The sequence below is a fragment of the Gymnoscopelus braueri genome (genome assembly GCF_963280865.1).
Source record: "Gymnoscopelus braueri genome assembly, chromosome: 6".
NCBI classification, from domain to species: Eukaryota; Metazoa; Chordata; class Actinopteri; order Myctophiformes; family Myctophidae; genus Gymnoscopelus; species Gymnoscopelus braueri.
Window position 1 is genome coordinate 32,727,988 of NC_137607.1, and position 288,358 is coordinate 33,016,345.

General features: G+C 41.9%; 14 protein-coding genes across 16 annotated transcripts in view; 9 read left to right on the forward strand and 5 right to left on the reverse strand.

Annotated features, from left to right (window-relative positions):
* Positions 1-36,871: 36,871 nt before the first annotated feature.
* On the reverse strand, positions 36,872-58,626 carry hdlbpa (high density lipoprotein binding protein a). Of its 2 annotated transcripts, none has more exons than XM_080431844.1 (28): positions 58,542-58,626; positions 56,788-56,858; positions 55,264-55,371; positions 54,993-55,162; positions 53,920-54,135; positions 53,602-53,808; positions 53,000-53,215; positions 50,921-51,124; positions 50,630-50,737; positions 50,441-50,545; positions 49,372-49,450; positions 48,328-48,467; positions 48,119-48,223; positions 47,831-47,944; positions 47,593-47,679; positions 47,369-47,500; positions 47,056-47,274; positions 46,095-46,316; positions 45,225-45,443; positions 44,974-45,112; positions 44,697-44,878; positions 44,506-44,610; positions 44,278-44,412; positions 39,763-39,906; positions 38,995-39,174; positions 38,683-38,799; positions 38,443-38,586; positions 36,872-38,358 (listed from the first exon to the last, which is right to left on the reverse strand). In XM_080431844.1, the coding sequence occupies exons 3-28, from the start codon at positions 55,337-55,339 to the stop codon at positions 38,269-38,271; spliced, it is 3,855 nt and encodes a 1,284-aa protein (XP_080287970.1). In that variant the 5' UTR covers positions 55,340-55,371; positions 56,788-56,858; positions 58,542-58,626; the 3' UTR covers positions 36,872-38,268. The 2 variants fall into 2 exon arrangements, with proteins under 2 accessions (XP_080287970.1, XP_080287969.1); XM_080431843.1 differs by having other exon boundaries at positions 50,921-51,127.
* An 11,438-nt stretch (positions 58,627-70,064) lies between these two features.
* Positions 70,065-71,459, forward strand: LOC308086887 (E3 ubiquitin-protein ligase TRIM39-like; the record flags this gene model as incomplete). Its single annotated transcript, XM_080430529.1, has 1 exon — positions 70,065-71,459. One exon carries the CDS (start codon positions 70,065-70,067, stop codon positions 71,457-71,459), a length of 1,395 nt encoding a protein of 464 aa, XP_080286655.1.
* A 4,979-nt stretch (positions 71,460-76,438) lies between these two features.
* Positions 76,439-123,499, forward strand: farp2 (FERM, RhoGEF and pleckstrin domain protein 2). The gene is made up of 27 exons (XM_080429702.1): positions 76,439-76,546; positions 78,112-78,360; positions 91,298-91,402; positions 93,878-93,920; positions 94,016-94,094; positions 94,647-94,744; positions 96,147-96,261; positions 102,811-102,958; positions 103,060-103,155; positions 103,433-103,596; positions 104,339-104,407; positions 104,533-104,590; positions 104,756-105,005; positions 111,213-111,403; positions 111,675-111,764; positions 112,386-112,519; positions 112,963-113,044; positions 113,145-113,382; positions 113,635-113,765; positions 113,873-113,941; positions 114,095-114,184; positions 115,835-115,917; positions 116,063-116,181; positions 117,096-117,259; positions 118,639-118,746; positions 119,820-119,971; positions 121,250-123,499. Exons 2-27 carry the CDS (start codon positions 78,145-78,147, stop codon positions 121,338-121,340), a joined length of 3,183 nt encoding a protein of 1,060 aa, XP_080285828.1. The 5' UTR covers positions 76,439-76,546; positions 78,112-78,144; the 3' UTR covers positions 121,341-123,499.
* A 1,519-nt stretch (positions 123,500-125,018) lies between these two features.
* On the forward strand, positions 125,019-133,938 carry boka (BCL2 family apoptosis regulator BOK a). Its single transcript, XM_080430687.1, has 5 exons — positions 125,019-125,223; positions 125,401-125,886; positions 126,903-127,031; positions 130,697-130,860; positions 132,715-133,938. The coding sequence occupies exons 2-5, from the start codon at positions 125,661-125,663 to the stop codon at positions 132,838-132,840; spliced, it is 645 nt and encodes a 214-aa protein (XP_080286813.1). The 5' UTR covers positions 125,019-125,223; positions 125,401-125,660; the 3' UTR covers positions 132,841-133,938.
* Positions 133,939-134,468: 530 nt separating this feature from the next.
* atg4b (autophagy related 4B, cysteine peptidase) lies at positions 134,469-143,900 on the forward strand. Its single transcript, XM_080430146.1, has 13 exons — positions 134,469-134,570; positions 137,354-137,455; positions 137,659-137,730; positions 137,837-137,935; positions 138,454-138,555; positions 138,651-138,723; positions 139,237-139,316; positions 140,331-140,527; positions 141,462-141,540; positions 141,648-141,793; positions 143,135-143,191; positions 143,289-143,382; positions 143,692-143,900. Exons 1-13 carry the CDS (start codon positions 134,561-134,563, stop codon positions 143,763-143,765), a joined length of 1,185 nt encoding a protein of 394 aa, XP_080286272.1. The 5' UTR covers positions 134,469-134,560; the 3' UTR covers positions 143,766-143,900.
* A 6-nt stretch (positions 143,901-143,906) lies between these two features.
* On the reverse strand, positions 143,907-146,544 carry dtymk (deoxythymidylate kinase (thymidylate kinase)). Its single transcript, XM_080430147.1, has 5 exons — positions 146,293-146,544; positions 145,656-145,764; positions 145,125-145,215; positions 144,817-145,014; positions 143,907-144,690 (listed from the first exon to the last, which is right to left on the reverse strand). Exons 1-5 carry the CDS (start codon positions 146,420-146,422, stop codon positions 144,565-144,567), a joined length of 654 nt encoding a protein of 217 aa, XP_080286273.1. The 5' UTR covers positions 146,423-146,544; the 3' UTR covers positions 143,907-144,564.
* Positions 146,545-148,951: 2,407 nt separating this feature from the next.
* On the reverse strand, positions 148,952-153,819 carry agxta (alanine--glyoxylate and serine--pyruvate aminotransferase a; the record flags this gene model as incomplete). The annotated part of the gene is made up of 11 exons (XM_080430894.1): positions 148,952-149,059; positions 149,182-149,310; positions 149,408-149,503; positions 149,873-149,942; positions 150,065-150,163; positions 150,875-150,959; positions 151,194-151,264; positions 151,347-151,447; positions 151,545-151,609; positions 152,397-152,589; positions 153,661-153,819. 11 exons carry the CDS (start codon positions 153,817-153,819, stop codon positions 148,952-148,954), a joined length of 1,176 nt encoding a protein of 391 aa, XP_080287020.1.
* A 1,182-nt stretch (positions 153,820-155,001) lies between these two features.
* Positions 155,002-161,147, reverse strand: LOC308086888 (allantoinase, mitochondrial; the record flags this gene model as incomplete). The annotated part of the gene is made up of 11 exons (XM_080430530.1): positions 155,002-155,151; positions 155,334-155,366; positions 155,781-155,953; positions 157,043-157,181; positions 157,785-157,971; positions 158,099-158,192; positions 159,429-159,474; positions 159,590-159,736; positions 159,844-159,958; positions 160,464-160,615; positions 161,001-161,147. The coding sequence occupies 11 exons, from the start codon at positions 161,145-161,147 to the stop codon at positions 155,002-155,004; spliced, it is 1,383 nt and encodes a 460-aa protein (XP_080286656.1).
* Positions 161,148-166,061: 4,914 nt separating this feature from the next.
* On the forward strand, positions 166,062-229,400 carry kif1aa (kinesin family member 1Aa). The gene is made up of 48 exons (XM_080429701.1): positions 166,062-166,196; positions 168,691-168,866; positions 179,998-180,071; positions 180,924-181,106; positions 181,290-181,355; positions 181,459-181,637; positions 182,592-182,703; positions 182,905-182,982; positions 183,345-183,410; positions 183,519-183,536; positions 183,641-183,719; positions 183,814-183,892; positions 184,346-184,488; positions 191,090-191,289; positions 191,568-191,647; positions 192,058-192,133; positions 193,621-193,700; positions 195,324-195,430; positions 195,537-195,617; positions 195,835-196,015; positions 197,004-197,076; positions 197,462-197,555; positions 197,646-197,794; positions 198,551-198,729; positions 199,252-199,389; positions 204,607-204,725; positions 204,829-204,914; positions 205,601-205,736; positions 206,175-206,319; positions 206,536-206,626; positions 206,715-206,833; positions 207,166-207,221; positions 210,263-210,371; positions 210,620-210,686; positions 210,834-210,918; positions 211,032-211,137; positions 213,313-213,339; positions 219,809-219,923; positions 220,031-220,164; positions 220,370-220,431; positions 220,871-221,016; positions 221,357-221,539; positions 222,374-222,445; positions 222,872-222,993; positions 223,334-223,477; positions 224,186-224,378; positions 224,859-224,977; positions 225,420-229,400. The coding sequence occupies exons 2-48, from the start codon at positions 168,761-168,763 to the stop codon at positions 225,460-225,462; spliced, it is 5,100 nt and encodes a 1,699-aa protein (XP_080285827.1). The 5' UTR covers positions 166,062-166,196; positions 168,691-168,760; the 3' UTR covers positions 225,463-229,400.
* Positions 229,401-231,827: 2,427 nt separating this feature from the next.
* Positions 231,828-246,500, forward strand: scly (selenocysteine lyase). 2 transcript variants are annotated; one of them, XM_080430780.1, is made up of 13 exons: positions 231,828-231,918; positions 233,345-233,445; positions 234,768-234,877; positions 235,374-235,474; positions 235,987-236,173; positions 237,553-237,680; positions 243,441-243,596; positions 243,842-243,948; positions 244,078-244,114; positions 244,339-244,422; positions 244,503-244,605; positions 244,798-244,873; positions 245,720-246,500. In XM_080430780.1, exons 2-13 carry the CDS (start codon positions 233,351-233,353, stop codon positions 245,871-245,873), a joined length of 1,338 nt encoding a protein of 445 aa, XP_080286906.1. In that variant the 5' UTR covers positions 231,828-231,918; positions 233,345-233,350; the 3' UTR covers positions 245,874-246,500. The 2 variants fall into 2 exon arrangements, with proteins under 2 accessions (XP_080286906.1, XP_080286907.1); XM_080430781.1 differs by lacking the exon at positions 243,441-243,596.
* LOC308086362 (SRSF protein kinase 1-like) lies at positions 239,517-241,175 on the reverse strand (the record flags this gene model as incomplete). Its single annotated transcript, XM_080429883.1, has 1 exon — positions 239,517-241,175. The coding sequence occupies one exon, from the start codon at positions 241,173-241,175 to the stop codon at positions 239,517-239,519; it is 1,659 nt and encodes a 552-aa protein (XP_080286009.1).
* Positions 246,501-246,831: 331 nt separating the features above from the next.
* Positions 246,832-270,186, forward strand: espnla (espin like a). Its single transcript, XM_080430531.1, has 12 exons — positions 246,832-247,388; positions 248,145-248,335; positions 253,856-254,042; positions 254,235-254,417; positions 254,515-254,646; positions 261,135-261,299; positions 261,410-261,536; positions 261,713-261,882; positions 262,481-262,582; positions 266,836-267,000; positions 267,525-268,516; positions 269,438-270,186. The coding sequence occupies exons 1-12, from the start codon at positions 247,095-247,097 to the stop codon at positions 269,967-269,969; spliced, it is 3,240 nt and encodes a 1,079-aa protein (XP_080286657.1). The 5' UTR covers positions 246,832-247,094; the 3' UTR covers positions 269,970-270,186.
* A 2,386-nt stretch (positions 270,187-272,572) lies between these two features.
* On the forward strand, positions 272,573-280,056 carry klhl30 (kelch-like family member 30). The gene is made up of 8 exons (XM_080430897.1): positions 272,573-272,710; positions 273,313-274,176; positions 274,287-274,470; positions 275,236-275,322; positions 275,494-275,649; positions 276,482-276,670; positions 278,266-278,411; positions 278,828-280,056. Exons 2-8 carry the CDS (start codon positions 273,403-273,405, stop codon positions 279,074-279,076), a joined length of 1,785 nt encoding a protein of 594 aa, XP_080287023.1. The 5' UTR covers positions 272,573-272,710; positions 273,313-273,402; the 3' UTR covers positions 279,077-280,056.
* A 1,424-nt stretch (positions 280,057-281,480) lies between these two features.
* crocc2 (ciliary rootlet coiled-coil, rootletin family member 2) overlaps positions 281,481-288,358 on the forward strand; it is a gene marked incomplete at both ends in the record, with an annotated part of 47,311 nt that continues 40,433 nt past the window's right edge. The window contains 5 exons of the mRNA XM_080430532.1: positions 281,481-281,546; positions 282,322-282,475; positions 282,809-282,924; positions 285,393-285,497; positions 286,968-287,042. Coding sequence (XP_080286658.1) covers positions 281,481-281,546; positions 282,322-282,475; positions 282,809-282,924; positions 285,393-285,497; positions 286,968-287,042 — 516 coding nt within the window. The remainder of the gene's footprint in view (positions 281,547-282,321; positions 282,476-282,808; positions 282,925-285,392; positions 285,498-286,967; positions 287,043-288,358) is intronic.

Sequence of the window (288,358 nt, forward strand, 5' to 3'; positions counted from 1 at the left end):
CACGCACATCCAAACATTTCGACGGGTGCTGGATCAAACTAAATAAACTGTGAACAAAAGGAGAAGGTCCGCACACCGTCTTGATGCTCCCAACATAATTTAATAAATAGAGCGGTCAATAAATAACTGTTATTTATTGACCGCTCTATTTATCAAATTATGTTGAGAGCATCAAGACAGTGTGCGGACCTTCTGCTTTTGTTCATCATTAGTATTTCCTCACAGTGTACAGTACTACAATTTGATAAGGAATACTTGTTGTTGAACAAACTTTAATGGCAAAACTCCTGTCAGAAAACAACGGCTTTAGAAGATAATTTTACTGTCCACTGTGGCTTTCAATAACTTTGACCATAACAAATGTAGGCCCTCAACAAAACATATTTATTTAACATATATATTTATATTGGACGTTAACCATTACCCACGATTTTCTACCCATTACCCATGAAATACGGATAATGGAGCTGGCGCTGTCCCTAAACGCTATTCTGCACCTGCTATACCCGTTCTCCATTATGCCGACCCAGTTATTTGCGGGTTTACCTTTGGGAAAGCACACAGCGGATTCTAAACAGCGGATTCTAAAACCAGTCTGTGCGCAACAGCGCACAGACTGCAATGGATTCGTGGAGACGGCCAGGGCGCACCTCTCTCTATTAAATGAAAGGCAATAAATGTGGTTTTATTGAAAGGCAATCAAAGTCCAGAGCTTAGAAACGCAACTTCGGGTGTATGTTTCCATGATAAATCCCCATAGTGCGGCTGCAGAGTTGTTGCCAGAATTTGTGAGGAATAAGCAACCAGGTCTATGAAAACAAGCCCAAAAGAAGCGACTATAATAGGCCACATGAGCACTTCAAACCTATATATGTCGTCCATTAAACAATGTGTATATTTATATATGTTGGCTATTTGAAAATAGACGATCTACAAGCTCACAACCGTTCTACCATTATTTACAAGCAACTTCAGAAAAACAAGCCCAATGTGGCTTATAATAATCAGACCAGGCAGCACGGCAGACAGGGAGATAGGAGAGCGTATATTGGATTGGGGATATAGCGCAATACAGTCTTCTCTCAAAGGTAATGGCATCTGGCACAGTGATTGGTTTTATCATTGTAACGCCCAAACCACACCTACGCATAATGTAACGGGTAGCGCAGGTGTTCAGCGGGTAAGGGAGGTGTCCCAGAATAGCAACTGTTGCGTGGGAACGCCCCTTGCCTAGTCCTAAATCCGATATCAATGGCTTTAGCAACTTCAACCTGGAATTGAACTTTAAATTGAATATATATTGGACTATTAGAGTATTGGAGTATTTTATTGCACCTATAACACTTCAGTCGGAGCAGATTATTTGTCATCCAGTTGTACCGAAAAGATTTTAACAAAATCTCTGCAAGAGTTAAACTCAGATGGTGTCTCACATTTTTCCATCCTTTCAGCAAAAAAAAAAGAAAAGAAAAACAGAATAAAAGTGATCCAGAAGATAGCTCTGGCCCTCATGTGGGGCCAGTGGTTGCAGGGGATATGTATATCTGCAGATAAAGCCTTCTGTTCCGAAACAGTATTTACCAGGCCTTTTTAGATACACATCAGCCGTGAAGCCATGGGTCCAGCCTTCATTATACTGTGTGAATCTTCCCTCATTTAGTGTGGATACAATCTCCTTTCTTCCACCTCCAAATACCCCTATCCACATATCCCATTTGCTCTGCACAGCTAACAAGCAAGATGTTGCTGTTGATGATGGCCTTCTAGTTGGATACAAATGTCTTTGTAAAGCTCTCTCTCTGAGACCACCCCCAGTCATTTTGAAATACCTGGAAAGAGCCAGGAAATCAAAAGGTGCTCAACAGATGATTCAGCTCATGTGGAGGTGAATGAGACACGCAAATACCCTGATGATTGATTTATAGTTCACTGTGTGTCGGTGTCGCTCGCCGGAAAATAGCAGAGCGGCTATTTTTGGCAGGACACCAGCGCACAACGAAGTAGCCTATAAATCAGGTTTGACCTGATGACGATAGTGATTGGGAAGCAATCGCTTCTAAATTGTTAAACAATGATCAGTTAAAACATTGAATATCTATACTTATTTTCAACAGCATTGTCTAAGGTTGGAGTTTGACATTTTGGTTTCCTGATCAATTCCATTTACACTGTGACTGGGCTCTGCATTTATTGTCACAAATTATCCAGTTATTTGTATTTTAAGTTGTGTTTAAATTAACAGAATTCTTCTAAATCTTGAATATTTTAAGTAATCAGAACTTAAACATAAGTACAGTAATCCTCAGACTTTCAATAAACTCTCACCAGAGAGTTACATTTGCACAGCTCAATGTTATTTTTTTATTCCGCGAATAATCATTAACATTTAGATTTAAGCAAACTGTGATATTGCATAAATCTGTCAACTTCATTAAATCAATAAAATAATTGGGATATCTTGTTGAGTGGTTGATGTCCGTGGACACATTCCAGACACTGCAGTGTTAATTTAACCTTTACAGGACCATTTTTACATTCTCTGAATACTCGATTTAGCTGGATAACAATGTCTGTGGTTTATGTGAGGAAATGGAATGTTCCTGCTGACAAACTCTCCTATGGTGGTAATTAGAGATCCTTCTTGCATACAGTGGGGGTGGCCTGCTCACAGTGATCGTACAGTATACACTGAACACGTGTGTGTGTGTGTGTGTGTGTGTGTGTGTGTGTGTGTGTGTGTGTGTGTGTGTGTGTGTGTGTGTGTGTGTGTGTGTGTGTGTGTGTGTGTGTGTCAGAGATAGAGAGATATCAGAGATATATGTATAGTCTTACACATTAACAAGTACACAATCATCCTTTTACACAGAAAAACACATATGCACCAAAACGTAACAGACGTAAATATTACGTTCAGTTATGTAAGCTCGAGGCACCAGACAGAGAAAATATATACGTACAACAAACAGTACACTGTATGTCATTGCTTCCACTTCTTTTTAACTCTCAAAGCTAACCAATCATTGTGGATCGGTATAGATCCTAGGGCCTTTGCTGTTTGCGGTCACAAGCCAAGCTCTCATTGCAGACTCTATTGACATTTTTCCCCTGAGAACACAAGGCCGGGAAGCATAAACATTGGCTTGCTAAGCGTGCACTCGCGCTGATGTTGAGATGGGACCGTTCGCTATCAGATTTCCGTCATATTTCTCTGGCTGACTAGACTAAGCACAAGTCAGAGGTATGAGATGATAACGGGTGTCTTTCACACAGCAACAACACGTACCAGTGTGCTTATCACCACAATACCTAACATGCAATCGCGAGGAGGACAGGAGGAAGATTGTTACATTTGGTGATTTGTTTTTGCTTTTGGGCGACCGATAAAGAATGTGGAATCTGAGCAGGGAGAAAAATAGAGAGAGAGAGGGAGAAAAAAAGCCTATCTGTGCAGACACGACATGGGGTAGCAGCACAGCAGGCCTAGATCTGTTTCCCTATGTCTTAATGTAAATAAAGGTCTGTTATTTCTTTGGACCTTAACGGAAATGAACACAAAGGCGCTACTGATAACAGATATACACACAAAAAGAAAAAAAGGGTAAAAAGGTTATTAGGAATTTCAAATAAAATGCAGCCAAAACAGGAAACGTCTTATGTGGGATTGAGCTTGCATGAGCTCAATCCCACATAAGTTTCTCCACTATTAGACTAGTGTGTACATCAAAGCCTGCAAAAGCAAGTTTCTACAAAACTTTCCATTGGTCATTACTTATGTATTCTGGTGAAACTGACAAAGAGAAGAAAGAAGGGGAAAATGCATAGAGGATCATACAGTACATAACCCAACGTATTCAATTCAACTTCACAAAGGGTTTCATTTCCATAAAATGTTCGGCGTGCTTTAAGTCTAAAAGCCAGCCATCCACTGAGGCTTGGGCTTTAGTTCTTTATTCCTTCATCCATTATGGCAGCAATTAAAAAATATAGGCTGTAGGTAAACTTTTAAACAGCCTTTTCTCCAGGATGAAAAGCACTGTGTTGCAAAACTGGTAATAATATATTCATCCCTAGGTAAACATCCATGCCATGTCCCCTATAAACAACGGCGGTGAACAAAATGAAGGCGATAATTTCTCTCCCTTTGAGAATTCCGTTCTTTAATTCTGACAGTAAACTCGTGGCTGTTACGGGGTGTTAAGTAGGATTTAAAACTTGTCAGACAAGACATGTTTGAAATTGCTTTAAATAAGTGCACTGTGTTGCTGTCAACCAGAGGCTTAGAGGAAAATATCCTTACAATTGAGGCACTCATCTGGGCTCAGAGAGCCGTGCCCCAGCAACACACGCCAAATTCTTCCCTCTGCTCACCCAAGTCTTATCACTGTGACCCAGCACCCCCTGCTGGACAAAGGACACCCTACCTTTATCCACTTCAACACAGGAAGCAGGAGGGATAAAGTGTAGTGGAGTTCACACTACACAGCCTTTTCATCTGGGACATGGGTTCTCAAACTTTTTAATTCCAAAGACCCTTATAACTCTCAGAGTTGCAGGCCTGTAAGGATCCATTTAAACACCCTCAAGGAGCCCTTGAGGGTGACCTAGGAACCACTGACCAAGGAAGAACTGAGGGGCAGTTTGTCCAATTGACAAGAATGAAGTCCATCTCATAATGAATTGAGAACAAATATTGATAGATCAGCAGTTAATAGGTCAATCACATGCATGTCATCCCTCCTTTCTGCTCTTACGTATGCCTAATTTATATATCATATGACAAAGTGTAAATCAGGCTTTACTTTCTTGTCCCTGTCCCTGTCCTACCTACATTAAAGTAAATATGGCATAAAACTATATCTTACAAAAGGGAGGAAGGCGCACACTAGTATTGGTGAGGTGCTGCTGATCTGGTTACGGTCTCATAAAACTATATCTTAAAAAGAAAAGAAAGTCATAATCAACTGAAGGAGGACTGGCCTGCAGACTGAATGGTGAAATGTTGAATGTGAAATGTATCACAATGCCAGGATTCAGATTCCATGGCAAAGGACTAGTCACTAGTGTTTTATGGGTCATGAAAGAAGTTAAACCACAGTCTGATATCAGTCAGATGCTACTTTTCCCATTGTGGCTGCCTTAATTGTAGAGAGTTTTAGCTACTGTATAAAACACACAACACATTTGGATGAGTAAATGCCAAGGATGAGTAAATGATATGTCTGGTGTGTGTGTGTGTGTGTGTGTGTGTGTGTGTGTGTGTGTGTGTGTGTGTGTGTGTGTGTGTGTGTGTGTGTGTGTGTGTGTGTGTGTGTGTGTGTAGTAACTGAACTGGGTAAATAATATCTTGAAGGGAGTGAACCAATACCAGCATAATAGTTTGCTTGTGGCAGGACAGAATATTATTGTATCTTCAAAAGCTTTACCACCCTTTTCTTAAGGGACTAATCTGGTTTAAGTGAACAACACTTTAGGCCATGTTCTATGGCTCTAGTCTAGGCTATGTTTTGGTGTTATGCATAAATGACTTGAAAAGGTCATTTGTGGAGTATAATAGCACTAAATTCCTATATTATAGTAAGTGATACTACCTCTCTTAAATTTTGTAGAAGTACCCACTCCAATTATTCTCAAGGTGTCCGGTATGACATCATGAAGTGTATTCTACACTCTTCTAGAAAACTGTAACATTATAACCAATCATTTGTACTTTTAACACTGTCAAGTTTGTATCCAGAAAAAAACACATAATTCAAAAGTCAATTAAAAAGGTTGAATTATTATTATTATGTTTTTAAATGTCAAACTACATACAATATTCTGAAAGCTATTCAGACAGACAGTGAGGCACACACTATATTTACATTTAGCTTACTTTTATTTTGTGGTTGTAGACCTTTTTCTGGCAACAGCATCAGCTAACTGCCATTTTGATCTATTTATGCTTCCTGAAATCTTGAATGATGGAGTTTATGTATATCAATTCAGTATTCAGATGATGACTTTTTTCTATTTTCTACTGTAGCATAAAAGTTCACTTGGTGCAGTTGTGACATCCATGATCCATCAGTTCCCACCCATAGACCTTTACTGGCATTGAGCTGGTCTTTTGTTTTTATTAGTTGTATTAGTTTATTTGTTCTTTATATTTGTGTAATTAATGACACTCCATTGTATTATAAAATACATGCACAAAGAATGCTAGAATGGTGATGATGGCTAAATATAACAATAATAATGATTGTATTGTAATCATTTTGTGTAGATACACTTTCAACTGCTGTTCAAGTCAACATGGTTTACATTGAAGAAAATCTATGAAAAGAGAATTTCATATAGTAGAAATGATTTTCTCATTTTATTTGAAAGCCATATTGCAATTCCATTAGTATGTAAGACCAGGAACTAGAGTGACTCTACTGCACATCAAGAGAATCCATCCTACACCCTAAAGTCCAACCGAGATCTGTCAAAGGATTTTCTCAATACCACTGAAAATACAGTCAAACTCTAAATGTATTTCCTCTTGCCTCCTGTTTACTTACCACCGAGTGGTTTTATAATCACATTTACCATCTCTCCTATTGTATTTCCCATGAGTCATTGAAAAAGGGACAGCCTTTAAGTTAAGTCTACGCCCCAAATCACGACCCAACAAATGCAGTTGCAAGTTGAAAGGGTTAAAACCATTGGCTGTCACATGCATCATGCAACTTTTCCTGTAGGCTATGATTGGTGTAATGACTTTAAGATGCCGGTTCTCACAGAAATAGCTAATCTAGTGAGAAGGGGAGGGGAGACAGAGACTCTGATTGGTGGGACTAAAACCCTTCATAGCACCTTGTCCTATGATCTGGCATGCTCTCCTGCCAAGGCAAGCCTTTATCATACAAAGGGATTAGATTGCCCAGTGTAAGTGCCTTCAAGTTATTAGCACCTTCTTATACAAAGTGTAACAGCAAAACCCAAAGACATTGATTGCAGGGAACAGTTCAAATATGATTTCCTTATAGCTATTAATATGTATGCCTTAAATAGAAGCACACCGCTAAGCAGCTTATGATATTATGAAAAGAATGTTCCCTCAGGGGCATAATATGCCAGCAGTGACAGTAAGGAGAGATTCGTATTTACCCAGATTGGCTGTACTTACGTCAAGCATTCTCGGAGCTTGTGGGAGGGAAGATGGGGCAGTGGCAACAGCTCGGTTTCGATAAGCACTTACGGTGAATAAGAGACAAGCATGAAAAGTGAGGTTTAGCCTCTTTAAAGATTCCCGACCAAATGTAGAGGCAGATAGGGCAGGTGCCTTTGGTTCCGGACGTGATTAGCCGTCTGTGCGGCACTGTTCCCGTGGAAATGAGACATAGCAGAGACATTGTCCAAGCTTGTCCAGGTGGGGGACCTGTCATCCCAAACCAGAGCTTAGCAGTGCAGTGCTTGGAGCGAAAGATTAGGACCCAGGGATTCAGATTTGTCTCTTTTTTCAATGAATGCCTAATTCACATTTCTTTTTTTTCCCCCCTCTGCTCTCTGTTCCTTCACCATGCCTCACATCACGGTTCATTCTGTTTTATTCATCTTTACTTCCATGTTACCTACACAGTTCCTTCATTCTCACGAGCAGATATGGATTTATGTGCAGGCAATTTTAGGCATATTCGGATTTCATCTTTAGCCGCAGAGAGATACGACCACGTTCAACCGCAGGCCTCATAAATCCTTTATGCTGCATTGTTGAGAGGTACAAGAAAATAATGTTGAGCCGAGCAAATGCTCATATTCACATAGATATGGCAACGGCGGCAATGTGTAGGCTATGCATTCAGTCCTGAACAGCTTCTTGAGCAGGTGTTGCGAGAGTGCCAACCTTTGCAAAGCTACTGTACAGTAGCACACGCACAGACAGCTGATAACCAAGGCCATGGGGGGCACGGTGTCACCCCCCTCCCCCCCATCAAGCTTTACAGTACATTTAATCCTTATGCTGAGCCAAAGCGTCAACAGCTGCCACATTCATTAGACCATGATCATGTTAATTGTCAAACAGTGGCATAGTTGAGGTGGATTGTAAACCTTCCTTCTTCTTGATGGGGGGGTTATGTACTGTGTCACTAGCCGAATAACCATTCGCCCCATCCTGACGCCTCGCAGTTCCGTGTATAAGGTGTGGAGACGGAATTGGGTGTCATATTGAGCTGGCCAGGGACAGTCAAATTGCTAAATCGATGTCTGCCGGCTGTCTGTGTAGAGTGCACTGCCTCCACAAACGGTACATGGGTGTGAAGTCTAACAGCCTTTCAAACAGGACGCGCATAGGCGGTAACTTGCCACCTAAGAGAGAGAAAACTAGTGCAAAGAATTGAAATATAACTGAGATGTGTAAAGGCAACTCCGCACCAAACAGACTCGTCCAGACTATTGCAGACTACTCCAGACTGCAACAGACTGGTATTCGGTTGGCAAAAGTTGCCATTTAAGTCTGTCAGCCGACTGGCCATTCATGTGCTAATTTGACTTTTAGCGTGCCAGCGTTGCCAGGTCTGCTTATTATAAGCGACTTTGGGCTTGTTTCCCTGCAAAGCCACTTAGGGATGTTCCCAGCGTTTTTTCTTCACTGACGTGCAGTGGTGTAAAGTAACTAGTACATTTACTCAAGTACTGTACTTAAGTACAATTTTGAGGTACTTTTACTTTACTGGAGTATTTCCAATTGTCTATACTTGTACTCCACAACAATTATTTGAAATGTTTAGTTACTAGTTACTTTGCAGATATAAATCATTATGAAACATACATTAACCACTTTAGCCCTATTTTATACTTTTAAGCTATTTGAAAATAGCAGATCTACAAGCTCACAACGTGTTGCGATGCACGCGTTCTGAGCTTGTAGATCTGCTATTTTCAAACATTTTTGTACTTTTACTTTTGGTACTTTAAGTACATTTTTATACCAATACTTTAGTACTTTTACTCAAGTAAATGTTGAATTCCGGACTTTTACTTGTAACAGACTCAGAGTACATCTATTGCATTCAAGCCTGGAATTTCGTCATTTTAGGGGCAAGGCCACTTGGCCTTTGGTGTTGTAATTTTTTGGAGGGCACAAAGGCCCTGCCCGGCCTTCCTGCCAGGGCAGGAAGGCCATCCAAAAAAATTATAAAGATTTTTAAGTCCAAAAATGATTTTTAAGTCCACGGAAATAATGCATTTAACTTGAAGGTTAAGGATGATTGTATTTTAATATATTATAAGAATAGTATAACTATCTGTGAAATATTACCCATTTATTTCACAAAATAATGTGTTGGCAAATGACCAATATTTAGTTATATAGGTCTCAATATGTCACATTCAGCCCTGGACTTCACTGACTGAAGTAGCGGTCACATTAATCACATTAGATTCACAGAATGTATTTTACCCACAAGTTATTTTCATTCAAATGAAATGTGAATGAACTTGCACTAATAATGACTTTAGTTGATTTTTCACTCTTTAAAATATAGTATTTCTTAATTATTAATAATTACAGCTTGTAGATTGGCTATTTTCACGATTTTAAATTGTTTTTAAATAATAATAAAAAAGGAACATACAAGATTTCCACCCGACAGCCATAATATATAGCCAATATATGGTTCTGTATCAGTATATGAGTTTTTGAAGATTTCATTCTAATTGGCTACTAGCCTGAATATGAATTTCATGAGCCTGGGTAGGTCACCCTGGCTTGGCGGAGATAGCACTGTAGCACACTCCGCACAGCAGCAGCAGCAGGTGAAAGCAATTCACTTAATTGCTCGTTCTCTCTCCCTCTTTCCGTCTCCTCAATCTCTCGCTCGCTCTTTCTCTCTCAATCTTTCACTCTCCCTTTTTTCTCTCCCTCTGTCTCTCCCTCTTTCTTTCTTTCCTTCTCTCTCTGCCGCTTTTTACCTCCCTCTTTCTCCCTCCCTCCGTTTCTCTCTCCGTCTCTCTCCCTTTCTTTCTCCCTCCCGCTTTCTCCGTTCCTCTCTCTCCCTCGCTCCTGGTATCTCCCTCTCTCTCACCCACTTTCTCTCTGTCTTCCTCCCCTCTCTCTTTCCCTTTCCCTCTCTCTCTCTCTTTCTCCCCCCTCTTTCTCTCCCCCTCTACCACTCTTCCTCTGTCACTATCTCCCTGCTTTACGAGCCTATTCATGCAATGCTTGAACTCCCACTCAGAAGGACATGTTTACATACTTGCGCATTACATATTTATACATAAACACGGATGCATGTGACTCCGTCACTGGACAAATTTACACACCTGCTCCCAATCACCACAGCGCAAAAGTAGGGCAAATCAATCAATCTCTCTCTCTCTGGAAGCAACAACAAGAAACAGTGAATGTAGGTTTTCATAGACATGGTCGCTTGTTTCTCTCACATAATCTGGCAACACCGACAGCCCTCTGTTGTCACTGCCACTGCGCTACCAGTCGGCTAAAAAGCTGAACATGTTCGGTCGGCTCTGGGTCGGCCGAAAAGGTCCCGACGGACCCCTAACCGACTGGCCGACGCTTCCCGAAGCCAATTCGGCCCAAAATCGGGCCGACTCAGATTGGTCTGGAGAGGGCTTAACAGATATGACCCTGTGAAAATCAGGTTAGATTGACTGTGTCAGTGGAATACCATGAAAACATGATGGTGCTTTCATTCCTATTGGCCATCCCCAACTTTTCAACACTGAAAAATAAATACAGTTGAACCATAGTAGAGTAGAATCTTTCTTCAGCAATCTATCAATCTATGAGTGTCTCATATCTTTTCGTCACTCAAAAACTATTACAGCTTATATTATTATATGATATTCTGTTTGCATCCACTCTCTGCCTGCACGTTTTCAATGTGATATTATTAGTCCAACATGTCGTACAGTATCTGTTATTTCACATGCATCCTTTGTTTGTTTGTCACAGCGATAATTTGGCGATAGTTTTTATCTGATTTGGATCAGACTAGTTGGAGGTAGGGTTGGGAACTTTTAATCAACAGTCAAGGTCAAAGTTAAGCCTTATGCTTATAGGTCTTATTTACTATTACCCTAAAGGTCGTAACACACGGCAAGCGGTTCACGCGGGCGGTACCGCTCGGATCTCGCCGCGATCATTGTTGTTTTGTCCTCCTGCACGGTGCGGAGAAAACAAAAGCTCACCACAATCCAGCTCTTGCCGCCCGCATGCGTGTGCACAAACGAGCACGGGCGCGAAAATTTGACGGGACTGCGCCCACTCGCCTCACCGCCCCTCAACTTCTCCGTGCGTCCCAAATAATCGCCCGCCTCTCATTAAAAGTGAATTACATATTAGGCGCGTTGGCCGCTTGTCGTCTGAAAGGACCCTAAGTGTGGTGCGGAAGTAGCATCTCTCTGAGAGATTTTCTTGTCCTGTAGGTGTAACCTAAAGCTCTACATGTCGTTGCATTGATTTAGCAGGGGCCCTTACAGGTCCATTTGGTTCCATCATTTGTACACAGAGTAAAATGAATACACAGGATTTCACACAGCTCTACCATGTACACCTCCAGAATGTGAATTGACAAAAGGTTCTGATATCTTTCCTCAGAGGCTCTGAGAGCAAAGGGTTGTTGACCACTGATGTATTTCACATGAGCCTGTTATAATAACATAGAATGTAGCTCAAGGCTCTTTGCCATATTGAAAATACAATATAAAATAAGTTGATAAAAGAAAATACACAGTGTGTAACTATTTATGTCATTTGGAGGTTGCAGGATGAAGGTTTACAATAAATGACATCAAACATCCTGTATAAAAAAAAGACTAGGTCAAAACCATGTATGAAATGCTGGAGAGCTTTTCATGTGAAACAACAGATAAAGGAAGTGGTGGCACTCGGCCGGTGTAACTTCATCAGTCAGTGATGTTAAAGACGGGGTGCCGTGATTTTCAGTGATTTCCCCCCCCCTTAAACATAATCATCAGGTATTATGGTTATACTAGGTATGGTTAAAAAGTGTACAGAAAGTGTTAAAATTATGTTTTATGTGGACATGCCTCCAGTTCATTAAGTATACCTGGTTCTCACCTTAGCACCTCCTCCACCACCTTAGCACCACCCACCTGTCCTAGTCCCTCCTCCTCCTCATGCCCACACCTGTTGTGTTATGATAATGAGGGGGAGGGTATAATTTTACTGTGTCATTAAAGTGCTGTTTTTCTATTGGCATGTTTGACCCTCAAGGTTTCAGCCTCCAGGAAGAAACTCAAAATTGTCAGAGAAGACATAAAACACCATAAAAACACCACCAGGGGGCTTAATGAAGTTCTATCAACCTCATAGACACATGAAAAACAGAAAAAGTGCAAAACCATGGCACCACCTCTTTAAGGTTTTCGTGTTGTCCCCATAGAGGTTTGGTCATGCCAGTTTTCATCCGATCATCCAGGCTGATTAATCACTGACGATGATGAGACAGCCTATAGAGGAAGGAGGTGAAGAACTTGATACAATGGTGCCAGGATAACAACCTGGCCCTCAACGTCAACGAGACCAAAGAGCTGATCGTGGACTATACAAGAAGACAGGCAGAGGGCACACCCCCATCTACATCGCAGTGGAGAGGGTAAGCAACTTAAAATTCCTTGACTTCCAAGCATCTTGCATCTTTGGCCAACATAATGACCCTGATAGACTGGTAAAGTCTCCTGAATGTTCACATAGATTTCTGTTACACTACTCTTCACCATTAAAATAACAAAATGAAAAGCCTTTGCTCTACTTTGTATATAAACGTATGCTCCCTCAGAGCTTGTAAATGAAGATAACAAACCTTACCGGCCAAAGTAGGAACTAAGACTTAAAATCTCTATGAGCAGCAAGCTGAATGCCAAACACTGAGGACAACACTGAGGTCCCCGAGGACAAGAAAATCAATAATGAAAAAAACAAAAAAACAACAACAACATGGCCCGGACGGTTGGTGTAGCGATCCGGGCACCTAGGCTGCTAATGCAGCCTGACAGCGCGTCGCAGGTTCGCTTCCCGATCCCGACAACCTTTGCTGCGTGTCACTCCCCATCTCTCTCTCCTCATTTCCTGTCAGTCTACTGTATTCTATCAAATAAGGCAGAAAAAGGCCCAAAAAATATCTTAACAAGAACAGTCACCTACCAATATTATATCTGTCCTTGGTGTCCATGATATCATGTAGTGTTTTCAGTTTGAATAAAAGTACTGATCTATGTTGAGTGAAAGAATGTCGTGTGTGCCTGACTTAGTTGACTACAGGGTCCCCACACATTTTTAGCAATGAATTTCCAAAACTTTTCCAAAACTTTTCCAGAATATTTAGCCCAATTTCCAGGCCTATATAACAATCATTCAGCGCAATAATGTGTCTCTTACTCCTATGTACAATGCCCAAAGACAGGCAGTGTAGCAAAAATAAAGCATAGAATGGTACAATTCCATTCAAAATTTCGTGCAAAATTAGGGCATAGCTCACTGGAATAGACTCATTATGGCATCCGTATGACTTTTTAAAAAAAATAATATTGCCTTGCATTTGCCCCATTTATGAATTTAAAAGTAATGAAGGATGCAAGGATGTTTTAAATTACACTTTTGTTGTAGTTTTTCCTATGTTTTTCCTATTAAGTTTTCAACAAGAGGATACTGTCAGACACGAGGAGGGATGAACATAATTATGTAAAACCAGCCAGCTCTATTCGGGTCCTCTTCTCGCTTTACCCAGTCTTTAAACTTTTCATTTGTAAGCCACAAATTATTAAACAAACATTTCCCTGGCATTGTGGATCATACTACTAGTTCAACAGATATATTTTAACTGCGTTCGTTTATGCTTCACCGACTATTCACATGTTGCTCGCAATTGTTTGTTGGGACAGCAAACACACAACCTGCACAAGTTGCCAGGTTGGTGTCACGTGACAAACGAACAGCTCTACAAGCTAACTACTCATCACGCTGCAGCATGTTGTGAGCTTGTAGCTCTGTTCTTTTTATTACTTGACACCAACCTGGCACCCTATGCAGTGCAACCTAACAATTGAGACATACATTAGGCTGCCATCACACAGCCCGTTCGGCGAAAAACTACTTATGTTACATATTTCGTGTAATGTTATACATGTTTATGAAAATGTTTTGTGTTAACAAAATCAATAGCCAAAAACAATGCATAGCCAAAAAAAATTCCAGGACCCTTGATAAATTCCAGGACCTTTGATCAATTCCAAACCTTTTCCAGTACTGGATTTTTTTAATTTTTATTTCCAAATATTTCCAGGAATTTCATGACCGTGGGGACCCTGTGACTACTATTTCATCTATCATTTGTGAATGAATTGCTAGTAATTTCCCTGAATGACATCACTAGAAGCTTCAACAATTTGTGGAGCATCATTTGTTTGCTTAATAACTGATCTTAGGTTTGAATAGAAATAGCAACTCAATGCAGCCTTTTACAATATATAGTGTGTATAAATAATATTTGTTTATTTTATATGGAGCATATGAGTACATATTATATACTCACATGCTCCATAAATTTAGATTTTCAAGTCAGCTAATTAGAGGCTACACTGATAATCGTCTTTGTGAGTCCAAGGTCAACTGAGGATACTGGCGGTATCAAACCCTGGCAGAGCAAAAAAAACAACACCAGTTAGTTCTCGCAGTGGGCTGCTTAGCACCAGTGACCACCGATCAACCAGTCACATCATCGTTGGAACAGCAAGAAATTCAGAAATTTAAGCTGACAAGCACATTTATAACAAATCACATTTGTCACACTTCCGACATACTCTAGGGTTAGATCATGGCAAACTGATATTTCATGTGGCCTATTTCTAAGTATGCCACAATGCAAACACATTTTGACTTCATAAATATAGTCTGTATAGTGGTCCAACTACACACATTTTCTATCCACTGGAAGAAGAAAAATGGAACAATTATGTGTTGAATTATAAAATACAACTTGCATATGGAGAATGCTATAGTGGCAGGCGAGTATAGAATCCTCCAATAACTAACCAAAGCTCTGTGCCTCTGTAGCTCTGTGCCTCTGTAGCTCTGTCTGTGCTGTGTGCAAAAAGTGCCTCTGTAGCTCTGTGCCTCTGTAGCTCTGTCACTGCTGTGTGCAAAAAAATCGCTCAGTTCTCCTCAGTGGCTGGAGCAATTGATTTGCATTTGCACACAGCCATTGACCATTACCATGTGCACGGAACACCGAAGCCAGTTTTTCGCGTTCCCCAAATGTCAGCTGTTTATTAGCGTTTTTATGTAAAAGAATGTCGCCATGGTTACGGCTCCCCAGCTGTGGGATGGCCTTCCGGCCTATGGGATGAATGATCAAACTGCGCATGCGTCAAATCCATAAACCCACTGTGTTACACTGTTACCGTCTGCCACAAGCACACACAGAGAACGGGACGCGTACGTGTACGGGTCCGTCCGGCCGTGCGTGTGTGTGTGTGTGGGGGGGGGGGGGGGGGTGGTTGTTTGTGACGACGTAATAATAATAACTATAATGCTAATCTATTGCCTCGCCACCATTACACACGCTGTCACGGAGTCAACAAGCTAATGAAATGAGCTAACCTGGCCTTAAGGTGGACTGACTTAAAGGGCAAGACCACTTTGGTAGAGGTTTGGGTTGTGTAGTTACCTTGCCATGATGTAACTCCAAGGTGGACTAGAAATCAAAAATAGTTGCTCCATTGTTTAGAAATTGATAATTCAAAATATGCTCCTCATTGACTTACATTGTACGATAAAACAGCTCTCAAAGTCACTCTTTTAGCACATAAACGAACACAAATAAAGCTGATTCTGACAATATAGAACATCACCAAACCCAGTACTGTTTTTTTTTTTAAATAAAATGTCAACTTCCTGTTGATCTTACTATTTGAAGATCCGGATCCGGATCCATGAATCCAGTCCGGGTTTTCTTCTTAATAAAAATAGCAAAATCAACAGGAAGTTAACATTTTTATTAAAAACACAAACAGTACTGGGTTTGGTGATGCTCTATATTGTCTGAATCTACTTTGTTTGCGTTTGTTTACATGCTAAAAGAGTGACTTTGAGAGCTGTTTGACCGTATAATGTAAATCAATGAGGAGCATATTTTGAATTATCAATTTCTAAACAATGGAACAATTATTTTTGATTTCTTGTCCACCTTTAGAGTTACATCATGGCAAGGTAACTACACAACCCAAACCTCTAACAAAGTGGTCTTGCCCTTTAAGGCAGACCAGTAATTCTACACAGAGCTAACACCAACTCATAATAACCCCTGTCTCATCAAAGTCTCTATGACATGCAGTCACATTACTCATACCAATATCAAATATCTCCATTATGCAACTATAAAGTACAATGTTATACACATAGTTGGTTATAGTAATGGTCTGGATAGACGTTTCTTTGTTACTTATCAACAATTAACACACAATTTCACATGGGTGGTTGGTAATGAATATGCTATTATATTGAAAGGGCTCCTTGGAGCCAAAAAGGCTTGGCACTACTGGTAACTATAAATGTCCCTAAATTCAAATTGATTGTCCCCAGTAAATAGAATTACAAAAATACGTCTGTATGCAGAGAAATCAGACCAAGCACTACTGCATGAGTTCTAAAAATGATCTCATCCTGACCTTAATGTTTATCAACTCAATTATCCTTCTATCTCCACATTTAGACCTTACAGTTTATGGTACTTATTTGTCCTCTGTAAGAGATGAAAGCAGGTGAAAGGTGTAGCCAGAAAAAAAATGAGGGATGAGGACAGAGTCAAAGAGTTTCATTTGTAAGAGGAGGGCGGTATTACGAGCACATTTATCAAAAATGGGAAAATAATGAAGAAAGATTAAAGCCCTCCCAGTATTTTAGATGTTCCAAATGGCTACAACCAGTCCTGTGGCTGACAATGGACCCGTAGAGGGCTCCAGACACCATTATGTGCCACAAATGAGAGACTGACAATGTGAAAACCCTCTTCACTAGATAGAGCAAAGGCGAGGTGAATAAGGGCTACCTGTGAATTGTGCACTTCCCTTTTATATGTTTTGTGTTGTGCTCACAAAACAAGGTAAAGCGCTCTGTCTTGAATGAAGTGAAAGTGTTAAGAGGCTTAAATTGAGACCCCTTTTTCCATCATCTATTCCTGCTGTGATTACATTCTGCCTTTGCAAAGGTTAGGGCCCTGCCAGCCGACTCTTGCAACCCTTTTTATTCTTCTACCCCTGTGGAACATTCCAACGACAACTTAAGAGAGACACAGACGCACACGCGTGTGCGCGCACACACACACACACACACACACACACACACACACACACACAAATCATTATACTTGTGAGGCCAGCAACACTTTAGTACAGCAATTTATAAATTGCCATTTTTAACCTTAAAGCCTGAGTTACTGGAAACAGCTTGTGAGTTTGTAGATTGGCTATATTCGGTACACAACACTGGCACGCAACTACTGTAAGTATAAATAAATTCCAACCCTAACCCCTAAACCTATCCTATAAATCATTGGTTCTCAAAGTGGGGTCCGGGGACCCCCAGGGGTTCCAGGGGGTCCCCAGCAAAAGTAGTTAATAGCGTTAATAGCTATTCAAAAATAGCAGATGTACAAGCTCGCAGCGCGCCACTTTGCGGTGCTTGTAGATCTGCTATTTTTTCTAATACTAGAAAAATATCATTTTTTATCATTTAGAATTTTAACCCCAAACTTCTCTTCTGGGGGGTCACTGGCACAAATTATTTTCAGATGGGGTTCCGTGGCCATCAATTTGGGGGTCCGCACGAAAAAGATTGAGAACCACTGCTATAAATGCCTAATCCCAACCTGAATCTTTTGCTACTTGTAATTCTAACCCTAAAAATCTTTTTAACCATTGTTAGAACAACCTCCTCTTGTGAAGACCAGTAAATTGGTCCTCAGTCACAATGTCTATTTCTCAAATTCTACTATACTTGCCAATTGCCATACATTCACAAGTATAGTACGCACGCAAAAAGACACACACAGTACCATGCAGGTCTGTGCATTTTCCCTTGTCTGTTGATTGTCTGTGACTGACTCTAACTGACATGTGGTGTGTTTGTTACATTTTTAATCTATCACACTATGAGCTAAGCACCGTGCAGCATCCGGCCTTTAGACTACACACAAGGACAAGAGGTAGATTTGTCCACTGAGCTGCTAGATTTGTTCAGCGACCGCTGAACGTTGCTGAGGACTGCAGCCTGCCATCGCACAGCCCTGAGCCTGGGAGATACACACTACCAGCACACCGAATTTCCGTCACAAGTTATTGGGCACCTAAGAGTGTGGGAAATCCAGCGGTGAAATATTATTCTCTGTAAATCTCGGGCTGTGAATAACACAAGCCAAGCAATTTAAGCAAGAAGGTCATAGCAAAGTAAAGCAAGGGGGAACTGGCAGGGAAAAATGGGCTTTCTGAGAGAGTGAAATAGATGAGAGATGAAGGGAGATGAAAAGTTGACGGGCTACCCAGGCAGGTCTACAAAAAGTAATGAATATCCCTTGGTGTGGAGCGATTTTGAGAAACTGTCATTCTGAATGAAGTGAGATAAAAATTATATTTCACCCGGATAAAAAAAAACCAACCAATACAAAGGCAGAAAGGACATATGTCTGCCTGATGCTACCCTTAATCCAAGACAACACCTGACAGCCTGCACCATCAAATGTCAAACCAACTGAAACATCAAAACAGTGTGATCACACTGCGTGTTGGAGAAAATACAAAAATGGCATAGCATAAATAAGAAGTAAACAGAAAAGCGTGATGTAGGGAACAAGCAACTCTAGTCTCTTTCAATTCAAACTAGTTAAGGTGAAAAAAATATATATATGTTGGTATGATTTTGTGTGATAAGAAGACTGAAGATGGTGTTTAAAAATCACACTGAAATCACTGGAATGTTCCAACAAATGTATTGAGATGGGTGCACGACTTGTCTTTACCATTTGTTATTGAGGTTAAATGGTTTGTTATTATTTAAATGCAATAATAATAACATCATATTAATGACTTCTCCAATAGCCTATGAAAGGTTGTCCATGCATTATGTGTGAGGATGTGCTGTATCTCAAATGCCACCATTCATTATCCCAAACTTTCTTTTATCAGCTCTCTGATTTTCATTATTAAGCAAACCAATTAAACATTAAGGCCATCTATTAAATCCTATCCGTGAAACAAGAAAAACATTTTAACATGATTAATTCAATTTATTTTTTAAACACAGAATGGATTGAGCTGCAATGCCTTGTGGAAATAACATGTCCTTCGCAAAATAATACAGCCATGCTTCTCATTCCAAAGTCTTAATACTTTTTTTTCCTTGAATAAATCATCCACATCTATTGAATCCCTTTCATTTTGCAACACAAGCCCCCCATTCAGTGCGGAAAGAAAAGAGTCTGAATTACTTCAAGCTGGAGAGTTACAGTACCTCGCATAGAGAGGAATTAAGGACCAGTTGCCAAAATTGTGGATCAACTATGCTCAGAATAAAAGCAGTATTCTTGTGTTACCTGGCTGGGGAATAGAGTCACAATGGACATCAAACAAGGACCATCACACAATTCATGGATTGATTTTTACTTGAGGGACCTTGGACTTTTCACAACAGACAATTTCCAGGACAGATGAGCATAAAGCCATGAATGGTTTGAATAGGCGTTGTATTACCCTCATGGCCTTTGTCAGGAGGAATACAAGGGCTGTTGAGTGTGCGTCTGCGGCTGACCTCAATCTTATATTTTATCATTGTATTACTCTGAGGCAAAAAGCTTGCTGTGAGAACTGTTGTTTTGTATTGTTCAGTAGCTATTTTGTACGGTCCACAACTTTGGAAGTTTTCTATCGCATTTGTTTACTTACCACCTTCACTTGCCCTTGTGCATTGTACAGAATGTTCTACCACAGAATAATACTAAACAATGGTGAGGATGGAATAAGTAAGATCTGCGCTCCCTGTAGTGCCGGGCGAGGGGAAAATAAATAAACTCAAAAAATGTGTTTTCCATCCTTTTCACCCCACAGGAATTGACAATTAAGGTAGAATAAAGACGGCCTTGCAGCTGGAAATTACCATGCCCGTGCACCACACAATAAATCTTGAATATAAATATCAGTCCAAGTGAATATGCATTTCTGATGCGTGTGCTCCTCATTTCCTTTGTCAGCAGTGAGCAGCCACTATGCCTGCTAAGGTGCCCACACTCTCACCTGAGTGACACTCACTTGAGCTCTGCTCCAGTCTCTAGCCCCTCTAACAGCAAGATAAGACTCTTATCACCGCCAAGAGTGAAGATTTGGCCTCAATCCAGGGGAACCAACGGAGCAGGAAAACCACTGTCTAGACACTTAAGGTGAACTAAAAGCAAGAATGCTCTGTTTGACAGGAACTACTAAAGGGCTGTCGCTGAGGCACGGCACGCTGAGAAGGCTGTAGTTCAGACAATGTCATTGTGTGAGACCGCCCCACCAAATCCCCCCTCTTCCTTTTTCCTGCAGTTCTTTTTTTTTTTTTTTACCAACACCTCCGAATACTGTGCAGGATTGCTGGGTGCACACACTTCCCACCCTGACAAAGTATGTGTTAGATTGCAATGCCATTAATTGCCAGAGTACTCGGAGGAGGGCTAAACGTTTGACATATCATAGCAGAAGGGATCCTGACAGAATGAATAGGTGACATACTGTAGCAGTCAGGCTGTCACCTCAATTCATCTGCATTTGGCACATTCTGTTGGTTACTGGGTAACTGAAGGACAGGTTGGCTAGTGTAAATGGCATTGTAACAACAACAAGGCTAAGTTAGATTTGACATTGATACACTCATGAACTACCGCAGCATCAAAGCCCAGACCAGCAAGCTCCAGGACAGCTTTTCCACCAGGAACCAGGCTTATGAACAATGGACAGTAACTTACTGCCCTTCTGCCTGTTATATACACACACTCTGATGCACCTGTGCATACACAATCACACACAAACAGGCAAACAACTACACATATGAGGACCTACACTCACACATCATCTTACAGACACTACAGATTGTTTAATCTAAACACATGCCACGAACACAGGCTCTGACACTTAATATCTATAATTGTTCATAAATATACATTATATACACACACCATACAGTACAGGTAAAAACACACACGCACACAGTCACAATCACAAACACACCCCATATGTAGAGGTACCTACACATAGCATGTATTATATTTTAGCACTTTTTACTGCCATAATTCTATTATGTTATTGCTATTTATTTAATATTTTCTCATGATTGGTGCAATGCCAAGGAGTTGAAACCCCAAAATGTTACTCTCTACTTGTAGCCTATAATGAGATCTAACAATTAAGAACCGTAAATCTTGAATCTTGAATGGCTTCCCACTGTTACTTTGTTGTTATACGATGTTGTATATTTGAATATTTGGCCAGTAGAGAGTAGCTAATGTATAGTATAAAGGGCGGGGAGAGCGAGGTGGCGGCTGGTGTCGGCCCCCTGATAAATCGGTGCACGCTGGCAGCCACTGCTCTACCAACGTCAACCATAATGCCTAATTCATGCACTGTCGTACGACAAAGTATACATGGGGCTTAAGGGTACACAACGTGTCATCAGATAGAGACATGACAGAGAACACAGTGCGGTGAAACAAGGCAGAGCAATCACAGATAATAATGGCTGCAGGAGGGGAACATGTGCAGACATGCAGTTATCTTTTACCCATCTGTAGGTACTTAAAAACACACCATCTAGCTTGTAGCCTTTACTCACACACTTTGTTTTAATGTAGCTGAAGAACTTTTAATTTGACCTGGTGAACAAACACTTTTTGACATTCCTAAAGGTAGGGCCACAGATAAGGGACAACTTCAGCTATTCACCTTATTCTTGGCGATTCTCCGGGCGGCGCCATTGCCCTTTTCTGCTGCTTCATTCAATATCTGTCCACTTCCAAGTAGGCTGCAGCTGTAATGCAGCTATTTGAAAATAGCAGATCTACAAGCTAACAACGCGTCACATTGTGACATGTTGTGAGCTTGTAGATCTGCTATTTTCAAAAAACAGTGAGATTTTTTAAAATATCTTTAAAACATTTTAACAACACAAATCGTGTATGGGGGTCCCTGGCACAATACATATTAATCTGGGGATCCTTGACATGAAACAAAAAATGGGAACCACTGGTTTAAGGAGGCAAGCCAAAATAAGCAACTACACTTAAGAATCAAGCCCTGTCTGCTTATTATAAGCAGACATGACAATGCTGGTAAACAGGAAACCCCTTGATATGGGGCTCCCCACCCCCCCCTACCTTCCTACCTACTTCCTGGGCGTGGCCAGGAATAAGGTGAATATACTAAGCCATATCTAGACAACAATATCAGTTGCTTTATTCATATAATGATAGGGAAATGACTTAAAAGTCATACTGCGTAACGTTCATTTTAGTTGCCTTTTTGGCACCAACACCTCTGGTCTGTCTATAGTCTGTGACTTAGTTGTTAGAACTGCGATTCCCAGAATTCAGTTACTTGACAAAACCATGGAAGTACTGCTCCAAAACAAATGCTGCGGGGTCCTAGTGCCAAATACATTTTCGAAAGGAACAACGTTGTACGTATTAACTTTAAAATACATGACTAAAAATGGTGTTTGGAGAAGAAGAAAAAAACATTTATGTTTAATATTTATTGAGACAAATACACAACTGAAAGACTATATCAAAAATAACTTTTGTTTAATGGAAAAGGTTAAACAGCATGACTTTAAAATGAGAAGTTCTGAAAAGGCAGCTGCACAGGTAGCAGAATGGAATTGCACAGTAATGACATCATAAGTGGAGGAAGTTGCTAGTTGTATACTGTATTGACTGTAATTATAGGCCTACTGTATGAATGTACATCGTAAATAGCTAGCATTCAAATGCAAATACAATGCTCTGGAAGCCATACTGTTAGCTGTGAAGTTAAATGTACATTGATGACACAAGTGTGTACTTTTCTCCTCAGCAGCAAGCTATATATGCTTATAGATTTTGATTTATATTAGGATACATTTGCGCGACTGTAAAGACAAAATGGAAGTGGGGAGGAGGCTTCACTTCCGCTTTATATTTTAATCATGATCAGAGCTTCCGAGTTCCAGACTGCATGACCGGAAACATTTGAAAATTGTGGGAGGCAACAGTCTGGCCACGCGAGACTAACCAGGGTGGGATTCTTCCACAACGACACCAACAGCCTTGATAATGGGAAATGTGGAGGTGGGGTGTATATAGCTGTTCAAATACCGATTTCCTAAATGGATATAACATATAACATAGGTACTGTTTTTCCACATTATTTAAATTTCCAGAATTTAAAATTATCTGTTGACCTGTCTTTAATGTTTAGGCAAAATTCTTGTCCAGTTCCTCTCATATGGGTCTGTCCATGTTTAAAGACTACTCAATGTCTGATTTATCTGAAAGGTACTGTACACCGCGAACAGCGACAGAAAAGACAGGAGAAGAAGAGGGTTCACACATCAATTACCAATGTTGGGATCACAGATCTTTGCACAATAGTGAAACTACCCGATCTACAAGCATTTTTGATATCTTTTGAAAAGATGAATAATAATAATAATGCAAATATAAATAATAATACTATATATGTGTGGGGGGATATACAGAGTATATATATATATTTAAAAAAATGTAATTTGGGGGAAATGTTCACCCAAAATAGGGACAAAAAGGCTGAAAGTCGATAGTAGGCTATCACAGATTGAGAGCGCCTTTAAAAATAAAAAAGAGGTTGTGGACATACATGTCAGGCTCTGGGTCATGTTAGATTGTTGATTCCAGAATGCTGTGAAATGTGGTCTGTGAAAGTAGTAGCTCTCCAACAACCCCAACCAAGGACACATCACGAGGCAAGTTGGACGGACTTAAAACTCTAGCATAATTTTTATATTTATTTTCTCAAATGTTTAATTTTAGTGACATTTTCAAATAACCGAAACCTTTTCTGGGGCTCTGTCAGGGAACATTGTACCCTCCATTCCTCTCCATGACTCACTTCTGAATAATATGCTGTATGATTGAGCTCTGCCAGTCTCAGTCGCAGGGGATTCCAGCTGTCTGCCTCTCTGCCATTCACTGGCTCAGCCAAAAAAATAAAATTAAAAAATAAAATCCAAATTGACCTAGAGAGAGACTCACAAATGGCTCTTTCTTGGCTAACAGGATATGAAAATTGGGGATTCAAGCAAGTATATATTTATGCAATTCCTGTTGTTTTTCTGTGTCAAAATCACGCTGCTGAAGATGTGGGGGCAAATATAAACATATTTGAATGTACAAGATACATCATGCTATCATGCTTATAACTAATGCATGAGGTTGTTATACAACCAATGTGCTAGATAAAGTTGCTGACGTGTAAATGTGGAACATGTATACCCAAAAATTACTAGAATGTTAATTTCTGGATATGCTTACAATTTGAATGGGATATTCTCTGTTGAGTAGGAAATGAGAAAAGCTGACATCCATGTGCTATGGAAGAACAATTCACACAATCTCCAGTAATTATATTGCAAAACGCACAGCGTTTCTGGTTTTCAGTGTGAATATAAACTTAAAATTAGATATTGTTGCAACTAGAAGAACATTTTAAATGTAGCATATCTACAATTTACCTGCCAGTGCCACTGCAAGCTTTTAGTAAAATATAGAACTTCTAATATTTACTATGAAGCAACAAAAAATATTGAGTCTAATAGAAAACAATGTACACATACTAATGCAGCTAAAAGTTCTCTGTCTTAAACATATTGACAATACAATGTTATGGATTGTTAAAAGAAGAACACGGTAGGACAATTAGACATGTTATTTACGTATTCATCTGATTCATTTGTTAGTGAATAAATAATGTGCACCTTTTCATTTTATCTAGTACTTCAAAGACGTATGAGACACCAGATTTAAAAACTGCACTCTCTTTGTCCCAGGGCTGTGACTAGAGGTGCCGTAGAAAGGGGCTGGGCTTTTTCCCTGGAAAAACTGAATATCAAATTCAAGTCTATTAGCGCCATCTAGTGGACACCCTACATCTAGCAATATTTATTATTATTTATGGATATAAGATGTAAAATAATATACAAAGGTCATGATGTTTGTGTTAATATCTGCTATGGTGAACTCACAATATTGCAGTGATATTAGAAATAAAATTAAAACATAATATGTCAGCACTGAGCGAGCTTAAATGAAATGATTGCCTGAAGGATTATTATTAAATTAAATCATTCAAATTCACAAGTTTATTCTTTTCTTTTCAGTTTGATCAAATTACTTTGCCGTGGTGATTTGGAGGCAGAAATTAAAGTGATCATCGCCACAAGCAGAAGGGAGCTGCCAGCTGTTTCCAGTACTGTAAATCTCTCTTTCCCAAATCAATCAATTATTTTCCAAAACTCAAGTCCTTGTCTTGACACACTTGTTACTTAGGCCTTCAGTATACTACTTCTAGGGTGATTACAAATAATTATTCAGACATATTTTAGGCTGCTGAATGGCAGATAAAATACAACTAGTTTCTGTGGCCTCAGAATGCGTTGAGGTTCTTCCTTAGTGATGACACAGAACTTTAGGTTGCACCTTTTTCAGGGTGTAGAAGACAAAGCTGTAAGAAATGGTCTAGCTAAATCTTTGTCATGTACATGCTTCAGGTGGTTTATTAATTTGATTTGAGACAGCTGTGAGGCAGGCTAAAATCTATTTTATCATACACAACAAACATTTGGTCAGAAATCTATGACACTATCATGGTTAATACAACATCATACAAATACCATGAATAGAAGGAGGACATATTTAATGGAAAAGAGGTAGGGAAGATAAAGGGAATGAGAGAAAGAGGGGTGGGGTGGAGATAAGGGGCCAACTTCGTTTTTAGTTACAAGATGCCAATGTAGATGGCAGCAGAGGCAGGTAATAAGGTGGCAAATGCCCAGAGACACAAACCCAGCCGTCAAATGTTCCTTTCATTTAAAAAAAAATCTAAACCATATTAGCTCCCAGGCACCCTCTATGGGCACAAGAGATACCTGAGGCCACCTGGATCCCACTCCAAAGAGTTAGCCAAGACAATTTCCCTCAAATCACCTCTCTATCTTAATCTGACAGCCAGACTCGATTAGAAGGCGTGGAAATTGCTTTTCTCCCCACCAGCAGTCGTTGGGAAATTATCTTAATTGTGTCATGATTATGCCTCAAAGCTCTGGTGGGTGGTTGACGTGGCTCCTTTTCAGACACACAGAGGGAACGTTTCATGAGTCTTGAGAGTGCACCTCTGTCAAGTTTCTGAATAAGAGACAAGTCTAAAAAAATACTTGCCTGGCTTAACAAGTCATTCAATCACCTTGCACATGCTGTGTAGAAAACATTCAGGGCATATTTGCCAGCAATAGCCTATATATGGAGATCCCCATAGATGGAGACGATATACCTGCAAAGTCGTCATAGAGACCTAAACGTGCCATATGTACGGAGTCTGTCATCAGTGAACCCTTCCCAGAAACTCCATGTATATGTTACAGTATGATTGGAGAACCAGTACGATTGAAGAAAGCGCGCTCGTTTTTACCACCCACCCAGCACTAGAGGGAGCCACAAGCCAGGCTTGTGCACAAACATATATGGCCACACACACACACACACAGTCTCACACACACACACACACACACACGCTCATGCTTTTTTTGGTTTATTGAAAGCAGGACTGTTTAGATACTTTTATTGTGTTCTGGCTTTTGTTTTACTTTCTCCCTGACACACACACACACACACACACACACACACACACACACACACACACACACACACACACACACACACACACACACACACACACACACACACACACACACACACACACACACACACACACACACACACACACACACACACACACACACAGTGATCCATGAAAAGAACTATTCTGTCCCTATCGGTTTACAAATCAAACGGCGCTGAGTCGACTAGTGGAGCGTCGGCCGGTCAGCGCGGGCACTCGCGCCTCGAGGCGCGAGGGCGCGCTTCCTCGGCCTCAAGCTCCACTAAATCGGCGCGCCTCCGTCATGGACAAGCGTGTGCGTGTGAACGCGTGTTCAGCGTTCCCCTCATAGATATTATGGTTCCCCTAGCGTAGCTTCCTGGTTGCTATGTGGGGGGGAACAACAAAAGACAGGTCCGCTCGGCGCATCAAAGCCCCGCCTCTCCGCGTTCTCCTTCTCCTCCTCCTCGGAGGAGGAGAAGGAGAGAAGGAGAGGACGGGACGGTTTATTACGCGAGGAGGAGGAGGAGGAGGAGGAGGAGGCTCCTCTTCCTCGCGAGCCTCGCGTAATAAACCCACGCCTCGCAGCGCCGCATCCTCCTTCTCCACCTCGCGAGCCTCGCTAATAAACCCTGTCTCGAAAAGCCCCGCCTCCCCCCGAAGGAGCCCCGTGCCTAAAAACGAGCGCTCTGTCTTCAATCGTACTGGTTCTCCAAACGTACTGTGACATATAGACATAACCATCACGTCCAGGACTGACGTCATGGTCCCATACTTGGGCATAACTAACATAGCTCCATATATAGAGACGTCTGACACTATCTGACATCACCACACCATAGTGATGTCAGGCCCGCACGCCAGCATTATAAAAGGGGCTCAACACCCCTCGGTAGTTCAGTTCCAGCAGCGACCCCGAGCAACATTAACTAACAAAGAGAGAAGCATCAAGAGACTACAGCAATAATCAAGCCCATAGCCTGAAACATATTCTCATAGTGGCTTTCGGATCTGGATAACGAGCCAGCCGATCGAGAGTTTCTATACTACCTGTGGAATATGACAAAAAACGTTGGTATCGTACGCACGGTGGTCTCAAAGAGGTCCGCTTCCAACGATCTTTCACACACAACAGGGTTTAAGTGTGCCCGTACCCATGGTATGCCAGAAGCAGTAGGCCTCCCCATGGTAAGCACTAAACCGATGGCTATGATTGCGCCGAATATTGCATCGCATGTTCCAGCAGAGAGGATAACACCATCTGAAGCAGATACCCAGGTGACACCCCGAGCTGTGGACCCTTCAAACCATGATCATTTAGCTACTGCGTTAATCAATGACGACTATATTGTCATCTCGGATGACGAAGATGACGACATAGCAGATCCGATCATACCTGTGTTTACACCCACGAGGCAGGTATACGATGCCATATTTAGCATACCTGACGATGTTCAAACATCCGATATAATGGATAGCACCCCCAGCCATGACGATGACTCTCCGGGGGAGGACGATGGATTCGTGAATAGTTCATCTTTAAACACTACCAATGAGGACCTTATTGATATGATTGAGGGTGTGTTTACAGCCAATACGTTCGACATTGATGAAGTGTCCAATGACGCCCATCTATTAGCAATCACCGATCCACTAGTCTATGTCAATCATCTAAATGAATTAACCTTAACAGTATCAAAACAGGAGGCTATACTGGAAGCGCAGAGAGGAGACATAGTGAGGATGATGGGTACGTTTGAATCTCAGAATTCAGATATAGTACTATTACAAAGGTCTAATATGATACTGTGCGACAGTCTCACAAAGCTATCTAGGGTAATAAAAAAACAAGCGTCAATGATTAAAGATCTGAAAACCAAACCCTAAGCCAACGTCATAATGACATACCTTCTGGCTCATACAGCATCATTTCACCACCCATGACATAGCTATCTCTCAAAATCCATAATACTGTAAAAACTTGTATTGATTTTACCATGATTTTTATTATGTCGGTTATTTGTAAACATGCTGTATGGAAAGCACTTAAAGAAGTGAAAATATTTAATTTCATATTGATCTAACATTTGCCTTTAGGTACTTTTATTAGTCTTCAAACTAGTTAATAGCCACTTAGCCAGAGCTGTTTTTACATTTTCCGGCACAAGTTCAACCAAGTAAGTCATGTCGCAAGTCTTTCAGAGCAAGTCTTTATTATGCAAGTTGCTTTAATCGAGAGGAAATACTTTCAGGTCTCTGAATGCTGAACATGGCCATTACAGTAGTGCAGCACAATTTCTAGATTAAAACATTTCCCTTTCAAAGCTGTTTAGTTTTTCTTAGGCTATGTTCAGACAGGCAACACAAATCAGAATTTTGACCTATCCAGATTGGAATCAGAATTTGTTTTAATTAAATCTGAACAGCAAACATGAGATTTGAACCACATTCCTACTGTAGGTCGTTTGAGATTCAAATCTGATTTATAAACACTGAAGTCTTTATAGGTTTATACTTATCGTATGACGGTGTCGCTGACCAAAAATAGCCGATATACCAGCCAGTCAGCCAGCTTGTAGATCTGCTATTTTCATCACTAGACCAGTGCACCGGCCTATTCAGGAACGATGCAGGTCGGGACAGACACAGAGACAGACAGATTTATGGAATTTATAGATACGGGCCGCTATACCCGTCTGTCTGTATCCCTTTTGTGCCCATATATGGAGATTTCTGTATCTGACTATCTGTCATTAGTATTATGCCCATACCCTGTATATATATATATATATTGGCATGCCCGGATCTCCATATTATGCCTGTATATGGGCATATCGGGTTTGTTTATGGTTATGTCAGAGTCAGAGTGACGTGGCAATTTTAATATAGACTAGACTCTAGTCTATATGAAAATATAGAACCTCTAGTCACTAGAGGTCTATGCAGCCCTCACACATCACACCTATGTCGCACCGCTGATCCCACCAATATGCCCATATATGGAGATCTCTGTGTCTGTCAGTCCTTGTCCCTTTTATACCCATATGGAGATCGCTGATGTCATCAATATTATGCTCATATACTGTATGGGCATGCCCCCTTTTGTGCCCATATATGGAGCTGACTGATTTGTTTGCACCCGATGCCATGAAGACACATTTAGGTTAGACAACACACTCCATATTTGGGCATAGCTGCATTGGGAACTCCTTACATGTTTATGGCTGAGTCATGGTGACACAGGGACGCAGGGGGGGGGGTTTGAACATACTCAGTTATCAAGGACTCAGGGGGGGGGGGGGTTTGAACATACTCAGTTATCAAGGACTCAGGGATATCCCCCCCCCCCCCCCCCACTTTTGGGATGAAGAAAAAATAAAAACAAAAACTTTTTTTGTACCGAATTAACCGAAATACAGTAAAAAGAAAAAGAAAAAGTAACAAACTTTACGCATGCACGCACGCTGCGTAACAAACTTTACCCCTTTGGTTCTAAAATGCTTCTGGTTCTTATAATGTGATAGACAAAGTACAACTGTAAAAACATTTTTAAAGCAGTCTGTGGTGTCCGCCGAATTCATGCAGATTTAACATAATTCAGCACTATGTCTTTCACGTTTCATCTCAGTTGTTCAATGTGTGGCCCTTCACTCACTTTATCAAAGTCAGTATGGCCCCCTGAAAATAAATGCTGCCCATCCCTGCTATAGATATAAATTATAATAATATTATAATGTAAATAAAGCATTACTCATACCCATGTTGTTATGTCGTTACCACAGCAACCAATGCAGGTCGATGATGTCTGAATACACAAATCCCATCTGATCACTTGCAGGTAACAGTGTCAGTAGTAAAGACAGGTCTGGTAACTTTGCTCTTACAGAAATTACTAGGAGTGCTGGTCTATCATGTGTCTTGATTGATATTTGCAGTATACCGACATAAAACATTTAAAAAAAAGAATCTCATGCCTAGTTCCCATCTGCGATTTGTGTAACAACGTGAAAGGAGCCCGTCACACTTGTGCTTAGTTTCCTGAAGAAATGTGCTCATTATGTGTAATTATGATATTTTGGAATTAAAATTCTAAACGTTCTAAAATGTTCCTGCTGTACTATGTTAACCTTTGCTTGTATGAAATATACTAGACCATTAGGGTTTCATGGAAGATGCCTCTGAACATGTAGAGAACTTTACAGACTGTACAGAAGATTGTGAGTGAGTCTGCAGTTCTGACTGCAATGGGGAGTTTGTTCCACAGTTTGGGAGCCAGGGAGGAGAAGAGTCTGGGACGTGTGGAGCGTTGTCCCGGGTGTTTTAGGGAAGGTTCAGACAGCTTCCCTGAGCTAGCTGATCTGAGTAAGCCGGAAGGAGTTGTTGGGTTGGATCAGGCTTTGAAGGCATGGGTGTGTGTGCCGTGCCTTTGGTTGCCTTGTAGGCCAACATCAGTGTTTTGCACTCTGTGCGGCAGCAACCGGGAGCCAATAGAGCGAGCGGTGGGAGACGTGAACATTTTGGCTGATTGAAGACCAGGTGTGCTGCGGCATTCTGGGTCATTTGGAGTCGCTTAAGTGAGCATGCCGGGAGGCCAGTAATGAGGGAGTTACAGTAGCATAATTGGAAATTATAATAATAATCAACATTATTATTATTGTTGTTGTATTTTTTTCAAGTGATCAGAATCTAGATCAGCTTGTCACATCACAGGTTTACAGGTGTAAATAAGTAGAGGCAGAGTGAGAACAGAAGGGAAAGAGATATTAACAGGTTAAAAAAACAAATAAAGTTTGTGTGTATAGAGATAGCAGCTATACATGATTTTGAGAACATTAGCATGCAGGTACTGTATGTGCATGTTCCAATATCATGCAGGTGCAGTACATGCTCTTTTAGAAACATTAGCATCATGCCGGTGTATACATGTTATTTTAGAAACATTTAGCACCATGCATGTGTGTGCATGTTATTTTAGAAACATTAGCATCATATGCAGGTGTGAGCATGTTATTTTAGAAACATTAGCATCATATGCAGGTGTGAGCATGTTATTTTAGAAACATTAGCATATTATGCAGGTGTGTGCATAATGTGCTTCCATGAGGCTGGCTTAAAAGAACAACAAAAAAAACTGTTTCAGCAGGAAGGCTAGTCACGCTTTTTAAAATTATTATTACCATTATTAATATTATTATTATTATAGTGACATTAAGCTCCTCATTTGGCCCCTGGCCGTCCCCAGATCCCACTTTTAAAACACTGCCAAGACCAGTGGTGGAAGAAGTAGCCTACTCAGAATCAGATCATTTACTTGAGTAAAAGTACAATACCACAATATAAAAATACTCTGTTACAAGTAAAATTCTTGTGTTCAAAATGTTACTTGAGTAAAAGTACAAAAGTATTGGCATCAAATAAATATACTTAAAGTACCACAAGTAAAGGTACTAAAAGTACGTACGCGTCGCGATGCAATGCGTTGAGAGCTTGTAGATCGGCTATTTTCAAATAGCCTATGTATAAAATAGGGCTGAAGTGGTTGATGTATGTTTTATAATATAACAATTTATATCTGCAAAGTAACTAATAACTTAAGTTTTCAAATAATTGTAGTGGAGTAAAAAGTACAATTTGCCTCTGAGATGTAGTGGAGTAGAAGTAAAAGTATTGAAAATTGGATATACTAAAGTAAAACAAAAACAAAAAATTGTACGTAAGTACAGTACTTGAGTAAATGTACTTACTTACTTTACACCACTGGCCAAGACTTCCAGAACCTGAAACTTAGCACAACCCATGAAGTTAGAGAGATTTGTGGACAGAACTACATCCTCCACAGTAGGCTAATCATCAACAGATGGGTTGACATTTATCTGATCAATTCACCCTCAAAGACACATTTGGATCAACAACAAAAAAAAGTCTAGCATTAATGAAAAATAATAAACAATTTGCTGTTATATCGTATCGACTGTGACACATACGCTGGTGACCTATCGAATTTGGTGACTATATGAGACAAGTCAAGTGTTATTCGTTTCGCCAAATCTGGTCAATGTAAGTTATTGCTTCATGGCAATACTGAATACTAAGGCCAAGGAAGATGTGCACTTTGTGTCAAATACATTAAAGACGACCTTCTGTTGTTTTTCACACCAACAATAAATATGGTCACACAATTCTGTATAACACACCACTAGGCTATGTTAGTGACATTTACTCTCATTAACTAAATGATGACAGTAGCCTAATTACCTACCTCCCGATGTCTAGTTGCCAAAGTCGCCAATATTACGCCGAATGAATTGGTATTTAACAACACAATCAAGTTGTTGTACTTTTCTTAAAAAACAAACAAAAAAGTCTCAAGGCACAGCTTTGCGTGTAACACTCTAAAACAGTCAGGCACCGCCTTTAGAGTAGCCTACCACAGTGGTAGAAAGAATCCATACAAGTCTATAAAGTAGAATCATGTCATAGAATGTTCTCTCTTTTTCCTGATATGTGGGGCATCGCCCGCCCTCTTCAACAATCACACAGTTACGGAGGGGCGAGGCCAAGACCCCTCGACGCACCTGGCACAGCACAAGCTGCGATTACGTCACACTGCGTGTGGCTAAGATACGAGTATTTGTACACAAGTCGCGCTGTGGTCTCCTCTCAGCCAATCACAAGTCGGGGTAGTATCAAATAGTGACGTGGCGACCGAATGGACCGATATAAAAGCTGCTGATGGCGCAGCTAGTGTTTATTAAAGTTTGACAAGCATAACTGAATTTAACTTGTTTTATCTGCATTCCTTTGTGCCAACCTCTTTTGCATGACATGAACCAAGGACACAGTTCCAGAATTGAGATGGCCCATGAAGTGACTACTGCAGCGTCCTTTGTGTCATCACTTTTGAAAATAAAAGGATGTCTTACTGAACATCAGCTCCAGGTGTTCCAGGAATGTCTCCAGGACTCAATGAGTGCCCACTACAAGCACCACTGGTACCCTGACAGACCGTGGAAGGGCTCCGCCTACCGGTGCATACGCATCAACCAGAGGGTCACTATGGACCCTCTCTTTGCCCAGGCTGCCAATCAATGTGGACTCACCATTAAACAGCTGTTCAGTCTGTTGCCTCTGGAGCTGACGCTGTGGGTGGACCCATTCGAAGTCTGCTATCGCATTGGCGAGGACCACGGCTCCTTCTGCACTCTGTACGAGGCCAAGGCCACATCGCCAGTAGCATCGCCAGTCCCCCTGGCTGACCTGCCATACAAGGCCACCTCTAGCCTGGTAGAGCCTACCTCTATCCCGTTAGCGTCACCAGTACTCCTCACATCTAGCGTGGTAGAGGTCCCGTCTAGCCCGGTAGCGTCACTAGTACTCCTCAATAGCCTGGTAGAGGTCCCGTCTAGCCCGGTAGCATCACCAGTACTCCTGGCCGACCTGCCATACGACAGGCCTTGCTACCAGATTCCCATGTACTACAGACCCAGGGCCAGGCCTTGCTACCCGATTCCCATGTACTACAGATCCTGCTAGAGTTTACATGCTGGACAACTGGCGGCCTTGGGGCCACATGCGGCCCCCACCTTCACTTAATGCGGCCTGCGGATCAAAATCCAAATACTAATATATTATTGATTTCAGCTGTTCCAATTGTATTAAATTGTATTGTATGTTTTATGTCCAATGTATCTGTATTTAAGTTCAAATAAAAAAGTTACACTGAATGATGGTTAATATCCCTTTATTATATTATTTGTGATGATTATGCTATTTGAGTGGTGGGGTTTACAGCAGTGCTTCTAAACCTTTTCTGGATCAGGGCCCATGCACTTGAAAGTCTTGAAAGTGTTTGCGGCCCACCCATCTGAACAATTAATTAATTGTGTTGCGGTTTGGATCAATGAAACAAGTTATTTATGTAGGATGCTATTTTGGTTTTAGTTCTTTCTCAGATCAAAATTAATCACTTAATTACTTGAATAATTAATACAACTTTTGAATGCGGTGTGTGTGTGTGTGAGTGAGTGTGTGTGTGTGTGTGTGTGTGTGTGTGTGTGTGTGTGTGTGTGTGTGTGTGTGTGTGTGTGTGTGTGTGTGTGTGTGTGTGTGTGTGTTTTGACTGTTTTCCTTCTAAGTATTACACAGTACTGTACAGTGGGTTTAATGAATGTAAGCTTATCTTTAAGCTCCCCCCCTCCCAAAAAAAGAGGATAATTTGGTCATAATTGACTCAAATTCCTCTCACTCAGTGCTTGTACTGAGCAGCTCCCTGGAGGAAATGTAGGTCTATAATAGCATATTGCTTCAATAAAAATATTAGACAATAAATGATAAATATAATAATTATAATTATTGTATTATAATAATGATGATATGATAATAAAGTCTGGCAAGCAAAAACTTCCCTTTTAAGTTTTAAGTCTATCAGCTTATATGTTATAGCATTCCAATTCCAATTTTGTCTGCTCTTTTTTCATCACTTCCAATTTCACTTGTCCTGTATGCTGTTAAAGTTCTCTCTCCTGATTGGATGAAATTGGTATCCTTACCTGAAAATGTATTTTCTGTTTACTGATGAGCTGGAGAGACGTTACTGAACAAACACTCTACAGCAATGATTATTGTTGGAATATAGAGCGATTTAACACTTATTTGGACAAAGAAATATCACTTGCACCATCTTTAATTAGAGTTTTATTTGATCAACATACAGTGGGCCTCTTTGCCTCAACCATTGTTTAATTCATTGCAAATCCATGTCTGACCTTGTGGAAATAGGGCTACATGATGGAAAACAGGCTCGAAGTGATTAGGCCTATCATAAAAGGAAGAAATGCTTTGCTTTCACATGATGCTGATACCCTGATCCCACTACTCATGTTCTTGTGTTCTAATGCAGTGGTTCTCAAACCTTTTCATGTCATGGACCCCAAATCAATATGTATTTGGCTGCAGACCCCCATCTGAAAATATTTTGTGCCAGGGACCCCCATACAAGATTAGTGTTGTTAAAATGTTTAAACATTTCAAATGTAAATTTCTTTTCAAGATCCTATTTCAAAACAGGCCTAATGGAGGGGCCAGCGTACCTATGACTCGACATAACCACTGCACGTCACTATGACTCAGACATTACCATATATAGTGGCCGGCCGGCGGCCTGTCACTATGACTCAGACTTAACCCCGTCATATGCCCATATATGGGCATCAGGGATCTCCATATGTGGGCATAAAAGGGACAAGAATCGACAGATACAGATATCATAGACATATCGCTCAATTCGGCGGTGCGAAGTAGGTGATGCATCGCACTGACACGTTGTGAGCTCGTGCCCAGGGACACATTAGCACATCCTGAACTCCATAAATGTAATGCACTCACCAGCATACACACCTTATACTAAGGACCGCAATGGAAGCAAGCTGTAGCCTTTTTTGCATTATCGTTTTGATTATGGTGGGTCAGATGTTACCTGTGACACGTTTTATTTCATGATCAATAAAGATATCAATCAAATCTTTACCTGTAGGTGTGGTGCAGACTCCAGGGTCAATACGTGACCTTTGAAGTGACCCCATCCCTTATCAGAGCCGTTAGTGAATTGCACATTCTCACGTTGGCACAACGGCCCTCCCACACTAGGCTACTACCTTTTCAAAAAAGGAGATAGGCACTGACATCTAGAATGGAATAAGTTGCCTTTTATGCAAATGCCCCCCTACATCCATACACAAACAGTACAAGCATTAGTTTGTGTGCAACTGTGCAAGGTGTTAAAGGACTTGCTAAATCATGTCGAAGTCAGTCTTAATGTGCGCAGAACTCAAGTCACGTTTTGGAGACGACCACTTAAGCGGTTTACTTCTATAGCCCAAAATTGTCAAGCAGTGATTAACTGCTTAATTCCATTAGCTTAGACATCATTCTAATAAGGCCCACAAACGGACAACACAAAAAGGATTTTCAATTTTTATTGACTTTTTTGGACAATTTATTTTCCAGTGTCATCCATCTTTCACTTCTCTGGTATTTTGCATAATCTTTCATACAAGGCTAGAATGATAAAAACCATGATAGGCTGATGCTAGGTCTTGAACTAGCAGCTAGCGAGCCAAATCTGCACACACATCTTGGGGTAACATGAGTCTGACAATGTAACTGAATGCTATGACTGGGGCACCTGATCCATGAGCTTTCAGAAAAACAACATAAACCTTCCACTTATCCAAAAATGCATAACCTCCGTCTGGTTTTTATCATTCTAGATAATAAGGCTGATTAAAAAGGGCCATTGCTATGCAACAGAACAATCTGCATAGCAACTGGAAGACAAAGGGACTGGACACTGACCCATTACCAAGGATGAAGAACACGACATCACTAGACATTTAATTGGCACAGGGTGGTCTGCTCGTTCACTTACATGAGCCGGTTTTTAAAGTAAAGCAACAAGTTTGAAAGTCAAAACAACAAAAACAAAGTGTGGATAAAGGTTGGTTTACAGTTAGTGTGAGGTTTGATACGTTGGAGTTCCTTCTGGGTCTAGTGTTTGTAAGAAACAGTACAGTTCCGCCGTGACCTCCATAGCATCTGGCAGTTTGAGTGTGTGCCATTGTGTAGTGGCTGAAACCTCCCCCCCCCCCCCCCTCCTCTCTCTCTCAAACAACTTTGACCAATTCATAAGGCTGCAAGGTACATGCCACTGGTTGACCATATTCACAGAAGCACAGTTACAAGCAAATGGGAAACGGCTGGGACTGGGACAATCACTAAAATGTGCTTGAAGGCTAACAGTTGACAGATTTCACTCGGCTACATGAGGAATGCAGGAAGGGGAGGGCTTACTGAAACAGCTGGCCACCACATTGGTCAAATGTCATGTCGGAACCAACCAGCCAGCAGTAACTCAATCCCTTTGCCCTAGCCTGCAAAGGCAACTACGAAGGGCAGCTCAGTAAATTGAAGAAACTTTCCGAGGTTGTCTGGCCACCTTTGCATTTGGTATAACAATTCAAACCACAATGACATGTTAGGTCTAGCAACATTTAAAACATGGGTCATACTGCCTGTATAGACTTAACGCCAACAACCCAGCGATATATATCTTTTCCTTTTTTTGCAGAAGACAGTATTTGTTGAATGCAGATAACAAAGCTCACAAGTCAATTACAGTTTCTGAAAGCACTTCAGATTTCATCATGATTCTGCGAAGGCAGACGAGAAGTAGACAGGGAAGCATGACAGTCTCAGAACTGAAGCCTTCGAGGGTCAGCGGTCAGTCCAGGTCAAGAAGGGGACAATAACAGGGAAGATTTGTCGGGTTTGAGTTGAGGCCCGTCTGAGGGAAGCCATTTAGAAGCGCTTGGGGCCCCAGGGAGAGGCTTTGGTCGCCACTGGAGCTCCAAAGCTGGGGAAGTCTTCAGAGCTGCTCATATCTGGGGCCTAGTGGGAAAGGGGGGGGGGGATTATCATCTCTGCACAAAAATAAAAAAGTTCCGATTCCATTTTAAAGTCAAAATGTATCACCTTTGGATCACCAGTGGTCCAGGGGGCCTCCCTCACCACAAAGCCCTTTGATGGTCCACGGGGTTCACCATCCGCTGAAGCACCACCACCCCCGGGGGGTCTCATGTAAGCCATCTTTGACTCATTCTCAGCAACGTCTGACATCTGAGGGCACAAACACACATTCCAAACCAATTATGGCACAGAATCAAAAAGGCTGACAGTTCTGAAGAAAGACAGGTGTCAAACATGCCCACTTACGTATTCCTCTTCCAGATTGAGGAGATGGTCGATGGCTTCATCCACAAGCTCAGGACGTCCTGTGACTGTCACAAGGTTTGGGTCCGCAGCTCCAGGTTGGGGGAACCTGAGATCAACCTGCACAAGGGACAAAACCACACTTCATATAAAATGTATCTGCAAGCACACTGGCTTTCGACATTCTCCATTTCTTCTCAAAGAGTAAAACCAGATTCCTACTTGGTTGCACATCAGTGTCACGCAATACCCATGCTCAAATAAGTATAAATCAGGCTTATGGATGTTTATCCGCAAGTTAATTTTTTTTCTCACCTTGAACTCGTCCATGATCTTACGAATGCCCTTGCCACGGGCTCCAATGATGCGGGCATGGACCCTGCTGTCTAGAGTGATGTCTTCAGAGATCATCTCCTCCAGCTCATCCACAATACCCTGGATAGCATCCCGTGCAGCTGTAGCGTTTTGCTCATATCCACTAATGGTAATCTGGTCCTGTGTGTGTTTGGGGGGGTGGACAAGACGAATGTGGAAGAGAAATGTAGAAATTTGACTCATGGCAGCACCAACAGTGCTAAAAGGCACAACATTAATCCCATGGAAATTTACTGCCACCTGTTGTGCAGACACAATTGCCGTAACCACTTTCAACCTGGCTTTCAGGCATGTCATTATGGGTGAACATTAACCCATTTAGACCCGAGGCCGGTTTTCAAAACGCCTTCTACTGTTTATCCTATTGTCTATTTTGTATGTAAAATCATGTTGCTATATATACACACACACACACACACACACACACACACACATCTAAAATGACACAGATACTTTCCCGGATTGAAAGATATAAGTATAAAAAGTCTAAATGGGTAAAAAAAAAAGAAACTTTTCAAAAATTGCTAAATAGCCAATCTATAAGCTTGTGTGTTGCGTTGGGAGCTTGTAGATCGGCTATTTTCGTCATTTGTGGTACGTCAATTATACACTGCGTTAAGTGGTTAGGGAATGCAAGAAACTGACTTCCTGTTGAGCACAGTCTAGTATGTGCTTCTCTATGGACACTCACTGAGTGGAACACCGTACCTGGTTCTCGTCATTCTTCTCTGGAAACTGGATGTTAACATCATGTTCAGTGCGAATGTTGGTAATAATGGCACCTTTGCGACCAATGATCTTAGGGTGATACTTGGGGTCCACAGTGATGGTCAGCCTGAAGCTCCTGAGTGCCTGTAGTTAAGACGGAAGTGTTTTGTTAGGGTGACTGAAACATACCCTTTTAAATTCACCATGAATGAGTATAGGAGGCAACAGTTCTAATAACCAACCTGAAATAGGGATCATAACCTTCAGAAAAATATAAGTTGGGAACAAACAAAAACAAGGCAGCTCTCCACCTCACCGATTTTGGGCCGACTCGGCGTTGGAAAGCGTTACTTGGACCGACTTGCGTTGGAAAGAGTTACTTGGAAAGTGTCTGCTGCCGACAAACTGTTGTCGGATACCGTCGTTCCGTCAGGTAGAGGTCCGTTGGGACCTCTATCGACGGGACGATGAGAAACCGAGCATGTTCAGTCGTTGGGCTCATAGATATAGAAACCTTGATACCTCATTGGCCTCTGCAGTTCGTTGGAGCGACCCGTTTCGTATGGTGGCCGCCATACGCGCTGTGATTGGCCAGTGCCCGTTCCCCCCGGAAATGGGGGGGAACGGGCACTGGCTAATCACAGCGCGTCTTTTCCAGGACTTGTCAGAATCTAGTTGTCCCACCCCCACCTGCCTCTGATTGGCCTACTGAACGCCCCCTTCTGTGACGCACGCGGAAATTTCCAGCTGCCCCCCAAGGAAGCGGAAGCGCACCCGCCATACAGACGCTTCAGAGCCAGAGGAGGCGTCTACCTTTATATGTCTATGGTTGGGCTGACCGGTACAGCTGTCGATAGCCGTGGGGTAGTGAAGAGGGGGGTGAAGGCTCTGTAGAGCACCCTGATTGGCTGTTTATCTTGTTTGGTCAGACAGGCTCCGTAGAGTAGACCTCTCACCTGCTACTACTGGTGCAGAAGCAAGCCTAAATAAGCCAGAGACATTTGCCCATCGCACATTTGAACTAGATACCATATTCTCAATCTCAACTGTCAATTCCTATACCAATTGATCAACTCTAAAGCAAATAAGTAGGCTACGATAGCATAGGCTACGAAATAAGTAACTACTTCAGAAACAAGCCCAAACAAAAGCAATCAGCAACTATGAATATTTACAAGTGACTTTACAGGAAAACATGCCCAAAGTCGCTTATAATAAGCAGACCTGGCCAGGGTTTCCTGCAGGAAAAGGTTGGCGCTAGGCCAGGGGAGTCATGCCCCCCAAAAAATTGTTGGGGGTGTAAACAAACAAACATCATGAATTTAGACATCACTGATGATAGTGCTGTCAAGTCAGTCTATGAAGCCATCTATGAAATCTATGAAAATGTTTAATCTGCAATACGTTATACAATATGCAGTGGGGGGTCCCTGCTTCATCTCTCTGACAGCTAAGGGGTCCTTGGCCTGAAAAACGTTGAAGACCCCTGGTGTACAACCAATACCACACTGATCCCATAACATCCTAACAAGACAACACAACACTTGGTTATAGTCAGAACCAATGTCCAATGTCTAAACACCAGGTTAGAACAGTAATGTGTGTGTGCGCCGCTGCAAGCAGCTGTTAGTTTGTTTTGTCAGAATGGAATATAATAACACTTGTCCCAAAACACGCTCGCCCTGGGTCTAATCCGTTGGCCTCCATCCGCGAAACAAATGGGGGCGAGTGTGATTTGGGACGAGGAACGGTTACCACTCTGCGCTTCTCGTCAAAATCAATTGCGGGAATAATATTATGGGGATATAATCCTATATGCTACATAATATATTGGAAATTATAAAAATAAATATAATAGCAGATGCATTGACTGTAATATGGGTGGCTATTTGTATGTATTAAAAACATTCCTGAGCCTTGCGCGTGCATTGCATCATTGTCACCAGAATCTTTTGGCTCTGCGGTAAAAATTCCAAACTTCCAGGCCAGCCTGCCATCTCTAACGCATTTGCACAACAATGTGCGCATCGGCCGACAGTTTGTACAGAACTAAATGCAAACTTTTGCCAACAGACTGCCAGTCTGTTGTAGTCTGTTTGGTGGAGAGTCACGTCTGTATTCATAGAAATGTTGTAAGTCAATGATTTGTCCGTCACTGAATTGAGCAAAGATATTCTCATATTAGCTAAGCCAGGGGAGTAGTCAGTTTGACAATGGGAAGTGGGAAACATTTGCTACCCAGTCCTTGCCCGGCCCATAACAATAGAAATGTTCATTGATCAGAGCCAATTATGGGTATTAAATATACCTGTAGATGCATGCCATCCTCATTTAATGGGTAACTAAATACAAAAGAAAACATTTAGTTACACTGGCAGTAGAGACATCCGCCAGGACGTGGCATCGTTATCCAGTTCAATAAGGCCACTGATTGCATGTGATGTGAAGATTGGTCATTCATCGATAGGTTTTAAATCTGTGGTTTCCCATAGTCAGATCAGTGGTAGATACTCCAATCATATAGAGCAGATAAGACACGCTGTGATTGGCCAGTACTCGCTGTCGTTTTGCAGCCATACCTAAACTCAACCTTAATCCTAACCCTAACCTCAACTCTAACCTCACAAAACTGTGCCTAAACCTAAACTTAAGCCCAACCTCACAAATAGTATACATAACATGATAAAATTATCCACGACACATTTTAGAGAAGAAATTAAAACGGCGTCAACACCATAGCATGCCAACGAGGCAGCTGGTAGAACGGGCGATGAAAATCGTCTGCCTTCCATCGTCTGGGAGGACGTTGCTTGCTTCCCATCGCCTGGGAAGCGTTGAAGTGGTATAGGCTAAAGAATGTTGCAGGTTAGCAACTCCAGAACGAAGTCTGTTGAGGTTGACCCAAGCATTCTGTGGTAGGTTGCGTCCAGCAGGATTGCTTAGAGTCAACTCCCTTAACACATTGCCTGCCAGAATTATTTCAGATTTTTTGCAGTTTTATGCCAGAGATTTTTCATTGAGAAAAAAAAAGTAAGTAAGTTTTAAGTTAACAAGGAAGTGGATAGGAGTCTAGATCTTCGAAAAATCATATCTCCTTGGTCTTTGGGTAAAAAAAAAAAAAAAAAATGAATTTTAGATGTTTCTTTTTAAAGATCTAACTTGATCTTGGCAATCAATGTGTTTAATCCGAGGCAAGCGTGGTTACCTCTGCCAAATACGGGGTCAAATATTGGGTCTGTGGCCAAATACATATCATTTTGGGGGTCCTTGACATGAAAAAGGTTTGAGAACCATTGAATCACACTCAATTCATGGAGTGTGCGTTAAGCTCAGGACTTCCGTTAAAATCAGGTGTTCAGAAACACGGGAAAATGGAAGATCATCATCGCTCGAGTAGGCTGACGTTATCTTTAATATTATTAAAGCAACATACGCTTTTTCAAAAGGTAAGAAAATCAAAAAAAAATCGCTGACAGTCGGTGCACGCAGCCAGAAATAAGTCTGGCAGTGAAAGAGTTGCAATATATCACTTAAGCTTTTATAGTAAACTAGAAAAAGTGCTCCTCGGAGCCAGGTCAGGTAGGTTATTGTGGGCCAGCAATGTTCGGAATTCAGTCATTATAAAAGGTGAGTGGAATTTGTAGAAGTTGAGGGTTTAATGTTGATGAAGTTATTGCACAGACATGCAAACTTTAGATCAGGATGGAATATGAAAAATTGGACAGATCCGTCTTGATCACATGACTGTAGAGATAATGTGCACAGCCTGCATGATGTTTGGACAAAATCTCTATGAGCAATATCAAAAAAGTGTGTTTTGCTCAAATCGGCCTGCTGGGGGTGCTATAATAGGCCAATGTGAAAAGGATGGCATTTCTTCCTTGGCCTAGTGGGAATGTGCATGTAAAGTTTCACAGCAATCAGACGCTGTGTTCATGATTCGAGGCATTTTGTTCAAAACGGACCACTCCTGCAAACTTTAGAAGCCATCTGTAGGAGTAAGAAAATGTGTTTTGCAAAATTCAGCCTGCTGGTGGTGCTCTAACCAAGAGCCAATGTGAAAAAAGGCTAACTTGACCACAGCGAGCCACAAATCATTAAAATATCATGTATATTTAAGTAGAGAAGTGTCTGCGTTTGAGTCTCTGGTCAGCATAGTTAGCAGGTGGGGGAATATCTCAGGTCAGGAAGAGCCCTGCAAAATCTTGCAAGAGTGGGAGCCTGTTTTAAATAGGTGGGAATAGGGGTCCAAAACAAAAAAACAGCAGACCACGCAAAAAAACTGCTGCAATAAACCGGATGTAGCGCACCTGAAGCATGCAACAGTGTGGGTGGAGCACAGTTGCAGCATTGAAGAGCACCGAATGAGTCAAGGTTGAAAAGAAAAGCAGGAGATTACAAAGCAAAAGCAAGGTAGTTCTGATATGAACACATTTATCTTACAGCAAACGTTAGCTAACATCAACTTATTGTATAATCGTAACACGTCTATTCAATACTCCAGCCAGCACTGACCCGATCCTCCTGTTCCGCCTGTAGTTCCTTGACGCGCTCCAGGAGACCTTCCCTGGCACGGTCCAGGTGAGTGGCCAGGCCAGTGATGGCGATTATATCAGACTGCAGGTCAGGAGCAGGCACTTGAATATTAACCTGCAGGAATTACATGGAAACCATTTTAATGTAAACAAACACAGGTTACCCTTTCAAGATCCCTACTCTGCACACAAAAGATGCGATACAGACCTCAAATTCATCCATCATCTTGCGAATTCCGCTTCCTTTCTGTCCAATGATGTAACGGTGAAGCTCAAAAGGCACTTCAACCTCAATAGTGACAGGAACCAAAGCCTGGAGAGAAATAAGCATTTTGAGTTCCAGCTGAGAAACCAAAGACTGCATGAGGAAAAAGGTAATCCTGCTATGAACACACTGACCCTCAGCGCCTCCACGGCGGCTTCACACCGCTCCTTACGGCCCGAAAGCACGATCACATCACACTTCTTAGGTGCGGCTGGATCCTCGGGCTCCTTCACAATCACCTCTCCGTTGGGCTCTCCATTCTCCTCAACAGCCACTTCTGCAGCAGGAGCAGCGGGAGCAGGAGCAGCGGGAGCAGCTGTAAAGGACGGAAGAACCACGTGCACCGGGTGATCAGGAAAAACAAAAACCATTTGGACGTTATCAAGAAAGTCTACATAAATGTTCTTTTACCGTTGGGGTCCTCACGGTCTGGGAACTTGATTTGCACATTGTGCTCTCTGGTGATCTGCTGGATCCGTGAGCCCTTAGGACCCATGATGGAACGGTGGAACCTCTGAGCAATGATGCACTCAATGGTCACTTGGGCATCCTAGAGGGGGGGAAGTAAATAAAGAATTAACTCAAATGGTCAACAGGACAGGGCCGGTCAGCTGTGCATTAGTAAGGATCACGAAGAGCACCACAGTTGTGTGTCCACTCACCAAATCCTCGATTATCTCCAGCATGCGCTTCTTTGCCGCCTCCACGCAGTCTTTGGCTCCCTTGAGGGTGACCTTGTCACTCTGAGCCCCGGTACGAGGGAAGCTCACCATCACACCACCGTATTCGTCTGCAAGGTCCCTGAGGACTTGGCCACGGCGAGCCACAAAGTAGCGGTGGTGCTTGGGGTCGACAATCATTTGATCCTCCACAACGTTATCCTGACAAAATATTCAGAAAACCACACTAATGTCTACAACTCACAAAGTAGGGCTTGTTGATACAACTATCAACGAGCCCTAACAAACCATCACAGCATTTGTGCATCAAACATCTACATTCAATAATGTCTCTATAGCTTGATGATAAATGGTGCATTTATATAGCACCCTTCTCCAAAAAGCGCTTTACAATGTGCATCCCATGGCAGAGGAAACCATGCAAGGCACCAACCTGCTCATCGGGGACCAGTTAGAGGTCTTGCTCAAGGACACGTCGACACACTGAAACAGGGGAGCCGGGGATCGAACAGGGAACCTTGTGATTCTCAAGCGGCCGCCCCACCTCCTGAGCCACTGCTACCCGATTAAACAACGGTCACTTGGATCTTCCTTTACAAAATGTTACCACATTAACTTAACCCTGCCTGTTTTAGGCAACAAATAATTGTTATTTTATTTATTTAAACTCTGCAGATTGTGGCCATATCACTATAGTGTATAGGGCAGAAGTGGTTGAAGTGAATAATGCAAATGCTTGCGTCTTATGATCGTTCAGGTTCTTTTGAAGCCAGCCTGCAAGTGTATACTGGTTGCCATTAGTTTGAGGTTGTCCGATAAGGGATCTATATACACACACACACACAGTCTTACCAGACTCCTGATCAGTTCCTCTAGCTCCTTCTGGGCCTCGCGCACAGCCTCTTCTGTTCCAACCACAGTGATGAGCTCCTGATCCTGGTCCTCCGCGGTAGGGAAGATGATCCTAGCACCGGTGCTATCACGCACCTTACGGATGTTTCCGCCACCTTTCCCGATCAGGAACTTGTGGTACTCTGGCTTGGCACGCAGCTCAGCAGTGTGGCTCTTTATTTGCTGGATAATGATTCAAAACAAAATACAAGTTAACCACATGAACCCTAGCATCCCTATTCTGGGAATGTCATAATAGGAACACGTGGCAAAAACAGGCAAACGGCTGGTGAAATTAGCAGATCTGCAAGCTCAACACGTTGTAGATTAGTTATTTTCAGTAAAGAGATTTGGTGTAAAGGGAGGGCATCAAGTGTAAACCCCTGGAGGATCCTGGCCAGCTAAATACTGTATATAGGTTTAAGTGGTTAATTATACACTGAAAAGGCATCAGTACAGGAGCAAGGTTTTTACTTCATGGTGGCCTAAGTGTGTATTATTAGTGACTCATCTGATCACTAATAAGGTAGGTTGCAAAGAAGCATCAACACACCAGTATTGTTATAGTCACTTTAAAAGTAAAATAAAATTAATAAAAATAATATATATATATATATATATATATATATATATATATATATATATATATATATATTCGGTTACACAATGTTTTCCTTTGTATCATTGAATAAGTGATCCATTCATTATGAGTCCAGGAAATAATCCTCAATTCATATGACCAGCTATGAAAATGCTCCCACTAGCACTGGATCAGGCAATACATTATAAAAAGGTATTGGCAGATCACGATGTACCACTGATGCCAGTTAATGGAGTACCTCAGGGCCTTTTCCTCTTCTTTTAAAATGGCAGCCAGGTGAATGAGATAACTAGAAGTTGAGCTAAAAATCAGACAATGCACCTTCTCCTCTGCCAAGGCCAGCAGCTGCTGCTTGGCTTTCTCCACGTCCTCAATGGGGCCTCGGATGGTGACCTTGTCGATGCCCGAGCCCTCAGTGGGGAAGTGGATGTGCACTCCACCACATTCCTCCATAATGGAGCGCACAAAGCGGCCCTTTGACCCAATCAAGGAGTTGTGCAGCTTGGAGGGGATGGACACCTCCATCTCTGTGATATTTGCCTGAACACAGAAGGAGAGACAGTTATTAGGTGTAAACCCACATCTGTGCTTCCTACACATCTGCCAAAGTGCTGTAGATGGACAGCACCCCTACCAGCTCCGATTGAATGGCCAAGATGCGAATTCGGGCAGCCTCGCAGTTTGGCTTCTTGCCTGTGATGACGATCATCTCAGAGTTGCTGTTCTCAGCAGGCAGATCAATTTTTGTGTTTGTTTCCTCACGAATCTGGACAGAAAAAGAGAAAAAAAGTAAGTCTGCATCAAATTACCTTGGAACAAAAATTCAATTGTTCATTATGTTGAGGGGCTCCGAGTTACCTTCTTAATGTTTACACCTCCTTTTCCAATGATGTTCTTGTGGAATTGCTTGAAGATGGGGACTGAGACAGAGAAGCTGTTCTCCACCTGACCCAAGTATGAACATAGTTGGTCAATACACAAGTGTCGATTGGTGTTGCAGTATTTATTATAGTATGCTAGCCTACCGACTGTACAATATTAAAAACACTGCTATAAGGATTTTCTTTTCAGTTAAACATATCTTAAAAGGACATACCATCTCTGCCACTATCTTCTGCATGAACTTTGCGCATTTCTCCACCTCGACCCTTGGTCCCCGAAGCTGAACGACGTCACTTTTTTGTGCTGGGTCAGGAAAATTGATGATGACCTTGAACAAGTAATTTATAAAAGGTTAAAAACCATTCAAATGCCTTCAGTAGAGACCTTTATCCTTTAAAGACCTTTAATTTATTCACTTTTGTTTTGCATCTGACAAGAGGCCACTCTCTCCCTCTCAGAGCAGTCTAATGAACATGACAATGGTTGAACTAAAGCAACTCACCTCTGGGAATTTGTCTCGTACTTCCTTAATATTCTCTCCTTTTTGCCCGATGATGGCTCTGTGAAAACGCTGTTCAATGATCAGGTCCTTTGTACGCTCATTCTCCTGCAAGAGGAAATCAAGTTGGGTGAAAAAGACAACATGTCATGGACATAACAAAATCTAATTTGTGACATGCTAACATTTAAGTGCAGAGAGTTGGGACCCACCATGCGTGACGCAAGCTCAAGCAGCTCCTTCTTGGCTTCCTGAACACCCTGGGGGTCCCCCTCAATGCGGATCAGGTTACTCTTCTCATTGTCAGGGGGAATGCGGACAGTCACCTTGTGCGCCTCTTTGATGCGGTTTACTTAAAGATTATGAGAGAATTTTCAGTTAGACCCTCCCCAAAACAAGGATAGTGATTAGATGGTTAGAACAGAACTAAGGTAGAGTAAGTGATTTTCTTTGGCTAAAATAAGCTCTATATTCTGATAGTACTCATTGCTAGTGTGTTTGTTCAGTAACAGGAGTTTCCATGTCTCTCTAGCTCTTTATTAAACAGAAAATACATATTCAGCTTGGCAATACATATTCAGGTCAGGATACCAATTTTATCCAATCAGGGTAGAGAACTCAGTGAGGATGCAGATTAAACAAGTGAAATTGGAAGTGATGACAATTAAGCAGACAAAATTGTAACTGGATCACTATCAAAGTGAAGCTGATAAATGGGTACTCTCCTGATTGGCTGAAATGTTTTCACCTACCTGAAATGTATTTTCTGTTTATTAAGATCCGAGGCAAGCGTGGTTACCTCTGCCAAATACGGGGTCAAATATTGGGTCTGCGGCCAAATACATATCATTTTGGGGGTCCTTGACATGAAAAAGGTTTGAGAACCACTGAATCACATACTCAATTCATGGAGTGTGCGTTAAGCTCAGGACTTCCGTTAAAATCAGGTGTTCAGAAACACGGGAAAATGGAAGATCATCATCGCTCGACTAGGCTGACGTTATCTTTATTATTAAAGCAACATACGCTTTTTCAAAAGGTAAGAAAATCGAAAAATCGCTGACAGTGGGTGCACGCAGCCAGAAATAAGTCTGGCAGTGAAAGAGTTAAAGAGCTGGAGAGACAGGGAGACCCCTGTGACTGAATAAACACTCTATAGCAATGATTACGATCAGAATATAGTGCTTCAACATAAAGCTTTTTGTTTTAACCAAAAAAATATCACTTACCCTACCTTTAAGTCTCAAGCTACTTACTGTTAACACCGGCTTTCCCAATCAGGTGTCTGTGGAATTTGGGATCCACACTGATCTCTGCATAGTCCATTCGGCTTATCTGATGGGAGAAAGACAGAAGTTTGATATGAAACTTTTTACGGCTCGACTCTGTAAGATGCAAGACAAATGGTTACGTTAGTTTGATCTGGGATAATCTCGCAAATTGCAGGATCGATCAGTGACAAATTTATTGTGTACGCTGCCTATAGGTCAAGGATGTACCTAAACAAAAACATTTCTCTATCTATCTTTTGAAATATTTAACTTTTATAATGGAAGTGAAGGGCGGTCATTTTGGGCTGAAACCTTGCCCAAATATAGAGTCATACATCATAGACTGTGGATATCCAATATCCAAATGGGAGCCACGATGCTATCAGACGCGGTCTTGTTTTCCTTTTTTACGCAGTCTCATTGGAGCAGTTGTGCAAACTCCGCTAATGTGATTTCATGCTAGATTGTATTCACATTAAATACACATTTGACTTCCATTACTGGTTTTCACAACATAAAATAACAGTATCCCCTGACCTCCACCCGCTCGCTCCACTCTAGAAATTCAAACACACTCGAAACCCACACAACAAAGCTCAGAACCATGGGGGATCAGGCCTTCTGCTCAGCTGCTCCTCGACTGTGGAATGCCCTCCCTGACCATCTGAGAGCACCACAATCCATTGACACCTTTAAAAGGGGACTAAAAACTTTTATTTTTAACATAGCATTTGCCTAGATGGACTCAGTGATGCCATGCGTGTTTGTTTTAACTTTTTAAACTTCTTCTGTGTTTAGCAGACTTTTGATCTGAATTTTATTCATTTCACCGTTTTATTATTATTGTTTTTAACATGTAGCACTTTGAGATTTGTTTCAAATATAAAGTGCGTTACAAATAAAATGTATTATTAGTAGTTAGTAGTATGATATGACTCAACTTGCTGAATTGGAAGTTGAGCGATGAAACTCAAGCTTTTTGACAGGGAACTATCAAAAAAGGCATGAATGCATTGAAAATTGGTGATACTTTTACGCATGCCATTAACCTCACCAGATCTGTGACAATAGCTTCAATCTGGGTATGGACCATCTGCAAGTCTTTGGTGGGACCCTCCAGGGTGATCCTATCTTCTCCCTCAGTGAACTCAATGTGCACCTGAATACAAGACAAGGCATTTAAAAACAAAACCCAACAGCCAAATAAAATGCCCAATATTTTGCAAAAGAACTCTCCACAAACCTTGGGTGAAAGCTGGGTGATCTTGGCCAGATTCTGCCCCTTCTTGCCAATAATGAAACGGTGAAGCCAGGAAGGAGCTGAGACTGAGGACACAGTATAGCTGTTGGCCTGCAAACAAAAATGCATTTCTCATGTTATTCGCCATCATGTTTTCCCTGAAGATGCTACGGTGTGAATTATACTTTGTTGCGCACCAAAAATAGCTGATCTCATAGCATCCACTACTATACTCCAAGTGTAAAAAGGCGTAATGCTGTTACACAGGGTATCCTTTCCTCTCTAAAAACATACCTTGGCATAAACTTCGGTGAGTGCCTGGCCCAGCCGGTCTGGCTCCCCACGAAGGATGACAGTTTCTGAGCTGCTGTCAGAGGGTGGGATCTCGACCGAGACGCCCGTTTTCTCCAGGATCTCCTGCAGTGTGTTTCCCTTGGGGCCGATCACGTACTTGTGCTGTGACTTCTTCACCTCCACTGCGATGGTGGTGGTATTCTTCTTCTAACAAGAAATTACAGTGTCATTCATATATACACGCATATATATGCACACACACACGTACGTACGTACGTACGTACGTGCGTGCGTGCATATATGCTCGCATCAAGCTAAACTCCTTGAAAAGTACTGTCAACTCATGACTCTTACTCAACATTACCAAAAAAAAATATATGTATATATATATATATTAAACTTGTTTTTGGGTGATAAAACACGCAATGATCACTGAATCCTTATGATAGTGTTCCCAGGCTGGTTCTGTTTACCGTTCAGTATGGGTTTAGAGCCTACTGTATCCGATCATTTCCACTCACACATGAACACAAACGAGAGACACTCTGCCGCCCCAGTGCTCAGCCGCCAGCACCTCCATGGCAAAAAGCATCCCATAACGATTTCCTTCATCGAACATGGCCAGCATAGCGTTCTGACTAAACACACTATGCCATACATGTGTTTAGTAATGTACTTTTGCGATCTAAAACCATATTTTCTGTGATCCTGTGCGCAGAAACGCTTAAGAGGGCTGCTTCTGCAAAACATAGGTAGCCCTTTGATTGGCTGGCCGAGTAATGAACAGCACCACAGATTTACCGTAGAGATATATACAGCCTCCGAACACAGTATCGCATCGACATGTTTAGAGCCCATATGCTGCGTAGTTGTTAGATGCCATATTCTGAGAGGACATTGAGCACTCATTGGCTGGCCTTTTACCAAGAAAACTGAAGGCTCGCATACTGTGTGGGCTCCAGTTGTAGGATTATTTTTATTGCACCCGAGTGCTGCTGAGACGTTTCGGGCTCTCGCCCTTCCTCAGACAGAGCCCGAAACGTCACAGCAGCACTCAGGTGCAATAAAACAATTATGGAAAACAAATTCAACCAATTTTTGGGTGTGGATGTGCATGTCTCTCCTCCCTTTATATTGACCTTTTACCAAGGCCAGACAATGAGGAAAAAGTGACTAGAAAGTGTTGAGAAAGTGACGACTACCTGCGTGTCTCTTTACTGATCAGCCCTGCGAGCGGATACAAAAATAAGTGGAAATAGTAAGTTCCTTTCACTTTTCCAAAGCCCATGCCACCTGAGCAAGGGACCGGAATGGGCTATAACGGAGAGCATGTGTGGGCCATTTCCATTGGAGTTTAATACCATACCTCTTGTCAACCAGTAGTGGTTCTACCCATAGATGCAGAGTTATGCTCGTGCCCACACACACACACACACACACACAGCTCCCAAAGCTTTACAAAAGCTGCCGAGTGTCAACCGTGTATACACATCAATGGTCCATTGTGTGACCTGCTAAGTAGTATAGGTGTAGACACTGTGGATTGTTAAAAGCCAATTGGCGAGCTACTTTAACTTCAGTGGGTAGGCTATCAAATGAACGTAATGTAAATCTGGCCCTGTGTACGGCCGCATGTGCTGGGTGCTCGGCATTTCTCCTGGGCGCCCGGGCAAGGAGGAACCCGCAGTCCTACCCATACACAGGCCCAAAATGTTTTAATAGAAGAGCAGGGAGACCACTGCACAACCAATGCAGTTGTGCAAGTTATATTGTACTAGACCGGGCAACGGCCTACTTGGGAAAGAAGCAAGTCGGAAATGCATGCCCCAACCGGTTATGCAATACCCGTTGTCATAGTACCCGTTGATGCCCATCGATCGATCAAGATACGTGAACTACAGACACGCACATAGACGGAAGGATAGAGATCTTGCTCATTTATAGTAGGATTCAAATAAAATAACGGTTTATTCCTTTTTAAGTTATGGATTGCAGCTTTTAAGTTTTAATGCTATCGAAAAATAATTGTCTCAAAATGTAGTCTCTTATAAATATAAGTAGCATGGTATACTGGATTACCTTCTCTTCATAAATCTTCTTGATCATAGCCACAGCAAGGGCCACCTGCTCTTTCTCCCCAGTGATGACAATCTCCGTTTTGTTGACGCTCGGTGGGGGGACATTGATGCGTGCTCCAGTCTCCTGCATCATCTCTCCCACCAGCTTGTTGTAGGCACCGGTGAGGAAGGGGTGGAACACCTTGTCGATGTTCACCCTCTCCACAGCACGTTTGTCCTGAGGGAGGAGGAACACAAAGATTTAATATAAAATATATATTGGATTCGAAATAAGGTATTTTACAAAAAGCTATAATCATGCCTCACAACGCATCGTGAGTTATGCTGTTTATTAATGATATCTCAATGAGACATTGAAAAAAATCTGGTGAGTTCAAGAGACAACAGATTATACACACACACACACACACACACACACACACTTAAAAGAAAACCCCACTAGGGGACACAAGCTCAGTTAATGTTTTGAACTGACAAGTTAAAGGTCTTTACTGCCTTAGGTTATGTGCCGTAAAAAAATGTACTTAATACTTTGTAAGCTTTTTCCTGTGGTTGATGACACAAAATAGCTTGCTAATGCAGCCGTTTGGGCTTCTGGGTTACCTGCTCAGCAGAGATCAACAGAACCTCATGCTTGGCCTTCTCCAAGCCCTCCTTGGTGCCAGAGATTTTGATGTGGTTGCTGGGGTCGTCAGGTCGTGGGATTTGGATTTTAGTGGCAGTCTTGAGCTCAAGTTCCTGAAGCTTCTCCCCGTTCTTGCCGATGACAAAACGATGATGTTCCTTGGGGATGGCTACAGTAGCCGAAGCCTGTTGAGGACAAATACACAGTTGGCATGACCACCCAAACACCTACAATTTGTCAACAAACATTACATGGCCCAACTATACATTTCATATGGTTTGTTGCTGAGCTTTTACCTGAGTCTGCAATCGGGACACAATCTCCTTGCGGGCCTTCATCACGGCATCCAGCTTTCCAGACACCATGATGGAGAGGCCCTGATCTTTAGCCATGGACAGTTCCAGGTGGGCACCGGTCTTGTGCATGATGTCCACACAGACCTTTGCTTGGTCTCCCTCCCCAAACTGGTTGATGTCCTTGTACTTGCGCTCTTCCAGTGGCACATGGAAAACCTAGTTTAAAAAAAGTTTAAAAAAATAAATAAACAGTGCAAAAAATATATAAACAGATATATATTTTTAAAACCTAATCACCTAATAAATAAAAGAAAATGAACTAAATGTTCTGTCCTGAAGGCAATTCAAATTGATCACCTTATATTGAAAACCACAGCATGACACATGCACTGCAGTAAGATAATGAATGACTGCATGCGTTTTAACCTCAAGTAACAAAAGTTTAGATAAACATGGGCATTATGCCGAAACAAGGCAACTCCTTGTAAGACCTGTAGGACAAGTCCATTCCAGAATGTTGGACTGTAAGGAACAATACATTCAACAGGTATACTGTACAGCTCACGTTTCATGTCACAGACAAAATGTCAGTATCTTGTTCCAAGTTTTTAACCACATGAACCTTAGTGTCCCTTTTCTGGGCATGTCATAATAGGCAAACAAACAAACATTGGTCAACAGTCAGCAAAAATAGCTGATCTACAAGCTTGTTTTTCGGACGGATTTAACACAAGTGTTTGATTCTAGGATGCATGGTGTCTCCACACGCAGCGCACCACAGAGCAGGGTCCGACTTTCGCCCACAGGGACAGCTCAAGCAACCCGCTTTGTACAGAGTATGACGTTCACTTTATCCTTATTATGCAATTATTCTGTCTTTCCGTCACAGATTGTTGATTCTGGACTCGCGCTCAGTCGACACGTGCTGCCGTTCGTATAGACCCCGTTCAAGTATATAGGGTTTAAGTGGTTAAAAACAACAAGGACAATATCTCATTGTTTCATGCTTCAGTCACATATTGATTTGGCCAGCCTGGACCTAGTTCTAAAGATGCTGTGAAAACATACAGTACCTGGGTGATAACGGATGACTTGAGAGGACGGATCTTTGAATTCCAGGCACCAGCCGATTCCTGGCTCCCCTCAGGTGAAGCTGCCTTCTCAGGCAGAGGTGGGAAGGCATCCTTGTAGGTAGGAAGGCTTTCCTCTTCCGGAGGACCACTGGTTCCTGGTACCGCAGGAGCTGAACACAAAGATATAGGAGACCAAGATAAGTTCACTTCAGATGAGGCTAGGCAGAGCCAAATGTGGTCCTGAGCTATAGTTATTAGCGGGAATACTCACCACCATCCTGGTCCGTCAAGAGCCCACTACGGTGCTCATTGAAGCTTTCCTGCGTAAGTACGGCGATTGAGCTCATGGTTGAAATCCCACTTTAACACGGAGTGTCCACTGGAAATTAAGGTTAACATGTTAAAATAATATATGTAATGGACCAAAACGGCCAAATGGCATTTACGAATGTATATAAAACGATGCACAGCATGCATCAACAATGAACAGGGGCATGAAAAGAAGCGGACGTCCAGCAGCTGCATGTATGAGCTGCTGGGGGTCAGTTTGACCAACACACACCAAACTGCTCCAGGGCAAAGGACACGTGACCATCGGTTGCATGCCCTTTAAAAGGGTGTGAAATAGGCACGTTTAACATTGTACACAAGCTTATCAATAGGTGGACTTTGAAATTGTGACCATTATCTAATCTTTCTTTATCAAAAGAAGCCATGCTCTGTTCTGATCATTTACCATGTCAGCACTGTGAGAATGTGGTCTGATTGACAGTCATTAGGTCTCTCACTGTCTTAGTGTCATCGAGAGAAGAAACTGATTAGCCCTCTCTACAGTCCATGTTCAGGGTTATTCTAAGCCTTGCTGCTAGGTGAGCAGGCTCCAAGGTTAAGAGGATTTCCCCACTGACCCCTCAGTATATCCATGGGATTAAAGTTAGCAGGCCACCGTTTGACAGAACTGCATTCCTATGATTTTGTGAGTGATAATAATTATCCAAAGCTAGAAACCAGAGAACTGTAGCTATTGTCACCCAAGTAGTCAAAACCTAAACCCAACTACTTTTTACAGGTTTTAGGGTCTTGTTGGTCCTTTACCTCTACGTGGCTTTATTTCACTGTAGCAGGCAAGAACTAGAAATGGTGCCCATAGACATAATATCAAATGGACTCTGTACACAAAGCTTCTGGTTCATCTCAATGGACAAGATCTAGGATTTCCCCTCTAGGGTATATTATCAAAAGTCTTTGCTCTCAGCCTTAGTATGAGACAACTCAATACAGACAGTAAAAGAATGTTAACTGTTTTAAGATATTTTTGCTCCAAGCATGCTTGCATTATTTTTAAAGCACAAAAAAGAGAAGTCTCATATGTTATGGAGTATTGCCCCCTCATTAAACACTAAGTTAAGGAAAAGGCAATGCTAAGTTAAAACAGTTTAGCTCACACTTGCAGAATACCCTTTTAGTGGCCTCTTCCTCACCAATGCCTCCCTGAAGTTAAGACGTCACTGTACATTACAGTTCAGTGTACTGCACACAGATCCTGTTGCGGCTGCATGTGTGCTATAACCTTCCAGATCAAATGGTATGGACAAACATTTGGAATCAAGCCAAGATAATTGAAGGTATCCGTCCAATTATATTGGATTTTTTTATATATATATATATATATATATATATATATATATATATATATATACATATATCTCTCTCTCCAACAGGGAACATTGTCTGGTGCTAGAACCTTTGATCTAGGTGTTTAGTTGGGCTTCCAGAGGTCAGAGAATGATCTTACCAGCTAAATGGTCAGTTACCAGATAATCCGTCCTTTAAGCTGCCTGTTCTTGTCAGCCTGCCAGCTTTTGCCTAAAGACAGCAAAACAAAAAGATGAAATACTTGATAAAAGACACGTGCAATTCACACCTGTATTGCAGCAAATAGGTGCACATGCTTTTACAAAAGTAGCAGCCTGATTTATTTACACTACATGTTCGTTAAAGCTCTAAAACAAGTCAGGTGGGAAAAATATAGCCGCTTTCCATTTTGGTATTTAACAAAATGTTAGTATAGACAACCCAGATGCCCCATCTCTTGCAGTCTTCTACAGGGTAGTTATTGACAGACTTTACAGCACCATAATGTCGAGTCATCTTGGGTATACAAATGCCACGACTACAAGCAGTTTGAGGGGTAGCTAATCAAATTCTGAATGACAGATGCACTCACAACCACTCATTTGATCGTTGCAAGCTATTGATGCAAACTGTACAACAACAAGTCTAGTTACTAGGCCAGACTCATGTAATAAAGGGTGCATAATACTAGTGAGGGGTGACTCGTTTCATTTGCAGTCACGACTACACACCCAGCTTCACAAAGCTTATCAACATTTTGACAGCTACACAACACAAATAACATTTAATTCATTGGTAGCTGGTCCCTTCGGTAGAATAAGGGTCTGATCTGCTCGTATACGAGTCCAGACGAGCAGATCAGACCCTTAATAGAGATAGCAAGAGAGGGATCGAAAAAAAGTGTAATAATATCTAGACTCCAGCCCTCAAGTATAATGCAGTCTGCATTGATGTCGCCTAAATCCCGGATTAAGGTTTTAAGCCGCTAGCTAGCCAATGTTAGCTACTAATTATACGCTATACGTGGTTAGCTGACGTTGACCAAAAAACAAATAAAGAAAGAAAAACAGCACAACACGGTACCACCGTTACAATTGGACTGTCAACTACCGCCAGTGTGTGAAATGTCTGCTGGTGCTTTTTCTATCATGATGTACGGGTTTTCATAGCTCAAACAGATCATGCTAGTTAGCCAACTTGCTATAAACTTTGCCCGTGTGTTTGAGTGCTTATGTGACACGTAGCCGTGTAGGTGGCTAGTGGCTACAAGCTAATGCTAGTTAGCCTGGGGAAAACTGTCACCAACACACAGAGAGACTCGAAGCAGGTATATACACGTTAGCATAACGTCATAACCACAGCAGCTCAAAGAAATAAAACACACAAATACATGCAAAACGTGCCATTAGTGTTGACGTTAGCTGCGTCTAACGGAATGCGCGTTAACGCACCAACACAAAGTGTTATGGTCAAAAATAACGTAGCATTAGCACGCTAACACTAGCCAACGTTAACGGTTATCTGCGCTGTGGCTTTAATGTAGTGGTTCTTCTTAGCGCGAGCGTTTCGGGTCGACATAAAACGACGTGTTTTCGGGGGGAATGCAGTGTCGACGAGGCTCGAGCGGCGACGACACACGAAAACACGTCGTTTTTCGTTGCCGAGCGAGCGGCTCGCGCGACCCACTGTAACAGAGCCTTTAAGTCCACGTAGGCATAAGGACCACAGCTGACACGGAGACACACACACACACACACAGGCCACAATGTGGCTACAATCTGCAGCTACAGTCTTAGCAACAAAAGTGGCACTTTGTACAATGTTAACGCAATAGCCCGACGCCGCGCCACGCGCGCCGCGGTACCTAAAATCGTGCTATTAGAATTGAACGGTAACGTCAGAGACACAACTTACTTTATTTGTACGTTCTCGTCTGCCCTAAAGGTGCAGAAGCTGTGATGAAATTCCACTGGCGAGAAGGTGGGATTGAAGCCTGACCCATATATACGAGAGCCGCCCACCAATCATGGCCCCGAACGTCACGTTCAAGAGACATAGAGGTCCGGTTACAATTCACAGGTTTTTTTCAGTGGAGTGAAAAACTCCTCTTGCATAACTTTTTCCTGACTGGGTTTCATTCTGTCTCACATCGCCTTACCTGACTGACATTATGCAAGCGATATGATTTTTTCACTGACACCGTTGTTACCTGCTGCTTGTCTCATGTTCACATGACCACCACAGAGGCCATTTTCAGGGAAAGCCAGGTTTGCTGATATTTTAACCACATTAACCATGGTGTCCCATTTTGTGTCTGTGTTTTTTTTTTCAAAAGTAAAGAAAAAAGCAGATCTACAAGCTCATGTGTCTGGAAGCTTTTCACTTTGAGCATTTAGATCTTGTTAATCTGACATAATCATGAAATTCTACACCAGTCCATAGCCTATACAGTGGCTGTGTATCTAAGCATGTTATTATCACACCCATGGTTACTGAAAAGCAAACTAGATCTATGTATCTGTGACAGTAGACAAACCAACCTTCCTTTCCTCAGAATGTTTTTTTCTGATCCAAAGTAGTAGTAATGACAACTTTTATTTGTATCACCCATGCACCCAAAAGCACCAAAGGAGGCATAGAGCACAGAAGAGAGGGGGTGCTCCCTGAAGTTGCCCCTAAATGTGGAATGCCCTACCAAAAGGAGTAAAGGAGTGTAAAACCCTACTCACTTTCAAAACTGCCCTAAAGATACACCTTCAGGAGGCTGCAATTCGAAAATGGCCCCTGTCTAAGTCTTAACCTACCCCCCCTACCCCCCCCCTCCTTCATTTTCCTCCTTTGTATATATATATATATATATATATTTTTCTCTCGTCATACCAGTAACCTGAAAGCTGATTGTATGACATTCTGTATAGTAGTGTGTATATCTGTCTGCCTCTTATATGACATCATGATTTGTGTGCATGGGGTTCTCATCTTAAACAAGCTTAGTGCTTAATGAGAGTTTCCAGTTTAGTAGACCTTGTATTGTGAATTTGTACTTCCATGTACTGTTATGTACTGTCATGTACTATTCTCATGTCTTTCTAAATAAACTACATCAATCAATCAATCAATGCAGCTAAACACATTATACTCATAAATAAATGATAACATAAGACATAACACATGAATCGCCCGAAAACATAAGACATTAACACATTAATCGCCTGAACACATTCCCCATGGTCATGGCAAATAACAACACAATAATAAACAAACAATAAAATGGGAACGTCCCCAAGGCATGCTGTGAATCTCTCCTCTGCCCAGAATGCTATAGCCCAACCTAAGGGGTTCTACTGTCCCCAGTAACCCACTCACCCAATAAAGTCCTGGGATGCTGAAGTGGACCCACCCCTTCCCCAGGGCCCAGGTTCGATTCTCGGCCCCGCTATGTGTCCATGAGCAACACTTAAACCCCCCCCAAGCGCTCATCAGAACTTTGAAATTTGAGCAGCCATCAGCATGGGTGAGGCTGAAAACTACATTTCCCCACCAGGATTAACCCTTCAAGTGTCTTGCTCAGGGACACTTCAACACGTAGGCAGGGGGGTACGCGAACCGGGGACCTTCCGTTTCCCATTTGTGGCCATTATCGGCTTCAACCCTAACCGGACCCGCTTAAGGACCACATCACTCTCCTTCTCTCAGCACAGGCTGTGTACAGTAGGTCAAGGAGTTATCCAGTTACAGTTGAATCTGCAACATTGAGGATGACCACATGGTGCATGGTGAGCATCAAGTATGTTTCCTATAGGCAGACTAAGGAAAGGGTTATTCCTGTGTCAATAAGGGCCTGGCACTTATTGAGCTTGCAGTTCAGATGAAGGATAAGGATAATTCCTTTAACAGGTCCGTTCATGAAAGTCCTTGCGGTCTTGTTTCCAATGAGGGCCTGTGAGCAATTAGGGGTTAAGAGTCTTGCTCAGGGACATATTTCAATTCATCGACACATTTGCTGGCCTGGCCTGGAATCGTACCTGGGCCAACCAGGGCTCTAGGCAGGCTCACTAACCACTCAGCTATGGCCGCCCCTAGATATAATCTTTGGTTTTGGCCTAACTGACAAAGTCAATGTTCCCCATGGGAGGGGGAAATGGCTATGGCTGTGGATACTCAGGGCCATCAAGGCTTGGTAGTGATGTGCCACATGTTCCAGTTCTCTGCATCAGTAGCAGTCAAAGTGGCTTCTCTCCTGACTGTGCTGTCTCATCGCTGATCATTTTATCTTCCACCGATTCTGCTTGTCTTACTCTGTCCATGCTTCTTGTAGGGCATTGTAGAGTGTCCGTTGGCCAGACACACAATCATGCTCTCAAAAAGAGCGTGTTCTAGTCTAGAGCCTGAGAAGCTGAGAGCATGGACTGGTATATTTAGCAGACTTGTCAGTTCGTCAAGGAGTTATGTGCTTACTGCAAACTTAAATTAAAGCTGTGCAGGTGTGTGGTTCACTGTCTGGTGTATGGTGCAGGAAGCAGAGCCTGGAGGTCCGTGGGGCTGTGGTGGGTCTGACTCTGCATTTTGTACACGACTGTAGCAGCAGCAACCTCTCTGTTGTTGATAAATCTGAAATTCAGACACTGGTCTCTGTGCTGTTATTGTCTTAAATCAAAAATGTTATCATCATCTAAAAGCAGGCTAATCTCTCAGACCTTGTTAGTCTCTCTCTCTCTCTCCCTGTGTGTGTGTGTGTGTGTGTGTGTGTGTGTGTGTGTGTGTGTGTGTGTGTGTGTGTGTGTGTGTGTGTGTGTGTGTGTGTGTGTGTGTGTGTGCGTGCGTGCGTGCGTGCGCGCGTGCGTGTGTGTGTGTGTGTGTGTGTGCGCGCTCGCGTGCTTGTCATTGTTGTATCATGAATGCGTGTTTTGTTGAGTGGTGTAGGGGCTGCGCATTTATAACCCCCTGCCTTATTGATCCATTGGGGGAAATAATTATGATGCATAAAAGTAAATACAAATACAGGACGGATATAATTATCCACCACAAACCTTTCAGTATATTGTCATTACACCTTATTGGTTCTTAGCAGACATGGTCATTGTCATTGTGTAAAATATGCCTTATTGATGGACATGAACAAAATCAATAATTAAATGATTTCATTAGCTTACAAGCTTTTGCTTCCATATAAGCTCGACACCAAGTTCAGGAATCTTGGTATGCACCAGTCCACCTGACCATTTGCAGCTGGATGCTGGGAGGTGGTGAGAATCTGCAGCACCATATCGGAACCACGGACCCTCAACATGGCAGCCCTTCAGGGTTACATGCTGAGCCCTCTCCTTACACACAACTGTGTGGCTATGCACTGCAGCTACAACATCATCAATGATCATCAAGTATGCAGACGATGTCAGATCACTGACAGTGGTGTCATGAGAACAACCTCTCACTCAAGAAGACCAAGGAGCTGATCATTGACAGAAGCAGAGACGAGAGCACGACCCATCTCCATTGACGGCATTGCAGTGAAATGGATCAGTGACTTCAAATTCCTTGGTGTGTGTACACATCTCCAAGGACCTCACATGGACCACCATCATCGGCGTTCACTCGAAACGAGTAAGATTGTCCTCCTGTCGGTGGGTCTGGTCATCTGTGGGTCTTCAGGTGGCTGTAGAGGCCGATCCTTGATCCACAGGGCTCTATTAAGGACTTCAAAGGTAAGAACTGGTGCTATTCATTAATTTCAGACGTGGAGGCGTGACCGATGCCATTTTGCTATTATGGGTGCGGTAATGTGAACACTGCACCAAGGTGCTATGCGGTAAAACTTCCCTGAATTAGTCATGGGTGTGTTTGGGCGTTACTTTAATCAATCCAATCAGAGTACCCGCTGCCATTCCCTTTAAGATCAGCGCAAGATGCAGTGCTATTATCTGTGCGTTAATCGGTGAGAGCAAACCTCACATTGAAAAGACCAAAGAGACTGCTACTGCTGCCCAAAATATCCGATCTACAAGAAGTGGCATAATTTGCCTAGGGTTGCTGGGTTATGAGAACCCATACACAGGACTTCCACGCAAGGGTGCCATCCAGGAGGGGATTCTTTAATTAATTTAAGTTTATTAATTTATGTTTTTAATAAACAAAAATAGACACCCGGCCCATATCAAATTACACAGTAAAGGCATCTGCTATTATATTTATTTTTGTCGTTACCAATATATTATGTAGCCTATAGGATTATATCACCATAATAGTATTCATATACTTCTGAATCCTGAAATAAACAAAACTGGAACGCTCGTCCTAAAACCCTGCCCCATTTTTTCCGTGGACCGAGGCTGCCGGATTAGACCCGGGCGAGGGTGTTTTAGGACAACGGTTCTTCTATTCCATTTCTGAATGGAGAGTGGCCATGAGAGAAGAAGGACCGGCCGATGTTTCCTTTTCGCTTGATATTGTTTGATGGAGAGACAATCATAACTGATACATATGAAAGTAGACCCTTCACAGCTAATAGGGAATTGACTGTTAAGAATTGACTGAGTATGGCTATAGTTAAATGTGAAGCTTTTTCTGCTATAAATATGAATCCACACGCTCTGCGCGCCCGTCGCATCCAACGTTTCCTTTTTGCTTGATATTGTTTGATGGAGATACAATACAGTCATGATCCATATACCTAATGAAAAAAGACACTTCACAGCTAATAGAGAATTTTTTATTTTAAGAATCGGTTTAGAATTGAATGAGCACAGATTAGTTAAACTGCTGGTGTCCTTACAACCTAACATTTCTTTTTGCACTTAAGATGTGGTCTGACCACCTCTTAGCGGTATATGGTGAGTCTTTTTTTCATTGCGCCCTTAATTAACATATGGACACTCCCCTATGCGTAAAATATGCTGGCAAGTCTTATTCCTTAAAGGTTTAATGACATTCACTTTTACACCACATTCAAAGTCTTTGTCCTGGTCCTTCAAAAGTGTACAAAAAGTTTTAAGTGAAAATTCCATTCCAGTGATCCATGGCAGGTGTTTTTCTCTCACATTTCTAAAGCCTTTTCAACTGCAATGAAAAAAGAAATCTTTGCCTGCGGGTGTCGCTGGTGAGGGATTTTGCCTGTCAATCATCGCCTCTGCTCCGCCCCCCCCAAAGGAAAGGATAGGGGAGGGGAGGGGCGAGGAGGAGAGTGGGCGGGATTATTCGACAGTGACCTCACTGTCGAAGGGCCAAGCTCAGATTACTTTTCAGCCTAATTATTCAGAAAACCCCAGACCACAGAAAATCCACTGAATGTTTTAAGTTCAGGTTTTTTGGGTGTAATTGAGGTCATAAAACCCCAAATAAAACATTGAAAATAAAAAAAGTGAAAATGAATGTCATGATACCTTTAAGGGTTTGCGCTCAGCGCACCTTGCATAATAGGGATTGCACATAAGGCCTCGTACACACAGTATAAACACTCGACGCATGCTTTACGCATGCTTCATGGGGGGGGGGGGTGAAGCCGTTTCAATTCATTCCCTATGGAAGTCATGTGGTTGCTCCCCTGCAACAAGTCAGCGCATCAAAACCACGTGACTTCCGTAGGGAATGAATTGAAACGGCTTCACCCCCCCCCATGAAGCATGCGTAAAACATGCGTCGAGTGTTTTAACTGTGTGTACGAGGCCTTGATGGTGGCGCTATGACCTAATTATCACCTAAGACGTGGATTTAAGACACGCAAAATAGGGCACATTCACAGTCTCTATTGCAGTGGGGGCATATGTAAGTGGTTGTCATGGTGGTGGTGGTGGTGGTGGTGTGGGGAGCTGTTTATGGTAGATCTCTCCTTTCTCTGTTGCCTCTTTGCTTCTGCGGCACGGTGGAGGTTCCTTTCTAGGTGTGCTGCGCCTTCATGGACCGTCCTGCTCCACGTATCCCATATTGCTCTGGAGGGCAGCCTCTTCCCAGTTGCTGAGGCTGAAGCGACACTTTCTCAGGTGTGTTTTGATGTTGTCTTTGTACCTCTTTTTCTGCCCCCCCTTGAGTGCGCTGTCCTTCCTTCAGCTGGCCATACAGCATTTGTTTTGGAAGGCGGTAGTTAGGCATGCGTATGACATGACCTGTTCACTGTAGCTGGTGCAGAGTGATGGTTGTGGTGATGCTGGGGATGTTAGCTTCAATCAGAACACTGATGTTGGTTGCCAACTGATCCTGACGATTTTGCAGAGACATCGCTGGTGGCAGTGCTCCAGGGCCTTCAAGATGTCTGCTGTCGGTGGTCCAGCTATCAGCCCCATAGAGCAGAGTGGGCAGAAGCTTGGTAGACAAGGAGTTTGATGTTGGTCTGGATGCCCCGATTCTCAAACACTCTCCTTGTCAACCTATCAAAAGCAGCACTGGCACACCCTATGCGGTGGTGAATCTCAGCGTCAATGACAGCTCTTATGGAAAGAAGACGGATTGGTAGGCGAATAGATCCACATTTCTCAGGACTTTGTTTTCCACATAAATTGTGGGGGGGGGGGGGGGGGGTTGGGAGGGTGCTGTCAGGAGCTGGTTGGTATAGGATCTGAGTTTTGGACCACACCATACACACCACACACATGGTGAAAAGGACCCAGTAATATTTGTACAGCCTCTACTGTTCCTAAAGTAATGTAACCTGTTCTGTTATTCAATGCGGACACTAGATGGCCACGTCAGTCTGTCTTACATGCTCCTATTACATTGGTATCCTACTCACTCACTTCATGTATGACTGTAGTGTAGAAGATACATTCTCATAGACCATATTCACACGGCGGCCATATTGCTATTAAGTTAATGAAATGCATTATCATACATTTTCAATGTAAAATTCCTAAATGGCCGCCGTGTGAATATGGTCTATTCCCATACTCATGTACATTGTATACATATTATGTGTTATCTGCTGCTAGTTGATATCATTTGCACAAGAGACATGTATATTGCCATATGAAAAGGTTAACATATACGTCAAATGTGGCACATATAATCTGGACTATTAAAAGAGAACAATTGAAGACTAGAAAGGCTCAATTTTAGGAAATTGCAAGTGTGGTTGCACAGGCGCGAGTTGTGGGTTGTGGCCACCGGGACCCGAGGAATACGCTGGGAGGAACAAAGGTCGGAGGCCGTGAGACGTGCGATTAAAATTTGGTGCTGATCGGATCCTACGTTAGTGAGGTATGGTGTCTTGTTTTTAAGAAATAGGCTCCTTCCACAAATTTTTACAATTACATTGTCACGTCACTCCTGAGATCACTTGTATTTCATTTTGAGAGGATTGATCCCCCAAAAATAAGTTTTTTGCATCAAACGGTTACATTTTGCACATTTGTGGCACTTAAGTGATTCGTTAAGTACACAACCCTCTACATGTGATTCAAATTTGGGATCGAGTTCATGAGTTTTGGCATTTTTTGTCAAATAGGCCCCTCCCACCAATGCATAACTCCATGTACGTTGTATTTGGGTTGTAAGGCCAGATATCCTGCATCATACAGGTGGTGCTAAACTATCCTTGATGGGAGTTGGAGTTAGTCATCCTGATGATAATCGTATTGGAGGTTGAGGGTCTTGAAGGTTGAGTCTTGAAGTGATGAGAGAGCCCTCAGTGTGTATTTCCGAACGCGGAGCACAAACAGAGAGGACTTCTTAAAACGTGAGTCCATGGTGATCAGTACACTGCATTTACACTGCATTTACACAAACACACATACATACATACACACACACACACACACACACACACACACACACACACACACACACACACACACACACACACACACACACACACACACACACACACACACACACACACACACACACACACACACACACACACACACACACACACACACACACACATACACATTCACACACACACACACACACACACTGCCCTTCATGTTTTGGACTATAACTCTTAAACCGTAGGTCGTACAAACAAACAGACAAGATTTTACGCAATTCTGAGTTTTCTTAAAAACACAATTATTGCTACTACTCATCCGGATTATGTTATGTCCTCTTTGGTAATGTGATCAAGATGTATCTGTCAGTTTTTATAGATTCAGTTTAACGAATAACTAACAACTAGTACATCAATATATACACAATGACTATCAAACTAGTACATTGTTAGCAGAAGCACAACATATCAATGTATCACTATATAACAAGCACACAAGCACACAGAGCAGCCTAGTTCCCTTCGTACGACGGCGTGGCGCACCAAAAGTAGCAGATCTAGAAGCTCTCGCATCTGCAACGGGCTGTGAGCTTGTAGATCAGCTATTTTCAGTGCATGACACTATTGTACGACGAAAGATAATCAGTGCTCCTCCTGAGCTGCAGGTAGGTGTTTCTTACAGCTGAGGTGCAGCTCACTTATTCTAATGTGCTGGTGTCTAGATTGTAGTTGTGTTCATTATTCTTTATTTCTCTTTAAATGTATCTAAAACACTTTGAATTATCTATGTGTACAAATAGATTTACAAAAAATGTTGCCTTGCGCTGACCCCGGAGACCCCAATGGACACAAATCAGACAGACAAGAAGGAAGAGGAGAAGCCAGGAGGAGGAAGAGAATGAGGAGGATGAATTACAGTGATTACTGAATTGATGTAAATGTTATGATCAAAATGTTCTGTCAAACCAGCTTAATTGAAATAAGCTTCAGGTTCACAGAAGATGAATGTTTTTTCTTTTTTCTTATAGTCGGTATAGTGTATCAATAATAAGCCCCCCTTAAGAAACATATTAATTCACGTATTTGTACGTATGTTGGTACTAAGTTTGAACATGACATGCAGTTTGAACATGACAATTTGATGTTATAATGTTTTTAGACAATTAGACATGTTGGAATGCTTATCTTTATGCTTATCTTTATGCCTTATGCTTTATCTTTAAAGCACAGCTCAAGACCTATTTCTTCACTCTTGCTTTTAGCTGATTCTTTGGTTGATTTTTAAGTCCTCACTGTATTGCCTATTTCAATGTTGTTTTATGCTTTTGCTTTTCATTTTTTTTGCTTTATTGTTAAATTGGTTGTAACTGTAATTGTATTCTTGCTCTGTAAAGCACTTTGAGCTGCATTTCATGTCATGAAAGGTGCTATACAAATAAAGTTTATTATTATTACGGGGCCAGCCTGCCAGCATGGCAGCAGGCCCTGTTTTAAGATTCGCATTATTCCGCTTCTGCCACTTTTCGCAGTTCTGGCTGAACCGTGCTGTCGCTTTTTACGAAACTCGGCCAAAAATAGCCGAAAATAGCCGATCTACAATCTCACAACTTTTCAGATAGCAACGTTTTATGAGCTTGTAGATCGGCTACTTTCACTAGTTTTCGTTCCGAGGAGACACAAAAATGCCTTTATTGGTAAATGGTTTGTGAACCAGTGATCTAGAGTAGTTTGGGACACAGAGGCTTGGTTCATAATGGACGGAAATACTTATAATTATCAACAGACACTATCAGGGAGACCATATATCTAGCTCAATGAGAAGAGAGGCAGCCTTGGAGTCCGTAGGTCGCTGGTTCGAGCCCTGTTCGCGACAATGTATTGAGGTGATCATGATTTGGCATTATTCGGATAACACATAGTGTTTCTTGAGGATAGGCTTAGCCGTTGTTTTACTGAGGTTAGGGTTAGTGAGGGTTTAAAATGCTTATTTGCTAATTGCATGGTCTTCTTTCTCTCAAGTTTAGTCTTCTATGTTTCTATGGCTTATCGTGCATATTACTTATCATTGCTTCTTTCTTTCTTCTCTCTGCAATCCCTGGCCCCGTATTATCGCTGCTTGCAGCTATATTTATTATTATGATTGGGTGTGTCTGGACACCTACTTTGCATAGTTCAAAGATGGCGGCTACAGTATATGAAAATGAGTTATATTAAACTTTTGACACTTTTGGCAAACTTCTGTCTATTTCATGTTTTGTTCAGTTTCAAGAGTGCTCTCTAGCCCTCCGAGTCTCAACCATACTGAGACCCACCTTTGTCCTACCACCATCATCGGAGGTTTAAAGTGACGCACTCGCCCCCCATCAGCGTCCTAAAGAGATAATTAATAAGAATATACTATTGTAAGTACCGATATCTTGTGCAACACAATATCCTTCCCTACAATTCCCTACATACAGTAAGTTTAATTAAAAATTTCAAATTTTAGGTCTCGGTATGCAGGTATGAAATGCCTGCTGAAAACTGTGCAATTCGGGGGATGGGCGCGGTATAACAATTAAACCAAAAAGAGGCTACATTCAGAATTTACCCAACTCACGGCCGCAGGAGTTCAGCTGAGTGCTGGTGGAAGACTAGAAATTGTGATGTACTGTACATTGACATTGACATTTATATTTATTGATAGACTATATGTTAACTCAGTCTGTGAAATAACATAATTGTAAAGGGCCCCCCAAAATCCCCCCAAAAAGGCTTACGGGACCCCCAAAAAATACCCCCCAACATTTGTGGGGCGGGGGCTTTGCACGCCCGCATTGTGGTACTCCACAGAATTTCCCACAGTTGTCAGGTCTGGTTGTGGTTTGGTGCTGTAATGTGAAGTCACATGATGAAACTTGATTCAATTATTAGCTAGTGGGACAGAGGTCAGAATCTCCATGTATGAGATCAATTCTTGTGTTTCAGCATGAACTCGTGGATGCCTGTATTTATCTCTTCCACTGCCGTGGTTTTCGGTACGGAAATCTTTGTAAGAGGGCCTGTTTACCACTAATGTCACCATGTCCACTCACTGCCATAAACTCAAATCCTTAAAAGCTCCTGTTTTTTGTCTGCTGACTTCAAAACTCTCTTTAAGACGTTTCACATGACTGTGTCTCTCTTGTCTTTCTGTGATGTCTTGATATCCTCTGAAAAGATCTCTTCCTGACACTGCGTTTAAAATGTTCCTTGAACAAGACACTGAACCCCTACAGTAACTGCTCCCGCTGAGTGGACATGCAGTAGCAGGTGACTTGCATTGCTGCCTCCGCCCTCAGTAGGTGCAAAGGTGATTATAACTGAACTTTGCAACAACTTTATGGTGTTGTCAAGGCTCTGCCCCTTGCCAGTCCTACCTTACATAAAACAGGAAACAGAGAGGTTGTTAACCTTACTCTTCACACTGCAGTACTATCATCCTCACACACACACACACGGAGAGACCGACGATAAGAATCACCTTCAGATCAAATACAACTTCCAGTGTGGAGGACAGTCTTTCTACAGCTACAGGAGGGAATACTGACCCAGACCACTGGAACCTGCTGCTGACTTGGGTTAGGCTGAATGGACTTTAACAAGAATCACGATTCACAGTGAAAGTCAACTTCAGGCAACATTCTAGAGGAGGGAGAGTTACTACGACTGACTGAATTCCTGTATTGAGCAGACTGTTTGTAGCTTCACTCAAAGACAAAATGGCTTCCACGTCGTCTCTTCCAGAAGAGGATTTTTCCTGTCCTGTGTGTCATGACATCTTTAAAGATCCTGTTATCCTGTCATGCAGCCACAGCTTCTGTAAAGCCTGTCTGCAGGAATGGTGGAGAGAGAAGGTAATAAAGGAATGTCCTGTTTGTAAGAAGAGACATTCAATGGATCCACCCTGTAACCTGGCTCTGAAGAACGTGTGTGAGGCCTTCATACAGGAGAGACATCAGAGAGCTTCAACAGGGTCTGAGGTTCTCTGCAGTCTGCATGCTGAGAAACTCAAACTGTTCTGTCTGGAATGTCAACAACCAGTTTGTCTTGTGTGTCGAGATTCTAAAAAACACACCGACCACAGATTCAGACCCATCGATGAAGCTGCTCTGGATCACAAGGAGGAAGTTCAGAAATCACTGAAGCCTTTACAGGAACAACTGGAGGTCTTTAATAAAGTTAAAACAAACTATGATCAAACAGCAGCACACATTCAGTCCCAGACTCAGAACACAGAGAGGCAGATGAAGAAACAGTTTAAGAAGATGCGTCAGTTTCTACAAGAGGAAGAGGAGGCCAGCATCACTGCACTGAGGGAGGAAGAGTCTAAGAAGAGTCAGATGATGAAGGAGAAGACTGAGGGTCTAAACAGAGACATCTCAACTCTTTCAAACACAATCAGAGCCATAGAGGAGGAGCTGAGAGCTGAACACATCTCATTCCTGCAGAACTTCAAGACCACAATGCAAAGAGTCCAGTTCACACTGCAGGACCCACAGCCGATCTCAGGAGCACTGATAGACGTGACCAAACACCTGAGCAACCTGGTCTTCAGAGTCTGGGACAAGATGAAGGACATTGTCTCCTACACTCCTGTCATTCTGGACCCCAACACTGCCCATCCAGTATACACCCTGTCTGATGATCTGACCAGTGTGAGATGTGGAAAACAACAGCAGCTTCCTGACAACCCAGAGAGGTTTGACAACTATGGCTTTGTCCTGGGTTCTGAGGGCTTTAACTCAGGGACTCACAGCTGGGATGTTGAGGTTGGAGACAATGCATACTGGTCAGTAGGTGTGTTAGCAGAGTCCTTTCAGAGGAAGGGGAAAGGAGGTGGTGAATACTGGAAAATAGGGTTAGATAAAGGTAAATACATAGCACGTTCATTAGGGTCAGTCACTGATCTCTCATTGAAGCAGAAACCTAAGAGGATCAGAGTCCAGCTGGACTGGAACAGAGGAAAGCTGTACTTTTATGATCCTGACACTAACACACACATACACACCTTCACACACACTTTCACTGACACACTCTTTCCATACATTTACACTGGTCATACTTTCCCTCTGAAGATGTTACCAGGGAAGGTCAGTGTAACTCTGGATAGTTAGACATGATGATGATGATGGGTGGTAAGAAGTACTTTAAAGGGGAACAAGTAAAGGAACATTAAAGGAACATTACTAGTAGTGTCTATTTCGTCGCTGTCGGGCAGAAACCTCTTATCTCCATATTAAACGCATTTATTTTCGTAAATGAACGCCCTACTTGAACTTGATCATTCTACAGGGTCACACAAAAGCATAAAAAAATTATGCTTATTTAAATCCTGAAAAGTAACAGTTTTGGAACATACTGTATGAGGTTTCCACCCGACAGAGACCATATGATGTGTTGTGGTCTATGGATGACAATCAAGTGTCTAAAGTAACACTAGTCTCTGATCTGTGATGTCATCAACATGTTCATATGATGGGATGATTATGTTGTTATGAATAATATCTACAGTTTTTAGTTAATAACCAATAATTATAAATCCTATTATCACCTGTCTATTATCAATAATAATAGTAATGCTAAACATTATGTAATGTTTATAATTAATAATGGTAATGATTGTTTGTTACTGATGTTTATTATTATAATATTTTAGGTTCAGAGTTACATTTTCAAAATGATAAATATAACTGAAAAGCGGCAATTTGTCCTTTGACAGTTTCTGACAACTGTATTAAAGATAATTAACTGATTTTATGACCATCAGACCTTTCAATCATTTATGGTCAAATCTGTGCCAGGGCATGGCCTTCTTCAGCAATGCCATCCTCCCTACTGTTCAATTTATGGGGACATTTATGGGTTTTTTTCAACAGCATCATTAAACATATCCATCTAGTTTGTTGATGTTTGGACAAACTGTCATTCATTTATGGCCACATTTGCACCAGACCCATGAATGTGTTTCGAACTGGTGGCTACATCTATTTGTAGATTTAAAATACAATACCTGGTTCAACAGTGAAACACATCATAATTTAATGTATTTTCTGATTTGTGTTGCATTTGTAGTTTTACTACAGTATATCATGTATCAGACTAATGTACCAATAATACTGTATTTACTGTATACTTTTTTTCATTCTTTTCATGTAATTATACCCAGAACATTAACACAAACATGTGGTTAAAAACGTTGATCCTACTTATGAAAATGACTGATTTACATACTGATATCCTGTCCTGCAGTAGAAAAGAACGTGAAGAATAAATAAATAACTGTAGTGAAATGCATGAATACACTTAAAGGGATAGATAAGGAGAAGGATGGAATATAACAGGAAAACAAGACACTCAACTAAAATGATAGAGAGCCATCCTGTAGAGATGATTTAACTGTACTATGGTCTACTGGTGCATTGAAACTGGGATAGACTCCTGCATTCTGACTTACTGTTGTGGAGTCCCAGTACCATCCCCACATACTGAAATCAGGAATATGCTAATGACAACCATGGAGAGAAAATAGCAGTCAGGAGGATGAGACTAGCCGGTCACTGCCATCATCACCACCAAAAAGCTACCGTGTACTGTGGGAACCAACACACAGGCATCGATCAAAAGGACGTCCCACCACTACCTACCAAAGCCAGTGACTTCTGGGGACCAAGAGCATTGCAGATCTCATGAACAGGAATGTCCTAGTAGTTCTTTCCACAGCCGAAGCCAATCCAGAGCTCTGTGATGTTTAATGTATCAAAGAAGTAGATTGCAAGAACTACAACATCGGTGTCAACTGTACGGACAAATGCCTTTTTATTGGTTCCAGCATGGGCCAGGTGCAGAACCATTCTTGTCTGCTTCAGGATGATTACAAAGCTGAAGTGCAGATAAGTCAAAGTACCTGGGTAGCTTGACAAATGACATCTTCCTTGTGTCTTTTATGACTTTTATAAAAAATATAACTTAAAAAGTGCCACTGTTGACATACTTGCAGAAGAAAGTATTACGTAGGTGTGCACATTGCCATCTTTGTGTGTGTGTGTGTGTGTGTGTGTGTGTGTGTGTGTGTGTGTGTGTGTGTGTGTGTGTGTGTGTGTGTGTGTGTGTGTGTGTGTGTGTGTGTGTGTGTGTGTGTGTGTGTGTGTGTGTGTGTGTGTGTGTGTGTGTGTGTGTGTGCGCGTGCGTGCGTGCGTGCGTGCGTGCGTGTGTGTGTGTGTTCCGATTCTGATATACAACATGTTCAAATTCTAAGCACTGCTGATCCGTGTGAGAGCATTTAAAATTGTGTCTATATATTGTCTTTTAGCTGTATCAATATGATTCTTCTCTACTCTATTGTTCTATATTATCAATTAAATGAGAGGCCAAGGAATGCAACAGGAAATGTGGAAAATTCAATATATGCAACAAGCCATAGAAACAGAATGGATTGAACTTGAGAGAAAGGAGCCTGTACATTTAACAAATGAGCATTCTAAACAGCTGAGCAAAGTGCTGAGGGATTGTGGATATTGTATCTCTGTATTGTGTTGCTTATAATGCAGATTTCAAACTTGTGTCAAAAATTCAGTTATCTTGACAAAGGTTTGCAATGGTTTGTACTTAGTGGTACTAATTAGGCTTTTGCATTTTATCACCATAGCGACAATGTGGTTAGTCGGCTTCATATTCCGACAGTGGATGTCGGGGGTGCTCTTCTACCACTGTAAGAAGTTAACTTTAAGCCTACAATATAAAATAAGCTACGTAAGAAAAATAAGAGTATATTTTATTTTACACAATTGGAAACGTGTACAGGTTTTATTTTGACATCCGCCAAGTGGAAGTAGATTAAATGGACCGAGGGGTCTCCGACTGAGGACTGAGGGCCCCCTTGGCTCCAGATTCAGGGCCCCTGGCCCTGTGCATATAATCCGTCCCTGGCTACCCACACAGATAGACCCAAGATCAGTCCAAGTAGGCCATTGAATGCAACCAGGTTGTACAGGCTAGCTGGAGGCTTAAACAAAACAAACTAAGTTCACATGCAGTCAATAACCATGATACAGCTCAAATAACACGAAGAAACAAACATACCTGCACTGGTAACTGTTTAAAGCCAAAGCCGGCCCAACAGGAGAGCTTTGACAGAAGCCATGGAGAGAAAAGTCAGTGGAGATGCTCACTTGTGTGTTTTGTAATGCTTGTGTGACCTGGACAAACAGGCGAGGTCACAGCACTACAAAACCAACGGTTTGAAAATCAGTTGAATGTCCTTCATTAAATCCCTGTTCTGATTGGTTGCTATTTGCCCCTAACGTGGACAGAGGTGAGAGCCCGGTCATCGCTGCTTGCAGCTTTAATTATGTGTTGTTGTTGTTGTTGTTGTTGTTGTTGTTGTTGTTGTTATTGGTGTTGTTGTTGTTGTTGTTGTTGTTGTTGTTGTTGTTGTTGTTGTTGTTGTTCTTGGTTGAGGGCTGGAATTCAACTGGAATGCATTCAATATGTTTGTATTTATTTTATAGAGGCAAATCATTTTACACAAAAAACAGGAGAGGGCGCTGTTTTACAAGCTAACATAAATCTTGGGTTATTTACACTAGGCCTCTCGACACAGTCTAAATCCGATATATTATAACTCTATGGTCTAAACACACAACATTATGAAGCTGTTGTAAGCTGCGGATAGTGCAATAAATAAATAAACACATTGATGAATACAAATGACTTTAGTCACATATAATTTGCATGAACGCAACAGGCGAAGTACAAGTAGTAGCCTATATGATCACCTTTGTTACGTTATTATCCTTAACCACCCCTGACACAACAACCTTAAGACCCAACCAAAACAAACAAGCAAACAAACAAACAAACAAACAAACAAACAAACAAACAAACAAACAACAACAACAAAAAAACAAATACATTAAGTTGTTTAATAGTTGGTTAAAAAGTCACACACGTATTGTTTTCCTCTGTGTTCAAAGAAATGTGCGTGAATGTAAATTTAGATTTAATAGCTACAACAACCCGGTGAAAATGTGATATTATGTCCTCAGCTCAGATCAGAATAAGATTATGCATTGTAGGGATCTGCATGGTAGTGGTGGAAAAAGTACTTACATTTTAAGTATCAATGCTGGTTATGCTGCAATGTAGAAATACTCTGACTGTTACAAAAAGTTCGGAATTCAAAATCTACTTGAGTAAAAGTACAACAGTATTGCCATAAAAATGTGCTTAAAGTACCAAAAGTAGAAAGTACATTATGCAGAATGTCCCATTTCACAATTTTTCATGACCATTGTGAGCTTAGAGATCGGCTATTTTCAAAAGGCCGAAATGTACGTATAGGGCAGAAGTAACTAAAGTTGTCAAATAATTGTTGTGGAGTAAAAAGTTCAACATTTGCCTCTGAGAAGTAGTGCTAGTGGAGTATAAGTAAAAGTATAGAAAATTGGAAGAAAAAAAAAATCCAGACTTTTACTTATTTCTACACTGACTGCAGTATTGATACTTTTACTTTAGTAAGAAATGTGAGCACTTTTTCCACCACTGTCCATATTAAGCAAGGTAAATCTCCATTCCCCTGTACAATCCGGGGCCATTTGAACCAATGGTGAGGCTGTAGGAGTTGCATTTACAATCATTACCCAGCGACAAACTAGTCTCAGTGCGCACTCACCAGCGTTGCCATGTCCGCTTATTATAAGCGACTTTGTTTTTCTGTAAAGTTGCTTGTAAAAATTGGTGGTTGTTGTGGGTTGCGGTTTTTTGGGCTGGTTTCTAAAGTGTACTTGCTTATTTAGGCTTGCTCTCAAATGTTTTAATTATTAGTGGTTCTCAAATATTTTCATGAAAATATTTTGTGCCACAGGGAGCATTTTGTTACTTGTTACTGTTAGAATGTAAAAAAAAAAAAAAATCCAAATATTCCATATTTTATTGCAAGAGTTTTTTTTTAAATAGCAGATCTACAAGCTCAGAACGCGTCGCATCGCGAGGCGTTGTGAGCTTGGAGATCGGCTATTTTCAAATAGCCAATGGTAAAGTGCTTCTTTTGGGTTTGTTTTCCTAGACCTCGTTGCTCATTTCTCTCGCTAAACCTGGCAACACTGCCGCACTCACTCATTCGGAGACGACCATGGATCAGAGTGGATCAGTAGTACTTTTCGATGGTACGAAGTTTTAGTACTTTGTTTCGAGGCAAACAAAGGTAAGATTTACTTTATTGCCATTTCGGATAATAATAGCGTCCAGCTTTTCTGGAGATAAGAACAAGGTTAATATTTAAGATTGTAAACGCAGTGCTTCTCTTCGATAGTCTTAGTTAAATGTCCTTTATTTTTGATTTTTTCCCCCCCCCCTTCTTTCTGTCCCTAAACAAGTTATGTCCATGCCTGCTTTAGGATTGGTTTAGATTACTTTAATTGTATTTTAAGTAATCGTTGCCGTATATAATCGCAACCGTAAACTCTCATAATGGCCCAGCTGCAGTAGGCTAACGATTAGGGCCTGCACGCAAGTTCCAACTTAATGTGCTCATTTCTTTCTATTCTTTTACGTCACTTTGGTCAATTATACTTTATAGTCTGCTTTTGAAAGTTTCTGTGCATACTTTAAACACTGCCTGCTTTTAAAATCTGAAATGACGTCTTGAAAATAATAAGCAAGCACTTTGTTGTACGCATGAAGCTGAATGAGCTTCACATGCTCACGAACTTGAGACTTTCAAGGTAGCCTGTATGTTACGAGTAAAGGACTTTTGAAGTTTAATGCAGTGGTCTTCAACCTTTTTTCATGCCATGGACCCCTAAATTGATATACATTTGGATGCGGACCCCCACCTGAAAATGTTTTGTGCCAGGGACCCCCAGAAGCAAAGATTTGAGTTAAAAATGTTTTAAAAAACGCTTTAAATATTATATATATATTCAAAGATATGCACATATTTTCACGATTTTTTTCAAAAATGGCAGATCTACAAGCTCATAGCGCGGCACTAAGCTTGTATATCTGCTATTTTTGAATAGCCAAAGCTAAGTGGTTAAAAATGATTGTGACAATATGTTAACTAATTTTTCTGGTGACCCCCTGGTACCCCCCCCAAGGACCACTGGTGGTCCCCAGACCACTGGTTGAAAAACACTGATTTAATACGTTGATGCACAGACAGCACGTTAAACAACAGGGCTCCCTTTGACTACCATGATCAGAATAAAACGTAATTTTAGCAGATTTTTAAACAGATTCCCAGTGGTGGGAGAAGTACTCAAATGTTTTACTTAAGTGAAAGTATCAATACCGCAATGTAGAAATACTCAGTTACAAGTAAAAGTCTGGAATTCGAAATCGACTCGAGTAAAAAGTATTGTATCAAAATGTACTTAAAGTACCAAAAGTAGAAAGTACTCATTATGCAGAATTTCCCATTGCACAAGTTTTCAAATGCATAAGATGTATAAAAATCATTTGAAAATATATTTTCAAATAGCCAAAGTATAGGCTTAAGTGGTTTTACAAAAACAAAAGTTTTCCTATCATTGTAGTGGAGTAAAAGTACAATATTTGCCTCTGAGATGTAGTGGAGTAAGAGTATAGACATTTTGACATACTCAATTAAAGTAAAAAAATACCTCAAAATTGTACTTAAGTAGTACAGTACTTGAGTAAATGTATTTAGTTACTTTCCACCACTGAATGTTAGCTAATAGATTCCTCTATGTTGTTATACCCTTGAAAATTGAAAATGATTTCTCATTATCTCCCCTGTGTTTGCAGGAGTGAGGTGTTTTACTGCTGCTTTGAGCAGTAATGGGGGAGACTGAGGGGTTGTACAGGGTCATTCAAACCCCTGGCACACGGCTGGGGGCCCAATTCAATGCTGGCATCAGTACCCTGGAGCCCGGTCAGAGCCTCAGTGTCAACATGGCGACTAGTGGGGGCAAAAGCCATCATGTGAGAGGTGGACTAGGACTACAAATCCGTGTGCTGGGGCTGGATGACACCCAAGAGTTCTATGACGTTGAGGTAGGTTTATTTTCAATTAAACATAATAATTGTACCATGATGACAGCCCCACTACTGTACTCCCTGTGCAGTTTATATCTGATCCTTCTTTCTGTTGTTATGAGGAGACATCTAGTATCTTGAACAGAGAGAGGACACATCATTTTGGTCCCTTAGCAACCCTGCTTGCGTGTGGCTTGGGCTTGTGACAGCTGTCACATGGCTTTGGTGCTGAAATCCCTTCCTCCTTAAGGCTTCTTACCCGGCAACCTAGTGCTACTCACCAGGCCACACTTCATTTGTTTTCAGGCAATGCTCTGTGCTCAGAACCAATGTAGTATCCCCCTACCAATGTCTGACCATTTCGGATATTGAGAAACGGATGATATGCTGGCATCCAGGGTTAAACCTTGCTTTATTTATTTTTTCTTTGTTTGTTTAACAGTAATTTAATTGTTAGTTTGTTCCCTTAGCAGAGAATGGCTCCAGTTGGAGCATTATTACCTATTGTCTAGCCTCTTTTTGAAGTCTGTTGTAATGTCCTTTCCATCGTGTATGTAACTTAAGGCGTGATGAAAGGGGCCGACAGGACACAGCCTGTCTGAGCCCAACATTATAGCTGTGGTTTGGTTTATGTGGCCCCGGGCTGTACTGAGGCCATCATCTTTGCCACCACAGCAACCAAAGTCTTATGTCCACCCCATGTCCTGCTCTCTTCCAACTCTCTTGACCGAAACATCAGCAGAGGATTCTCTTAAATACTCCCCTGTAGCATGCCGTCCTAGAACCTTTTTTACCGACCCATTTGTGAAAAAGCAATACTTAACCACTTAAACCCTATTCTTTGTTGACCAGATTCTCAAGGGCTCGCTCTATACAAGCCCCCCTCCTGTTTTTGCTCTATAGTAAATAAATGTATATTTGCCAAAAAATAGGTGAGGTTGTACTCACAACGTGTTATGTTGCGATGCGTTGAGAGATTGTAGAGTGGCTATTTTTGCCCCATCTTATCTTAGCCCCAGAATAGGGATGCGAGGGTTCTTAAACTGCATTTAAGGGAACGAATTCAGGGCTTATTGTTGGCCAACATTCCCCCCCTGTAATAGCTTTTAAAAACAAATTGCACTTGCCGAAGATTTGCGGCTGCTTTTGGAATGACATGAAAATAAGAGGGCAACGTTGATCCCTTAGGTCTTCGTTTAGAAAAAACTGTAGCTCCACATCTGTCTGTGTGTGTACTTCCTTAGCTGTTGCCGGAGTCATTCACAAGACCAATAGGAAGTAATGAGGAAGGCACTATATCAGAGCAGGTTTCCTGCCTTCTCTAGTGGGACAAATGCATCCCAACTGTAGTTTCCGCATTAAATAAACACTTAAGGAGACACTGAGAAATGGGTGCAGTGGTTTTTAATTTAACTCTGTAATAAAACGGGGCATGTAGGTTACTATTCTGTGAGAATAGTTTAGTGTTGATACAAGAACTGCTCTGGCCTAAATCCCTCTGTAGCCACAACAATAGTGGTTCTGACAGCTGTAGTTTGGGAGCACTGCTGACTCTGCACTGTCTACAGACATTTCATAATCTTATGCACCATATGTCGTCTTGAAGTCTCATGCTAATGGTCCTTGACAGTCACGCATTTTAATTTGTGTGGAAGTGGGTCTCTGTGTGCCGTTAAAGGGGGAGGGGGGTATAGTAAACCCTATGTACTTTGACCGGGGTCTCCCAGGGATCTATACTTACTTGGTCCACTCCTTTTTCCCCCCTCTACAGTCTCTTTGCCAAAAATAGCCGATCTACAAGCTGTACAAGCTTGTGCGAGAAGAATAGGAAAATATCTGCTATTATGACATGCACAGAATAGGGACACTATAGGGTTCATGTGGTTAAGAATCCACACTAGTTGAAAAAGAATTGTTCACTTCAAAGTAAGCTCTGCTTGTGAAGATGATAGCGGTGACAGGCGGAAATGAATGGCCGCGTGGGGGGGTTGGGGGGGGGGCACCTCGTCACTGTGCAGGCAGACTTCAGTTTGCCAACAGCAAGATGGTGTCTGAGAAGCTCTGTTGTTCACCACTGCCTGCTTTATGTTGCTGTTAATTCAGTCTGAAGAGTTGTGGCCTGGCAAGGGAGAACAAGCTTTTATCTGTTTATTTACACACTGGGTTGCAGAGCTGAACACAGACAATATCGACAGTTAAAAGAAGACAGGTTTTTCATACTTGTACTTTAAAAGAAGTTTGACTGTTCCTTGCCAGCTCGTGGAACATTCTCCATTTATCGGTTAGGTTGGACTGTCTGAGTTTACTTTGGATTACTTAAAAAAACAAAATACTGCTTGTTTCTTTCTGCTTGCTTTTGTATTTTGCATAGACCATCATGATCACTTATGTATAGGAAAAAAATACAAGCAATAGCCTACTTCATTTTCCTCTGGCTTGTAATTTAATCTTTTTTTGCTGTGCCGTGAACACTGTATGCAAAAATAGACACAAAATTGCAGTGTTGAATGCTGCCGATGGTTTGTGGCCAACGTGGAACTGCCTCCCCCCATTTTTAGACTCTTGGTCTTGTTTTTAGTGTGTCGTGGTTTTTTGGGTCGCCCAAGGCATTTACCTTGCACTCTGGTTCACAACCTTTACCTTTCTTGCCCTGTCTTTCTGGTCATGCTCCACTGCATATTGTCTAATGAAGAAGCAGAAATAGGCCTCACAAAAAAAGAAAATACATGGGAGAATGTCTTCTGTCCTCACATACACACAAACTGGTTGTCTGTGTTGGGACAATTGATCTTTTTTAGATACAGATACTGTAAATGAATGACACTCACAGCAGGCCACAGGTCACATTACGTGGTTTTGTTGCTGTGCGTTTTTTTTAAATTGTGAACCACTGAAAACAAATCGGATCACGCCGTGCTTTGATGTGTCGAGCCGTCATCTGTTGCAGGTAGCTGGCATGAGCGTCATCAACAGCAAACGTTATTTGCCTGTGTGGCTCTTGTGTCTCCAGGACCCTCCCACATCCCCGGCACAGGAGAAAGCTCAGCCTTGTGGTTTCAGGGCAGGGAAACACAGGCCCCTTTTATCCTGCATGGCCAGCCCCTCTGCTGGCCTTCGCGTCCATGCTCCAAAACGCGCAAAAGCCTGAGCGAGGGTGGGATCTGGAACCTAGCAGTGTGAGAATGTGGTACAGTATAGGGCACCGGTGGGAGGGGATCCGAGCCGGCCCAGGCCAGGCTTTGCTCGGCGTTGGCAAACAAGCACATAAATAGCAAGGTTGACAACCGAGGGGGTTGGGGGTAGGAGGGGGATGGCGGGGGCATAGAGGGACAGCCTCCAGTGTTTAAAAGAGCAGCTCAGAGAAAGCAGTTGTGTCCAGTGAGTGGAGTTTGAGCCTGCCTGAGTGCTTGGAGGGGGGAAGGGCACTGCTCAGGAGTGAAGACCCACAGGAAGTTATGCCCGAGAATTTCAAAGACCGGCTTTATGCTGAAAAACCTATCATGGTTGCAGGGAGTCGTGGATGACAGGAAAACACCGGGTGACTTAGGATATCGGTTTCAAATGTGTTCTCACATTCTACAGATAGAATTGGATGAAGAACCAGTTTAAGGGCACGGCCCCACCGCACTTTTATTTTACCTCTGGGGCGGAATCTGCCAATGCTTTGTCAATGCAAATGCGTGGATTCTTGGAAAAAATCCGCAAGACCATGAATCCACGCATTTGCATTAACAAAGCATTGGCAGATTCCGCCCCAGAGGTAAAATAAAAGTGCGGTGGGGCCGTGCCCTAACAGTGCAAAGCAAGGAAGTGATGTTTAAAGATGTGTTTCTTCCACGTTTTTAGACCAGGTATTAGAGCAGTAAACTGTGCACAGGTAGAAAATTCCAAGTTTTAGTTTTTCAATTAAACAAAAGTTATTCACTGTTCACTGTTATATTTTTTCACAATGATCATTCCACATAAATGTGTTTTTTGACTTTTCTAAAGATTATTATACCCTATCTTTATTAGCGAGTGTCTGCCCCCGAAACTCATGTCAAAATGACGTAGACACAGGAAATGTATTTATGTATTTTAACTTAAAAGGAGTAGTTTGCCCCAAAAAATACATATTTTCTATCAATTACACACTCCATGAAGCTTTTGGATTATTTATTTTTTTGTCACATTTCTAAGCCAATAATAATTCAAGGCTTCAAGGTGTTTTTTGGGTGAACTACTCCTTTAATAAATACCATTTCTGACGTCATGTTATTGCGTTCTAAAATATCCTCGGGCACTAGCACTCTAAAGCAGTGGTTCCCAAACGTTTTAGCTCGAGACTCAAAAGAGACATTTTATGTCTCTCCAGGACCCAAACGAGTGAAAATAGCAGATCTACAAGCTCACAACACGTAGCGATGCGTTCCATAACGGACAACTGCTGAAATAACTGTGACGTCAGCAGAGAGAGGCATCACCAAAATGACTTAACATGAATGTTGTTGCACAGTATGACTTTAAGCATGTTTTTTATTTTTATGAGACAAGGGACAATCAGGAACAAGTAATGTCATTCATGATTTACATTTTTAAAAAAAAGAAAACCAACCTGAACAACAGGTTGATGGCAGCATTTGGCTGATTTCTGAAGTGATGCCGGTCACCACCAGACACACTTCCAGGAACTGGCTGGCATTAGGACTCTGGGGCTTATGCATGCTGTGGAATATACAGTACATGCTTCTAAGAAACTATTCCTGCAATAGCAGCAGTTCAAGTGTTAATCTGTAGTTCTGTGGCATGCTGCTCGTGTTCCTAATTACAACCACTGTAGCTCAGCTGTCAACCCTGCCCAGGCCTCCCACCCTACATCACTCTGTAGGTTGAAAGTAAACACTGGCTAGGCCTAGAGACGCACGACTCAGAAACGAGCTCTCATTCGGATTTAACAAAGCAGCACAGAATAATCGAGAGTAGAGACGAGAGAGTTGTTTTGTCTCGCTTTCTCACGCTGTCAGATCAGATCTAATGCTCCTAAGCCATGGGGTAATTGTCAAATGGTTCAGAAAGAGGTACTGTGTTCATGCATGGCCGCCAGGCTGATGTTGACAAGTATCTGGGTGACACAGCAGACGTGACCAGAGCAGAAGGCCCACCTGAACACCTGATCCTGATTACGGTTACCCAGTGCGTTATCTGCTGACAAACTCTCCGGCCAGCTGTCCCATCAGGGTGCGCCGCTTCCAACGGGTAGCGTAAAGCAAACAGCACTATAGGGCTGCAACTATTATTGTCTTAGCAATTATTCTTTGAATTACATTTTTTATTAATCGAGTAATTTATTTGTTTTCCCTTTTTAGAATCCTTTATTTTGTATTTATCAGTGAATCGACACGAATAAATATCACTTATTTCTTTTTACAAAATCTATATTTTCTTATTTTTTTCCTTCTTTAAATCGATTATTTTTAATAAAATGTATTTGCTATAATAGATTAAATCGATTAGTTTGCTCTAAACCAGTGTATATCAACCCTGGCAAACGTCCCAATTTTGGGCCGGGGCTACTGCTGAGGTGTGCCGCGCCGTTTGAAGAAGGTTTGAAAAAATATAATTTTGAGAAACAATAATAATAATCAGGCATGCAAACAGCCCCGAGGTGAAAAGGGTGACAACATGCTGTTTTTTTCGGGTCAGGTGTCACACTATTGCCCTATTTGGATTAAAAACGGCTAGTGGAAGCTGAAAAGCTACAAGAATAATGAATAATGCAAAAACACAAATATTTGTTTGCATTTGCTTTTTTTCTCCCCCATATATTTTCATGATAAAAAAAGTGCGTATCGTATCGAAATCGTATCGAAGTTGTGTGCCCAATATCGTATCGTATCGTTTCGTGATCGGCACACCCCTAGTGTGTGTATATAGATATACCGTATGTATATATATATAATTATATATATATATATATATATATACCGTAAATATATATATATATAATTATATATATATATATATATATATACCGTATATCTAGGTGTGCCCTGGGATTTTTTGGCTATGCCAGGTGTGCCTTGGCACAAAAAAGGTTGATAAACACTGCTCTAAACAATACTGACCCATATCGATGAGACGGCGCCATTAAAGCCCAAAGGGGAGCCTTTGAACTTTGAATTGTCAACTTGTTTTCAGTCTTGTGAAAGTAGCTGCTGTGGCACGGAGCTGTAAAATGTAATGTCAATGAGAAATCTCAGCCTGGTGCCAAGAGCACAACAATGTACATCCTGCTGTGTCAAACACAAGCCCCGACACGGCCCTGCCATCAATAGGATGTTCTGCTTGTTGCCTGCCGTTCACTGTTGGGCAATAAAATCAGCTTTTTTGGCAAACAACGCTCAACCAGTCATGCAAGACACAAGCTCACTCTGGCACGAATTTAGACCAGGTCATATTTGGATAAATCCTGTTTGTTTTTGTTTTCTTTTTTTCTCAGTGCCCAAGTAAACAGACTAGTAGAGTAGTCTTCTCACATAGCTGGGTGCTTGTCCAAAACACGCAATCCTAGCCCCCATTCTCCTGAAGAGGATGTGCCCGCCAGAGAAACATCTGCTTGTCATAATCCCTGGGGCTTGATTAAGTGACCCACTGACCTGCCTTTTAATGGCAGAACTCACAGATAAGAGAGATTTCTTCTGTGTACCATAAATGGGTGGGAACTGGGAAGAACGTGTGAATTCTCTGTCCACTTCACCAGTGTGCATGAACTGAAATGACCAGACATAAACTCAATTCCACACCAGAATGGATTCAAACAATTTAGTTTGGCTACTGCCAACAAAGCAGGGAACAAAATCGGCACCTGCCAACCTCCAATAAAGTGTAGATTTGCGCTTTGGCTAGTAAATTAAAGGTGCAGTAAGTGAAAAGTTGTTATGACAAAGGTTTTTTCTTTCATTTTTTTTAAAAAGTTGAAGCGCTACAGTATATTCTGATCGTAATCACTGCTATGGAGTGGTTGCTCTTTTATAAACGGTATATATATTTTCAGGTGGGTCACAAATTTCAACCAATCAGGAAAGCGAACCCCTTTATCAGCTTCAATTTGATCTAATTTTGTCTACAAATATTCTTGTTTCATCACTTCCAATTTCACGTGTTTATCCTGTATGTATCGTGTATTCACCTGTTACCTAGGCTATGTGTTTTCCACTTCCTGTCGATTTGATCCAATGAAATCCAATGAAACTGGTCAGATGACCAATGATATCCAATGAAATCGACAGGAAGTGGAAAACACACAGCCTAGGAAACGGGTGAATAGAGTACTGAAGTCACTCGTTCATCCCCAGGTTCGTAAAGTAATTTCGCTTTGGAGAATAACATTGGGTAATCATAGAATCGTCTCATATAAGAATTGTGGTCCAAAAATAAACAAACTGTCTCTGCGATATTGTCAGGGAGGAGGTTCTGTATCGTTTATGATAGTCAGTCACTTATATTTGATACAGTCTGTTTCTGGCGAAAATGTTACTCATTCGGCGGAAGTAACATTATCGTTTTCTCACCGTCAGTTGATGCTTCATATCCATAAGAGTAAAACCGCCGGGGTCATTGGTTTATTTTTGGAACACAGTTCTTATGTGACGCGATATTAAATACGTGGGATTATAATGGGGGGGTGGGAAATAATGGGATTCAGAATGGGGGTGGAAAACTGCGAACCAGGTAGACAAACCTAGGATGTGTAAATTACGTCAGACTTCGGCGCTCTGTGTTCTCTCTCCTGATTGGATCAAAACAGAGAAATTACCTAGACCCACTTTAAGGAGACTAACCCCCCCCCCCGTTCTGTTGTCTGTTCATGTTTTATCATAGAGAAAATCCATCAATCGTAGACTTTGTTGTTAATCTCAAGTGTTTCATGCAGAGGTGGATGGCATATGTGTACTGTATTTATAAGCATCTGTAAGTGGGGATTTAGTTTTTGACACGTTGCATACAATTAGTCAGTGTTAGGAGGAAATAGAAATGATAACATGTCTGTCTGTCAGAACTTTAGATTTAGATGACTTTCCAATTCAAAGTGATGAGTCATGTCTTGTAGTCAGAACTTACTGCTCAGTGCTCACTGCTCAGTGGGCGTTACCAAGGTTCGCCTTCTCTTAAAAAGACTTTGATACAACTAGGACTTGTTGTGTGTATGTATGTGAAAATATGCAAGCTATGTCTGAATATATACAACTTGTTCTCGGAGGGTACAACATCGCATGAGGGTTGGGAATATGTACAGGCTCATGAACAAATGTATACTACCAATCTCTTGATACTGTCCAACCGTGCAGAATTGACAGAAACAGAAGTCAATACCTACTGTGTCTGCTCTGCTCTCAAGCAGACCGATTGTAAACACTGATAACCCTTGCATATGGACAAAGTAAGAGGCAGCGAATTGGAGAGAAATGATCTGTGCAGTTGTGCAACGCGGCCACATTCCATGTAGAAATGAGGCTTGATGTGAAATGAAGTAGGCCTGTTGCATAGTAGTGTGTGCCTACAGCCACTGCACACAGCATGCTTTTGTATATTGTCGCTGTCGGGCAGAAGCCTTGTATCTCATTCTCCATATTTAATTGTCTTGTTTTTTTCATATATGTACTTCATTATATGACAGTGTCACACGAAAAATGTCTGATCTATATACAAGCTCATGACGTTGTGAGTTTGTAGACCTGGTTCTTTTGCTATTTGCTATTACATTTTTTTGAAGGTTTTCCTATATTGACATACCCAAAATAGGGCCACTTGGTTGAAAGTGTTTAAGCCTGTTTGTGTTTTTTTTTATAAATAATTATTAACCAATAAAAACAAGAGCTTGTGAAAATATTATTACACTGGATCGATTGGTTATTTTTCCATTTCCTGAAAAGTAATGGTTTTGGACATACAAGGTTTCCACCCGACAGCGAAGATATCCAATCTGGGAGAAGGCGAGAGGCTGAATTTGAATGTAACAGTAGAGTACCGTGTCTCTTTTCCCCTTCTCCCTGGCTGTTTGGATCACAGTGAAAATGGCATCTCTCCGGCTCAGATTGTGGAGGATAATGCTGAATATCCCGGAGGGGGAGGAGGTTGCAGGGATTTTATTTGCACCCAGGACTGGAGCTCCTTGAACGGAGCTACATTCCTTCAAGAGGTTAATGAGTAACACAGCAAGGGAGGGGCTTCAGAAAACTCAACCGGCCCAAACTTACTACTGGTCTGCCCCTGAAACTACTGAAAGGAGAGTCACAGAAGAGTTTTCCTAATCTGCTACTGACTGTTGGTTTTCTCTGCAAAACCACTCCGCAGATTATGTAGTTAAAAGAATTTGACAAGAATAAATTTCACCGTCTGAGCCAACAATTAACATTGAGGTGTGGCTATTTGAAGAGGTGGCTGTCCTGTAAATCCCAATATTTGCATTGTAATTAGACTTGTATTGTTGATGGTTATACTAACGCAGGTTTTGTACAGCTTGTGGACACTATACTGCAGCAGGATTGAAACATTGAAATGTCAGTTCACTTAAACAGATTACACACACTTCTGACATTGTTTTCACTGAAGGGAATGCTGGCTTAACTCTATATCTATCCACAAATGTCTCCCATTGAGCAGATTTAGTTTTCACTAGGCAACCCTGCTTTAGATTATATCCAAAACACACAGTGATTGAGTGGCTCAGCTCGGAGCTGAGCAATTGATTATGTTTATTTCCTATACTAAATTGGCAACTACTGACTCCCACAAGTTGATAAGAAACGGAGGCAGTTTCTACCATTCGTGACTGTTAGATGCCGGTGCATTTTGACCATATATCGGTGCTGGTGTGTGGATAGTGTATTTTGGCCTGAATTCAAAGAATGGACTAAACTAACACTGTGGTTTTCATTCTATGGTTGGGATCAAGCTGAAATCAAGAGGTCATAATGACGTTATTACGAGGGCAACTTGTACATCTTTAATCTGAACACATTTTGATTGGATCAAATGTATTGATGTAACTACACAGTACAGTGATCTCTGTGCAGAGTTGAAATGCTTGACTTTTGCCAATGCAAAACCAGTTCTATTTCATAAGGGTTTTTTAAAAATAAAATGTTACATTACAAACAGATGTTTCACTCTATAATTTTCTCAAAAAGTCACAGGCTAGGATTCCAAACCTCAAGTGCAGTGTGTTCTTGGTACATAGCAATTAGTGCTTCGTTTAGTGAAAACAAACCCCAGAGCGTTGCGAAGGTAAACTTCAGCAGATTTCCTCCCCTGTGACCTCACTGTACTCCATGTTACGGGCCGTGCCGGTTTAGTCTAGAGAGAGAGAGGGGACGGGATGATGGCATGTCTTTAAATTCAAGTCGAGCAAATGACTTTAACTTGAATGTCTGATCCCAGCGGTGGGGGCCAGACAGTAGTTCCTCAGCAGTGAGGTGGATCATTAACACATGGCACAAACCTTTTCCTCCTGACTCACCGTTCATTCACGCAGCAGGGCTCCCTCTGTCCTCACACAACAAACATGAATGAACCTTTCCCTTTTCCCCTAAGCCTGATTCCACTTTCCATGTTCACCTTTTCAACTGTAGCAGGCAGCTTTTTTAAAGGTAGGGCAACAGATAAGGGACAACTTCAAATATTTACATACTTTGACCTATCTGGACAACAGTATCGGTGACTTTTTTTTTCTCCTATGATTATTTGTACATTATATATTTAAATGAGGAGTTCTGAAAAAGGCATCTGTACAGGTAGCAGAATGGAATTGAAGAATCATGGCTGTACTTGACCGTACAATATTGGCCTGTAAATGTACATTGTGAATGTGTAACATTATGACATAGGTACCGTGTTTCCACTTAATTTGAATTTCAAGTGTTTAAAATGATCTGTTGCCCTATCCTTAAAAATGTAGACAGTAAAACATTCAAACGATGTAATGCTTAACTTATATTCAGTGTCGTGTGCCCAAAATAGCCGATCTACAAGCTCACAACACGGCGCCATATGAAGTATAAATCAGGCTTTAGTTTAACTCTTGAGTGTAAAAATGGACCAGAGGATTTTGCTGTATGTAATGACTAAATTAAGAATCTGTCTTTGCAGGGTGGTTTGAATTCAACTTCCTTGCATGTTTTGGTGATTGCATTATAATAACACTATCGTAGTGACATCATATCTCTGCTGTTCGGCCGGAACCAGCTAAATCCAAAATGGTAATTGTTCAGGAAATGAAAAACAAAATATCAATTTTTCAGAAAATGAAGAAAACCTTATATTTTTAAAACAAAGCAATACTGCCTCATCAAACTTGGTATTGTGACTTTATATATTATCAGATACTTGCATGTGTCATTATATTATCACCACTTTACCCAAATCCAGTGCAAGTGGAGTTAGGAGGTTTTGTCCATCATTGATAAGAACAGCTGGCAATGGATCTCAAAGCTCACAACACATCACAACGCATTGTGAGCTTGGAGATCAGCTATTTATGGTGAGCGCCATCCTCATATACTATAGATCAAGCTGAATTCTGTACTTAAACAACTTTTATTTTAACATGCATTGTAAACAACCATGGATCTAACTGTTACCACTGTTGTTCTTCTACAGTTGAGTGCAACAAACAATTCTGCCTCAAATACTCAATCATGTATTTAACAAAAGCGATCATGGCACACCAACAATAAAAAAATGGCATATAAATACAAAATACATTCATGAAAAATAGAATCTTTAGCCTATCAAATCTGTAGCCTACTGCACTAACAATAACAACCACAGTTGAATTTACCTATCATATACCATTTTATTATCACACTGTTGTGTGTTGTGTGTTGCGTGTGTGTGGTGGGTGTTTCTTAGTGCTTAATAGATTGTCATAAAAGCTGTGAAAGTCTTTTGGCATGATCTCCTTGAGCTCTTGGAGATGTTTGAAACAAACTCCTGCACACACTCATTCTCTGTCCATTAACATTTAAAAAGAAAACACGAGCAGATGACCTTTGTGAAGACACCCTTCTCCTCTTTACTGGGGTGACATCTATCAAACCTTGCACATACATTCTCTTCTCTTCCCAGTTTATGTTCTCCCAAAAGCATTGAAAAATCTTCTCCCTGTCTGCCTCATACAGAGCAGAGCTTCTCGAGAGCCTGAGAGGAGGGGGGAGTTGTTTGTTTTTGACGGACAGTTTGAGGGTCCAATGGAGTTAGGAGTTTTCGTCAAAGGCACTTTTTAATACTTTTCGTATGTTATTATTAAAAAAAAAATTACACAGATGTAGAGGGGGTTCAATAGCGTTGATTTATGAAAAAAAAAAAAATAACTGAAAAAGGAGTTAGCTGGTCCCGGCTGGACACTGACGTATAATACACTGGTCCGGGAACCACCAGGGGGTCAAATGTAGTTAATTAATTAACCCTGAGAATTTACAGTGTAGTTTGGGGGTCTCAAAGATTATAAAAAAATAATCTTCCCCTTTGTGCAGTCCCAGAGTTATGTACAATGAATGCACTGACACACTTTCGTACCTTAATGTCTAATAATCTCATGTACATACTGTAGCTGCTGCTTTGTAGATCTACCAAAGTGCACCTAACTTATGCACCTTATGTCTTACCTCATGTACATACTGTACCAGCTGATGTATGGTATGTAGACATGTTTCTCTGTACTGTTACATGTCTTTTCTCCTTGCTCTCCCTGTCCTCCCCCCTCTTCTTTTATTTTTCTCTTCCAGCAAACAACTAAAACGATGGAGCTTGGACAAACATTTTTTGCACTTGTAAACCTGTGATGTGACAGAAGTTGATTCTGATTCTGCGTTACAGACCCATAAGGGTCCATTTGGACGCCTGGTGGGCCCCCGTACCAGATGTTGAGAAACGGTGATATAATGCACTCTCCTTTTCTCTTCCTTCTATTCTTTAGCCAAAAGACTTTGGACAGACCCTTCTCTCTGAAGTCTTCCAGAGGGGCAACCTCATGGAGAGTGATTACTTTGGCCTTGAGTTCCAGAACATGCAGATGAACTGGGTATGTGTATTTCTTGTTGTATTGTGCGTTTGCAACTGTTTTGCGTACTCTGTAATCTTTCATGTCGTACCTAGGATTTGAACTCTGGTCCATTTTTTTAAAATACTGTTGACCTCTAACAGAGAACACGACCTATTTCAGTTTCATGCAATACCTCTTGTCAACCAGTAGTGGTCCTACCTGACCACTGGATCTAAATGTCTTAATAGAAGAGCAGGGAGACCACATCCAACCACTACACTACAGTTAGAACTTGTGGAAGAGTTCTTGGAAATGCGTTGCTGAGATTTTAAGCCAGTTGTTTGATCATTTGCCTAAACAAAAAGTTGTAAAAATAGCGGTTTGAGGAGGACATTAAAACTACATTATTGCATTATACAGTGGTCTCCCTCCTCAATCGTTTATGCATTGGATCTTTGCCTCGTTGGGAACCCTAGGACTCTCCACTTTGTTGTGTGGCAGTTATATTGTTTTAACATACTCTACCATACAGATTGGGTAAAATATGGATGGCAGCTTTAACTGTGTTCTGGTTCAGGATTCAGTTGAGGATTTTTGATGAGTTGGCATCAGCCGCAGCATTTTATTTATTTATTTTCACCAAGTTGACCAGTGAAAATATTTTTATGGGGTTTTACTTTGTTCTTCTGATGTTCTTGAACCGTGCCCAGAAACGGAACAGTGCAGGTCATGGTGGAATGGAGGCTGCTGGATACCGTTGCTGTCGGATAGAAACCTTGTATCTCCGTATTTCTTTTCTTCTTTCTTTTAATGTTTTTTGGTAAATGAATGCCCTACTTCATCATACAAGAGTGTTGCACGAAAATAGCAGATTTACAAGCAAGCAGCCGTGATGTGGCGCGTTGTGAGCTTGTAGATTTGCTATTTTCCTTATTTTCAAATGTCTTTAAAAGTAATAATGAAAATGGAACGGTTTTGGACATACAAGGTTTCCACCGGACAGCAACGGTATGTGTAAAAGCAAAGCGGACAGATGTGAAAGGTTTATGATGGCTACTTCAAAGGGAGCGGGGCGGACAGCCGTTTCAAGCCAAAAAGACATCAGATGTCTGTTGTTTTTACCAGACCCCGCAGCTTCTAAGCAGATATTTAGACTTTTCTGATTGTTGAGTTCACATTCAAGGAAATGTCATTTAAGAATTTGTCGCTGTCAGGCAGAAACCTTGTATCTCCATATTTCAACTTTTAATGGGGATTTCTTTCAAAACGTGCTGCGGTGGGACGCGCTTTGAGCTTGTAGATCTGCTATTTTTGCAATTGTTTTATTTGAATCCTGAATCCTTTTGACATATGAGGTTTCCACCCAACCCCAACACATTCCATTGTATTGTTATATTACATTGAAGCTGAAATGTTCTTTATATTCTGTTTTTGTTTTGGATGGGGGTGGCTTTAAGTGTAGCCATTATGCAGAAACCATCTCGATCTGTTGATGACGTTATTGTAATATTATTTCTTGATTTGAGATGTTTTTGAAGAAAAGGTTTCTGGTCCAAACAACAAAGAGTTCCTGTTAATATTAAGGAGAATAGAATATTGGGAGATAATATCAGTGTATTAATATTATCTGTGAGTACATTCCACACTCAATGAAGGCCAGATGGAACAAGCATGCTTCCACAGTGACGACTGGACCCCAAACTTTGACCACTACATTGCCACATCCCTCTGCTGTGTTTTACACAGTGGTGTAAAGTAACTAAGTACATTTACTCAAGTACTGTTCCTAGTATATTTTTGAGGATTTTTTTTACTTTACTGGAGTGTTTCCAATTTTCAGTACTTTTACTTCTACTCCACTACATTTCAGAGGCAAATATTGTACTTTTTACTTCACTGTCTACAATTATTTGAAAACTTTAGTTACTAGCTACTTTGTATATTCTTCTTCTTATTAGTTATTTTAGAAACGCAAGTTGATGATGTCATTTGCCCAATGTGTGATCTAACCCTATGGAATTTATGGAATGCATGTGAAAATAAAAAACAACTTAATACTTCCTAAGGTTAATATGAGCATGCTTTTTTTGCACATGCATTCCATAAATTCCATAGGGCTAGACCACACATGAGCATATGACGTCATCAACTTGTGACAGGCATTGCCTCTATTGAGTGAAAGATTAACTGTTTCTAAAAGAAATAAAATATTTAAGGTGTTTTTAATTTGACACTTTAGTTAGAGGACAATTATAATGTATTAACTAAGGCATATTTGGCTCATTAGCCAGGGATCCTTTTTATACCAAATCTCTGCTGTGAGCTTGTAGATCGGCTATTTTCGTGAAATGTTTCCAATGGGTGAGGAAAATGTGTTGATTTGCTAAAAGTGTGACTTTCGGAACTTTTCGTCATGAGAGTGGATGATCACTATACAATATTTGTACTTATGCCATGACCAGGTCACAACCCAATGCATGACACTGACAAGACGGTATCATTCTGTGTCCTCAGGTTTGGTTGGAACCCACAAAACCCATTGTGAAGCAAGTGAGAAGTAAGTGTTCTTAAACATAAACCTGGATATCTCCATTAAAAGCATTATGGGATATTAATCAGCGTTTTCTCCTCAATCTTTGTCGTACATTTCAGGACCTACAAATGCACTTTTTAGACTGTCGGTGAAGTTCTTTCCTCCAGACCCCGGTCAGCTACAGGAGGAGTATACGAGGTCAGTGGCTTGTTCTTTCCAACTTAGTGATGCTAATTATCATGCCTGCGTAATAAGGCTTTAGGGATGTGTTCATCATCATCACATAACAAAAGAATTGAGTAATCAGATAGTTATGTCTTTTCTTTTTATTTTTTTTGAGAAGGCCAGTCATATCATCACTCAGTGTCTGCGCTCACAAAAGTGAAAGAGTGCTTTTAATTAAAAGCTGTTCATAATAATGAAAAGAAAAGCGCTGATTTGATGGGAAATTATAATGTGCCTATTGTCTCTTTTTTTTTTTGTCACCCATTTAATGGAAGAACACAGCGGTAGAAATGGCTGTTGGTGTGCATTATGCTTACAGTCCAGAATGACACGCATGAACGGTTGACTCAACCACTTAAAAATAAATGTACCATAACATCTATCACAATAGATAATGGCTATTTTCATTTCAGCTGTGCTTTATTTTCATATAAACATCTGTCAAGAGGCATAAGCATGGTTAATTCTCAGTGAATACAAACAGATGGCCATTAAGCCGCTGTGCTTTTCTCCCGTTCTTCTCAGGTACTTGTTTTCCCTGCAGATGAAAAGAGACCTGATGGAGGGCAGGTTGATCTGCACGGAGAACACAGGGGCGCTGATTGCTTCTCATCTCGTCCAGTGTATGTACAGACCTGCTTTATGTCAGCACACCCCTCACCCTAGGCGAGATATATATATATATATATATATATATATATATATATATATATATATATACAGTAAATATATTGATTGATATATATCAGGGCTCTTCAACGTTTTTCCGGCCAAGAACCCCTTAGCTGAGAGAGATGAAGCAGGGACCCCCTCTATATTGTATAAAATTGTGTTGCAGATTAAACTTCTTTTTTTTTTTACTTGGTCTGCTCTTTTTTCCCTCTCTACACCTATACCTCATTGCCAAAAATAGCCGATCTACAAGCTGCGAGGCGTTGTGAGCTTGTAGATCTGTTATTTTTGTCTAAAGTTCTCCTCAGAAAAGGGATGCTAGTGTTCACGCGGTTAATGTAAAAATAAATATCAAATCACACAAAGATTTGGCGGCACCCCCTGTAGTAACTCTTTGAGGACAACCTAGGGGTCCCGGACCCCCTGTTGAAGACCCCTGATATGTATCACAATGTTTCTCCGCCAGTGGGGTTGGTCCCAGTTGCGAGGTGCTGTGACAGAGACACAGTTGTGAACAAAGAAACCTCTTTAAGAAATATTGTGTGTATTTCCTATATATGACATCATGACATTGTGGCCAGTGCAGAATGTGTGGGAAAAAATGGTTCTGAACCACAAATTGAAGCCCCGCCCCTTTTCACGTGTTGCGGCTCGTGTTTACTTGCATCCCCTTAAGCACTGGTTTGTGTGGTTTTGACTAGATTAACACAGCAAATCCCAACCTGTGGCCCGGGTCCCGCTGGTGGGCCGTGAGGATATTGCAAGAGGGTCCCCCAAATAATTGGCAAAACACTAGGTTTTTATTGATAATATAACAACAATATAAAACATTACAGTAAAATAAATGTCATGGTGAAACACTTTCGATTGATTGATCATTAAAATAAACATACTCTGAAAACCTTCCGTCGTGTTAAGTGGTCAGATGGGTGGGCCGAACATTTTTGGGTGGGCGACCCCAAATATTTTTAACTCAAACTTTGCTTCTGGGGTGTCCCTGGAACAACATATTTTGAGATGGGGTGGGGGGGGGGGGGGGTCCGCGGCCAAATACGGATCATTATGGGTGTCCTTGACATGAAAAAGTTCGAGAACCACTGATTATAGCAACATATTTTTTTTCAAAAAACCCAGAGGGAAAGATTTGAATTGTTTGCTTTAAAATGTATATATTCAAAGATTTGCACACATTTTCATGATTTAAAAAAAAAATAGCACATCTACAAGCTCATAGCGCGGCACCAGCTTGTATATCTGCTATTTTTGAATAGCCCAAAAAAATTAAAAATGACACAGATGCGTTCCCGTTCTTAAACAAATGTTAACCATCTCCTCTCGTCCTGCAAACCACAGCGGAGATCGGTGACTATGACGACATGGTGGACAGGGACTTCCTGAAGATGAACCGGTTGTTACCCTATCAGGAGAAGGTTCAGGAGAGGATCATGGAGCTCCACCGCAGACACCTGTGAGTTACTTCACTGCGTCTTCTCAGTCATGTGCCTAATTTATATACAGTAATCGGTAGTATTTACCGTGTCTTTTTTTTGGGCGGTGAAACCGCCCCTATATGTGAGGTTTGGATATTTGCACACCAAATCCTGCGCTGTGATTGGCCACAAATGTACCCCCCTAACCCTGCACCGTGATTGGCCAATCACAGTCTATTCAGGACTGTGATTGGCTAGGGAAACATGACACATGTGCATAGCCCTGTATAAGAAACCATAACTTTAAAAAAGATGTGTTTTTTTAAAGTTATGGTTTCTTCCATCACTTCTTCCATCACTTCTTCTATCACTGTGATGACCACTGTGACCACACCGCCCACTTCACACTGGGTGTGATTTTTACTTTTCGTCTGACGTACCCAAATAGAGATAGATTATTAATCAATTATTTTCGCAAATAATTAATTGTCTCCGCCGTAGGTGGAGAGTATGTTTTCGCTTCGTCCCGCCGTGTGTGAGCAAACATTGTTAGCCAAGCTAACATTGGTCAAGCTCCACGTGACACGTGTCAATATGTTGACACCAATGCCTTTGATTGGCTAGAGGGACGCATGACGAAATAAAATCCTATAAATAGGTGTGTCACTTCAAAAAGCCGTTTACGTGTTTTGAAGTGAGGTAAGACAGGATCAATCAGTCTTGATTGGAACAGTACCTTCCAGTCCAAATCACCCGTCCGTGCGTGTGTGTGTCCCTCTGAGAACACCTAACATTGGTCAAGCAAAGGCGCAGAAGGCCAAAGCTAAGAAAGCATACTCATCTACAACAGTAACACAGAAGAGGACTATAGAGTTGAATTGATCCCACAACAAGGCCGAAGTCTTAATACTGTAACAATTGGCCGCCTTGATCAAATACATTATGTAGCACTAGAGAAAACTGACATAGATCAAACACACCAATCAACTGCTGAAACTGTTCAAGACAATGAAGATGAAGAAGACAGACAAGCATTTGAACAAACCAGTCAATTACGACGACTCCCATATGACACATTGCTTCAAGAAGAACATCTTTTAGATGCAGACACTACATTTTCAGTCGCCCCTGCAGAACACCAAAAACCACGCGCATTCTACCAAGACGACCCGTTCTACCAAGACGACCCGTGCTATTAAAATAGCACGGGTCTGCTGGCGGAGACTTGTGCTCCGAGGAGCACATTTTCTAGTTATTTATTTTATCGATAAAATAGATTAGCTTGATTAACTGTTGCACCCCTACTTGACATTACTGCTGATCTTCTTTTTTGAGGATGCCATTGGATTCTGTTCATTTCGGTACAGTATGCAAATCAACTTGCAGAGACTTGAAACTAGCTTGAGATGGGTAATCCAACACAGTACAAATTCTATCGCTGTTAATGATTTATTTATTCAGTTAAGTTATCATTGCACTTTAATGCATTTAAAAGCGCGGATTGGTTTCAAAAGTCGACCCAAAAATGGTCTCATGAAAAGATTGATTTACAAACAAAATTTGTTTATATTCTGTTAAATTTATCAGCCAGAGAAGCAGATCATTTTATGGTATGTTTATCGGCCCTACGTTTGACATAAAAAAAGGGAGAACTCTGGCGGTTGTTTTGTAAGTGCTTTGTACAATGGCCCGGCAGTTATGTCGAGTCGACAGCGAGTCATAGTGAACAGGTTAAACATGCCAGACCACTGGAATGGTCACATAATGGTCTCCTATGACCAAAATGACATATCTTCACTTCAGTTGAAAATGTATAATTTCTAAATTAGCTTCATGTGCAGGTGGAGCAGCATAATGGCCTTTAAAAATGGAGACTTGAGGTGGGGTCCATGGGGTCCCCAGCAAAATGTGTTCAAAAATAATTGTAACCACTCTAACCCCTATCTATATACATTGCTCACGAGTTGTGAGGTTGTAGATCTGCTATTTTCTAAAACAGCTTGAGAAAATGTGAAACATTTTAACAACACCATGTTGTATGGTGTCCCTGGCACAAGATATTTTCAGATGGGGTTCGGTGGACAAATACATATTCATTTGGGGGTCCTTGAAAAAAGTTTGAGAACCACTGAGTCATTGGAGAAACAAAACCTTGTCAAACATTGTTGCCCTAAAAAACAAGCGCATTATACTCCTTTTCTGAGCAAGGCAGAAAGTACTGGCAGGATTTTGCATTGGAATTGTGAAGCCCTCCCTCACCTGGAGATCTTCCAAATTGCTCTTTGAGCTCTGTTGAAATCCACACTCCATCCAGGAGTGTGCAGCAGCCACCCGTCATTGTAATGGATGAAAAAGCACCTCACTGGAAGACCACCCAGCCCACCCAGGTTCAACACGAATAGAGCCATTTAAAGCTGCCTACATTCCCCCGGCCGTAGAGATTTACACAAGACACAAATTCCCTCTTTTGAGAAGCATGCAAAGCCCTTGATCTCTTCAGGCCTGATATCTGTTATTGTCTACTCTGCGATCACTTTGTAAGAGCAACACGCCATTGCACCATAGTAACCTCTTCAAATATCGGGTCTGTGGTTTGTGTTTTTGGAGCGAGCGCTATGATTTAATGCCACTGTTGCCTGGAATTTTCCGCTCAACATTGGATGAGTGTGGTATCTTTCAATGTAGTCAAATTCAATAGTGCTACGCAGTAAAAGTTAGTTGAATGAACACAACAGAGGTCTCTGTGTGCACATTGCTGCTTCCAGGTTATATGGTGCTCTTCTTGGGGCTCTTTTCATGTGATTTAAACACACACATTAAGCAGAGGCTTTAAAAAGAGGCGACCATGACAGTCTCACTAGCCAAACCAACCATACCAAGAGCTTGTTGGCACCTCTTCAGAGTCCTGCTTTTAATGTTAATCCTTTCACAAAAGCCCTTGCTGCGTTTTCCCACAACTAGCTTCTCCGTTCACACGACGCTGGCCTCCCGTGTCTCTCTCTCTCTCTCTCTCTTTCTCTCTCTCTTTCTCTCTCTCTCTCTCTCTCTCTCTCAAACCTGTTGCATACAGTAGGTGGTTCTACAATTGGGTCTTCTCTGTTAAATGCTTCACCCATTTTCAACCTTATCTTCATATAATTGGTCCTCAATAATGCTCAACATCTGCTATTTTTGAAGGTTTTTGAAAAGTCTTGAAAGTGTGAGTAGTACTGATTTTAGAAGGCATTTGTAGAATCGGCCTCAGGTCTCAATGGGTTAACCACATGAACCACACCCTATTCTGGGCATGTCGTAATAGACGAAAATTCTGCGAAAATGGCTCAGTGGCTCTACAAGCTCACATTTGCTGTAGAGGGAAAATAGGAGGTAGGGGTCTATATGGATAGACCCCTGGGGGCCCCGGGCAACGAAGTATATAGGGTTCAAGTGGTTAAGCCCTATAAAAGAATCTCTGAAATGGCAGGTCTAAAGGCTTGTGAGCTTGTAGATCTATTTCACATATAAATGATATATGCCCAAAATAGATACACCAGGTTGAAAGTGAGTAAACCGTCTCTGTTTGACTGTCAGAGTGGAAGTGCGGGGGCTGCTAGCATCCTACCCCTAATCCCCTGCTCTGGCCACTTGTTTATTAGCCCTAAGGCTAGTAGGGCAGTGGAGGCCGGGCACTAAGGAGATTTCACTGCTTAACGGATGAACAAAATTAGAATGTGGTGGTGGTGATTGGAAGGATACACTCCTCCTAACGTTATTCGGTTGTAATGCAGTGCCGTCATCCAGAAAGATTTGAGAGGCTATTGGCGGGGGGGGGGTGGGCGGGGGGTTTAAGGTCACGTTGTGTGTTGAGTATCGTGTATCTGTACATCATCATCTCCCTGTGTTTACAGACACTGTCATACCTTAACGGCCATATCAATCTAATCTGCTCACCATTAGCATAGATTGCCCCGTTCTTCAACAAATGTTGTGTACATAATGGAGTGTATACTTAAAATCTCAGCCTATGTTTTTAAACGTCATTCACTAGCATTCATGGTGAAACGTTGTGGAAAAACACTCCAAAAGACTTTAGTCGCGAATTAACCCTTTTGAAAATCACTATGCTTATTTATTATTTTAATTTAATCTAAAATTACTGTATTATTACTCTAATAGTAACAGGGTCCCCACGGTCATGAAATTCCTGGAAATATTTGGAAATAAAAATTAAAAAAATCCAGTACTGGAAAAGGTTTGGAATTGATCAAAGGTCCTGGAATTTATCAAGGGTCCTGGAATTTTTTTTGGCTATGCATTGTTTTTGGCTATTGATTTTGTTAACACAAAACATTTTCATAAACATGTATAACATTACACGAAATATGTAACATAAGTAGTTTTTCGCCGAACGGGCTGTGTGATGGCAGCCTAATGTATGTCTCAATTGTTAGGTTGCACTGCATAGGGTGCCAGGTTGGTGTCAAGTAATAAAAAGAACAGAGCTACAAGCTCACAACATGCTGCAGCGTGATGAGTAGTTAGCTTGTAGAGCTGTTCGTTTGTCACGTGACACCAACCTGGCAACGTGCAGGTTGTGTGTTTGCTGTCCCAACAAACAATTGCGAGCAACATGTGAATAGTCGGTGAAGCATAAACGAACGCAGTTAAAATATATCTGTTGAACTAGTAGTATGATCCACAATGCCAGGGAAATGTTTGTTTAATAATTTGTGGCTTACAAATGAAAAGTTTAAAGACTGGGTAAAGCGAGAAGAGGACCCGAATAGAGCTGGCTGGTTTTACATAATTATGTTCATCCCTCCTCGTGTCTGACAGTATCCTCTTGTTGAAAACTTAATAGGAAAAACATAGGAAAAACTTCAACAAAAGTGTAATTTAAAACATCCTTGCATCCTTCATTACTTTTAAATTCATAAATGGGGCAAATGCAAGGCAATATTATTTTTTTTAAAAAGTCATACGGATGCCATAATGAGTCTATTCCAGTGAGCTATGCCCTAATTTTGCACGAAATTTTGAATGGAATTGTACCATTCTATATTCTATGCTTTATTTTTGCTACACTGCCTGTCTTTGGGCATTGTACATAGGAGTAAGAGACACATTATTGCGCTGAATGATTGTTATATAGGCCTGGAAATTGGGCTAAATATTCTGGAAAAGTTTTGGAAAAGTTTTGGAAATTCATTGCTAAAAATGTGTGGGGACCCTGTAGTAATAAAACACGTTTTTATACCCCTGGAAAAAGAATTCTTAAAATTGGAGTGCTGCATCTCAAACTTGAATTAGCTTAGCTTGAAGAGGACTTCTAGTGATGGTGAGTTTCAGTTAATGTTGACAAAAAGTTCAGGTACATTCTGTAACTGAATATGGACCGAACAGAAACAAAACCATCTAAAAGATAAAGCAAATTTGTGGGAAATGGTCAACTATGTGAAACTATGCGGCTGATGTGGACAATGTAATGGACGTAGTAACACTGGTATGGTACTTTAAATTGGGAAAGTCAAAATGGCTGCTGTACTGCATACTGTAGTTACAGGTCCTAAAAGAGCCTGAAAGCAGCAGCTGTCCAGAACCCGAGTGGCAAAGACGAAAACGGCACTTGTTTCCACAATTAGGATTTATAGTCCCAGGCTCCCAACATCCAGCTTCTCAAAGATTATGACGATATTAGGCCATATGTTGTGCTGTGTTTTTGACTTGACAAGTTAGACTTTCAAACATGTGCCCTGCCAGGCTCTTATGCAGAAAGACATGGTGGAATGCTGACAGCACTGATCTCCTTGAGCAAAGTACTTAACCACTTTCCCTATTTTGGGCATGTTATTATAGGCAGACATTTTCTAACTTTGTCACAAATGATCAAAAAGCAGATCTATAAGCTCACAACTATTATTTTCACTATTCGTCATACTGTATATAGGACTTTTAATGAACAAAAAAAAAGCATATTCTTGTACTGCACATAAGAGACTTTTTGGATGAAACTGGAGGTAATATAATCTACTTAAGAAAAGAAGCACGCATGTTTTGCATGCCTGTCTGCCTTTTGTTTTTCAGTCCCTGAAGTAACCTGTCAGTTGATCCCAAGCCATTAGCTGTGTGGTACTGTAGAATGGGAGCTATGTGGGAAACGGCTTCCAGTAAATACCAAAAATCCCAAGCAAGACATTTTGCAAATGAATGTGTAATGTAACCGCATGCATCAGCTCAGAACATCTGACATCCATCAGATAGGAGCAGGTATCGGAACAAAAACCAAAGTGTACTCCATTTTAAACCGTACAGTATTAACCTGCACTTTGCCAAAGAACACATAAAGGAGACATTTACTGTAGGCCAAAAATTAAAGTTCATTCAACCTATTTAGACCTGAGGCCGATTCTAAAAACGCCTTCTAAATCTTTTCTGAAAAACTTCAAATATTTATTCAAATATTACTAAAAATGTATGTTGCTATATACTGTACATAGCAACAACAACCCCAAAAGGGGTTCCCGTCTCGAAAGGTACAGTTACAAATAGGGGTTCCCGCCCCAAAATGGGTTAAATATTAATGTATGGGATGTTCTTGTCCTCCTCAGTGGTCATACTCCGGCTGAATCCGACTTCCAAGTCCTGGAGATTGCCCGTAAACTGGAGCTGTATGGAGTCCGCTTCCACCCAGCAGCCGACCGCGAGGGCACCAAAATCAACCTGGCAGTGGCCCATATGGGACTGATGGTTTTCCAGGTGACTGCTACAGCTATCCAACCGCACCACCATGTTCCCACACAGATTGTTTTGGGATTTAATTTCTTTGCCACTTACGTAATGTTTAAATTGTTCTCCAGGGCAATACGAAAATAAATACTTTCAACTGGTCGAAGATTCGCAAACTGAGCTTCAAGAGGAAGCGCTTCCTGATCAAACTCTACCCGGAGGTTCATGTAAGTACTGATTTATTCTTTTTCTCTGTTTACTTTTTAATTAACTTTTTGAAAATCGTTTTCTCCTAGTTCCTTTGAGATAAAAAAAAAAAAATACAAAAAATATATATATATTTTGAAAAATAAATAAATAAATAGGTGACGTCAAAAGACGTCATTGGCACTAATGGCACACTGAAAACGGCCGTCAAAAGACGTCATTGGCACTCAATGAGTTAATAGACGAATATTTTATTTTTAACTTATTCTTTTTCTGCTCTGTCGTTTTTTTTTTTAGGGCCCCCATCAGGATACTCTTGAGTTTATGATGGCCAGTAGAGACCAGTGTAAGATCTTCTGGAAGAACTGCGTGGAGCACCACTCCTTCTTCCGTCTGTTTGACCAGCCTCAACCCAAGTCCAAAGCTATTCTCTTCAGTAGAGGCTCTTCCTTCAGATACAGGTATGTTCAGTGGTGGACAGTAAAGAAGTACATTTACTAGAGTACTGTAGAGAATTTTACAAAGTAAAAAACTAAAAGTATTTCCATTTTTTTTAAATATATTTTTTTAGACTCACTCCACTACACTACATTTCAAAGACAAAGATTGTACTTTTGACTCCACTACATTTCTAGGAAGGGAAAAATACATACGAATTAACCACTTGCCCTATGTCAAATATAGTGATGCCCTATGTCAAATATAGTGATGCCCTATGTCAAATATAGTGAGAATAGCAGGTCTACAAGCCCACAAGATGTTGCGATTTGCCATTTCCTCTTCCATTGATATTTTTCTTGGAAAATGTATTGTATGTATATGTATATTTTAATACAGAAATGCATTGATATTAAAAGAAAATGTACTTTGTAGTTTGTGCTTTTGAATACTTAAGTATTTTAAAAAGCATGTACTTTTGGATGTATTTTTAAAAGCAAGTACTCCAGTACTTTAACTCAAGTTCACAAATACTCATTGCCGATATTTAGATTAAAAAGCAAGTGGGTATTTCTAAAGTAGGTCAAAATGGAGAAACTTTAGCGGGTGGTGATTTCAGTGTGGTGGTGCGTCTGCAGTACTGCGATGCACTTCACGTTCCGCATTCCAGTGTGTTTTGGGCCCTAGGCACGCTTGCCGGTGGTCAGCACGCTGCTGTGGTTTGTATATAGTATTTTGACTCTAAACTGTGCCGTTGTCCACCAGTGGTAGGACTCAGAAGCAGCTGGTGGAATATGTCAGAGACAGTGGAGCAAAGAGGACCCCGTACCAGAGGTGCGTATTTCCATGTCTATACAAAAAAAAGACAGCAAGCATTTGCTTAAATCTGCAATTCTTAACAAGCATTGAGGAATATTTCTAAATTTTAAAAGCCTGATGTGGTGCTTTTTCCTTTTCAGGAGGAACAGTAAGATTCGAATGTCTGGTCGCTCCATGGCCACAGACGTGCCAAAACAGGTCAGTCGATGGAGTTATTCTGATGGGTCAATGGTGAAATGGTGAATTACATTGTCATGGAAAAACTAATGGAACTTTTATCTCTCCAATTGCTTTTCCCTCTTCTGTATCTCTCTACCCCCCCCCCCCCACCCCATTTCTCTTGTCCTTGTTGCATTGTTTCAGAGCTTGTCATTTAATGACAGCCTCCGGTCCCCAGGATCCCCTGCCTCCTCCACCATGTCCTTCTACTCTCCACACAACACTCTCCCACGGATGGAGTTGCAACCTCAGCCACAGCCCCTGTCCTTACTGAGCCAATCTCCAGCACCTCCGCAGCAGCAACTTCAGTCCCATCCGCAAGACACCAGACCCCCCAGCCCTCCGAGGGAAGAAACCGTCAAGGCGGCTTCTCCGTCCCACTTCTCTTTTCAAGGTGCCCCTAGCAATCAGGCAGCAGGAGACTGCAGCCGCCCCTTGTTTGTGTGTGTAGAGAGTAGCACTTCCATACCACAGCCCTTTCAAAATGGCAATGAGGATAGCGAGCGAGGCGGGAGAAGGGGAACAGGGTGCGGGGTCATCGGGGTAGGGGGGAAGAGGAAGGGTGGGGCTCTGACACCCGAGGCATTTGAGGCGGAGCTGTTGCGCGCCAAGCAGAATCCCATGTTCTCCATGGCCAGCTCACCGCTGCAGGTAACCGAGGAGTTCATAGACGACGACCCCGCCGAGATTTCTTTCTATGGCGGTGGGGCCGAGGCCTACGCGTTCGGGCGAGACGGCAAAGCCGATCGGTTCGGTTACACGGATGAAGCCGACCTTGACAAAAACAGGATCTATAGCCTGGGCCTCGAAGACCTGAACGGCAACGCCAACCCCTTTTTGGACGGCGTCGCCGCTCGATCCGAGACCAGCTCGCTGGTGAATAACCGCTCGGAGTGCAGCTCTCTGGACAACCTGGGGCTGAGCTCCGCAGGGGAGTCTCTGTCGGTGGGCTACGGGGGCCCCGACTCCTCTTCGCTTCGCCTGCCGGGTTCTGACAACCCGTCCGAGGCCAGCTCCATGGTCAACTTCCCAGCGTACTCTGTGCGCTCGGATACCAGCTCTGCTGTCCAGTTTAGTGACCTGGTGGAGCAACTGGAGCAGCTCAGCTACCCGCCCACAGCCACCGAGGGCTCCGACAATGGCAGCTCGGACTCTGATTCCGACTGGGGCTCGGACAGCGGCCTCCCACCTGAGCAGAACCTCTTTTATAGTAACCCCCTGACGGGGGGCAGTGGAATAGAGGGTTTCCTCCTTCAATGCCACAACCTACAGGCGCTGGCTCTCGCAGACCCCCCTGGATCCCCTCATATTAAAATGTAGAGTTGATCAACCACACTAAGTAGATTATGTCGGGTGTAGGAAAATGTCCGTCAAACAGCAAAACAAACGCAGCACTTAAAACCCCACCCACTCAGGATTGTTTAAGTATCAGTGGAAGCTATGTACAGATTCTTGAAGCGCTGGATTAATAGATGGAACGTGAGGTTTGTGTAGTTTAAACATCTGCAGCTGAAAATGCAGAGGACTTTTAGCAAATAAAACGAATATAAAAATCCTCATCAGCAATCACATACTCGGTATTAACAAATAGGAGTACAGTACATTGATATGTTTGCTACTGTAAGATCGTATCTGTTACATGCTCATATCATACATGTATGTGCAGTGTAATGTTGGCGTGGCAGACTCTGCCTAGGCCAACAATGTCCAACATACAGCATATCATACGTGGTATAATGCAAGTAAGGTATTGCAAGTTATTATACAAGTAAGGAACTAAGTAATAAGCTAGCGGTCATGTCACTCTGTAGCCTCATTGGTGCCGGTGTGTTATCGTCCACTAATAATAATAATACATTAGTAATAATTCCATGCTGTCATTTCTTATGTCGAGTAGTCAGTCCTTTGAAGAATGAAAAATGGAAGAAAATTAGTCGGCGTTCTGTGGCTAGGATAAAGAATTTGATGATGGGTTCGACCTGGAGTCTATTGCACCTGCATTGGGGAGGTTGTGGTGTGCTTACATCACTCTTGATTCTTGAATGACATAGTGTTGCCTATCTTTGTCATTTTGACTGCCTTGAACACAGTAGTCGGCCTACATACAGTGCACAAGTCTGTGATTGACTTGAGTGTGGGACACAGCTGTCCAAAAATATTTTGCGGGTGTTACAGCAGCTTTATATTTCTTAAAACATATATATTTTTTGTATCTCTACAGAACTTAAAATTGCTGTAGTTTTGCCATATCTCCTCCTTGTGCCTTTGTATTTAGTATGCGATTCTCTGAAGGAGATGTTGCTCATCTGGTATTTTGAAGCTATTTTCAAGTTGAAATTTATTAACTTCCAATTTCACACACATGAATTCCATCTTGGTATAACGTCAATCAAATGATATGAAATGCAGGATGTATCGTGCATTGTACAGGACAAAAGTCATTTTCATTAGATTACAAATTAAAAGTTATTCCTGTTTTGTAAAATCATTTCTCACAATTTGGCACAAAGCTAAGACGTAGGTTTAGTGGGAAAATGATCTGCATTTAAACAGTGCACTTCAAAATAATAATAAAATCATAAAAATAACGTAATAATTACATTCACTTTAACATTGTCTTATGCAGTTTAGACATTGATTATAGATGCGTAGTAGTCATTGTTCTGTGAAGATGTGTGAGATTATGTAAACAGTTGATTACTCTAACACCACTGTGATCTCAGGGTAAACATTTATTTGATACTTGGCCTGATTTAGTGTTCTCTAAGGGCAGAATTTACAAATAGGACATACCAGTGTAACCACTGCCCTTTTTAAGTTTGTGCCGTGGTGACACCTGCTGGTAGCTATGGTAACTGTCGGCATCCTCTGCATCAAACCTAGGAATCAACAGCAGTGTGTGATGGCTAGCAGAGATTTGCATGCATTGTACATTTAATGTTAGGGTGAAATCATTTTTGCACCAAATGGACACACAATCACATTTTTGTTAGCATTGAGTTCACTTAGAATGTAAACAGTGTACTGCTGAGCCAATAAGTATACTGTTGACACCACTTCCAATGGAATGAATGTATCGTGAATGATGTTTATGAAGTCTCTTTTCCCTTGCAAACTAATTATGAACATTTAGAGTAGTAGCTCATGTAAGTTTGATAGAAACATAGCAGTGCTGTTCCCCCCACCAACAGACAGCTTTTACAACAGCAACAAATGTATCCGGACAGATATTGCTCATGTGTTGATCCTGGCATGTGGTTTCCTTTTTGTAAACATGCTCTGGATCTTGGCATTAGCTGTTGTCAGAACGCCAAGTAGATGGTATTCTGGGCCTGTTTTATTAGATATAAGACGGATAACACTGCTGTGGGATCCTTTTGCACATTAGATCCGAATTTCGTCACTTTGCTGGAATATTTGAGATTGTCCGTTTTATAGTGTTGATAAATAAAAGTAGCTTGCTGGTTTGGCAGCAGTCGGCTAGTAACATGTTAGCCATGCGTGGATGCATTTTTAGTCATCCGGGCTCCAGATGTGCCTCTGGTGTTGTGTTGAGGATTCTTGTTTCGAGGGAGCAGAGAATCAGTGTTTGAAGTGCTTTGCTGTTTAAAGATCTACAATATCTTAAGAATGAACATGATCAGTGGTGTTTCTTTATGACACTGATGTCATTTCCTCCTTCCATAAGATCTTGAGTCCGCATTTTAATTTCCTATCGTTTGTTTGCCTGATGGAAGATTTGACTCTTTCTCCCGGCACATGTCGTTTTATTTACCTACAAAAGAGCCAGCAATTGTGTGGACTGAAGGTTATACACAGTAAATTCCTGAGTGTTCATTTAATTCACAAATTGTAAAGATTTGTACATTTCAGAGTTACTGAACACTCAAGATTTAATTCTGTTTGTATAACAGACAGCCGTTTTACTTGATCTTTGCAGTGCCTTAAAGTACTTCCTCGTTCATTTTCTTGATGCACGTCCCAAGTGCCTGTTCCGATTTTACTTTTAGACGTATTATGTTTCCTCTGACTGTGTTGGAAAGGTTTTTATCTTTTTTCAAGAGAGTGGTCAGGCCGTTACTGGTGACTCTTTAAGCGACAGCTTAGCTCTTAGCCTGTTCTCATTGTCATTTTGAAGCAAACCAGATCACCACATTCCCTTGTGAAAAGTACAAAGAATATCCACATTTGTAAAAAGTGTGCTTTTGAACCCTCTCTACAGTCACAAGTGAGGACAGTTGTTCCCTGTGTCACCTTGGACGGCGTGGACGGTTATTTTGTACCAGACGCCTTCAGCACTTGGTTAAAATATACAACAGACTGATCTGCTTAACAGTTTCAACCCATGGCTTTTTATTCTTTCAGTCAGTCTGGATTCTTTCCTGCAAGTCTGATTTTAACATTTTATTAGGGGGGCTGACAACTATAACCAGCTAAGATAACTGCACTTAGGCATCAAGTAATCAACACTTAACTCCTGATGAACATGTATATGATTACTAATTATCATCAGAATTGTACTTAATTGTTTGTATGTTTTACTCTCAAGAATAAAGTCATCCATTTTGGGTACATCAGATGTCAAGACTTAATCTTTTTTGGATACCTCAGATTGAAATCCAAGTAGCAATGATGATGAGCAAATGATGTTGAAAAGCTTTTTCTCAGCATGGGAAAAATCCCGTGTTGTTGCATCAACAATGCACAAGTTTGATCAAAATGCACTTTGTCTCCCCTCCAAGTAATTCCACCCAAATCCTTAAGCAGTGTTGGAGGCATTAGGGCCAGGGGAGAACAGAAAGAATCCCCAGAGGTTCTGTATTATAATAATCATAACTTACCACAGCCAGTTCCTAACATGATACTGATGTGCTGCTTTAACTATGATTCTAATGTTCTGCATTGCTGAAATCATCCATTATCTCCTTATGAATTGATTTGAAAAGCTAATATTGTGTTTAAACTGTGATGGAAGTTTCATTTCCCTGCTTTAGGGTTCATGTCAGAGCAATGTGCTTCCATCTGCATCCAAAAGTGGGGAATTTCTTATTTTGGCCTCTTGTTATTATAACTTTGTACTTACTTTGGCACAGTACTTTAAACTGCTGCTGGCCAATAGGGTATCGCATATCCTTCTGCACTTTAGAAATCCAAAACACTGCGATAAAGTGTTCGTCATTCTTACAAAATCAGGAAAATAAGCCTACGGGGTGTAAATCAATCCGTGGTTTTCCTCTCTTACTGGGGAAGAGGCCTGAACTATTCTGATGTTGGGGGTTGGGCAAGGCCTCCTCAAACACTAGATTCCACAACCTAATTCCAGCTGAGTGCGTGCTCCCTGTTTGGACAGGCTCTGTGCCAAGTCACTCTACACAGCTAAACCTCCCCCCTCCCCTCTCTGTCCTGTGTGTGTCCCCCATGGGGCACTCCTTCAGATAAAACTGTAAACGAACGCTCGCTGCCCAGACGGACCGCATTCCGATTAAGTCTCTACCCAGGCAATTGTTTCCGGGTCGAGGAGTGACTTTTTTTCCCCCTCCTCCCCTGCCCCCCCCTTGTCTTTTTCTTCTCCTCCTTGAGAAAAATGGAAGAACAGCTGTTGTGACCCGTGACTCAATAAAGACTAGGCCAGCATTTTCCTCCTGCAGTACCTCTGTCCCGTTCTGTCTGAAGGCAAAACACTCAGGCTGAACAAGAGCAAAGTCAGTCTCTCTAATGTAATCTAATCAGCCGTGTTCTAGCAGTCGACGATAAATCATCTGGCTTTATTCTAAAGGGCTATTGCTCTGAGAAACAATTGATGGGGGGCACTATTTAAACGTGATTAATTCTTATTTGCACACCAGTGTCACACACCGAAAATAGCTGATCTTAAAGCTCACAATGTGCCGCCACGCATTGTGAGCTTTTAGATCTGCTGTGTGCGACACGGCACGCAGTGAAGTATAACTCAGGCTTTACTCACCTTGATCTGCCCTTGCCATCTTCCCTTTCATTTCATACCAACGTGTGTGTTTGTGTGATGGCATCCAAAAAATGCAATGATGATGAAGCATTACACTCGTCTCTGGAAATAACAACCAGGAGTTTGCATGCCAGGCATGCTGTCTGCGGGATGAAAGCTTTCCTGTTGGGCGATAATAAACTGTTTGAATTATGGGAGACATGTTCTATAAAAGAAGTCTGTTGTTACTGAGAGGCCTAAAACAAAGATAGACCTGAGTCTTTAAGTTTCGTGCCCATAAACATGATATGTTGCATCGCTGTGTTTGGCATTGGACTACTTTTTTCCTCTCTGGGTTCATGTGTCGTCACTTTGCTTTTGTCCAACACGTTGCATGTGTTCTCGTTGAGGGCATTGTTAGCCGTATGCTCCTCCCATACGGAGCAAACAAAAGAGCGCAAGTTTCTCCTGTGTGATTTGGGGTTTCTCCTGTTCCATGTTGTCACAGTTCCCTTGCGGATCCATTTTTACACCAAGTTAAATAATTATCATGCAGAATTTTGCATTGTGTACAATACATATGTATTGTTTCTTTTCACTTCTCATACAGTGAATCCATAATCCATCCATATAATTGTGGCGTCTCTGTCCACACAGGCTCCGTCACAGACAGCCCCCAGCTCTCGCCGCTCAACCCCAAGAGCCCTCTCTGCCTCTCGCCTACGCCCTCGTTCCAGATGTCCACCCTCAGCCTCCCGGGCCAAGCCCCTTCTCCCCTGCAAAGCCCCATCCTGAGCGAGGTGGGCAGCAATGCCAGGCTAGAGGAGGACGAGGAGGGCAGGAGGAAGGTAAGCTGCTTTCCATCCCCCTGCCTCACTCGCTACCCAGTTTTTCCACGTTTGGAAACCCAGTCCAACATCACCGAGCCAAAGTTAACAAGGCTGGGCGGGGGCCATCCATGCCTGCCTTTTTATGATTTTACGATAGGCTGCTGGGTTTACAGCGGGAGTGAATGAAATTCTTGTTTGGTGTCACATTTAGTACGCAAACGCTATATCTTCACTGTAGATTTGCTCTGGTACTCTCTGCCAAGGGTACTAACTCTCTCTATTCCTGCAGAGATATCCCACTGACAAGGCCTACTTTATTGCCAAAGAGATTCTGACCACAGAGCGGACATACCTGAAAGACCTGGAGGTCATCACGGTGGTGAGCCCATTCTCTCCTTCGTATAATGACTATAACTCATTGCTATGCTACGCTTCTGTTGGCAACAGCACATTTTGGTTAAAGTCTGTGGTGAATCTGGCTGTTACTTGCTGGCAGTCATGTTATAAAAGCAATAATACACTTAACCACTTAATCCCTATATACTTCAATTGACCCAGGGGTCTATACTTCCATCAGGGGGCAATCACTCAATCAGTCAAACTTTATTGTCACATAAGGTAAAAGTGGGTGAAATTATTGTTTGTGCAGTCAACAGAAAAGTACAATTAGGGAAGATGGAGTAAAATATAGAGGGAGGAACACATAAAGTGCATAGAAATAGCAGCAGGTTTATAAGATCAATGTTATGTGGGTTAAAATCACCTGTTTTTTTGCTCCACACTAAATCTCTTTGGGAAAATGTCAACACACAAGCTCAAAATGTGTTGCGTTGTCTATGTTTGCTCAATGTTTCCCTATTATCACATGGCCAGAATAGGGACACTAGAGTTCATGTGTTTAAGATTGTGATACATTGTATTGTGTTACGCCCGTGATAAAAATCACAATGTATCACAATATTATTGTGTAAATATGACTGTTGGTTCCTACCGCTCCCAGTGGTTCCGCAGTGCTGTGATCAAAGAAAACGCCATGCCAGAAGGCCTGATGACCCTGCTCTTCTCCAATATCGACCCCATCTACGAGTTCCATCGAGGCTTCCTCAAAGAGATAGACCAGAGACTGGCTCTCTGGTAGGTCTTGCTCAGCTATTTGTGTATCTTCATTGTCTGGTGTAAACCAAAACCTTTACTTTTCAGGAAAAATAACCTGTGTTCCAATGTTTCCAATGTAGTTATTATTTAGTCACTTATTATTTAGTCACAAGCCCTTGTTTAACTTTTCATTCATTCAATATTTAGAAAACCCACAAACACAATTAACTACTTTCACTTTCAAAATGTTTCTAAAATAGTGAAAATAACAGATCTACAAGCTCACAACACGTCATGATGATGCGACGCGCTGTGAGCTTGTAGATCTGCTATTTTCACTACCGTGTGCGTGACACTAGTAGAGTGGTGGATTCTGCCCGACAGCAATGACATGTATGACGAGTTAGGGTAAAGCTGATGATGATGATGACATCGTAACACTGACTAAATCTATTCAAATATCAATCTGTTGTCTTAACCAGGGAGGGACGCTCAAATGCTCACGTCAAAGGTGACTACCAAAGGATCGGTGACGTGATGCTGAGGAATATGTGCGCCCTTAAGGTGAGAGACCTTGACATGAGACCGTTTGAGAACCACTGATTTGCACAGGATTAAAAAAGTAGAAATGTTAAGCGGCTTGAGTTGTATTCCACATCGTCAGGAATTCACCAGCTACCTCCAGAAACACGACGAGGTGTTGACAGAACTGGAGAAAGCCTCCAAGAGGCTGAAGAAGCTGGAGACGGTCTACAAGGAGTTTGAGCTGCAGAAGGTGTGCTACCTGCCGCTCAACACCTTCCTGCTCAAGCCCATCCAGCGTCTGATGCACTACAAGCTCATCCTGGAGAGACTGTGCAAGCATTACTCACCCGACCACCCGGACCATGACGATTGCCAGGGTGAGAGACTGCTCAACTTAAAACACCAACCCATGTTTATCTTCCATCAACTGATCAATAGGACGGCTAATTTCAGTTAATTCAGTCATCTCGACCACGTTGGTAGTCTAGTACTGTGTGTGTGTGTGTGACAGACAGACAGACAGACAGAGACAGAGACAGACAGACAGAGACAGACACACAGAGACAGACACAGACACAGACAGACACACAGAATTTTGGCAGCTTATGACTTGTGTTTTTTCCTCACAGAGGCCCTGAAGGAGGTGGCTGAGATAGCCAGTCAGCTCCAGAGCAGTCTCATCCGCCTGGAAAACTTCCAGAAGCTCACAGAGCTGCAGAGAGACCTGATCGGTATTGAGAACCTGACCACACCGGGCAGGGTGAGTGCAGTGGCCTGCTGCAGGACATAGGGGGTGCTGCTCAGCAGCAGGGCAAGACTAGAGGCAGAACAGTGAAATGCATCTAAAACGTCTCTTTCTTTTTGCAGGAGTTCATACGAGAGGGCTGTTTGTACAAGCTCACTAAGAAAGGCCTACAGCAACGGATGTTTTTCCTGGTGAGAGATCATTTGTTCTTTGTGTTAAATTCAATTAATCTCACATTGTAAAATCTTGAGTGTGTTAACCCATTAATTTAACTGTGAAATGTTAAAATGGGCACAGTATTTAAGTAACTATTTTTTATATCACTGTTCCCAAACACTTTACAGTTCTCAGACATGCTCCTGTATACAAGCAAAGGTGTCACAGCAACCAATCAGTTCAAAGTCCATGGCCAGCTGCCCCTTCATGGCATGATTGTGAGTATAAGCTCTAGTGACCTTCTAACCTTTGCCTTTAAGCGTTAATGTGGGTCAGTGTACACAAGACCTAGTGATCTTCAAAGCAGACAGAACAAACAAAAGACCAGACGGATACATTTTAACCACATAAACCCTAGATACAATATGCAGATCTACTATTATTGCTGAATGTTTGTCTATTGTTGCCAAATGTTTGCCTATTTTTGCAGAATGTTATTATAACATACCCAGAATAGGGATGCTAGTGTTCATGTGGTTAATCTCACTATCTACCCATTTGGAACATTGAGTATTGATTATAGAATATCATTTGAGAGCTGCCATTCAGTGGATAACTTTATTTCCCACCAGAACAACGGGAGAAGCCTCGGCCATTACACTGTACTATTGTGATTGAACTCGTGGCTGCTCCTCCACCAGCTTTCAAATGTTTACATATTCATGATTAATTCTTGGCACACAAGGCTTTGTTTTGATTGGCTATTTGTCACGGTAAGACAAAGCAAACTGAAGGGTCTGCAAGATGTTGTGGGAGGTAACAGCGTCTGTGGTTTGTTGTAGCTGTTGAGCACTGTGACGTGAGTGCACTGACAATAGAGGAGGACCTTGGGTCCCCTAATGTCACATGTCTCTGCTTTACTCCCGGCTGCAGCTCATAGTTCTGGACGCTCCGGTAAGTAACGTCACCCCTATAGCTCTTCCAGCTCGGATGCCCCCCAGCTTCTTCCTCTCCCATGCTTGTGTAGACAAAATAAAAAATAAAAAAACACACCTAACAGGTTGCTCAAGACAAGTCGGCCCTTGTCTGCCACATCGAGGCACCTGACTCCTGCATTTCTTATGAATGTCAGGACAAAATAACTTGAAGTGCAAATGCCAACTTAACTTTAACTTGAAGGAAGGAACATAAAGGGGAAATTCCTCTTTGGCATCTCAAGAGTGATGTTAAAGGCTTTAGTGTCTGCTTGGCTCTGACTCATGTCTACTTTTTCCCGATACCGAGCCAACATAAAGGGCTGTGCCAATTTCCCACTAAGGGGAGACAGACTGGCCTCACCTTGCCTGGGACCTTTGCACCGCCTTGGCACATTTTGAATTCCATTGACTGCAGTCTGGTAGGTGTGTTTGGGCCCGAAGATGCGGATGCTGCTGGGTGGGAGGCTGAGTGTTTAACCCTTTAAGACCGGGAAAGCATCATTTGTGTAATTTTAAGATTTATTTGGCTATTCAAAAATAGCAGATCTACAATCTCATAGTGCGGCAACGAGCAGACCTACAAGCTGAGTGCTGCGCTATGAGCTTGTATATCTGTAGCCAAATACATTTTTGAGTAGCCAAATAAATCTTAAAATGACACACAGATGCATTCCCGGTCTTAAAGGGTTAAGCTAATGAATTGAACCATCGTCAGTTTAGACACCCCCAGTAGAGTATCTTTGGCAGGTATTCCTGTGATCTGTTATGCCTCATGTTTCCCTTTTTTTTTGTCCAATCCTTTTGATCGCGGTGGTCTGGCCAGTGTCTAAAGTGGGATGGGGGGGGGGGGGCGGGGGTAGCTGTCTCTGTGCCATGCTGGTGATCGCTAACAAGACTGGCACTGTCCCCCCCATCCATCTCACTCTGAATTTCTCTTCTCTTGCTCTCCAGGTGGAGGAAAGTGAGAACGAGTGGTCGGTGCCACACTGCTTCACCATCTACTCCGCTCAGAGGACCATCGTAGTGGCTGCCAGGTACGAATATACAGCCACACACACACACACACACACACACACACACACACACACACACACACACACACACACACGCGTTCTTGACAGCTTTTGTACTTCAATTGGCCAGTCAAAGTTGCGATCGTTCCACCTCCTCTGATTACAGCTCTAAGGTGGAGATGGGGAAGTGGATCGAAGATTTAAACATGGCCATTGAGATGGCCAAGAAATCACAGGAGAAGGCAGACATTTTCCTGGATGACGGGCTCGGAGATCGCTCGAACCGTAAGAGCTTACTTTTAACCCTTGTTTTGTCAGGTGTCCTTATAGAGTAGCAAATCGTTTGTTGTGTAAATGTGAGTGAATGATTCTTATGTCATGACTGTAAAGTCTTCAGTATTAATTATATAATGAGAGTTCAGTGGGGTGTGAAACTAGGACAATTGGCGTGTTCTTCTGCATGCGTTACATCCTTCCGGTCAAACTCCTCACTGTCGGGTGAAAAGAAGCGACCTTGACGTCAAGTGTATCAGAGGAGACATGTGGTTTTCTCTGCTCTCCATATTACCAAGTATAGGAGCATATAAAAGGCAAAACGGGAGAACAAACCACAACCAGGTGCTCAACGGAGATAAAAAGATGAGAAAAGTAGACTAGTGGTGCTACTAGGATTAATGGGAACAATAACTGAAGAAAGCACAATAGATCTGCCGAGCACTCAAAAAACAAGAGGAGAGGACATAGTTCTAAAAATACTTTATTGTAGCAAAAACTATTAAAGGGTCAAAATGTTCCGACCAGGCTGGTCTTCATCAGGGCTAAAGTATTGCCACTTTTAAAGTATTTTTAGATCTACGTCCTCTCCTTATTATTTGAGTGCTCAGATCTTTTCTGCTTTCTCTAGCAGTAACTAGCAAACACAGGTAACTAGGAATTGGCATAACGGCTAAATTGGAACCAAAATGGAAAATAAGAAATAAAATAAAAAACATTTCTGCTTGCTAAGCTGCCTCTTGTCGGGCTTAAAACTAACCATAGTCTGGGTTGGCAGGACCCAAATATCCAAGTCACTGCTGAGTAAATTGCCTGGTGGATGATCCCTACCATTCAGACCTACAGGCTCACCCCCTTCCCCGACGCAACTCCCTCCTCCCTCCCTCTTCCCACCCTCCCTCTCTCCCTCCCTTCCTTCCACCCAGGGTCGTCGGACGAGGTTTCTCTGGAGCAGGAGTCGGAGGACGACATGAACTCCTCCCGCACGTCACTGGACAAGCAGACCCACCACCGCGCCAACACCACCATGCACGTGTGCTGGCATCGCAACACCAGCGTGTCCATGTCTGACCACAGCCTGGCTGTGGAGGTACTCCTCCTAATTCTGCCCGCTATGATGCCCGATTTATACTTGGTTGCGCGTCGCGCCCTGAAAATGCTAGCTCACAACGCATCGTAGTGCAACACACTGTGAGCGTAGTTGTGCGCGCAACTAAGTATAAATAAATCTTGAGACACACGAAACACGCATACAATACCCCCTCCTGGTAGTGAAGGAATTGTGCCCATTTCGCAGAGTTTGGTATTCCGTTAGCACCAATGTGTTAACGGAAGGAAAAAGGCTACTCTAGCCTGGGTGGAGTTCTTCATTTCCTTCCTCCATTGGTTTGCTTAACCTCTCACCTCTCACCTGTCCCATAATTGTCTTTGTCATATTTTTCTCATTTCTTGCTTTTTATTTTCCCCGCTGAAGCCGCTTCTCACATGGCTCTAACAAATGTTTCTCTCTGGTCTGTGTCCTTTTGTTCCAATGGTGAACGTAATAGAACGACGTGAATGCATGAACTGGTGTCTTTGTGATTCTCTCTGACACTCAACCATTCTCACTCCACAGACTTCAGGCGGACTTTTCTAACGAACAGCCTTTTTATGTCCTTTTTCCCTGTTCTATCACTGAATTCTAACATGGTAACTCACGGTTCCCCCCCCCCCCTCCTGTCTTCTCTGTGCCACCCTTTCTCTGGCTCTCTCTCTCTCTCTGTGTCTGGTGACTTTTATCTCAGTCTTCTGCTCTCCGGCCGCTTCACCAGAGCTCCCCCCTCGCTATCTTCTGGGTCAGGGCCAGAGACCAAACACCATCACACATGTTTGCTGGTATCGAAACCAGAACCTCTCTCTCACTGATTATCTGCAGATGATCCAGGTATTAGAACCATGGACCACAATGACACATTATAATGAGTGGTCCAGTGATGGCACCTGCGGTTTCAATAGAAAGCCTTTTTTCTTTCTTCATTTGCCTGGATGATGAAGCCCCCCTATCATCAACCATATTAACACTCAACACAAACTAATTAACTACAACGATGACCATGTATATAATTAAATATCTTTCTTTGCACAGCCAAGTTAGTTCTGTATAATGTATCACACATAATAAAATTCCAGTATATTGGCTAGTACAATATCCATTTAAGTTCTTATTCAGCTGTTGTATCTAAGCATTCTTGCGTGCTCAAAGTTGTTTTTAATGAATTAAAATGAGTAAATTATAGCCATTCCAACCAACATTCTTTGTGCATCAAGAAATTATTATTAATCTAATTATCCAAATACTTGTATTAATAGCTGTATTTTTTGGCTACATATTTTATATATTGCACTGCATCAGAAATTAAAAGAAATATTATTCTAACAATAAATCTTGAGTTGAGTAACTTCATGTTGTGTACATGTCCCTGCTTTCAGAACCAGCTCTCGGGGTACCTCCTTCGGAAGTTCAAGAACAGCAACGGCTGGCAGAAGCTCTGGGTGGTCTTCACCAACTTCTGTTTGTTCTTCTATAAGACTCACCAGGTACTCTTACGGATCCTGACATTCACCATCTGCATGAGCTTCTGCTCAGCCTTACCTTGTGCAGATGCCAAATGTCCATTCAGAAATGTGACTGTACTTACCTAACTTTATTATCTTGACTTCAGTCTTAACCACTTAGTCCTATTTCATACTTTGTTGTATGATGGTGTCACGCGGAAATAGCCAAAGACAATAATAATTTAACACATTGAGTGCCAAAAACGGTCCGGGCCGTTTTTCATAATCCAAACGAGGTGCGCCAAAAACGGTTATAACCGTTTTTTTTTTCCTTCACAGCACCAGGAGATATAATTTTTCGAAGATTTAGACTTTAATCCACTTCCTGGTTAACTTATGACTTCAAAAGCCTGTATCTCGGCTCCTGTGTACTTTCTTTTTTTTACTATGTATTTTTGACTATTTTTGACTATTTTCAACTGGCTGCAACTATGGAACGGATTACCGAATGTTTTTATTTTTTTCCCCCGATTGTACGGGACCTCTATGTGTGTAATGAGGGGATCACCGTGAGGACGGTGATCACTGAAAATATTTTGTGACTACTTGAAAAAGGTTCAAAAATGGTTAAAAATCCAGGCACTGACTGTACCCTGTTTTAAAAAAAACCTGGCACTTAAATGTGTTAAGCATTTAGTCAATAAAAGATAGTGTTGACTATAAGAGTGCAAAGAGAACAGTGTAGTGCTTCAAAGAAACTAGGATACTAGACATCAAACCTAGCATGTATCTAAACAGCCTGCTATATGAATAACATTCTTAATATTCTTGGCTGTCGTTTAGCTGATTCTTAACATTTGGCTGATCTAAAGACTTACAATGGCTTGCTCGCTATTTGTTTGAAAATGATCGCATATGACATGCCCAAAATAGGGGAGCCAGGTTGCAATTGTTTAAGCATTTCTGCTGTAGTTCGTTTTTTGTTTCGTTTTTTTGGTTACATATTTGATATATTGCACTGCGTCAGAAATGAAAAGAAATATTATTCTAACAATAAATCTTGAATGACATCCAGCAGTGAACTGTGTAGTTCATGTCCTCCTCTTTGTGTCCAGGATGACTTCCCATTGGCCAGTCTCCCACTGCTGGGCTACACGGTGAGCACCCCCGGAGAGTCTGACAGCATTCACAAGGAATATGTCTTCAAGCTACAGTTCAAGTCCCACGTCTACTTCTTCCGGGCGGAGAGCGAGTATACGTTTGAAAGGTACACCCAAAAATACTCATTTACCATATTCCAGTTGGGCTGCAACTATCGATTATTTTCTTAGTGATTATTCTATTGATTCCTTTTTAGATTAATTTAATAATTGAGAAGCGCGTTTAAAAAAAAGAAAGTGTATATATCATGGAATCGACACGGAAAAATTATATATCCTCCTATAATTCTACAAAGCTCTGTGAGGGTGGTGAGCCCAAATCTGTTCTGCCCGGTTCTCCTCAGTGGCTGGAGCAATTGATCTGCATTTGCACACAGCCATTGACCATTACCATGTGCACGGAACAGCGAAGCCCGTTTTTCGCTTTCCCCAACTGTCAGCTGTTTATTAGCGTTTTTATGTAAAAGAATGTCGCCATGGTTACGGCTGCCCATCCGTGGGATGGCCCCACGAGCTATGGGACAAATGATCAAACTGCGCATGCGTCGAATCCACACACCCACTCAGTTACAGTGTTGCCGTCTGGCATAAGCACACACACACAGACACCGTGCTTCAACTTAAAGGACTTTCATTTACGCGCCGTGTACACTAAGAAAACATTATTACGGTTGTGTGTGTGTCTGTGTGTGGGGTATGGACTAGTTTTTTATAATCGACTGAATTGATTAGTCTGATTAACCACTTAAGCGCTATTTTATCTTCGTCACACGATGGTGTTGAGCAAAAATGGCTGATCTACAAGCTCACAATATATGTAGGTGTGTGTGTCAGGAACTAATCTTGCAAATGGCTGGACCGATCGACATCAAATGTCTTGTGCACAGTGCCATTAAGCCATGGAAGTACCTAATTTCTAATTTTCTTCTTTTTCAAATATGTTTTTATAAAAAAAATTAAAATATTTTACTCAGATTTCATAATGGGAGTCAATGGGGCTCTGACCAGGCTGAAACTGTGCCTAAATTTGGAGTTATACATCACATACGTCATAGAAGACTGACGTCACAGGCTGGCCACATGAAGTCCCAGATCCATCCATATAGATATAGTGCTTGCCAATGTGTCGTCACCACGAGGGGCGTGGCATAGTAGCTGCAGACATACTGGTGGGGGGCAATGTTAAGTCAACCTGTTAATACCCCACAAAGATGTCCGCCGCTACCAAATGACACTTGGTTGATGCCCCCTTCAGGATTTTTGGCACGCACTATTGGAGCCAGTGTTCCCATGTGGATCCCAAGATCCACATGATTCGTTTTTATTTGATTAGAATTCTCTTCAACGCTGTCTAAGCTGATGATACGCTGGTCGTCTCTTTGCAGATGGATGGAGGTGATCAAGAGTGCAGCCAGCGCTACGGGGCGGATGAGCCTGCTCATTCCCAAAGGCCCCGCGGAGATCAACGGAAACTAGACTAAAGCTTCTATAAGTCTTAGAGGCTGGGCCTCAAAGACGCTCAAAAACACTCTGCTAACTGTCCTGCTCGGAGTGCTCCTTTCTTTAAAGAAAAAGTGAATCTTGGGTCTGGAAAACTAGAGACTGGATCAAAGCTGGCGGTTTTCTTAACATTTCAGGCGTTCTGTCCTCCAGTGGATTCTGTTTGGATAATGTACATTTTTATTTTTTATCAATTGATGATGTAAAGTATAATTTTTTTTGCTCCATTTATACAAGATGTAGAGAATTGGGAGGCATGGACACTGCGGTCAGTTTCTATGTTTCTTTTGTTGTAACAGATAAACTGTAAAGTCTTGAGTGTTGTTTAACCACTTAAACCCTACAGTATATATACTACCCTATATACCGGGGTCTCCGAGGGGCTATACTTCTCCTTTTTTACCTCTACACCAAATCTCTTCTCTGAAAAGCCTATATACAAGCCTATATACAAGCTCATAACGTGTCGCGACACATTGTGAGCTCGTAGATTGGTAGATTTGTTGAATGTTTGCCCCAGAAATATGATGCTAGGCTTAGGGTTCATGTGGCTAAATTAACACTGGAGAATTTGCTGTACAGTCAGGCTGGGTATTACATACACACAGAATTATATAATGGGGGGACGGTGCTATTGTAATATGGGACCAACTTCAGTGCACAGGGTTTGAAATGGGGCGTGGTGATTGCTCTGAATGAGCTGACAGTATTATTGAAGGACTGCTCTCCTCATCACGTGGTAAAGGGGTATTTTTGAAGGGCCGGTGACATACCATGACCATGGTACACAGTATGTTGAAAATGAAGGTTCATATACGATGACAGGTGTGTTCAATAGCTGGGTAATTGCCCTGCCAATGTTGGGTAGTGGCCCAGCTAACGTGGTGCGTCAAATTGAAAAAGGTGGTACAGTGGATGACAGTAGAAGGTTTGGGGTATGTTGAAAGGAATTTTTGGGAGAGCACATAATCTGTTATTTTTCGCTTTTTTATACTGATGAATTTATGGACTCATTGCCCATGAATTCAGAGTATTAACCATTGTTTGAGAGTATTTCTTTTGGTTCTAGCAGTCTTATAAACAATATTTGTTTCCCAAAAACAATGTAAGTTTAATCTGAGGCCTACTCTTTCTGGTTAATTTTCATGTTAAGAAACGGAGAGTATGTTTGTTTGTAAAGCACCCAAAGCAGGACTGCTAAGTAACACTACCAACCATGGACAAAGCATCTCATGATTAATTTGTGAGGAACCTTAAAGGTCAGTAACTCTTAATATTTTATCACTCAGAAGATGGGTTTAACCAGTCTTTCTTTAACCATCATTCTTCCTGATTTGATCAGTCCTGAATGTTACATGGTCTGCTACACTCGTTCCTTAACGTGGCATACTGTACTCTTAAACCATTCATGCTGTTCTGTTGTGATTAACACAGGGATCATGACATTGGCAAAATACTATGCAGTGTTTATCTGTATCTGTCTAAAAGCTTCCGATTGACTTTAACATCACACAGGTGAAGAGCGTATTTAAAAAGGGGTTGTACTCAAGGTTTTATGAGGTGATAATGTATTGCTGTGTAAGTTGAACTATAGGCCTTTCCCTTGGGAGCCAGGTGATGGGAGATCTAAAGCCTGATTTATACTTAGTTGTGCAATTTGTCTTGGCACCGGAAATAGCAGATCTACGACATGTTGTGAGCTTGTCGATCTGCTATTATCGGTGCGAGAAACCGGTGTGCAGCTAGGTATAAATCAGGCGATGACCTGACTACCGTAGGTCTGAGCTAACAGTCCCCAAACATGTCTTTCTCAGTTCATTAGTGCACTACATGGAGCTATTTTGTACATTTTTATGAAGACTGGAATCTTTATCTTTTCTGAGTGTGTGTGTGTTGGAGCCAGCAGTGTCGTCCTGTCTAAACTTCTACCTGCCTGTGGAACTTTTAACAGAAGGGCTTCTCTAAAAACCCAATGATAAACTTAAGTTCTCTCTGTGTTGAAGATGTGTGGCTCAATTACCCAGTCCAAATCATATGTTACTCCTATTTATTGTGTACCATGTCATTGGGGCCCCCTTGTAGTCTCATGTTATTGCATTTGAAAGCTTAACAAATAAAAATAACCTTTCGTCGCAGGTTCGTCTCCACTCTGACTCATTAAATGTATTGCTTTACCAGACATGACATAAAGCTAAAGTCACAGGTTAGCGTACTGTATGCTGAACCGTATGGAGGCAGTGATGTGTTGGAGTGTGTCAATGTGTAGAACTCGATACTGTTTGATATCATGGATAAAGGGTGGTACACTCCATCTCTGTTCTTTTACAGCAAGTACAAGATTCGTCTTCAGGATTAGCTGGTTGGCACAAAATGGTTAAAAGGGAGTGCTCCAAAACCAACCTATGACATTACTAAAACTGCTTCCTGTTTTAAGTCAGATTTTGTCACAGTAGCCTAGAAATGAAGTGTTTAGTCTATACTGTATGACTAGCCCTGGAGCATTTGTTTATATGTTCATCCATCTGTCTGTCCTACTGTATACAGCATAATATGATGAGCAGAAATAAACAGGGGAGTCCCATAGCAGGGAATTCCTCAGGCATGTCCCAACAGCAGCATTTCTATTGTTAACTAGACTGGGCGTGGGGCAGATTTCTTTGCAAGTGCCAACATCTACTGTACGTTAGCCTACCAAAGAAAAACGTTTAACAGGGTTACTGAGAATGTGTGTGTTCAAGAGCTGTTGTCATTCTGGTATGTGTGAAAGCAGTGTTTCATTGTTCTATTCACCTGAGGGAAATGTGCCAAACACCAAACATTGGAAAGACATGAATTAGTTTCGGAGCCTGCAGAAAGATCTCTTATGTTCATACTGTTAATTTCATATCACCAGCAAGTCTGTTTTTCTTGAGCAAAATAGTCACTTAGTTCTTGGTTAAGGTTCAAATGTAGCTACTGTTATGCAGATGATGATGATGATAATAATAATAGCCTAATAATTCAAATTAAGAATTCTGATTTGGTAGACGGCACACCACTAAATATTGTGAAAATACTCGAAATTAAGAAATTATAGTGGAACAAAAAGTACCATGTTATGAGGTAATGGACTGGTTATAGATCATTTTACATAGCCATTTCCCCCTCTATTGTGTAAAATACAATAGAAGAGATTGAATCAAGTGATTGGCAGACCATGCACACAAATGTATGCTCATAGATTGAACCTCACATGCAGCCAGGGACTAATTCATCAAGGTTCTGCTATTTTCGGCAAAGAGGTTGCAAATCAAGTACGAAGTATTGAATGTTTAAGTGGTTAAATGTCTGAAATTAACAAAAAAACATGAATTTACACAACACTGATAGTCAATGAAGCTATCTATGAAATGTTTTAATCTGCAACTCGATAGTAAACAATGTAGGGGGGTGGGTCCGTGCTTAATCTTTCAGCTATCGGGTGTCTCAGCTAAGGGGTCCTTGGCCTGAAAAACGTTGAAGACCCCTGTCATTGGGTCTTTGAAATTCAAAAGTTTGAGAACCACTGTAAAACAATGTGCTATGATGTGGACCACATCATAGAGCTGGTCGAGGCGGGGACAGGTTTCTCTCCGCCTTTAGACCACAGACAGCATAGTGTCCATAGAAGGAAACGTTGCCAGACTCAATGAGCCGTAGAATAGTTTTGCGCGTAACAGATTGACCTCGAATCTGTAGCCAAATTATAGCAGCTTCAATAATCAAAGCGACGTTTTAGGTATAAAAATAAAAGATTAAAAAAAATATATACTAAATAGCTTACGGACGTTTGTATAGTTTAGCGCGTTGAAGAAAGTACCATAATAAAATAAAATCCAGGGTAAGTTTCACTTTGTTTTACAATATTATGATGCAATGTAGGCTATGCTGTGATGCCGATACGATATTCGATATCAAGAGATCGCCTACTGTAGCTATATTGATCAAGTTGTTTTTGTTTTTTTTCCCGATGCAATTGTTCGTTTATTCCTCGTCTAAATGTTAATTTCTATTGCAGCTGTGGGCTCATTGAATTTGAAGACAGATAATACTTCTATTAAAAGCTGTCCAGAGATGATCTAAACCAGGTCTAGTCCATCCATCGGTCCGTGTGTGTGTTCTTATATGCTGGACAACATTCTCTGATTATCATCATCTGCCAAGGGGAGGTCTGGTCAGTGCTGGGTGAAGTGTGGACCTCCATACACGGTGATTAAGGAGGATCTAGGTGGTTTTGGGGGGGGGTTGACAGTAATATAATGCACCGCTGATGAACACATGGAGATGCTGCGTCGCTCCTCGGTGTTTGCGGCCGAAGTGATGGACGTGTTCGACCACCGCTCGCCCACCGACAAGGAGCTGGTGTCCCAGGCCAAGGCTCTGTGCAGGGACTACATCCACTCCAGGCTGAACCGGGCCGGGATCGGCTGGTCCAAGCCTGAGCACGGACTGTCCGCGTCAGGGGGGACGATTGGAGAGATATCCTCCGTGCTTCTTTGGCTGGGTAGGTGATCAATGACAATAATCATGATTGGCTGGGTAGGTTATTTGGCTGGGTAGGTTATCAATAATTATGATTGGCTGGGTAGGTTATTTGGCTGGGTAGGTTATCAATAATCATGATTGGCTAGGTAGGTTATTTGGCTGGGTTGGTTATCAATAATCATGATTGGCTGGGTAGGTTATTTGGCTGGGTAGGTTATCAATAATCATGATTGGCTGGGTAGGTTATTTGGCTGGGTAGGTTATCAATAATCATGATTGGCTGGGTAGGTTACTTGGCTGGGTAGGTTATCAATAATCATGATTGGCTGGGTAGGTTATCAATAATCATGATTGGCTGGGTAGGTTATTTGGCTGGGTAGGTTATGAATAATCATGATTGGCTGGGTAGGTTATTTGGCTGGGTAGGTTATCAATAATCATGATAGGCTGCTGGGTAGGTTATTTGGCTGGGTAGGTTATCAATAATCATGATTGGCTGGGTAGGTTAATTGGCTATATTTTTGTTGTTATACATTTTCTACAAGCTCATAACACTTGTTGAGCTTGTAGATCAGCTATTACAGTGTATTAACTATTTTTTCTGAGGACTCCGCAGAACCGTCTTACAGGTTCTCTGGGGGTCCCTGGACCTTGGCCTATGTAGTGATGGATGGCCTTTATAAGCATATTGTCAACATGACAGAATCTCCAAACTGTTTTATCACCCTGCCTGTGGACCATTGACACAAGCTTATCCAAGACAATAAGACATGGCTGCATATTTTTAAATTATAAACGATAACCTAATAAATAGGTTATAACTAGTGGGCCTAATTTAAATAATGGAGATCTCCAGTCCAGAAAGACAAATTGTTAAATATATTTACTTAGATTAATATGTAAACATCTATGAATACGTTTTATAAAAAGCTTTAAGACCATATGTCACCCAGGCAATGTAATATTAATATCACTTGTAGTGTAAAGATGGAGGAAGGAGGAAGCTCATAAATGATTGTTTTGTTTTGGTACCAGGCGATGAGTTGGAGTACCTACGTCCCAACATTTACCGTAATGTGGCTCGGCAACTCAATATCACAGTGGCATCAGAGAGCGTGGTTTCTGACGCCTTCCTGGCAGTGGCTGCAGATATATTCTCCACAGGTACATACAGTATTCTTTTCAAATATTCAAATATGCATGCAGGTATACTTGCAGATATAAATGTAAGTTTTGGTTTTTTTTGTGAGCTTGGAAAAAAAAGATTATGCACATCCAAATGATAAATGCTGAACAGAAGATCAACATCAGAAAAATTGAGCTTTTAGAGGTAAAGCTCTTCTGCTTTACCTCATACACTTGGATTGGATACATACAATACATTTTTAATGGATAGATACATACATACAAATTAGATATATCCATCATATAAAACATATTCAGTTCAATCTAATGATAATATACTCAGCACGTTAAACATAACTGTGTGACTGCGTATATAAACAACATAATGCATAGGAAAAATGCACAAAAAGATACACTTGTAGGCTATGTCACATAACAGTTCTTGTACAGTGAGAACAACTTTAATATCACATGACTAGCATGAACCATCAAAATGTCATACCGTAGCTAAGGGAAACAAGGAAAATGTAATGTCAACATCACAGCCACCAAGAGACAGAGCTTATCATATAAACACACATGCACACAGAGACAGGCACGCACACACACACACACACACACACACACACACACACACACACACACACACGCGCACACACACACGTGTGTGTGTGTGTGTGCACACACACACACACACACACACACACACACACACACACACACACACACACACACACACACACACAGACACAGACACAGACACAGACAGACACAGATTAATAGAAGAAACTGACCAGTCTGGTTAAGACATTGTGCTTTCTGCTTGTGATTTGCCAGTGCATGTTTTTTTGTTTTTTTTTGGTTTATTTGTTTGTTTTGTTTTTGTCACCATGCTCATTTCTGGTTTGCACACATTCTGGACTTAACAAATGCAGCACAGCCGATTGTGCCTTTAGAAGCTCATTGTTTAGGTTTCATTTAGAAAGGAGAACCTGCAGTCCTTCACCCAACTCCAACAACAACACTGAATGTTGAGGCTTCAAGATGGACACAGCAATTTGTAACAGTCCTCAGAGTGGACAGCAAAATCCACTGTGTTAATCCAACTCTAGAGAGGGGTAAAACATTTTACCACTGTCTAGAGTTGAATTAACACAGAGGATTTTGTTGTGTACACAACAAAACCCTCTGTGTTAATTATATTGTTTTACTGCTTTTTGCAGTTCTCTTACTGGATGTAAGTGAGGCTAATGGTGTCTCCAGGGAGACAAACAAAATAGATCCCTTTGTACACAGACAGGCTCAACGTTTGCTTTACATGGAGGAAAAGGAACAAGCACATGTACACACAGAGACATGCTGAACCACACTTTATCCAAACCACCGATGTGGAAAGAAAGCTTGCACACTGCAATCCTGTGTGTTATGCTTAACTCTTCACCACAGATAGCCAATCTACAAGCTTACAACACACGTTGTGATTCGGCGCGTTGTGAGCTTGTAGATCGGCTATTTTGGGTGTGCGACACCATCGTGCAACAAAGTACAAATCAGGCTTTAGAGGGAAGTTTGTTCTGCTATTGTCCCCTTTGCAGGAAAAGAGCTTGTACAGTGAACATGTCGGTCTGCCCCATATTAGGTTAAAATGTTCCTGGAGTGTGGTCATTACACACAGTTTAGTCCCCACCCAGGGAGTTCACTCATCAGCACACTCCTTTCCTCAGGGAACACAGCCACAAAGCACTCTGCTCCATGGGCAACTACCATAAGGGGTAATTGCAAACCAAAGGGGACAGCCTGGTGTACGATGTGCAAAATATGACGTTTTAGAGTGGTTTTATGCATTTTTCACTGACTTAAACTGACCATAACTGCCGATTAACCACTTAAACCCTATAATTATAATTAGTTGACTGGGCCCCCCAGGCCTCTATACTATGTCCGCTCCTTTTTTCTCTCAACGCCAAATGTCTTCACAGAAAATAGCTGATCTACAAACTCACAATAACAACAACATTGTTAGCTTGTAGATCGGTTATTTGTGATGAATGTTCTCGCTAGGGACGCTAGGGTTCATGTGGTTAAATACCCAGCTTACTCCTGACACATTCGTCCAACTATTTTGTAGTACTCTGTTTGACCATGTTTGTACTATTTTATGGGTAATATACTCTACAGTGGTTGTGGTTTGACTTGAACTTTCCTCCCTTGCTAATGATACATTTGGATTGACAGCTTAGCTAAGCATAGAGTTCACCATCTCGAGAGGAAGTCCTGGGCAGGAGTAGATTACAGTATATAACCGCAGACTTGTTCGATGAGTAAAACGGAGCATCACATACGTCAGTGTTTTCTCCACAGTGTGAAATGTCCTTAACTCTGCACAGGCAAAAGCTGAGGATGTCAGTGAATGGGCTATCTGCACCAATGCAAAAAGCATCACCGGTATGCTTATTTGTGGCATTTTAAACGTATTTGACCGGAGTCTACCAGGGTTCTATACTAGACCCCCTCCTTATAGCTTTGCAGAAAATAGCTGATCTACAAGCTCACAACATGCTGCGTTGTGACGTGTTGTGAGCTTGTAGATCTGCTATTCCCCCCCCCCCCCAGAGTAGGGATGCAAGTGATCAAGTGATTATCAATGTTGAAACCCAAACCCCAGGTGTCTGAACTTTAGAGAGAATATGTGTAAATTGTTACAATAAGTACTCACACTTGAAGTCAACTCATCCATGTAGTATCCTGTAATAAGCACAGTGGAACCATCTGGTGTTGGGAAAGCAGGGATACATTTGGTACCCATTTACATACTGGCAGTCCTTGTAACAAAAAGTTCAGACGAGGAATTTCAGAGTGAAAAAACATCTTCAGTTGAACAAAACTACTTTGTAAACAAGTCAGTCGAAGCGTACTTGTGTTAAAACAGGGGCAACACACTGTGATTCCAGATCAGGCCATATAAACAACAAGAGAAACAACAGCATCATCATTTATCAGACTTAGTGAACCAAAGGATGACTATTCTAGACGATAGATGGAAATGAGACCATTTGTATGTGTTGGATGTTTAAATACCTTGCAACAATCTCATCGACTTGACCTTAAATGGTGTGTTAGATAAAGGCATTAGTTAACATGTGGAATCATTCTGAAAAAATGACCTGCTGACTGATCTAACAGAATAATGCACTCTGGTTACGTCAAGCCTTGTTCCTGAGCTTTCGTCTTTGTCTATAGAGAAAGGCAGGTTGGCCGCTGCTGGGGGTTATATAACTCTAAAGACAGTGCTTTCCAAAGGTTTATCCTTGGAAGGCCTCCTTCTTACAAATGGGTCAAAAGCTGAGACCCCCCAGCACGCACGCATACGCGTTTCTCAGACACGTTTAAATCTAACAATGTTAAGTACTTCACAATGGTGTTGCATGTGGGAGTTAGCTGTGTTAATGTTACAGGACAACAGATACTGTATGACGGGTTGGACTGATATCACATTGAGACACTTTAGAAATGGTCAGGAAAATGTGTTATAATTTTGTGCAACATATTTAAAATATTTGACAACCACAAAACAGACCAGACCTCACCACAACATAGAGGAAGCTTAGAGCAAGCACTAAAGCATAGAGCAAGGAAACACTATGTTTTGTTGTATTCACTTCCTTACAGTCTTATAATTTGTTGCATCTCTCATCTGTTCCCAGGTGTGACTTGGGGAAAGGTAGTTTCTCTGTATGCCGTGGCAGGAGCCTTGGCAGTGGACTGTGTCCGGCATGGCCACCCAGCCATGGTCCATACCATTGTAGACTGCATGGGGGAGTTTGTCCGCAAGAGTCTGACCTCCTGGTTGAAAAGGAGAGGGGGCTGGGTAAGGGGAAGTGAGATTGTGGCTTTTCACTTTCACTTTTTCATTGTGTGTGTGTGTGTGTACATTAGTTTAACTTATCTTGAATCCTGGTGTCCCTATTCTGGGCATGTCATTTATAGGTTAACATTTTCAAACTTTCTCAAGCATTTTCAACATAAGAGTTTTAAAAAAATAAGATTTTTCAAATCTTCAACTATAGTACTTCAACTATTTACAAATAGCTGAAGTATAAAATAGGGCTTAAAGGGCTGTCCACACCAAGCACCATAATGATAACTATATCATTCACTTTTGTCATTGTTATGGTTGTGGTGTGGACTTGAATTAGAATTATATTTAAAACAATATATTTTAGTTCAAATGCTTGGTATCAAAAGCACTTAAGAGTTTAAGGGTAGTTTGTACAACCAGCTATAATTTAGCTTACCCTCCAAACATAATCAGTAGGTCTAACAGAGTTAGAGTTCAATTACATGTGTTGAAATTAATGCAAGCTCATTGATGATCATTCCTTCAATCTATAAGAAAGAGCAGTTCCTGAACAGCTGACCTTCATTTAGTGCTATTGGGAATGAACAATTATAAGCCTAAATGCTACTTAATAAAACAACAACAACTTTAGTTGTGAACTTCAAAAATGGTGCTGGAGCTCAGGCCCAAAAGGACTGGAAAAGTGCCTCTCTCCATGTTCCGCTCTGTTGGCAAGGCATACAAAGTGAACAAAAGCTCTCTGAGCTTTAATTGTGCATTTGGGGGAATGCACAAAATAACTGAAACTATTCGTCCACCCTGATCCAGACCCTCTGCCCTGTCTCTGCTGACACTACAGTAGAAGCCTCATGTTTGTTTACTCTCGCAGATAAGTAGGGTGTCACAAAATGGGACACAATGCCTTGTATAACCAACATCCGGGGGATGAATAAGGGACCTATTTTCTGGGGATAATTAATTATAATCTGATCTGTGAGCGCATGTCATATTGCACGTACGAGTTGTGATGGCAGCATTTACCACAGATTACTTAACTAGGTTACTTAACTAACAACTTATGAACTAAAGGAATAATTTAGATTGGGCAGAACTTTAGCACTTATTTCTCAGTACATTCTTTTATTTGGTTGCATCTAAAAAATCTCCCACCCGCTTAGGTGGTTTGCTGAAATATGTTCTGTTGAGGTTAGAGTCAATACAGTCACTGGGTTACAGTGTTGTCTTTGGCTTTGGAATTGCATATTTGTGGACTAGTTGCACAGCCTCTCACACTGCAGTTAGGATGTTGTCAAAGTATGGATACATTTTGGATGTATAAGCTCTTCAGACCAATATTTGAAACATACATTTAGTATTTTCTTGGAATCAGGAAAATACAATTTAGTTTGTTAGTTTCCTGCTGTTTCATTTTAGAGAAGCAATTAGTGATGCATGAATGACCTCCTGTACCTCAGTTCCGAAAACCTGGGACTGGAAGTTAGCTTTGACTATAAGGTTAAGGTTGCTTTGAAAAATCTTGAAAATGTTTTGAAAATACAGTATTCGCCAATAATAACATGCCCAGAATACAGAGGGCCATCTTGAAAGTGGTTAAGTATTAACAATAGCTTGTGAATAAATAATAACTACATCGGATCCATTGGAACACACATTCTTTTTTCCATTTCCTGAAAGGTAACGGTTTTGGACACGGTTTCTGCCTAACGATATCAAATAATAACACAATATGTTACCATTAAAATGCGTTGTCCTTGGCTCTGTCTAGTGACCCACTTGTGAGGTTCCACCTATGCCTGACAAACTCTGTCATTATATTATATTCATAGAATATGCTGAATGTATGCCTTTCCTTTCCCAACCCAGGTGGATGTAACTAAATGTGTGGTGAATACTGACCCCAGCTTCCATTCCCACTGGTTGGTGTCTGTCGTCTGTGCCTGTGGACACTACTTGAAGGCGATGGTGTTTTATCTCCTCCGGGACAAGTGAAAGGTGTGATTTGGTATGCTACAATCAGATTATCGGACAGCTGTAGTCTCGTTCACCAGCATAGTACAACACCGCCCCATTGAAGAAGTAACCACTGCCTTGGATATGTTTACACTTGAGGACGTATGCACTGAGCCTTCGTGAATGATCACCCTTCACAGACAACATGGATTTAGTCTAATCTCCTCGGCTTCACATGCTAGACTAGAGTATGTATTTATTGTTAACAGTAATATTATGACACACTCACTCAAGATATTAAAGCCTTAGTTCATGATTAGGTCACATGCTTGGTGTATTGTGTGTCAAAGACTTTTAACTAGGCACTGAGAATTTAGGGCTATTCTTTTCCATACTTTATTAAATTGAATATTGGCTCATTTGGCTGCCTGAAGCTGAGATACCCGTTTGTAGGAAGTGTTTGCTCTCCTAGTGGTTAAAATGGTAATTACGGGGACATTTTATTTCAAGCTTATTACAGCTTGAATTATAAAACACAGCAACAATAAAAACAAGATTCCAAACAGTCTAAAAGTTAAAACGGCAACAATCAAAGCAATGCAAAAGACCAAATCAGATTAATAAACACACATATATATAACAGTGGTTATATATCAGTCGTAAGGCGGTCTTACAACTGATATATAACCGCTGTTATATATCTGTGTGATTGTTAATCTGATTGGCCTACTACTGTATATCTGGCCGAGAGCATACCTCGGTCTGACACTGGTCTGTTTTGTCAGCCTGAAAATATTATAATAAAATTGATCTAATGAAAAGGAGACCAAGAAAGGCACATGAATGCCATATTATGTGCACAATATACTGCACTTAAGTGTGTGTGTGTGTGTGTGTGTGTGTGTGTGTGTGTGTGTGTGTGTGTGTGTGTTGTGTGTGTGGTGCGCGAGGGAGCGTGCGCGTGCCTGTGCGTTTTGCAAAGAGAGAGTGTTTTCTGGACCGTTTCTATGTAATTGTAGCCTTCTTGGGCTCGATGCACTTTTATTTCATTTTACAAATAGAACACATTACGTGAATAATCTCACTTTTGTTTGGCATGCATGAGCACTGAGTGTCTTACGCAATAAAAAGAGTTTCAAAATGTGTCGGCCTTGTCGTGCAGCTTTTTTATTGGTCATTTAGTAAAAATTTATAATTTTTTGTTATCAATTGTTTTTATTCATCATGTCACAAAACAATGCAATTATGCCAGCAGAACATACATAGATGCATCATGAATTCTTTTTGGAAAAAAATAATAAAATACATACAACACAACTTAAAACTAACACAACAAAAGATGAAGAAAAGAAAAGAAGCAGGACCAAAGATGTCAATGTCTTATATTAACGCAATGTGTAACAACTGAGATACAGAAGCAGGTAAACAAGCAGAGTCATGTCATCATGACATGGGATAGAAGGGAAGACACGTTGAACGGGTTTGTTTACAGATGGTGGTGGTCGCCTGCCTGCCTGCTCGGCGCTCAGCGCTGATCTATAGAACATGTGCGCGCCGCAGCCCAATGCCAGAGTCACCGCAGACATGTACACGTATCGTCGGTGGAAGTGAAACCGATCGACTCCGCCCAAAACAGACCGCCTGATTGGACGCGGCCGGAAAAGGTCCCGCCCTCTTTTTACGAATTCCGCAACAAAGACGCGCTTCCCATTGGCGGAGAGCAGTGCATAACAAACAAGATAGGCTGAAGACCGTCGGGATGGATGCAGGTAGGATGCGTTTGTTTGTTGGAAATAAAAGTATTTAGTTCCCCCTTTTAGCCGCTAAGCTAACGTCCGAACTGTCCCACTGATTCGTGTTTTGTTGACTCTGTCACGAAAACACTTTGTCAGCCCCACGGGCAGAACAACACGCACTCCTCTCTGGTGCTTTCTTTAGCCCAGTTACCATTAGCAGGCTAACGTTTTGACCAAAGCTAAACTGTGCTAGCTTGTGCTTCTAGCCTTTATAAAAGTGTGTCCTTCGGGTTCCTCGTATTGACAGCTAGTCGCACAACCTAAATGTCACTTATTCTATTGACTGCCAGACGGCGTTGTTGTTTATAGCGCCGTGGGAAGTGTTTATACTGCGTATTGGCTCTGCTGTGTTGTCCTTGGTGGTTGGACTGGTCATGCTAATGTTCCGCCCATGATGATGAGACATCATCACAGTCAGTGCATTGTCACCATTCAGAGTCATTAGGTTCACACTGAGTCTGACAATAACGTGGTGTAAAGTAAATAAGTACATTTACCCAAGTACTGTACTTAAGTACAATTTTGAGGTACTTTTTACTTTACTGAAGTATTTCCAATTTGCAATACTTGTTGTACTTCTATTCCACTACACCTCAGAGCCAAATATTGTACCTTTACTCCACTATAATTATTTGAAAACTTGAGTTAGTAGTTACTTTGAAGATTTTGATTATTACAAAACATACATTAACCACTTCAGCACTTCAACATTTCGGCCATTTGAAAATAGCCGATCTACGCATTGTGAGCTTGTACATCTGCTATTTTCAAATGATTTTGAGACATTTTAGACTTGTGAAACGAGACACTCTGCTTAATGAGTACTACTACTTTCTACTTTTGGTACTTTAAGTACATTTTGATACCAATACTTCTATACTTTTACTCAAGTACATTTTCAAATCCGGACTTCTACTTCTAACAGGAGTATTTCTACATTGCAGTGATACTTTTACTTAAGTAAGAAATGTGAGGCCACTGGACAATAACCTGACAAACTTCTGACATGTGTAAGTCAGGAGAAAGTTGATGACTTAATCGAGTTGATTTAGAAGTCCATAATAGATGTTCAAATAAAGTCGCTGCTATTCAACAGTAAGTTTCTGGACCCTATGAACTAGGAAGACTCATTTGCCAAGGCAAACTGAATAGGATCCAAATAAAACAATAAACAATAGTTTGTGTTTGGCAACCTTATTATGAGCTAATGTTGAGTGTGTGTTTATGAACCCATAAAGCACGCACTGTGTTTATTAACTAACTACTTGTTGCCAGGGATCAAAGTTTAGCTTTATATTGTGTCAGGTGTTTTTCTTGTATGAATTAAGGAAGGTTAGACAAGCATTGTAAAATAAAATAAAAAAGACCCAGTCTCTAAAGGAATCAATGACCTAATACTCAAATATGTTGTTTCATCATATAATAATGTAACGTTCAAAAGACTCGAGTCGTAAAAAGGAATGACCTAACACTCAAAGATGATGTTGTTTAATCATATGATGTAATGTTCAAAAGACTCAGTCGTAAAAGGATCAATTCAATTCAATCTTTATTTCAGACCCAAGGGAGATCCATATCACAATAATAAAACATAACACAATAATGGATCGACCCAACACTCACAAATATGTTGTTTTATCATATAATGGTATGTTGATGATAGGCCCAATTAACCCTTTCTCACAAGAACATTCTTTTAGTAGTAACATACCAGTAACAACAAACACAATTCTGTTGGTGTAATGATGCTGATAACAAGAAGTGTTATGTTTTGCTAAAGGATTTCAGACTCCAGCCTCAGCCTTCCGGACACACATAAGTTCAAAGGGTTTATGGTTTGGACAAGTGCTGAATAATAATAATAATGCATAGTAAAGCTAACCTCACTCCGTCAAATGGAAGAAGCTTGCGACACACATTTTGTTTCACAGCGTACTTGCATCTGAGACTCCGGGCGTAGAATCGATGACAGACGGAGTTTCATTTTTTCAAGGTACTAGGCAGGTGATTGGATGATCCCGCCCCTAGCAGCCGCTGATTGGTTCGTATGCGCAGCGGTTCGGGCAGCTTTACTCTGTGAGCAATCCCAGACCCTCCTTCCTGAAACCAAATGCAATGCAATGCATGAGATTTCCGGAGGGAGGGGGTGTTTACCAGGCTATAGTAAAGCATCATCCAGTGTTTTTTTCCCACTCAATCACGCTGACCCCCCCCCCCCCCCCCCACAACTCTCGTTAACGTGCACGTTATGTCTGCAAAGACTATAGATATATTTTCTTACTTTAACGAGTTCATGTATACCCCTGACACAGCCTGCATTCACCGAAGTGCCAAATTTAAACTTTGGCGATGAGCCCAGTAATCATTCTAATTGCATTGAAGAAGTCATGTCAGGTCTACAGTGCTTAATTGTGATTGCAGGCTCCCTCTTGCAGATCCATGTCTTTTCTTGTGAAGCTCTTTGGGGCTATGAATATTGGACAAGGTACATTATGACTAACCCAACAATAATAATGTATTGTACACTGACACTGGTGATGACGTTATTAAGGAAATCTAGGACCATACATATGTAAAGCAGGTTGGGGACACTTCATCCTTATAGCTAGGGATGGAAAAAATGATAAGATGCGAAAGGAAAGATAGCACGGCTAGTTATACAGTTGTCAGCTGAAGCTGATGGGTAAGTAGGGCACTCTTCAAATGTCACTTGCCCCCCATATCATTCATGCTTGTGTATGCTTGTTTAATTCCAGCTACCCTGACGTACGACACACTTCGCTTCGGAGAGTTTGAAGATTTTCCAGAGACCTCAGACCCTGTGTGGATCTTGGGGAAAGAGTTCAGTGCACTCACAGGTAGGATGGCACAACAATTGGTGTACTAGTACTTACAGTTGTGTGTTTGTGTATGAAAGAGAGAGTGAGTGAGAATAGCAGTACATTTACGACATAAGATGATGAGTGTGAAATAAGTGTGGTAAAGTATGAAAACCAATTCACATACAGTTTATATGAAACGTGAACATACTGCCGCTTGCTGATTTATGTTCTTCCTTTAGAAAAGGATGACATTTTGTCCGATGTTACTTCGCGACTCTGGTTCACATACAGAAAAAACTTCCAGCCAATTGGTAAGTTAGCCAACCAGTATAGGCTTTGTTGAGCGATCAACACCTTATTTTTTTTTAACCGTTCCTTCAAGTGGTAGCTTATATAGTATGTGACATTGTATTACAGGAGGAACAGGACCAACATCTGACACAGGCTGGGGTTGTATGTTGCGATGTGGCCAGATGATCCTTGCAGAGGCCTTGGTCTGTAGGCATTTAGGCCGAGGTATGTCTCAAGTCAATACTGACATTTATTTATGTTTTTATCTGCCTCTTTTTTTTTAAATTTGTTTTGGGGCTTTTATGCCTTTTAATGATAAGACAGTAGACTGACAGGAAATGGGGAGTGACACGCAGCAAAGGTCGTCGGGATCGGGATTCGAACCCGCGACATGCTGTCAAGCTGGCATTGCAGCCTAGGGTGCCTGGACTGCCACACCGCGGCCCAGGTTTTATCTGCTTTTGATACAGTCAGTCTATTCATGGCAGTAATAGCCTAAAACCCAACTTATACAAACTTATACTTAAAAATAGCTGATATTCAAGCAAAAAAACACATCACTTGAAAACACGTCGTTTCCGGTGAGTGACACCGTCGTGGATCGAAGTACAAATTAGGCTTACGTCTAGCTTATCTTTACCGAGCCATTTAACTAAGTGACTGCACTGTCTGGCACAAATTACTGTTCTATTCAGAGAATACCACGAGGAGCTTGCTTTAACTGATAACTGTCTGTTTGTCAGACTGGAGATGGGTCAGAGGGCAGAAACAAAGAGAAGAATACATCAGCATTCTCAATGCCTTCATTGACAAGAAGGACAGCTACTATTCCCTACATCAAATTGGTAAACCCCTAACATATTAGCATGACATAGTCCTACTCTCTTGAAATAATTAAATCACACTTTAATGTACACTTCTTTTCCCATTTGCGCTGCAGCCCAGATGGGAGTTGGAGAGGGAAAGTCCATAGGTCAGTGGTATGGACCAAACACGGTGGCACAGGTTCTAAAGTAAGCACTGCTACATCCCAGACAGTGAATACACACAACGTTGACACATAGCAGGTCACTCAGGCATTGCATCAGGCCAGCACTGTGTTGTATCTTTTTGAACTGATTGCCTGTATTATCCACTCTCAAAGGAAGATACTAGTGTCAATACAATGTCATTGTCTATTCATTAAAACTTTAGTGAACTTAATGAATTATGTTGTCAGTGTTGAATAAACATAATTGCACTGTCAAGGACAAATCAATGCTCTCTCCAGGGACAATTTTTGGTTATACCTTTCAAATCAATCCACACTTTAAATGCACCATTAAAGTAACTGAAAAAAACTGTGCAGTGATATTTAGTGTGTTGAACTACCTATCTTAAGTACATTTAAAGTGTTGATTTTCATACATACTCAAATTAATGGAATCCAGTTGCTTTCTAAAAAAAAGAAACACTACTGACTACTGTATGCTTTGGGGGAGAAAAAGTGGCCAAATTTACTTATACTGTCTATACTGTATACTCAGGAAACTGGCGATGTTTGACTCATGGAGCCGATTAGTCGTCCATGTGGCGATGGACAACACAGTGGTGATCGAGGAGATCAGTGAGTACAATCACCTTGTTTTTGGTGGGGGGGGGGGGGTAGATTCATTTTTTGCCATTTCATGCTTTTAATTCAGTTTAGTCAGTGACACTATGGAGACAGACGGGCAACTAAGGGCAGAGAGAATAGAGTCATGCAAGACTGTCAGATGGGGGTCGGATTCAAACCCACTACAGGTGTGGTTCACGTTTTACCCGAGTGATTGCACTGTGGTAAAACGGTGAATGAATCATGTTGATGTAATGACAGCCATAGACCATACGTGCCAGGCTGCAACATGCATAATTATGTTGTTTCTAATGATAATTGAGATAATTATCAACAATTAACTGAAATGCACCTTAAGGTGTAGTTTAGAGTTGTAAACACTGAAAAGCACACCTCTGTACTGTATGCAATTCTTTTTTCATAGGATGGCAGAGGAAGATTTATGAAGAATTAATGAGCCAAGTGTCCTCATGCTAGGAGTCATCCAATCACCAATCATGTTTAAAACGAGGCAGGCACACTGACAGAAGTGGATTTGAGCCTGTGGCCACACTTTTGACTCAAATTACACATAGTACTTGAATGTTATTTTTTTGCATACAAACTTAAAGACAACCCCCTCAGACAAGCCTCAACAAAAGACAATATACAAAAATAATAAATATAGTACTTAATGTTGTACTTGAAACATCAACATTGGTTTGCAGAAATATAACATGTCAATGTTTTTGACCCCATTAAACCAAAATGAAAAGTGTGATTGGATGACTCCAAACACACGGTAAAAATGAAAGGGAATGTCATTGGATGGGGTGCCTGGTGGCTCAGCCAGTTAGCGCACAGACCATATGCTCTAAGTGAGTGCGAAGACTCTTGTTTTGCATGTTTCTCCTCCTCTGCCCTTGGTTCCCTGTCTCTCTACTCTATCCTGTTTGAAATAAAGAACCCCCCCACACACATACACACACAATGAAATCCTGTGGGAAAAAAAATTAAAGCTATTCTGGCTGTTTTTTTTTCTTGCAGAACGTCTTTGTATGCCTTGGCTGGACTATGGAGGAGCCTGTGCTCAACCAGATGGAGCAGGGGGACTTAACGGTTGCATGGAGGGTGCCTGTGCCATGGCTGAGGAAGAGACAGCCCTCTGGAAACCTCTTGTCCTGCTCATCCCACTCAGGCTGGGCCTGAGTGACATAAACGCAGCCTACATCGAAACGCTGAAGGTGACACACAATCAACATGACTATGGATTATCTGGATAGTTTGCCCATCTCATTGGTTTGTCATGGAACAAAATGGGCAAAATCTCCATAGGAGTTTGAATCATCCATGGTGCATCCTTGGAGGAGCCCGGGTGTTCCAAAGAACACAATTAGCGATAATGTTCACGGGTGGGAAGTGAGTTGGAGAGGGTGATTTCTGTCGCTGCACAAGCAACTCCTACAGAACTGGGAAGGATAGCATGTTTACATTCTCCACACACATAAGCCAAATTCCAATACCCCAATGTCTGCCTCCTCCACCCTTCAGCGTGGCAGTGTTAAGGTGAAATTGGTTAATGTGACCATCTTATGGACTACACATAACGTCAATGTCTGTAAACGTAAATCTATATGCCTAATCTTATGTGGCCTAAATACCACTAGGTTAAAACAAACAGCAGTGATTTACATTCAGACATCGACGTTATGTGAATTCCGCAAGATCGTCACGTTTCGGCAGGTCACCAAACCACGACAGGGAGACTATGCATTGTGGAAATTGACATTATGACGAAATTGGGAGACAAATGGGAAAGAAATCCAGAGTGGTTTGTTACTAACAAATTGTAGCAACCTCTGCAATGCAGTACATGTAGTGATGCTTCAGCTTTCAGCTACTGGCAACACACCCTTCACAAAAATGTACAAACAAGGCAATATCATCGGACATGTAATTTGGAAAGCATAAACCAAAAATACTCAATTAGTTAACTATTATACGGTTAGAAATGCAATGCAACATTTGAATTTACTGTCATTTCTCATTTGATATGGGTGGACATCTAGTCTCAGAGCAAGCTCATATTTTACCCACAACAACTATTAGCTGAATTAAATCGATGCAATATCCGTTAAAGCTCAGGTTTCAATAAAGTCTTATGGTCTCTGTTCACAGCAATGCTTCATGCTGCCTCAGTCCCTGGGCGTTATCGGAGGGAAGCCCAACAGTGCCCATTACTTCATTGGATATGTCGGTATGTTCTGCTTGTTGGTTAGATTAACTACTATGGTCACCAGTGGAATTCTTCCATCACAAGAAGAGCTACCCCTCTATGAGCTCACTTTCTTTTCAACCTTACAGGAGAGGAGCTCATCTATTTAGACCCCCACACCACCCAGCCTGCAGTGGAGCCATATGAAGATGGCCAGGTCCCTGACGAGTCGTACCACTGTCAGCACCCGCCTTGCCGCATGCACATCTGTGAACTTGACCCGTCCATTGCAGCGGTAGGGACTCTAGGGCTATTCTATTTTAAACTTAAGGAAATATGTCACAGTTGACTGGGATTACACTTTCTCAATATGACACAAGTTACACCAGCGTGTATTTACTGAACCTTTCTACAAACGTGTGACAGTTTAAAGGAAAACCCTGAATAAAGTGAGCTGAGAAATATAACCATAGCAGATGGTTCCTTATGGGTGTTAACGCATGCTACAATCAAGCAGTCAATCCTATCATGCTGAGCAGGCCCTTGATTTTGGATCAAGAAAACAACTAAGTGACTATGAAAGTTGGTTCATTATTGTGTTTTAATAGGAACAGTGACTGAAGTGACATCTCCTCGATCTTTGAGTAAGACATCAGTGAGTAAATAGGGTCAGAAATTGTGGCGCAAATGCACATTCGATGACTGATGCTTTCATCATAGGATAACGGTGATCACTCAGGATAACTTAATATTGATTTGCAGTGAACCTTCTCACCATGCCAGGAAAATGCTCTGCACAGCATAGCAGCAGACCCCCTCACTGAGCATTCAGGCCTGTACTGTTAGTGTATGCTACACTTGCACTCACCTACTTATGAGGAATATGGTGGAGGATGACTCATTAGACCATATCACTTTCTTTGTAATGAGAGGTTTAGGCACTGCAACCCTACTGTAACATCCCTCTCTATGTAATTGTGGACAGACAGTTCTCGCTGACAGTCTAATCACTTCCTGCATTAACATTCTCAGTGAGTCGCCTATGGAAGAGTTTTTCTTAACATGACACTAATGCACAACACTTCCAACCACTCCTGATGGGAGTGGTCTGTCAGGATGAAAATGACCCCATCTACTGGACATGAGGTGTAACTGAATGGTTTGATGCGTATGAATGAAAATCATATGCTATGACCTTCATATTCACCAGATCTCAACCCATGTTAGATTTTGGACCGACGTGTTAGACAGCGCTCTCTAAAGTCATCAAAACACCAATTGAGGGATTGTGTGGCACCACAAAGCATTGCTTGCTGGTAGATCTATTGTCAAAAACATCTTGATAAAATGTGAAACATTTTTGGAAACATTTAACAAATCTTGTGTCGGGGTCCCTGGGACAAAATATTTTCTGATTGGGGTCCATGACCAAATACAAACTTGGGGAACCACTGTGTGTTATTATTAATGTTGCTTAATTAATTAATGTTGCATCCCCCCAATAAAGTTCCTGAGACTTGTACAGTCTGTCAAGGTGCATTGAAGCTGTTCTGGCATCGTGGTGGCCCAACACACTTGGTTGTTTTTCCTTTGTCTATTCTGTGATGCTTAAGCCAAATTGTTTGTCATTTCCTAGGGCTTCTTCTGCAAAACCGAGGATGAATTTGATGATTGGTGTATGCGCATTCGAAGGGTAGGTCTCAGACTCTGTCGTCATCTGCTACTGTTTTCCAACTTAATTTAACGAAGGTTCAGTAAGAGGATAATTGACATCTGCTCTTGTTTCCTAGCTCTCCTGCAAAAAAGGAGGCTTGCCCATGTTTGAGCTAGTAGACAGCCAACCCCATCACATGGTCAGCGTGGATGTCCTCAACCTCACACCTGGTAAAGACCTCCATGTTTTCACATGGCTGATTTGTATATGGTTGCTGTCGGGCAGAAACCTTGTATCTCCATAGTTAATGTTTTTAACGTAAATTAATGCCCTACCTCATTGTACAAGAGTGTTGTGCAAAGCAAATAGCTTATCTACAAGCTCACATTGCGTCATTACATGTTGTGAGCAACATTGAAACGGGTTCTTTTTGTCAATTTCCTGAACAGTTAACAGGTTTGGAACTACAATGTTTTGTACCGACAGCGACAATATGTACCTAATACATAATATAAATGACCCGTTTCATCCCTTCCCAGATTTCTCAGACACCGACAGGTTGGAGCGGTTCTTTGACTCGGAGGATGAAGAGTTTGAGATCCTGTCCCTGTGAGGGAAGGAACGGACAGACATTGTACTGTTTAAGTTGTGCCCTTAACAGTACGCAGACGATTCTCTGGATTTCTTCTCTGTATCAGGAGGGAAGCCAAATAAAAGGGGGAAATGAAGATTACTGGTGAGCTTGTCGAGCCAGTCCAGCACCACCATGGCGTAGTAGTCATGTGTCACAGCGTTCTTCTAAACAGCCTCTGAATGCTCTCTGTATCCAACATGGAGGCTGCCGTGGTGGGAGGCAGTAGCAGGAGCTCAGGATAAATTCTGTACGCACATCTTCACATTAAGCATCTCCATTTGAGTCTTAACACTTTAAATGTTTATTTTGAAGTGATATGGTGCCTTCCCCTGTCTCCATAACAATTTGCCATAACAGTTTTATGTTTTTAAAAAACACATATGGTTCATGAACACACATGGCTTTCGCGGTTTTGTCACTAATATCTGAAGTCTGTAACAGCCTGTAATGAAACCAAATTTTCTTCGTTTTTTCAGACAAAGCTGTATTAATTGTTCATGCAAAGGTATCCTTGTCCTGTCTAAAGATCTGTACACTAGTTAATTTGACAATTATTTATTTACTCAACAATATGTAGACAGATGAAAGAACTGTAGACATGTAATGGAAAGAGCGATACAATAAAATGAAAATCTTTGAAAATCAGTTTCTCTGCATTATAAGATTAACGTGTGCCCCTGGTTGGTCCAAATCTATACGTCTGTTCAATCTTGATCCGAAGAAAGTGCAAAAAGTAATGAGTTATGATCAAGACTTCCTTTGCCTGAAGATATAACATTTATATTTTTCTAGGTTGATTCCATAGTTCCCCAAGTGGCTGATTCTCAGCTGTGTTGATGATATTTAAACTGTGGGTCTTGATGTTGGTGTGAACATCTTCAATGCTTTGGGAAGCATCAATTACCTAGAAAGTAACACATGCAATGTTAAATTAGAGGATTGGTTTTTGAGATTGTTGTTCCCTTTTGTGGATATAAATGGCACAAAAGTAATTAATCCACATGTTTAATCTTCTAACCCTGATTCATACCTGCCAGTTGATTGCAGGGTCCTTCATCAGTTGCTCAAACTTCTGCTGGACTGTTCTTTGGAAGACACTGTTCTCATATCTCTCTTCTCCAAACTGCCCCCTGAGCGCTGCATCATTTGGATTAAGCTTTAGGAACATCACCAGATCTGGCTTTGGCAGTCCCACGTCAGGTTGCTTGCACCAGTCCAGACAGAACCCCTGTAGAGTAGAAGGCAGAGCATCACCTTAGCTCCTGACTCACTGCATCACAAAGCTAATGGGTGGATTCGTGAATAAAATAAAAATTTAAAAAAGGCAGAACCACTCACTGGCTTGGCACTGGTGAATGCAACACCAGAGAAGGCGTACCGATCTATAACTAGAGTGGTGCCTTGTTCCAACTTTTCCTTCATTAAAGGCCTGGGAAGGAATGACAAGGGAATTATGATAAACACTGAATAACACTCGGCCTATCAAAGCTTGCCAATTTATAGCGATTGCTTAACCAGCATGCATTACTCAAATGTAGTGTCTGCAATTTACACCAGTGGTTCTCAAAGCGGGGTCTAGGGACCCTAGTGGTCATTGAGAGGGTTCCAGGGGGTCCACGGCAAGTTTGTATCAATTAGAATGAAAATCTGTTTAACCAATGTGACCCATATTTCTACAAGCACAATGTGTTGTGAGCTTATTGTAGATCGGCTATTTCTGAAATATTTGGAAGGCTTGTGAAAAATGTGTGATAGGGTTCAGAATTCAGATGGGGGTCCCCGGCCAAATACATAGCCTATCAATATGGGTGGTCATTGACACTAAAATGTTTGATTTACACTGCGGTTAATTAGCTAATGTCCTCTTACACGAGTTCCCAGCGATTTGCAGAAAACAACAGGTGTACTGTGTGGTCCTCCAGGTTGCTTTTGTTTTCAAGGTAGGCGTTGATCAGCTGTCCGATCTTGGTGGTTCTTTCTGTCACAAAAGAAAACAGACGGTGGTATGGTGAATTCATTGTGATCACTGATCAGGTATCCATTCAATTTCAGGTCTATAATACCAACATCACCACAAAGAGCGGCTTGCATTTTTTTTACATTCCATCAGCGGTGGAAAATGTACTCAAATGTTTTACCTAAGTAAAAGTACCAATACTGCAATGTAGAAATAATCTGTTACAAGCAAAAGTCCGGAATTCAAAATGTACTTAAAGTATCAGAAGTAGAAAGTACTCATTAAGCATGTCCCGTTTCACAACTTTTACTGTATAAAAATCTATTGAAAATAGCAGATACACGCTCACAATAGCTTGTAGATCGGCTATTTTCAAATGGCCGAATATGTAATGTATGTTTAGTAAAATCTACAAAGTAACGAGTAACTAAAAATAATTGTAGCCTCTGATATTTGTGGAGAAGAAGTAAAAGTACAGAAAATATGGTAATATTCAAGTAAAGTAAAAATTGTACATAGTTACTTTTTACACCACTGTTCAAATCTTACCGGGAAACCTCATCATCTCAGCTGGTCGTCCACTGTTTTGCAGGGCTTGCACTAACTTGCTACATTGTGTAGTTTTCCCGGCCTTGTCCACTCCTTCCAGCACGATGAGCGCTCCTCTTGTGCAGGCCATTGATCCAAGCGGTGTGGACGATTCAAGTATGATTATGTATCGATTGACAATCTAAATACCTTCTGTTCTGTGACCAGCAGATTTCCCAGAATTTCCCACCGACTGCGCGCTCTTTCACGATGCAAAATGTCAACAAAGGAAGTGACGCTTACATCCGGGGTTCGTCGCAGTTCCCGCCCACTTCCTGTTTTTTTTGGTGCCGGAAGAAAAAACTCAATGCATTTTTCCATTGACATTTCCAAAAATATTTATATCTATTAATTTAAGCCTCGAATCAAGCCATCATGACATGACATGAATCATGACCATAAAACGTTTGATTCTGTGTTGTTGTTTTTTTGAAAACGGCAAAACAAAGGGTATTTATTAAATATAGTATATCATATAATTAAATATAAATTAAAAAAAAATCACAGAAAAAAACGTTTTATGGTCATGATTCATGTCATCTCATGATGGCTTGATTCGAGGCTTAAATTAATAGATATAAATATTTTTGGAAATGTCAATGGAAAAATGCATTGAGTTTTTTCTTCCAGCACCAAAAAAAACAGGAAGTGGGCGGGAACTGCGACGTCTAGCACCTTTGTTGAACCCGGATTCAAGACAGCTGACGCTTCAGGGATCACGTGACGTTATGACGTATATCACGTGTAGGCAGAAGAATACTTTGTATTTTACCACGCATATACTGTTTATGGTACTAATTATATGCGATCGTAGGAGTTTTTCACATTAAAATAAATAAAAATAACCAGCAATTCTATTGTAAATGTGAACCTAGCGGCCTAGCCCCATTTGGAACCACTCCCTCCGCTGTATAGCTCCGAGATGACGAGGTCCTACAGCGTCGGGTGCCGGCAGATGACAACTCCGGCGAATATTGGCCAATATTGCCGATTCTTACCTTTTTCCGCACATTGTATCCAAAAAGTAAAGGGTTTGCCCCCTGTTCTCAGATGTTTTAAATTTTAGCGGTCAGGAAAATGTAACCGACGTGTAAGAACAATCGTTTAAATCGCCTTTTAGTCAACCTGTGCCATGTTTTCCCAATGCAACCTTATGGGAGCAGTACAGCTCATACGGACGGGGGTTGACTGGCCATAGGCTGACTAAATAAGCGATTTAAACGCTTGTTTCAACCCGTCGCTTAGATTTTCTTGACCGCTAAAATGTAAAACATCTGAGAGAGCAGCGGGGAATACCTTTACTTTTTAGATACGATGTGCAGAAAAGGGTAAGAATCAACAATATTGGCCAATATTCACCGGTGTCGTCATCTTCCGGCACCCTACGCTGTGGGACCTCCTCATCTCGGAGCAATTGATTGATTGATGTAGTTTTATTTAGTAAGACACACATGAGAATCACAGTACATGGAAGTACAAATTCACAATACAAGGTCTACTAAACTGGAAGACTCATTAAGCACGCAGCTTGTTTAAGATGAGAACCCCATGCACACAAATCATGATGACATATAAGAGACAGACAGATATACACACTACTATACAGAATGTCATACAATCAGCTTACAGGTTACTGGTATGAAGAGAGAAAAAATATATATACAAAAGAGGAAAATGAAAGAGGGGGGGGTAGGTTAAGACTTAGACAGGGGCCTTTTTCGAATTGCAGCCTCCTGAAGGTGTATCTTTAGGGCAGTTTTGAAAGTGAGTAGGGTTTTACACTGACTCCGTCAAAGTCAAACTACATTACAGCCATACTGTCAACACCTTTTAAGCAGCATGGCTGCCATCTACTGTTGATTGAAGCCTACTGCAATTATTGATAGTGGTTAACAGTATGGTAAAGTATTTATTTTACAGGTGGCTACTTTAACTTGACAAAAGTACTTCCATGATATGTATTTATCACACATGACCCATGATCCCCCTTTTTGACAGAAACTGTTTGTGGATATTCACCTTTTCCTCTGATCTTTCATATTGGATGATTCCTTTATATCCATCCAAGAAATAGTTTGTTGTTCTTCAAGTACAAACAGTACAATTATGTATTTATTTTTATAAATTAATTAATAAATAAAGCATAAACTTTTTTTTTAATGTCAAAAGACAACTCATATTTTATTAGACATTGGTGTCTTCCTCACAACATGATAATTCAGGAAGAAGTGGGAAAAGTACTACATTTTTTTACTTAAAGGACCACTTTGCCACTATTTACTTAAGTAAAAGTATTAATACTGCAATTTAGAAACACTCTGTTACAAGTAAAAGTCTGGTAATCAAAATGTACTTGAGTCACAGTATTGGCATACCAAAAGTAAAAGTACTCATTATGCAGAATGTCCCATTTCACAAGTTTTCAAATGTATAAAATGTAAATAAAAAAAATCCATTGAAAATAGCAGATCTACAAGCTCACGTAAGCGTGTATATCGGCTTTGTTCAAATAGCCAAAGTAAATATATAGTACCTAAAAGTTGTACTTAGGTACAGTACTTAAGTAAATGTACTTAGTTACTTTCCACCACTGGATTTTGGCATCATATAACAGCAGGGTTTACACTTTACTCTTATGGCAGTGTTTCAGAGCATCTTTCAATGCTCCAAGTACCATGTCAACATTGGCTTTGCTGCTGTTGCAACCCATAAGTCCAACACGCAGCACCTGAGAAGAACAAAAACATCTTAGTTTTAGATATAGGATTTTGGACTTAAACTTCAAGTAACTTAAAGTAATAAAATCCCAGTTTATATGTGGGTATCTAATTGTCAAGCCCCTTTCCTTACCAAGCCAACCGATGGTCCAAGTCCTCCAGAGATTTCTACATTGTGTGTTTTCATTATGTAACTTGTAATTTCTTTCCATTCATATCCGGGAGGAGAAACAATAGTTGTGACAGTAGGCAGCCTTGCACGCTGTAGCAAAATTACAACGTTAAAGAATTTGAGCAATGTAGCCAAGTTCAGAGATTAAGTTTTACTATGTACTATACAGTCAATATTTTATACTTACTTTGTCCTTGACAAACAGTTTGAGACCCATGCTCTCTAGGCCATTGTGGAAATACTCTGCTGCTTCTCTGTGTCTTTCCCAGGAGTTTTCCAGACCCTTGGAGCAAAGACAAGACATAGTAACCAGAGTCAAAGACAACACACTCTTGTACTGATGCAACATCAAAATGTCTGGTTATAATACATTAACCACTTAAACCCCATATACTTAGTTGGGGGCTCTATACTAGATCAATTATTTTTCCCTCTACACCAAATCTCTGTAGATTTGTTATTTTTGCCAAATGTTGGCACAGGGACAATAGGGTTCATGGGGTTAGGAAGATGAAAAATAAACACATGCACTTCCCAATGTCCAATTCAATGGATGCTGGATCCCCAAAAATACCTTGTGGATTTGAGCAGAAAGATCCACACACCATCAGATCTTTCTGCTCAAATCTACTGGTTATAATACATCTCCCACCTCTTCAGCAAGAATGGACAGGCTCTCCCTCAGAGAGTAAAATGCAGAAACTGGTCCTGTGTGATGGTATCTGTAATACAGAATAACCCGCTAACACACTATTTTCTTGTCACAGGTAATGTTTTGAATGTAACAAATTCACACTACTAAGAAAAGTGGCGCTGATCAATCGTATCCTTTAGGTTGACTTACAGTCTCGTCGCCTTGCCATCACAGCCCCAGTAGTTTGCCAGCCAGCTCAAATCCAAGAAGAATGACACTGGCTTTGTCTTGCGGTTGAATATTTTCTGACTGGAGATACAAGTACAGTTTGAAATACTGTTTTTGATTGATTGATTGATTGAATACTTTATTTGTCAGAAATGTAAACAGCACGTGGTACAGTCAGACATTAAGGCTAAAAAGGATAACACAAAAAAGTCCTGGGGACTTGTTTCCATTGTGGTCCTGTAACTATTGTTGCTGTCGGGAAAACCTTGTTTCTCCATTTTTATTTGTATTTTTTCCATAAATTAATGCCCTATTTTATACTTCATCGAATAACAGTGTCGCACAAAAGTAGTGTAAATACCCGGTCTACAAGCTCAGAAAGTGTTATGACATTGTAGATTTTTTTTATTTATTTTTTCACCTGTAATGAAGACTTGCCCATAATAGGGATGCAAGGTTGAAAGTGTTCAAGTCTGTCTTTGGGTTTAATGAAGTATTAACAAGAGCTTGTGACTAAATAATAACAACGTTGTATCGATTGGAACACAGACTATTTTCCCCTGAAAAGTATTGGTCTTGGACATACAAGGTTTCCACTTGACAGCGACAGTAGGGCAGTAATGAGTTCTTGTTTTATTAGATAGTGGAGTATAGAGAGAGGAAGCTGAGCCTGAGGTCATACGTATAACACAGGTCAACAGCAGAATAGGGGACGCAATCCAGTCAGCTACCGACCCGGCCCAAATGTGATGATTTAGCTACCCTTTTTAACTTGTCACACACATTGCTCACCAGGCTCTTTCACTGAAGGATATAGGTGCTGTACCAGGAGGAGCGTTCAGAACCTTTTGTGAGCCGGTGTACAGGATGTCAATCCCTGCAAATCCAGTGACGAGAAAATGACAACATGCATTTTTTGGTACCATAGTTCAAGTAAAATTGTATGTGTTCATTTGACTCATAGGTACAAATGGATATTTAACTATGAGGTACAAACGGATACATTAACAAGGAGGATTTTACTATGTAAATATCCCAAAGTAAGTCTCAGCATAATGCACACACAGCTACCACACAAAGTAAAGACATTTGATCTGATTCGATACCAAACCTTGCTTGTCCATGAACAGAGGAACTCCTCCCATTGACGCAACAGAGTCCACGAGTAACAAGCAGTCATACCTAACAGGACAGATTCAGGACACATAATGACAACACTGTCTGTCTGTTATCCGTGACAGTTGAAGTGAATGTGGTATCTTACTTGTGGCACAGGTCTGCGATGCCGTCTAAAGGATGCAGGACACCTGTGGATGACTCTCCGTGGGTGACGAACAACAATACAGGCCTGAGCTTTGACAGAGCCTACAACCAAACAAATCAGAATGTAGTTCTCTCCGTGTCAATAAAAACATTTCACATGTGTTAAAAATAATAAGTATGTTCTTAAAAATACTATTACCTGTTCAATTTCCTCATTACTGAAGCAGCCTCCAGCAGGTGCCACTATGGTATTCACTCTGGCACCTGTTAAAAACAAACACCATTCTACTGATAATACACAAAAGCAGTGATTCTCAGCCTTTTTAATTCCAAGTGGAATATGGAAGATATGCATTAGGCCATGGAACAACATTTGATAATATGGTACCCCAATCTAAAAACATGCTTTATTGTTAGACATTACTTGGTATGACTATGGTACTGTATATATGGTCTGTCCTTTGGTCCAGAATTCCTTTACTGTACTGTTGGTAGAAACTCTGTCATCAAAATAGTCATCATTCAATGTTCTATAGCTGTACATGTAATAATGGTGAAGATGAACTATCTGTCATTTAGCTGGAGACCACCTGGAACCCCCTCAAGGACTCGTATGTGATGGGAGGGGGGGGGGGCTGTCAATTGTGCAGTCATAGCATAATGCAGTGGTTCTCAACCTGTGGGTCGGGACCCCCGGGGTCCCCACATGATTTTGGGGGGGGTCCCTAGATGACAGTAAAGTGACAATTTAAGGACTTTTAAGACATTTTTAATACCTAAAAAACATAAACAAATAAATAATAAGTCATCAACAAACTATACTATAAAAACTGGTCAAACATTGGCCAAATTGTCAAATAATATTTAGCTTGTAGATCGGCTATTTTCACGATGTTTATCTGTGGAACCGATTCAAACAAAATGTAATGCCTCAACTCCTGATTAGCACTCCTCCAAGTGCTAATCAGGGTGGAGGGTCCCCAGTTCAAATCTGATTATTTTGGGGGGTCACGGCCTGAAAAATGTGAGAACCACTGGCATAATGTATTACCTATCCTCTCAGCCATGTCTGCTGCTCGTTCTCCCCATATGCCATTGACTGCGGTCAGAACGCTCTCACCCGGCTCCACTGCGTTGAAGATGGCACACTCCATGGCAGTGTGGCCGGTGCCACTCACAGCCAGGGTCATGTTGTTGTGAGTTTGGAAAGCATACTGGATCCCACTCTTGATGTCACTCATTATCTGTGATAAGACATCAGAGATTAGATGACTGTAGGGCAGCTGACTGACCACAAAAAATATGTTTGCAAGCAGACAAAATCATTTAGATTGAATGATTGTTTAGGCCAATGCTTAGCAGGTAATTCTTGCTCAGCGACAAGTGCAGTTGAATATTTACTATGACAAAATTACAGTTTCTGTTCTGTTGACATAATAAAATTTGGTTGTAGTCATACAAGTGCCAGAGGCTACTGACACCTCTCTCTATTAGCCTACAACTGCAATACTTTTACATGGGAAGAGCTGTGCGTTCAAAACTAAGTGAATGCATTGCTTTCACCATGAAGAACAACAGGTCAAAGTCTGCATTTCATTCACCGTTTACGAAATCATTTAACCACTTTAACCCTGGCTTCCCCGTTTCATTTGGGGCATGTGTCATCTGGAAGTATTCAAATCATTTAGCAGATTTACAAGCTCACGGCTTGTAGAGCATGTAGATCAGCTTTTCTATATAGTTTAGAACATTTAAAAAATAGGGCATATGTATCTACGAGATTCAAGAATGTCATTTTTCAGTGGTGTAAAGTAACTAAGTACATTTACAATTTTGAGGTATTTTTTACTTTACTGGAGTATTTCCAATTTTCAGTATTTTTACTTGTACTCCACTTCCACTACATCTCAGAAGCAATTATTATACTTTTACTCCACTACAATTATTTGTTAACTTTAGTTAATAGTTACTTTGTAGATTTTGATTATTATTACAAAATATAGATTAACCACTTCAGCCCTATATACATTTCGGCCATTTACAGATCTACAAGCTCACAGTGCATAGCATTGTAGATCTGCTATTTTCAAAGATTTTGAAATGGAGACTTTCTGCATAAGGAGTAACCTACTTTCTACTTTTGGTACTTTAAGTTCATTTTGATGCCAATACTTTTGTAATTTTACTCAAGTAAATTTAGAATTAGGCTACGGACTTTTACTTACGTACTTTACAGAGTATTTCTACATGGCAGTATTGATACTTTTACTAAGTAAAAAATGTGAGTACTTTTTCCAGCACTGGTAGCAAATTACCTCAAACATTTCTGGGTGCATGTGGCCGATGATGGGGTTGGCCCCGGCATCCAAGATGCGTTGAGGCACATTGGACGGTCCGGGTCCGAACATGTGTCGGTGAGGAGCAACGAACGGTCTCTGCAGGCACAGCGGCGGAGGGACAACGAGAGACGACATGCTGCTGCGGGATGACAGTCAGACAGACAGACAGGCAGACAGACAGACAGACAGGCAGACAGGTGACAGTGACACACTCGCGCTGAACGTCGCCGAATGAATGGCACAAACTAAACTACCACGGTACGGTTGCGCCATATAGAGTTAGGTTGCGCACACCCCTATTTTTAACTCTTTGGCACTGTACACCCCCTCTGTTTGACAAGTAGTGGTGGACAGTAAGTAACTAAGTACATTTAGCCTACTTAAGTATTGTACTTAAGTACAATTTTGAGGTATTTATACTTACTGGAATATTTCCAATTTTCAGTAGCCTACATTTACTTCTACTCCACAGTCTCCACTACATCTCACGATCTCAGAGGCAAATACTTTTACTCCACTACACTTATGAAGACTTTAGTTACTAGTTACTTTACAGATACACATTTTAGACATGATAACTTGTGAAACAGGACATTCTGCACAATGAGTACTTTTACTTTTGTACTTTAAGTATATTTTGATACCAATACTTTTGTACTTTTACTCAAGTCAGGCCTATATAGTGTACAATTATTTAAAAGTTAGTTTTTGCAAAATAATTTCACCTTCACCCAAATGTTAATTATTGACCAGGCTAAGGCTAGATTGAATTTTGGCCAATCACTAACTATGACCTTAAGACCTGAGCTAAAAAGGTTTTTAGTGAATTATACAAAATCTTCCTAGTATAAAAAAAGAGAAAAAGGAAAAGAGAAAAAGGGCAGCCTGACAGTAGGCTACTACTTTAACAATGTGAGTATGTGTACTGTCTATATGAGACAATGTCTTTTCTTATTAGACTTTTATTCAGGAGAGTTGATACAGTTAGTTTTCGCTGAAAACGTCCAGACCACCCATAGTTACCACTTACCAGAGACCCAGGTGGACCGTTTCAGGTCAAGCTGCCAAGAAACCTAAATACATTGCTTTCCTTTCTTGTAGGAAAGGAAAGAGAGGTGAGGGAGACATGTCTGTACAACAGTCACCATACCCCATATTTACTACACCAAGCAAAAAGCTCTGCAGGTAAATCTCCATCTGAGCATTCAGTGTTTATTAGACGATATAAACCTTGTGTACTGTTGTTATCAGCGAAATAAGTAGCCAACAAAATCACATTTAAATCTCATGAGCTTTATTGAACATCACTAGTGTGTCTCATAGTTGTGCGTGAGGCCTCCCTTGGGGGATAAAGAGGTGCTTCCCCAGAGGCTGAGGAGAGAAAGAGCTCTGGCTGTACACCAGCCTTCCTCTTACGATGGTGGCACACACCTCTCCTTTTAAAGTAAGGCCGAGGTAGGGAGTGACCTGTAGAGAGAGAGAGAGAGAGAGAGAGAGAGAGAGAGAGCGAGAGAGAGAGAGAGAGAGAGAGAGAGAGAGAGAGAGAGAGAGAGAGAGAGCACTATCTTTCATTGCAGAAATTAATACAAATAACTTCTATAACAATGTATCCTTTGTCCAAGTAAGTGTCAATAATTGTGTTTACTTGCCTTGTTTTTGTGATGGATGCTTGCCTCTTTGACCTGTCAAGTGTGGCAAAAAATCAAAATGAACTCGGGGCACAGCAAGTGGCTCACCTGGTAGAGTGCAAGTCATTAAAGCTCAGTCCTTGCACAGCCCGGGCTCGAATCCGACCCACGGCCCTTTGCTTCATCTCTCTCTCCTGTCATTTCCTGTCTCCACTATCACTATCATACAAAGGCTTGAAAATGCCCCAAAATATAAGTAATATATATTTTTAAGTAATGATCTTGTAATGGTCATTTGCACACTCAGCTGTGATCTGCCTGCTTCTTGCCTTTCCTGGCTTTACCCTGTACAGTGTCAGTTTGCTTGCCACATCTGACAGCAATTGTACAATATGGTCAAAATTGTCAGAAGTAGCTGGCAGATTCACTGTTCAATGTTTGATAATGTTTTGAAACATTAATACTTGCCTCAAATTCCTTCTCTGGGTCCCATATGACCAAATCAGCATCGTAACCAGGGGCAAGGCTGCCCTTCTGGTTGCCAAGGCTACTAAGCTGGGCTGTTTTCTGGCAGAGGAGCCTCACCACATCAGGCAACGTGAAGCCCCTCTTACTGGCTGAGGTCCAGAACAGAGGCAAACCTAAATATCAATGCAATAGAAATACAGTGGTCAACAGCTGAATATTCCATTCACTAATTCTGAGTTGACAGAATTAACCACATTTGAATTTGGCGCAAAAGTATTGTTGTGATTATTTAATGTTTTTTACGCTGTGGCTCTGCAGGCGTCTAGCCGTCTAGTTTTTTCTCAGTTCTTTGAAAGTATACAGTCGCATCAAAAATTCACATTATTATTCTTGCAGTCTGTAAACATAGTGCACAGAATGTGTTACTGTGAGAAGAAATAATACAAAAAATCATGTTTCTTCCCAAGTGTCATGCTTTGGCCAAGTCTGAACGCTATATGATCAGACTGCCCTTTAAACTGGCACTCAATGTGTATTTACCTCCCCCTGGACTTTGTCCAGTGTAGATGATCGTCAAGGCAGAATGAGTGTGTGAATGGAGGGAGGGGGATTGAGTGTTTGACATGACTGTTTAAGAAATCAGTGGCTGACAGTATTATCTGCATGTCTTTTTTGCACAACAGGGGAAACGCACAAGTCCATGTAAAAACTTCATTTCAGTGATATACAGTAATGTTATGTTTTATCATGTTATGTTACATGCCATGATCTGTGCCTTAGAACAAAGGCACCAAACAAAACCTGATATCTGTCATTATCCGTCTCTGTTTTGTTCTCTTGTTGTGTCTCTTATTTTGTAGTGACTTTGTTTTGATTGTTTACTGGATTCCTTGTTGTACTTCAGTTTTACTTTACAGTCGTGTTCCTTTATTTTGTGGTAGTTTTGTGTGTTTCCTGTTTTCCTCATTAACTGTCATGTCTCTAGTCTGGTAAACCCCCCTCCCTCCGGAAATCTCATTTGCATGGAAGTAGGCTGTGAAACAAAATGTGTGTCGCAAGCTTCTTCCATTTGACAGAGTCAGGTTATCATGACTCGCCACCCGCGCAAATTGTTAATTGACTGACTTCACCTCTGTCCTGTTGACTCCAGCCAATCATATGTTGATAGTCAGTCATGATCACCTATAAGTTTAAGCCGGCTATGGAGTTTAACACTACACTATGGATACTGTATGCTAGGAATGTCATTGGCCAGTAGTTACCAAACTGAAGGGAGGATATTCCACCCCAAGCCTGAGTGAAGTCTCCACTGTCCAATTTCTTCAGATCAGGGGTGCAGGGAGAGTGATCAGAAACGACCATATCAATGAGGCCAGCTTTCAGAGCTGACCATAATTGCTCCTGGTGGGGCAGAAGACTTTAAGATGACAATGATACTACAATATGGCAGTGGTGGAAAAAGTACTCAAATGTTTTACTTAAGTAAAAGTACCAATACTGCAATATAAAAATACTCTGTTACAAGTAAAAGTCCAAAATAAAAAATGTACTTGAGTAAAAGTACAAAAGTATTGGCATCAAAATGTACTTAAAGTACCAAAAGTAAAAGTACTAAATCGCGGTGCGACGTGTTGTGAGCTTGTAGATCTGCTATTTTCAAATAGCCTATGTATAGGGCTAAAGTGGTTAATGTATGTTTCATAATATCATAGTTTATATCTGAAAAGTAACTAGTAACTAAAGTTTTCAAATAATTGTAGTGGAGTAAAAGTACAATATTTGCCTCTGAGATGTAGTGGAGTAGAAGTAAAAGTATTGGAAATTGGAAATACTCAAGTAAAGTACAAATACCTCAAAATTGTACTTAAGTACAGTACTTAAGTAAATGTACTTAGTTACTTTCCACCACTGCAATATGGTAACAGAATAAGGCTGTTCCTTGTATTCTTTCACAACTGAAAGTTATCTACTTCTACCATATGGATGAAAACATTTGACGCTTACCTGATTAGCATGTCCTCTGATGGGAGGGCAGCACTTGAACTGTGTGGCACCTGCAGGGATGTCCTCTGCAGAGAGGCTCAGGTAATGGTGAGTGGTCTCCACCGTCAAAGGAGCTCCGGCCTGCCTCGCCGCCTGGATCAGCTCCAGGGGTTTGGCGGAGGACAGGTGAACTATATGGCATCGCACCCTGTACCAGGGAGAGGTGGGTGAGACATGGGAATCAGTCATATCAGACAGGCCAAACTCTTACAGTACTCTAGTCTATACAATCTTGCCACCATAAGTTTACTGGTTAACATGGTGATGGTGCTCACTGGTACTGAAGACAGAGCTCAGTGACGATGCGAATGGCCTCTACCTCCATGACATCTGGCCTGGACTGCAGAAAGGTGGAGTACTCAGAGGGGTCTAACAGGGCAGGACAGGTAGACAGAGCATTGGTGCAAAGCAATGTTCACTGTGGTACAAATAATCTTTTTATTAAATGGCAGACAGAAAAAAGCAAGTGGTGGAAAGCACAGCATAACCCTGTCCTGTTTAAAGACAACAAACACTGGGTCAGCTTTGGCTTTTTGGGGATTAACCACATGAACCCTGGCTATTTTGGGCATGTCATTATAGATGAACATTTTGTTAAATTTGAAAGATTTTTCAAGAATGTTCAAAAACATTTTTCAAAAATGCACCACGATACAATGCATTGTGAGCTTGTAGTTGAGCTATTTTCTAATAGCCAAAGTATAAAATGGGTCTTAAGTGGTTAATACTATTTGAGGATTACATTAAACATTTATATCATTACCTGCTTTCAAGTTACAGTGGAAAATAGGCTATGTCATTTTGAACAATGTCCTTCACCCTCAAAACTTTGAACACTGACAGCCTTCAATGGATAGGATTATAGATCAGTAATATACAGGAAGAACATTCTGGTAGTAAATTGAACAGTTTTTGGCAAAGTTATAGTTAAGGGGTTTTCAACTTTTTCTTGACATTTGACCTTGACCCTAAACTAATTATCCCCAAAATGTAATCCAGTAATCTAAGGATCATTGCCAACCTTTCCTTGTCATACATACAGTTATTGAGAAGTGAATGTAACATTGTATGATTCTGTAATGGATGGGTCTTATGGCAAGACATGAACATATTTATTTATTAATTCATTCATACATAAATGCAGTACATTAGATTTCCCATAAAATTACTAACAAACAGACAAACTGGTAAAAAAACGCTACCCTCCCTGTTGATAACAAACATACATACAGTACAAAGCAGATATAGCATATCCCAATAATAGTACACATGAAGTATAGATTCTATTAAAGCCAGGTATAAGCCCTTTATACTTTGCCAGCATGCGCTATGTTTCACGTATTGGACAGCTGGTGTCCCAAAATAGGGACACATGGTTGAAAGCGGTTAACCATTTAAACCTTATATATGCTTAATTGACTGGTCCTTGACCCCCTCCTTTTCCCCCTCTACACCAAATCCCTTCGTGAAATCCCTTCGTCAATCTGTACGTTGTGAACTTGCTATTTCTGCCAAATGTTTGTCTATTTTTGCAGAACGTTCGGCTATTATGATGACATGTTCAGAATAGGGACTCTAGGGTTCATGTGGTTAAACTATACTTACCCCCTGTCGCCTCTGCTGTCTGATTAACCTCCCTCTCAGCATGGAACTGAACAAAGACAGGCAGGATCTTTCATTTGCATGTTATTTATTCCCACGATGTGGATATGATTTTCATGAGGTATGGTTCACGTTATGAAACATTATAATCATTTATAATTTACCAGCAGAACACTCCCTGTGCCTTGCAGCTGTTTCATGGCTGTGTGGAGGTCGCTGTCGCTGACATGGGGAAACTCATCCACCCCACTGTGGATCAGGAAACACTTAAACCCAGCTACTCCGGCCTGGATCAATGGCCGAAGGTCAAGCTGCAGGACAAAGTCAGTATGTATAATAATGCATGCATTTATTGCATTTATACATTTGTATTGTGCATGGCTGACATTCAGCATGATATATGTCTTAGAAAACATACCTGGTTGCCAGGTATCACACCTCCCCAGAAAGCTGTGTCCACGAAACACTTCCCCGTCGCTTCCCGTGTCTTCTCATGAAAATTATCAAGCGTGGTGGTTGGAGGGATGCTGTTGCTATGGGGACAACAAAAAAAACATTTGACTTTTCCTTACAGCTTGGCTCCTAGGGGGTGAGCCGTCTAGAGGAGTTTGTGATTGTATGTGTTCATGCGTGTGTTCATGGGTGCGTGCGTACGTACGTGCATGTGTGCATGTATGTGTTTTTTCTGTCAAAAATACTGGTCTCTATGTCTATGTTGAAAATGTGACCTTTAACTGTGGACCTTGAGACACTGTTCTAGTGCAAACAGTTTGTTCTGTTCTGTTTATCTAATGTTACCACCCTGTGGGGTGCCTAACATTTTGGCCAGGTGGCCTGTCAGTTTGGCCTTCTGCCCCTCAAAAACTGATATGCCCTGAGGCCATAGTTGCCTTGATGCCCCGCCCACACTGCCCAAGTTGTTTTAGCAAAAGCGAGAAGTCTCCCCTCAAGGCTTTCTATCAGAAAAGGAGGGCGCTAAAAACGTGCCCCGAAAATGATTCAATCCCAGGACCTGAGGACAGAAGGTTTCCACCTTACAGGGGCATGTCCACTATAGTGGTCACTCCTCCGGCAGCAGCAGCCCGGGTGGCCGTCCAAAAGCCCTCCCATGTTGTGCGGCCCGGTTCGTTCACGTGGACGTGGCTGTCCACGATACCTGGCATCACCACGCTTTCACCCACATCCAACACCTGCCCACACAACCATGTTATAACACTTTAATTGTGTGATACATATGATATACAGTTATAACCACATACAAATGGTGATTCATGGCAAATATAAATACTGTAGATCAGGGGTTCCCAAACTTTTTCAGCTCGAGACCCCCCCTAAAAAATTCACACAATCCATTATGAATTAACCACAAAAGACCTATTTTAAAAATGAAGTTAAAAATGAAATTTGCCATCTACAAGTAGATCTATTAGTTTCACCATCTTTTCCCCCCTGGAAACAGTTTTAGGGCAGGAGAAATCAGTTCCTTCTTTTATCCAATAGGGGGAGTATTCTGCGCATGAGACCATCGTTAGACCATTTCCCCCTGTTTACATAACAGTTGATCAAAGGGCCTACCTCACAAGGCACATCCCCAGAAGAGTTGCAGTCTGAAAGAATACTATGGATCTTCCCATCCTTGATAATGATCAGGGCAGGGCGGATGTCATTATCAATCAGTACCCTCTTACTCCTCACAGCACTAACTGATGATCCAGGCTCCATGACAGTCTGTTTCTGTGTTGGTGACAAAACAGAAATATGATCTCAGTTAAGTTTCACATACAGGAATAGTGGTTCAGCTCACTGCAGTTGGAGCTCCACCTCCTTAGTTAATGGGTACAATGTTTGCTAGTTTCTTGACCTCATGCAGGATTCGTAGGCCAAGCATGCAGATATCGATATAAATGTAAGTTTAGTTAGAAGCCAACCTCCAAAATGGATGCGTGAATACAATTAAACAACTTTTGTACACCTGTAAAACTGTGATGCGAAATTAAAGGATTGTATATTTATGCTGCATTGGTTAAGGTTACATAACAGCATTGATTTCTCACAATGACTGCATGATGGTAATAGATTAATATCTGGACATCACAAATATGGACTGCAGGATGAATAACATAGCTTAGGTTTAGTTGAAATGCAATTCAGTACACTTGTGTTTGTGCCTTGCAGCAATCAAAGAGAAGAAATATATCAGTGGAAAAACACCCTGGCCTACACTGAGGTGAGTTTGGGAGGGTTGACAATAACGTCACACTGCCAGATTATAGGACATTAGGGGGCAGCATTGTGCTTGTCTATGCCAGCCAGCACACTACAGTTCTGCCAACTTCACAGTGCAGTGCAGTAGTTAGTAGGCTATGCCTACTGGGCAAAAAAAAAGTTTGTTTTATTTCAATAATTTATTTATTACACACTGCCTTGTTTAATGCTCCAATCCAGTGGTTTGAGTCTGGTACAGTACTCCTTTGAGTGGCTCTGCAGCAGGTTTGAACCGGAAACACACGACATGTTCCCATGCGTTTCCAGTTCAAATCTGCTGCTGAGCCACTCAAACAAAGCTGTGGGGAAATTATCCCTAACAGTCAACAGGCATGGCACCTTCTGGAAACCTGTGACTACAGTTTTGCACAGAGTCTGTTGTAACACCACTTGAAACGAATAAGTATCTGAGACCATTAGTACACTTAAATACCAGCTGAAACCACCAAAGGCCAGTTGAATCCACTATCACCATTTCAACACCTGTTGAAGACACTGCTCTCTAGTCTCTGTTGACTAGTTAAATTCATTAGATACTGTAACACCACCAATAACCAGTGCAAGTGTCCCAGTTTCCTTATTTTCTTATTTAGAGTTTTTTCTTAATTGCATTAATACTGGAACATTACTGTGCATGTAAATGCAGTTGAATCTACTGCCACATCTTTATTAAATGCCGGGGCAAAGTGTATGTCTAGAAAGCTTGTCCCATAATCTAGTCATACCTCTGGAAAGGGATGATGTCATTATTTCATCATCATCTGTTGTGATTTAATCGTCTTACCTCATTTTGACTTTTTTGTGAGGAGATGAGAGCTCTGGCTCTGCCATACGTGTAGTCGACTACCATTTGCAGTGTACTCTTAAGTATATAATATAGACTGGAGCTTGAAAGTTTAATGTTGATGAATTAAATATAGCCATTGCTTCAGCAGAGAACTGGAGGAAACATATAGTGCATCAGAGAGAGATGACTCATTGCTTACAAATGAAAGAGGCTGAATGAGTCTACACGTAGAGAAAGCACCTAGCAGTAGCATGTCTGGATAGAGGCTGTGTGAAGAGCAAGGTCACAAAACGATTGCATTGTGTTTCACTCAGGCTGAAACCTGATCTGCCCCAGCCAGTCTGACCATTCTACACACTAAAATGTAACTCTGAGAGTGTACAAATGGAACCAAATGGACCTGTAAACTATTTGGTTCCATTTGTATGCTCTCTGAGTTAGATTGGAGTTAGATTAACACTGATGATTTTACTATGTGGTACCTAGAGAGCAGCCAGATACAACTACAAGCTCACAGCTTGAAGATCGTCTATTTTCGAATAGTCCGTTAATGTTGTAACTTGTAAACAGAAGTTTTCAAATAATTGCAGTGGAGTAAAAAACAAAAGCGCAATATTTGCCTCTGAGATGTAGTGGAGTAGGAGTATAAAGTACTTCAAATCATGCAAAGTAGAATGACCTAAAAATGTATGAAGTACAGTAGGCAAGTGGTTCTCAAAGTGGGCTCCGGGGACCCCCAGGGGTCCTTGGGGGATCCAGGGGGTCCTCAGCTAAAGTAGTTAATGTAGCATCACAGTCATTTTCACCACTTTATCCATTTATATGTTGCCTTTTCAAAAATAACAGATGTACAAGCTCACTGTGCGTTTTTTGAACATTTTTGAACATATCGAACATGTTTTTACTTGTGAGTAAATGGCAAAGTAGCCTAAGTGTTGAAATATTGCTGCTGGACAGTTTGATACTCTCAAGATTACTGATAAATGAATACATTGTTCCTGGAAAATGCAAATACTCTTGTTTTCATTATTATTAATATTATTATTATTTGGTAAGTCTTTAATCTGTCCCTGGATGTGATTAATATAGTGTTTATTTGTTTTGTTTTTTTATTCAGTTTCATTAGTGTCTTGCTTGTGACTCATTAAAATAAAATGTCTCTAGGGTCCTCTGTTAATCTATCTATTGTCAATGTTAGACATACGAATCATGGCTGTAGGCCAGTGGTTCCCAAACCTTTTAGCTCAAGACCCAAAAGAGAAATTAGACGTTTCCCCGGGACCCAAACTAGTCAAAATAGCAGCTCTACAAGCTCTCAACGCGACGCTTCGTGCCATGTTGCGAGCTAAAGATTTAGTTACAAGTTAATTTGTAGATTTAGATTATTACAAAAATAAAAAACAACAGTGGCAGGAAAAAAACTTCTATGTGGTCCATTAAACATTCAACACTCAAACAACTGGACAAACAACAGTGCAACAAACAACGATACAAAATATCAAATATCAAAATATACAATTTAAAACAGTTCATGATAATAACATGAAAAGAAGGTGGGGGACCAGGGATACGAGCATGTGGACTCACAAGAGACATAGCAGAGCTCACCAAAGGAGTTTTGGTTCATAAACTCTCAGAAAGGTTCCTATTTTTGTCAAAAGTGGGAATTAACCTTCTGGGCAATAAACAGAAGATAATATTTCAAGAGTGGATAATTTTTTACCACAAATGTGAAAATCCTCGCCTTATTTGCTAGCATTATAGCTAGCCAACATTTTAATAAACTTTCTCCACAGTTGCATGAGAGCAATCTACCACAAAATGTGCCCTTTTTGTCTGATTTCCCACAAATTTGTTTAGCAAAAAGGTCAAGGATATGTAATTTGCATAAATACAGACCATTGAACATTACATGAATGATTCAGTTAAGATAAATCAGTACACAGCTTTACTTTTCAAAATCCTTATTCAGCCCTTTGGGCTCAGCCACAGTTGAATCAATAAGGAGGCACACATTCATGCCACAGTGAAATCCCTATTGAGTGCATTACATGGTTGGACTTGGACTTGCAATAGGATTTGCTGAAAAGAGAGCAGAGGGAGATTTTCACCCATATTTTGAAAAGAGAATTCTTCAAATCCCAAATAGCCTCATAGCGCAGCATAAAAGGACATTATTTCTGAGAGGTCTACACAGCTATATTCCAAACACAAAAAAAAAAAAATACATTTGTGGCTAATGACCATTTCCACTGATAGTCCAATAATAGTGTTTCAATAAGCAATCTCTTATCATAACCTCCCATCAATGTCTTTGTGTTCTTGATGCATTGTGGGCTTAACTTCATGGTAATTTAATATGCATTGTGTCTGGGTCTCCTCAGAGCATTTACAGTCTATGCCCACAGCTTGATCTCTAGCTTGACCTACTAAGCTTTAATTCACAACAAGCCTATTGTCCTAAAAAATCTGTGCTACTGAAGGCTATACGCAAAAATTATACTATTCACCAGTACCTTCCCTAATACTATGATTCAAAGCAAAGCTCTTATCACTGTCTTTTCTCAGCAGGGTCTCTCTCACAATTCAGTTCAATTATTTTCTATTCAATTCAAAGGGGCTTTACTGGCATGGGAAACACACATTTACAATGCCAAAGCAATTGGTGAAATAAAAATAAAATAAATAAAAATAAAAATAAAAATAAAAATAAAAATAAAAATAAAAATAAATAAAAATAAATAATTTCGTTACAATTACTGATATAGGCCGACAAATAAAATGCTAAACAGAGCTGTGTTGCAACATTTGTAGGTAGCCTAATATTAACTTAAAAATACAAACAGATTTTGTTTTACTTTCACTGTGTATATATAGGCTACACAGTATACTGTATATTTGAGAGTAAAGGTACATATATATATATATATATATATATATATATATATATATATATATATATATATATATATATATATATATATATACATATATATACATATATATCCATATACACACACACACACACACACACACACACACACACACACACACACACACACACACACACACACACACACACACACACACACACACGTCCTGATGTAGCTCAAACCAGAGCCTTCTAGCACTGGCTCAAACCCTCCATCACACCCCCCCGCCCCCCTCTCTCTCTTGCTCTCCACTGCATTGATGCTGTGTTACCTCCTCCTCCCTCAGTGATGATGTCACTGGCTCTCCGCTCCGACTCAGCATCCTTGCCGAAGGCAGGGAGACAGTCAGACAGACAGACAGACAGACAGACAGACAGACAGACAGACAGACAGACAGACAGACAGACAGACAGGCAGGCAGGCAGGCAGGCAGCAGAGCCATTTTGGCTTCCAGGTTAGGAGTCACGCAAACAAACAAACAGACAGACAGATTCCCGAGGCTCGTGCTGCTGTGTACCTCACATCTCTAGCACCAGGCCGGGGAGGAGGAGGAGGGCATCAACATAACAGGACGGTTCTCTGATCATTCTACCTCGGGACCTCCAGCTCCAGCAGCTTTGATGGAAGAAGAAGAAGGGAGAAGGGAAACGGGATAAGGATACCGACCTGCCAGGAGAGAGAGAAACCCCGTGGAGGGAGATCAGCTGATGCACATAAATAATAAGAGCAAATAAACCACAAATAAGTCTTCTGGCACGTACAGGATCGAGGGCATCGCAGACAGAGGTAGGTTTCCTCGTTTTCTTTCTAGCCTTGGATCAAGACTATCGTAGATGTATTTGATCGATTTTGACAATTCGATCAAATACATCTGCGATAGTCTTGATCCAAGGCTAGTTTTTTTCCATTGTCCTGGCGATGATGCAGTTTTAATGAGCGTATTTATTTACTAAGTGCTGAATCTCCAGGGATAGGATTGACATCAGGGTGCGGCCATTGAAGAGCAGGCAACACTCCTCCGACCGATGTTTACATTCATTGAAAAGCAGGAGAAAATAAAGGTGATTTGAGCTAATCGGGGCTCTAAAAGAACAGGAATGTATGACATTTTGAAAATATAGGCCTGTCAAATTATAGGTATAAAGCCAGGATGACACGTCACACTGTCACGAATGCCTTGTCATTGAGCGCAAGGTATAGCCTTTAAAGAAATATAAATAAAAGGCCAGTGTCATATTCTCTCATTTCTATCAAGATATTTGTAAAACGGTGATCTACGTTTTTATTCTTTCATTCATTCATTGTAGATTGTTGTACGGTATGTGATGCTGCTCGTTCGTGACGCTTTGATATGGAGCTATATACATGTAGGTTACACAGGCCCATACATTTTTTGGGGGCAGTAATCTAGTTATAGCCTATTGGCTAATAAACAAGCATTGTTTACACTGAACAACACAGAAGCTTTTGTTTAATTATTGATTATAGTAGGCTAATTGTCACCAGTGTGTCAAAATGGTGGCTCCCCTGCTGCCCAGGCCAGCTGCATCCTCATCATGACAGGTCGGAGCATCCTTATGTTGGACCTCAGCTTGGCTTGATCCCAATATGAATATATTACTATTCATTATAATAGGTTATTTTCTTTCTTTATAGGCATGTAAAGAGAGACAGTAGCACGATTTAAACACCAAACCTATATGTTGACCTGAAAGTATGGGGAAATTATAATTAGAATAACATATTTTTAAGGGCCATTAACTGTTGTGGACTATATGCTATAATGGCTATTGTTATAATTGTGTTATAGTAGTTGTTGCTGCTCATGTCACACTAGCCAATGGTGAGATGGATGCACACTGTCCTAATTTTCAATTTCATTTCTATATAATTTGTACAGAGAAGCAGTCATTTCAGCACTATTATCAGGAGAAAGCAGGAAAGGGCCACACTTAACAACTAAACCCCTTACCCAAAACCACCACCCACTAACCTCTGTATAGTCCCAATCAAATATGACAGCTGGGCTACCGTATTCACAAATCATTTTCTCAATTTCCATTTGAATTTGAACTCAGATGTTGTGAATATATTGGATATGAATCATGGGTAGTTTTCATATCTTACGTATATCTTATATGAGCTGAACAGCTTGCTGTCCCCTCAGACGCATTGTTTGTATCTTTTCCATATGGGCTAGTAGTCTTTCAATCCTTTGTCAAAGTCATACATTTGTGGGAAGTCATCCAGGAAGCAGCGTGACGCAGCAGTTTTAAAAAAAAATCTAATTTAAATGTGATAAACCCTACAACCATAAAAATCTATCTAATGAATATAGTTCTATATATTAAGCCTGTCATGTTAAATGTGAAGGACACAGTCAGGTACATTGCAGATGGTTTTAAAAAGGTCACGAAATACACCACACCCTTGATGATGACTGCTTCCAATGATCTACAACTGTAGTGGAGTCTGCCACCAGGCAGAGACGGGGACTAATTGCGTCTCGTTTTGTTCCCTGTTGTGAGCGATGACCAAGAGTGAAAAACGATTGCGATGTCACCGCCACAGATGATGAGTCATGCTCCTGAATCTCAGAGTACCTCCATTGTAATCATACAGCAATAAGTGCTGATGCACGGTACTTGGATCAGAAATGGCAAGCGTCTGATTAATCTCCGCGTGATCCATATATCTGAGCTCCTGAATTCCGTCAGAGTTGAGGCCTGTTGTCTCTGGCCGGTTTCTGTGTTATTAGGCCATTGTAATCCTGGGAAATAGTCCGACATTTAGCTGTGGCTGCACTTCCTTTGTTGTAGCCAGGCCTGGTTATCCATCTCCCCCGACTGCAGCTGACCAGGCATGGTCCTTTCATGGTCCAGCCATGCACGCGGCCCTGCCCTCCTCTATTGTACTGGCCGCCTCAACCAGGAGGTGCAATAAACTGCTCATTCAAATTTTAACAAACCATGTGTCTCATAGTACTTCAAGGCTCTCGCTTGGTTCAATGGTGCCCTGTCCAGCTATCTTTTCCTGAAGCCTAATTTTGAACTTTCTCGTACAACTGTGTATACTCACCGAAAAGTTAAAAAATAAAAGAAAAAAGAAGGCAAGGTGATGTGTTTTTGAATGGAAATCAGATATTTGCATTTAACATTTGTCCTTTCTCAGTCAATATCTTTCTCTTATGTCCTAAATGAAATTAACATGCCTCGCAGAGAGGCATAAACTATACTCAACATAAAGGTTTTAAAACTTGCTGTCTATTTCCTTCTTATAGATCTCCAGCTGGGAGGCCCTGAAACCAAGGCATTGAAGAAGGCACCTCAAGGTGCTAGGCAGGCAGCACCATGGCAGGGGCCTCTGTGAAGGTGGCGGTGCGTGTCCGCCCCTTCAACTCAAGGGAGACGGGAAAAGATAGCAAATGCATCATTCAGATGACCGGGAACACAACCAGTAAGTACTGCAACAAACAAGACTTGATTTAACACCACTTTCAGCCTGGCCTCCCTATTTTGGGCAAATCGTTATAGGTGAAAATGTTCACAATGAATGTAGAAAATAACAGATCTACAAGCTCACAACACGTCGAATCGCAATGCGCTGTGAGCTTGTACAAGAGATTGGCTATTTTCATTGTAGGATCAGGTACAAAATAGGGCTTAATATCTAATGATTGATTGACTTCTTTATACTAATATTTGATTGCATGCATTGGTCAAAAAGGATGACACAAAAAAGCCCAAGGGCAAACATATTGTTCATACAGGAAACTTAACAAGGCCAATTTGGGTTCAGGTTTAGTTTGGTCCAATTACAGTTTTCTCATTTGTTGCCAATCAAAATAATTCAGTGTAAGTGTGTTGTGTATAGGACAAAATATCACGTTGTACTATGGACAACAAAAGTATCAAGAGCAAATGGATAGCAAACACGAAGGGCTGACATATAAGTAACACAGTAATTACTGATGGTGATATTGTCAAAACTCTGTGAGAAGATGAGAATCATAATGGTTCCATCCCTGAGGTTGAAATTAGTAAGGCCTGTTCCAGGAAATGTGAGCCAAGTTGCTTGGCATCACGTTTCAATCAGGCTGCTTAAGAAATAGGAGGTGCCTACTGTCAACAACATGATGGCAACACCAAACCTTTATACCTCAGCTAATACAGTATCTTACTAGGGATCTGCTGGGGATTTGCTGGGGGGAAATGATTTCCCAGGTAGATCCCACCCGTAGATCCGCTGTGACGCATAGTGTTGTTTTTGTTGTTGTTGTTTTTTAAATCACTTTAGTCTTTATTGCTTTATAGTATACATACATAAGTAAAACACAAACATAAGATCAAAACAGACAGATGCAGAGAGGAGGTTGCAGTTTACAACTAGTAATGCAGTTTACAGTACTATTTGCTTATTTAAACGTTTATACAGCATTTTACTTTATTGTCCATACAATTATACGGTGCCAACGGCTTAATTTCTATACATTTTCTGTTAAACTCAACTTCTTTAATTTTTTTCCAACACAACTGTTTCCTGTACTATATCTACAGTATATGAGTACAATATCGAAACTCCATCACTGACGCGAACGGGCCTTTCCCACCCGATCGCTGTAACTTGGCAACGCCCCCTTGGCGTCTATAACCACGCCCGCTTCTCTGTCCCACGCGGAACTGCCTCTTGCATTCAATAGCTCCCGAAACTCGATAATATGAGACTCTGTGGTGTTTAGAGATAAGCATTGGACTCCCAGTCCCAATGTTGTGAGCAATTCTTTTACCATATGTTTTTGTCAACCCACTTGGTGAGAACAGACTACAGCCCCTAATATTAAGAAGTTAGGAGGTAGTTAGGAAAAACACAGTTACAACGACGGAGGCGCGCCGTCTGAAGTGGACTTGAGCCACGAGAGGCAGCGCCAAGCGAGCCTTTAGGCGAGCGAGTCGCCGTGCCAAACGTTGCAAAGTCCACTTCAACCGAGCACTTTATCCCCCCCCCCTCCAGGCATTGCCAGCGTCTGGGCAGTGCTTGGAATGTGAAGCGGTGACACCAAGTTACAGCGATCCGGTGGGAAAGGGACGCGTCTGAAACGCGTCTGGTGGAATCACTAGCATTGTCTATAAGGTGTGGCTGCCGCTTTGCGGCCGGAACGCAGTGTTACTGCGCCCAGTGGAATCCAAAGTTTTCATGGATCTCATATGGTGGGGAAAGGTGTCAATTTGGGTGGGACCGCATTCACGCTGGCTGCACCTGGGCCCACCCAGGTCCACCCGTAGATCCGCTCCTGGTTTTAAGCCAGGCTCTTTAATGGCCTTTCTGCCAGCTTTGAGTAGAATTTTGAGTATTATGTTCTTTCAGCACCACTTTAGTTGTATTGCCCAGGTATAAAGAGAAACACTACTTCGAGATTGTATATCCTAATACCTCCTTCAATGCTGAATTCACTCTATCCCTAAATGGCGCTGTCTTTGGGATGTATAGAGGGTTTTAGGAAAGCTGCAGCCTGGGTCAGTTAGCATGCAAGGATAACATGTTACCTTGTTTAACCTCTCTACAAGATTTCACTGAGCTGCAGCTTTGGTCTTAGCTTCAACTGACTACTGTAATTAAATGCCATTAATGAACTTACTTTATGCTGCTATCTTCATCTTCTGACACCCTGTTGGGTAAAACTCAGCTTACTCATTCTCAGCTGTGTTCATTTTGTATGTTACCGCCTCAATAAACGGCTAGTCGGCCAAGTGTGAGAACATCACGTAGCCCATGGAAGGTTTTAATCTATTAAACTTCAATTTCATCAAACTTTAATTTCTCATTATCAAATAATTATTGATCACTGAAGCATAACATCACTATATAGTTACGATGATCATATAGAGAAGTGCTTCTGACATGATTATGTTGTTACCGAAGCGTTCAGAATCTGCAGCAAATTTTACCTGACATTCATTTAGGGTTATTCAAGTCATTTATTAACCACTTATACCCGTTATGTTGTTGAGTGGAGTAGCTCAGGGTTCTGTACTAGTGTATTTTCTGTCTTCGCTCGATATTAAATAAATACAGTAAGCTTGTGCTGTGGTTTAAGTGGTTAATGTGCCATCAGCAAGTAATTCATAATGTATTATTATATACTGTACAGTAGTGGAAGAAGTATTCAGATTTGTGTAAATAAAAGTAGCAATAACGCAACATAAAAATATTCTGTAATATGTCTGTAGTCAAACTATTACTTGAGTAAAAGTACAAAAGTATTGTAATCAAAATATACTTACAGTACCAAAGTAAAAGTACTCAAATGTTTAAAAAAATGTCAGACTTTTTCAAAAGTAGCCGATCTATAAGCTCTCATCTCGCTGTAGACCAGCTATTTTCGAATAACCAAAGTATAAAATAGGGTTTTAAATAATAAAGTAGATAAAGCTGTCAATTAATTGTAAGAAATACAGTATTTGCCTCTGAGATGTAGTGGAGTAGAAGTACATATAAAGTATCAAAAAAGTGAAACACTCAGGTAAAAGTACCTCAAAATTGTATTTAAGTACACAGTACTTGAGTAAAAGTACTTAGTTACTTACTTTCCACCACTGATTATTTAGCTCTCAGTTAAACACCACATGATTACAAATGATGACAGCCTGTCATACACATTGGTTATGTTAACCATTTAAACTCTATACATTGAAGGAGGTCTCCCAGTCAATGTATATTGATACTTTTATCAATCTCTATATATACTTTTCTCAATCTCCTCACTGAAAATAGCCGATCTACAAGCTCACAACGTGTTGCGTTGGTTGTGACACATTGTAATATGGACGGCAGGGTTCATGGGGTTAAAAGTAAGTTCTGTCATAACAGAGAGTAAATATTAAGTACCACTTAATATTTTATAGCTATTTTGGTACTGCTATACGGGATACACATCTGTGTAGCCTTTATTTCCTTTTGTCACCGTTTTGTTCATAGTTTCTATGCATGCAACTAGAGGCATAGCAATGTACTGCAGTGCAGACGGCTCTGCATTCCTTAGGATCCCAGTGTGTGGAGGGAGGTCCCTAGTCAACCATGTTCAACGTGGTGGCCTTGTTTTAGGCATGTCATTCCAGGCGAAAATGTTCCCCCAACAATAAAAAGAAATAGCAGATCTGCAAGCTCACAACGCAGCGCTGTGAGCTTGTAGAGCTGCTATTCTCGCCAATCGTCGCACAACGAAGTATATAGGGCTTCATTAAGAGGAGACTGGAGAGATATGTGATATCTAGTCCGTTCAGCAAGGTAAAGCCAGTCATCAATAATGAATGAGACTTCCTGAAATATTTACAGTTCGGCCTAATTTAGCCATCGTGCCCCCCCCTCCTCATGTCATGGGTGACTGGGGACAACAAGCTGAACGGCTTTTCCGCAGATTCAATGTTGACGAATGCCCATTGTTGCATATTTAACTAATGAACACAGGGGGCTTTATAGTGTGCCCCCCCCCATCTATTAGTCTATTAATACATATCAGGCGTCTCAGTTGGATTAAAAGAAAAAGAGTACACCTAGGCTCCAAAGTAGCCTGACAGCGTGTTGCGGGTTCGAGTCCCGATGGCCTTTGCTGCATGTCACTCTCCATCTCTCCCCCCATTTCCTGTCAGACTACTATACTATCAATAAAGGCATAAAAGCCTTTTATTTAACTTTTCATTATTTTCTCTAAAATTGGCGCCCTCCTGTGAGATTGCGAAGGATTTCTGTGATTGCGCCCAAACATGGTTGACGTCTGTCACTGCATTCATCTTCTTCCTCTGTCTCCAGAGCAGTGGATGATGGGTGTTTTGTTGCCACTGTTGTCTCTTTTAGTGATGTAATCTTAGATCAGAGGCCGTCCGCCGGGAATGCATCGACAGCATGTGTACTGTACCTTTGCAATGTCCTTGGAGGCTTCCTGTTCGAATTAGTCGCCGAATTGGATTTCAAAACCCGCAAGGCTGAGGCTACAGTTTTAATTACACCCCTAGCATATTATTTGATGGTATCTAACTTGGAAAGATAGGCGACTTGCAGTACACTGAATTTACACCAGCAACAGCAACCGGAGCGATTTTTACTGCTGCGTTATTCCGCTAAATGGGTGTGTACAAAACGTCTAAAACACCCATGTCACTTTTGTGTGAACTCCTAGTCCACGCCTATTTCAGCAGCAAGCTTCTGGTCATATTCCACACCACGCTTCTGTTTGGCTGCTGCTCTGTCTCGCCACACTGCTGCAGTGGAAAAGTTGAACTTTGCCGTTGCGCTTTTTGCCGCCCCGCCTCCTGTCGTGGCAGTAAAAGTGGAAGTCCCTCTTTGCCTTAGACAATGCAAAGAACCTCCCCACTTTCTCAGAATGTGGGAGCAGCATACCACTTCTGGTATGAATTCGGTCTTATGCTGACATGCCTTTACGATTTTGTTCTTCTACTGTATGTGTTTTGCCTTGTTAACCACTTAAGCCCTATTTTATACTTTGTCATATGCCAAAAATAACCAATCTAGAAGCTCACAATATGATGCGTTGTGAGCTTGTACATTTTCTAATGAATTGAACTATTTCAGAGTGGTCAACAAAGGGTCAATAGGGGTTGCGCAAAAGCCGAGACACCAGTATGTGTTATGATCAACAGGACTGTGCTGTGTGCGTACTGGACTGTACTTACTGATGAATCTTGACTGAACAAGATGCAGCCAATCAAGTTTATCTGCAGTACCATTACGCTTGGTTTTCTGGGGCATTTCAAGTTGGTTGAATAATTTTGTATTATTAATGACACATTAAGGGAAAATCCTACAATATCTTGAGACGCAAATATGAAATCTGTACAATCAGAATGTATCTGTCCCTTAGTGGTGACAATTCTTTGAGTTAGATTTCACAGCTGAAAGTGTGTGTACCATAAAAGCAGCCAGTATTACAAAACACTCTTTTGAGACATCTTTTACAGCATGGTTCAAGCCTTGCTCGGCACAGACACACAATGCCGCTCTTAGGCAGTGCTTTTCAGCCAAACAGACTGTGCTTTTCCGTGGAGAGTCAATGGCTTGGCTGTGGACGCTGAGATGTGAGCGGAGTGATATCATGAAAGAGCCCACTGGTAGCAGTGTCTGGAGGGGGTACAGAGAAGGGGGTATAAATGGCCCTCTTGTCCTTTTGTAGCTCGAAGCTAGCGGCTTCGCTCGGGGGAAGGAAGGAGAGGGACATTGGGGATTTCTCCCGTCTGTTTTGTGCTTTGTGACACCCATGTCAGGTCAATAGCCTAGTTCCCACAAAGCAGGAGAATGGCTGCAATCTTGTTAGTGACAGGCCTGGCAGAAATATCTTCCCCACCGCCATGCCAACCTGGATTAAGATTCAGGAGGCAGACCTTTAGGAATGAGGGGCCTTTCTGCAAGGGGATATGGAACAGGTCCTTGCCTAATAATGGTTCTTATACCTTGTAATAGGGATTAATGAAATTGTGAAAGACATTAACATGAATTTCTCTGCCTTTTGCTATACATTCTTCTCATGGGCGGATAGGAGTGGAAATGATCACTTTATCACAGCAAGCTGTTATTGGCTGAGGGAAAGTTTAAAGTTTGAGGATTAAAGACAAACTCACAGAAACACTGTTAAAAGAAATCTAGGTGTTGTTAACCACTTAAACCCTATATACTTTGTTGACTGGTGCCCCACAGAGATCTACAAGGTCCCCGTTTCCCTCTACACCAAATCTCTTAGCTGAGAATAGCCAAATGTTCGACACCAGGGGTCAAGGGATTGACTGGTACAGGCGTGTCTAGTTGTTGTTTGAGATCATAGAGAACAACACTCGGCATTACCACAAGCGCTAACAATAAGTGCATCTGTTGCTTATGTTTGTGGTGCTAAACCCCAAAGTGGGTGAGCGTCATCGGATGTTTGTATAGTGTATGTCTGCAGCTGGTGATAGTGTCTCTCTCTCTCTCTCTCCCTCTTCCTCCCTCTCTCTCCCTCTTTTCTCTCTCCCTCTTTCTCCCTCTCTCTCCCTCTCTCAAATTGTTTTGCGTTTTCTTTTAACTGGTGGGGTGAGGGTGGAGAGATAACAATGCTGGGGGTCTCATTACCCTTGCCTTTACCCACATGAACCCTAGCGTCTCTATTCTGGGCATGTCATGATAGGTGAACATTTGGCAAATCTATGCAAACATTCTTAGAAAATAGATCTGCAAGCTCACAGCGAATCGCGGCGTCGCGCTGTGAGCTTGTAGCGCGGCTATTTTCGACTGAGAGACTTGGTGTAGAGGGGAAAAAGGAAGAGGCCCGGTATAGACCCCGGTCAATGAAGTCTATAGGGTAATAGGGTTTAACTTGTTAAATAGAGTACAGTGCAGTGCTGCGTGCAGTCCCCATCTGAACCCTTTCCCAATTCCCAGTGCTAAGCATAGTGTGTGATAGCAGCTACAGGCTACAGACTCTTGTCAATGGGTTTGCATGCCGTCTAGCCAGACCTGCTGATGCAGCCATTTCCTCTGCTATTGACTGGGGCAGGTCACCCGTAACAGACCGATCAGCATCACCTACAGCAGTTAAAACAACCACCAGCTGTGTGGCACACAAACAACCTAAAATGCTCGTAACATAGAATCTGAATGAGGACCCGGAAATCAAACCGCAGCAGATAATCATGACTGTAATTGCAGTAAGAGATGCGGTGGTGGCGTGTGCGCTTGCCTTGCACTGTGTATAGACATCAGTGATGAGATAGAGGCACACGCGCACACACACACACACACACACACACACACACACACACACACACACACACGCACACACACACAGAGCAGACGACACCTCCTGCTGTCACCATGCAGACAAGCTGTTAAGACAACCTGTCGAATTACGAGTCATCCCGAGCCGGTGTCATCCATAAACTCAACACCTCGCTATTAAGGAGCTTCGCTGTCATAAAACGGGGCAGGCTGACAGGAAACCGGGAGCGCGTTAGAGGCTTTGGGGAGGAGACGTCGCTCTGTGAGTCTGATAAAAGCGGGTCTAAAGCATCATCCCTGCTTACCGAATGTGATTAAAGCACCCAAGCCCTGCCTGGTCACTCATCGTTAGGCCCTCATCTGCCCCACCAATCGGCGCTGCTCTCTGGTAATTGCTTTGTCCCGGAAACAGGACACTCCTCTTTCTGGAGGGCCGGTTACTGTATGAATCATAGTATGAGAGGAGATGAGGAACGGTAGAGAATATGTCATACTGTTGAGAGAAACACTGGCTCTGGCAAAGAATGCGGACATAATATCGGCTATTTATATTTATGTTGTTATTTTTGTGTCATTTGGGTAATTCAAAATGTCCTGTTGGAGGTGGAGGCAACCTCAAGATACTCAGCATGCAGAAACACTGAATGCAGAAACCATGTAATGAGTTGTATCGATATATATTATATTATATTATATTATATTATATTATATTATATTATATTATATTATATTATATTATATTATATTATATTATATTATATTATATTATATTATATTATATTATTATGTTAAATATGCATTGTATAATAAGTATAACTGAAATCCGTTTTTCGCGCTTTTCGTAGCCAATTACAAAGAAAAAATCTGAGATCTGTTGCAATCATCCTAGCCCTGCTGCTATAGAAGGGCTAAGTCATATTGCCTAGCCCTATTTTTTACATATCATGTACTGTAGGTTATGTTGTATTTCTACATGCATACTTCACACATCACGCGTAACGAATGAGGCCTCATCTATTTGTCATGATGAGGAATGGGCCTGAAACCCTAAACCGTAGTCCGCCACCCTGGCCTATATTCCACAATCTGAAACTAGAGAGAGGGGCAATAACTGTGTGTGCTCTCGCTCAAGCATGTACTTAGCCCGGGGCTTTTTCTTGTGCTATCGACCCCATCTCTGCATTAGGAGACAAAATGGTGTCTGCTGGGGCTCTGGGATAAGGGAAGAGTTTTTCATCCTTGGCACAATCAGGCTACACAAGGGCTGCTTAACGCTGAAGTAATCATAAAATCCACCTCTGGGTTATTTATTCATATACTGTAGGCACACTTTGTACTGAGTTAGCTCACACTGTGAGGCTAGGGCTGCAACTATCCATTATTTATTTTATTAGCAAATGTATTCTATTGATACTTTTTACGATTAATCAAATATTTGAGAGGCGTGTTTTCTTTTATATTGTATTTATTTTTTAATATATATGAACGAGTCGACATGAAAAAAATCTGATTCAATTGATTAGTCTGATTAACCACTTAAGCCCTATTAAATGTTTCCGTCGTACAACAGTATCGCGCAAAAATAGGTAAAATAGCAGATGTACAAGCCTGTTTTGGATGCGTGGCACAGGATATATGTGTCCTCAGAGAAACAAGAGCCACCTGAATTGATGCATCCGTGATCGCAGCACTAACTGCCCGGTTTTACCGTACGTGCACGGTCGTAAAATGCCTCGTAAAAACTACATGAGGTTTATTACGATGCTATCGCTTTAGGATAGGCTTGCAGTTGTTTGTGTGTTTTTCTGTGCAAGCTGTATCATTGGTTAGGCTGTATTGATTTTCTAGGGATATGGGTCTTTATGCTTGTGCAAACAAATAGATTTGATGTTCAGCGGCCTTCCCTGGTCCACAGGGCCATTATTTCAGATCACACGTATTTATTAGCCTCAACAGTCTTTCCTACATATTTTTTATTTTATTTTACACCCAGTTAGCTTATACAAGTTCAGGGAATAGTTAGAGCATGCTCTGCTTCATAAAATATATTAGATTTTCATCAAATTAGAGCTTTTAGCTCTATTCTTGTAAATGCAGTGTATGCTTCCTTGGTGCCAAGTGCTCAACGTTGGGAGGTGAGGTGACTCATATATTATTAGGTCAGAGCAGATTGAGTGTAGAGGAAACTGTCATTGTCAGAGACGTGAAGATAAGTTACGAAGGGTTTGACTCATTTCTTTGCGCGGTGACGACGTTGTTTCCAACCTTTAAGGTGAAATTCAGACATGTAATGTTGGCCGTTTTGAGTGTAATAATGCAGTGTTGCATTATCATTTGAAAAAAGAATTCCTGTTGTTGAGATAAAACAGAAGCCAGACTGTAATTGGCTTGTACACTCTTATCAGATAAAGAAAATCTGTCTCCCACTCCCATCTGCAGCCACTTTACTAACAAATCGATACCTCACTTAAGGTCACAGATACGTGTGTAAGGTGGGGAAACGTCTCCTTGTGCAGATGGTAGTCTATGACAGCCTATTAAAGTCAAACGAGCCCCTGGAGTTTAGTTGAAAAGGATGCTTGCAATCTACAGTATGAATTAATTATTTTTTATTTTCATGTCTTGTCTTAAGACCCGTCCCTTACGGGATTATAAGACAACAAAAACATAGTTATACAATGTTACTTTCACTTCTCCGTAACTGAAAGCTGCACGATTGGTACAATAACAATTGACACAAAGAAACAAAGGATTGAAACACAATTTGCACAGTTTATGCACAATTTACCCAAAGAACAATTTTAAACAATTATTTGTAACACAAGAGCCAAAATAAAACCATCATGTTGTACAGTATATTATGTTCCTCTTTGTTCGCTTATCCCAAGCTCTCTAATATTCAGGGAATGCAAATATCTTGTGTGTTAAAAATAAGCCATTTAAGTCTCTCTGCATCACTGAACCCTATCAAATCTGAGTTGTGTCAGAGAAAATTCCCTCATAGAACACTAAGCAATATACTGTAGGTCTATACATCTCTTTATCTCTCACATTTGTAGCTGAATATCCTACGTCAGAAATTCCCAACCTGCGGGCCAGGTGAGGATATTGCAAGTGCAAATAATTGACAAAAACACTAAGACTTTATTGATAATATAACATTAATATAAACAATTTATGTAAAAAAAATATGTCATGGTATTTTTTCTTTAGATTAGTTTTAATTGTGATACAGATAAATAGGAATTCAAAATATACTACGTTGGTTCCATTGATCCAAGCCAGAACAGAAAAGAATCGATTGATTGATCATTAAAATATACATGCTCTGAAAATACACATGCCCACCCATCTGGCCACTTAACACGGCGGCTAGATGGGTGGGCAATGTTCAAGTGGGCCCTGATCCAGAAGAGGTTGTGACAATAAAGCTAATTAAGATTCTGATTCTGATATACAGTACAACAATACAATGATTTATTTGGTGAAGTCATCTCATACATACAAAACACACATAAAGATTACAAGTCTCCCTACAAATAAAATAAAAGATAATAAGAAGAACCTGCCCAGATTATCATACAATGATTATTTCCCCCAGGATTCTTGCTGCGTCATCTTCCTGATGACTCTAATGGGCTTCTAATCATGCCTATCTGTCCTCCTATATTGAATGGTCATTGTGCTCTTGTACAGAGAGGTCTCGGGGCTAAGCAGCATCTCTAATAGTGCAGAGAGGAGAGGTGACTCTGGCCTTTCTCTCAGATCCAGTTTCACATGGGCAGCCCTCAGCCTCGCTCTGACCTGTGTTTTCTGTCCTGTCTTTCAGCCATCATGAACCCCAAGGTGCCCAAAGCACAGCACAGCTTCAACTTTGATTACTCATACTGGTCGCACACCTCGGTAAGCACTACTGCACCCCCAGAGAGACACACGCACGCACGCACGCACGCACGCACGCACGCACGCACGCACGCACGCACGCACGCACGCACGCACGCACGCACGCACGCACGCACGCACGCACGCACGCACGCACGCACGCACGCACGCACGCACGCACGCACGCACGCACACACACACACACACACACACACACACACACACACACACAGCTTCAGCTTCAGCTTCACGCACGCACGCACGCACGCACACACACACACACACACACACACACACACACACACACACACACACACACACACACACACACACACACACACACACACACACACACAGCTTCAGCTTCATGTGTAACCACCTGGATTCAAACCCAGGTCTCCCCGCATGGAAAAACAAACATCGCCCACTCCTCCTCCCGGCTTCTGTGCTACAGGCAGGGCTAATCTGCTACACATGTATACAGTACACACATAAAGCACACATAAAATCTGATCTAATCTATAGATTATTTTCTTAGTGATTATTCTATCGATTATGTTTTTGATTAATAAAAGAATCAGAACACGTTGTGATATGCGACGCGTTGAGAGATTGTAGATAGGCTATTTTCACAATTTTGTCATTTTCTTGAAACCTTTCAGGTATAATGACATGTCTAACATATGGATCAATTATTAATCGATTATTTTATTAATTATTAATTATTTAATAATAATTGATTAATTAGTTCAATTAACTGTTGCACCCCTGTAAAAACACCATAGGTACAGCAGAACAAATGGATACTTTTTGGTGTTTTATGAAATTACTGAGTTAAAGACTTTCCTCACTGTCTTTGCCCTCTGTCCACAGCCCGAGGACAGCAACTTTGCCTCTCAGATACAGGTCTACAAAGACATTGGTGAAGAGATGCTGCTGCATGCCTTCGAGGGCTACAACGTCTGCATCTTTGCTTACGGTCAGACCGGCTCTGGCAAGTCTTACACCATGATGGGGAAACAGGATGTCAAGGATCAGCAGGGAATCATTCCCCTGGTAGAGATTACACCTTATTATCATGTGTCTTAAACCTGAGTTATTCTTAGCTCAGGCTTGAATGAGCATCGCTTGGATCACTTGTATCGCGCACTGAAAATAATATCAAGTAAAATAACCAAAATATGCCTGAATTAAAAGTTTGAAAAGATTATAACGCTTGTCTTCGTTTTATCCTACCAGATGTGTGAAGATCTTTTCTTAAAGATCAACAGCAACAATGACAACAACATGTCCTACTCCGTCGAGGTACACTTCCATCACCACCTGCCCCTAAAGCAATGTATGCCTGAAAATGTTGTACTTTTTTGTCCACTTTAACGGTACGATTTCCATTGACAAATCCATCCAGGTGAGCTACATGGAGATCTACTGTGAGCGCGTGCGTGACTTGCTGAACCCCAAGAACAAGGGCAACCTACGTGTGAGAGAGCACCCTCTGATGGGACCTTACGTGGAGGACCTGTCCAAGCTGGCCGTCACCTCGTACAACGACATCTCGGACCTGATGGACTCTGGGAACAAGGCCAGGTGCTGCTTCTTTGCTTGTATTTGTGGAGCGAGTTGTTTCAAAGGCTGTGGTTAAGCTCAGACGGCGTACAGTAGCAAGTGCGCCATGCTTGCGTGGCCGTGAATGGATTAATTAATGACCCAATGTACTACGTGGTGAGGAAGAAGAACTGGAGAAATGGAGTTTACATTGAGTTCAGCGCTAAATACATCAAAGACATCCTGTTTTTGGGGAGAAGAAGAAAAATTTAGGGCACTGCTAAAAAGAAGAAAGTACATCTGAGGAGATGAACAAAAGCCATTGAAAGGCTAACATACAAACTCTATATGCCGTAGGTTCTCATAATCACCATGCGATTATTGTTTATATTCTGCCCATTCACGTTTGGTTGGATGTTAGTAACAATAACGATAAATGTGCTTCGTAGAATGAGTATTGGAAATGCAGCCAAAAAGACCTCATTGTAGCACTCGTTGCTAATTTACAAACCAGCTGTGTTGCGGCCATTTACAATACAGTAATCAATGACGACTATGGTATAGTGAGTTAACACAAGGGCAATCTGGGAACCCATCGTGAAATAAAAAGGAAAAACAGCGCCCCCAGCGTTTTTCACTTTTGCATTTGCATTCAGTAGCGTAGCTCTGAATCTGTTCTTGAGAGATTAACACTAGGGTGACTGAGGTGTCAAAATCACTTATTTACGCATTTTAAACTCAATAGTTTGAGCTGGTCTGAGCTTGATCATCACAATTAATCACTTTCAACCTGAACATTTTTGAAAGATTCAACCGATGTCCAAAATACTGAGATGTCAGTTTGAAAGTGGTTAAGTGGTTAAGTGTACCCACTTGTTGTGTGTACATGTGATTGCGGAATTCTTTGATTTTCAAAGCCTTCCTGAGTGCGGTCGGTGTACAGTATTTCACTGTAGTTCCACCAAGCGTTGTTGAAAGTGTATTCTTGCTCTACAGGACTGTGGCCGCCACCAACATGAACGAGACCAGCAGTCGCTCACACGCCGTCTTCAACATCATCTTCACCCAGCAACGCCACGACACTGACTCTGAAAACACTACCGAGAAGGTACCGTTTTCTTTTCCTCCTCCCCATGTAAAGTCTTTGGGTACTTAAAAAAAAGCGCTTCATACATTTTTTATATTATTATTCTTATTATTCCAGTAGTGCAGTGGTTCCCAAACAATGGGTCGGGGACCCAGTTTTATGGGTTAATATCTTATTTTATTTTGTGACAACCCTATTCATACTGAAGTTTTGCTTTTGTAGGTCAGCAAAATCAGCCTGGTGGATTTGGCTGGGAGTGAGAGGGCTGATTCCACAGGAGCCAAAGGGACCAGACTAAAGGTGATTGTCAGCAACTTGTAACGCTAAAATCTTAGTTTGGATTCTGGACAAACAGTGCCTTTATCTATATTGAAGCATCATGAATACTACAGTGTCGCTGTCGGGTGGAAACCTTGTATGTCCAAAACGATTACTTTTCAGGAAAGGGAAAAAAATAACCTGTGTTCCAATTAATCCAATGTAGTTATTATTTAGTCACAAGCTCTTGTTTCTCTTATTTTTTCTACTTTTTTGTGACACTGTAGTATGACAAAGAAGGGCATGAATTTACGAAAAAGTTGAAATATGGAGATACAAGGTTTCTGCCCGACAGTGACAATATGTTTAGTTGCAGCAGAAATTGACTTCTCACCCTGATACAGGAAGGAGCAAATATCAACAAATCTCTGACCACGCTGGGTAAAGTCATCTCTGCACTGGCGGAAGTTACGGTACGAAACTAAACTATATATTTTTCCCCTAAGTGTTTTTCTGTTTCACATTGTAAAATGTAATGAACTAAAAAATAATAATTTTAACATTATTTACTCCTTTAGGACTCTGGACCAAATAAGGTAATTTTCTTCAAGACATCAAGAATGTCATCTTTTTACTTGTTTACTTTTGTTGATAAACTGACGGTTGTCCTTATCTGTGCATGTGATGTGTTTGTTAACAGAATAAGAAGAAGAAAAAAGTGGAGAACCACATCCCATTCAGAGACTCTGTGCTGACCTGGCTGCTGAGAGAAAATTTGGGTATGAGCAGTATTCGTATGTTGTGCTTCTCAGTACAATACAGTATGTGTCAGCATGTTCCAATTAACCTCTCCTCTGCTCTCTACCCCTACAGGGGGTAATTCTCGTACGGCCATGGTGGCTGCCCTCAGTCCAGCGGACATCAACTATGATGAGACTCTAAGCACACTAAGGTACAACACAGAGTACACGTACAGTCACACACGTCCTCCCACAGTGCAGAGGACGGTGGACGTTGAAGGGCACTGAAGCCGCTGAGACCACAGCGTTGTGTAATAGTAAAGGAATACGCTTCGCTCAATGGCCCTTTGAATGCCCTTCAAAGGTCTGCTGCAGTGTGCAGTGACAAGGGACAGATTGGACACTATATAGGTGGAGGCCATGAAGGTGGGGTTTTGTGGGGTTTTTTTTGTAAGCGCCTGGCTCTCTCCGCCCTCACATGGGAGTGGAAATTCTCCCGTGTTAGGGGTGCAACAGTTGATCGAACTAATCTATTTAATAAAATAATCAATTAATTATCAATCCCTATTTTGGGCATGTAAAAAAACGACAGACACATACATACATACAAACAAACAAACAAACAAACACACAAAGTCACAGCCCCACTCCTTGTGTTCTTGCAGGTACGCCGACCGTGCCAAGCAGATCCGCTGCAACGCTGTCATCAACGAAGACCCCAACCATCGTCTGGTGCGCAACCTCAAGGATGAGGTGTCTCGTCTGAAGGAGCTGCTCTATGCCCAGGGACTGGGTGACATCATTGACAGTAAGGGAGTTTCTTCTGAGTGTCTCTCTGGGTTATATCAAGTTTAGCCTTGTACTAAGACTGTCAGAGACTTCTTTTTATGGAGAAGCACAGCCACGGAACACAGAATTCCAAACGTTATTTGGGGAAGTGGCCAAGACTGTCAGACATTAATGTCAGAATCGAGCAAATAAATCTCTGACAGTCTTGGTGGTCCAAGGCTGTGTTAAAGTTTTTTTTATTTTATGCGGTGCTTCTCTACTCTGGTCCTGCTAGCCAGTTTTCCAGTTAAATGAACTCATGGGGCGACTGTGGCTGGGTGGGTAGAGGGGCCGTCTGGTAATCAGATGGTCGCCGGTTCGACCCTTGGCTCACTCATTTACATGTCGAAGTGTCCCTGAGCAATAGACTCCTAAGAGAACAGCTCCCCAAAGAGTGGTCATTAAAAGCCATCTGCTAATTTCCCCGCCCTGAGGATGATACAATACTCCCCTTTCCTTTCCTTTCATCTACTGTCCCAGATCTAACTCAGTCCACCGGTAATAACCGGCAGTACTCAGGGTCCTCTCGGCTGCCGATTTTCAAGTTAAGTCTGCTGGTGGCCCAGATTGTCACTGTTGGGCAGAAACCTTGCATGTAGGATATTTCATCTCGTTTCTTTTCACAACTTTACTGTATCATTTGACAGTGTCACGCAAAAGCAGTAAAAATAGCTAATCTACAAGCTCACTACACTTTTGCTATTTTTTTAAAGAGTGTCTGTGGGTTTCTACTGTATATTGGAACCCAGGTTCTTTTTCCTATTTCCTGAAAAGTAGCGGTTTTGGACCTCAAAGGTTTCCGCACGACAGCGACGAGCTCTAACTCGAGTTCCCCGGGGATAAGCGTCAATACTCAGGGTCCTCTACACTGGAGCTGAGGGCCACTTGGTTTATTGGCTCTGCCCAGGGACCACTTTCTCCACAGTAATGCACACACAAACCAACCAACCCCCCCCTCCCCCCTCCTGTCCACACAGCACATCTCACAGGCACACTACTTTGTTTTATTCTCTCTGTTTTCATGCGCGTCACGTGTATGCAACACTATCGCAAGAATGTGGCGCTTATCGCCCCCCATTGTCCTGGCTGAACCTTGGGATTCATTCATTGGCAAGAGAGAAGTCGCCAGGCTGTTGCAGCGTGCAGTCGAGTGCGCTCGTCAGCTAATTCACTGAGCAATGCCCTTAAGACTCACTTGTACTTCCTGGGACGTATTTCCAGCGGAAAAAAAAGTGTACACGTGACATTTGTTTTGTGCGATGATGAATAATACGTTTGCTTTTCATCTACCACTATACTTCAGCAATTGGCTCGCAGTAAAATCCTCAGTGTTGATTTATCTGTTTGTAACTGAGAGCGTACAAAATGTAACCAAATTTCAATTTGGTGTTGGCTGCAACTATTAATTATTTTTTCCAAAATTTCACAATTTCCAAGTAGCGAAAATAGTTGACTTTGGAGATCGGCTATTTTCGCTATTCGTTATAGTATACGGTACACCTTTAAGTGGTTAAAATAACACTGAGGATTGTTTTGTACATAACTCCATCTAAAAATGTTACCTTGTCTGTTTTTCCTGTCTCTCTCTGTCTGTAATCTTTCCATCGTTGTCTCTCTCTCCTTCCTCTCTCTCTCAGCATATCGTGGGTCGGGCACTAAGATAGAGGGTTTGAAATGTGTGTTTCTATGACTCTGTGGCTTTGCACTCCTCTCATCCCGGCTTGCCGGCCTTCTCTTGACGGCTCCGGTACAATAGCAGCTTTCACTTTGTTCTCTGCAGCACCATGTAATCATGAGGAATGATCAGTCAAAGAGATCGGGTGAATGATTAGTCAATATTGATTTCTATCCCACCTGGAGCTGCTAATGTTAAGACAAAGTAGAAAACAACCGGGGCCTGTTTCGCATCGGCTTGATGCTGATTTATGGCCGTTGTTAGCGCTGGGCGATATGACTTCACATCAGTGTCACGATTATTTATTTATTTTTGAGATTTTTGTATGCCACCGTATAATACAGGGTTAAGTGGGTAATCAAACGAATCAATTTAGTCGATTATAAAAGATATGTTAGTAGGACTATTATCTTTGTTCGATTCATTGATAAATAAGAACAAAAACTTCTTCTTGATTATTTGATAAACCTACATGAGCAAGATTAAGTCGGTTATTGTTTCTAGATATCGATTACTTTTGATATTTTTTTCGGTAAATTAACCCAGCCCTGTCCTCTGGGTGATCTTGAGAGTTCTTGGCTCTCGGTGCCAATTCAGTGGTGCTGTAGAGATTCTGTGTGCATTGGCTTTGTAGCTTTTTGGCATCAGTGAATGAGCTTCGGCAACGCTAATGAAGTGCACACACGCAAGAAATGCAATTTGTTCCAATCAGCCTGAGATATATATTATAATTTAGTTAATGCTTCCGCTTCCTTGATGACTGTGCGAGAAGGGCTTTGTACTGTAGGCTGGCTCAGATCTTCCTCTGGCAGAGGGTCCCTCTCTGTGATACCACACTGCACTGTCTCCCGTTGGCTACTGGCAATCAGGCAAGACGAGGTTCAAAAACCCCGCCTACCGGTGACATCATCGTTAGGCAAGGTTACACATTTATTATTGTATTTTGTATTAACGCAAGAGCAATGGCTTCCATTATAGCATGCTAACTTTCCAGGAATAGAAAGCCTGCAGTTTCTATTAGCTTGGATTGCCCATCGATGATGTCACTGGTAGGCGGGTTTCAGTCTGCTCTCCACAGCCCTCCTCTGAGACACAGAGTGAGTAGACAGAAATGGTGCCATATCATCATGAGCATTAGTGAGGACCAATTATATGAAGATATAGGTTGAAAATGGGTGAAGTCGTCCTTTAAGATCTGAGGCCGATTCTACAAATGCCTTCTAAATCAGTGGTTCTCAAACTTTTTCGTGCCAAGGACCCCCAAAATGATATGTATTTGGCCGCGGACCCCCATCTGAACATGTTTTGTGCCAGGGAGACCCCCAAAAGAGAAGATTTGTAAAAATAAATTAGCTTGTATATCTGCTTGTATATCTGCTATTACAGATGCTTTCCCGGTTTTAATGGGTTAACAACTATAGAGCCCTACCGATATATCGATTTGGCCGATATATCGGCCATTTTTTACCTTTTTTTGACAACATCAGTATCGGTAATAATGCAGCCGATGTGTCCCGATCACCGTCAACCTGTTGTCCCTATTTTGACCTATTTTTTTAATAGAGCTTAAAGGGACTACACCATGAATTTTAACTTTTTCTTATTTTTTGTGTGTTTTTGGTCTCCCCTACCTCTCTTCTATTCCAAAAAATACCCCAGTTTGAACACTCAGGCTTTCACAGCAAATCTGGGGTTTTCTGTAAATTGGTCTCAAAACAGGCCAAACTGATTTGTACCCTGACGTGACGTCACGTCAGGGTACAATCCCTCCTGTTTTTCAGTTCCAACCAAAAAAAAATATTATTATAAAAAAATAATATATATATATACTTTTTCCACACAGAACCAGGAGATAACATGCATACAAACTGGCTCAATATCGCCCCGTGCCAAACAGGACAATGTGGTATTGCAGGTGAAAGTGCTTTATAAGCCAGAGAGAAGTTAGTTGGAAATAGTTGGAATGAGTATATCTGAGGCTTGATTTAGGCTCAAACCTTTTGAAAAACGTTTGAGGGACATAAACAATATGATATTAAATATTATTATTATTTTTTTTAATTCATGGTGTAGATCCTTTAAGTGGTCAATTAAATGACTCTTTTACAAAATATGGGTCAAAAACACTGGTAATCTGTAGTTTAGGACTCGGGCAAAATTGGCATCAGACCCAAAACTATGACATGGGTCGGGCTCTATAAACCAGTGCTTCTCAAACGTTTTCATGTCAGGGACTGCAAGTGCCATAAATTTGTGTTAAAATCTTTCAATATTATACAAAATGTTTCAAAAAAATCTTCAAGATCTTTCAAAAGAAGACGATCTATAGTGAGCCTGTAGATCGGCTATTTTCAAATAGCTGAAGTATAAAATGAGGCGGTCAAACTGATTCTTATGCTATGTTGAACTAATTTTGCTGGGGACCCCCCTTGGAACCCGCTCAAGGACCCCTGGGGGTCCCCGGACCCCACTTTGAGAACCACTGCTTTAAACAACGTGTAACGATGCTATATGGCCTTCAATACCCACCGCCATCGATACATTGTGAGGTCATTAAGCCAGCCATCTCCAGTGAGCTCATCTCATCAATGTTTATTTTCTGTCCATAATATAGGACATAATGAATGGACTTTAATTAGATGCTGGCTTTTGGCAGACAGCAGAGATTGTCCAGACTATGATACACGGCCCCTCTTTACTGCTGTGTGTTGCCATGGCAGCTGCATAGCAGGGCCAGCATGCTGTGTGTCTTGGAGACATTGTTTCTCAACGTAGGGTCCAGGGACCTGAGAGGGGTCCGAATGGGTCTGTAACTTGTGAGAATGTACAAATGGAACCAAATGGACCAGTAGTTAAATAAATACTGAGGAGTTTACAGTGTAGATTGCGGTGCCAGAGAAAAAATAAAAATAAAAACACTAATGTATCCTTGAAATGGGTCCTTGAAATTAAAAAGGTTGAGAATCACTGAACTAAACTCTACTTGGGACCTCAATCTATACTGTAAAATGTTACTCTAAGAGTGTACAAATGGAACCAAATGGACACTCTCTGAGTTACAGGCCCGTAAAGGGTCCATTTGGACCCCCTGTTGGCCTGTTGGTCCCTGGAACCCGACGTTGAAAACCAGTGTCTTTGAGAATGAAACTCAGTGGTGAAGAGAGGAGAAAGATTTGTATAGAATCAGCTGCTGCTTTAAGCATACAGTAGCTTTGCTCAACTGAATATATTTGAAGAATCAGTGATATACGCGTGATAATAATCGTATCGTTTTTCAACGCATCCAAAGGTCTTTGTCTCACAGTTACCCTCCTGTGAGCCTTCCACTCTGCCACAGAAATGGATTTCCTGGTAATTTTACGGTGGCCCATGGAGCAGTAAATGAATTGAGCAAGGCTTTTAGATGTAATCTGACCTCTATGTGCAGTCTTTTTAGTGGTCTGAGCCGGAAACGCGCAGCAGCAGGCATCCGTCTCGCCTTGTGGTCGAGTGCATGCACAAAAAGGGATTTTTTAATATATTTTTTCAAGTGGCGTTCGCCGATTCGTTTTAGGAGTGTAGCAATTAATTGAAGATAATCTAATAATCAAAAATAATCAAGTGGTAATCGATCCCTATTTTGGGCATGACATTATAGGCGAAGAGTTTCAAAATGTTTTAAAATAGTTGACGTACAAGCTCACAACAGATCACGATGAGACGCGTTATGAACTTCAATTGTAGGTCAACCCTATTTCAAGTATGAAATGAGGCTTAAATGGTTTATCGATTCGTACAAAATATTTTGAAAGATTGCTTCTCGATTATTAGATTAATTGAAAAAGTAGTCAATAGAATAATCACTAAGAAAATAATTGATAGTTGCAGCTCTAATTCTTTATTTATTTATTCCAAAATCTATTTTGATTGACCATGGCAAGTTGGCAGCTGAGTTTTAATCCAGTGGTTCTTAAACGTTTTCATGTCAAGGAAATTAATATGTATTAGACCCCCATCTGAAAATATGACCCCATAGGTAGATTAGTGTTGTTAAAATGTTGCAAGATTGTAGATCGGCTATTTTGCATATAGGGTTAAAGTGGTTAAACAGATTTTGCTGGGGCTTGGGGGGGTTTCAGGGGGTTTCAGGGGGTCCCCGGACCCCACATTGAGAACCACTGCTTTAATCCACTTGTAGAGCTTCTGTCCGGAGTGATGGATGTGCGTCGTAAACTTTCTCGTGTTATTGAATGGTCTTTGTAGGAGTTGAATGGTCTTGCAGTTGAATGGTCGAATGGTTTTGCGGGAAACCCTTTGCTCGATGTTTGACAATGCAACCCAAAAAAATCTGGAGTGTTGATTTGACCACTTTGAACCTGGCTGGTGTCCCTATTTTGGGCATGTCATGATAGGCGAAAATGTTCAAAATCTCACAAGTCAATGTTAAGAAATCTTTAAGAAATACCAGATCTAGTTTGGCTGTTGTCACCACGCCTACACAGGTATAAACCAGGCTTAAGTGGTTAAATGAACACTCCTTTCCCTCCAGTCCCGCTTTAGTTGGATGTTTGCATCTTTGAAGCTGCTCCTGTTGTGTGGCTGCGTGCATCATCGGCAATGCTGTACCTCGGCCTTCTCTGCTGCGTGGCTTCTATCCCCCTGGTCCTGCTCTGTGTCACAATACTGTCGCACTGTAATGTCTAAACACTGATATCCGATTATGTGTTTCAAGCTACTTCTCTTCTTTCTTCCTCTTTTCCGTCTCCACCCCCTTCTCCCTTTCCTCCTTATCTTTCCGCTTCCTCCTCGTTTCCCTCTTGCTTCCCTACCCACCTCCCCCCCCCCCCCCCGCCCTGCTTCCCGTACACAGCCCAATTGCGCCCCTTACCTCACCCCGACGTACCCCTTCCCCTTGACTTCCTGACAGACCTGTCCGATTCCAATAACAATAAACGCCCACCACCTGTCAATCAAAGAGATGATCTCTCCACAGTGACCAATGCCATGACGGGGATGAGTCCGTCTCCGTCCCTGTCGGCTCTGTCCAGCCGCGCCGGGTCCATCGCCAGCCTCCACGACCGCATCATGTTCAGCCCCGGCAGCGAGGAGGCCATCGAGAGGCTGAAGGTGAAAAACTACCAACTTGCGCCTCTTTAACATCCTTGATCTGTTATTCACCTGTGATACTGTAGCATATCATTTCTATGATATGCTAAAGCTGTGATGTGCTCGTCCAATCACATTCAAGTATCAGGTTAGCCACCATGACCGTGGTCTTTCAGAAGAGTTGTGTTTAACTTTGAATATCCCATCAACTGCATACATATTGGAAAATATGATCTGTAGCCTCTTGCCTTACGACATCTCAGTGTTTACTTGAATGTTTCTCTCATTTCAAACATCAGGAAACTGAGAAAATCATCGCTGAACTCAATGAAACTTGGGAGGAGAAGCTTCGCCGCACAGAGGCCATTAGAATGGAAAGGTGTGTATAGGACTGACTTCTTTCTTAAGCCGGTTTTATTCTTTATCCTATGACAGCATTTTAGGCCGAAAATAGCTGATCTTTAAGCTCACAACACATTGCGGATGTGATTCATTGTGAGCTTATAGATCTGCTATTTTTGATCTGCAACGCCGTCTTATGACGGAGCATAAATTAAGCATTAGGCAGGAAGTGAGTTTGATCTCCCCGGTTTAGTAAACCTATCATAGGTATAATATACTATCAGTGTTACTGAGGGTTTGTGGTAAAGGACTGTATAATCTAGTTTGCTGCTGGGTTCAGATTCTGCTCGCTTTGCCTCAGGGGTACCCGTAAAAGTACAGAATTCGAGATCCACTTTGGTGTGTTTTATTATTAACAAATGAGCCTGGTTGTATTGTTCTATACAGAGAGGCCTTGCTGGCAGAGATGGGTGTGGCGATGCGAGAGGATGGTGGAACCGTCGGAGTCTTCTCCCCAAAGAAGGTACAATTGTAGATCCTCGAGTGTCATATGTGCCGTACTCAAGCAACATGAGTGAAATTCTTGTTGAATATCGAAGGATAAACTCAAAATGAAGGCATACTTATTGAATAATTGACTGTCCGTTTGTTCCGAAGCCTTCGGATAACCCCAGAAAGCCTGAGGCCGTGTTTATTGACACGGTGGGGCTGTTCTCCCCCAATGAGGTTCGTAGTTGTGGAGTGTGTCAAACTATCTCCTCCTCTGAACTCATCTGTACACTCACTGTATTCCTCAGTGTTTGTTTACGGGTCCATCTCTGCACTCTCAGAGGCAAACAAACACTGAGTAGCTCCTTCTTTGCTGTCCTGTTCTTGAATGCAGAACCTCCCTGTCAATAAGACAGACAGAAGGAAATTCAGTTGTCATAGCAATAGTACTAAAACAGTAGTTAAACACATAACGTTTTACCACTTAAAACCCTATTTTATACTTCGGCTATTGAAAATATGTATTTGAACACTTGATAAGAACAGGAATGCCAGGGTTAATGTAGTTAAAAGTGTTTGTGTTAAGACACGGACCATACTGTAGCCACTCACGTAGGGCTGCGAACCAGGGTTGTCCGGTCAAGGGTTTCTCCTTTTCACTGAGTGCTGTGTTAAATACACTTCATTATTCACTGCAAACACTTCCACTGCAGCCAGGCAGCAATGGATGTAAACACGATGGGGAAAAGAGATACCGGTGGTGCCCCTATTGTAGCGATGAATGGCTGTTTGCCAAGAGGCACATGTTATTTGATGGAGACGATGTTACAGTCATTAGCTCATGCTGAGGAGCGGTGGGGAGGTGAAGCTGTCTGCATGGTTTTAAGTATTGTTAATGATCCTGCTGATCTGTTTTTTTTCCTCAACTGTGAGGGGTTGCTGTGCATTGTATCCACACAGCAAAAACCTGAATGTTAATTAAAAAATTGGGGTGTCGGCCTGATCAAAGCCCCATTGACTTCCATTATAAAATTAGAGTTAAGTATTTTAAAGTATAAAGCATATGTGGATTTATTTTTGCTACGGGCATAGTGGAGGTACATTTGTGGCCTACTGGCAGCATGCATACAAAATGTGGCGCTGATCGGTCCAGCAATTAGATCAGAGTTCGGACACATACACATACACACACACACACACACACACACACACACACACACACACACACACACACACACACACACACACACACACACACACACACACACACACACACACACACACACACACACACACACACACACACACACACACACACACACGACTCTCTCATAGATGGCTAGCCTATAGTAGAGCCACGCCGTTAAAATGGATCAGTAAGGATCCATTCATACACCATGTTAAATAAATTGACATTCAGAATTTTGCAGCGTGTATTGAAAATACTGTATATAACAACAAAAGTCAATGCACTTGAATGGCTAATGTGACACTTACAGTAAATCATACATTCTTCATTAGACTCCTCATCTGGTGAACCTCAATGAAGATCCTCTGATGTCAGAGTGCCTGTTGTACTATATCAAAGATGGGATCACCAGGTAAGACCTCAAAACCTTTAATTGCAGGATGGCGCCCCCTGCTGAAACGTTGTTACCCTAGCACTTTGTATAATATACCAGTGCCAGAACTCAGTTGGACAGTCTAGTCTACCTTCTCAGTAAAGGGGGACAAACTCTCTGCCCGCTGATCTAAAACTACAGACTGATGTGTTTAACAGAGGACTCAAATGATGGTTAAAGTCAAAACAACGGGTGACGGTTGACAGGGTTATTGGTTTATTGGTATCATTATGTTGCCTTTGTTTTTCAGTTCATGTATTGTGTTAGATTTGTATTGTATTGATGTTTAATTCCCTTATTGGTTTTTGCCAGACCCAGGGGGTCAGGCCTACATGAGGCTTTGTCTGTCCCTCTTTCGTCCATATATGGACGAAAACGGTTCAACGTTTTCGTCCATATATGGTCCTTTTGATTGGCCAAGCTTAGCGTGACGTAGTGCTCTGTCGGCCATTAGGGGTCTGGCAGTACCAGGTCCCCTGGTTCCCTAGTTAGATTATAGTGGTATTCTATCTAGAAAAGTCTCCTGTGGACAGGTGTTGAACATTAGCACTTGTGCTAGAACACTCAAGCAATGCATATGGGCTGTCCAATGTAATTGTGATGTCCATGTCAAATAGAATAAACAGTAACATAACATTACAAAGTCAGTGGAAACAAATGTACAATATTGGATTCGGTGACATGTGTGACTCATGTGTTGAGTCATTCTATCCAATAAATACAATTCACTGTTAGCTGAACTGACTGGGCTTTTGTTACAGGCACTTCCTGTACAGTATGTCAAAGCAAGATATATCATATTACTTCATGTCAATTCTGGATCAGAGCTATGGTTTGCTTTGCCCACAATGAATATTCTATTATTACAACAAGGCAAATGTACAATAATTATAATTTGATTATTCTTTATTATCATAGCAAATGCCTTGGTTTTCAACATACAGTAGTAAGTAGTAAAGCGAGAGAGAGAGAGAACAACCAGGTGCTCAATGGAGATAACGTTGAGTTAAATAACGTAGAGGTGCTTCTAGGATCAACGGGAACCAAAACTTGAAAAAGAGGAGAGATCTGAGCACTCAAAAAATATAAAAAAATACAAGGAGAGGGGGCGTAAAATCAAGGCACTTTAATCATGTTTACAAAAAGTTTTAAAAGCCAACATGTTTCGACCGACTGGTCTTCATCACGGCAAGTATACTTGCCCAACATGTGTCGGGATTTCTCCTCTTTTTCATACAGTAGTAGTATTTGGGCTACTTGGGGTATCTGGGTGCTCGTGCGGCTCAAGGGTAAAGGGGTATAGGGTTCAAATCTACCACGGTGCATGCGTCTTGCACCGTGGGCACTTGTGTTCGGGGGGAGAGAAGCCAGGCGGGGACGGTGATCTTCGTCGCTGCGCTAGCGACTCGTACGGGCTGGGGTGGTACCTGTCAGCAGGGGGAGTAGTAGGACGGAGGCACTACGTCCTCCTGGTGGGGGCTCCTCACTGGGGTAATAATAATTGGCTACTCTAAATGACAAAACATAGCAGTATTTATTGTAGCAGGCCCATGCGTGCTACAACGTGTGCTATAACGTGGTATTCATGTCTTCTTGTCTCAGGGTGGGTCGCGTAGATGCCAACAGTCGTCAGGACATAGTCCTCAGTGGACACTTCATAAAGGACGAACACTGCACCTTCACCAGTAGTACTGGTCCCATGGGAGAGAGTAAGCTATACTGCTCACATCTGCAACACATTGGGAGGTTAAGTTAGTGTTGTCGTGGAAGTGTAGTCTCACCATCATGTCCTCCACCATGTGCTCCTATAAACAGCAGTCATCCTGGAGCCCTGCGAGGATGCTGAGACCTACGTCAATGGAAAGCTAGTCACAGAGCCCACAGTCCTCAAATCAGGTCAGTTACTTCTGCTGTTCTGCAAATCTAGCGTCAATAACCATCAACAGTTGTGTAGTGTAGAGATAGTGTCCTTTTACATTTGACCCCTGTTTCCCTTTCACTGGCTCAAATTATTTTTTTGCCTCACAAGGCGTGGCATTATTTTCTGTAATTTATGTATATTTAATCTCCTTTTGACCTTTTTTGATGACCATCTCTGGGCTTCAACCTGCAGGAAATCGCATCATCCTGGGGAAGAGCCACGTGTTCCGCTTCAACCATCCAGAGCAGGCCAGGGCCGAGAGGGAGAGAGCCCCCTGTCCTGAAACCCCTGTGGAGCCTGTGGACTGGGCCTTCGCCCAGAGAGAGCTGCTGGACAAACAAGGCATCGACATGAAACAAGAGATGGACCAGAGGTACCTCCATTTATTACACTCTCTCAAAGAGTCAAATTATACACTTTCAGCCTGGTTTCAGCCTATGTTTAAAAAAATAGCTCAAATAGCCAATATCGCCTACAAACTCACAACGGGTCGCATTGTATTGTATGTATTTGCTATTTCCGCCGTGCGACACCGCGATGAAGCGGTTAACACTCAGGGATTTATTTTTCAATGTACAGCGGAGAACCAGCAAGGATGCCGGCAATCTGCAAAAACTGAAAAAAAGAATATACGGCTGTCCACAGACTCCACACCAAGAACAATAATATTAACTATAAAACGTTAACTATGAAAATAACAATATGATTGGGATCTTTTTCAAAGCATTGTGATGAACGATAAAACATTAACAGCCAATTAAAATCCAATCAAAATACAGGGCATCACTCACATTCAACATGTTTACAGAACTTTATCGTTCGTGGATGCTCACATGGTAAATAGTGCATTTATATAGCGCCTTTATCCAGAGCGCTTTACAATGTGCATTGCATTCACCCATTCACACACACTGACAGTGGAGGAAACCATGCAAGGCACCAACCTGCTCATGGGCAGCAATTTGGGGTCAACACTTTGACACTAAGTGATGGGGGACCTTCTGATGGGGACCTTCCGTTTCCAAAGCGTCTGCTCTACCTCCTGAGCCACTGCTACCCCACATCACACCATTATCATTATTACTGTATAGCCCTTAAGAGAGAGAGAACAGAACGACATAATGGAGGTACAGACGGTAGGGAGGAGAGGATGAAACCAGCACGGTCATCACTACCTGAGGCTTAATAGCTGTCACAGCATACAGTATAAATAATCCACAGCACTGTGATTGGAAACCAGTTTGAAATGGAAGACAAGAATCCATGCAGAAGCCTCAGGGCACTGGAATGGAAGCCAAAAATAATGTTTACTTTGAGATGCCATGCCACGTCTCATCGTCTATGCTTCTAAATGTCTTCAGGCTGCAGGAACTGGAGGACCAGTATCGCAAAGAGAGAGAAGAGACCCACAACCTACTGGAGCAGCAAAGACTGGTAAACACTACTGAACAGACAAACAAACAAACAAACAAACAAACAACAACAAAATTGTTACTTTTGGACTTTCATGTACGGTACTCATCTTTAAGTATGCAGTGTAGTTTATATGCATTGTTAAAGATGGTGCAGCGTGTCCGCTTTCAGACAGAACTCTGGTGCACTTCACAAACAGCACAGTGTCCAGATCAACTTTGTTCTGCTGCTTAACTTTGTAGTCACGTCTGGAGCTAAATACAAAAGAGATTGCTGGTCACTCATGTGAAGTGATCCTGTCCCAGTTACATCACCTGTCTTGGTGGTCGGTGGTGCATCACAGTTGTACATGGATCAACCCTGTTTGTCAGTCCTCGATAGTGATTGCGTGATTAATTGTCAATAGGATTATGAGAGCAAGCTGGAGGCTCTTCAGAAGCAGGTGGACAGAAGCTGTAACCCAGAGGCTACTGAGGAAGAGGGGGAGCCTGAAGAGGAAGGTAGAGTATTCCAAAACAGTACCTCCATAATGGGATAACTGCACTAAAAAAGTGGGTGAATAGTCATCTTGTATCTTCTTTGACCCACAGTTCAGTGGACGGAAAGGGAAACAGAGCTTGCGGTTTGGGGCTTCAGGAAGTGGAGGTGCTACCAGTTCACGTCTCTGCGGGACCTGTTATGGGGCAACGCCATCTTCCTTAAGGAGGCCAACGCCATCAGTGTGGAACTCAAAAAGAAGGCAAGTTACTGGCCTCTAACCCAATCAATCAGTGGTTCTAAACTCAGCTCCTGGGAGACCTACCAGGAAGTTCCTACTAGTGACCCAGACACAATCAGTCTCTGTCTGATTAGACCAGTGGTGGTCCAGGAACCCTCAGGGGTCCTTGAGGGCAGTGGTTGAAGAAGTAAAATTTTTACTTAAGTAAAAGTATCAATACTGCAATGTAGAAACATTCTACAAGCTCACAACGCGTCGCATCGCGATGCGTTGTGAGCTTGTGGATCGGCTATTTTCTAATGGACGAAATGTATACAGAGCTGAAGTGGTTAGTGTATGTTTTGTAATAATAATCAAAATCTATCAAGTAACCAGTAACTAATGTTGTCAAATAATTGTAGTGGAGTAAAAGTATAATATTTGTCTCTGAGATGCAGTGGAGTAGAAATACCTAAACATTTTACATACGTACATACGTACAGCACTTAAGTAAATGTACTTAGTTACTTTCCACCACTGCTTGAGGGGTTAACTTGTAAGTGGACCCTTACAGGTCTGTAACTCTGAGAGTTATTTGGGTCCTTGAAATTAAAATGTTTGAGAACCACCACTGCACTAGAAAGACGACGACACAGGATCCAGTGAATGCTGTTCACTTCCTGGACGGTAGTACGAGCGGTCCACAAAGGCCTGAGTTCAGAACCACCGCTCTAAACTCACATTCGCTCCACAGGCGTAGCTCTGACCCCACACCTTGTCCTCTGTTGCCCCCTGCAGGTTCAGTTCCAGTTTGTACTGCTCACCGACACGCTGTACTCGCCGCTGCCCCCGGACATGCTGCCTGTGGAGGCGGCCAAGGACAGAGAGACCAGACACTTCCCACGGACCATAGTGGCTGTGGAGGTGCAGGACCAGAAGAACGGAGCCACCCACTACTGGACGTTAGACAAATTGAGGTACTTTGAGCATCTATTGTGCTAGGTGTTTAAAGACAATCTTTTATTTATTATAGACCATTTTTAAATATTTTTTTACTTTGGCTATATATATATTTGAAAATAGCTGATTTACAAGCAGGCTGGCCGCATGAAGTCCAAGATCCTCACTGGAGCAACACAGTTTCCATGTGGTGGATCCTGAGATTCACATTTTGGTATAAATGTTGAAAGTTTTGTTTTGCATCCTGTAGTTTCTAGATTAGCCTGTGTTATAGCTCACAGAATCACTTCCTTGATATAACATGACTTCAAAAAGTCAGGGTCAAGGGTGTGGCTTCCATGTGGAACTAGTATCAATCATATTGGCACTACTGTGACATATTGCTGACTTCCAAATATGGAGATAATGTGATGAATATTCAGGGATTTACTTCCTTGTGCGTGCGCCCGTGCGTGCGTGTGCCTATGTGTATGTGTGATGGTTCTTAATCTTTATACCATCCCCCTCATGTGGTGACATTTGCGTGCTGCTCCTCTCAGGCAGCGTCTGGACCTGATGAGAGAGATGTACGACCGCGCGGCCGAGGTTCCCAGCAACGCCGCTGAGGACGGTGACAGCGTGATGACTGGAGGGGACCCCTTCTACGACCGCTTCCCCTGGTTCCGTCTGGTTGGCAGGTAAATGCTGACCGAGGCCAGTGGCCGTACTGTACACCAGTGGTTCTCAAACTTTAACATTTCAAGGACCCTCCTTGACTCTGGCAGTATACAAATGGAACCAAATGGACCCGTTGTTCTATTTGTATACTGTCAGAGTTACAGACTTGTAAGGGTCAATTTAGGGCCCCCCCAAGGAACCCTGAGAGTCCCTGTACCCCACTTTGAGACCTTGCCACACATGGTGGCAAGGTCAAGTACTCCTCTCATGTGTTGATTGAACTCTGAGCCTCCTCAGAGTTACAAATGGATAAATTAATCCAGTATTTTTACTGGGAAACATCTAAACAGCTTCCCAGCATCATTCATGCTAATCCAGGCTGATTTGATTTCCACTGTGGTTGCGTAATTTATGACACGCTAAAAATATGCAGACTTTTTTTAATGCAACCCATGGGTGATGCTGTTGCTGTTGTGGAACGGTTGTGCAGCCAAATTACCCAGTGTGGCGTTAAGGAATGCTGAAGAATTATAATGAATTTAACGTGAATTGTGGTCTTGAAGGAGGCTGTTCTATGTGTTCTCCTGAATTAATTCTCATATCTTTAACCCATGCTGGGACAATTTTCAGCACATTTGAAAAGCACTGCCATTTGAATTGAAGGTCTTATTCTGCGTCATTATCAAGCAACAAGCCATTTTTTGAATAATCAGCTGTCAAGCACATACTGTGTAACAGCTTGTGTTTCATCTATCATTTCACTCATACAGAGATGTTGCTAAATGACCCCCCTTCTTTCAAAAACCCAAAGGCGTGTTTTTCTTAGTTTTATTGTTTACTTTGTCTTCTGAAAGCCAAGGTGAATGTTGTCCTGGTGAACATGGGCTTGCATCATTAACACAACCAACAGGTACATTAAAACATAACTTGGCTCCATTGGTAAGTAAATGTAATTGACCTCTTGGGAAGGATGTTTACCATGGGATACCCCTACCCTACCAGCTCCAAGGGCAAGCAGCCTGACAGAAGGGCATCCTGTTGCTGGGCAGGTTGCAGCTTGTCTCCCATTCTCCCATACCATTTGTCCAACCTACTGTCAACACTGTATGACAGAGGTTCCCAAACCTTTCCATACTAAGGACCCCAAATAGACAAAGCCATAGCCTCTGGCTGCGGTCCCCCTATTGAGAAATGGTTTAATTAAGAAAGAAAGAAAGAAAGAAAGAAAGAAAGAAAGAAAGAAAGAAAGAAAGAAAGAAAGAAAGAAAGAAAATAGCTGATCTACCAGCTCATTGTCACTCACGCTGTGAGCTTATAGATCATCTATTATAGAAACATTTTGAAACATTTTGACAATAATGTCCAGCAAATTCAAATTCAAATTCAAAGGAGCTTTATTGGCATGAGAAAACATACGTTTACATTGCCTAAGCAAGTTGCAATTGCGAATTAGTGCCCCAGGCGACCACTTGCGGCCCCCACTTCGAAAAACTTGTGCCATATGCTGCAAAAGCAAAATTGTTTTAAAAGAAACCTGCCAACAAGGCAAGGTATTTTCCAGAGGCCCCGTAAATCCGGTCCTCTGCCCCCTCCCATCCACCCCCTCTTGATTCAACAAGTGTATGCTTCTATCGAACTGTACTAACCGAGTTCCCATGTCTCTGGCTGCACCAGCAACCCCATTTTCAAGACATGCATGAGCGAGCGCATGAGTGACCCTACCCCATCCCCGACCCTGTCCAACTCTGAAATTACTGAGCTGGTCGACTCGCGTCGGGAGGGGCGTGGGGAGGAGGAGGAGTTGGAGGAGTTGGAGGACCTGGACGATGATATCTTTTTGGACGACCCGTGCTCGGAGCTCGGGGCAGAGGATGATGATGATGATGATGATGATGATGATGATGAGCGAGAGCTCTGCCGAGGCTCCAGAGAAGGCCAGGACCCCTTTTACGACCGCTCGCCAATATTCAGTGTAGTGGGAAGGTTGGTGAGGTTTCAGGAGCACGCTGGTGGAGGAAACTAGCTCTTTCACGCTGAGACACAGGGTCTGCCTCCTGTATTAGACTTTACATGCAATCACACACACGGAGAGAACCCAGAGGATGCATTGCAGGTTCAGAAATGTCTTCAGACTCACCTTAACGCATGGAGATAATCATGGATCTCACGAGAGGACCTGGGGCGGGGAAAGCACATGGAATAGCATACAAAAAGTCAATGTAACGCTACTCCAATGCTGGATTTTGATTTCATCACTGCTGTCACAGCCACATCTGTTATGTTTACACTGGCTTGCCTGATTACCTTTTGGCTTTTAGCATTTTCCGTTTTGTTGGGGCCTTCAAACTGTGGCCTTAGCTGCAGTACAGAGACGTTATTTAGGTGACATTATTTTAGCTGGGTTGATCCAATGGAGAGGTGAGAAACACCTTATCTACATTATTAATAAAAACAGTAGTCCGGCACACACCAGTAATCATACACAGTGTTTATTAAATACTTACATTGAAAACCGAGAGAGTAAACAATGCATTCAACACATCTCTGCTTCATCAGGTTCGATCTACGTAATGTCAAACCATCTATTCATTTTGTAAACACTTAGACACTTTAAGTTACTTAAACCTTAATGGACCATACTGCTGGTCTGTCATGTTTAGCCCGTATGACTATGGCTCACAGTACAGTATACTTGACATTACTGCCGACCATTTTCCAAAGCACACTGTGTTTTGCTTGATTTTCAATGAAGCCATTGGATTCATCAAATGTAAACTTACGCAACATCTAAAATGAAGACATTAACAGGGAAATGGTCTATATTTGTGTATGATATATGGTCAACGCTGTGAATAGACAATGACACGTATTGATGCTGGTATGGTCCTTTAAAGTCTGGCAGGCCCTCCATTCCCACTAGCTGCTCCACATAACCATTCCTCACATTACTGTCACATGTTCTCATAATGTCGAGGAATGAATGTCACAACTTGTGAATTTGTGGATTAATCTCCCACATTGCTCATATTGTTTCTGGACTCAGCACTGAGTTGAAGCTGGTAGACATTTCAGGACATTTAGGCCCATGTTTTATCCTTTTTGTACTTTATCTCTAATCTCATAAAATAAGACTTTGTCTTTTTTACTTATTCTTTTTATGAACAAAAGTTAGTCTCCTTGCCTTGCACACAACTTCTCTCAATCATGCTGTGGGATGGGTCAGTTCATATCAGTTGCTTTGATAGAATTCCAAGCAATGTTGATGCTCAACGGCTGCTTGAGATGTGTGTCTCACTTTTGAGTATATACTGCATGTCTAGATGCAGAATAGTGGCTTGTTTTGTTTTTAAAGGAGACACTTAGTTAGCCAAAGCACTGACATGTCTCATGGAGTAGATTCAGGTAACGGTTATACATAACACAGCAAACCATTGGCTAAATGTTCTCACCATGCCTTGGTCGTCAACCGAATATGTATGAAAGAGTCTGAAAATGATTTCTGTGAAAAGCGGTGATGAAGGAAGACTCAAAATGTCAAGATGAAAGAGCTGGTTTCCACCGCAGCTGTCTCTTTTAGGCATGCCAGAGCACAAGTCTTTTCATTTTGATCTTTTCTTTTTTTGTCAAATTTTACTTGATACATCTGATGAACTAGCGCCCGTCCTTTGCACAAACTAAACCCAGGAGGTGGGCTTTGATTTCTGGTGTCATCCTTTGTTTTTTTTGTTGTTGTTTTTTTTTAGTTTGGTGTAGCATACAGTATGTCCAGCTGTTGGCAGTGTTGATTCAAGCTGAGCCATGTTTCGTATGATGATTTATGTTTCATTTGCATTGATTCCTTTGAGTCAAGATGCCCAGAGCATTTACGTTCACCTTTTTTTCCTGAGCATGCCTTCTTTGCACCTCACCAATCTTGTCATAAGCCGTTACCTTTTTTTTAACCACTCCTGTACCCTTAAATGTTACCCCAACCCCATTGGCTCTTGAGAAATGTGGTCTGTGACTGCAAGATCAACTATTTTAGCTGAACAACGGTTTTCACAAACCAAGAAAGGTGACAGTTCTAAGGAAGATTATTCCACATTCATTGGCTACAACAGCAAGATTCTTATTACCACCGATAAGCCTTTGGTGAAGTATTTTCAAATACAAGTACAGACATGTCTACAGGTGAGAAATGTGATGCTAGTGTCCGTTGTATAACTCAGGTACAGTAGAGGCTAGTTCCTCATGATGTGAACACAGGCAGTGTTATTTGCATCGAAGGATGTCGTTTCCACACAGAGAGCATCAGTCAACACAATACATGAATCGACCTCTAGGCGTTTGTTCTTAAGCAAATTACTGAGTTGATGTCCTATCTTGTCGTTCCATAGAAACACAGGTAGACCCCACGCCGCCGCTCTCCTGCCCCCACCCGCACACATGCTCTTCCTTAGCCCCATCTGTGACCTCCCTCTTTGCTGTAGCATTTGCTGTCACATACTGTAGCTTTACCATCCAGAATTGGGGTTGGCAGGCAAAACTTATTTTTGATCTATTTTCCAACATCAGATCAGAAATGTTAATGTATTTAACACAGAAGCCATCGATCAGTAGCTGGTCGGAAACATGCTTCCGTGTTAAATTCTGCACAGGCTGTTAAAAAAACCCTAATTTAAACAGTGGTTTCACAGAAGAATATAATTTTACCACCGTGCTATTACTACAGACATCCATAAGAATATGTCACTTCAAATTTTTGATACGATGTTGGAAAATAGGCTAAAAATAGTTTTGCCCAGCAAACCCAATTCTGGATGGCAATGCTAGGTGACCAAATCCCAGTGCTGCAGCAAAGAAGGATGTCACAGATGGGGCTAGCTCCTCCTTAGCCTCCTTAGCCTCACCAAGCTTTCAGCAGCAAAAACAAACACATTAACCACTACTGCATGCAATCCGGGATTGTCCTAATGATAATGATAATACCCCCCCCCCCCCCCAATACACAAGCACAGCAAGCTATAATAGTAAAGGGCAGCCATGGCCGTCGCAAGAGCAGTCCCAGCTTCTGTTTGGTTGCTTTGCGGCTCTGTGTTCTGTTTGTTCAGTCCACCGGCACCGACCTTCTGTCAGTCTTGTCCGTCCCTGTGGTGTTAATCTTTCTTTCTCTCTCTCTCTCTCTCTCTCTCTCTCTCTCTCTTTCTCTCTCTCTCTCTCTCCTTTCTCTTTCTCTCTCTTTCACCCTCTCTATCAAGGGCCTTCGTTTACCTGAGTAACCTGCTGTACCCAGTGCCTCTGGTTCATCGCGTGGCCATCGTCAGCGAGAAAGGCGAGGTGAAGGGCTTCCTTCGGGTGGCGGTGCAGGCCATATCAGGTAAGGCCCGGAGTGTCAATCTTGTTGCCGATTGTGAGAGAGATCCTGACTGCGTGTGACTTCTTGAGGAAGTGAAGTGAAGGTGCTTTGTGTTTCCCTCCAGCCGATGAGGAGGCACCAGACTACGGCTCGGGGGTCAGGCAGTCGGGCACGGCCAAGATCACATTCGAGGACCAGCAGTTTGAGAAGGTGAGGGGGCAGTGGTGGACAAAGTACTCAACCCCAGTACTTGAGTCAAAGTATAGATACACCTGGTCAAATTGTACCTCAACTACAAGTGGGGTATTAGTTGCTAAGTCAAAATTGTACTTGAGTTAAAGTAAACTGGGGCGCTTGCTTTTAGTATTCAAAAGTGCATGCTTTTAAAAAAGACTTCATTATTCAAAAGTGCAAATTACATTGTATATTTTCTTTTTTTAATATCAATACATTGCTGTATTAAAATGTAGGCATTTTCCTCCAAAATGTAAATTTTCAAAAATATATAAATAATTGTGAAAATACCAGACGTACAAGCTCACAATGTGTCGTGTCGTATCGTGGCACATTGTGAGCTTGTAGATCTGCTATTTGCACTATAAATACGATTTAGAATACTTTTTTGTTGTATTTGTGCTTTTTTGATAAATTGGTCATAACCACTGCAAATCCATGAACGACAGCTATGTTATTTCTACACCAAATCTCTTTTAGTGTATTCTGAGCTGCCATTGTGAGCTATATCGGCTAACTGCTATATTTTTTTCTGGAGCGGAACATTTTATTCTGAGTTGCATTAAAAAGTATTGTGAATCTAACTTGCCTAAACCTGCAGAAACCCTGCACTCTAACTTTGCCTACCTTTATAAAAGTCCCATGGTGCTTTGACTTTCCAGTTTCAGGCAGAGTCTTCCCCCGTTGGCCTGTCCCGTACAGGCGTGTCTCAGGAGGAGCTTCGCTTCGTGGAGGGCGAGGGGCAGAGCGCAGAGATGGGACCCTCGGCCGATGAGGTTAACAACAACACCTGTACGGGTAACTTTATTCTGTGTGCTTGGGGTAGTTTTTAATTCCACGTGTCTTTTTGTTATTTAATTGTGGACGATTATGTGTGTGGCTGCTACTGCTGGGCGATTTGACTTCAAATCTTTTGATTTATGATTTCAAACTTTTCGCCTTTTTAAATAGCAGATTTACAAGCTCACAACTCGTCGGAATTAGTCTAACTGACTAAACTGACTAATGTCGATGCTACACGTTGTGAGTTTGTAGATTGGCTGTTTGCCCTCTTATAATTGATTTAGTTCATTCAATATTAGATTTTTTTCCGGTTTTGATATAGTGTCAGTTAATTGCCCAGCCCTAGTGGCTACCTACGAGTGTGCAAGCATGTACGTGTTTTGTGCTGATATCGTGCTAGTATCTGTTTTTTTTAACCCCTCTAATCCCTCACAGCTGGTTCAGAGGAGGCAGAGATCCCACCGAAGGCTAGTTTGGAAGGTCCTCTAGATGGCGCCATGGACCACCTGAGGATCGGCAATGTTTTCACCTTCAGAGTCACTGTGCTGCAGGCGTCCAGCATCTCTGCAGAATATGCCGACATATTCTGCCAGTTCAAGTAAGTAGGGGCCAATTGCACCAGCTGTGCACCCTGTATAACCCTAAACCTTACTCTAGTTTACTCAATTGAGATTTACACATAGCTAAATGCCATAACACTAACTACAGTGTGTCCCTATATACTGTATACTATTGTGATTGACCGTTGTGATGCTACATAACGTTTTGATGTGGTCATCATTATTTTAAGTCATCCCTCTTTCTCTTAATGTAGTTTCATCCACCGCCACGATGAAGCCTTCTCCACCGAACCATTGAAAAACACAGGCCGCGGCCCGCCTCTCGGCTTCTACCACGTGCAGAATGTAAGCGATAACCACATTCACATTCGTAATACCCAGTGTGAGGGAATTGGCAGTTCTTGAACCACTCCTTCCTTCCTTGGTTTCCTAGGTCGCCGTGGAAGTCACTAAATCCTTCGTTGAGTACATCAGGACCCAGCCCATTGTGTTCGAGGTGTTTGGTCACTACCAGAAACAGCCCTTCCCTCTGCTCTGTAAAGACGTCATCAGGTACGAGGACGGCTGGGACATCCAGGATATCGTTGCTGTCGGGCAGAAACCAGATTTCACCTTTTGAAGTTTTTTTCATAAATTAATGCCCTTCTTCTTCGTATGACAGTGTTGAGCAAAAGTAGCAAAAATGTTGAGCTTGTAGATCAGCTGTTTTCGCCATATTTGAAAAAATTGTGGGGAAAAAAGGTTTTGGGCTTTGGACAGGTTTTGGACATACAAGGTTTCCACCCGACAGTGAGGGTATCTAATGATATGTTGTAGTATTATATACTACCGTATATACTTATCTTTTTTATAACATTTTGCTTCAATGTTGTTTCTCCAAACAGCCCACTACGTCCCTGCAGAAGACAATTCCCAAAAGTGATGCCCCTGTCAAAACCTGGTAAATATATTAACATTCTTTTTCATAAGCAGAGTGAACAAAATCCCATTAGCTGTAAAATGATGGTCCATGCTTATTCTGTAGTGGCACTTCAGGACAGGTTTTTACCTTTGCCTTGCATGCCACGGTGTGTAGTTTGTAGCAGTGTGTCTGTAAAGCCAAATTTATACTTTGTTTTCGTGCCGGTGTCATACGCCAAAAATAGAATATAGCCTATCTAGAACAGCAATTCCCAACCTACATGGTATTTTTTCTTTAAAACCTTGACATTTTTTGTTTTAATTGTGATAGCAAAATAAATATGAACTTAAAGTAATACAATGCAGGTCCACAAATAACGATTTTTAGCAGCCTCTGCTGGTCATTACCGTCACTGCAGGTCGTTCGTTTATTCCTGCGTTACCCAGAATTCCATTTGTTTTCACCGGAAGACGGAAGCGTTTCAAAAAGCGTTCTTTTAATTGTTTTATACTATCTGTGGATCGTTTCTGCGTGCTACACTGGCTCGCAACGGGTATAAATCTAAGCCTAAGTCATGTCATGTGTGTCTGTAAGTCCATGTCATCATAACTTCATGTTGTTGGCTGTGAATCAGCGGACTGTCATAACTTCATGTTGTTGGCTGTGAAGCAGTGGACTGTCATAACTTCATGTTGTTGGCTGTGAATCAGCGGACTCCGACAGCCTGCCGGAGCACGGCGACAAAGCGCTGGACCTGATCCGGTACTTGGTCCCGGACGTGTTCAACGGGGCACTGGTGGACTCGCTGTCGGGCCACGCCCTGTCTGCCGCTGGCCTGGCCGCCTCCTTCCTGGAGGAGCAGGCTCAGCTCACGGCTCCGCCCATCTCTATCTGTTCCGTTATTAAAGCTCAGACGCCGGGTTGGTTGGTTGACTTGGGCTAAATCCACACGAATCCCCCCCACAACGGAAAGCTCTTTTTATATCAGGCTGTGCTGAGTCAGAGAGCAGCGCCATTTAACCCATTAAGACCTGAGGCCCGGTTCTACAAAGGTCTTCTAAATCAGTAGTTCTCAAACTTTTTCGTGTCAAAATATATTGTGTTAAAAATATTCAAAATTATTCAACACTTTCAAGATTTTAAAAAAATGCTCAAAAATAGCAGATGTACAAGCTGTGAGCTTGTTGATCTGCTATTAGCTTGTAGATCTGCTATCTGCTCAAATCTAAAATGACACAGATGCTTTCCAGGTTTTAATGGGTGAAGGGCAGTGGTTCTCAAACCTTTTAATTTCAAGGACCCCCAGTGTGCTATGCATTAGGACCGCGGACCACTATAGCTGTGAGAGTGTACAAATTCCATTCCATTTTCACACTCTCTGAGTTACAGACCTGTAACGGTCCATTTGGGTCCAAACTATCTATCATTTAGCCGGGGACCCCCCAGAACCCCCTCACCAGAATCCCACTTTAAGAACCACTACATTAGGGACAATAGAACACCTGCCCTGACGCACTGCAATAGCACAGACTCACTTACTAATTTTTAAATTTTCTTTAACAAACTTAAACGTTTTCAATTTTAATAGCTGCAAATTTCACTTACTGACCAATGTAGATCAGAAATGTGATTGATCTATTCCAAATTGAAGCTGATATAAAAAGGAGAAGCTTGGGTTTGGGGGATTCTAACGTTGGATTGGTTCTCTTGTGTACTTTTGTGCCCACTCCTACTTGTGTGGTTGAGTTTCCCTACAGTTCCACCTTTGAATGCGGGATCACTTGGGCTTTTTCTGCTAGGCTAGTGGTCATAATGAATATTCTGTAATACAGGAAGGATTGGTTATTCTATTGTGTGAGTTCTACCTAATGCTTCTTTTTTATTTGCTTAAGGGGGCCATGTCCACCAAAGCTCTTTTTCCTGAGCACAGCGTATGTTTTGAATTGTTTTCAATGGGAGCGCCATGTGTTTACGCTGTGTTTACGCCACACATGCGTTCATGTGTGGCGTTTTTATCTGTTTGCTGAGAGTTTAAATATTTTCAGCTGGGGCGTTTGGAAGCGTTTTTTGGCAAGCACCTTGCGTTTTCAGCTGGGAAGAAACGCTTTGGTGGACTGGACACAGCCTTATAGCTCTATGTCTGCGTGGGAGTGTTTCTGTCTCAGTCACACTGACTCTCACTTTGACTCCTGTAGACCAACGATTCTCAGCCTTTTTAATTTCAAGAACCCTCAGTTTGATATGCATTAGGCCATGCACCCCCATTTAATATTACTATTGGGGAACTGTTCTATGGAGATATGCTGTAGAGTGTGTCCATCTTGTTGTCACGATGTGATGTTTGCAGAACCGTGCTGTTACTGTGCATAGACAATAGTAAACTGTGAAGCTATTCAAGGGAAATACCATTCCTTCAAAACACCACTATTCTATCAAAACAACCCTGAACCCTCGTCAAATAACTAATCAACCAAAATTCAACGCACAACCTGAACATGTGGACTGTTAACTTGTCCTTTTACACACATTGAAGAATTCCATGATGAGCCTAGTATTTCAGGAAGAAACAGTGAACTCGCCAAGTGACTCACTTACGTATCAACCTGCATGGTATTTTCCTTTAAGGGTGGACTGATGTTAAACCAGCTGATAAAGAGTTCCTCCTTCCACAGGTCTGTGGAGTGTTTCCTCTCTCTCTCCCTTCATCGCTCTGGTCTTCTGCCCTTTCTCTGTCCTCTGTCGGGCCAGAGCTGGTCTCAACTTTCCCCCTGTGCTAGCCGGCCAGTAGCCTATAGCAGTGGTTCTCAAACGTTTTACTTTCAAGGACCCCCATAATTCTGAGAGTGTACAAATGAAACCAATTTGGTTCCACTGCTACACTCTTAGCTACAAACTCTTAAGGATTAATTTGGTTCCTAATTATCAATCATTTAGCTTGGGACCCCCTGGAACCCCCTCAAGGACCCCTGGGGTTCCCCGGACCCCACTTTGAGAACCAGTGGCCTATAGTCTGCCGTACTTTCTCAACCATACTGTATATCTTGACGTCTAACCGTCTCCGTCTCCTTCTGAAACCCTAGTACCCGCCACCAAGCTAACAACGTTGACCCGCCCCTCGGCTGGACCGTGCCACTGCAAGTACGACCTCATGGTCCTCTTCGAGATCTGCGAGCTGGAGGCCAATGGGGAGTGAGTATCCCATGTCACCCGCTAGCTAAATCCAGGGAAAGGATTAGTGTACCGCTCATCCAATGGCACAGTTCAGCTTCATTAAGCAGAATGCTTGGAATCGATTGGCTCAGACTATTATTTTTTCTCCATTAAATTGAATATTTCATGAACAGCTATCACATTACATGTTGCCTCAGGAGGATATTGATAGCGTTCATAAATTCACCGGGTGGTGTGATCAATGAGATGTGTGTGTGCTTCCACAGCTATATCCCTGCAGCAGTGGACCACAGGGCAGGCATGCCCTGCCATGGCACATTTCTACTGCACCAGGTAGGCAAACAAACACTCTGAGTGGACTGCTGCTGCACTAAAACAATGTAATGCAATGTTGAACCCCGAGTTGAACCCTTTCTCTCTCTGTATATTGATCCATCCATCCATCCATCCATCTATCTGTCTATCTATCACACTCCATAGGGCCTCCAGAGAAGAATCGCTGTCACTATTGTACATGAGTCAGGAGGTGACATTGAATGGAAGGATGTCCGCGAGCTTGTCGTGGGTATGTTTGTTTTTGATTCTTTTCCATGGAAAACGTGGTTCCATGCAGCGCGTATAGGTGTTTAAAAGCTCTATTGGGAGGTCTCCTCACTGAGGTCCTTGTGCTTTTGGCAGGTCGTCTCCGCAGCACCCCAGAGGCCGACGAGACGATCATCGACCCCAACATCCTGTCTCTCAACATCCTGTCTGTCGGGTACGTCAGGCCCACGCAAGACGACAGGTACGTAACTGCTAGGAAACGGTGAGCTAGAAATGGAGAACACTCTATGGGGTGACCTTCCTATTGCTTTTGAATTTATCTGGTTACTAGTGGGAATTCAAAGCAGTGATGGCCACAGAGATGTTTGGTCATTCTACGCCTACAGCAGCTGTGCTGAATTTGGAAGAGCGCATGCCGTGCTAAATCATTCAACGGTCACAGAAACCCCACCCTAGCGTTTCTCTGCTACTGCTGTTGAGTGACAGCTCCTGCACTGGACCGTGGCACCCATGCAGATGCATGGCTTAGTGGAAACAGCTACAGTATGTATGGGTCAGAAGATTGCACGCCCAGAAATGCATATTGAACTTTATATAGCAAACCACAGCCAATTAATTTTTTCATGCGTAATTGCGTATTACTTTGGCTTAACCATCTTTTACTCACAACTTTTTTAACGACCCATCCCTCATCACCGAAACATTCGTTCCTTTTGCAAACATATAATAATCTACTTTGATCTGTGGAGAGGTTAAGACGTCATACGTGAGACAACCCAAGATCAAAGCCCCTGTGCATTAGAATACTTCAGCTGAATATTGTTATAAGTCACTGTACTTAAAGCTGTTTTATTGTTTGTGAAGATGCTATACCCTCATGCTGGCTGTTTCGACCCTTCCGTGCTTTGGGTGTTTAAGCGTCACTGAATGCACCTTTCATGTTGCATCTCATCCTGTTCACCATCTCACCACCACGCCTGATTAACCCTACTAACCTACATTATGGACTGACCAGCATCCATGCCACAAACCATGCCACTCACTGCATGCTTTGCAGTAGTTACACATAATTACACATCCTGGACTGGACCTCATTACTGTACAGTATATAACCAACAAATGCATGTTTCGTTTGATTTATCCTAATGAATAGTGAATATAAGACGTGCTAGTATTATAAACATACTAACCTGAAAGTAGTCATAGTACAAGTCACTATGAGGTCCCATTGAGAATAGGACATTTAATATAGTATGGCTCATTTAGAAATCACCATTCACTGTACACTGGCATAAGTAACTAATACCTAACCTTACCTAGAATAGCCACTTATCATTAACCTGATTATAATACACTGGCACCATGAATGCATTTACTATGTCAAATAATCTTATGTTTTAACATATTACATTTAATGAATCTTAGAAGGTTTTAACATATTAAATTGTATCTCTTGTTAAATGTGTGTTGCTCTCTTGCTGTCATCAAAAGGGAATCACAGTATTTTCAGGAATCATTCACAGTAGTGTATGGGAAGCTAAACCTGCCTTTATTAAGTTCCCCCTGTTAAAAGGCTTTTATTTTATTTTATTATTTTACATATAATTTTGTGACCTGCTGTTATTATTCATTGCTTTAATTATGCTGTTTTGCTGATAACCTTCCCCTCTCTAAAATAAAGCCTAACAATACTATTTCTAACCCAGAGTCAGATAACCTGCTATTATAATAGAAGCTAAAGGCACCAGGCAGGGCTGGAAGCAGTGACCCTGCTCCATCCCAACCCATTTTAGACCTTGGTGCTGCACTATTGGGGCTCACACACACAGTAAACATCATTTTAATAACCAATCTACAAGCTCAGAAAGCATCGTATTGCGACGTATTGTGAGCTTGTAGATCTTTTATTTTCGCTACATTTGAAAATGTGACAAAATGATTGTGTCCCAGGTTTCCAGAGGGTGGCATACTTATTTCTTGTTCCGGCTAATTTTCCCACAGCTTCGGTTGATTGTCTCTGCAGAAGATTTGAACTGGACACATAGGAAACCTTCATATGTTTTTTTCGGTTCAAATCTGCTGTAGCCAATCAAATGGAGCTGTGGGAAAATGAACTGGAACTGGAAATGGATATGCCACCCTCTGGAAACCCGGGACTACAGTTATGCACAGAGCCTATTAGGGACACCATGTTGAAAATAATGGTTAACCGTTGAGCCTTGTTTTTATTTCCATGTTATTTTGATTACTTATTTATTTTGTTTGGGGGGGGGGGGGCAGCGCCAGGTCAGGGCATGGTCCAGCAGGGTCTCTGCTTAGTTCTGTGCTGGTCGCTATTGTCGAGGTAAATGCGGATTGCTGACGTTCTTTTCCTCCCTCCAGTCCACTAACGGAATGTTGTTTTGTGTTTTTGCAGACAGTTTCTTGATTCGGACATGCCTAGGTATATTATTATTTCCCCTCTGCTCTGATTCTGTTGATTTTAGACACACATTTCATATTCAGTGTCCCCTGTACCCCGTCATTCCCTGTAAACCCCTAGTTGCTTTTTTTCTCCGCCTCGCCTTGTACTTTCCTTCATTTCCGTTGGGATGCTGCTATCTCTCGCTTGTCTGTTTGTCTGTCTGTTTCCTCCTCCTCGCCAGAAGCGTGGGATGTCGTTCCGCATGCCCCCCCCCCCTCCCTCCCCCAGTCCTCCTACTGAGCTGGATGTGTGTTTGAGTGGTTGTAGTTGTTGTTGTAACAGCTTGAGGCTGAGGGTGGACAGGTACTGCATGGCTGGCTTTGCTTTGTGACTGTGGAGTGCGTTGGGCTGTGTCACTGCTGGAGGTGTCGTTCGGCCAGTATCACACTCACCAGCAACTACTGATGGGTATATCTATAACACGGACCAGGGCTGGGCAATTAACCAAAAATATATACCGATATTTACAATGTGCAACCGATTTAATGTTGCTCATGTAAGTTACAGTAGTTAAATAATCAAGAAGCAGGATTTTTTTTGTGATAATGTTTCTAAATTTCTCATATAGAAAAAAATCGAATAGATCTTTTGTAAACAACTAAATCGGTTAGTCTGATTAACCGTTTAAGCCCTGTATTATACAGTACTTTGGTGTAGAATTGTGCTGTGCAGAAAAAGTTAAAATAGCCGATCTACAAGCTGACAACGTATTGCATCGTGGCGCGTTGTGAGCTTATAGATCGGCTATTTTCACTATTATTTTATTTTTTATAATCGATCATTAATCGTAATCGAGGAAAAAGTTTCTAATAATCCTGATATTGATTTCAAGTCATATTGCCCAGCCCTAGCACAGAATCAATCTTGGGATCTCTTCACCATTCCTACTGTCTAACAGCAGATATAGTTGGTAAAGTATTGTTTGTAAATGGACAAACCTTACCAATTCATTATTCTGCCCGAGTTGATCAGTTACCTTTCACAGATGTTAATTTACACGCACAGAGTAATTTATTGTAAAGTACATTAATACTAGATTAACACCATCATAGAGAAAATACCTTAAAACAATAATTGTTTTCAGAGGAATAGCTGGAACTAATGGAGCTCTGAGTTAAGGAATGAGCACTGCTTTCCACTAGAGGGCAGTGGTTGTTCGTTCTTCACGATGCATTTTTAGTTCAAGTGACACAACAAGGGGACAGAGGTTCACCTTGCCTTTAGCCAAAGCTTTGATTAATTCCTGAAATCTAATCTAAAAAAAAAACACTGCCAATTTGAGTAGGAAAAGATGAAATACGTAAGTTATTCCACCATTCTAAAACATTAAAAGATGATTGTCCAGGCAAAGTGACATTGATATTTCCCTGCAATCTCCAACGTAATTGATTTTTCATGTCGGGCAAGGTCCGGTGATTGGTCTCTCTCCTCCCATGGGCCCATGACACAATGTTCTTCCCATCACAGATATCTGGAACATCTCTGGGGAACAGGGACACCAGTTGTCCGCCATTAACTCGAGTGCTGTTCAGAGAAAAACACGTCATTTACAGTACCCTCGCTGGCAAGGTGTTCTAGTCCCAAACATTAAAATGTAATCCATGAAACCATTACCTCAGCGGTAGCATTTTCCCTAAACCCTAAACCTGCTGCTATGCTGTGAACATTTTTAAATCTCATTTATGCCTCGGCCAAACGGGGCCAAACGGCAGAAACAAATGTTTCCTCACATGCTCTGCCAGCAAGGATGACTTCAAACCTGGCTTTTACACTTTAAAAGGAGCTCATAAAAAGAAAAGAGGAGAATCATGTAAGTGTGGGGAAAAGGGGAAAAAATTGCTTCCTAGTATAGTGTGAGCGAACAGGCCTCTACTGCCGAGTGTGTGAATGTGTGTGTACAGTACACTGCAGATGTGTGCCCGGGTCATGTGTGTGTGTGTGTGTGCATGTGTGTAAAGCACCTAGTTGAAAAACAGAGGCTGAAGTTTCCCCTGTTACATTACAGGTCACTTTGCCACAGCTGCAGCCCTGAGCTGCCTTCACTATGGGTTCCAGTCAGTACCTCACCACAGTATAACCGCACTGGTTCTCTACATGGGGTCTGGGGACCACCGGCGGTCCCCAAATGGACCCTGTGGGTCTGTAACTCTGGAAGTGTACAAATGCACGAAGGAAAAACTAATACTGTATGTGATATATAATAATAAATATTACACTTTTGGTATCAACTGAAATGTGTACACATTCAGTATCCATGTTTGTACACAGTTAAATTAACACTGAGGATCTTTCAGTGGAGATTGGGGTTCCAGTATAGTTTAGTTCAGTGGTTCTCAATCTTTTTTTATTTCAAGGACCCCCAGTTTTATCTCTCGGCGACCCCAATCTACACTGTAAAATTACGGGGTCCATTTGGTTCCATTTGTACACTCTCAGAGTTACAAGGACACTAAGAAAGCAGGTTTTTATGAAATCCAAAAGGTTGCGCCCTAATATATACTTACTGTATGTGACCCGTGAGGGTCCATTTGGACCCCTTGGTGGGTCCCCGGACCCGACGTTGAGAAGGAATGCCTTGCCGTACGCTTCCCTCTGAGCAGCACATTGTTTGCTTTCCCACAAGGTCACTTCAGGCCAAGGCCAGCGGGCTTCAACATCTGAACCTCATGAGCAGTCCTTTCAGCCTCTTGTTTTATGACTTACAGAAACATGAGGTTCCTTTCCAGTGGTGTAAAGTAACTAAGTATATTTACTCACTGTACTGTACTTGAGTACAATTTTGAGTTACTTTTACTTTACCGGAGTATTTCCAATTGTCTATACTTCTACTTCTACTCCACTACATCTCAGAGGCAAATATTGTACTTTTACTCCACTACAATTATTTGAAAACTTTAGTTACTAGTTACTTTGCAGATATGAATATATTACATTATAAAACATACATTTACCACTTTAGCCCTATCTTATACCTAGGCTATTTGAAAATAGCAGATCTACGTGCTCACAACGTGTCGCATCGCAACGCATTGTGAGCTTGTAGATCTGCTATTTTCAAACATTTTAGTACTTTAAGTACTTTAAGTACATTTTGATACCAATACTTTTGTACTTTTACTCAAGTAATTTTGTAATTCCGGACCTTTACTTGTAACAGAGTACTTCTACATTGCAGTATTGATACTTTTACTTAAAAGCATACTAGGTAACGTTTTCAACAAAACTAAAGTTAAATTGTATATCTTTTGTGAGTGGCAAAAGTTTCACAACACCCACTCCATGAATTTCACCCCCGGAAGCCTTTTATTTATATATTTTATATTGAACGTGGACTGGGGGGACTTTCCCGGGGAAATGACGTCATCTGGCCGGAAAACTGAGGTGGAAATGCACTGGTTTCCTGTTTGGCCAGGAACTACCGCAACGGTTTCCTGTTTGGCCAGGAACTATCGCGCTAATAACAAAAATGAACCTCACGCTGATTTTAAGAGAATGTAGGATTAGAAGATCGAAAAAGAACAGAAAAAGAAAGCACAGCTCATGGTAACTAATGCTCCACTGGCTAAGAGAAACGATCCGTAGATAGTATAAAACAATTAAAAGATCGCTTTTTGAAACGCTTCCGGCTTCCGGTGAAAACGAATGGAATTCTGGGTAATCGAGGACAACGGAAATTGTATGCAGTGACGGTAGTGACCAGCAGAGGTTGCTAAAAATCGTTAGTTGTGAATTTGCATTGTACAACTTTAAGTAAAACATTTGAGTACTTTTTCCACCGCTGTTCCTTTCACATTCGCTGCTTGGATTATCCTTTTTGGTTTGGTCAGATGTAAGGCCAGAGCTGGTTCCAGGTTGTGATTGCTCGCCCAGGGGAAAAGAAAACGTGTCTATCAATGTATGCGGTGACAGAGAAGAGAGAGAAGTGATAGAAAGGTGCATTGTGTCTCTAGCTACTGTAGGGTTTAGGCCTACATACAGTAGGATAGCTTTACACGACCCACAATTATGAAAAGGAAAGGAGAGTTAAGCGCTGTTCCCACCAAGCACGGTATCTATAACGATAACTATAAACACGTTGTTTTAAAAATTGTTCTAACTGAACTATGATGACAACGATATAGTCATAAACGATATCGCTTGGGTCACTTTTAGAGTGATTTTATGAACGAAACATTGACAGCCATTCAAAATCCATCAGAAGGACATCTGGGAGCCAATCGGTCTCACTCACCCTGGGGAAGTAGTAGAGGTAGGCTAGCTGGCATTACCTCAGGTATAGGCTACAACTATCTCGTCTCCTTATAATTCATAATCAGATTATACATTTATCCTATTGCATGCCGTGTCTTTCAGCACCACAGAGGCAGAGGTCTCTCTCTCCCTCTCTCTCCCTCAGTGTGGGCTCTGACACAGCTGGACTGCGTTCTTGGTGTTCTTTGAAACAGTTCTTGGTGCCACTGTTTACGGAATGTTATTGTTCTTCAGCGTGGGTGCTCACATAATTATCATTATAGTTATAGTTATCGTGCTTGGTTTGAACGGCCCTTTATGAATGATCGGTCAAAAAGGAAACTGAACGGTCCCAGCCACAAAGCTCACAACCACAACAACACACTTCCTTCCCACAGCTTACTTCTTTTATTATTTTGCATAGTTTCTCATAGTATTTCCTTAGCTGGGAGGAGTTGACCGTAGGTGCATTTCACAACCCAGTCTGTCCCTCCTTTTATCCCTCAGTCTCTCATCTCCCTTCTGTCTTCTACTAATGAAGTCAACTCAACTCAACTCATCTCTTCTCTCTGTTTTCCGCGGCGTTTTGTCCATGCAGAACGTCGACTCTTGAGCAGTGGTTCTCAAACTGTTTCGTGTTGAGCATGTTGACTAGCCTGGAAACCAGACAAATCTGCCAGAAAAAAACAAAAAAATAGATCTAACGAGATCTTATTTTAGTCTGGCCATGCCAGGCTAGTTGAAGACCCCCAAATTAATATGTACTTGTGATACGCCCACAAGTACTTGTGGACGCCCATCTGAAAAGATTTTGTACCAGGGACCCACATACAAGATTTGTGTTGTTAAAACGTTTCGAAGACATTCCTTATTTGTCACATTTTGTTCCACGTTTTTGGTTGTCGCATATCTACAACCTTGATCGTCTATTTTCAAATAGCCAATGGACCCCTTGGAACCCTCTCCAGGATCCCTGGGGGTCCCCGGACTCCACTTTGAGAACCACTGCTCTAGAGTGATCTATTGCATGCCGAACATTTCATCGTCACCCCTTTTGTTATACTGACACTTTCAGGAATGTATGCTACATGTTTAACATACTGTACAGCAGGGATTCTCAACCGTTTTAATTTGAGGGACCCACAATTTGACACGCATTAGGCCACGGATCCCCCATTTGATACAATGTTTATCTCTGGGACATCAATCTGAGAGCATTCATTGTTTTTATCTAAAACCCCACGTTAAGAAGAACCACAACTGTACAGTATGGCTGCCTAAGCTGACTCCAATAACAATCGCTAACTTATGCAGGTATTATACAATCATTGCATACAATCATAGCAAACAAATGAACCATAGAACTGTGCTGTATATCTTTATGTGAGGCGTCGGTTGGATTCATACACAGTTGTCCGTTAACAGAGGTTGCAGTAGGGCTGGACGACTTCAAATCAATGTCACAATTATTTCACACTTTCCCCTTGATTATAATTGATAAGCAGGTTTTTTTCTCTCACGACACGTGTTGTGAGATTGTAGATTGGCTATTTTCCCTGTTTTTGTAGGCTACCCCCACCATTAGTGATGAGCGGGTCGACCCGTAACCCGCGGGACCCGCGGGTCAACCCGCGGCGCGGGTAGGTCGAGTCAGGATTTCAGAGAAAATTATGCGGGCTGAGGGTGAGCGGGTCAGCCGCTCTCCACGAAAAAAAAAAAAAAAAACCCTATTTTGACCAACATGCTTGTTTATTCAGCCCATGACAATGTTGTGCTACTGTAGACATTTAAAGGGACTTTGGGTACTTAAAAGAGCGCTATATAATATATATATATATTCCCACCGCGGGTCGCGGGGCGGGTTGAGCCATAGATTTATATATGGGTTCGCGGGGCGGGTTGAGGCGGGTCGCGTTCCGTCGCGGGTTGGGGCGGGGCGGGTCATGAAAAAACCCGACCCGCACATCACTACCCACCATTGTACAACAAAGTATAATACAGGATTAAGTGGTTAATCGTGTAAATTTGTGTAATTAAAAAAAACTCCTTCTCGATTATTCGATTAACCTACGTGAGCAAGATTAAGTTGGTTATTGGTTCTTAAAATCAGTTTCGATATATTTTCAGTTAATTGCCCAGCCCTAGGTTGTAGTGAGGTAGAGGAGTATTGGGTTTGTTATTGACTGTGGTTGCCTGCTCCCTCATTGGACAACTCCAGGACCTTCTACCGCTTTGAGGCGGCGTGGGACAGCTCCATGCACAACTCCCTGCTGCTGAACCGAGTCACTCCGGGCGGGGAGAAGATCTACATGACCCTCTCGGCCTACCTAGAGGTAACGTGCTCACAGATATATGGGCCGGAGGACAGGGGCTGGGCCCCTTATTTGGGGGCACATGAAGGTGTTTGATAGTCCTTGCTCTTTGTATTCATCGCTTGCAGATGGAGAAGTGCACACAGCCGGCAGTTATAACCAAAGATGTCTGCATGGTGTTTTACTCCCGAGATGCCAAGCTCACCGCCTCGCGTTCCATCCGCAACCTCTTTGGCACCGGGAGCCTGAGGGGAGCAGAGGGGTGAGTTTGAAGTTTCCGATCCTGAAGAAATGTTTTGAAACGCTAACATTTTGTGTTCTTCTACGTTTCTCTCTCTGTAACTGAGATTTACAGTATTATTATTGTTATGATCACCTCCAGGCTTTACATTTAACTCTCTACACAGTTGAATGAACACTGAGGACTTTGAGAACCACTGGTTTATGGGAATCTTGTGTTCTTTCAGAAACCGTGTGACAGGAGTATATGAGGTCAGCCTTTCTCACCTTGCAGATGCAGGAAGCCCAGGTAGGAACAAGATTTAAAAAAAGATGCTTGTAGATGATGCATTAAAGGGCACTTCAGCGATTTTGCACCCAAATCCTGTTTTAATAAAGTTAAGGACGTAATAAACGTCCTTAATTTAATTGACGTTAGTTTTATTAAGTTAATGACGTTGGTTTTATTTTGATTGTGACTTCCAAGTCTGTGACGTCACAGACTTGCCGGTCTGACTGGAACTACAGGAATCACAGGCTGTAGTGGTCCACTGACTGTCCAGGAAGTACTGAGGTTCAAGTCTGTGGTGTCACAGATTTGGAGAAAAAAAACACAAAACACACTCCAACATCGTGTTTATTATGTCCTCAACTTCATTAAAACCGGATCTGGCAGCAAAAACGTGCCCATTCAAGATATTAGGGCTATTTGAGGTACTCATCCTCTGGCCATCCTGTCCTAATCCCAGGTATGCAGAGGAGACGCAGGCGGGTGCTGGACACCTCGGTGGCCTACGTCCGTGGCGAGGAGAACCTGGCGGGCTGGAGGCCTCGCAGTGACAGCCTCATCCTGGACCACCAGTGGGATCTGGAGAAACTGAGCCTCCTACAAGAGGTGAGACAACCAGGCCAATGATACCAACCAGTAACCACATCCAGGAGCTAAAACCACTGCAGGAGGCAGTGACAATTCAATGCATTCATTGTATTAACAAGGTGCTAAATAAGAATGACTTGTACTCTGATGAAGATGCACATGGCATCGAAACGTTAGTCATTGTTATTTAGCACCTAAATAAAAATAAATCTTCATTGTCTGTGATGCTCCAGTGCTCCATTGCTTTTGTCTGCTGATGTGTCCTGCTCCTGTGATGCACTGGACCTGCCGTTAATTGTTTGAGGCGCTAAGGAACTCCCTCTCTTCTAGCCCTAAACGTAACCCCCTATTCTCCCAGGTGGAGAAGACCCGACATTACCTCCTGCTTAGGGAGAAGCTAGAGTCCACACTGCTGTTGAGCCAGGAGTCCATGCTGACCATAGTGGAGGAGGAGAGAAACGATTCCCCTCAACCCTCTGAGGGCAGCCAGGACCTCAGCCCTGAAATCATCACCGACAGACAGAGGGAGTTAGCTACCAAGGTGACTTTTCTTTTCCTTTTTTGAAAACCAGTTTTTACACGGTCATGTTCTAAGGTAGCGTATCGTCACTGTCGGTTGTCCAAAACCATTACTTTTCAGGAAATGGAGAAAGAATACATGTCGTATACATCTGTACATATATGTCATTGTCTATTTATATCTTTGGCCATACAGTATATCATAGACCATTTTCCTGTTAATGGCTTTATTTTTATTTTCATATTGGCTAAACATCATTGGGCACTTTAAAATGTATACAAAACTTTTACAAGAAATAACTAATTATTAGAGCCTCCTGCGACCCAGAAGCGAAATCTGTCTTCCTAAGACCAAACTCACAAAAATACTGTATTGTCATAAGATCTATCAATAATGACAAAATGAATTGAAATGTATATAGAAATGTAATCATTATAAATTCACAGCCATAGTTACCTTTTGTTTTTCTTAAAAAAAATTGTCGTTTTGTTTACATTTTATGTCCCCCCCTGCAAATTGCTTATTCCCTCCCTCCTTCAACCCTTCCCCAATATCCTAATTAGAGGTATATGTGGCTGGTTACAGCTCGTTACAGCTCTATTCCATCCTGTGAGGTCATGCTCAGCATAGTCATTTATTTTCCAAGTATACATACACACACACACACACACACACACACACACACACACACACACACACACACACACACACACACACACACACACACACACACACACACACACACACACACACACACACACACACACACACACACACACACACACACAGTGGGGTGGAAGTGGCTCTGGAGGTAGAGTGGCATCTAAAGCTCCTGACTGTCCTCTCTACCTTTAGTGTCTCCGTCTGCTCACACACTCCTTCACCAGAGAATACAGCCATGTGTGTGTCAGCGCCAGCGAGAGCAAGGTAGTACACAACACCTTCACCAAACCTTTCCTTCTCTATTAGTCTTTCCCAGTGGTGTAAAGTAACTAAGTACATGTATTCAAGTACTATACTTTAATATACTTTTGAGTTACTTTACTGGAGTATTTCCAATTTTCTGTACTTTTAGCTTGTAGATCTGCTATTTTCAAAAGATTTTTGGACATTTTAGACATTTGATAGACATTCTGCCTAATTTACTTTTACTTTTGGTACTTTAAGTACATTTTGTTACCATTACTTTTGCACTTTTACTCAAGTAAATTTGTATTTGATTGATCGTGTGTGTGTGTGTGTGTGTGTTTGTGTGTGTGTGCGTGTGTGTGTGTGTGTGTGTGTGTGTGTGTGTGTGTGTGTGTGTGTGTGTGTGTGTGTGTGTGTGTGTGTGTGTGTGTGTGTGTGTTACAGCTCTCAGAAATGTCTGTCACATCGCTGAAGGACTCCACCTCATCTTCTGCCCTGAACACAATCATACCCTCCTCGACATGCCCCTCACTGGTTGAGGGTTGCTATGACGACACTGAACTCAGGTCAGTTCCTACTATGGTGAACAGATTGTCCCGGTTTGGCCGGGATTGACCTGGTTTGACCCGGTTTGTCAAAATTTGCGAAAAGAGCAGATCTACCAGCTCACAACTTGTGAGCTTATAGATCGACACTGAAGTCAGGTCAGTTCTGAAGCAGGCCTGTTGGCATAATGTCATGAAGTAATTTCCATGATTATTATTTTATCTAATTCTCCACATTATATACAACCAACCAGTAGGGGTCAGCAGTGACAAGGGACTATAGTACACGAGGGATTTGGGGATTGGCTTAACAACTACATTGGGACAAAAAAAATAAAACTAATGTCCTTTTGTACCCCAGACCCCCTACGCCCCGCTCTCGTACCGCCAGCCCCTGCCCTGAATCCCAGCAGGATAGCGAGGCCAAAAAGTTCTCCAACAGAGCCCCTGAAACCAAACCTCGGATCCGCAGATATGTACCCGATATCCAGGAGATGCGAGTCAGGTGAGCACACACACACACACACACACACACACACACCCCCACACACACACACACACACACACACACACACACACACACACACACACACACTCACTCACTCACTCACTCACTCACTCACTCACTCACTCACTCACTCACTCACTCACTCACTCACTCACTCACTCACTCACTCACTCACTCACTCACTCACTCACTCACTCACTCACTCACTCACTCTCACACACACACACTCACTCTCTCTCACACACACACACTCACTCTCTCTCACACACACACACACACACACACACACACACACACACACACACACACACACACACACACACACACACACACACACACACACACACACACACACACACACACACACACACACACACACACACACACACAAGGGGTTCTCGGCATAATGATTGATAGTCAGAAACCAAGTGGACCTCTGTGTAACTGTGACCTCTGACAATGTTAAATGGAACCACATTTGAACACTGTCAAGAGTTATGGGGGTCCATCGTCTGATGAATACCAAAATGGGGGTCCTTGAAATGTTAAAGTTTGAGAACCACCACAGCTTAAAGCGACAGCAGAGCAGAAAGTGGGTAGAACATGACCACGAATGGAAACGTACAGCTCATAAGATGCACCGTCGACGGATGCCCTGCGGTAACATTCTAACCCCACTCTTCTCCTCTTCTTCTCTTTCCGTAGCCCCATCGTGTCGAAGAAGGGTTACCTGCACTTCCTGGAGCCGCACACCAACGGGTGGGTGAAGCGCTACGTGGTGGTGAGGCGGCCGTACGTCTACATCTACAACACAGAGAGGGACACGGTAGAAAGAGCTATCCTCAACCTCTCCACGGCCCACGTGGAGTACAGCGAGGACCAGCAGGCCATGCTTAAGGTGGGCAATGGAGTTGCTACCAGAAGTACCCTAATGGCCCTTAAAAGGGCCATTCACACTAAGCACTATAACTATAAAAACTATATATAAGTCAAGTGGATGGCAGAGTTCACACCAACTATACAAACAATTACAATGGTGAACGATATAGTCATAGTTAACGTTATAGTTACAGTGCTCAGTGTGAACTGCCCTTAATGGAGTGGTGGAAGAAGTACTCAGATTTTGGATTTAAGTAAAAGTAGCAATACCACAGGGTAAAATGCTTTTCAATGGGAACGGAGCGGTTTGCAAACAAATGCTCTGTTCCCATTGAAAAGCATTGGCAGAATCCGCCCTCATAGGCAGAATTAAAGTTCGGTGTGATCGCACCCTAATTGAGGAAATGTACTTATAGTTACTTTACACCACTGTCCTTATGGGTACATTTAGATTAAATTAACTCTCCGGATTTTTTTTATTTCTATTTTTTCTTAATAGACCCCGAACACATTCGCCGTGTGTACGGAACACCGCGGAATCCTGCTTCAGGCCAACACTGACAAAGAGATGCATGATTGGCTGTATGCCTTTAACCCTCTCCTCGCTGGAACTATCAGGTAAACTTACTGATGCCAAATAATTGGCAAAACATAAAGATTGTATTGATAATATACTGTATCAATATAAATGAATTCATGTAAAAAATAAAAATCCTTGAAAAGGGCCGCAAACGCTTTCGAGATGTTCAAGTGGGCCCTGGTCCAGAAAGGGTTGAGAACCACTGCACTAGTTAACATTAGCAGCAGTTGTCGTGTTTACAATGTAGCTAGTCCATGGAATGTCTCCTGACTGAAATTGACCCTAGCTGTTGCTGTTGTTTGCTTTTCTGTGATTTTTGTTATTGGTAAATTGGTCTTAAATTTAATTCTGAGTAGCATTAACAATTTGAAAAAGTCTTAAATCTGACTCGCCTAAACCTGCAGAAACCCTGGATAATCAGGAATAGGAGAAGCGGCACGTCCCGCATCATCAATGCATGTGTCTTCTCCTCTCTTGTAGGTCAAAGCTCTCCAGGAGACGAGCTGGACAGATGAGGATGTAAGATGACACGACAACATGAAGAAAAAAAAAGAATAATAATAGGAAGACAAAGACTAATGTGTATATAGTTCCCTGTCTTTGTACCTTACTCCTGTGCTGAAGCCCCCTCCCACGAAACACCACCGACCCACCCCTTGCACAACCTCCGTCAATCACAAGCTGACCACTAGTGTTCTTCAGACAACCCCCTTCCCACCCACCCCACCCTACCCCACCCTACCCCACCCCACCTCACCACCTGTTGTGTTGTCAGGGCTTTGCTGCTGTGTGAGTCTCCTAGTTCCAGTGGTTCTCAAAGTGAGGGTCCAGGGACCCTCTGGGTTCCTTGAGGGGGTTCCAAATGGACACTTACAGGTCTGTAACTCTGAAGGGGTTACCAGACCAATGATTTGCAACGCCAAGAGTTGCAACTGGCAACCACGGCAATGCATTGCAATTTGTTGCTTGCGATTGGAAAAGTTGGATCACTTGCGAGTTGCGACTCAATGAGCCGGCATGCGCCAACCTGCAACAGGGTAATTCAGGCCGCTGCAACTTTTCACTGCAACGTTCTGCAACGGTTTCGTTGCGTTGCATCACAAATCATTGGTCTGGACTGAGCCTGAGAGTATACAGGTGACACTAAATGAACCTCGAAATTAAAGAGTTTGAGAACCACTAGTCCGAAGAACCTCTTCACCTCGTTCACGCAGTACTGTACTGGAATAATATTCATAGCTGGAGGAGATACGTGCAACCTTGACCACATGAACCCTAGCATCCTTTTTCTGGGGGGGCGAACATTCAGTGAAAATAGCCGATCCACAAGCTCACAACCCGTTGGAACCCGGTTAGTTAAGTATATAGGGTTTAAGTGGTCAAGGGAGTAGCAACCACTTCTCTATCTCAGATTACGTATGTCTGGTAATGTAGTTGTTTGTCAGTGACACATTGAGCTTTACGCGTTTATTCCTCAAATAAGAAAGAAAGCAAAAAAAAAAAAAAAAAGCTGTGACAGTAATCGTTACGTAGAAGCTGCCGTGTCAGTTGGGATCACATTACGACATTTTGCATCTCAGCTGTCTCAACCTGCAGATTCTCTCTTAACTATACAACTATATTAAGTACAACTGGTTTGCATTCAGAGTAAAACTAGGAAAAAACTATACGAATAAATAACGTTGCTGCTCTGTAGATCCATTCACTATTCTTTACGATTCCGCTGTGGGAATGCATAGCATCCTTGTGAATTCGGATACTGTACAATCTTCTAATTTCTCTGAATGTTTAGCGCACACAGTCTGGCAAGGGAAGAGGAATGACTCTGAGCAAACAATAATTGATCCTCAGCTGTTTTGATTAAAAAAAATAAAAGGATGGGGAAAAAGAAACGTGTTGTTTTAGCTCGCGAGAGCCTCGAGGGTATCTACTGTCGCCCATTTAATAATCAACCATTGTTAAATTAATCCTCCCAAATTTAACCTTAACCTGAATTTTATTTGTATCAAGATGTGATATATTTAGATATTTAACAGCTTTAATATTTATTTCTGCATGTATTTATTTACAAAGACATTTATATTTCTAAAGTAGTAGTACAGTGCAATTTCTGCACACCGCACTTTTTAATTATGAGTTCCTTCAAACGTTTTGATAGCATAACCTTGTCCCCACGCAGTTATGGCTACTTAAACAATGACATTATAATAAACATGGGCCAGTTTCCTTGTGCTGAAGACTACTTGAATTATGCTATCCCTTAGCAAAGAAATCGGATAGTTATGCGCGACCATCGACCCAATTTACATACAGTACAAGGTCAATTAGAGCACTGTTTCTCAACGTCTGGTCTGGGGCTCACCAGGGGTCCAAATTAACCCTTACAGGTCTGTAAATCTGAGAGAGTGTACAAATGGAACCATTTTTTAATCTTTGGGACCCCAGTCTACACTGTACAATTCTCAGTGTTAATTTAACTCTCAGGGTTACAGACCCGTAAGGGTCCATTTGGACCCCCTGGTGGGCCCCAGACCCGATGTTGAGGACCAGTGAAATAGAGGGTATGGATCAAGGTGCTCTGTGCACAATCAGATGCACAAAAGTTCCCTTATAGAGCAAAAAGTATGTAAACCGTTCCTTGTTTTTAGGGAACAAATGGGGTTTGTGAATGATGTGTGTATATTTATTATGTAGTGCCTCTCTTTTCAACCATAAGCCGTGTTTATACGTAGCTGCGTGCTGGTGTCACATACCGAAAATGGCAGATCTCCAAGCTCACTTTGCGTTGTTGCACCATGACAGGTTGTGAGCTTATAGAGCGGCTATTTTCAGTGCACGGCACCCGCGTGCAACTAAGTATAACTAAGGCTATACTGTACAGTACATCCAGTTGCTTTTACTCTTCAGCCTTCATGCTGCTGCATTGCTAACAGTCTTATCTAAACTGTCTGTTCATATCATCAACATAACTGTAACTGTCCTGCTTCATCATTATCATCATCTATTAATGTATTCAGAAAAATATGCAAAGGTTTCATTTATGTTCATGTGACATTCGTAATGTGGCAATGAGGCAACGTTGTCATATAGTTGCGTTCGGATTTTTCTTAAAATACAGTATACCACATGTTTATACATAAAAACTCATGCTGATGTTTGATTATTATCATACAAGCCTTAGAAAAGTATGCCCATATCTGGTAAGCAAATGAATATGCTTGAAAAGCAACCATACACCCAAATAATAAATAGGTTTTATTTGTTTCAAATTTAAACTCAGTAGAATTACTTACCAGGACTCCAGTGTAACTAATAAGGATCTGATCTGCAGTGAAACTGCACTCGTTGCATACTTGGGGTTCTGACTTATTAAACACAACCACAGTCCACGTTTTCAAGAGAGCATTAATCCACGACACAGCAATACTTCACAGCTCAACAAACAACAGAATGAAGATTCAAGTGTTCAGTTGATCTTTGCCTCATGCCATGGGTCAGCCAACCTACAGAGCATGTGCAGAGCTATGACAAAGCACTTGAGAGAACGTAAGCACTCTCCAATCTACAAACAAAAACAAGCGTATCAGAACAAAATCTCCAAGTGTGCATAGTTGAACTCTATGCCTCAAGAAAGCGCAAATAAACAGAATTTTCGATGTGCTCACTAAAAATAAATCTTGAGGGCCGCATTTTTATGCAGCACATGGTATGTTGTTCTTGTTGATGCTGATGTCTTCAGATTATAAGGTATTCTGTTTGTGTGTGTTATGTACTGTGCACCTCTGATGAATTGATTCAAGTTTTTTCAGTCATCCTTCAGCTAGCCCTGTGCCTATTGTAAAATCTAACTGCAGGTTATCAAGGAGCAAAATGCGATGCATGTTGAACATGTCTCTTTATTTTGGCATTTCACAGAAACCCAGTTACAGTTCAAGCAATCAATAGAATGATCAAAGTCCATCAGAGACTCTTGGCTGAGATTGTGTGTCCTTGAAGAGCTTCATCAGCATTGTCAGGCTTGATCTATACTTGGTTTTGCACGGGCATCGCACACCACAAATAGCAGCTCTACAAGCTCACAAAGCATCGCACTCAACTGCAACACTTGTGAGCTTGTAGATTGGCTATTTTCAGTGTGCGACACCTTCACACAACTAAGTATAAATTAGGCCTTACCCTGCTGTGAACGTCACAGAGTCAAACACTGTCTGATTGTGACCCAATGTGTTATCAAACGACCACCACCTGTGCTAAAGTTTTACTTTTGAGTTTAACTTTTATGTTATTTAGTTGTTGATGTTGTTGTTGTTGTTGTTTTTTATCTGGATTGGGGCTTTGATATTTGTCACTGTTTGTTTGTTTGGCTTAACCAGCCAACCAAAGTTTTGTTGGTGCAACACAGGAGTATATCACACTGAATGTAAAGGAACATTTTAAATTAATTATTTTACCGGATTGATGTGTTGGCCTATTCTACTGGTGTTGTTGCCTGGTTCCTTACTGATTGTAGGTTTTTATGAAGGAACTATACTGTAGGTGTCAGACATACCTGTATAGATCCATCCAACAAGTGTGTCGGATATGGTCACTTTCGGCCCGACTGGACGTCACATCCTGTAGTGTAGACAATAATGCTATAGGATATATTACTGTCACTCAATGTAACTCTTATTTTAATATCTGGCCATATCCAGCTTCAACATTATAGTCTGTCAGCCTTTGCAACACCCCCACAAAACAATCCCCCCGTTTTATGACCATATCTTCATTTTCTTGTGCTTCCACATCTAAACATTTTCTTTTGCTTCGTCAAACTGCACCAGTAAGGCTCCCTTTTCTTTCTCTTCATGTGATTTTGCATTGTATATAAACCTGATTGCTGTGAACTGTGTATTATAAGGGTGTACCCATTTATACAATCTTAAATGGGCAGTAGTTAAGTCATTGTCTATTTGAGTGTGTTGGAGTTGAGCGTCAAATGTTTGTGTACACTAAACACATTGTCTTATATGAAATAAACATGAAGATTATGCAACACAACCTGATGTACTCCTCCTCTTTCTATGGTATGTTGCAGTGGTGGAAAGTAACTTAAGTACATTTAGTCATGTACTGTACATAAGTGCAATTTTTAGGTACTTTTACTTTTTAATATTCGTATACTTTATACTTCCACTTCCTCAGAATTAAATATTGTTATCAGAGTATTTCTATATTGTGGTATTACTGCTTTTACTTAAACTAAAAAAAATAGTACTTCTCCACCACAGCTCTTTCTAATGTTGTCTTTCATGTGTACAACACAGACTGGCCTGGCCGCCATGCTGGGTGACATGACATGCAGAATGCAGAGATTCTGACAACAACACACATTTTCTGTTTACTTGTGCTGGAGAGACAGGGACACCCCAGACAGTTATCAAACAAACATTCTAGCAATGATTACTATCAGAATATAGAGCTATTGAACACTTACATGACTGCACCTTTAAATGATATATATAATATATATATTATTATCAACAACTTGTGTAGGCCTAATTTGAGAAAGCTCTACCGACACTTATTAATTAAATAAAAACTATTCTCAATGTATTGCTAATTTGTTACCACTTTAAACTAAAGTGTCAGCTTGATACAGTTAGTGTAGCTGTGGTGAGAGAAGAGGTTTCTCTGTTCCTTTATTGGACGAGAGTGCTGGCGCAGTTGCCATGTCAGCTTATTATAAGCGACTTCATTTTTTAAGTGTTATTAATACTGACAGCCAAGACCGCTGCCATTTATAACTTGATTCCAGTAAGCGTTTTCGTTTTTTATAAACTTTTGGTCTTGGCTGCCGAACTGTGATATGCATGAGAAATATAACCAATCAATCACCACTCCCTGTAGGGTTTCGAAAAAGGGTTTTGAACCCTTTGATTGATTGATTGATTGATTGATGATTGATGATTGCTGATTGATTGATTGATGGATACTTTATTTAGAAGTTTGCAGAAAGAAAGCACATGAAAGTACAGTTTAAATACAAGGTCAACTAAATAGGATTGAAAAGCCCATGAAAGCCTAATGGCTTGTTTCAAATGGGGTCCCCACTCAATTCATAGTGAATTGTCCTACACATCTATCTTGACGAATTCAGAATAAAATTAAGATTTAAAAAAATTGCAGAAGAAAAAGGAGAAGGGAATGTTGTTTGTCGATTTTTTTGCACTGATTATTTTTTAAGGCATCTGATTTGAGATTCAAGAATGGCCTATAGTCGCCTAAGTCATATTTTTTTAAAGGACAACTTCACCCATTTTCAACCTATCTTCAAATAATTGGTCCTCACTAATGCTTACGATAAAATGGTAAAAAAAAAGAAATCTACTCTGTCTGTGTCTCAGATGGTAGAGCTGTGGACAGTTCAGAAACCCGCCTAACAGTGACATCATCATTAGGCATGTTTTTTTAAAATCAAGATTACTTTATTTTTAAATTTGTTTTATGAACGCGAGAACAATAGCTTCTATTATAGCATGCTATTGCTAACTTTCCAGGAATAGAAAGCCTGCAGTTATATTAGCTTGGATTCTCCATCGATGATGTCACTGGTAGGCGGGTATCTGAGCTGTCCACAGCCCTCTTCTGAGACACAGACAGGGTAGACAAAAATGTTACCATATTATCATCAGCATTAGTGAGGACCAATTATATGAAGATAGGTTGAAAATGGGTGAAGTCGTCCTTTAAGTGAAAAAACTGAACTAAATATAGTATATATAATGTGTATAACAAATTAGAAAAATGATTAAAAAGATAGACTTGGGCCATCATTTTAAGAAGGTGACATTTTTCAGCTTGTATTGCTTGTTTCCTTTGCGTTATGTGGCAACCCAGTGGAGTTTTACCTCGTTGACAGCTGTAGTGTGTAGATGTCTAGCTGATCATTACCACTGATAGCTGATCCATTCATAAAGACGTTACGCCGTTTTACAAGGTCAGCGACTTCACACACACACACTGACACCAATAAAAGTATAAAACTGACACAGAAAAGCAGCCTTCCGTGACAAAACGGAGATAAAAGATGACAGCACTGTTTACGTCTGTGTAACAACACTGCCTGCTAGCTTATTAGCATAGGAGCTAACTGTCACTGCTGCTGTTACACACTAAACAAAACATGACCAAGAATCAGTTTGGTTGTTGTTCAGACAGACAGACATTGTAAAGTTCCTCATGTGCCTTGATGTGATGACATATGAAACCGAATTAAACGGCCAACTAGTTAGGATACCTGGACAGTGGACACACACACACACACACACACACACACACACACACACACACACACACACACACACACACACACACACACACACACACACACACACACTGACACACACACACACACACACACACACACACACACACACACACACACACACACACACACACACACACACACACACACACACACACTGACACACACACCTGCCATGTTGTTGTCATTAAAGTTAGATGTGACGTGGAGTATTATTGCTGTTGCCCCATCCATCCTTTGAATGACAGCCTTCCACTTCCGGCACTGTCTGTCTGGTTGAACATTTAAAAACCAGTGGTGTAATTTAAAGTAACTAAGTACATTTACTCAAGTACTGTACAGTCTGTACTTATAAGTACACCTTTCAGGAATGTTTACTTTACTGGAGGGTTTCCAAATTTCAATACGTTTACTTCCACTACACTAGGCATAATGTACTTTAGTCCACTATAAAAACTTTAGTTACTATAGTTACTTTGTAGATTTAGATTATTATTATTATTATTATTACGAAATGGAACACACATTAACCACTTCAGCCCTATGTATACTTGGGCTATTTGAAAATAGCCGATCTACAAGCTGACAACATGTCGCTTTGTGAGCTTGTAGTTCTGTAATTTTCAAAGCAATTTTCATACATTTGGAAACTTGTGAAATGGGACATTCTGCATAATGAGTAGGCCTACTTTTACTTTCAGTACTTAAGAGTGTACACATTGTGAGTGCTTCTTCCAGCACTGTAAAAAACTATGTGTCTAATAATAAAACTATCTAATAACACTGTTATAATGACATGTCATCACTGCATGCAGTGTCCACGGGTGAATTTAGCACAATTTGACCCAATTATTTGGTTCTAAAGATGTAGGCTATAGGTCCAATTTTGCTTTGTATTAGGCAGACTTTTCTATCCATGGCAATTAAGCTTCTATTGCAATTGTGTGGTGTTACATTTCAGTGTTTTCTTTCTCTCACACAATGTCATTGGATTTATTTATTTTTTCTTTCTATCCTCATTTCATTTTGTTATGTAAAGCACTGTGTAAAATGTGTTGTGAAAGGTGTAATATGAATGTATTAATATGATTTGAACTAGGTTACTATGGCTGACCAACACGAGGACATCACATTCCTAAAAGGCCATGATGCATTCTTTGGCCATAGCTTCTCTCTGCATTCGGAGACCAGTGTAGACAGGTAGGTACCACCACTGTACACAGTCATGGTCACAGTCAGGTCCCATTTTTTGGGTCCCGGACCTATTTTTATGGGTTGTGACTCCTGAGTAAATATCCCTTCTTTTTTATCGATTTTTTTTTCCAAACATTTTTCAAAAGAATTTCAGAAAATTAAACAACAAAACACTCAAGAAATAGTGAAAATAGCAGATCTACAAGTTCACAATGTGATGTGAGCTTGTACAGAAGTAGATCAGCTATTTTCACTTTTTAATAGTTCTGAAATGGTTAATTCATTCATGGTTAATAATAATCTTTTGGATCTCAGCTGAAAAGGATTGGGAGCCAATGATGTAGCTCATATTTACCAAACATATTACGCTTTTCATCTTGGACTTTAGTTTTCATTCAGGAAAGTGTGTTATGGTCTTTGCCTTAAATCCCTATGTAAATAGGTATTTTTTTTATCACATTCAAGGTATATATAATGTATCCATCCATCTTCAACCGCTTATCCGGAATCGGGTCGCGGGGTAACAGTTCCAACAGAGATTTCCAGTCTTCCCTTTCCTGAGCAACATTAGCAACTTCCTCCTGGGGTATCCCGAGGCGTTCCCAGGCCAGTGTGGAGATATAATCCCACCATCTGGTCCTTGGTCTGCCACGGGGTCTCTTCCCAGTGGGACGTGCAACAAGGACCTCCCTAGGTAGACGCTCGGGAGGCATCCGTACGAGATGCCCGAACCACCTAAGCTGGCTCCTTTCCAAGTCGAGGAGCAGCGGTTTTACTCCGAGTCTCTCACGGATGACTGAACTTCTCACCCTATCTCTAAGGGAGAGGTCGGCCACCCGTCTGAGAAAAATTATTTCGTCCGCTTGTATCCGCGATCTTATACTTTCGGTCATGACCCACTCTTCATGACCATAGGTGAGAGTAGGAATGAAGATTGCTCGGTATATCGAGAGCTTTGCCTTCTGGCTCAGCTCTCTTTTCGTCACAACAGAGCGGTACAGTGACTGCAATACCGCTCCTGCAGCTCCGATTCTCCGACTGATCTCCTGCTCCGTCCTCCCCTCGTGAACAAGACCCCGAGATACTTAACCTTCTTCACCTGGGGCAAATTATATATATATAATGTATGATTAAGACAATCTAACATGGACTCCAAAGACCTATATACTTAGTTGACTGGGGTCCCCCAGAGCTCTGGTCAACCTAGGTTCACTAATCACTAGTATTTTTTGCTGAATGTTTGACCCCAGAAACATTGGGACGCTAGGATTCATGTGTGGTTAACACGATGCTATTGCTAATTAGTATTGCACCTTTGTGTGGAACAGAATCTACATGGACTATAACGCCACCACGCCTCTGGATCCAGAGGTGATCCAGGCCATTACCGAGGCCCTTCAGGAAGCATGGGGAAACCCCAGTAGTAACTACATCGCAGGTGAATGTTTGAATACTGCATAAAAAATCTTACAGTTGTGTCATTTCAAGTCATACTGTGTAACCTTTTCAGTTAAACAAAAGTTATTTTCAGTTATTTTTTATATAATCTTTCACTGTTATATTTTTTCACATTAACCCTGCTGCGTTCCCATTGAAAAGCATTAGCAAAATCCGCCCGCATAGGCAGAATTAAAGTTTGGTGTGACCGCACCCTCAAATACTAATTTCACGAGTGTCTGCCGGTACTAGAAGCCTGCAGCATTCCAAAAAGACGACTACAATGAACGTTACACAGTGTGACTTTGAGAGTTATTTTTCAGAATCAGTTTACCAGTATGTAATGGGAATTCATTATTTGATACTTACTAATGTGATTATAGCCTACATACATTAGAATTGTCTTGTGTGCCCTCTCAGGTAATGTTATATCAGAGTTCATACAGTTGGTGCCAAACAAATATGTGTGTTTTGTAATGCTTTATTTCTGACATAAGGTGTCAAGGCCAAAGCCATCATAAACCAGTCCAGGGAGAATGTAGCAAGAATGGTTGGAGGGAAAGCAGAAGACATCATTTTCACTTCAGGTGGAACTGAGGTACACTAGTAACCTTAGTGTTACATTATCATACCCTCATTTGGAAAAGCCGTTACAAATATTTGAACATTATTGGGGCGGCCGTAGCTGAATGGGTAGAGAGAGGCCGCCTGTGAAACAGAAGGTCCCATGTTCGATCCCCGGCCCCGGCAATGTGTCGAAGTGTCCCTGAGCAAGACACTTAACCCTTAACTGCTACCCCCCTGTGCTCAAGTCTGACCACTTGAGCAGCAATCAGCTGGGTGAAGCTGAAAACAGAATTTCTCCCAAGGACCGCCGGATCAAATAGATCAAATTTATTATAGCTATAATATTTAAGTTATGCCCGGGACACACAGGCAGACATACAGTACATACACAGATGTTGTGAACTCATAGATATAGATAAATAGATTATTCCTCTCTTAATTGGCATTGTCTTTGTTGTTGTTGTTCTTTTTACAAAATGTTCATGGCATCTACTCTGACCGTAAGCATCTGCTAACGTGTATGTTTTAAATCCTGTGTAATAGGCTAATAACCTGGTGTTCCACACTGCCATGGAGCACTACAGAAGAAGCTGTGAGGCTGCAGAACAGACTGAAGGGCTGAGACGTCAGCACAATGGAAGTGTTGACCTTCCTCACATCATCATCTCCAACGTGGAACACGACTCGGTCAAACTGACTGCCCAACACCTTGTGAAAGATGGCAGGGCAGGTAGGAGAAGCTGCAATACGTGTATTATGTATTGTTTTAAATATCTTTATTGTGAAGCACAGGATAAAGACATACCGTTAAGATTCAAACAATTATGAAGTGCTTCCCTATTTTCATTTTTTCAAAAACATACACACAAAAATAAACAGCTACAATGAAATTAATACAAACAAAGCCAAACTGTACATACGTATGGGGTGAATTCCTGTTACTGGTTCACAAGCAAGGCTGCCTTTATATTTCCAAATACAAACATACATATTATGTTCACTCAATGTATTATGTACTTATACATCATTATTAGGGCTGTAACTATTGATCCTTTTCTTAGCGATTATTCTATCGATTACGTTTTTGATTAATCGAATAATCGAAAAGCATGTCGTTTTGTATCAACGAATCGATTAACCACTTATGCCCTATTTTATCCTTTGTCACACACAACGTGGGAATGTCATTCAGAATAGTGAAAAAGCCGATACAATTGCACAATACTGTACGTCATGATATGGCACGTAATGTTGTGAGCTTGTAGATCTGCTATGTTCAATATTTTTGAAAGGTTTAGAATTTCTTTGAACATTTTCGCCTGTAATGACATGCCCAAAATAGCAAATTATTATTAATTGATTATTTTATTAAATGATCAGTTAGCGATTATTTTGTATTTGCGATTAAATTGATTAGTTCAATTAACTGCACCTTTATTATATGGCCCTATCGGTGACCTCCCCCCTTGGCTGTAGCTCCGGGACTCACATACTATTGAACTGCCATCCACAATTGGGGCAAAACTGTCTATTTTTGTCCTATTTCCGGATGTCGTATCAAAAATGATAAGGTACTACAGAGTTCTTACAGATGTCTTTGGTAATAAAAAACTGGGTTATAAAATGATATTCTGCTGTGAAATAACTGTTTAAATCAGGTTTTGTTTTTAAACACAGAAGCGTGTTCCTGATCAGTAGCTGATTGGGTTCGTGCTTCTGTGCTAAATTCATGCACAGGCTGTGTAAATACCCTATTCAAAGTAGTGTAAATACCCTATTCAAGGTGAGTAGTCGTTTACTCACCTTGTGATGTCTTGAATACAATAATTTTCGTTTAACATTCCTTTATGATGGTGAATGAAGAATCCAAAAATGAAAATACTAAAAGAAAATACTAAATTGAAGTAAATCGGGGAAAAAAAGAAATTATATTCTTAATTTTTGGATTCTTCATTCACCATAAAAGAATGTTATACAAACGAAAATTCTCCCCGTATTCAAGACATCACGGGGTGAGTTAACGAAAAATAAAGTACTTTCTTTGGTGAACTACTCCTTTAATTTAGCCGCAGTCGCAGTCACAGCAACTACTATTTGTTTTCCCCTCAGATGTGACCTGTGTGCCTGTTTCCAAGGTGACAGGCCGGGTGGAGGTGGAGGACATAATGGCTGCCATGCGTCCCACCACCTGTCTGGTCTCCATCATGCTGGCCAATAATGAGACAGGAGTCCTTATGGTAAAGTGTGCTTCATACTTGGGTGGTCTGAAGCGTCTGATATAATAAATGTATCATTGTGAACGATTGGTTTCATGAACAAACCATTAACGATAAGAAAGTTAGCAACACCTGTTTTATGACTTTTAAAGCTTAAAAAAGCTTATATAAGAGTTTTATAATAAAGGAAGTCAATGGGGCTCTGATCGGGCTGAATGTAATATATAGATGACTGACATCCTACTGTAGTTGAATGACTGTTTGGGGCGAATATGAAACATCCACTAGAATCTAGTAACTAGATTTGTTAGCTGTGCCAGTTTTAACTGTCAATAAATTTTTAATTTCTTTATTTTTACTTTTTATGACCTTTTTGAATTTTGCCCCTGACAAATACCCCATATTACTAATAAGAAATTAAACCACAACTAAGCCTTTTCACAAAATAAAAAAACCCTGGAAAACCCACCTTAAAAACTAAATAAAAATAAAATATAATGAAAAATTGAAAACTATAACAACCAGATCATACTGAATTACTGCTAGCTTGCATAACGCCTTCATAGTAGGACTAGTACACGTCATCAGGTGTGATGGGTTCTCCAAAGAGGGTTGATACAATCTCCCAACAGCACATCCTACAGTAAACATCCATGGGCCTTTCCCCTTGGGCACCAATTTCTTCCAGAAGGTTAGGGCCTTTCCCCTTGGACTCAACCTTCTTCCAGGAGAAGGCTGGATTGAATTTTCACAGATCATTGAAGGCCTGGTTCCAGTTGTTGCCACCAAATATGTACAGCTCTCCATTGTAGACGAAGGCTGAATGCCACCAGCATACTTCTGAAAGAAGCTGTGCTGAGACAGTTGGTCTGTGTCAAACACACTGATGTTGTTGTACTAGTGGTCCTCGGCCTGGTCCCCTTGGCCCCCAAATACAAACATCTGTCTCCCGACCCGAGTATGGTGACAGAGTGACCTAAATTTGGGCCTATTCCATATCATGTGTCAATAATTAAATATTATACAGTACTATAACTAGCATACATTTCTATAAATCCATTGTTCATAATTAGATGATTAAAATAACTATATCATGGTCATTGCAACAAGAAATCATATTTATTTAGAGTATTATTATTATTTTAATAATGCATTTATTTATTTATTTATTGATTGATTGATTGATTGATGGTTGATTTTCAACATTAACATTTAACAGGTTCATTCTTGTTTTGCTTTTTTAACAATCAAGTGCAAATGGGGGTGTGGGACCTTGTTGAAAAATAGCAAGTAGTGTGTGTACAATCGATTCGATACTTTCACGGTTTTTAACACTTCACTGCCCGTGGGCAAGATTACACCAAAGCATTCATCAAGGAATCTCCAAATGATTTGTTTCAGATGAACCCAAACTAACCTAACCGTTTCTATTGGTGAGTCTCTGCAAACCTAATGTTACATAAAATATATACTGGACAAATGGGCAGTCTGTGTGGTGACCCAGCTAGCATGTCCTCAATTTCATATCACTGGATGACTGAATTCCTATTAAATCTGAAAGTCCAGTATGATATCTGACATTACAACTAGATAGGAAAGGAAGTGCATAAAGACAAATAAACAAAAAGAGAAGTCCAATCCAGCAAGTAACAAAAGAATCAACAGAGACCAGCTGTTAACGTCCTTTATGACCCGTGTAATCTGTAACCAGGATACATCTTCAGCAGCCAGTCTCTTGTGTGCATGTGTGGATGTGCAGCTTCTGAGCGCCCTGGGGATGCAGACAAGATTGCAGGTACAAGAACACGCGCTGGCTCACGGGATCGTGTCCGTGTTTGTTTAGGGTTTTCAGACTTTTCACACATCCAGTAGAGTACCATGGGTCGATGTTATCTTTTCACAACTAGCTTGCAACTGCTGGCAACTGAGCCACGGGTGGGAGAGACACTGGGCGGCCGTGGCCCTCTTCTCAGACACCTGGTCCAGCATGGGCAGCAGGAAGCTGCTGAAGCACTGGGCCTCCTCCTCGGCCCACTCATACTTCTCCACCAGAACATCTTGCAGACCCCAATGCTTCGGCTTGGGGATGTGTCGCAGGTCACCTTTCTTGGTGAAGAACTCTTTGGAGTATTTGCCTGATGATATCAGCTCGCTGGGAACTTTACCTAGCAGCTCAATGATCATTGCTATGTGGTCTTCATCTTTAGCGTAGTCATGTCCAGTGCGGGGCTCAAACAGGTAGTCTCCTGTGGCCAGTTCAAAAGCCATGCATGCTGTGCTCCATATGTCTGCTGGCGTGCTGTAACTAGCCCCCATCAGCACCTCCGGAGAACGATATTGCCGCGTCTGGATGTCCTCTGTAAAGTGCTTGTGCACCCAGCAGGCGTTGCCCAGGTCAGCAATCTTGACCTGCAATTTGTCAGCGTTCAGAGGATCCAGGGGGTTTACCAACAGACTACCTGAGGCTTCATTCTGACCCTCTTCTTCGGCACCTTCCGTGCTCTTGACCTGCAATTTGTCAGCGTTCAGAGGATCCAGGGGGTCTACCAACAGCCTACATGAGGCTTTATTCTGACCCTCTTCTTCAGCACCTCCCGTGCTCCCTCCTCCTTCCAATTCCATCACCTCTTCCTCCTCTCCTTCCTCCGTCTCCCTGAACCTCTTCTCAAGCAGCTCTGCCTCCTTTTTTTGCTTCTTCAAAATCTTCTTTTTGCTCTTGGACATCTTGGCCATTGCTTTGGATGCCATGGCTGTGCTCACTGCAGAAGCAGAGGGTGGCAGGGCACCAGTCCTCTGCCATTGAGCTGCCTCGGCGGCCATCTTCTTGATGTAGGGCTCATTGACAGTCAGAAGGATATTCTCTGGCTTGATATCCGTGTGTATGATCTTACAGTTGGTGTGGAGGTAGTCCAAACCGTGAAGAACCTGTCTTATGATGCTCTTGACACAGGGCACAGGTAGGCCTTGGTAATTGGACTTGATGATCCACTTGAGCAGGTGATGACCCAACACCTCAAACACCATGCACACATGCGTGCCGTTCATGCCAGAGATCTTGAAGTCATCCAGAAGCTGTACTACTTTCTCTCTGCTGTGGTCACCAGGGTCTGTGTTTCCCACTGATTTCAGGAGTTGGATCTCATCCAGCGCCGTTTCAGTGTAGTGTTCAGCGCTCTTCACCACCTTCATTGCCACAAAGCGTTTTCCCTGTTTGTCCCAGGCCAGCCACACTGTGGAGAAGTGCCCCCAGCCCAGCTTACGTATCACATGGTATCGCCCGTTGAACAAGTCCCCGATCTTCACATGGTGATATCCACCCTTGCAGTAGTCACCTGGGTCCTCTTGCTCTTCCTCATCAGAACCTAGGATATCCTCATCCTCCTCTGGTAGAGGGGAGTCTGCCTGGCATGCCTGTGAGCCTGTTCCATGAGCACAACCAGACCAGGATTTTTTGCCATTTTTCCTAGGCTTCGTCCTTTTGTTTCTCACCTGCATCATAATTACACTTCTGTCCATACAAAAGCGGTTATTGAGCAGGGAAACCCTCTTCTTCTGGCCCTGTCAGTTTAGGTATTTCTCTTGCCGACCACCAGACCACTTATTACCGCTGCTGTGTAAAGAATGTAATATTGTGCTGTGAGCTATACCTTATATTGGTTCAGAGGCACAAACATCACACAAAGTTTGGCCAATCCGTGATGCCGATTTGAACCGATGCCCATATATGGGCACATACTGACAACATCAGGGATCCCCATATATGGGCATAATAGGGACAAGTTATCAGAATGGGCATAAAAGTGACACAGGCAGATAATATTTGTCTGCCTGTGTCACTTTTATGCCCATTCTGATTCTGATATGGAGATCTCTATATCCTGTATATATTAAAAATCACACCCAGTGTGAAGTGGGCGGTGTGGTCATCACAGTGGTCATCATAGTGATGGAAGCTCACTTCCAAAAAAAATGGATTTTTGGAAGTGCATAATCCTATTTATAGGGTATTAATGTCATCATGTGTCACGCTAGCCAATCACAGTGCTGAATAGAGTCAGCCAATAGAGTCAGCCAATCACAGTACAGCTAGGGGTCTACTAATGGGCCAATCACAGTGCAGGAAACTAATACTAATGAGGTGTCCCAACTCCACTTATAGGGGCGGCTACACCACCCAAAAATGGCTAATGGGAGGCCCGGCCAGCGGGCGAGTAGGCGGACCATGTCATCAGGCTCATGTCACTATGACTCAGCCATACTCCATACAGTATAAGGAGTTCCCAAAGCAGCTACACCCAAATATGGAGTATGTTGTCTAAACTCAATGTGTCATTACATCAGGCGCAAACAAATCAGTCAGCTCCATACAGTATATGGAGCTCTAGAACAACAATCACTACCATATATGGAGTTTGGGTTGATATTCGTGACCTAATATGGCACCGATCGGCTGGCGATGTAAGGGCTGCATAGCGGCCTGAACTCTAGATGTGAGGGCCGCATAGCATCCCCTAACCTTTAGTATGGCTAATTGATCACCAGCGCAACCACATCCCAGGTAGGCTCTGGAGATCCCCACGCTACACAGCAGCAACTCATGTGCTCAGTGGAGCACTTATGTTTGCCATGCGTGTCCATATTGCCAATATTTTTAATGGGAGGGCCGGCCGGCCGGCGGACCACCGCGACCTGTGACTATGACTCAGACAACCCCGTCACTATGACTCAGACATAACCCTGTCAGATGGCCATATATGGGCGTATACTGATGTTTATGAGCATAAAAGGGACAAGGACTAAAGATAAAGAGATTTATTTCATTCATGGGCTCTAGCACGGCACCCGGCTACGGTGAGAAGCCCGGCACGAACGTCACGCCCTCTAGGCGCCGGCCAGTTCCCTCTTCAAATTAAACCTCCTTTGTCCTGTTTCCTGTTACCCTTGTAACAACCACGGCACGAACATCACAGTGTATCCTATGCTGACATGAAAGTGATACAGGCAAACAGATACAGAGATGTCCATATGGACATAAAAAGGACACAGACAGACAGACAGACGGGTACAACGGGTGGATTTCTTTTTTAATTATGGTACTTTATTTTTCACTTCAGAGCTTTTGCTGTTTACACTATGTGTTGATCCTTCAGTGAACAATATACTATATAACCCGCCTCCCGAATTCTGGCACTTATGATAATGTTTGACATAGTTACATTTTTTGTCTCACTAGTGAGAGCGCAAGGCTTTATGCGCAATGGCAATGTTGTCCAGTTCAAACCACTTTAGTCCGGTTGGGTGTACTGTAGCTAGTGGAGCTGTTAGACTCTAGCTAGGCGTGATGAAGAGGACTTGTAGTGACTTAAGTGTTTTCTTACCCCATGGAAAAGACTCCGTCATGCCATATTTACAATTCACTGCTGTCCTCATACACACACTGTATGAATATGACTCAATGTAGAATATGCAACCGCATGAGGTTAGTTCATGCTTACATCAATAAGACATGACATATATTTCTGTTAGGTTGCTAGGATATTCGCAATAAATGTATTAAGCTTGTTGATGTTCAATAATCAAATTCATGTCATTTTGGGTGGGAATAATTGTTCCTGATAAACAGCACAGTGTGGATGTCGTAATGTATGTACTCCGTAACGCTGCCTCATTTGTCAGCCTACAAATCCTCCCATTCTCTAGCAAAGGTCTTCCAATCACTTTTGTTTTAAGAATTCCTTACAGTAATACAACTCCTAAGAAGCTTTTTGTTCCTCTTTGTAGCCGGTTCGAGACATCTGCCAGAGGATAAAGTCTCTTAACAAGCAACGACAGTATCTCAGAATCCTCCTCCACACCGATGCTGCCCAGGCTCTAGGGAAGATCCAAGTAGACGCCTGTGACCTGGAAGTAGACTACCTGACCATTGTAGGACACAAGGTCAGAGCTTCACCCCTTAAACCCTATATACTTCAGTTGACCGGGATCCCCCAGGGGTCTATACTTAGTCCCTTCCTTTTTCCCCTCTATACCAAATTGTTGCAAAGCGTCGTGAGCTTGTAGATCGGCTATTTATGACATGCCTAGAATAGGGACACTAGGGTTCATATGGTTAAATTACAAATCATTTGCTTCACCGGAATAAAGAGGAAATGTGCTATCTAACATTTTTGCTACATTTATAGTTCTATGCACCACGGATCGGTGCCTTGTACGTGAATGGCCCTGGAACAAAAACACCAGTGTATCCCATGCTGTTTGGAGGAGGACAGGAGAGGAATTTAAGACCAGGGTAATTTCCTTGTCTGTTTCTTTGGAATCCTAGTCAATCAACTACCAATGCATGCATGAAATCTTGACTGAAATGTGTATGAGTTGAAGATTTATACTTTTGAGTCTCTTTTCTCTTTGAATGTTGCAGTACTGAAAACACGCCAATGATCGCTGGTTTGGGAAAGGTATGTATTTGACCAGATTTCGAAATGATTACTTTAAACTATTCAATGTATCATTTTCAATGTGATTTATATATATATATATATATATAATATATTTAATTGCCTAGTTTACCACAAACTCCAAAAGACAAGAGCATGTACTATATATCTTACTTAGGTATCAAATGTATTTGTGATGTCATGTCTTCACCATTTTTACAGTAATCAAATTATTTGTGCGTTAGGCTTCAGAGCTGGTGACCGCCAATCTGTCGGAGTATGAGAGTCAGATGCGAAGCACCAGACTTTACTTGGAAGAACGGCTAAGGGTACGTGAGTTTGCAACTGACAAACTGATTTTTTTTGTGAGACTGTAGTTTGATGTCAGTATGTCCGCATTTTTTTCCAGGCCGTTTTGGGGGAAGACAAGATCCACCTTAACAGCCATTTCTCTGGCTCTGACTCGCTCCCTAACACATGCAACGTGTCAATCCTGGGCCCACGATTACAAGGTGATATCACGACACGCTTGACCGCGTGTTCTGTTCTGTTGCATGTAGTCTTGTTTTGACCTCCCACTCTGAACCAATGCCTCCTCCCAGCCCTGCGCATAAAGTCGGTCAGAGGCAGGTCAGCAGGTCAGCGCCTGGCCCGTTTGTAAACTACAAAGTCTATGAATGATTAATCTGTCTCTCCCACGTTAGGCCGGAAGGTATTGTCCAACTGTACGAGGTTGTTGGCCAGCGTAGGTGCCGCCTGCCACTCACACAGCGGAGACAGGTAAAGAGCAGTGGTGTAAAGTACATTTACTCAAGTACTGCACTTAAGTACAATGTTTTGGGTATTTTTACTTTACTAGAGTATTTCCAATGTTCAGTACTTTTACTTCTACTCCATTACATCTCAGAGTCAAATATTTTACTCCACTACAATTAATTGAAAACTTTAGTTACTGGTTACTTTGTGTATGTTGATTATTACAGTATTACAAAACATACATTAGCCACTTCAGCCCTATATACATTTCGGCCATTTGAAAATATCCGTAAGTACATTTGGATACCAATACTTTTGTACTTTTACTCAAGTAAATTTTGAATTATTTTACTTGTAACAGAGTATTTCTACATTGCAGTATTGATACTTTTACTTAAGTAAAAACTTTGAGTACTTTTTCCACCACAGGTAAAGAGTCTCTCTTTCTCTAATAGAATAATTCAGCAACAAGAACTAAGTAAAGTGAACCGTTCCGTGCCGTGTGGTGAAATGTATTTCACAGGTTCTGGATTTGTTTCCATACACTACGGCTTCGGTTTCAGATAAGGTTCTCAGAACCTACTTTGGGCCCTGCTCAGTAGTTGGTACTAACCTTGAACTTTCAATTTATTCTAAAAATAGTGAAGAGTAGATGGAGAGATCTACAAGCTCACAGCGTGTCACCTTGCAGCGACTTTTGAGCGTATAGATTTTTTAAAAAGATTATTTAAAGACGTACCTCCACATCACAGAACTTCACGGCTTCTGGAAAGTTCTGGGTTAACCCTTCGTATTCAAAAAGAGCCATAAGTCACCCCAACATTTATGAATGAAACAAGTTGATGGAGATGTGCTTTGTCTGTCCTCCAGGCCCTCCCATATCCTGCTGAGCTGTGGCATCCCCCCAGACGTGGCAGCAAATGCCCTTCGGTTGAGTGTGGGTCGGGGCACCACGCGTGCAGATGTGGATGCAGTGGTGGAAGACCTGAGGGACACGGTGCAGCTGTTGGAACAAGCACCCTGATGTACGCTACGGACAGTGCCGTTATTATGGACCATCAATGCTTTGTAATTTTTTAGTATGTAAACTGCTTTTAATTTATTTAATGTTCAGTGAAAGTTAGTGAATTGCACGTGAATGTATGAACTTTCCTGGAGAATGCTGCCATTAATGAAGAATGGGAAATGAATGGATGGATGGATAGTGGACGGACTGATGGACTGAAGGACGGATGGACAGATGGGTGGGTGGGTGAATGGATGGATGGATGGGTGGATGGATTACTTGCTTACTGTGTTGAAAGACCATCTTGTTGACTTGTTACAACCTCAGGTAAGTGCAGTAGCTCATCGGTTCTCCTGCACATTAACTGCTCATGCTGTGCGGGAAATCGTTGAATTATGTTTGAACATGACTTATGTTATTTTTTAGGTCAGTGCTTGAATTTATTTAATTGCTTTAAACTACTGTGACATGCTATTTCAATCCTCTCATAGCCTATTCTATAACAGTGTAGTTTATAATAAGAGAGGTATGGATTTGGAATTGAATGGTATCGTTGTTTTTCATGTACATGTACTGAAACTGTGAGGTGCTTCATGCATCTTGTAATTCCAATAATAAAAACAACACACATTTTAATAATTTAAACTTTCTTTTGTGTGCAATCTCATTCCTTGATGGCTTTAATCTCCAACATCTTCACAATTGCTTTTTTTATTCACTCCCAGCTGAATTAAAAAAAATTAAATAGTTGTGAAATAAAAACACACTCATCGTAATCCTCCATGGCTTGGCAGTGACTTCTCCCGTTACTTAAGTTTCCGTGCCGCCTCGGTTCCCCCGTCTCCAGTGAAGCGCGGCTGCGTATGCCAGCATGTGTTCACCGCTGCACAAAGGGGAGCGGGAGGCCATGAGCGCTGTGCCTCCACCCGTCTTTCATTACCTTTCTATCTCACTGGGCCTGACCCCCTCCTCTTCGTCCCACAGTCCCGCTGGCCAGCTGGCTGCTGCTCGGGTGTCGCTTTCCTGGCTCGGGAGGAGGCAATGAGTGCATGTGTGCATATGGTTTGTGTGTGTGTGTATGTGTGCGCACGTGTGTGTGTGTGTGTGTGTGTGAGAGAGAGAGAGCGTTGGCCTGTGTTCATGCCAGAGACGGTAGCTCACAGGGATCCAAGGAGCTCCAGCGAGCGTCTACTGTGTGCCATAGCTTACTATTCCAGCCCAGGGAGATAGTGCCAGGGGATGGTGCTGCACCGAGCCATCCAGGCAGCTCGTTCCGGGGACCTGGCAACCCTGAGGGAGCTGGCGTCCTGTGGTCAGCTCTTGCCAGACATCACTGATGCCCAGGGTGCCGGCCCGGTGCACCACGCAGCGCGGTGTGGCCGCCTGGAGTGCCTGTGTTTCCTGGTAGGCGAGTTGGGCCTCGCAGCCGGCGCCCGGGCCTTGAACAGAGCCACGCCAGCGCATGATGCAGCGGCCACTGGCCACACCCGCGAACTGCAGTGGCTGGTGGACGCATGCGGATGCAACATCGAGGTGAGTCTGGCAAGCTCCAATACGGATAGAACTACACTGCCGAGGTCAACGCCAGAGAGGGAAGGGCACACTTCCGGGCTTTCACTTGCCTTTCAGATGAGTTGCGTGTAATGTCAATCCAAATTGAGGAGACGGCTTCTCCTGGTCATCTGACATTCAAACTGATCCCCAACCAGGGTTACGCAACTACATTTGTAAAAGGTACCGCAGAGTACCATGTCAGATGTCTTACCAGCTGATCATGGTGTTGACTTACTTGATATCCTGTAGAATTACATCGGCTCTCTAATTATGTCCAGATGGGTATGGGGCTGTCCTCACTCTTCAATTTTTACCAGTAACAGGGCGATTCATCAAGGTGGTAATTTGGATGGCTTTTCAAGAAAAAGAACACATGCAGAGTTCCATACTTTACCATCATTAGCTTCATTAAGTATTTGTTGTCCCACTGAAACCCACTAGCATATAGCTTTTGGAATGAGGTCCCGAGGACAATGACTTTTCCTCATGAACTCTACAGTTGGCAAGGCTACCCTGCAATGCCAACAACAAATAAATGCTTGCATTTGATCATCAAAGTTAAATTTGGATCCCTATTTGTTTTCTGTTTAGTGTGTGGTATACCTGAGCATGCTTGAGTGTCGCTTTTGTGCATCTAAAGGTTCATTACAGCATGCATTGTGATACTGTTAGGGTTGAGAATGCCGTTAATAATGTAATGTACAGTGAAACAGTCAGCCTTCTGGTCCCTTCTAGAACCAGGATGCTGGCGGAGCCACCGCGCTCCACCTCGCGGCCCGTTTCGCTTGTGTGGATGTAATTAAGTGGCTGCTGTCTGTCGGGGGCGTGGCCGAGGTGGAGACGCACTGTGGAGCGCTGCCTGCACACTACGCTGCCGCCAAGGGAGACCTCACCTGTCTGAAACTACTGGTTCAGCAAGCACCCGGGTAAGACCTTCATCTTGCCTGTCTTCATCCTCGCTGTTGGCCTTTCTGCGCTCAAAGGCCAATGAGCTCGGCTCAGTAAATGTTCCATTTGATCTGTGTCAAAGGCCTGCTGAGTCTCATTTCTATAAGGGATTCTCAAATTCTTTCATGTCAAGGACCCCCAAATTAGTATGTATTTAGCCGTGGACCCCCATCTGAAAATACGTTGTGCCAGGGACGCTCATACAAGATTTGTGTAGTTAAAATGTTTCAAGATTTTATGGAAATAGCCGATCTACAAGCATCGTAACAGCTTGTAGAGGGATCTGCTATTTTCAAATAGCCGATGTATACAGGGTTAAAGTGGTTAAACTGATTTTGACACTATTATTAACACATTTTACTGGGGACCCCCTTGATCCCCCTTAAGGACCCCTGGGGGTCCCCGGACCCCACTTTGAGAACCACTGCTATATTGTAGTACCATTATCCAAAGTGCTTTGCAATGTGTGGTAGATTCCCCCATTCACACACATATTCACACACCGACGGCAATGGCAAGGCACCAGCCTGCTCATCGGGAGCAGTCAGGTTTTAACCCTTTAACCCTCCAAGACCCGCAGTTGTAATATTACAACATTTGTATTTTATCAAAAACATGGTATAAATCATTTGTTTTCCTGTTATTCTTTCACCTAAACATCATCATTGGATCCTATTGTTTAGTCTTGCAATGTCATTGGCCGGGATATTTGCATATAAATACCCCCCACAGAGGCAGGAAAAGTCACAACTTGAAAATCCTTGAAGGAAGAACAATCTCTTTTTCACTGGACAGGATTTCTCACAAAAAAGTAAGTAAAATGTCTGCAATAATTTTTTTGGTGATCATTAGAATGTCTAGAACATGTACATATGATATTATTGGGAAAGATATCCCCCAAATGTAAATTAGAGCATGCTTTATACTTGTTGTTTTTTTACAACTCTGGGTCATAGTGGTAGCAAATAGCAATGCCACCTGTTCACCTGGCTAAGTGGAGTCTTATAGTTTTCACAATACATTTATACAATTATGTGTATTTTCCCCACATTGCATTACTATATATATATATATACCACAAATAACCACAAACATTACCAAAATGTTTTGCTAAAACATTATAGGCAATGAAATGTTATAACTTATAAGCTAAAGCAGTATATTTGTCTTCGAGTACAATTGGTTAAAACATACAAATTGGTATGTGTGTGTGTGTGTGTGTGTGTGTGTGTGTGTGTGTGTGTGTGTGTGTGTGTGTGTGTGTGTGTGTGTGTATATATATATATATATATATATATATATATATATATATATATACCAATTTGTATATTGTAACCAATTGTACTCGAAGACAAATATACTGCATCATTAGCTTATAACATGTCATTGCCTATAATGTTTTAGCAAAACATTTTGGTAATGTTTGTGGTTAGCAATCAGTGTATGGTAATTGTTCATATGGGAGTCGCCCAGTTAAGAATCTCTCATCATTGTTCATGTGATGGGTGTTGGGATTGCCCACTTACAGTCATCCCCAATCCCTTTGTTAGGCTAAGCATCATCATTCATCACTGATGGTGCTAAGTACCATCATCACTGATGCCACTTGTGAGGATAAGCAAAGTACAATAGGTTGGCCAGACAGTATTGTGTGACTTGTGAAATATGTACCTGCAGTGAGATGTGCTAGTACTAATGTACTAATGGTATTTCTTTATTTTCATTTCAGAATGCCACAAGCAAGGAGAGAGCCTCGCTTCACTGCAAGGGATGTGTTGGATATTGTAATGAATGGAGAGAGTGATGTGGACATCGACTTTACTGAAACTGATGAAGAGTCGGATGAAGAGGCCTGTGGAGAGGAGTCCAAAGAAAACCATCCACCCAGTGAACCCAGTGAACCCACTGACCCACTGCCCCCCCCCCAACCGGCCAAACACGCCAAACCCAGTGAAAGATATCAGTGGCAGAAGAAGACCTTCATCAGCCCTAATACAGACTTTTCTGGTCCACCTTTGACTGAAGATGTGAGTTCACTCCACACACCACTGCAGTACTTCCGCCGGTTTGTGTCCGAAGACATGATTGACTCCCTGACAACAAACACAAATGTGTACAGCCTTCAAACAACAGGAACATCAGTTAACACAAGTGGAAAAGAAATAGAGCAAATGATGGGCATGCATCTGAACATGGGCCTTGTACAAATGAATGGATGCCGAATGTACTGGGAAGCCAACACACGATATGCCCCTGTAGCTGATGTGATGCCACGCAACAGATATCAGTCTTTGATGACCTCGTTACATCTACAACAAGTACATGGGTGGTGTGGATTTGCTGGACTCCTTCACAGCCAAGTACAAGTTCCCCCTGAAAGCCCGTCGCTGGTACATGTACATCTTCTGGCACACCATCGCCCTTGCTGTGATCAACGCCTGGCTCCTCTACAAACGCGAAACTGTGAAGCTCTCAAGGTCCCACAGAAAGACATCCTGATACTCAGACTCTTCCAAGCAGATCTTGCATCCTCTCTCATTCTGGTAAGAATCAAGTTATGTTTACCATTAGTCATTTTAGTATTTCAATGTTTGCAATATCTCAGACTTGTATCCTGATGAATCTTTGACATGTATATTCATTTATTCTGTTCTAATCAGGTGAACACTGCAGTCAAAACGCCAAAGAGGGGACGGCCATCTTCAGCTCAGAAGAGACAACTGGAAGATAGTCCAGACTGCAATCCACGCAAGGCACCATGTCAACATCGGCCATCAGATGTGCGCCAGGACCAAGTTGGACACCTCCCACGGAAGACAGAGAGGGGGCGCTGCAGGAATAGTGGCTGTTCAAGTTACACCAGCTTACTCTGCCACAAGTGTGGTGTTCGTCTGTGCATTTCAGGAGACCGAAACTGTTTCTGGGACTATCACTGCTAAAAAGCAAGTGATTGTAAATGGTGTTCAAATAGATGGATGAGAGGGGGTGCCCGTTTCATTTTGAGCAGGTGTGAATTGGTCTTCGGTGGAGGGCTGTTTGCATCACATTGTGACCAGTGTATATTGTAATTAGGTTTCTTTAGTACATTCATTGTACTGTTTTTCATTTTGTTCTTTTAATAAAATCAAAATTCTTAAAAATATGGCTTATTGATGTTATTATTCATAATGTACTGTTCTGAGGCCCAATATTATTCATAATGTATACTGTTCTGAGGCCAAATGATAAACCATAACCATATAAATGAACCCTTAAGTTGTTTTAGTGAAGTATATAGACATTTGCCATGCTATTCTGACAGTGAGTAAAAATGGCCTATAGGAAATTCTGCTACCCGTTAGACCCACTGTTGTAATATTACAACATTTCAATAAAACCTTACGAAAACTATTTTTTTTAAAAAACATTATATTTTCCTCTCCAAAGTACTCCTAAAACACCATCTGAAAGGTTGACAATTTTTTTTTGTAAGTAGAAATATATCCGGGTCTTGCAGGGTTAAGCAAAGATTTTAGTTACAAATGTTCGCTTTAAAAAATACATGTATTCAAAGATTTGCACACATTTTCACGATAAAATAAAAATAGCACATCTACAAGCTCATAGTGCGCCACTCGGTGCCGCGCTATGAGCTTGTATATCTGCTATTTTTTAATAGCCAAAGAAATCAAAAAATGACACAGATGCGTTCCCAGTCTTAAAAGGTTAAGTGTCTTGCTTAAGGACCCTTCGACATGAAGCCAGGAGGACCCTGGAATGGAACCAGGAACCTTCTGGTTCTTCTGGACGAGGTAGGAGACTTAATTTGACGTGGGAACCCTATTGGTTAAATTGCATTTATTACTAAATTGTTAATAAAATAATGAATTGTAATAGCATGCCTATCGACCAGTTCAAATCACTGACAGTCCCTTGACTACTGTATACTGTATACAGACTAACTCATCCTGACCCCCCACCTTGGAATAACACTTTAGATCAGTGGTTCTCAAACGTTTTCATGCCAAGGACCCCCAAATTCATATGTATCTGGCCGCGGACCCCACCATTTGAAATGGTTTTGTGCCAGGGACCCCCAGATTTGAGTTAAAAATGTTATATATTCAAAGATTGCACACATGTTCAAGATTTTTTTTTAATTGCAGATCTACAAGCTCGTACGCGCTAAGTATATCTGCTATTTTTGAATAGCCCGGGGACCCCCATGTACCCCCCAAGGACCACTGGTGGTCCCCGGACCACTGGTTGAAAAGCACTGCTTTAGATCCACGTGATAAGGATGTGAGCACATCACGGCAGGTTTGAAGTTCAGATAGGACTGAGTCTGTCACCCACTCATTTTCTGGACTGTTTTGAGATACTTTGTTTATTTGCTTCAGTAATGACTACCGTATATGACCTGTGAGTATGTAAAAAAAAAAACAGAACGTTAAAAGAAAAAATAAATCAGATAGGACATGATTCACATACAGTCAGACATATTTTCTTAAACTAAAATAATATGTTTTTTTATTAATATTTACATTTTTTTTTTAAATTATATTTAAAAAAAAAAAAGCCGGAACAGTCCCACTGATGAAAATATTAAGAGAACAGGTTAGACTCCTTTACTGATACTGTTATTGTAATGTACAGCGTTTATGTACGATTCCATCCATGTGATCGTGGTTCTGAGTTGAATAAATGATGACGGAAAATAGATAAGTTCTTATTTCATGTGCTTGGGATGCTTGGAGATTCTTAACCAGACAATCAGCCGACTTCACTTTTCGAGGGTAATTCATAATTGAACGTGGGGACTTAATGCAGTCGGCTACACCCGAGCGCGTCCGACAGTGTACGGGTCGCTGCGATGAAGCCCAGTCAAAAGTCAAAAGAGAGGGGATCGTGTGAAATGTCATCCGCCCTCTGCCGTCAAATTCCCCCCCGACCCTCTGAACCTGAGACATTAAGCACTCAGACTCAGACAACTAAAGCCATGTCGTCTCCTCCTTTCATGTCTTTGTTACCGGAGGGCACGGCTGTAATTTGCATGACACGCGGTGGGGTCGCTGCAGTACATCACATGAGACCATCAGCAGCTCTTGAATAATGGATGACCGGTGACTGTCTGTCACATGTCAGCGGCCTTTGCCACAAGTACAGTATGTGTATGTAATGTAAACGAGGCCTGACGCCCGTACGTTTGAACGGCGTGCTCAGATGTTGCGGACCCCCTGATAACCGATCCACTTTTCAGATCAGAGATTTTTGGACCCATGAAAACCCCCTTTATCAGCGAGTAAAGCGATTGGTATTTATTTCACACGGCGTGCAGTTGAAAGCGTTGCGCAGTGAATAGACGACGTCTGAGATTTCAGAGAGGAGTCACGGATGCGAGCCGGTTTGACAGCGCAGATAAAAGATCACACGTTATCCTCTGTGTTTGGACACTAAGACCTCCCTCTCGGTTTCAATGCCTTATCGTTTCGCACGTTATACCTACATCTCCCTTGCAGCTGTGTGAACCGGCAGATGAGCAACGGTGCGACGCCACTCTACTTAGCCTGCCAGGAGGGACACCTGCATGTGGCCCAGTACCTGGTGAAGGACTGCGGGGCCGATGTCCACCTGAGGGCCAATGACGGCATGAGTGGCCTGCACGCTGCTGCACACATGGGCCACTATGCTGTGGTGGTCTGGCTGGTCGGTAGTACACTGTTCAAAACCACAAAACCATACCAACTGTTCCAAACCAAACAAACATTAATAATAATGATGTGTGTGTTTGTGTGTGTGTTTGTGTGTGTGTGTGTGTGTGTGTGTGTGTGTGTGTGCGTGTGTGTGTGTGTGTGTGTCACAATATTACCTTGATCGTGTCTGATCTGCCCGACACAGGTCACATTCACCGACTTAAGCATATGTTGCCAAGACAAAGAAGGAGCAACTGCTCTGCACTTTGCCGCCAGCGGAGGGCACCGGCGCATCTTGGAGAGGCTGCTTGGCATGGGGGCAAAGGTCATCAAAGACTACTGGGGGGGCACGCCCCTGCATGACGCTGCGGAGAACAGGGAGCTAGAGGTCGGCCCGGGGTCTCTGTTCATAAATAAATGTATGACATACAATAAGGTGCTTATAATTAATGTGTCCTCTCTCTCTATCTCTCTCTCTCTTTCAGTGCTGCAAAATCCTTTTGGCCAATCAGGCGCACCCCTTGGAGCGAGACATCGATGGATTCACGGCAGCAGACTTGGCAGAGTACAACGGACACTACGAATGTGCCAGTTACCTCCGTGCCAGGGAGAAACATGTAAGAATCCCCCTTTTAATGTAACCACTTATAGCCTATATACTTCGCTGACCGGAGTCCCCCTGGAGTCTGTACTAGGCTCCCTCCTTTTGTCCCTCTACACCAAATCTCTTCGCCGAAAATAGCCGATCTACATGCTCACAAAAATCAGCTATTTTTGCCAATTGTTCGCCCCCAGAACAGAGGCGCTAGGGTTCATGTGGTTAACTTAACCTACATTTTCTGGCGCACTAAGCCTCGGTCGAGTTTGTGGCCACTGCATCGCCAAGCTGCTGTTTTGTTTGGCGTGCAAATCAAAGCCAGGACGTGGAAGGCGGTCAGCAGCAGACATCTGGGAGATTGTGCAACTGCTGCACAATTTCATATCAGTTTCATCACGGCAATCACTGTCATTTTACTTATTCTTGAACATGTACGTAATTCAACACGGTCCCGCGCTGAAGCCGCTCAACTTAATTGATTGACTCTCAATTTAATAGGCGTAAAAAGTGGACAATGATGGTATTGGTGGTTAATAAGGCGTCACAGTCTGAGCCGCTAAATCCATGTACAGCAGCAGATTGGCTTTGGCCTTCTCAGTTACCGCCAAGGACTCTCTGAGATTAGCCCTTTTGTTTTGAGTGGTAATTACGGCACCCCTTAATTTAACTGATGAATATTTCAGTGTCAACACCTTGTTTGCACCTTACCGCAGTGAATCCCGATCAGGGCGCCACAAGATCTAAATCTGGCTTGCATTGGCCTTAAAGGAGTAGTTCACTCAAAACATTACTTATTTTCTATCAATTACACACCCCATGAAGCCTTAAATTCTAAGCCAATAATTTGATGACCGGCAGAGACTCAAAGAGTCTCCTACCGAGTCTCTTATTGACCGATGACCCAGTCATCAAATTATTGGCTCAGGAATGCAACAAAAAAAAGAAATCTCCATGAATTCAAGGCTTCATGCGGTGTGTAATAGATAGAAATTACTCCTTTAAAGAAAGCAAAGGGTGCTTGCTTCGCATAGCCTGGTACCATATATTTGTTGTCTTTTTTTCCCTTTCTCTGTGTATCCCTCAAAAGGTTCATTAATTGTTGGACAGGGAGCATTGCCTTTCATCACTGAAATCTGAGAAGGGGTTAAGTGATAATATTTCTCCTTTAACTAGACAGACAGGCTGGAAGAGTGGGGACCACCCTGTCTGTATACAGTCGACCCGCGTAAATAACAGCCAGTCCACCTGTGGGACGTGAGAGCTATCTTTACACTTGCCTCGTTAAGCCGTAGGCCCAGGGGCTTGTGACGTCGACCGCTACGGACGACGTGAGATAGTAACGGAAGCTATTCAACTAATAGAAACAATGAATAAGTCAGCAGGAGGAGGAGGAGTACTCATATGTGAAGTGGTTGATGACGGGGAGCCAGTGATGGGCTGTGCTCCCCTCAGCAATAATCCTCTGTCAACAATGGGGAAGCTAATTAGCACAGGAGCCGTTGCCACGTTGGACGCAGGCAGAGCCACCGCCAGCCAACGAGCCTATCAGTTACCCCTCTCCAGTGGCTCAGGTGGAAGGCCTAGGGGCTGAGCCCGTTATGAGATCCAGGAGCTTAAGTTTCAGCGTTTTCACCATTCTGATGCCGGGAACAGGCAACCCTATCCCCCAGAGGGCCCGGAGACCAGGACGTCACTGGCTTCAATCCCACGTTTGATTGTGTGTCATGTTTTTTTTTTTCTCGTTTTTTTTCTTCTTCTCCAGGGCTTGGAAGTGTCACAACGGTCACCCCTGAATACCACACAGTGTGGTAGCAGACCGTGTGGAGTATTATATTTCTTGGCACTGCCCGATAGAAATGATGACAACAAAGTGGGTTCATCCGATAGGGCATCTGAAGCACCAGAAATGGCACGCTTTTAAATCCTTTCTTGTCATATTTCGGAGGAGCACTCTGAAACGTACAGTGTTACTGTTTGTGGGATCAGGCATGCTTCAGTTACGCTTGTGGTGTGTTTTGCATTTGTGTCACTGGGGTTCATCAGTTCCAAAGTGTCAGATTCTCATTTCCGATCGTTGACCCAAATGGATTGCTAGAACCGCTGACCAGGAGAGTTGCGTGTGTTTCCCCATGTTTTGGGCCGCCCCCGAGCCAAGCGATCTTCCTCACCATGCCTCTCAGGAACAGCTGCATTCAAATAAACAGAGCGTGGAGTGAGGTTTATTTTGCACACATACTCTTTTTTTTTTCACTCCTCATTCACGGCAATCTTGCCAAAAACATTGTGGTCCACAACTGGTATTTTTAGAACATGTTTTTGGACAGAATCAGGCCAAAATGTCCTGTCATTCATCACTGTGCTTTTCTGCTGTTACTGTGTTACCTATGAGGAAGAACAAGCTATTTGCCATGGATGACTGTGGGTGACGAATCCCATGGTGCTGCAGTCTAAATCCCCATCGCCACTAGAGGGTACCTTGTGAACTTTGTGCATGGGCTCGTCCTCTCCCAGTTCACCACAGCAAAGAATGCACAGGCATGCTTCTCATTAAACCCTCATCTTCTGTTGCATCAAGCCTCTGGATACAGATCTGTCTCCGAAATCTCACAAAGACCCTGGCCGGATTACAGCACGATGTTTATCACACATGGGGACGTATTCTACAATTCTACACAAGTCTAAATCAGATCCCTGAACAAGCCCTGTGATCCCCATTACTGACAGACCTCCGGAGATGTGTATTGATAAGAGGGTAGAAAAATCCTACTTCCATCCATTCTTTTGCTTTCAAACTCAGTGTGTGTTTGTTTTAAATGCATTCAGGTAGGCCTAATGGTTGATTTACTGTATACTTAGTTGTCCATGGGTGTCGCACACCAAAAATAGCTGATCTACAAGCTCACAGCACGTCACAAAGCTTGTAGGTCTGCTATTTTCTGTGCACGACACCCGCGCAAAACTAAGTATAACTCAGACTTAAGGACTCCACCACTGAACATGTTGATTTAATGGGGACGTAAAAGTATGTATCTCTCAGGAAACTCAGTGGATTGATGAATGATGACTTCGCAGTCATCTGATCCCAGAGAACGTGATCACAGTTTGTCACAACAGGCATGCTATTCCTGTCATTTGGACAAAGGTCTGTGTGCTAATGACTGAGCGTGATACAAGAGACTTATGTTTATCTCAGACCATCCTTCTCTCATCCAGACTTTCCCATCAGCTTTTCCACATCATCTGTTAGTTCCGGCGTGAATTCAGGTCAAGACCTATGGCAGTCCTTGTGTTTCCACAATGGCATTTTGCTAATCATCTCAGGTGGACGTTGCCAAAAAAAAAAGAAGAAAAAAAAAGGACGTGATGGCTTTCTCATTCAGCAGAAGAGAGTGGAAAAAGCACCTGAATGCGATGGATAAAGTATCTCTTTTCCAGCTGCTTTGACAGCCTTCCGCTGATACCTCCCTTCGTGCAACAACATTGGCCATTGGTTTGTCCGTCCATTAGGTGCATTACCAGCCACCCTATCCTCTCCCTTTAATTATTAACAACATTCTCAGATCAGAGTTTATTGTTTATTGCCCTGCGGCCCTTGGCCACACGCTGAGATGTTGACGATGGTGTCAAACGGATGGTGGGTCATCTGCAGATAGTGTCATATCCTCAACTGTTAGGGGGCTGCCTGGATACGTGGCCAGACCGCACAAGTCAGCGCCGCCAGAGTTTCACAGTAAGTCCTAAGCCTGTTCATGGAAGATATTATGTCAAGCTTAGTTAGGCCTAGTATTGTTTGTTTGTTTGTTTTCCAGGTTTTTTGTTTTGTTTGTTGCTTATTTACTTAATTACTTAATCTATTTATTTGTTTATTTATTCATTTATTTATTTGTTTATTTATTCATTTATGTATTTGTTTATTTATTCATTTATTTGTTAAAATGTTACTTCTATAACTGTTTTCTTTGCAGCCTGAAGAATATTTTCTTTTAATGGGAGTGGTGGTTTTAGTGAATCTCCTGAGGCGAGCCGTAGCAGCAAGAGGCTGGCTTGGCAGAATTTTAACTATTTTCTGGTCACTCTTATAGTAGCTATTTACTGTTAGCCATGACTAAGCTAAGGGCTTCCAATATTCTGTCATAGTTGGATGCTTCTGAAGATGTTCTTATTATTCAGTGTTTATATTCCTGAAAAGGTTTTAGAGTTTGGATTACTGTAAGAGCTGTGTGAGCAGTATGCTAGAATGAGGAAGATTGATTAATTGATTAATGTGCTAAAAGACTTTGTCATTTGACACATCACTGAGTTGGCAAGTGAGGCATCGTACAGTTTAGCTAGACCCCAACCAGCTGTTTTAAGTAACAAAAAAAATTTGTAGAGAGATGGATTCTTGTTGTATCTTGATGGTTATTGCTGCAGACCCACAAACACTCATCTCCAAGGTGTAGGAAATCACATGACCAAGATGCTATGAAAATGTAGGCGGACATGTATTTACATTTAAGTGTACTCTGTATAATGTATACCAATGTATGCATTCCATGTTGAAATTCATCACCATAAACTTGAGTAATTTACATAAGGGGGAAAAAGCTATTTTCATTATGAATTCCAGAGAAAAGACAAAAAACGAAGTGACAGAATGTTATGTAAATAGATGCTGTATGTTTTTCTCAAACAATTTCCAGTCACTTTTGGCTTTCCCCACGGGGATTACAGAATCCTGACTCTGTGTCTGTCAGTGGTACAGTAAGGAGCTGTTTGTGGGGAAACCATTGCTCCTCATCTGTCCTGCCTGGGGTCTCTGTGGCCTCGGATAATAGGAGGGGTAGAGCGAGAGAGTGGATCCCGGCAAAGCCGAGGTTAGGCTATCTATGTCAGCGTGGCGATTATGATGGGGTGCTGATGAAAACCAAATGCTGGCCGGCCACTGGATCTAATTAAATACACAAGAGCGAACGCGTTGTGGCTTCGAGGACGTTGAACTGTTACAAGAAGGGTCACAAAGGAATTGCACCCCCCACCCTCCAACCCTTTTCCCGTTGCCCGATCCCCCCACACACGCACACACTGTTTATCTGTTTGCGTATTACACAACTTCTGGGAAGTTTATTCATTCTGCCGGAGCGGTGTCACAGCGTATTGGGTGCTGCCAGACATCAAAGTGCCGTGTGACAGGAAACGGCAAGGACCACCTCATGGAGACAAAGCACAACACAACAGCGTGCGGCAGCCCTATCAGGACCGCACTTTGATGTTTAGTTTTTTTTTTTATAATGTCCTTGGAGAGCTGAATTTGATATGCATTCTGCATGGACTCCATTAGAACATTACAGGTTCATTAAGGTGGGGGGGGGGGGTGCATGTGTAAATGTTTCCATACTGTATATGTTGCATCCGCCCCTGCAGTGGTGTGAAATGTTGTCAGTACACTCAAGGTTGCTCTCTTTCACCCTGCGCTCCTCTACACATATACTATACTTCTACACTACTGTACTGTACATACACCAGCTCCCATTTGTTCTTTGGTCCCCCATGGGGCTTTAACCACTTAATCCCTATATACTTAGTTGACCGGAATCCCCCAGGGGTCTATACTAGCCCACTGCTTTTTGTTCCTTCGACACTAGGGGTTAATGTTTTTAGGCCAAGGACCAGCGGAGAGAGAGAGAGAGAGAGACGAAACAGGGACTAAATACATTGTATAATATAGTGGTGTTGTTGTTGTTTTTTTTAGAAAACCTTCCATGCAACTTGATGAGATGCTTTCAAAGCTAGCTCACCGTATTTAGCTAATTGTCTCATCAAGGTCTGTTGACCGTTGAGATATTGGAGACTTTCTTGGAAGTATTCCACAGGCTGACTATTGCCTCCTTGTGATGCTGCAGCTTTGATGGCTTCATAGGTTTCTTTGACAGCAGTGTTGGGTAAATTAAATGTTTTTTGTTTACAAATTATCTTGGTAATAATATGTTGGATTCATATTAATGTGTATTGGGGTGGGGGGGACAAAAACATTCCTATCACACCAGAATTTGGCAGCACCCCTGTAGCAAGTAGATCGTCTATTTGGCTGTCTGCTATTGGCTATCACCAAGTTGTAGTCTGTAGATGGGCTATTTTTGTTATTTGTTGGATGACGAAGTATATGGGGTTTAAAGCTGCAATCCGTAACTTTGATTGCGGGTCCCCCAACATCCGAGCGCTGACATTTTTACTGTTCAGCTATAACAAAGAGCATGTTTGTCAAGGCGCGGTATTTCCATCAGAGTTGCATGCAATACCTCTTGTCAACCAGTAGTGGTCCTACCCGACCACAAGATCTAAATGTCATAATTGAAGAGCAGGGAGACCACATCCAACCACTACAGTTGTGCTAGTTATACTGTATTAACACAGAGCATACTCTACCATACAGATTGATTAATGTAACATTGCATTCAATAACAAAATTATGGATTGCGGCTTCAAGTGGTTAAAAACGTCTCTTTCTCCCTGTGTTGTCTCTGCCAGCCCTTCACTGTGGATCAGCCCGTCGAGGAGACTGCTCTAATAGAGGAGGAAGTCAAGGGGAAGACGATAGTGTCGTGGCAGCCCAGCGGAGAGGACTATTACCGGTGCCTGAGTGACACATGCGGGGAAAGTCACAGACATAGCACACAGATGGCCAGCTTAAAGGTGAAAGCCATATTGATCCGGTTCATTTGCTTTGCTCACATTTGTTTTCTTCGATCAAGCGTCTTGTAACCACAAAGGCCTCGGCATTGTCACTCTTTTCACCCAATCAGCAACCAGAGGTAGATGATACTCCCCAGGCAAGACACCCTGCAGCCAGTCGTAGGTCATCTCACACGCCTGGCCAACACGAGAAGGTCAAAAGTGACGTCATAGAACAGGTTCAGGTAGCGACATCCGGTGAGATCCGCGCTTCTTCTCAATGTGATTCATTTAATCTGATCACCGGTTAATACGCTGCTCAAGGAAAGAGAATGTGTTTAAAATAACATTGAAAATGGAAACGGTATGATTGCAGGGGGAAAAAAAGCACGAAAACACAAAATAACACAAACCGCTTATGGTTTTCTTTGCAGTTCTTAAAGGTTTTACTCAGACCAAGGTCGTCGAGGCAGCAAAAGATGAAAAGAAGACGCTGCCAAATGCGTGCCGCCTTGGCGAAAAAAGCCTGCTCAAGGATATGAAGTCCATAACAACTTTAAAAGATTCGAGGATATCAGGAACCTTTAAAGTACAAGCACAAGCAGTAAGCGCAATACGTTCACCCCTACCTTACATTGTTACTGTGTTATTGTTTATTTTGAGCGCATAATCACTCTGACCCAGTGATTCTTTAGTTGATGTCCAGTATGTGGTTGGACATGAAATCCATTTCATCTTTTAAGGGAGAGACTAGTGACCGAGTTTGGGGGCCCAAGTCAAAGGCCAGTATGCAGACCCCCCACTCCCAAATCAAACAAAAAAAAGAATATCTGCGCATAAAGTAATACCTAAAAAAATTTGCTTAGTAATAATCTGCATAGAACATAATAAAAAATGTTGAAGGCATGACAAGACGTTTTCAACAATCTTATCGAAAAATATTATTTTATTTATTTAAAGAAAACATTTACAGCGAGTGTATTCTGGGAATACACAAATTGTTGTACATACACAACAAATGTACATATGTACCATATGTGTGTTTGTGTGTGTTCCTGTTAATTATTCATGAACAAATTGTGGCTAAATCTGTAAAGTAGGTAACTGGCGTATAATGAAATAACCTTTTTACATTATGAGCAAGAAGTTATTTCGTTATTATGTGTTCATGCGTTCTTGCCCAATGTCCTTCAACCAAACAGAAGCTGCTGCTGGACTCAAGCCAATTGCCCGAAAAACAACCGCTCAGTGAAATGAAGTCCACGCCATCTTTAACACAGTCAGACGACTTTACGGGAGAAGCAGTAAGCACAACCAGGGCCAGATTGAGTGACTGAAATCCTGAATCAAATCAAACTGGATTTGATTAAATCTGCAACCCTGATAATTTTTAAGGGAAATAAATCTGTCTTAAAATAATTACAGTATTTAAATCTATCTTAAGAAAACCCCATCTTTGTTGAACAGAAGATGAAGCCGGATGCACGCAACTTGACTGACAACAAAGGCCTGTTCGGAAAGTCCATTTCATCTGTAAAAATGTCAGGGGCCTTTTCAGGACAACCAGTAAGCACAACCAGGGGCAGATTAGGTGACTGAGTTGGAGGCTCCAGGCAAAGGCCGACATGGAGCCCCCTTACTCTTAAATCAAACTATATGTTTGATTAAATCTGAACCCCTGAAAATATTTATGGAAAATCCTTCTCTCTGAAGAACTTGCCCTCTCTTCACTATTGAGTAGTGCATTGCTATTTGTCTTTTAGCTGGCCACACAGATGGGTCATCTTCCAATATGTAATTTTACTGTCAGTTCTATTGTTGGTGAGGGTCACCTACAGTATGTGTTTATCCCCGGTAGTGGTGGTGCTCTAAGGATGGCAATGTTGTTTCATCCATCCGACACTTTGGTCTCAAAGAATATGATCACAAACATTACTGGCTGGATTGCCATCGAAGTTGTTGTATGCTCCCTGGATGATGAACCCTACTGATTTTGTTAACCCCATGGCCTTTCCGCTAGTGCCACCCTCAGGCCAAAATGGCAACTTTGCAAACAACATACTGTACTGTATCTCAAAATGATATGGGTAGATTGCCATCAAACTTGTCAGTCCAACACAACCTAGGGGCTGCTAGCGGGGCCTTTAGAGTCTTAGCTTTGTTTCTGCTGGTGGAAGTAAGATTAGAAAAGTTACACTGCACAGTTTGGCAACTGTTACCTTTTGGTCTCCTTGGGTAGCTCTGCTTCTTGTTTAACTTATCCTCTTTCAACCAAGGTCACTGAGACCGAGAAAAACATCCCTGTTGAACAGAAGACGCTGCCGGATGCTCGCGACTTGACTGGCAAAGACCTGTTCGGAAACATGAAGTCCATTTCATCTTTAAAACTGTCAGGGAGCTTTACAGGACAACCAGTAAGCACAACCAGGGGCAGATTTAGTGACTGAGTTGGGGGCTTCAGGCATAGGCAGACATGGAGCCCCCCTCACTCGCTAATCAAACATCATGTTTGATTAAATCTGCACCCCTTATAGGTGAAATGCTGTAAATAAATCATTATACAGTATTATGTCTTAGGGTGCGGTCACACCGAATTTTAATCATGCCTATTAGGGCGGATTTTGCCAATGCTTTTCAATGGGAACGGAGCAGAAATCCGCAAATGGCAATGAACCGCTCTGTTCCCATTGAAAATAATTGGCAGAATCCGCCTGCATAGGCCGAATTCAAGTTTGGTGTAACCGCACCCTTAAGCTGTTAAAAATGCCATCCCTGAGCACAATAAGTCCATCTCTCTCTTTACCAGCATATGTCTAGTATGTGGTTTGCACTCTTGTCCTCCTTCAACCAAGGTCACAGAGACAATGAATGACATCCCTAATGAACAGAAGCCAATGGCAGCTGCAAAGGTTCTGGGTTAAAAAAAACATCCTCAGGAATATGGGGTGGATTCCATCTTTAAAAGAGTCTGGGCTAACAGAAGCCTTTCCATTCAAAGATTAAGCACAACCTGGGCAGATTGATTGAGGAGCCCCCCTCACTACCAAATCAAACTGTATGTTTCATTAAATCTGCACCCCTGATAATTCTTATGGAAAGTCCTTCTCTCTGACTTCAACTTGCCCTCTCTTCACTATTGAGTAGTGCACTGCTATTTGTCTTTTAGCTGGCCACAGAGATGGGTCATCTTCTAGTATATCATTGTTGCTGTCAGTTTAATGTTGGGAAAGGCCACTTACTGTATGTTTTTACCCGCTAGTGGTGGTGCTCTAAGGATGGCAATGTTGTTTCGTCCATCCAACACTTTGGTAACAAAGAATACATGTATACCGCAGAAATTACTGGCTGGATTGCCATGGAATTTGCTGAACACCTTAATGCTCCCCGAATGATGAACCCTACTGATTTTAGTAACCCCATGGCCTTTCTTCTATTGCCACCCTCAGGCCAAAATGCTAACCCTGCAAACAGCATACAGTATCTAATATCATAACCATTATGGGTAGATTGCCATCAAACTTGTCAGTCCAACACATTGGTCCCAAACAAGCTATCTCAACAACACAACCTCTAGGGCTGCTAGTGGGGCCTTTAGACTCTTAGCTTTGTTTTTGCTGGAATACTTAGTGGGTTACAATGGAGCTGGTGGTGATCCAGGCAGTGATAACACCGCTATTAGAAACACTAGTACTGTTAGCAGTGGTTAGTTGTTTTTAATGCAAAAAAAAAGCAAAGTTACCCTGCAGTTTGGCAACTGTTACTTGTATTTCCTTCTCCTAATTTCTGGTCTCTCTGGGTAGCTCTGTTTAACTTATCCTCTTTCAACCAAGGTCACTGAGACCGAGAAAAACATCCCCGTTGAACAGAAGATGAAGCCGGATGCACGCAACTTGACTGACAAAGGCCTGTTCGAAAACATGAAGTCCATTTCATCTGTAAAACTGTCAGGGGGCTTTGCAGGACAACCAGTAAGCACAACCAGGGGCAGATTGAGTGACTGAGTTGGGGGCTTCAGGCAAAGGCCGACATGGAGCCTCCCTCACTCGCTAATCAAACGTCATGTTTGATTAAATCTGGACCCCTGATAATATTTTGGGGAAATGCTGTGAATAAATAGATCATTATACAGTATACGTATGTCTTAGGCTATAAAAATGCCACCCCTGAGCACAATAAGTCCTACTTCTCTCACTTTGCTACTGCAGTATATGTCCATTATGTGGTTTGCACTCATGTCCTCCTTCAACTAAGGTCACAGAGACAAAGAGAGAACTCACCAATGAACAGAAGCCGATGGCAGCTGCAATGATTCTGCAAGAAAATACCATGCTGAGCAAGATTTCATCTTTTAAAGAGTCTGGGCTAACAGCATCCTTTAACATTCAAGGAGTAAGCACAACTTGGGGCAGATCGAGTGATTGAGTTTGGGGGTTCCTCCCAGCTGGTATGGAGCCCCCCCTCACTCCCAAATCAAACATGCATGTTTGATCTTCATCTGCAACCCTGATCATTGTTATGGAAGATCCTTCTCTCTGACTTCAACTTGCCCTCTCTTCTATTGAACAGCTCTTTTTGTCTGTTAGTTGCTTTGGCCATAGGAATGGCTCATCTCCAGAGTCGTCCCGACTTCATTCGACTGCCAGTCTGTAGTAGTCTGAAGTAGTCTGTTTTGGTGGAGAGCCACCTTTACTGTATGTCAGTGTTACTGTCAGTGTCATGTTGGGGAGGGTCACTTGTGTTTTTTCTGCTGCTTTTCATAATGGAGTATTCTGGTGTGGCGACAATGGAGCTGGTGGAGGTTGAGGCAGTGCTACTACTGTAGTAGAAACACTAGCTCTGTCTGCTTCTAGCCATTCTAGCACTGCTACTAAAGAAAAGAAAGAGTCCATTATAGCCTGAGTAGAGGTGATCCATGACATGTGATGAGCCTATTGAATATAGAATGTGGTTTTTTTTCTTAAATATGTCTTAAAATTACATCTCTTACAATTATTATAACACTTAAATATGTCTTAACATTATCATAATACTTACATTGTCTTAAATTATTACATTCTTAAATTTGTCCTAAAATGATTATAATACTTAAAAGTGTCTTAAAATGGTGATAATAGGGGTCAACAATATATTTAGTTACTATTCAAGTAGTACACCAGCTCATTGGCCTTGTGGCTAGAATGTCCGCCCTGTGACTGGGAGGTTGGGGTTCGATCCCCAGCTGGGTCATACCAAAGACTCTAAAAATGCCTCCCTGCTTGGCACTCAGCATCAAGGGTTGGACTGGGGTAATTCCCTGCGACATACTAGCGTCATGTTTAGGGGGTGTACTTGTACATCAAGTTACCTCACGCTAAGGAAACAGGAGATACACTCCTGCCCTATGGGCCTCAGGGCTCTGCAAGGCGTACTTATTATTCGGGGGGGGGCAAAGGGCCAGAATACTCTGTCTACCCTTTTCTCACACTATTACTGTGACTGCTTGCTTTGAACTCATATCATTCCTGCTGCTGCCTGCTAATAGCTGACATCCAGTGGTGTTCCCTGTGTGCTCTTGCAGAACAGGATGGTGGTGCTGCCCACAGAGGCGGCCAACCTGTCGGACATGGACTACCTGGTGCCCAGCCATGACGAGAGGGGCCGTCCCATTGCTGAGTGGAAGAGGCAGGTCATGGTTAGGCAGCTGCAGACTAGGCTACTGGCTGAGGAAGACCAGAGGAGGAAGGTGAGCCACGAACATTACGGTAGCATAGCATTTGTACATGGAGCAAGTAACGCCATGTTTTTAGAACAGAGGCAGAGGCAAAAAAAATCACATCTGGGTTGTATGCATGTCATTAATGAGTGCTACATTAACTGTGTTCAAAATGTGTCAAACACATGTACACACGTCCCGGAAGTCTCATTGCGCTGTTAAATTGTTTATAGTGACATATTAAGAAGAAATGACAAATTGTTAAACACACTTGATAAAACACATTTTGATATTTGAATACGTAGCTCCTCTCTCCATTTGTCCCTCTCTCTCTGTCTCTCTCTCTCTCTTTCTGTCTGTTTCTTTCTCTCGCTTTCTCTCTCTGATTGAGCTCTGGTTTATAGAATAGACATCTCAATTATGGCCATTTGGATAATTGGTCAATTCACATTTCTGTGGTTTGGTTTGTAACTACGACTACTACTGTTCTCCAATGCCTAAGCCATTTGAAAAACCCTGAAAATATGTTGCATATTAATCTCCTCTCCTAACAGGAGAACGGGGACAAGGAGGCCAAGGTCACATGGAGGTACTCTCAGGCCCACAACGCCATCCTGGGGCCCTCCGGAGAGATGCTGACCGAGGATGACCTGATCTACCTAGAGAAGCAGATTCTGAGCGTCTCCTTGCAGAAGAACTCTGAGGGCTACGAGCTGGAGCTGGCCCGCCTGGCCGAGGAGCTCCGACACATCCTGCCCGCTCCCATAGTCAACATCACGGTCAACACGCAGTTCAGGGACTTCACCAGTCAGGTCCCTCTGCCTGTGTGGTGCGGCCGCATCTCAGGCATCGTTAAGAGCATGTCCCTGCTCCTGAGCAACCTCGTGGACCAGCCCTTCTGCAAGATGCCCAACGGGGACCTGAACTCCGTCTTTACCCAGATGCCAGAGAGACGGAACTGCACCAGGGAGAGGGAGAAGATAGAGACTGAGATCCAACAGTTTGGAGTGTCCGTCAGAAACCTCAAGTCCAATTTTGAGAATCAAAATTCGGTGGACACGGAGGAGGACACGATATTGAGCCCCGCCATTGACAGGCAGGGCACAGAGAAGCAGGACGCAGAGAAGCAGGACGCAGAGAAGCAGGACGCAGAGAAGCAGGTACAAACTCCAAAGCCTGCCGCTGAGACGGACCAGAGCAGTGACTCCGGCATCGACGAGCACGTCGGCGATGTCGTCGAAGTTGACGTCAGGGAGACCATCAGCCTCAGGAAAGAGCGCATTGTGGTCTTGTTCCTGGGCCACTGGAAGAAGTCTGCCTACTCGATTACACTGAAGAGTAGAGACTCTCCAGAGATGAAGATGAGCAGCAAGGGGTCAGACGTGGTTGACAAGCCCGGGCTAAACCGTAGGAGCAGCGAGGAGAACAAGAAGATGATGATGAACAGCTCGCTGGGACACTACTTCAAGCAGAGGAGTGCAGTCAACAAGATGTTAGGGAACTGGAAGACCATGATCTCCATTGTCCCTTCCAGACAGATTCGCAGGTAAGGCTTGCAGTGTATTGTGTTCTGTATTGTGATATGAATTATGATTCATGTCAGTTTCACAACATTGCATTTTTATGCAAGAGAAAGTGTTCATTGGGGGACTATGAGATACTAATACTTAATCCTAAATATGCTCGTGTGATACTAATTCTTGGTTTTGGGGAAAACAACATTGTTGACTTGATTCGTTGGTCAGAAATTATAAGTAGCACAAGAATGCTTTGTTTTAGAGGCTCACTGGAACACCATCGCCTGATGATCAGTACAGCATTTTGATTAATCGTACAACCCTTATCCACAAGCAGTGTTGGACAGTCATTTACTTGAGTACTGTACATTTGTCAAGTATCTGTACTTTATTGAGTATTTGTTTTTTTGAAAACTTATGACTTTTACTCCACTACATTTCAAAGACAAATATTGTACTGGTGACTCCTTAGATTTCTGTGAGCTGTATGGAACATCATTGAGTGATTGTTACCTCAAAATGAACAATACTGTAGTTCCTTGTTCATAAGCTTTACTTGGTTGTGAATGAATACAATCCTTTGGAGGTGGATTCGGCATCTACAGCAATTCCACTGTCTGACTAATGCCTTTGTTGATTCGATTGCATTGCTGCGGTTTTTATACTGTAGGTGTTTCTGTAGGCTTTGTGTAGCATAGTGGTTCTATAAACAAGTCAGGGCATTCATTAGGTTGTTTCAGTGAGTTACAAGGTTATGTAAATTGCATTTTGAAAATAATACAGTGTTTGTAGTTTTGAATAATTAATTATAAAATAAAACATACTCCAGTACTTTAACCAAAGAAAGTAACTGAGGACTTCTAGTTTCTAGTTTAGTCATATTTGACCAGGAATATCTATACTTTGACTCAAGTTATAGCGTCGTGTACTTTGTCCACCACTCTCTGCAGGCTTCACAAACAGCAGGCCCTGTACTCTCCAGAGCAGTTCCTGCCTCGCGTGGACGGGGTGCTCGTCGACTACGACAGCCTCACCCTCGACCTCTTCATGTTGGGCTACTTTCACATCTTGGAGCAGGACCTGCCTGCAGATGAGCGCAAAGTGAGACACCTGCTGTGTTTCGAGGTGTTCGACCACCTGGGCGGCTTCCCCTGGGAGACGGTCCGGGAATTCCACAAGGCTGTGGTTCAGGACATCGAGGCCGGGAACCGCGAGTGGAAGGATGGTTTTGAGGACATTAAGCTCAAGTTCTTTGGGAACGCACCGAATCCGTCCGAAGTCATTCCAGAAGTTAAGAAACACTCCCTCCCAGAGGTCCGACTGGTGCCGAAAGTCATTGTTCAGAGCCCTACCCCTGACGAGGAATTGATGAAAAGTGGAACTGACATTTCTAGTTTCAGCAATGATGAAATCTGTAAATACATTGACCGAAGCTTTGCTTTCTGGAAAGAGAAAGAGGCAGAGATTTTTGACTTTGAGTAATTGCATTTTTTGATATTTTTGTATAATTTGTAGTTCAATTACAGCTATCAAAAAAGGCCAGAGTGCTAAGAGTACTGACGTGTTTTGACTTTGAGATTGAGTTTGTTTTTGAGATAAGGTATTTTTTTTGTTACGTTACGTTTTTGTTATGTTCTGTCCAGGCTCAAAAAGCATCATTTCTAAAACTGTTACAAAATAAATTATCAAATTACCTGTGTGATGTTATTTTTTGTAATTATTTCACTATGCAACTAGTAAAAATCTTCTCATAATTTACTCTGACCAAAACTTTGGACCCTTTCTCCTTCTTTATACTTTCACCTCAAAACTTAAAACTTTACAATGTTGAGCTTAATTGGGAATTGGGTTTCTTTGAAATATGTTGTAGTTTTTAATATTTAACTTAAAGGTAGGGTAAGTGATTTGCTTTAGTTAAAATAAGTGTTAAATAGCTCTATATTCTGATAGTACTCATTGCTATATATGAGTGTTTGTTCAGTATTAGGAGTCTCCTTGTCTCTCCACCTCTTTATTAAACAGAAAATGCATTTTCGTTTCAGTTTCAGTTTCATTTCCAATTTTATCCAACCAGGACAGAGAACTCAATCAGGATACAGATTAAACAAGTGAAATTGGAAGTGATGACACTAAGAAATGAGCAGACAAAATTGGAACTGGAACACTATACAAATAAACTTAAAATGGGTACTTTCTCCTGATTGGCTGAGATTTTGACACCTTCCGAAAATTTTATTTTCTGTTTATTAAAGAGCTGGAGAGACAGGGAGACATCTGTTACTGAAAAAACACTCTGTATACTATAGCAATGATTACTATCAGAATATAGTATTTTAACCTTTTAACAAAATACTTTTTGTTTTAACCCAAAAATATCACTTACCCTACCTTTAAAGGTTTCCTATTCCAAGTCTATGGTACCTCCAGGCTATGGCATATACTGTACTAATATCCTCGGTTGGCCTAACAACAAACTAGAGCACTTGCAAAGTCTCTACAGGCTATGAGACAATAAACAGCTTATGAGTTTGTGTCTACCAAAGCTTGAGGAGCTTTTATTTTACTTATGACTTATGTTTGGGGTCTACAGTGCGGCAATTGATATGGTCAGGCTAAGGTTACTCGAGAATGACTGTCCATCAGTCCACGGCATGAGAGAGTTTGTTGTGAGTCAAGCTTGATTACCTGCAGCCCGAGCAAATAAAGGAGCAATCAAACGGGTAAAGTGAAGCAATTATAGCAGGAGGGTATCAGATGTTCTTCAACAAGTGCATCCAGAGACAGAAAGAAAGGGTACGATATCATATCAAGGAAGAAATATCTGGGAAAATAAATGAAGGGAGAGGCAGATGTGACTAAAGCAACAATATGTATTCTGAATTTGTTACACCATAGATGAATATGTTATTAACCAAATGGTTTAAAAATTGTGAAAAAACTATTTGAACCCCCCCTCCCAAAATGTGAAAAAACAAGCAAAGAAAATAAGTAAATAAGTGTGTGTGTGTGTGTGTGTGTGTGCGTGTGTGTGTGTGTGCGTGCGTGCGTGCGTGCGTGCGTGCGTGCGTGCGTGTGTGTGTGCGTGTGCGTGGGTGCGAGTGTGTGTATGTGACAAAGAGAGAGCGAGCGAGAGAGAAAGAGAGCACGCAGGCGCCGCCCCTATCCCACCCAGTACTCCTCCAGTGACTGACATGAAACTGACTGATGATGCACTGGAGTGGACTGGAGTATGATGGCTCCAGTGTGTCATCCAACCATAATTTCAGCCCCACCCAAAAAACTCAACAATTTTGAAAAAAATGTTTAAATGGTCTAACTAACTCCTCAATTCAGTATAGGCTACTGCACAGCCTTTTTACATGTTTTCAGCCATTACTTTTTCATGTGATTAGAAACAAATCATTGAATTTCCCTTGCAGGGACTTTAATTTAAACTCCATCGTAAGAGGGGATCATTTACATCCAAATGTACATTCCTCTCAAATACCATTTCTACTAAACATTTTCTTCAGAAGCAGTATTAGTTTGATCTGTTATCTTGTCTTGCTGCATGCTGTCATTACAGTAGGCTTCTAAACTAGAAAAAGTGCTCCTCTTGGAGCACAGGTCTCGGCCACGCCTTCGGCCTGGCGGAGACAATTAACACATTCTCACCCCTAGGGGACTGCTAGTACTTTATCTACAGTTGTGGTATCACTATCAGTATATAGTTGCATAGTGCTACAACTTGTCTCATTTATTTGTAGCGCAGGGGGTCACAAACTTTCTCCCCGGCCTATTTCAGATATAGTGAAAATATCTGATCTACAAGCTCACATCATGCTATTTCCCCTACTTTTTAATGTTTTTAAATGTTTTGTTTAGTTTTTTCATTTTCGTTTTTTTCTTTTGACCCATAAAAATGGTTGCGGGACCCAAAAATGGGTCCTCCTGACCCATTGTTTGGGGAACAGCATTCTAGCTTCTTGAGAACACACAATGCATGTATGTTCCTTTAACAGCAGGTGTGGACACCCCCCCATGCATGTGTGGACCCCCATGCATGCATTACTAGTGTGTCTCTGCAGGTCCTAAAAATAGCTTGGTGAAGACAAGCAGGCTGTCCCAATGAGTTGACGAAAACCTCCTGCCATACTGCTGGCTCCATGTTGATCTAACCAGCTACTCAGCCACACGCATTTCACCGGAAATATGAACACTTATTGCCATCCTTTGCCTGTTTGGTGAGTCTGTCATTCCTTTCTTTAATTTCACAGCATTTTGAAGACAGCAAATGTAATTTATTGTAGGCTTTGGGGGACATAAGACATATGACATCATGCTACACTGAAAGCCAAAGCTAAACTGATCCCACTGTGGATAAGTAAACAAACTAGTGTGGTCGTCATGATAACATGATACCACACTTTAAACAAGTTAAACTTGTGGCTTTTCTTCTAGAGTGAATTAAGGACGACTATATCGGGTCAGTGAAGTAAATCGATGCTCTCAGAAGTTCTGTACGGTACATAACGTACATAGTGGACTGACATGTTTTCTCATGGGTTCTGTATTTGACCTTATAGTCTTACATCACTGAGCTGTGCGTTGGTGTTTTATTATCGATTTCAACATAACATGTTTGCCCTGAGGTGACCTTTATGTTACGTATTGCTTTTTTCTTTACTCTACTTAAATGTGTGTAACAATTGAGTGAATGTTTTTCTCAAATATGACAAGAAGGAAACTGTATAAATTGTTTTGAATCAAGCTTTAACATTCCACTGAAGACATTGGTCATATTTAATTTCAGCTGTGAGAATTCATCTTTGTCGTCCACTTGTAGGTAAACACTGATCTCAGTTGTTGAGAGTTCCTATCCCTTAGCTGTCACAGGATCACATACCTAAAGGTCGGAACTATCAGTGACTACAGTATGGTTCGAAATGTGGACGACCTGGACTTTTGCCTGTCCACACATTCTCAGAGCATCCTGGAGGGACTGCGGTCGCTCTGCTCTCAGCCCAAACTGGTGGACGTGACATTGTGCGCTGGGGGCAGAGACTTCCCCTGCCACCGTGGCGTGCTGGCCCTGTGTAGCACGTACTTCCGCACTATGTTCTCAGGGGACTTCGTGGAGAGCATAGCGGCCCGCGTGGAGCTGCAGGATGTGGACCCGGACAGCCTCGGCTCCTTGTTGGACTTCGCCTACACCGGCAAGCTGACGATCAACCAGGGCAACGTGGAAGGACTGACGTGCACCTCCAGCCAGCTGCAGTTCCAGACGGTGCGGTCCGCGTGCACCCGCTACCTACAGCACCAGATGGACGCCACGAACTGCCTGGGAATCCTGGAGTTCGGGGAGCTCCACGGCTGCCCGGAGGTGGTCGCCAAGGCTTTGGCCTTCCTCTTGGAGAACTTTGAGGCGGTGCAGCAGGGCGAGGAGTTCCTGCTTCTGGGGAAGGACAGGCTGGTGGCCTGTCTGTCCAACGAGGGGCTTAAGACGCGCTCAGAGTCCACGCGAGTGGAGGCCGCCCTCGCCTGGGCCAGGCATCACCAGGAGTCCCGCCTCTGCCACCTCCCCGAGCTGCTGTCTCTGGCACGCCTTTCCTTCCTCGACCCAGACTACCTGGCCAACACCCTGCTGAAGGACAGTCTGATCCAGGCCTCCCCTAGCTGCAAGGAGGCTGTTGAAAAAATTCACAGTGAGGTCAGTGAGTTCACACTTTAATACCTTGCATACTTTGTTTCTTTCATCATTTGTTTACACAATGCTGAGTAGTTTTCCCTTAACAATGCCGTGGCCCGTTCTTTCCCCAGATGATGGATTCGTTGCCGGGGTATAGTGACAGAGCCCACTCTCAGAGTCCACAGCCCAACCTGCAGGAGGTGCTGCTTGTGATGGGCGGTCGCTCCCTGGATGATGACGATGACGATAGCGACGAGGAGGACAGAGACCCGAGACTCCTGCCCAGGAACTGTGCCTACTACAACACAAAGACCCGTACTACGCCTCTCTTTTCTTACGCCCACGTTTCAATGTTTATTACAGTTTTCTTGAAGTGCATTTACAGTATGGCCTTGACACGTCTTACAAAGATTAGAAATGCTCAGTACAGAAAATCAACAGTTGAGAATAAAATAACAAAATCTGGCCTTATTATAATATTCTGACAGGAGGCTGAAAATCATCCCTTTGGTTAGCGTTATTACAAGAGTATAGATGTAAACTAAGGACACAAATTAAATCATGTAATATCTGGTACTGAAGGTGTCTAATAGATAAGATAGACTTCATAATCAGTTTAACAGTAAGGATTCAGGACTCCTGACCTCATAGTCCATGTCAGATTTTGATGAGTTTTTATTAAAACAGTGATTTTAACAGCAGCAATACATTAATGCAAACCATTCTCTGCTTATATTGGTAAGCAAAGAATGAAAATCTGCTTGTTCTAGACAGTCCTCACCCTTGAAGGCCAGGTCAGGGAATTTAGATTGACTAGTTTGTAAATGGAGAAATTAACATTAAATAGTGGAATGAGAAATAGTTCACTTTTTGGGGATTAAAGTTAAGTCAATCATATTGAATTTATGTCCATGACGTAGGGCCTAAGGACTGGAGTGGTCAGATTGAACTCATTTATTTAGTTTTTTGATCCAAGTTTGAAAACTAAAATGTCTTTTATTAGCTTTTAGTGTTTTCGCTGTTTCACTTCACTTATTGGATAACCTTATGTAACTTCTCTCCTTCTCTGACTCTCTACAGATCAGTGGCATCAGCTCCCTAATTTCCCCAACCCAAACAAGTGGGGTTACTCCATGGTCTCGCTGAACAATGACGTCTATGTCACAGGTTGGTTGAGTGCATGTAGCCCTTCAAAACACATAAACTTTATGTGGAAATGTGGGCAACCTTAGGGGGCAGGGGAGCATAGAGAAAATGGTTTTGAGGAGACTAGCTTCTCTTGTGCGGAATGTAATGTATCCACAGACTGGTGACAGGGTGCCATTGTCCGTCTGACAGGCGGCTCGCGAGGTTCAAATACCAACACCTGGTCGACCACAGAGACCTGGAAGTACATTACTGGAGAGGGGAGGTGGGTTACTGTGGCTCCCATGCTTCGACCTCGAACTAACCACACCTCGGCCACACTGAACGGAGAGATTTACGTCATCGGAGGTAAGAAAATAAATACAGAGAACAGCATGATGCCTTAAAGCAGCAGTGTAAATGGAAAGCTGTCATGAAACTCCATGGGCGCATCTGCCCTTTCACGACCTGATAGCAACACATTGTGAGCTTTTAGATTGGCTATTTGCAAATAGCTGAAGTATAAAATAGGGTTAAAGTACAGTGGTTAAACTTATTTTCATGATATGTAAACACATTTTGCTGGGGACCCCCCGGAACTTCCTCAAGGACCCCCAGGGGGCCCCGGACCCCACTTTGAGAACCGTCGTGCTAAATGCCACAGCATTGAGTGGCAGGGTATTGTAATTGGTCCTGTTTGTTTGTTTGTTTGTTTGTTTGTTTGTATGTGAGTTAACGAGATAACTTGAACAGAGATGTACAGATGTTCATGAAACTTGGAGGGAATGATCAGTACTGTCCTGAAGAGATGATTAACTTTTGTGTCAAAAACTAAAGGTCAGGGATGGTAAAGATCAAGAATGGATGGTGGGTTTTCATGAAGCTTGGTGGAAGCGACCAGTAGGCTGCCCTGAAGAGATGACTGAGTTTACTGTTGAGAAGTTCAAAGGTTAAGGTTACGATTGAGGTACATAGAGCAAGATATGTTAATGCAGGCAGGATTTTAACCCCTCTCTCCCAGATGCATTTGTTTGTTTTTATGTCTTACATTTTTAGATTTCAAAGTCAGACTGACAAATGTGTAGCTGTTGTTGCATTTAGCTTTACACTACGTGTTGCTTTTAATATGATATTTGATACTTACTAGCGTGTGATCCAGCTAGTATAAGCACTCATACCAAGTTCTTTCCCCTCCCAATAGGTACAACACTGAATTACGTTGATGTTGAACACTATGACCCTTACAATGACACCTGGGGCAACACATGCCCCGCCTTGAGATATGTGACTAACTTCACTGCCACAGCATGCCATGGGAAGCTCTACGTGATTGGCTCATGTGCAGTGAAGTACAATGCCTTAACCATGCAGTGCTACAACCCTGTTATAGGTATGGATGATCATGTATTACAATTTACAATTTAGGCATTTAACAGATGCTCTTATCCAGAGCGACTTAATAAGCAATAGGCAAAGTAATCACATTCATAGAATGCAGAGGATCACAGGTAAACCAAGATCTAAATAACAAAACATGAGAACAAATGACCATGGTATGTGTGCATGGTGGTCATATCTTGGTCAGTCGCTATTAATCGAGCAGGAGGTGGCAGGAAGGGGTACAGGGAGAGTGAAAATGATTGTATGCAATCGCTGTGATTGTATCATCTTATATAGAGGGGTGCCTGGACAGTCAGCCATTTCGTTGTGAAAGTTTAGTTTTCACTTCTAATTTGAAGATAAGGGTCTATTGAACAATTTTAGTTGGAGTTTCAGGAAACCAGATTGGATTTTTCATTTTTTTGCCCATTTTCCAAAATGGCAACAATCGAAATGAGTCTACATGTAGGTTAGATTTCCAAAAATCTTAACCCTGAAGGCAAATTGTGTTAATTTATGGTTGATACTCAAACCAGAAATGTTCTATGAACCCTTACCTTCAATTTGTAGTGAAAACAAAACTTTCACATCAATTTGAAATTAAAACAACAAATTACCCATATTCGGTCCCCCACTATTTCTATGTTTTGTGGATATGTGCTAAACTGGAAAATAAAATTGATTCTATGGGTAATATGCTTGAAGTACCAAATGCTACTCCTGATCCCGAATCCATACATATCTCATATGTTCTCATTATGTTCAGATATAATCCAATCAAAAGTTATAACAGTTAACATATTTTGCTAGGGCTGGTGGGAGGTTGGCAACTGCAGACACCCCCTAGAAGATTTTTTTTATCTGAGGGCTTGGCATTCGAACCAAAATTGTTCTTTAGACCCTTACCTTCAAATTGGTAGTGAAAACAACTTTCACATGAATTTGAAATGAAAACAAAAATATTACACATAAACGGCCCCCTACTAGTAAATGGGGCGTCAGTAAATTATATTTCTTGTTAGAATAAGCGGTAAATATATTATGTATATTCTGATAGCAATCATTGCTTGTTTTTTTGCATAATTGTTTTTCTTTAAGTCTCCAGCTCTTTAGTAAACAGAACATATTCAGGTCTGGACACCAACTTCCAAGGATACAGGATAAACAAGTGAAATTGGAAGTGATGAAACAAAAACATGAAGACAGATGCAGACAAAATTGGACCTGGAACACAAAAAACTTGAAGCTGATCTCTCTCCTGATTAGATAAAGTTGGTGTCCCAACCTGAAAATGTATTTTCTTTTACCAAAGAACTGGATCGGGAGACCCCTATTACTGGACAAACACTCTATAGCAATGATTACTATCGGAATATAGAGCTTTAACCTTTTCGCTTTTATTTCAACAAAAGAATACACCCTCTTTAATACACGAAAGACTGTTATTTGTTCACTGCTATTACCATTTACCACTTTACTGAACTCAGCCATACAATAGTATTTAACATTTAGCAAGGAGACTTGTCTTATCCTTTGTTATTCTATTAATAACAAAGGATAACATCTTCAATGTGTTGTTGTTTATGTTTTGTTTTTATCTTACAGATAGCTGGTGTATTGTCTGTTCACCCTTTATCCCTAAGTACCTATCGTCTCCTCGGACTGTTGCCATGGACGGGATCATTTATCTGGTCGCTGACAACACTAAGAAAGTGTATTGTTATGACCCTGAAGCTAACATGTGGCAGAAGGTGAGGGTAACAAATCCTTTCCATTGATGGTTGACGGTCAGGATGAAATTAACCACTTAAATCTTATATATTAATCTTGTAATATAATTACGAAACATTTTAACAATCTTATCCGTGGCACAAAATATTTTCAGATGGGGGTCTACGGCCAAATAGATACAAACTAAATTTTATCTCAATAAAATGAGAAACCACATCTGAGCCACTGTCTTGCAATCTTTTTGGAGTGCCGCATTTTTCCACTTAGGTGGTTTTCCTTTGAGTAATTTGGGAGTCCTTGACATGAAAATGTGAGAATCACTGCCACGTACGTCATTGACCAAGGTCCCCCCGGGGGACTTTACACTCGGCTGTAGGACTTATTCCTGACATCAAAAACAGCATTATTCTATATCCTGTAATGTTGCTGTGTCCAGATCCAGTTTCTTCACATGCTCCATGAGAACGGAGGTCTGGTGGTGGTGGATGGTCAGCTGCTGGTCACAGGAGGACACTGGAAGGGCATGGAGGGGGACTATGGGGTGGAGGTGGAACTCTACAATCGCACATCCAATGCCTGGAAGGTGGAGGGCTTCCTGCCCAGACTGTGGTTCTTCAGCGGGGCCTGTAGCGTCTACCTAGACCCATCGCTGTGGCCCGAGCTCTTCCCTGAGGATTCCACATAAATAACAAAGACTTCCTGACAGACTAAAGTCAAATCATGAGTGTTCATCTAAAGGAGCACTTCACCCATCTTCAACCTTGTCTTCGTACAAGGTTGAACTCGACTATTTGTCAATTTCCCTTCCATTCATGAAGAATATGAAATACCGTTCCCCGTCAGCCACCTGCAGTACAACATAAAACATCAGAAAATCTAAAAAGCATCATAAAAAGACTAAATCTAACTGTACATATAACATAGACATGAACATTTAAAAATCCAATGAAGTCACTAGGAGGGGTACCTTATTCAATTTATCTTTTTTCTCACTCTTAATATTTGTCTATCCTATTACCCACTCATTTTCTTGACTGTTTTGAGATGCCTTGTTTATTTGCTTCAGTACATGCCTATATGACCTGTGAGCATGTAAAAAAATAATAAACAGAAGGTTTAAAAAAAAAAAAAAAAGGTCACTAGGAGGGGCCGCTGTGGACATCTGTTATCAGCAAAGAAAAGCTTGAATCTTGCTTGAAAACAACTGAATGATCAACTGATGATGAGGCACATTTTCAAACCATCCACAGTCCATCTCTGACACACGCATGTAGACAGAAAATGCCACTATCCCATAGTGAGCATGACTGAGGACTGGAGTGGAGATTATGTTGATAAAAGGGAAAATGTATCTTTAACTCTAAGAGCGTACGCATGTAACCAAAGGGACTGTTACAGGTTCATTTGGTTACATGTGTACACTCTCTGAGTTACACATGGGTAATTAACACTGAGGATTTTAGTGTGTGCTGTATCAAACTCAGGGTCACAGTGTGTGTAGACATCTCTCTGTCACGCGCATATGGAATGTTGTCATAGTATTATAGGGATGACCCTGTAACCCAGAATAGCGTGTTATTTGAACCTCAGGTATTCTCATGTTTTTTCTAGGGCCCTTTTTGGCAGCACATACTGTTTACTTGTAATATATCGTGTTGTGATGTAACTCTGTGAGTGTTATTGCTTGTGTTGTACCATTAAATCTTTGTAGAGAATAACTTGTTATTGTTGATCTTCTTCACGATTGATTGATTGATTGATTGATAGATTAATTGATTGATTTTTATTGTGTGTCATGCACCTTTCTTGGTGCCACCCCATATGGAAATATATGAACAAAAAACATAAATCAAAAGTAAGTATTATTCACATAGTATACACTACTATAGGGCTATATATCCTTTACTGTCCGTGAACAAAAAAATCATAAACATTCAGGAGACAATCCAAACTAGGCTATTTCCTCTTGTTCTTGCAAACACAAATACAAGGCTTTGTCCATCATAGAGAAAACTCAATTCAGCTGATGCATGCACACTAAACAGATTAGTTATCACTTATCAGATTATTATAGAATTGGCAGTGAAATAAAGTGCATTACTAATTAGTAGGCATAGAAGTATGCTATAGCCGTCAGTCAAATATACACCCATACTGTATAGCTACTTGAGAAGTCATCAGTGGTGGGAAAAGTACTCACATTTTTTACTTAAGTAGAAGTCAATACTGCAATGTAGAAATATTCTGTTACAAGTAAAAGTCATTATGCAGAATGTCCCATTTCACAGCTTTTCAAATGTAGAAAAATCTTTTGAAAATAGCAGATCTACAGCATGCTCACAATGCGTTGCATCACGACACATTGTGACCTTGTAGATCGGCTATTTTCAGATGGCTGAAATGTAATAGGGCTGTAAGTGGTTAATGTATGTTTAGTAATAATAATAAAAATCCACAAAGTAACTAGTAACTAGTTTTCAAATAATTGTAGTGGAGTAAAAAGTACAATATTTGCCTCTGAGATGTAGTGGAGTAGAAGTAAAAGTACTGAAAATTGGAAATAGCCTACTCAAGTAAAGTAAAAAATACCAAACAATTTTACTTAAGTAAAGTACTTGAGTAAATGTACTTAGTTACTTCACACCACTGCTGGAGGAAGTCATAGCAGCGTTGTGTGCTTTGTGCTTCGATCATTAACCAGCCTGTGTCCATAAAACCTAAAGTAGCCTCTCTAGCGCGTCTCTCCTGCTATGGAAACGACCAAACCAGCATTCTGTTTCCAAGGCAACGGCCCGGAAGTGTCTCGTTCCCCCGACGACCTCGGCTGGGATTTGAGTCCAACTTGATTGAAAATCACGTCTCCGGTTTGTTGTTAGCGAGAGTGTTGTAGCAACTATACTGTGTTCATGTGATCTGTGCAAGAGAAACACTTATAGTGACAATTCACTGCAAGGCATATTCCATGCTTCATTTTCATTTTGGGAGACTGATTAAACTTTTTTTTGCTGAAGAAGCATATTGCTTAATTGTGGCGGCGAATTGACCACAAATGCAACGTTACTAGCGTTTATAGAGATCATATTTTGACAATGAGTTCACAGGAGGACAGAGATTATAGCACACCATCATCACCTGGACTGGAGGCTGTGATACAGGTTGGTGTCAATTCGAATTGCTCTCTGCATTTATCGAGCATCCTTGTGAGGGTCTACACCAGGCCTATTCTTTTAATGAAGAATTATAAATGACTCCTCTTTCTAAGTGAAAATGTTTAATCTACCTTATATGAGAGCAAAACCGTACCCAGTGATCCCCAACCTGTGGGCCCACTGGGCCATAGGATAGCCTGCTGAAAGCTGCACTATGTAATTTTCCTCTTCTACCCTGGATCTGTGCTGAAATGTTTACCATTTAGCTAATAGAGCCTGCTTGCTCAGGGGATACATTGAATCTTGACCATCAGGTCAAAATTTGTGTCCTGTGTCTATAGGTGAGACATAGTCTGCATAGATGCTAGACTAGGTGAGACTTGACCTTTGACACGATCTAAATGTCTCAATTGAAGAGCAGGGAGACAACATACAACCACCCCAATTGGATAAGTTATATTCTATTAACGTACTCTAGATTGGATAAAATTACATTTTATTAATTAAAAAAAAAGTAAACTAATTAGTTCCTTTTATCCAAGCTGGAACGCAATGATTGATTGATCATTAAAATAAACCCCTGATCCAGAAAAGGTTGGGAACCACAGGTGTAACCTATTACCTTGAAAGTGAAAGATTTATTCATATGGGACTAATCAGTTATGAATAAATGACATGCTAACTTTACTTTCTCCATGCCATCTTCCTATACCCAGCAAACTAACCATTATCTGTCATAGTTAGCTCAGTAACTGTGGGGTGTGGGATGATGTTCTTGTAGAAGCTGGAGGAGTCTTTGCGCCACCCTGAGGGCAGCCCAGAAGAGAAGCATCTGACCTTACGGGGTGATGTGCTGGACCCCACTGCCTCACCCACACCTGTCACCACCTGCATCCGCCAGATCATCACCCGAAACCTGGCTGAGCAGCCTTCTGGTAGGCACAAAGAACCACAGAAGTTCTCAGCCTGGGGATTGGGGAACAATTTAGAAAAAACGGACAACATAATTCTTCCGTTTGGGGATCCCTGGCAAAAAAAAAGTATTTTAAGATGGTCCTCAGCCAAATACATATCAATTTGCTGGTCCTTGACATGAAAATGTTTGAGAATCACATGCTCTAGAACACAGCTGAGAAGCATTTTCTATTATTTCATGGACAAAAACGTGCTACAGATGAACTCATTCTGTTTAGACATAGTGTATAGTACTGTATGTCAGATTAAAGTTGACCTTGACAATCTATATACGATCTGTCCCTCTACACCAGGTGAGAGTCCTGAGGCCAGTGTAATGGAGGAGAACAAGTTCCTCAGGGAGCAACTGACTCAGAGTCAGAGAGAACATGAGCAGCTGCTGTCCAAGCAGGCCACTCTCACAGACCAGGTAAGGAGCCACACTAGCCTCACAATCTGTTATCTATGTCAGACAGTGGTTCTCAAGGTTGGGTCTGGGGTCCTTGGAGGGGTTCCAGGGGGTCCCCAACTAAATTGTCAACAGTTAGGAACCAAATCGACCTTTACAAATCTGTAACTCTGAGAGTGTACAAACGGTTCTATTTGTGTACTCTCAAAGTTAAGGGGGTCCGTGGCCTAATAATGCGTACCAAACTGGGGGTCCTTGAAATTAAAAAGTCTGAGAACCACTCATCTACAGTATGTATTGATGCCTCAAAGTGTCCACACATAACCTGGCTGGCCTATACTGTAGGATCAGATTTCACCAAAAATGTTCCATGATAATAGGCAAGCAGTCTGTGAAAATCTCAGCAATAATAGCAGATCTACAAGCTCACACACAACACATTAACGCAACACGTTGTAAGGCGGCCATAGTTGAATGAGTAGGTCGTTTAACCCCCCTGGTCCCAGTCTACTGTATGTGTCCAAGTGTCCCTAAGCAAGACACTTAACCCCTAACTGCTCCCTGGGTGCTTTATTAACCCATTAAGACTGTGTGATTTTTAGATTTATTTGGCCATTACAAAAATAGCAGATATACAAGCTCATCTGCTATTTTTTTTAAATCATTAAATTGTGTGCAAATCTTTAAATATATATATATTTTAAAGCAAACATTTGTAAAATATTTTGTTCCAGGGACCTCCAGAAGCAAAGATTTGAATTACAAATGCTCGCTGTAAATATATATATTCAAAGATTTGCACAAAATGTTAAATATTTTAAAGAAATAACAGATATACAAGCTTGTAGCGTAGCACTTGGTGCCGTGCTATGAGCTTGTATATCTGCTATTTTTGTATAGCCAAAGTATAACATAATGGTTAAAGTGGTTCAAATCTAAAATTACTATAGATGCGTTCCCAGATGGAATGGGTTAATGGCATCCACTGCTCTTAATAATTAGATTGGGAAATAGTGAGCGCTCGGGTGGAGCAGTGGTAAAGTACCTGCCCACCACTGCGGAGTCTGGGGTTTTGAATCCACCGCGGTATCAAGCGTCTATACGAACACAATTGGCCCGTGTTCGGGGGAGGGAAGCTGAGGAAAGTCGGGGGAGATTAGTCACTGCACGTACTCCTAAAGGCAGTGTTGGGCGGGAGTAGTATGACAAAAGCTCTACTTCTTCCCGGTGGGGGCTCCTCACTGGCAGGTGAGCCAGTAGGACACAACCGTAGTGACAACACACAGGAATGTGTGTGGGGAGGAATTGATTGGCATAACGACTAAATTGGGGAGAAAAGGGGGTAAAAAAAAGCAACGACGAAAACAACTGATTGGGAAATAAAGAAATATGAATGTGCGTTAGGTGATTTCATTGCGGTTCTTGCTATTTTCCTCGCGAAAAGTAGATGTCTGCAGCATGCATACAAAAAGCAGGACTGCATTTATCATAATGATGCTATTTCCAACTGTAATTTCACTTCACCAGCACAACTTGCGTTCCATTTAGGAAAATTGCTTTCTCAATCTTGCCGTGTACTTTAGCGGGCGAGACTGAATGGGCAAATATTTTGTCGATATTATCAGAGGTTGGTGCAGCTCTCTTGGACTTCGGGGCATGTAATGGATGGTGAGGTGAGTGTGTGTGTGCAAGTTTGGGTTTTCGGGATGAGATCAAGAAAAGCCTGCCACACTAGAGCATTGACTGAGAAGGGCCGCATAGCTTTGAAATGGAATATGCTTACAGCAAACATCAGCGCAGCGCCGCTCTTTCCAACAGGGAAAGCCCTTTGGAGTTGGATAAACAAACAGAGGAGTAACGAAGCAGGTTGAAGCCGCTTGTGTCACATATGTACTGTATTTACCGCTGTTTGAAGCTGAAAATCTGAGGAAAAAGACAGGACACACATACTTCTGTGAAAGAATGAATGTAAACTGGCAATATACGTACAAGTCAATATCAACTGTATCAACTTTATTATTTATGTGATCTGCTTTTTCTCTCCATAAATTGAAATGTACAATAATTTAGTATTTACGGGTTTTTGGGTTACAGTAGTATAGGTGTAAGCAAGCAGACCATCCATTGTGTGCGTGTGTGTGTGTGTGTGTGTGTGTGTGTGTGTGTGTGTGTGTGTGTGTGTGTGTGTGTGTGTGTGTGTGTGTGTGTGTGTGTGTGTGTGTGTGTGTGTGTGTGTGTGTTGTGCAAGCGTGAGTGAGTGAGTGAGTGAGAGTGTGTGTGTGTGTGTGTGTGTGTGTGTGTGTGTGTGTGTGTGTGTGTGTGTGTGTGTGTGTGTGGGGGTGTGTGTGTGTGTGTGTGTGCGTGTGCGTGTGCGTGTGTGTGTGTGTGTGTGTGTGTGTGTGTGTGTGCGTGTGTGTGTGTGTGTGTGTCTGGGTGTATAAGCCAGCAAGAGCGGTGGCTCATGAAGGCTTTCCTTGTGGTGCGTCCAGGCAGAGTCAGACCCCCCTGTGCCCACGAGGACCGGCGTCTACCTTCACAGCCCCCCGCTCCCCCCCATGTCTACCCCTTCCAACCCCCTCTGCCTAGTGGCTGCTGTTTGGGGGGGAAAATTGTGAAGGTCAGTGGCCCTCTCCCCAGGGGACGTGGAAGAAAAAGCTCATTTTTCATAGCACACAAAGCAGCCATTTGTGATAACACTGCCTTCTTTCTGCGGCGTAAATCTAATGAAGTCCCACTTGCTTGCCTTTACTCCTGGAACTTATTTTAAAACCAAGGCTATAAATATAACTTAATTAGCGTGGTTTATATATAGCATATTTATGTTGTTGATGTTTTGGAGGTGTAAAAAGACGCCAAGGAGACTGGGGAAAAAAAGCAAACAAGTGTTGCCTAGGGTTTTGATGTTCACACCACTGGCCGCTGATGGTGTGAAGGGGGGGCGAGCAACAGCCAGATTTCCCTCAGCTGTTAGTTCGGTTTCGTCACGTGAAGCGGACCTGAGCACTGTAATAGTTAAAGGTGTGGTTTTGTTTAGTCCCACAAAGCTCAAGGGGTTCGTCCCTGCTGCACACCGCGAGTTAAGTGCCAGTCGCTGGCAGCCTGGCATCTGCCCACTTCTGTCAAACGTTGTTCCCCTTGCAGAGCAGCATGGGTCTCTCTGTGGTGAAGCTGTGATGCTAACAGTGTCCTCATCGATGTCCTAGAGCAACGCAGTGGCGTGACAGTGCCATGCGCTGCTGCGGAGCTCAGTTTTCAGTGCAAACACTCTTTAGACACTTACTGTTTCTTTCGCCGCCACATGCTAATCCTGAGTACACAATACTCCCCCGGCTTGTATTGCCTCAGGTATCACATATCACTGGCGGCACGCAATCTACTTAATTTGTCATCCCTTTTTAGGCCCATGACAAGTCCAGTGTCCTCAGCTGCTCTTGTATGAGCTGCCAGGCATTGAGTACAATATACTACATCCAAAGTTTTGGACACGTTCATATGTACCATATGTTTCCCTGTCCTGAACTCATAACTGAGTGTGTTAACAAGCAGCCATTAGGAAATTGACTCGATTCTGTGAGAAGCTGTCAGAGCCTTTACAGCCAACCAGTCTCCAGACGTTAGTGTTTGTCCCCGTCATTGTAAACCTCATTGAAAATGAAGCTTACTTTTCTGACCAGTTTATACAAGGTAATTGGAGTATGTCCTCAGAATCTGTACATGGACCCCTGTAACTATTAATTTCCTCTGCGTCCAGAACATAATACCTTGTTTCTGCATGAGCTTTAGGTTCAGTCGCTCACTCAAAAGCACTTACCGCAAGCAGTGATTGTGGCCATAGTGTAATGCTAGCCCATGTAGTACCAGCTATCCTCCATGTACCAGCATAGGGCAACATGCCACCTACATACATGCGTTATAAACAGGCTGATGCTTTGTAATCAGATGTTAGTCATTCCAGTACGGTTTGTCAAGTACAGTATTTACCAGGGTAAACCGAGGCAAATCCAATACAGGGAAGCCTTTAACCTCTCCATGATTGAGCGTGATCATACTGTGTATTTGTTCAGCTCAGAGAGAACTCCCCAGAGATTCCACAGCGCTTAGCGTTTTTTATATGCCACAAGCGCTCTAAACACTGTATGGTCAGTTGCCAACAGCAAATTGGCCAGGACTAAAAGCAGGTTTGACTCGTATTATTTGGCCACTATATCATCCAGCATTGTTTAGAGAGAAGAGAATGCTGACTTTGAAGCAGTGATTAAAGTTTTAACTAATCAAGGTTGATCTCCTTTTTACACAGTATTCAAGCTAATGCCAGATACGGTATGATGCTTGACTTTCAGAGTTTTCCCTCTGGAAACCTCTCCGGTGCTGTCAAGATGCCAGTCAAAGTAGTTCCACCTCAGAGTAGCTGACAGGTTGGGAGCATGGCTATCCCCCAACGCCCCGTTCTTCCTATAGCCTGACTTTCCCCAAGTCCCTGGGAGCTGACAAAAGACCATACCGGTGAAGTCTCAGCAGGTTTCTAAAAGCCTCGCTCTGTGTTGCTGTTGAGTCCCTCGCTGGGATCTCTGGTGACCCCTAGAAAATTGCCGGTGAACCGGGATAAACCTTGACCCAATTTTGCAGAGCTGGATGGTCCCTGGGGGGTTAAGGAACAAGTCGTGGGGGGGCAGGGGGTGAATTCTGAGCCCTCCGTGTTGCTTTTGGAGCACCGCCAGCGTGCATTTTCTCAGGCATACACATGCATATCCTACTGCCTGAATGCTCTGTGATTGGCTGCACTATACACTGCAGTGTGGCAGCGAGGCGGACAAAGATAAACTCTTCGCAGAGGGAGATCTACTGGACACTTTTGACAGTGGGCCCTGTTTGGCAGGGCTTCTAACCCTAACCCTGAAGTGGTGGAACATATAGTACATTTACTCAAGTACTGTACTTAATTAAGTACAACTTTGAGTCATTTTTACTTTATTTGAGTATGTATTTTTTTCAATACTGCATACTTCTACTCCATTACATCTCACAGGCGAATATTGTACTTTTTTTTACTAAACTACAATTATTTGAAAACTTTAGTTACAAGTTACTTTGTAGATTTAGATTATTATTACAAAACACACATTAACCACTTTAACCCTATACTTAGGCTATTCAAAAATAGCAGATCTACAATCACAAAGTAGATTTTGATACATTTTGAAAACTTAAAAAAAAAAATTGTACTGTAAGTATATATTAATCCCAATACTTGTAATACTTTTACTCAAGTAAAGAGTATTTCTATATTGGGGTACTGCTACTTTAACTTAAGTAAAAAATCTGAGCCCTTCCACCACTGTTTGGCAGGGCCCTCTGGGATGTGGAGTCCTCTGGGTATTTGTGCATAAGGGCCCTGTCAAACATAGTTGGAGCAGATAAAGTCTGTTTTTAGAGATTGTGTTACTATCCCCTTCAC

Excerpts from the sequence above, each read along its gene's own strand:
- hdlbpa (XM_080431843.1), bottom strand. The coding sequence starts at position 55,339 with ATGAGCTCAATCGCCGTACTTACGCAGGAAAGCTTCAATGAGCACCGT. Across the intron at positions 51,128-52,999 it reads AGAAGATTTATGAAGAGAAG|AAGAAGAATACCACCACCAT; the intron begins GTAATCCAGTAT and ends ATTTCTTGTTAG. Across the intron at positions 46,317-47,055 it reads TGGCCTTGGCAGAGGAGAAG|CAAATAAAGAGCCACACTGC; the intron begins GTGCATTGTCTG and ends ATCATTATCCAG.
- farp2 (XM_080429702.1), top strand. The coding sequence starts at position 78,145 with ATGGGGGAGACTGAGGGGTTGTACAGGGTCATTCAAACCCCTGGCACA. Across the intron at positions 78,361-91,297 it reads AAGAGTTCTATGACGTTGAG|CCAAAAGACTTTGGACAGAC; the intron begins GTAGGTTTATTT and ends TCTATTCTTTAG. Across the intron at positions 119,972-121,249 it reads AGCGAGTATACGTTTGAAAG|ATGGATGGAGGTGATCAAGA; the intron begins GTACACCCAAAA and ends GTCTCTTTGCAG.
- boka (XM_080430687.1), top strand. The coding sequence starts at position 125,661 with ATGGAGATGCTGCGTCGCTCCTCGGTGTTTGCGGCCGAAGTGATGGAC. Across the intron at positions 125,887-126,902 it reads CTCCGTGCTTCTTTGGCTGG|GCGATGAGTTGGAGTACCTA; the intron begins GTAGGTGATCAA and ends TTTTGGTACCAG. Across the intron at positions 130,861-132,714 it reads TGAAAAGGAGAGGGGGCTGG|GTGGATGTAACTAAATGTGT; the intron begins GTAAGGGGAAGT and ends TTCCCAACCCAG.
- atg4b (XM_080430146.1), top strand. Across the intron at positions 138,556-138,650 it reads CTATTCCCTACATCAAATTG|CCCAGATGGGAGTTGGAGAG; the intron begins GTAAACCCCTAA and ends TTTGCGCTGCAG. Across the intron at positions 139,317-140,330 it reads AGTGGTGATCGAGGAGATCA|AACGTCTTTGTATGCCTTGG; the intron begins GTGAGTACAATC and ends TTTTTCTTGCAG.
- dtymk (XM_080430147.1), bottom strand. The coding sequence starts at position 146,422 with ATGGCCTGCACAAGAGGAGCGCTCATCGTGCTGGAAGGAGTGGACAAG. Across the intron at positions 145,015-145,124 it reads CATTCACCAGTGCCAAGCCA|GGGTTCTGTCTGGACTGGTG; the intron begins GTGAGTGGTTCT and ends TCTACTCTACAG. Across the intron at positions 144,691-144,816 it reads ACCCTGCAATCAACTGGCAG|GTAATTGATGCTTCCCAAAG; the intron begins GTATGAATCAGG and ends GTTACTTTCTAG.
- kif1aa (XM_080429701.1), top strand. The coding sequence starts at position 168,761 with ATGGCAGGGGCCTCTGTGAAGGTGGCGGTGCGTGTCCGCCCCTTCAAC. Across the intron at positions 168,867-179,997 it reads GATGACCGGGAACACAACCA|CCATCATGAACCCCAAGGTG; the intron begins GTAAGTACTGCA and ends CCTGTCTTTCAG. Across the intron at positions 199,390-204,606 it reads TGGTTCCGTCTGGTTGGCAG|GGCCTTCGTTTACCTGAGTA; the intron begins GTAAATGCTGAC and ends CTCTCTATCAAG.
- scly (XM_080430780.1), top strand. The coding sequence starts at position 233,351 with ATGGCTGACCAACACGAGGACATCACATTCCTAAAAGGCCATGATGCA. Across the intron at positions 233,446-234,767 it reads TCGGAGACCAGTGTAGACAG|AATCTACATGGACTATAACG; the intron begins GTAGGTACCACC and ends TGTGTGGAACAG. Across the intron at positions 237,681-243,440 it reads ATGAGACAGGAGTCCTTATG|CCGGTTCGAGACATCTGCCA; the intron begins GTAAAGTGTGCT and ends TCCTCTTTGTAG.
- espnla (XM_080430531.1), top strand. The coding sequence starts at position 247,095 with ATGGTGCTGCACCGAGCCATCCAGGCAGCTCGTTCCGGGGACCTGGCA. Across the intron at positions 254,418-254,514 it reads CGGAGAACAGGGAGCTAGAG|TGCTGCAAAATCCTTTTGGC; the intron begins GTCGGCCCGGGG and ends TCTCTCTTTCAG. Across the intron at positions 267,001-267,524 it reads AGGAAGACCAGAGGAGGAAG|GAGAACGGGGACAAGGAGGC; the intron begins GTGAGCCACGAA and ends CTCTCCTAACAG.
- klhl30 (XM_080430897.1), top strand. The coding sequence starts at position 273,403 with ATGGTTCGAAATGTGGACGACCTGGACTTTTGCCTGTCCACACATTCT. Across the intron at positions 275,650-276,481 it reads AGAGATTTACGTCATCGGAG|GTACAACACTGAATTACGTT; the intron begins GTAAGAAAATAA and ends CCCTCCCAATAG. Across the intron at positions 276,671-278,265 it reads GTGCTACAACCCTGTTATAG|ATAGCTGGTGTATTGTCTGT; the intron begins GTATGGATGATC and ends TTTATCTTACAG.